General features: G+C 44.0%; 2 protein-coding genes across 16 annotated transcripts; one reads left to right on the plus strand and one right to left on the minus strand.

The window, feature by feature from the left end:
- Positions 1 to 5,733: 5,733 nt before the first annotated feature.
- Positions 5,734 to 20,326, plus strand: AMBP (alpha-1-microglobulin/bikunin precursor). The gene is made up of 10 exons (XM_053565073.1): positions 5,734 to 5,948; positions 7,165 to 7,307; positions 8,833 to 8,909; positions 9,727 to 9,843; positions 10,311 to 10,412; positions 11,080 to 11,126; positions 17,611 to 17,692; positions 18,870 to 19,037; positions 19,356 to 19,529; positions 20,188 to 20,326. Exons 1-10 carry the CDS (start codon positions 5,835 to 5,837, stop codon positions 20,217 to 20,219), a joined length of 1,056 nt encoding a protein of 351 aa, XP_053421048.1. The 5' UTR covers positions 5,734 to 5,834; the 3' UTR covers positions 20,220 to 20,326.
- A 3,344-nt stretch (positions 20,327 to 23,670) lies between these two features.
- On the minus strand, positions 23,671 to 207,890 carry ZNF618 (zinc finger protein 618). Of its 15 annotated transcripts, XM_053564935.1 has the most exons (18): positions 207,666 to 207,829; positions 112,434 to 112,477; positions 92,100 to 92,359; positions 82,500 to 82,595; positions 79,070 to 79,147; positions 78,470 to 78,508; positions 73,556 to 73,645; positions 72,676 to 72,711; positions 72,505 to 72,582; positions 65,765 to 65,824; positions 65,128 to 65,217; positions 52,497 to 52,736; positions 48,769 to 48,852; positions 46,449 to 46,493; positions 45,236 to 45,313; positions 32,089 to 32,190; positions 27,282 to 31,447; positions 23,671 to 26,547 (listed from the first exon to the last, which is right to left on the minus strand). In XM_053564935.1, the coding sequence occupies exons 1-17, from the start codon at positions 207,696 to 207,698 to the stop codon at positions 29,931 to 29,933; spliced, it is 2,970 nt and encodes a 989-aa protein (XP_053420910.1). In that variant the 5' UTR covers positions 207,699 to 207,829; the 3' UTR covers positions 23,671 to 26,547; positions 27,282 to 29,930. The 15 variants fall into 15 exon arrangements, with proteins under 15 accessions (XP_053420910.1, XP_053421035.1, XP_053420919.1 ...); XM_053565060.1 differs by having other exon boundaries at positions 23,671 to 31,447; positions 207,666 to 207,890; XM_053564944.1 differs by having other exon boundaries at positions 23,671 to 31,447; positions 48,769 to 48,849.
- Between the last annotated feature and the right edge of the window lie 77,119 nt (positions 207,891 to 285,009).

A 285,009-nucleotide genomic window follows, 5' to 3' on the forward strand; every position in this document is an offset into this window, starting at 1 on the left:
ATACATGCCCAAAGTTCAAGCTATTTATCATGGCACAAGGTCTGGAAGGTCAGCAAAGTGCCTTGGGTGTAAGGGGAGACAGATCTTGCTTTAATTCACTATTCAACTCCCGATCTCCTGATATCTCAGCCTCAGTTTCCCTGTCTGCAAAACAGGGCTACCAGTATAGTAAGATCCTTAATTGGAGATTCAGTAGAACCTGCTTCTAGAATGCTCAGAATAGAGTTTGGAAATGTGATTATTCAGGTTACAGCAAGTGTACCCAATTCTGGTTCTACCCAGAATTCTCCAGGGAACTACTTTTTTAAAAGGTCTCCAACCGAGCATCAAGCTCCCTAGTGGGATAAGGATGGGAAAGCAGAGGCTGAATGTTTTACACTCACCAGGCAGTTTAAACAGGCTTATGGCAAGGAAGGCTGGGTTCCATCGCTGGTTGTACCATTCCGGCCTTTGCTCCATCTGTACCAAGCAATCAGGGCACACCAGTCTTTCTGGAAGTTCTCTGCTGCCCCCTGCTGGACTCTGAAAGTTCACTCCTCAGTGCACCTGCAGCAGTACCAGGAGCCCTCAGCCAGGACATGTGATGCCAAGTGCCTATGGCAACGGCGGTCCCTCGAGTGTATGCACTTGGGCAGCATTTTCACAATTGTCCCCCAATCAGTTCTTATATCAGACCTGTCCAATGAGTATTACCCCCGTTGGAAGTCTGGGTACACAAGCTGAGGCCAGGGAGGGAAAGGACTGCCCCATGGTGGCCCAGCAAGTCACCAGAACTGGTCAAGTCTCTAGTGGGCTTGGTCTTTGGGACAGGAATGGGGCACAAGTAACAAAGCCTAGAAACAGCTGGTCATGGCGTCCTGAGCACTGCTCACTTCCAGCTTTGCCAGGGTACTCCAGCGAGGCTGAGGGCACTGAGCAAGTAAAGCAGGTGAGGCCGAGGAGGCAGATAAGGCCAAGGAGATGGGTGAGGGAGAGGAGGCTGATGAGGCAGGTGAGGCATGTGAGGGAGAGGAGGCAGAGGGAGCAGGTGAGGCTGAGGAGGCAGGTGAGGCAAAGGGGACAGGTGAGGCAGAGGGGGCAGGTGAGGCCGAGGAGGCAGGTGAGGCCGAGGAGGCAAGTGAGGCTGAGGAGGCAAGTGAGGCCGAGGAGGCAGATGAGGTAGGTGAGGCAGAGGGGGCAGGTGAGGCAGGTGAGGCTGAGGAGGCAGGTGAGGCCGAGGAGGCAGGTGAGGCAGAGGGGGCAGATGAGGTAGGTGAGGCAGAGGGGGCAGGTGAGGCAGGTGAGGCTGAGGAGGCAGGTGAGGCCGAGGAGGCAGGTGAGGCAGAGGGGGCAGGTGAGGCGGAGGAGGCAGGTGAGGCAGAGGGGGCAGATGAGGTAGGTGAGGCAGAGGGGGCAGATGAGGCAGGTGAGGCTGAGGAGGCAGGTGAGGCAGAGGGGGCAGATGAGGTAGGTGAGGCAGAGGGGGCAGGTGAGGCAGGTGAGGCTGAGGAGGCAGGTGAGGCCGAGGAGGCAGGTGAGGCTGAGGAGGCAGGTGAGGCCGAGGAGGCAGGTGAGGCAGAGGGGGCAGATGAGGTAGGTGAGGCAGAGGGGGCAGGTGAGGCAGGTGAGGCTGAGGAGGCAGGTGAGGCCGAGGAGGCAGGTGAGGCAGAGGGGGCAGGTGAGGCGGAGGAGGCAGGTGAGGCAGAGGGGGCAGATGAGGTAGGTGAGGCAGAGGGGGCAGATGAGGCAGGTGAGGCTGAGGAGGCAGGTGAGGCCGAGGAGGCAGATGAGGTAGGTGAGGCAGAGGGGGCAGGTGAGGCAGGTGAGGCTGAGGAGGCAGGTGAGGCCGAGGAGGCAGGTGAGGCTGAGGAGGCAGGTGAGGCCGAGGAGGCAGGTGAGGCAGAGGGGGCAGATGAGGTAGGTGAGGCAGAGGGGGCAGGTGAGGCAGGTGAGGCTGAGGAGGCAGGTGAGGCCGAGGAGGCAGGTGAGGCAGAGGGGGCAGGTGAGGCGGAGGAGGCAGGTGAGGCAGAGGGGGCAGATGAGGTAGGTGAGGCAGAGGGGGCAGGTGAGGCAGGTGAGGCTGAGGAGGCAGGTGAGGCCGAGGAGGCAGGTGAGGCTGAGGAGGCAGGTGAGGCCGAGGAGGCAGGTGAGGCAGAGGGGGCAGATGAGGTAGGTGAGGCAGAGGGGGCAGGTGAGGCAGGTGAGGCTGAGGAGGCAGGTGAGGCCGAGGAGGCAGGTGAGGCAGAGGGGGCAGGTGAGGCGGAGGAGGCAGGTGAGGCAGAGGGGGCAGATGAGGTAGGTGAGGCAGAGGGGGCAGATGAGGCAGGTGAGGCTGAGGAGGCAGGTGAGGCCGAGGAGGCAGATGAGGTAGGTGAGGCAGAGGGGGCAGGTGAGGCAGGTGAGGCTGAGGAGGCAGGTGAGGCCGAGGAGGCAGGTGAGGCTGAGGAGGCAGGTGAGGCCGAGGAGGCAGGTGAGGCAGAGGGGGCAGATGAGGTAGGTGAGGCAGAGGGGGCAGATGAGGCAGGTGAGGCAGAGGGGGCAGATGAGGCAGAGGAAGCAGGTGGGACGGGGGGAAAGGTGAGACAGGTGTCATGAGGCCCCCTGTCAGGGAGTTTGTCACTTGCCTTTCCACCATTGGCAGAGGAAGACAAACCTTGACCATGGCCTCTGGTCTAAGTTCTGGCCCTTGCCCTTCAGGGCCTTGCTGGTCCACTCAGGAGGTCCAGCCTTCCTTTCCTTCCTGGAAAACTTCTAGGGAGGGGCTTTCCCACGTTTCCGGCCTCCTCTGCCTGCTGACCAACCTCTCCTGATCACAGATCAGTGGAAAGCGTGGGTGCTGGGGTCAGGCCTGCCTGGTTCTTGACTTGGTTATGAGTTGGATGATCTTGAACAAGTCCTGTCATCTCCCTGAGCCCCAGTGTATGTATCTGAAAGTTGATTCTTCTGCTCCCTACTGCATCGGGCACCTGAGGCCCTGAGGTCCCCTGCATAGGGGCAGGACACCCTCCCCTTGCAGTGGTTCTGGAACTTGGCCAATTCCTGTGGACTCTTAGGCCCCTGGGCCCCCGAGGAGGGGCAGAGGCCACAGAGCCTTCATCTTTCCACCCCAACAGCAAGACGGGATGAGGGGTCAGCATGCCTCTGACTACTGCTGGCCATGTATCCTTGTGGCCCCAGGTTAATTTTTAAAAAGCAGCCAAGAGTCCAAGTGGCCCTGGCAGCATTTGCTCTCTCTGTTTGCTCTGGTTAATAATCTCAGGAGCACAAACATTCCTGGAGACAGGGGAAGAGACCAACATCCTATTCCCTTTCTGTGGGCCTCCCCCCACCCGCAGAAGAGGCTGTGCCACTGAATGCACGGCCTTGGCCAAGGGACGCTGGGATTGGAGCTCCCTCACTCCTGTGCACCTCGGGTTTCCCAGCTTGGGCTGATGACCCTTATCACGCACACTTGCGGTCAGATGCCCTGTCTTGGTACATTGTAAGTAATCTTAGTAAGATGACTTCATTTCTATTAATAATTTATTATTATTTACTTATTCCTTTAAAAAAATTATTATGCCAGGCCTGGTTTCTCCAAAGACAGACACCCTGAGCAATCACACATATAAGGCAGTTGACAGTTTACAGAGCACCCCCACACATGTCATCTCTTTTGATCTCTTGGCAGACAGAACAGGGCTGGTTATCTTTAGTTTACAGATTAGGAAAGTGACCTTCAGAGAGGGAACACCATCCCCAAGGTCACGCAGAACAAGGAGACATCAAGGTTCTGGCTTCCAGTTCTACACATTCTCTTTTAATTCAGACCCCACCTCCTTGCTACTGCCATTAACCAAATCACAGAAGACTCAGACACTTTGTGAACATAAGGGAAGAATACTGTTCTGTATTCACCTTTAGAAAGCTAAACCAAGACAGTTGCACCATGACTTTGAGCTTCCTGGCAGCCAAAGCAAGAAGAAAATACAACTAGTGGCCAAGCTGTCAGTAATAAAGTAAAGGAAATACACTCACTTGTTATGAATAGAGACACACTGTTCTGAATACCGTGAAAGAAGGACGCACTGGCCGGATCTTACAGAAGGGACCCGATGCATTGGCTGTGCAGGGGAAAGTACTTGGTTCTTGTAGAATTGGGGACCTTGTTCCCAGAACCACCTGCTAAACGAGTCAGTCTCACCCTAGCGGGGAAGCTTCTGGGTGTAGAGTGTTCCACACTAAGTGTGGGAAGTGAGGACAACAGCCTTGACCACTAGTGAAAAGAACGCTCCGGAGATGGCCCTGAGTATCTATCCTTAGCAAGAGTTTGCACGTAGGAAACAAACAGAACTGGGTTTCATTCTCATTTAAAATTTTACATTTAATGCCCACTGCATCCATTTCCCAGGGCTGCCGTAATAAGGTGCCACAAACTAGGTGGCTTAAACAACAGAAATGTATTTTCTTGCAGTACGGGAGCCACGTGTCTGACACCAAATCTTCAGCAGAACCACGTTTCCCTTGGAAGCTCCAGGGAAAATCCTTTCTCACCTCTTTGCAGCTTCTGGGGCATGCTGTTAATCCTTGGAGCTCCTTGACTTGTAGCTTCATCCCTCCAACCTCTCCTCAGTCTCACATGGCATCTTCTCTGGGCATCTCTCTATGTCTGTGTCTCCCTCTCTGTTCTCTCAGGAAGATACTTGTCACTGGATTTAGGACTCCCTGTCGTCAAGGACCACCTCATCTTAACTAATCACATCTGTAAGCAAGGCTGCAGTCTATCGTTCTGGGTGGATGTGAGTTTTGCAGAGGACGGTATTCACCTTCCTACAAATGCATTCCACCCTCACTAAGGCTAGGCATTGTCTTGGTGCTTTGCAGGTGTTAACTTCTTTAATCTTCATGGCAATGCCAGGGACCAGGAACTATTATTATCCCCATTTACAGACGAAGAAACTGAGGCCCTGGGAGGTAAAGTGACCTGCCCAAGCTCCCACAGCAGTGAGTTCCACAGACACTGTCTGGCTCCTGAGTCCGTACTGTCATTCAACAACTCTTCCTGGCAGCCCAAAGCAAGAAGAAAATACAGTAAAGGAATTACACTTTCCCAGCAACTCTACTTCCCAACAGAGGGACCTGGGCAAGTCACTTCAAGGAGACTTAAATCCTCTGTCTGTAAAGGGGACAAACAGTACCTACTTCATGAGACTGTTGTGGGGATTCAGTTCAATCCCATGGCCCCTGTAAAGTGCTGGGTGCCGGAATAGCACACGGCAGATGTTTAGTGAGCGAAAGCTGTTGTTATAATTCTCTATCATTCACAAGGACTAGGGGAAGCTGGAGGGTCAGAGAAGGAACGCCGGGGACAGGATGCCTGGGTTCTAGTGCTGGCTCTGCCATAGAGATCCCTGTGGTCTCTGGTATGTCACTTCCTCTCCTTGGGCCTCAGTTTTCTCATGTGAGAAGTGGGTCCAATCAGGTCCCCCTGCTGGACACAGGGGCGTGAGGTCCAGGTGAAATGAACCAGTGGGAAAGGCCAGATGTTGCTGGTTCTCTCCATCCTCATGTGCCCCAGAGACAGGTGGGAAACCGTGGAGAAGCCTTTGTGGGGGCTGGCACACCTGGGCCCCATTGTGTTTGGCCAGTATCTCTTCTGAAACAGCCACCCTGGCCTTTTGGTCCCACTGGCCCTGGCCAGGTTACAGGGATCGATCAGAGCTGGCCTTGGGGCCCTGATTGGTCCCAGTTGAGCAGGGCAAATACCAAGGTCACCTACAGGCCTCAGTCCACAGTTGCCCTGGAAAGGGAGGTGGTGGCCCCTCTGTTGTCAGACCGAGCCCTGAGAGACCCCCAAGGCAGAGGACCCCAGAGCCATGTGGAGTCCTGGGACCCTGCTCCTGCTGTTGGCCGCCTGCCTGGCTGTGAGTGCCGACCCTGTACTGCCGCCTGATGACATCCAAGTGCAGGAAAACTTTGATATCTCTCGGGTAAGGCTGCCTCACGGGCAGCGGTTGTGGGGTCGGGTATCCAAACAGCTTGCTGGGCAAGTCTGGCTTGTCTCGGGGGTCTCAGTCTTCCTGACTGGAATCTCGGTGGTCAGCCTCCAAAAGGCCCTTCCTGCTTGGACCGTCTGGGAGTCTGGGCTTCTTTGAAGCAACAACTCTATCCTCTGCCATTCTGTAGGACTCTCTCGCCTGATGTTCTATGAGTAAAACAACCTCACATTCTGTGGTCCTTGTGGGCTCCAAGAGGAATCACAGCTTTGATGGGAACCCACCCCAGAGAGGACTTTGTCCTGTTGGTGGTCCCCCAACATCCTCCACAGGCACCTGGCTTTCTGAGAGTCCCCCAGCCCTACAGCGTCTCTCTGTTAACTTGTCCTGGGTCCTCTGCCCAGGCCCAGGCCTGGCTGTGGACAGAGACCTGGGGAGACACAGGGCAGGCATGTGCCCAGGGGCTTTGGGGCTGGGATAAAGGCTTATGGGAAGAAAGAGAGCAGAACAGAGATCAGGGCTGGGGGCATCAGACCTTGGCATAGGGAAAGCCCAAAGCAGGGCTTGGTGCTATGGATGTGGGGTCCCAGGGCTGCCCCCAGCCCCAGCTCTGCCCTGAATCTCAGAGGGTGGCCTGGAGTAGGACCTTACCTCCCGGGGCTCACAGACCCTTCTAGCTGTGGTGTCATGTGCATTTTGTTTACTTTTAGGGATGGGGTGGTCGGGGAGCCACATAGGCCCATCCTGCAGGAACTGGGAGGCTCTTTCAGCTCTCTGGCTCCCATATCAGAAGGAGGCAGTAGGCCTATCCTGAATGGTCCCTCCATGTTCAATACACTTTTGAGATACTTCCAAATGCGGGCTGTGGGCTGCCTTGTGAGGTAGTGAGCTGCCCATCACTGGAGGAGTACAAGACAGGACTCCAGTCTTGGGACCAGTGGCTGGGGATCTTTAGCAGATCCCACATCTCAGGAGAGTAAGGCCTTCTGTGGACCACCTTCCTCCTTAAGCTCACTGTGATGCCTTCATAACTCAGCTCCACCCTTGGGACTCTGACCTCCCTGGAGGAGCTATGCCCTTTAGTTAGCCAGGAGACATTATCCCTTAAAAGGATGTGTCACTGGGGGGGGGGTAGGGGGCACACATCAGCCAAGTCTTCTTTGAGGGCTGAGGCAAACCCAGATCCCCAGACCTCGTGGCTGCCTCCTAGTTCTACGGGAAATGGTACAACGTGGCCATTGGCTCCACCTGCCCATGGCTGAAGAAGATCAAGGACCGGTTGACCACGAGCACATTGGTGCTGGGAGAGGGGATGACGGAGGCCGAGATCAGCATGACCAGCACGCACTGGCGGTGAGTGTGGGCTGGGACAGCCGAGAGGAACGGAGCCCCTCCTCTCACCCCACCCCCCCATCCCACAAGTTCTAGATCTCTGCTTCTAGCTGGGACGTTGCCTTTCAGCCCCAGGCCCCACTACAGTCCTCCACACAGGTGGCCCTTTTAAAGGCCCTGTCTATATCTCAAGAGCAGTGGCCCAACACGGTGCCTGTTTTGCAACCTGCTTCCCTTCCTTGGGCAATCCTTAGCTCAGAATGGGTACTTCTGCCTCCCAGGGACCCAACCTGGGAACTGGACTCCTCTCTAATCTTTTCCCACCCCTAATCTCGAATCTTCAACCCAATCCATTCTTTACCCAGCAACCAGAAAGACCTTCTAAAAACTCAAACCTGCTCAAGACCCTTCTATGGCTCCCTATTTCCTGGGAGTAAGAGTCAAACTTCTTGATATAGGTTCCAGGCCACTCCCTGCCTCCCTGGGCTGATTCTTGTGGATCCTTCAGAACTCAGGTTCCACATCACCACCTCCAGGAAGCCTTCCTGGGTTCCCAGGTTCAGATTACATGCCCTTCCTTGTGCTTTCAGAGCACCTCATGCTCCCCTCCCTGTGGCACTTACGCTATTTGTTTTTTTTTTTTTTTGTAGAGACAGAGTCTCACTTTATGGCCCTTGGTAGAGTGCCATGGCCTCACACAGCTCACAGCAACCTCCAACTCCTGGGCTTAAGCGATTCTCTTGCCTCAGCCTCCCAAGTAGCTGGGACTACAGGCGCCCACAGATCTAGCAGTTCTTCCTCCACAACGCCCAGCTATTTTTTGGTTGCAGTTCAGCCGGGGCCGGGTTTGAACCCGCCACTCTCGGTATATGGGGCCAGCGCCTTGCCAACTGAGCCACAGGCGCCGCCCAAACACTTACACTATTTGTGTCTACTGGCCTGCCTGCCCCAGGCCATCGTGAGCTCTGTGAGGGGATGGGATCTGTCTTGCTCTCCTGTGGGTCCCAGGCATGTAGCACAGAGCTTGGCAAAATAAATGTTAGTTAGATGAATAGTAACTGCTGTAACAATAGTGGCTAATAGGTATATAGTGCTTACTGTTAGCCCTTTTCATTTGGTATTCATTTGATCCTCACAAAAACCATGTGAGGTAGAAATTATCATTATCCATTTTGCAGGTGAGGAAATGGGGGCAAGAGAGACACAGAATGGGAAATGAATCAATGCATTAATTCATCACTAACTCCCTGTGCCTCTGTCTAATGGGCAGATCTGACCTCCCTCGAGGAAGGTGGTTTTAGGGCTGGCATTGCCAAGAGAATGGCATAGATTCGTCCCCTTTTCTCTGTCCCTTTGTTCTCTCATATGAAAAATGGGGGAGAATTCAATGAGATTTGGAAATATCATTAACAAACGTTAATTTCCAAATTAAAAAGCAAACAAAACCAAAAAAACAACCAAGACATTTAGAAAGAGCACCGCAGGAGGTTCTCAGGACCATAGTCTCTACTGGAAGTGACTTGCCCTTTGGTTTGCTTATTTTCAGGAAAGGTGTCTGTGAGGAGATCTCTGGGGCTTATGAGAAAACAAGCACCGATGGGAAGTTTCTCTATCACAAGCACAGTAAGGACGGTGGAAGGAGGCATCCCTGTTGTCGCCTTTGTTCAAAGATACCTTGATGTCCTCAGCTCTCTCTGCTTCTGTAACCTTTCCTCCCATTTAGCTGAGATATCATCTGGTCTTCCCCTAAATAGAAGTTCTTCCTCCTTCCCCTCCTCCTCAACCTCTACCCCCATCTCCTCCCTCCTCCTCCCTCTCTCTCTCTCTTCTATCCCCACCCTCAGCACATGCGCTCAGAACAGGGTGATGGTGCTCACCTCACCAGTCTTCATGTCTCATTAGGCATCTTCAATCAGTTGATAAAAATGGACTAAACATCTACCGTGTACAGTGTGCATGGTACTGAGAGGCATTTGTACAGAACCTATTCGTTAATTCAGCACACGTTTGTTGAATATGCTCTATGTGCCAAATAATTGTTAGGGATGAAAACATGAATGTTAGGCTAGATGGTTGAATGGACAAAATGTGAGTGAATGAACAAAACGGATTGGTAAATATATACGTGGATAAACACAAGTAGATACCTTGGTGGATTGACAAGGGAAAGAAGAGAGGAAGGGAGATGGATTGATGAATGGAGGTGGATAGAATGATGGATTGATGAATGGAGGTGGATAGATTCATTATTGGTTAATAATGAATGTATGGAAGAGATAGATGGGTGGGGAGATAGAGAGACTAAAGATGGATGAATCGATAAATGGTTATACAGAAGGGATGGGTGAAGGAATGATGTGTGGGTGAACAGGGGCTGGGTCTCCAGCTAGAAGAGCCTTTAGACCGCTGATCCGTTTGGTCTGCCTACATGTCTGTGCAGAATGGAACATAACCATGGAATCCTACGTGGTCCACACCAACTATGATGAATATGCCATTTTGCTGACCAAGAAACTCAGCCGCCGCCATGGGCCCACCATGACCGCCAAGCTCTATGGTAACGTCCTATAATTAGGTGAGCCCGTCAGAACCAGAGGTGGGAGAAGACGGCTGATCTATGCTCAGTGGAATGGGCAGGAGCAGGCAGTTTTGCTTTTTCCTTCTTAGGAAACTCCAGTTAGGGCAAAGGTACAAGCATTTGTTCTCCCTGGAGAGGGAGTAGAGCTCAGTTTCCCATTTAAGGTAGAATCTTCTTTTTTTGATCTATAAAATTGCAGACCCAGAGAATTCCAGAGCCTCCATGCCCTTAAAAGACTCAGTGGGAAGAGCCCTGTGTGAGGACACAGGAGGCCCTGGTGGGAGCCCAGGGGGGACCCCCTCTTCCTCCCGGGAGCCTATCTTTCTGGAAGTATTTCAAGATTGAACTGGCTCAACAGTTTTCAAATTTTCCCTAAATGAAAATCTCTGGGAAAAATTGTCTCAGGCACCTGGTCTTCTAGGTTCTTCTCTGCTTCCCTCTTGCAGGGCGGGAGCCGCAGCTGAGGGAAAGCCTCCTGCAGGACTTCAGAGCTTTTGCCCAGGGCGTGGGCATCCCTGATAACTCCATTTTCACCTTGGCTGACAGAGGTACATGGCACCCAGCCCATCTTTATGGCTCCCAGAGATTATCCCGGGCCCTGGGTCTTTACTGTAACCCTCTGAGATAAACAGGAACCCCAGCCTACCTTCACTCTTTATAGATAATCAGGAAGCCGCTGGATTTGCTCCAAGTTTCACAGCTGGCAGGGCCGGGACTAGAACCGATTCACTCTATTGTCGGGTGTCTCAGGGAGGCAATAGAGCATGTGGTCTGGAGTCAGGCTCCTGGGTTCAAACAGCTGTGTGGCTGCTGGCCAGTCAGTCTCTCAGAGCCTCATTTTCCTCATTTGTAAAATGGCGATAACAATGCCTCTGTTATGAGTTACTGTGAGGAGCCAAGGAGACAAAGCCCTGTGCCTAGTAAGTGCTCCATAAATGTTAGCTGTTGCGGTTCTTGTGATGATGCTGAGGAAATAATCATCACCCTGGTGGGGCAGGGTGAGGTGAACAGATGTTAGTTAGGGTGCATCCACCAGTCTGTTGTTTTTCCAGTGAATATCCTTGAGCAAGTCACCATTCATGAGGTGGTGGCTGATGGCTCAGACCTGTCCCTGCACAATGCCTGCCTGTCTCGGTAAAAGAAACAAATCTGGGGCTCGGATTGCCCCAGAGCTTCGTCTTCTTACTCACTTCTCTCTCCTGTCCTTTGACCTAGGTGAATGTGTCCCTGGGGAGCAAGAACCAGAGCCCACCCCACCCACGGTGAGTTCTTCATTGCTACCCAGGGATCCTGCACACTGGGCTTTGGTCAGCCCCACTCGGGTCCTGGCGTGGTGGGGGGGTGGATTATTTGAGAGGGCTGAGTGCAGGCAGTGTCAGGCATGAGTTTTAAAGTCAGACCGACCTGCACTCAATCTTGATTCTGCACCTGGGCTAGCTGCCACCCCATCTGGACCTCACTTTTCTCACTTTTGAAATGGGATAAACACTTAACTTCCAGGGTTGTGCTAGTATTTAGTGACATGTAGAATAACGCTTAGCATAGTGCCTAAAAATGCCTGAAAGAAACAAAACACTTAATAATGAAAGAACAATACTCAATATGTGAAAATAAAGTCAATTGATTTCCTTAAACGACAGCAAACTTGAGAATAAGCAGCTTCTCAAACCATCTCATCTCCCGTGCTGCCTTGTCATCTTCTGGGCTTCCCGCCTTTTGCTGTATTGATTCATTCTTCTTTCTCTGATTCTTTGGAACTCATAGATCCTAATTTGTTCTACTCATGTGTGTATGCATACGTATATATTTATATGAGTCTATATATGTATGTGTATATAAACATATGTAATATTTATTTAGAAACATACTCTCAAAATTGAAAATCCACAAAAAAAGCAAAAAAAAAAAAAAAGACAAAATGTCCTTATTCCTAAGTAGAACTAACACTATTAACATATTATGTAGTTGCTCCTATATTTTTAAAGAAAAATGACCGCTGAGGTGATAAAACTAACAGATGTTTATTGTAAAGAATTTTTTTAAATGCAGGAATGTATAATGATAAATAAAATATTTTTTAAAATATCACCACCCCCAAACTACCAGCATTCATCATTCCAGGAATCTTGACATGTGTAGATAAAAGGACAGATAGAAGAAAAGGATAAATGTACAGAAATATTTAGAGCTATACTGTTATTAAGTGGGATTATATGGTAGATGCTATCTTTTTTTTTTTTTTGTAGAGACAGAGTCTCACTGTACCGCCCTCGGGTAGAGTGCCGTGGCGTCACACGGCTCACAGCAACCTCTAACTCTTGGGCTTACGCAATTCTCTTGCCTCAGCCTCCCGAGCAGCTGGGACTACAGGCGCCCGCCACAACACCCGGCTATTTTTTTGTTGCAGTTTGGCCGGGGCTGGGTTTGAACCCGCCACCCTCGGCATATGGGGCCGGCGCCCTTATCACTGAGCCACAGGCACTGCCCCCTAGATGCTATCTTTAAAAGTACTTAATTATAGTTTTATTCAAATTTTTATTAAAAAGAACTGGACCTGAAATATTCTTGAGTGTCAGGTCTGGGCCATCAGCTACCACCTTCTTGAACCTCAAATATTTTTTTAACACAAGAGATTTATGTCCTAAAGATTCTTCTAAAATAAGTCAAGGCTGTGAAGAGACATTTAAGAGACTGGCATAGTGATCTATCAGTTTAAGGAATATGTTTATTGTCGCCCACGATTTGAAAGATAGACATGAAGGGTCTCAAACTTTGTTCCATCCCCTCTTCCCTTTGTCATTTACATTGTCCTGATTGGTGCAATTCCCGTCTCTTCTGTCAAAATCCGCAGAGTCTTATTGTAGTAGTTCTGTACTTTGCTGGATTTTACATTCACTTTTACTAAATATAGCTTCTCCGTTTCTGAGTTATTTTTATTTCTTAACCACTGCCATTTCTTTGCCAAAGTGGTGTTTCTGTGGAAGGTTCGTGGGTGTTTTAATCCATGAATTCTTCCATATTCGACACTGTAGTTTCAGGTCATGACCTCGGAACTTTGGATATGTTGCTCCATTATTCTCAAGCACCGATTACTGCTCTGAAAAGCCTGATATGTCTTCTCCTTGTAGACAATTTATTTCTTTTGCCCAGATGCCTGGGGAAATGATCATTAAAGACAGCATCTTAACCAGGACAGGTCTTGGTGTTGAAAATTCAGTACAAACATTTCCTGAAATACAACATGCTCTTTCCATATACAGATCACACTTCTGTATCTATCTAAGGGAAATTTCTTACCCTATACCATTGGCTTCACCTCCCATTGCCTTTGTTGGGTTTTACTACCTTAGGAACATTTATTCTCTCATTGCGGTTCATCTTGTCTTCCACGCCTACTGGTTTCTCCCCAGTTGCTTTCGACTCTGTCTTTTTCATCTGCATTCATTGAAATTATCGGTGGCCTTTCTTTAATGATAGTCATTCTATTTTTAGCAGTCATTCTGTTCTGTTCCTTACTATTTCTAACTTATTCCTTCTGAATTTATGTTATGTTGGTTCTCAATTTATCTGTGTAGACCTGGATTCACTCTTTTCATCTTACTCTTCTGTTTTAGCTTTTCGTCATGTAGCAAGACACATGTTTGAGCCTTCTCTTGAAATTAGTATGTTCTACTTAAGTAGTTCTGTAGCTTGGAGCCATGGAGACATTTCCTTCTGTTCTTTGAGTTCTGTTTTCTTCTGGTATCACAGGATAAACAGCTGTGAAGGGGCAGGCAGGAAGGACTGGGCACAGGGAGAAGTGGAGCTGTGATGAAGTCACGATGCCTTAGCCAACCCTGCAGGTACCTCTGAAGCTGGGACGACACTTCAGAGTTGTCCCAAGATGGTCCAAAGGGGTACGGCCTGAATTCCATCATGTTGATCAGTCTGAGGAGGGAGAATGACCTGGGTAAGATAGTGCCCTTTAGCAGAGGTAGTCTCCAAAAGGGGCTGACCTTAGGACAGCAGCACTTCCAGCAGCTGAAGCCCATCGCAGAGGGGAAATATAGGCAGTTTATGCCAGTGCTCACCACAGTTGGGCTCTTACTTTGTTCAGTTTATTTATTTTTTTATTCATTTCCAAGGTGGTTCAGGTAGACAATTGATTTCTGTACCAGTTTTCTTTAGTTTGCCCCTGTACTGTCAGCTTTATCCAGACTGCTAATATGTCGGGGAGGAAGTGTCATTTACCCTCAGCTCTCTTCCACCAAATTTGAGCCTAATTCCAACTCCCTTCCCCCCAAACCTCACCCTACTTTAGTATAAAGTCTGGGTATTTTGTGTTCATCTACCTTTCTGAATTCTAAAGGAATGGTGGAGGGGCATGGCTGAAAAGCTGCTCCCAGGTACACCATGTGGGTCCTAAAGCCCTATGTATTATTTTCTAGGGCTTCCATAACAAAGTTCTGCAAACTAGGAGTTTACATGACATAAATTTATTATCTCATAGTTCTGGAGGCCAGAATTCCAAAATCAAGGTATTGGAAGGGTGGGCTCCTTTTGAGAGCTATAAAAAAGACTCCATTCCATACATCTCCCCTGGCTGCTGGTGGTTTGCTGACAGTGGTATTCCTTGGTTTGTAGAATCATCACCCCAACTGCTACTTTCACTTCACATGGTGTTCTCTATGTGTACACGTCTCTGTGTGAAAATTTCCCCTTTTCATAAGGACACCACTCATATTGCATTAGGGCCCACCCTCATGACCTCATCTTAATTACAACCCTATTTCAAAATAAGGTCACATTCTGAAGTTTTGGGAGTTATGACTCCCGTATATGAGTTGGTGGGGGGCACAATTCAGTTCATAACATCCTTCCTCTGCTTCTCTTTTAAAGGACTACTAAATATCCTATATAAGGCTTGTGTCTGTTTGGGGATATTGTGATGTACATCTGTCCAGAGGCCAAACAGCCTGGAGCATTAGACTGTGTATTCCCAGAACATTCACTTCCATTAGACTTAAACCCTAATCTACTTTGCCTTTTTACTCTTTCTCCCCAGAAGCCATTTTCACTACTCTGTCAGGAAAAGAGGGGGTGCCCCTGAATTTTCTTCTTTCTGGATTTGGAAGTACTAGGAAGAATTATAACTCTGATAACATACCTATCCTGGAGGTTAGAGAGTAATTAACAGTTAAGAGCTATACCCTGCTGAAGCATTCCTTTCATTCCAGAATGTTTTGTTTCTTTTTTTGATTGCCAGTTTTAAAATTTTGAGCTTTAAATTATGCCTTTTTGTTTAAGTGACAGTGATCCGAATTTGGGGGCTGTGTTTTTTAAATTTTTTGCTATGTTAGGTATTGGGGAAGAGATTTTTATTTTGTTTTTGTTTTTTGAGACAGAGTCTTGCTTGCTCGGGCTAGATAGAGTGCCAGGCTCAGCCTAGCTCACAGCTACCTCAAACTCCTAGACTTAGGTGATCTTCCTGCCTCAATCTCCCAAGTATCTGGGACTATAGGTACCCACCACAACACCTAGCTATTGTTTTCTATTGTTGGTAGAGACAGGGTCTTGCTTTTTCTCAGGCTGGTCTCTAACTCCTGAGCTCAAGTAATCCTCCTGCCTCAGCTTCCCAGAGAGCTAGGCACGAGAATTTCTTTGTTGTTGTTCTTGTTTTCTAGAGATAGGGTCTCCTTGGACCACTCAGGCTGGAGTACAGTGGCATGCTAATAGCTCACTGCAGCCTCAAACTCCTGGGTTCAAGCAATCCTCCTGCCTCAGCTTCCTGAGTAGCTGGGACAAACTTAAGGAGAACTTTTGAAGAGAGTTTCTATCTGCTATCTTAATACAGACCTCAAATAAATCCATATTTTTTTTATCAATGTCAAGAATTAAACAATGACTGACTCCTCTTGCAAAGGACAGAAATGTAGCACAACTGTACTTCTGTTTCTTACTATTTTTATTCTTTTATGTTTCTTACATACCCGTTTTTGTGAATAAGATTTGAGATTCTTTGACACACTTTCATCACACTGGTTAACACAGCCTTCCTGGTATTCTCTCAGTTACTGTGCAAGACACTCACATTCCACATTAACGGTCTGTGAAGCTAGTGAATGATGCCCCATGATCATATCAATGTACACAGCCATGATTTAATAAAAAATAAAAATAAAAAAATGCAAAAAAAAAGGTTTGAGATTCTTTACTTTCTCTACATTTTTAAGAAGAATTTTCAAATATCTACATTAAATTTAATAACTATTAGCAATTATTTATTACTTAACTCTATTTTATTGGCTTTATAGCTTCCCATCATTTCTTTGCTATAAGATCTTCAATGTGTAGCATTTAGATTTCTTTCTCAATTGGTGGGAATAGCTCTACAAGTAATTTTTTCATGGGTGGCAAACTTCTGGACCCTTGCATGGCTGAGAGTGTCTTTCTGTAGTTATATCATATGATCAACAGCTTGGACGAGTGAAGGATCCCTGGGTTACAGCCCTTTCCTCTTATAACCCTCGAAATATTGCTCTGAGGCTTTTGTCATTAAGTGCTGTCATTTACTCTGAGGGCCATCAGGCTCTTTATCCTTAGGAACACCTAAGAAAGAGCTATTCATTGACTTTTTTTGTGATTTCCTTTTTCCTTGTTATTGGTGATTCGACTCAGAAAAGTTTTCTTCTTTTATGTCTGTATTGATTTTCTGTCCTTCTAGATCTCTATTATGTGGATTATTTCCCATAGTATCTAAACTGCAGTTTATTATCTCTACTATGGGTTAAATTCAACGTCTTTTCTATGTCTGATAATTTTCTTCTTCCATGTATTCATTTCCATCACTTGTTATGTTGGTGCCTATCATATTGAATTTCATTGATGGTTTTGTTTTCTCCTGTTACTGTTAGCCTGTGTTTTATGGGGATATTTTTTAGTTCCATCCAATTCTTCTGAGCAGCAGCATCATTTAACTTGTCCCATGATTTTTCTCCATTCTCCATCCTCACAAAGGAAAACCTATATGCCATCACCATGAATGGATCTGGCAGAGAGTGAAAGTCTCTAGCAGTTTTCATACTTTTCAGTTGCACCTTAAAAGCAAAAGGTTTAAGGTTACTTTAATTCTACCATTTTAATTTCCAGGTCTCACCTGTGAACAGGATGGCTACCTGGTGGCCAGTAGTCTCCTGATCATCCCTTCTTTAATTGCCCTGGGACCCCTCCTCTGAGCACCCTATACCCACAGACTCTCTTGACAGCTTTGGTAGCCTGCCCGGTGCTGCAGTCTTCATCACCACAGCCAGGAGTTAGGGTTAGTCTTGAGGTTCCTTCTTTCTCTCTGGATGGATTTTTCCTTCGCAAGCAGCTAATAGTAGTCTGGGCAGCCTTTCCTGTAAATCAGTTGCACCCACACTCTGTCATGCAAAAATGCCTCCGCATTTCTGAGAATGCTGTTTTCTCTTGATTTTCAACTTTGGAAGAGATTCTTTTCCACTATTGTATTTCTTTAGGCACGTCAACTGGAAGTTGAATATTGGGTATTATCATATCTCATAGGTCTGATTTTAATTTCAGACCAGAAATCTATCCTGTGATGCCCATTCTAGAATTCAGGTTGATGATTTCGGGAACAGTCCATTAAGCAATCCAGTAGCTGTGCTTCTATCTATACCCAGATTCCCAAAGCAAATGACCTATTTATATATTCCAGGGGTACTGATGAACAGTACCTGAAACAGCTTCTTCTCTTCTTCTCCCCAGAGGGCCCGGCGGGCTGTGTTACCCCAAGAAGATGAAGGATCAGGGACTGAGTCACTAGTATCTGAGATCACCAAGAAAGAAGGTAGTGAGCACCTGCCTTTTCACCTTCTCTGCCATGCTCCAGAGGAGGGGCCCATGGTTGGTGGATGCTGTCATCACTGTGAAGTTTCTTTATCTGTTAGAGACTCAAGGGCTGAGCTAAGGCAAAGCAAGTACCTTACACTGTGCTAGGGCCGTGGTGGGAGAGAGAAGCATAAGGCTTGCTCCTGAGCTTAGGGACTGTCAGCTCCATGATGAGAAGCTAATCTTTGCCCTGCCTGTGTGACCGTGTGGCATCCTGGCCTTGGCTTCTCATCTAGTCTATGGGGTAACAGCCTGTTGGGCTGACCATCAGCACTCTTGTGTTTTTTTCCTGTTTTTAAATTTCAGGTTAATATGAGGGAACATAGATTAGGTTACATTGTTTGCGTCTGTTGTGTTTGTAAGGTGAAGTCTGAATTGCCATTGAGTCCTTCACCCTAGAGGTGTGCCATATACCCCTACATTGTACTTATTAGGTGACATCAGCACTCTTGTAGGAACAAATGGGGAAGGCCATGAGGGTTCTCTATGTACTTGACATTGTCCACAGACAACTCTCTCTCTAACTGCTCAGCAAACACTGAACCGTGCTCTGCCCCAGGCCCTGTGCTAGGCACTAGGGTCACAGGGACAGGCCACCCATGTTGTCTTGGCCCTTCTGGTCTAGTTGGGGAGGAGTCCAAGGAAGAACACAATGGGCCCTGATGAGAGGGTCAGCTAAGGGGCTAGAGGAGCTCAGAGGATGGAGTGGGGACGGGGAGTCCCTGCTGCGGTTAGGCATCCAAGTAGTTTTATGCAGGGAGACATTTCAGGGCTGAGGAACAATGGGCGCAAAGGCATGAGAGTGGGACTCAGTGAAGGAGTCAGGAGGGCAGCAACGGGGTTGGTGATGATATCAACTTATCTTGCAGAATTTGGGGGCAGACAAGACCAACACAGGGGATGGTTGGTCTATGAGTCACTTCCCACCTCACAGAGTGGAATGAGCATTGGTTCTGGAGACCAATAGACATGGTTTTGAATCCTAGTGCACTTGACCTGTCTGAGGGTCAGTTTCTTCATGTAGAAATGAGTTGATCCTTCCTTTTAGTATAGAGGTGAAAATGAAATGAGATGATGTGCCCAGCTGATAATAGTGCACTGCGCATATTGGGAAGTGCTGCTGTTTCCCTCCCCAGACTCCTGCCAGCTGGGCTACTCCGCCGGTCCCTGTATGGGGCTGACCAAAAGGTACTTCTACAATGGCACATCCATGGCCTGTGAGACCTTCCAGTATGGCGGCTGTATGGGCAACGGCAACAACTTTGTCTCAGAGAAGGACTGTCTGCAGACCTGCAGGACTGTGGGTGAGTGCGGGTTCTGCCTCTGTGTATTCTGCACCCTGTGACAATGTCCCCCCTCAACAAACCACCTGCCAACTGAAAAGGGAGTTGAGGGTGTTCCCATGATGGAACTCCAGGGCAAGTTTTCTGAAATCACAGAATTCCACATTAGGATATGGAGGGCCTCAGGCAAGCTACTTTTCTTCTCGTGGACCTTAGTTTCCCCATCTGTCAAAGAAGAGACAAGGATTCTAAACAAGCAGGGTCCCCAGGTCCAGCAGTCCCATATGTACCCCGTCTATGGTCGCAAGGATGACTAGATGGCCTCTTTCTGTCCCACAGCGGCCTGCAATCTCCCCATAGTTCCTGGCCCCTGCCGAGCTTTCAACAAGCTCTGGGCATTTGATGCTGCCCAGGGCAAGTGTGTCCTCTTCGTCTATGGCGGCTGCCATGGCAACGGCAACAAGTTCTACTCAGAGAAGGAGTGCAAGGAGTACTGCGGTGTCCCTGGTGATGGTAGGAGGCCCTGCGGGGTGCCAGGGCAAGGTCTATGTGGGAGAGTCCTGGTAGGCAGTGGGGGTCTGCAGAGCTCAGTTCTAGACTCTGTGTCTGGTGAGCAGCCCATCCATGTTCTGGGCCTCAGTTTCACATCTGTAAAATGGGGCCAAACCTGAGGCCTTAACTCAGTTGAGACTGGGCGCCTGGGGCATGATAGCCAGGCATGGTTAGTGCCATGTGAGGTGGCACAAATTCTGGGGCCATCACATTTAGGCTGGCCACATTGAGCAAGTGCCAAATTGAGCCTCAATTTTTTCCTTGTAAAATGGGACAAAGTACCTGCTGCCTCCTGGCTGCACAGAGCCAGGCCCGGAGTTAATACTCAGCTAATGGCACCTGCTACTAGTAATGACCACACTGAAACCGTGGCAACAGTGACAGCATTCCAGGGGACAGCAGCCAGTCAAGAGTTCTGTACCTCGATTTTCCCACTGGAGAATGGCACCTATGGAAAATAGAAAAGGCAAAAAATCAATCATCCAGTGCAATGCCCTTGGGAGATCAGCCCTTCAGCAAGCTGGTGCTGACCCCAGGCTCCAGCTGCCGTCCCTCTCCAGGGCACCTCCCCGATCCCCCATCCCAAGCGTTCCCTCCCTGAGCCTGTCTGTGTCCACAGGGGACGAGGACCTGCTACGGATCCCCGGCTGATCCCTGGCTCGTCTGTAAGCTGGAGCTGGCCAGTGGCTGTCCCAGGGCCCCATGCAGGCTGGGGCTAAATGACCTAGGTACAAATAAAAACCAAAAGTCTGTGTTCTAAGTGCCCATTGTCATCAAAGTATAAGGTGGTGGGAGGTTGGGGGGGGGGCAAAGCCAAGGTGGGTGTATGGGTACCCCAGCTTTCCACAGCGGTGAGAAAGGTACGGCTAGGATGTAATAGAGCCGTCTTCAGTACATGAAATTGCTATGCAAATTATGAAACATAAATCACAGTTCTATGTACTGCACAATAGTATAAAATGGGATAGTTTTGCTTTGTTTTAATAGTTAGAAAAGAAAGGAAGGTGACATTCTGGGCACTTGTTTCTGAGAGAAGTCTAGCAGGGGGTCATGTGACCCAGGGTCAGAAGAAATCATTTTGCTTGGTCTGCCTGGGGAGCTCAGGGCACACAGCCCAAAGGACCTGAAATAACGCTCCTGTTCTTTGCCACACCGAATGCCCCTCCAGTGTTTTATTTCCACTGTGGCCCAGGCCTCAGAACCAGCTGGCAGGAGATGGAAAGCCTCCGCTGTTTTTCCTTGTCATCCCAAGGTGCCTGTGCCCTGGGGTCCTGACTCTGGCTCTTTGTCCCAGAGGGAGAATGCTCACCAGCATGCCTTCAGGTTACATCTGGAACCAACCAGGTAGGCCCTTGGCCTGACCTGGTTTTACTTCTCTTGGGAATGAGAGTAGGTGAGCTGTCTGTACAGGACAGCTCAAGGGCCAAGCTGACCCAAGGACATAACTCTGAGCCTCCAGTTTGTCTATCTGTACTGAATTTACAAACATCTGATTTATAAATCTCTCTCTTTTCTTCAGAGACAGGGTCTTGCTCTGTTACCTGGGCTAGATTGCAGTGGCCTGATCATAGTTCATAGACGATTAGGCTATGAACTTCAAATTCCTAGGCCTAAGTAATCCCCCTGCCTCAGCCTCTTAAGTAGCTAGGACGAGTGTGTGCTACCACGTCTGGCTAATTTTATAATTATTTTCTGAAGAGACAGGGTCATGCTATATTGTCCAAGCTGGTCTTGAACTCCTGGGCTTAAGAGATCCTCCTATCTCAGCTTCCTGAAGTGCCAGGATTACAGGTGTGAGCTACCACACCTGGCTGATTTACAATATAGACATCTCTTGCTTGCTGACTGCATCCACCCAGAGCCTCGATAAATGCTGCCCAGCTTTGTGTGCTGAGGAGAGCTGACCCTGGCAGCAGACAACCCAGGTAGGACCCACATTCCCTCCAGGTGGTGACTGGCCTCTTAAGAGCCTGTGGCTAGTTCAGTTCAGTGTTTGAGACCTGTCAGGTAGAGGGAGGATTCCCTGCCTCTTGTCCAGGGATGAGCCCAGAGGCAAGGATTTGAACGTAGAAAGCTTTATAGCCCCCTGGGTGAGATACATCAATCCCCTCCCTTCGTCTTCCCCCAAGTCTTGATCTTGGGACTTTCAGGTTTCAGGAGAGAGTAATGTTCTGAGGGACAGTGTTGTGGCCATGGCTGGGACTCTCTGGCGTCAGGAGCAGGAGGCAGTAACCGTTCAGAAGGATGTGACAAAAGCCCTCCAGCAAATGTCTTCCCTGCCCTGCCCTGTCCCCCTCCACACGTGCCTCCCACCAGGGCCAGCTGTCAATGGCAACGTGAAGGGGCCATTCCGAAGAGCGGTATTTTGAGGCAACCGGAACTGAAAGGCAAATGCTTAACCAGAAGGTGCAGGCTACAGGTGCACGGGCTGCTGAGTGGCTGTTTGGCACTTAGGATATTTTTTCAAGCTCTGAATTCACCATTTAAAACTCAGCCTCCACATAAACATCTGAGTTTCTCAACTCTCTTGAAAACAGATGTCTTGGTGGCCCTGAGCCTGCATCCTAAATGCTAACAGCAGGCCAAAGCTTAGTGGAGCTCAAGATTCCCCTAGAAGGGCCTCACTTGGTGTGGCCCAGCTGGCCAACCAGCCTGGTCCCTGAGGCATTTGTCTCTATGACACAGCTCCAACTTGTCACTACAAGCCAGGAAAAAAACCCCATATATATATGCCTATAGATACACGTATACACATATATACATATGCACACATATATGTATGTATGGCCTGACTTTATCCCTTGGGGGTGGGACCTGGAGTCACAGGAATTCACAGGGGTCATCTCAGAAGGCACCAGGAGTCATCCTCAGTACAGTGGATGCCCCTTCCCTGAAGAGTCACTTGATTCTTAAATAGTCTCACCTCAAGTTTTCCTCTTGAAGGTACTGGTCCCACTCAACTCATTTCTGTTACAAAATAAATGTGGCTGGTTAAAGAAGAAACATACCCTTTTTTTCCCCTTTCCTTTTTAAAACATTAAAAAAATAATATCCAGAGGATGGTCCCTCAGCTGTGAGGGCTCCTGGCCCTTATCTGATTGTGAAGTTCAAGGCATGAAGGAAGATTCCTTAGGCCACAGCAAGACTCACGGCTGTTAGCGGAGATGGCACAGAAATCAACCCCCCCTTCCCTGCCCGAAACTTCAACTGCTGGCTCAGGAATGTCCACACAAGTCCACTTAGCATGAACCACCCTTGGCAGGATGGTCTGAGGGCAGGGCTGCTGCTCCTTGGGAGGCTGGCCCCGGTTTACCAGCCTCTTCATGCTGTTATACATGCAACTTGATAGAAGCTTCTCAGGTGATTGGAGCGGATACATCCTCTATTTTTAAGTAGTTACCCATACCTGGTAAAGACGGGGCCTGGGGTGTCTGTCACTCACTTACCTGGATGGCAGGATGGCGGCTTCACTTCCTAACAGGCTGCTTCAGCAGCAGGAGGCCTGCTGGGGGTGACTCTTGCCTTTGGCTCAGTTCCACTGAAGAAAAGCGTTGGTGTCCTTGTGTCTGCACAAGATGTCAGGGTCCAGGCAAGGCCACTGGGGCTGGCCTCCCACCACTCACTGTGGAGTCCCTCATGCCATCAGGAATTTGGCAAAAACCAGACCCTCTTTCCCAGGACAGAGATGATATGTACAATAGCTGTAAATGCCACACAGTTTGGGAGGCCAAAGCTGCTGGGAGGAGGGCAAGAGAGCCTAACGGATGACCACAGGGCACAGGCAACCTGGACATGTGGCTTAGGCCCTGGGCTTGGAGGATGCAGACTAACTCCTTCCCTTCTTCCACATCCCACCCGGGGTCACGGCTTCCCTGGCTATGTCCTGCCCTCATTTGTCCAATGTGCCTAAGCTGGGTCTAGTGCTAAAAACGAGCCAAGAGCTCCCAGGTTAGATGTCCACAGCCCTGGCCCCACACATCCTCCCCCGAGGATGGAGTGAGCTCTAACTCCAGAGGCCCTGTTGCTGGTCCATCTCCAATTATTGCATCCTACAGAGTGGCACGGCCCAGTCCCAAACCAAGAAAAAACACCACACACTGCATCTTCCTAAAGGTCGTTTTATTGTAAAACCATAAATACAACACTGACATGAAATCATTTATGCAACTGATCCTCTCTAACCATTAAAAGGGCGTCTTTTTGCCTTGGCGTCAACCAACTGGGAAATAATGTTGCAAGAATTCAGGGGCTGGGGGAGGTACTGAATCTTGGGCTGGGGCTTTTGGTGATTTAAGGAACCCAATGGAACCTTCCTCTTCTCCCTTGGGAATGTTCCACTTTTGGACAAAAACAGACACAGGTAGAAAACAGTAACATTTAAACAGCTCAGTTTTAAACTTTTATTACTTTGTAAAAAAAAAAAAAATTTTTTTTTTTCTCTATTCCTTTCCTCCATTTGACATCAGTAAAAGTTTTAAACATCATGAAACTGATTTGGCTGTACATGGAGAAACAGTACCAAAACATAAGTCAAACAAAACCCCGAAGGACAAACAGAAAACCCTAAATGAACCCTCAAGTTTGGTCTCGGGGGTTTGCATATCACAAGAACTGTCAACTCAACCCCCATGCAATTGACTCCTTGGAGAGCTGTTGGATCCACACCAACAATACAGGAGACCGCACACAACTTTAACACAGCAAGTGTGACACTAGGTAACTTTTTTTTTTTAAATACAGTACATGGTACACAGGGTCCCCAAGATGGCCCTGCATAAACCCCTCGTGAAGACTTGAGCCAAGCACTGGCTGTTTATAAAAATATTGTGTTGCTACAAAAGTATAAATTAATGCTACCGGTATTAAGAAATATTAAACACATAAAACTTATAAGGATTAAGAAAAATATTCATTAATACCTGTAGAAAACTCTGGCCTAAAAAAGATATTTTTTTGTGTTTGTTTTTTTGTAAATTTTTTTTTGTATTTTTTTAAGATGACTTGAGTTTCTTGCAGTCGAAGAGAGAGAGACACAGTCAGATGTGTCTATGGTATTGCCTAGAACGTCTTAACTACTGAGAAAGGGTGGGTGTGCACGCACGTGGTTACTGAGTGGGGGGGGGAGGGCACCAAGGCTTTCTCAAGATTTACCTGATGTGAACAAATTCACTGACGTGAAAAGGAAAAGGTAGGATCAGAAAACTCAAAATAATTTACGCTTTTTAAAAAATATCTCTGCTTCAGGTTGTTTAAAAAAAATGATTTCCTGATGCCTGGGATCTGAATGGCCCTGGAGGAGGTGCCTGGGGTCTGGGGGTCCCCAACCCCACAGCGTGGCCCTTGCATTCTCCCAACTGGCCGAGGCCCAGCCCCGTGTCAGTCCACGACCTTGCTCACTCATCACTTGGGAAGCCTGGCCGGGCCAGAGGGAGGGTCCTAGGCAGAGACTGGCTGGCACCTGGGTTGTGGGAGGAGTGCCTCCTTCCAGCAGGCCCCAGACTATGTAGTCTGTGCCAGCCTGGACTTTGGGAAGTGCTGCAGGAATGCCAGGTTCCTGAGGTTGCAGACAAGGCTGGGCTGTGCCCCTTTAAGGAATTTTGGTTTGAAGAGTCAAGGTGCCCACTGAGACATACAGGAGGGTGGGACCGGAGCTGCAAACCCAGCCAATCTTTCCCCATACAGGAATCGAATCCTTAAAGCGACACCTGTGGTGGTTGGTGGGGGCATGAACATGTCCAACAGGGACCTGGCGATCTTCACTCGCAGCAGGCACCTCTTCAGAGACCACAGGGATCCTTCAGCAAAGGGCTCCCATGACCACTATCCTCAAACCCAAATGAGAGAGGAAGAAAAACAACAACTACGACAACGAAATCCCCTAGAAAACCCCGAAAGGGGGAAACTAGGAGGGGAACAGAAGAGGGAAAACACTGTATCATTGGTTCGCCATAACTGGCCTAGCAAACATTAGCCACAGTGAAGGGAGGACAGCCTCCTTCCCAGTTCTCCCACTGGCCCAGCTGGCCAGGACAAGAGCTCCTTCCACTGGCTCCAGGGGACAGCTGGGCTTTACTTAAGTTTCTTGGTTCGGTCTAAACCATTCACCTTCCCACGAGCCCTCCTCCAGTTGCATCCCAGAGACACAGACATTGCCGCCATTCCCACAGCAAGGGCAAAGCCATGGACTTGGTCGCCCATCAGGTGCATTTTCTCTTTGAGCACATCCGTCATGATGACAAGATCTGGGCACTGTCCTCTGTTGGGCCATCTCATAGGCCCTCCCTTCTCCCTCCACATCCCATCTTCCCAGAGAGCATGTGCTAGATCCTTGATACGCCTCCCGGTGCCCACTCTTCAAGGCGTCCAGCCCAAGTCCAGGGGAAGCAGGTGGCATTGCTCAAGAACAGGGGACTCCTAAAGACAGAGGTTCAGCTTCACAGTGGAAAACATACCCTACGGAATTCTTCTCTGGTGTTTCTTGAAAGTGCCAGAGATAAAAGGTCAAACCCAGAGGACTCTTTGCCAGTGTACACACCTGGTGTCTTCCTAGAATCCTGGAGACCCACAGCTTCTCACGTGTGTCACTGGACAGCTCTTCAGTCCTTGCCAGGAAACCTCAGTACCCTTTTCCCAGCCAAGGAGCCAATCCCCAAATACCAAGCATGCAACTCCCAAGTGGGATGGTGCTGAAGCTTCCTTGTTTGTGACACAGTAGGTGACCTCTGTCTTCCCCCAGAGAAGCACAGCCAGTTTGGCTCAGGTGGCACTTATTTCGTTTTTTGATTTCTAAATGACACTGGAGGGAGACCTGGCTGGGCCGGCCTAGACATCAGGAGACAAAGAACTGGGACAAGGAAATCCATGTGTGACGGGGATGGTGCCCTTGCTCTTGGTGGACCTCTTGGGCCATTCCAAGTCCAAGGGGCCAGCCATGATGCTGCGGTCCTTGGCTTGGACTTTGTTCTTGAAGCAAGCTGACCTTAGTTAAGGGGGAAACAGACTTGCTAAGTGGGGATGTATTTTCTTCCCCTCCCCTCTTGGGTCTGTGGATATCAAAACGAAGGCCATTTCTGTTCTGGGAATCATGTGGCTTAAGGTGAGCTGACCCTAATCAGCAGGCAACCACCTTGACCTGCTGAAAATATGGTAGAAAGGGCCCAACTTCCTCATCCCTAAGTCCCCAAAGGCCTGTGGTAGATAGACCTGCGGTGGTCTCAGACCTGGGGGGTGGGAGGAGATGACAAAATCCTTCCAAAAGTGAAGGCCAGGTCAGGCACTAGGAGATGAGCTGGAACGACTGGTCTCAATCCTTTGGCTGAACTAGAATTTGGTAAGGTGGATATTGCTGGAGACAAAGGGGGCCAGTGGTTGGACCTGTGAGATCTTTGGGTTTTATCAAGCTGTTGGTTGCGTAGGATTTGCACTTTCAGAACAGCCTGTGTGAGAAAGCAGACTGAGAGGGCACCTTGATACAGCCTTTCCTATTTGTGACACTAGTTTCTGGGGAAAACAGAGGTTGCAAGAAAGAAATGACTACCTGCCATCCCATTATCTACCTGGACTAAGCAGCCCCCGAAGACAGATTTCTGGGTACCTAGTGGCACTCACAGGAAACCTGCAGGGGGTAAGCCCACCCCCGTGTACTGAACTGAGGTGGAAAGGAACATGGGACAGGAGGTGACAACCTATGAACAGGTATTAGATAGGACTTACTCTTTGTTTCTGGAGGGCAGACATCTCATGTTCCAGAGAATGGTGAGTGGTCTCAATGCACATCTGGGGCTTGGCTTCTGATGGCTTTACAAGAAAAGAGAAATGCCCAGTTTTCAATAAAATGGCCCAACAATGGGACACCCCCAGCACAGTTCTGCTCCAAGCAGTGGGAGGATGGGCTTCAAGGCTCTGTTCCCATGAAGTGGGCAGCTCCAATCCTCCTTGTGTGTTTAAGTCTTCAGGTCATGGCACCTTCCCTGGCACAAGTGAGGCTTCTGCTGCAAGTGTCTGCCCATCACCAGCAACCTCGAGGCCACCTGGGATGCCCCCAAAAGTCCAACTGAAGTCTGTTGATGTTTCCATTCTCTCTAGGAAGTGACATCAGGTTCCTGTTCAAACTTCTCCCTGTTTCTGCTCCAGTGTAGATGGAGGCTCATTTGAGAATGGGCCCCAGTAGGAAAAACCTAGAACTTCTGCAGGAGAGGAAATAGATGGCAGGGCGGTTCCTGAGACCACGGCTTACTGGGGGCAAATGGGGGAGATGGTCCAGTTTGAGCCATCTCTGTATGTTCAAGACTCTGGAGGGGAGAGCTGGGTCAGTTCTCATGAGGCATAGTGTGCAGGCTTGGCCCCTGGGGCAGGGTTTGGGGCCACGATCCTAAGTCTTCTTGAGTTTTTCAAACAACTTCATTCCTTCTCCTGCCACAGACCCAGGGAGAGGGCTGCAGTACAGTGCTCTTTGTAGTCGAGGTATCTTGCAGTTGAGTAAGGTTTTATTACTGGGAAGGGGTGGAGTTGACTCAGCCAACCCCCAGGATGGCAGAAGGTGCCTTTGCAAAAATAGCTCCCTACAATGGTAGTCATTCTCAGCCTGTAGCCCTTAGTGTGACCAGCCCTGTCCCACGGCCATGGTCACTGGGCCACATGGGACCACTAGCACTTTATCCACTGGTAGGTGGGATGAGGGTTGGGCATCGACCCTGATGGTACCACCTCTCATGAAGGGAGTGGGGTGCATGCTTCCCTTTTGGCATTGGACCATGCCTGCAGAACCTAAATTGCAATGGCTAGGGAACAGGAGAGAAGAGCCTAATGACACCTTTCACAACATCAAGATGAATGCCTTGCCACCCTTGGAATATCAACTGTTTGGCCCACAAGGGACCACGCTCAACCACTGTCCTGGAAAGAAGTCTGAGGTACATATGGGGACTGCAGAACCCTTTGGGTTCTCGGAAGGGAAGAGAGGCTGTGGCGGGTCTGAGGTGTGGTGGATGTGATTACAGATCAACTCAGGAGTCCCTGCAGAACGGTAAGGGTCGGAGAGGTGGCGAGTAGTGTAATGTACAGAAAGCAGACATTCGCAGTACTAGACACGGTGGACCAGGAGGGTGGCTCTTCACTTATATTCAGGGCTCCTAAGCCAACTGCTTCCCCTATGGCTTCTGCCAAACCCCACAGCATCTGTGGAATCTGTGACTCATCCCCCACCCCGGTCTCTAAACAGTACAGACAAGATCTTGGTCTTGGCTGCCCAAAACGTGAGAACAGAACTTCACAGGGAAGGCTGAGAAAAACCTTAGCGTACTGAGTGTACCACTGAGATGAGCTAGTTTACAGTGTGATTCGAGGACAAAAGGGGCAAAGTAAAAACCAAACTCCAAAAAACATAAGTTATAGACATTCAGTGCCTCCTAGCAGAGTCTAAATCAAATTTGAAGAATTAAAACAAATCCCTCAAACTAGGTAAAAATTGCTATAATGTCAGGAAACAAAATTATTAAGGAGTGGAGACAGTGTCTATACTTTTCTGAAAATGTCTTTTCTTTTTTCCTCTCTTATATTAAAAAGTAAAATGTCAGCTTTATATTCTTAAAAGTCTCCTTTCCTGATCTGGGGAGATAGATGTGTTTCTAAGGCGCTGCCCCGGGACACCCAAGGGGTATCATGAAGGCAGCAGCTCAATGCCCTGAAGGTGAACGAGAAACAAAGTCCAGTGCAGAAACCGTCCATCTGATGCAGCTTGGAGAATCCATGGCAGAGCAGCTGGGGCTGGGGGGGAAGGCCAGGGCAGGGGCAGGGGCAGACAGGGAGACGGGAGATAGGGGTGAAGGGCAGAGTGTCAAGTCACTTCAGATCTCAGCTGCCTGAACATTTCACAACATCAGCTTTCTACCAATCTGCACACCTGAAAACAGTCTTTAAAGCCCCCTCACTGAGAAAAGGAGGTGAAACGTCTCCCTTTCACAGTCGCTCAGCTTTCCTGACACACCCAGTTCAATGCACACGCGACTGCAAACAGGCATGTGCGCGTGCACCAGGGTTGTGTGTGTGCACATGCGTGGGAAGCTTCTCTGGCCACACACATTAGCACAGAGCCCACCCACTCCCATGAACACAGCATGTGCATTCGAATATGCACACACACGTGTGGGTGTGTACACGCATGCGCGTACACACAACACACACACACACACACACAGAGGGAGAAAAAGCACTTAAGTTTCCAGGGGGCATTTATAATGAGGTCCACAGTGTTTAGAACTTAAATTCCTTTTCTTTGTTTGTGACAGTGTTGTGTGTGTGTGTTTTTTTCCTAATGTTCTCTTCACTTTTTTCTCTTTTTGTTCTTGTTTCTCCCCCGAAGTCTTAAAGCATGTTGGATTTGAGAAACATGAGTTTGTTCATATCTTCCGGACTGAGCAGCCGTCTCCTTTTGATTAGAAGTGCTTGTTCACACATATTTACACACCCACTTCTGGCCCCCACAGCTGGAACTGCCAGGAGCCAGAAGGCGAGCTTGGCGAGTTTCGTGTGCTTTTGGGTGACGCACGACCAGTACTGGAAGAGATCAGGGGTGGCCTGGAAGAGGGGTTCCTGCAGGTAATCATACACTTCGTTCTTTCCAAGCCGGTCGTCTTCCTGAGCTGTGGGGTTTTCACCGGTGGTGGAGCGGGGCTTCTTGGCGCTGGGCTCGAAGTCGGCCTCCTCAGTCCAGGACTCCTTCACTTCGTTGATGAGCTCACACACCTTGCCGATGATCTCCTCGTGCTGGTAGGGCGGCACGGGCCGCAGCTTCTGCTGCGGGTCCAAGATCATGGCCACTTTGTGGGCGGGGTGCACTTTGAAGTTCTCCTTGAGTGCCTCCAGGAAGAGGTGGCAGAGCTTGCTGACAGTGCCTGCATCATTGGCCTTGGCCGTGAACAGCTTCTCCAGCCTGACGTAGGTGGGCAGCACGAGCTGCAGGGTGGGCTGGCTCTCGTTGCTCAGCTCGATGACCGCCTGCTTTACCGGCGTCAGGATGGCCGCCAGGTTGCTCAGCAGGTGCTTGTTGAGGCTCTGGATGAGGTTCATCTTCTTAGCCCGGCTGTAGAACTCGCAGATCTGCTCGTAGCGCTCGTGCACCAGCAGCAGCGAGTCTGTCACCGAGTTCCAGCAGGGCGGTGGCGACGTCTCCTCCAGCGACCCAAAGGTCTCCTTGGCGAGGCCCGTGGAGCCCGCCAGGTCCTCACACACGTTGAGCAGCTCGATGACTTCGTGCATGCTGCGGGCCTGCAGCGTCCGCTTGCTCAGCACGCTCTGCACCACCGAGTTCAAGGCACAGGCTGAGCAGCGAAGGCACATGCCAGCCTTGGAGAAGGCGGACGCGCTCACGCGGCAGTCTGTCACATATACGGTCCTGATCTCTGACATCACGAACTCCGACAGCACGTTCTGAACCCAGTGGTGCACCAGGTCGCCACTGTCACGAATGTCCGCGCCCTTCACGCCCAGCACGTAGCTCTTGATGTGGTTCCCCTCCGCCTGGTAGGCTGTGAGGATATAACAGGAGTCGGGGCCCACACTCTGCGAATGGCAGGTGACCCCGATGCCCAGGCAGGCATTGCTGCCCAAGGCACAGGTCACCTTCACCTTCACCTGGTTGTACATGCGCGGCAGGTGCTTCAGTGCCAGGGTGTTGAAGTTGCCCAGGATCTCGGTGACTGAGAAGGCCCCATAGCGGGCGCCACTGTCTACCAGGGTCTGGGCCAACTTCAGGAACTCCTTCCCACTGACCACACTCAGAGCACCCAGGTCAGCACACATGACCCGCAGCAGCCGCTCAGCGATATTCTGCCGCTCCTTCTCAGGGATCATGCTGTTGGGTGTTAAACCACTGGTAGTGGCTGGTAGGGGATATAAAGAGAGATGAGATTAATGCTGGTGTTGGAGGCTGCTTGGTCTGACAACAGTCTAATACTCTAATCACCTGGTAGTAAGAATGAGGACTAGATTTGCTCTTGCATGGAAACTGGTGGTGCTGGCTGCTATTAACACATGCCAACCTCACAGGGATAAAGCTGTATGATTGATTAGTAATGCCTACCATGGGCATGGGGATAGGGTATAGCAGTCTATGTGCAACATACTTGTGGTCATTCATCTCGACACGTTTAAATGCCAACTAGTCTGAACTTACCCCTTTTCAATAACCTCTCACATAGCAATCTTTAGGGAGTAAAGTATGTAGGACCACAGAGTGTCAAGAAGGAGTAACCAACAGAAATGGTGGAGAGGTGGGTTCTAGTTCTGATTCTGGCACTACAGTTGTTCTGTAACAACACAAAAATCACCTCCTCTCCGTGGGCCTCCTTCAGCTCATCTTGTGAGTTGAGAATTCCTGTAAATGAGGTTTCAGGCGTAAAAGTGCTTTGGAAACTGTTCTCCACCATCTTGCATCATCACAGGGGGCAGAGGGGAAACCTGGAGCAGGGGCTGGAAGGGCCACCACAAGCACCTGGGGTCGGCCCTGGCTGAGGGGACCTACTGTTATTGGCGCTGTTCCTCTGGGCTTGTGGTCTCCACTTCTCTTCCACCACAGCGGGTGGTGATCGGGACTGGTTGGAGGCAACGTTGTTTTCATTGTCAGCTGTAGGTACAAAGAGGGCAGTGCATTACCTTGAAAGGTAAGAGGCCTGCTGCTGAACTAGAGTTGGTGGGTGACAGCAAAATGTGGCCTTGGGGATCTAAGCCTAGGTTAAAACCCTGCTTCTTAGTAGTAGTAGACAACTATGTGTGCTTATCAAGCCTCATTTTCATCATTTAGAAAAATGGAGATAATTGTATGCCATTGCACAACTGCTGATAGGACTAACAAAAGATAATGCCAGGAAGAGCTGAGCACAGCACCAGGCAGAGAGTAAACTCTCAGTAAATGGAAGCCTGGCTGGGAACCCCACACCTCTACCCTGCGCAACCACAGAGTTCCAGCTCTGATATGGGAGGAAGGGGACCAGCCATGCGCCAAGGGGCCAAAAGCACCTCACACGCTCTCACTTCTTCAAGACTTTTTTTTTTTTTTGGTCTTTTTAGTTTATTGACTAAAAATTTTGTTAAATGAACAAAACAAAATGAAACCCCTTTACGAGACACTGTGGATAAGTACTAAGTCATCAAACCCCTCACTGTAAGACATGGAACCTGGAGTTCAGATATAGCAAAAGATTTACCCAAGATCACACAGAAAATGGGGGCAGGGCTGGGACATAATCCCAGGACCCCAGTTCCTTGGCGTGCCTGCATATTTCTCCAGTTTTTGTGAATTTGCACACAGGCAGTCGTATCTAGTTATAAGTATTTGGTATATGCTTATTCTCCTCTCTGCATGGCCATTCCTGGACTTTTAGAGGATGATTTCTGAATAGGAATTGTCTAAGTAACATTATTACAAATGGTCACACAAGCTACTAGCATACAGTATCCACAGCCTGCTAAACTACGTTCTGCAAGTCCTAGGTTTCTGGGCTCTACTGTTTCTAATATTGCTGTTTTGCCATGAACCTAGCTGTCCAGCTGTCATACTTTATTATATTAGGAAGATGCATTTTGGTTTTTGTCCCAAGTTCCTGGCACACAGTTTTTAAAACTCTATCATTTCCCAAGTGATAGAACTTTCAGCCTCACCCGCTGGCCTTTGGTAGAGAGGAGGACACTTCAAGTTGAGTTGATCACCAGTGACCAGTGACATAACAAACCGTGTCTATCTATGTAAGACATCTCCATACAAGCCTAAAAGGACGAACATGAGCAGGTTCTGGGAGGGTGGTGTGCCCTTTCCATATGCCATGAGCTATTCCTCTCTTTCTGTATCTTCCAGGCTGTTCCAGAGTTGTATCCTTTTATAATAAATTCATCATCTAGTAAGAAAACTTTTCTCCTGAATTCAGTAAGCCATTTTAGCAAACGATCAAACCTGAAGAGGAGGCTGTGAGAACTAATGTATAGCTGAGTTGGTCAGAAGCCCAGGTGACAACAACCTGGACTTTTGGCTGGCAGCTGACATAGGGGCATTCTTGTGGAATTGAGCCCTTACCCTGTAGAATCTGATGTTACCTCCAAAAAGATAGCATGAGAATTGAGTTACACAGCAGCATACCCAGTGCTATGGTTTGAACATCCCGTCCAAAACACATGGAGAAACTTAATCCTTAATGTGGCAGTACTGAGAGTTGGGGTCTTTAAGAGGCGACTGGGTCATCAGGGAATTTGCCCCTCATGAATGAATTAGTATCATGGGAGAGGAATTGGGTGGCTTTATAAGAGGAGGAAGAGAGACTTGAGCTAGCATGTCACCATGTGATGATGCTCTGTGCCACACTGGGACACCAGAGAGTCCCCACCAGCAAGAAGACTATCATCACATGTGCCCCTTGACCTTGGATTTACAAGAAATAAGTTCTTTTCCTTTATAAATTACCCAGTTTCGAGTGATCTATTAGAAGCAGTGGAAAATGGACTACGATACCCAGTCACTGTCCACAGAGAACTGGGAAACTCACCTACTAGGTTACAGACATGTTCTGTGTCAAGCACACAGAGAAAAATGTGTGCTAATATTTTAACATGGTTTCTCTGTCCTTTTTTGGGGGGGGGGGTAGACGGTTTATTTCCTTAAGACATCATCTTAAAGATAGAATTCACAGCCCAAGGATATGAATGGGTTAAAGACATCTGTTTGGAGTTATCAGAAATCTTTCATGGCTAGGCCATACTTTCCATATCTAGAAAAAAAGAGTTCCTTAACTTCTACATACTCAACAAGAAAAATTAGTTAATAAATTCTAGAATATACACTTGAAAGACTATTTTGAAATCACTGGAAAGCTGGTTATACAGACTGCAATAACATGGGGAAAGTGAATCAATGCAAAGCAAGATCTATCACAGTTTTATATGATTGATTTATTAATTGAGTTAAGAGATGGGGCTCCTGTTACATTGACCAGTCATCTTCCTGCTTCCCTTCAGCTTCTGTATGTATCGTTTCCATAGGTATTTTAGATTTTGACAGATAAATCTAAGTATCCAAAATAGATGGGGAGGAAGGATAATATCACTTTCCTCATTAAGAGACTTACACAGGATTACATTCCTGATGTGAGCTGCTACAAAAGCATGATTCATATTTTCAGACAGGCATTCAGAGTGGGATCCCAGCAAAAGAGAAACAAATAAGGCAAGCTCTACAATTGCCCCAGCTACTGTCTGCCAGCCGTTTCTAAGCTGCAGCACAGAAATGGAGAACTGGCACAGAGCTCAAGGGTCTCACAGATTGGAAGGGACAGGGATCAAAGTTCAGAGAATATACAGAAAAAAGTACCAAAGAGGTAGGTGTTATACAAGGAGAAAGTTTTGGAGGCCTTCCATAGGGCTTCCCCGAATTCTTTGCTGAATCTTAATCTATAGAGTCACAGTGCCAAATTCCACAAGATTTGGGAAAGAATTACTAGAAAGCAGTAAGCTTAAAAATTCCTAGGATTCACACATACGACCTCAAACAATTTGTATTGCCCTCAGTCAGAATGGAAAGACTTCAGTGCATGAAGAATTGGGTAGAGTCTGCTTTATCTGACTGGGGCCAAATTTGCCACACATTAAAGGGTACTCCACACCTGCCCTAATATCCTAAGTGCAACCCTCAAAAACGTAACAGTGATTGTAACTAAACTGTAAGCCAAAACAAAGCTCAACAGTCTTTAAAGAAATTACAACAACACACACCACCCCACAATGTAAAATTCACAATATCAAAAAAAAAAAAATTCACAATATCAAGTAGCAGGAGAATATGACTTTATAAGTCAGTAAAAACACTAATCAACAGAAACAGACCCAGAAATGACAGATATAATGGAATTAGCCACCAAGGACCTTAAAAACAGCTTTGTGAATATGCTTAAAGTTGTGAAGGAAAACACGAACATCATGAGACAAAATGGAAAATCTAAAAACAAATAACAAAAAATTCCACAAAAACCAAAGTAACCAACTAAACATATATAGAAACATATATAAAAAACATACTGTATGGAATAAAAGTAGAATAATGTCATGGAAGAAAAGATCACTAAACTTGGAGACAGGGCCAACTACCTAACATGAAAAATAGACACGGTAAAAGGATAAAAAAGTAAGTGAGCAGAGCACAGACGGTATCAAGCAGTTTAATACTCACACACACACACACACAAATACAGGGTGGCCATATTTAAAAAATTTGGTGCAATTTAAAAAATTGTATGGCCATCCTGTATAAATGGGAGCCACAGAGAAAATATTCGAAGAAATGGCCAAAATTTTCGTAACTAGATGAAAACTATAAATTAGATTCACGCCCCCACTGAAAAATAAACATAAAGAAAACACCACTACACAGCATCACATCATAATAAAACCAATGAAAAGAGAACATCTTAAAAGTAGCCAGAGGGGGAATAATCATGTACAGATGAACAAAATATAAGAACGGCAGCAGATTCTCATCAGAAATTACACAACTCAGAAGATAACAGAATTAAGTACTAAAAGAAAATGGCAACCTAAAATTCTAAATCCAGTGATAAATATAGAGATAGGTTAAAAGTAAAAGGATAATAAAAAGAAAGGTGAAGATGTGTTTGATTCTAGTACAGAAAAGCTAGACCTCAGAGCAAGAAATATTACCAGAGATTATAAGAGAGACAACATGATGATACAGAGGTCAAATTAAGCATCTATACTACTTCAAAAGGTGCATACATATGAAAACAAATCTTTAAAACTCAAAAGCAAAAACTGAGAACTGATGAAAGAGACAAATTCTCTGAGTAATGTGACTGAGACAAGAGAAAAAAAGATCAAATGCAAATGAACAGAGAGTGAATAATTCTTAGAGGAGGGTAAGGAGGAAAAACACCAAAACCATACAAAGTATGACCTCCGACCACAACAGAATTAAATTAGAAGTCAACAAAAAGATTTTAAGAAAAATTACAACTATTTGAATATTAAACAATTTATTTTTGAATAACCCATGGGTATCAGAAAAAAAGTCAAATTAGAAAACATTTTGAATCAAATGAACATAAAAGCATTTCAAGACCTATGGTGGTCCCCGTAGCTCAATGGGTAGGGCATCAACCATATACACTCAAGCTGGAGGGTTCGACCCAGCCCTGCCTAGCGAAAACAACAATGACAACTGTGAAGAAACAAAAATAGCCAGGTGTTGTGGTGGGCGCCTACAGTCCCAGCTACTTGGGAGGCTGAGGCAAGAGACTCACTTAAGCCCAAGAGTCGGAGGTTGCTGTGAGCTGTGACACCACAACACTCTACCAATGGTGACACAGTGAGACTCTGTCTCAAAAAAAAAAAGGCAGGGGTTATTCATAGTATTAGCCCATTATATTAGAAAAGAATGTAAGTTTAAAATCAATGTTGTAAGTTTCCACCATAAGAGTAATTAAGTAAAAGAAAGGAGATAAAATAAAGCAGATAAAGGGAGAAAATAATAAAAAGAAAATGGACAAACACAATAGAAAAATAACTGAAACTAAAAACTGGTTCTTTGTAAAAACCAAGTTGATAAACCTCTAGCCAGAAAGATTAAAACAAGAAAAATAAAAGACATAATCACTGTCAGGAATGAAAAGAGGGGTCATCACTACAGACGCTACAGATAGTAAGGGGCTTAAAAGTGTTAATGAACAGTGTTATGCCAATAAAGTTTACAAATTAGCTACAAAAGATAATTTGAAACACATAAAGAAACAAAGTTAGCTCCAGAAGAAATAAGTAACCTGAAATAGTCCCATAGCCATTAAAGCAATTGAGTTAACACCTGAGTAATTTCTCACACAGAAACCTTTGTCTCTGGGCCCATAAAGTGAATCTGACCAAATACTTAAGGAAGAAATAATACAAATTCTACATAAATTCTTCCAGAAAACAGAGAGGTAAGAACATCTCCTAACTCATTTTTTGAGGTTGGCATTCCCAGATCCCAAACTAGGGAAAAACATTACAAAAAACAAAACAAAATTATAGACCAAAATCCTCCCCCTCATAAACACACATGCGAAAATCCTTTACAAGACATAAGCAAACTAAGTATAGCAATATACAGAATAATACATCATAATAAAAGGAGTTTATCCCAGAAATGCAAGTTGGAGTTAATAACTAAAAATCACCCTTGGCTGGGTACAGTGGCTGGTACATGTAATCCTAGCACTTTGGGATCTGAGGCAGGGGAACTGCTTGAGGCCAGGAGTTCAAGACCAGCTTGGACAACACGGAAAAAAATCTGTCTCTACAAAAAAATTAGCTGGGTGTGAGAGGATCTCTTGAGCCCAGGAATTTAATATTACAGTGAACTATGATCAGGCCACTGCACTCCAGCCTGGGGTACAGAGCAAGACCATGTGGGGAGAAGGCAATGGAGGGAAAGAAAAGCCATCAGTGTAATTCCTGCACTGTGAGAAAAAAGGGGAAAAAACCATTTGAATGTTATTAATACACATTCAAATGTGATCACATTCAAAATCCATTCGTGATCCAAATTCTCAACGAACTAGAAAGAAACCTCAACTTGATATGGGCATCTAAAAAGAAAAAACCCTTAATTTTACTGACTTTACAGACATAAAAAGGATTACAAGGAAATACTATAAATAGTATTCCAACAAATTAGATAACCTGAATAATTCTGAGAAAACTGACTCAAGAAACAGAAAATCTAGACAGACCTTTAGAAAAAGACTGAATTAGGGATTAACAGACTTTCCACTGAAACAGTCAAAAAGGCCCGGCCCAGATGGCCCCACTAGTGAATTCTATTACATGTTTAGAACTTCTTAAAATAGAAGAAGAAACACTCCCCAATTCATTTTATGAGGCGCGTATTATTCTGATCACACACTCAGATGAAGAAATCACCAGAAAAGGAAATTACAGCCTAATAACACTTAAGCCTAGAGACACAACCATCGTCAAACACAACAGACAAATCCAGCAACATGTATTAAGAATTCTATACCAGAATTGGGATTTATGGCCAGATGGGATTTATTCCAGGAATACAGGTTGATCGAACATACAAAAATCAATGTAATACACCACATTAATAGGGTCATGACAAAAATCACAAGATCATCTCAATAGATGAAGGGAAAACATCTGATAAAATCTAATACCCTTTCAGATAAAACCACTCAACAAAACAGGAATTGAAGGGAACTTCTTCAACCTGATAAGGGCATCTACCAAAGCCCACAGCTAACATCACGCTTAACGGTGAAACATTGTCAGTTTTCCTCCTAAGATCAGGGACAGGACATCCATTCTCACTTCTTCTATTCAACAATCATCCATTGCTTAATGATGAGGATACAGTCTCACAAATGTGTTGTTAGGAAATCTCACTGTTATGCAAACATCACAGAGCACATTTATGGTAGAGTCTATTACACATCTATAGACTTATTGCTCCTAGACTATAAACCTATATAGCATGTTACTGTACTAAATACTTCAAGCAACTGTAATACAGTGGTAAGTATTTGTATATCTAAACATCTTTAAACACTGAAAAGATACAGTAAAAATATGGTACTATAATTGTACAGGACCACTATATATGTGTGGTCCACTGCAGACAGAAATGTTGTTCTGCAGTGATGACTTAGAAGTTCTTGCCCAGAGTAATTAGAGTAAAAAAAGAAAAGTACCCAAAATGGAATGGAAGAAATAAAATGATCTCTATTGGCAAATGCCATGATAGTATATATAGAAAATCCTATGAAATACAAACACACACGCACGCACACACACACACTAGAACAAATAAATGAGTTCAGCAAGGTTGCAGAATATAAGATCAATATATAAAAAGTATTGTATTTTTCTACACTAGTGATCAACACTCCAAAAATTAAATTAAGAAAATAATTCCATTTATAAAGGCGTTGAAAGTAATAAAGTACTTGGGATTAAATTTATAAAAAGTACAAGACTTGCACACCAAAAACTAAAAACATTGTTGAATGAACATAAAGAATACCTAAATAAATGGAAAGACATTTCATGTTCATGGACTGGAAGACAATATTGTTAAGATGGCAATACTCCCCAGCTGATCTAGATTCAACATAATTCTTATCAAAATCCCTGGGGTTTTGTGTGTGTGTGTGTGTGTGTGTGCAATAATTAACAAGCTAATGCTAAAATTCATATGGAACTACAAGAGATGCAGAACAGACAAAACGACCTAGAAAAAGAGTGAAGCTGGAAGGCTCACACTTCTTCATTTCAAAACTTCTACGAAGCTACAGTAATCAAGACAGTGTGGGATTGGCACAGGACAGACGCACAGAGCAATGGAATACAACTGAGAATACAGAAATAAACACATTTGTGGTCAACTGATTTTTGACAAGGGCACCAGGACAATTCCATAGTCTTTTTAACAAATAGTTTTGGGACAACTGGATGCTCACATGTAAAAAAAAAAAAATGAATTTGGAATCCTACTTCACAGCATATACAAAATTAACTCAAAATGGAAGACAGGCCTAAATGTAAGAACTAAAAACTAGAAAATCCTTAGAATTCTTACCACTCAATAATAAAAAGACCAAAAATAATTTTTTTTTTAAATAGGAAAAGGATCTGAACAGATATTTCTCCAAAGAGGATATACAAATAGTCAATAAACACGTAAGATGTTCAACATATGTTAGCTGTCACAGAAATGCAAATCAAAAGTACAACCAGGCTGGGTGTAGTGGCTCACACCTGTAATCCCAGCACTTTGGGAAGCTATGGTGGGAGGGTCACTTGAGGCCAAGAGTTCAAGACCAGCCTGGCCAATAAAGTGATCTCCCATCTCTACAAAAACCAAACAAACAAACAATGAAATACCATTTCACATGTACCAGGATGGCTACGATCATAAAAGAGAATAAAAAGTATTGGCACGAATGTAAAAAAACTGAAATCCTCCTACACTATTGGAGGGAATGTAAAAATGGTACAACCACTTTAGAAAATGGTCTAGTGCTGAATTCCACAAATGGGTAAACATAGAGTAATCATTTGATCCAGCATGCCCACACCATATATATATATATATATATATATATATACATATATATATATGAGAGTTCAAAATACATGTCCACACAAGGACTTGCACACGAATATTCACAGCAGCTTTTCTTCATAATAGCCCCAAGCTAGAGACCTAAATGTTTAAGCTGGTGAATAAACAAACTTTGATACATCTATACTGATCAGCAATATAAAGGAATTATATTGACAACACAGAACATGGATGAATCTCAAAAAAGTATGCTAAATGAAAGAACTCATACATACAAAGTATTCCCTTCAGCCATCTGGTGACTAGTGATATTCAGCAACGAGGCATGTAGCACTTTTTCTAGGATAAGCTTGTGAACTTAATTTGCTGACCTTGTAAAGAGACTAAATACCAGCAACTCCTTAAAAAGACAAAACTATAGAAAAAGAAAGCAGATACTGGCTTGCCAGTGGTGGGGGTATGGGAAAGGAAATGACCACAAAGGGACACAAAGGAACTTTCTAGGTTTATGGTAATGCTACATATTTCGATTGTGATGGTGGTTAAATTACTATACACATTTGTCAAAACCCATCAAACTGGTAAATTTTATTTATGTAAATTATAGCTCCATAAATCCAATTCTAAAATAGACTATAAAGAAACCCATTAGGGTTAACAGTGGTTAGCTTTGAATAGTGATTTTTTACTTTCTAACTTCTCTGCGTTTTCCCAGTGCAGAGAATGCATTCTCTTTCATGAACAGAGCTTTCATTCACAAAGGGGAAACATGTTTTACATGGAAAACAAGATCTTTTGTATTGACTTTCTCCACTAGAATTCAGGGATTCGAAAGTCCTGGATTTGAACCCAATTCTGCCACAGCTCTGGGCGTGACACTGATTTCGGCACTTCAACTCTCAGGTCTCAGTCATCCCTCCTCTGGGGCTGAGTAAGTTGTACGAGGATGCCCTTATTCTCTGCCCTTCTGTAGGACTTAGAATTGAGATTATTCAACTTAGTATTGGCTGATTAATACCAATGAGAACAATGTGCACTATTGGCTGATTTAAAACATTTTTGCCCCTCCATATTCCACAGATACCAGTTCTGATGTAAGTAAAAGCTTTGTGAAAGGTTTGATTTATACTTTGAGTTGCAAATAAGGCTTCTGAGTGTGTCTACTCCTATGCACCCTCCAGCTCCCACACACGTCTATGTCAGGAAAGGGTGGGATGCAAAGCCAGAATAAAAGGTTTCCTGGAGAGGGACCTTTGCAAGGAGGAAACAGCAGGTATTTTTGATGGATAGAAAAAGAGGCACCTGCCAGATATGCCACAGCCTTCAACAGTGTATCTGGCATCTCTGGATCCCTCACCAGCCCCACCAAGAGTACTGAATAAACCACCTTCACAGATGAGAAAACTGAGGCCCAGGAAGGGAAGAGACTTGAAATGATTAGAAACCAGGTGTGATTACCTCCAAAATCCTAAAACCACGAGTTGCCACCTTGCTTGCTGCTGGGGCAGTCTCCATGTCCCTCTTAGCTGTGACCCTCCTGACTGTACTTGTATGAGGGGGCTTCTTCCATCTCTGTGAATCTTCCACCAGGGTCTACCCCAGGCTGCACAGGGTGGATGCTGAGAACATGGCTTCTAGAGTTCACTGGGAAGGTCTGAATCCTGGTCCTGCCACTGTGACTGCATAGCCTCAGGCAAGTTACACAGCCATTTTTGTGCTTCAGTTTCCTCATCTATATAGTACAGCTACTATGGGTATATTGCTCCAAGGACTGTTCTGAGAATTTTATGAGGAAATACATGTAAACTCTTAGAATAAGGCCTGGCACCAAGAAAAGCTCAAATAACATTAGATGCTTCTATGAACCATGCAACTTCAGGCCAGTGATTATGTTCTCCGAACCTCAGTTTTATCATCTGTGTAATGGGGATGTTTGTTTAGGAAAATTTGATGAAATAACCCACATAAAGCTCTCAGTACCACGGCCGGCACATAGAACACTTCACTAAATGTTAGTTAGCTCTTGTTGGTATCATTACTGCCAAAGCAAATGCTTCAATATCACCAACAGCAAGACAGGCTTCCCTACAGCGGAGAAAGGAAGTTTATTAGTGGGAATTACCCTGTGCCATTCAGCAGCCTCTTAATGAGATTGGTGTTATTCGAGGCTGATCCCCCTTATCGGCGGTGCTGTGAACTGCATAGCTCATGACGCTTAATTTCTCTCTATGGAGTCAATCCTTTAATCCCGATTCAGCCTGGCTAGGATTCAGTCTGGCTTTGTACTGGATTTGCCGTGGAAGGCATTCTCTGGCAGCGCTGGACCAGAACGAAGCAGACCATGGCGCCCCGCATGGAAAACAAGTCAAGATGCTTGGGAGACGTAGGGCCACCTCTAGTCTCAGCTTTGATTTGCATTTTAATGGCCTTAGTCCTCCAACTGCCTAGAGGGATGGGAAAATACTGGCACCTAGTCTTTTCCCTAATTATTGCTCAGCTTCCAGAAGCTGGGAGCGGGCAGCAGGTGGAAGGCAGGAGGTTTCAGAGGAGAAATGCAGGAGGCCGGGCGATGGGAGTCTCAGGACCAAGAGGTTCAGGCTGTGGTCCCCAAGTAACCTTTCCATAGCTGACACTTGCCTGGGGCTCTTAGCTCCTCGCAGGATCAAGTCCAAATACTTTAAGCTGGCATTCAAGGTCGGGGCAGGCGGGAGATGGCTGATGATAAAGGAAAGGGAAGGCAGGAGACACAGGAAGCTTGGTTGTTCAAGAGGAGGGCACTGGGAAATCTGGGGTTGTTTTAGAGATGGGGACAGAGTTTCCTACTGGAAGTCACACAACCTACGGCATAGCTGTTATAGCAGGACTGGGGCTCAGGTGTCTTCGCTGCTACTCTAGAGCTGTCCTGACTTTCAAGAGTTCAGTAGAAATAAATACAAGGCCCCTCCAAAAAGGTCATCTGAATTAGTGCATAGGATGCAGGAGATACCCAATAAATACACAGTGAATGAATGAATGACAGCGGTTACACTAATAGAACAGCACCTAGCCTAAAAGAGATTCTAGCCCTATAACACTTTGTGCTAGTCAGGCCAGACCTGGAAAGATCTGTAAACCTAACACAGATACAAATAACAATAATAATGACAACAATTGTAATAACAGGAACTACCGATTGCTGAACCACTGTGTGTCAGGCACCTCTCACACATTTTTTCTTTATTTTACTTTATTTTTTGAGATAGGGTCTCATTCTTTTAACTAGGTAGAGCACTACTCTGTTGCCACAGAACACAGCAACCTCGAACTCTTGGGCTCAAGTGATCCTGTTGCTTCAGCCTCCCAGAGTGCTGGGATTACAGGTGTGAGTCACCGTGCCCGGCCCATACATCACTTCTAATGCCACTCTGAGACAGGGACAGGGAGCTTCCCTTTGGAGTGTGTGTGTCTAGCTGTCCCTGGGTAAACTTGTGTCCATGGATTCAGGCTGGTTATATGACTAATTCTTGCCACTGGAATTTAAGCAGCTATGATATGTCACCTGTGCTCTGAAGAGGTCAAACAGTGTGCCTTCCCCACAGCCTTTCTCCCCATCCACCCAAGAGAAAGCACTCGAGGAGGTAGGTGCAGATGGAGCCACAGGAGAGAAGCCTGGATCCCTGAATCACTGTGTGGAAGCCACCGCACCCAGATCACCTGCATTCAGCTGTAATGTGAGTGAGAAGCACATGATGTGTGAGTGTTCATCTACTCAGAAGTGAGGATCACTTGTTTCAGCAAATAGTGTCTCCCTGACTAAAACAGGTATTATACCGGGAAGCAGGTGCTGCTAGGACATACTCATAAAATTGGAGGTACTGGCACAGAGGCTGGGTGGTATGTAGTGAGGGAACTGATGCTACAAGCTGGAAACAGGGAAATCTTTGCCACATGGTGGTGTAACACGTGGCAAAAAGGCTCCCGGGACAGTACACAGCAGCATCTGTAGCTCCAGACCAGTGATTCTCAAAGTGTGGTCCCTGGACTAGTAGCACCATCAGCACTGCCTGAGGACTTGTCATAAATGCAAAACCTAGACCTCACACCCCAGGCATTTGAGGCCTCAGAATCTGTGAAGCCTTCCTGGTGGTTCTGACATGCATTCAAGTTTGATGACAACTGCTTTTGTTGTTATAGTGTTACAGTGAGTGAGGGTTCTAAGCTGGGCCCTGGCCCAGACTGCCCTCCCACCTTGATCTCAAACCACATCCCATTTTCATCTGGATGGACATCATTTTTCCAAGTTAGCTCCTACCTGGCCGGTAGGCCCAGCTCAGGAGACACCACCCCTAGGAAGCCCTCTTCTATCAACTCTGTCCCCCTCTCTGACTGTGCTGTGCCCCAGAGCAAAGAGCATCATGTGTCAAAGACTGCCTGGCTGTAGTTCAGTGAGGGCAGGTTCCATATCCTGTGATCATTTTCTAGGAGACAGTGGGCTTCTCTGGGAGCCTCAGGCCAGGTTCTGGCCAGCTCGTCTACTTATGGAGACTGAGGAAGGGAGATGACAGGGGCCCCTTACCTGCATGGGACTGCATGTGCTCCAGCAGGTTATTGTAGAACTGGAACTGGATCCCGCAGGCGCCGCAGGTGTAGGGCTCTGCAGGGAGAACCATGGCAACATGTGAGGGGCAGACCCAATGCGGACATCTTGTTGGGCTGCGGCAGCTTTGGAAGTAGGAACCCAAACACACATTGGGTCTCTGTGCTTGGGACTCTGGGCCTGGTCTGTCCGCCTCCCCTGCTCCTGGACCCGTGAGGAAGAGACTAGGGGAAGAAGGAGTGATGGAGAGAGGAAGCCATGCAGAGAGAGACCATTTAACTCAATCGAGCAGGTATTTATTGAGTGCTTACTGTGTGCCGGCCACTATTCTGGGCACCTGAGTTGGGGGCACGGGGACAATACACCCAGAGCCCCTCAGGGCAGGGACCGAGTTTCATTTGCATCACAGCCCAGGTCTCTGCTTGTGGAGCCGCTGAAGCGAACAAATGATTAACAGACATGAAGGGAGAGAGAGAGAGAAACAAGAAGGGAGGGAAATGTATAAGGAGGGAGAAAGCTGCAGAAAGGAAGAGGAAATGGGGACCAGATGGGGAAAAGGAGCAGGAGAGGAGAGAGACAGGGAGACAGGGAGGAGAGAAGGCTGATGGGAGCAAAGGTGCACATGGCCCCTGCATCCTGCTCTCTGCTCCAGCACTCACGGCAGTGCCTGGCAGTGGGGAGGGAAGAGAAGAGGAAAAAGCCAGAAGGGTTGAAAGCAGAGTGAGGGGATGATGACAACTGAGATGGGGCTCTGGAGAGGTGGTATGAGGCTGCTGGTGACCATGACTACCCTGTTTCCCCGAAAATAAGACCTACTTACAGGAAAGATAAGACGTCCCCTGAAAATAAGACCTAGCGCATCTTTGGGAGCACACCTTAAAATAAGACACTGTCTTATTTTCAGGGAAACAGGGTAGGAAGGCCTGAGTTCCTACAGTGGTTGCGGGCAGCAGAGGCAGGCCACTGGTGGCCAGGAATCTGCTCCATCCTTGTGCAAACTCCTCTACCCGCAGGACTGGACCCTCTGCCTGCCTCCACCAGCTGTTGGGTCTGCCCGGGAGGGCAGCCAAGGCTTGTCTCACACAGCCCAGGGCAGATGCTCTGGGGGAGGTTCTGAGGGCATGTGGCCAGCTGAGTTCATTCCCTGCCCTGCCTTGCCCTCTCCAGCCCCCCCAATGGGATCATCACTTACTCTGTAGGAGAGGGAAGGGATTGGAAATCAGGGGACTTGAAGTTTCTGCAAAAGAGAAACAGTTTAGCTAAGTCTTTTACAGTTCTGCTGTTCTGTGATGATTGCTATTATTTGTATTTTTAATAACCAGGGAGCTCTGGGGCTCTCAGAAGAGGGGAGCAACTGAGTGGCAGCTCAGTCTGGGCTGGGGCCAGAGAAGGCTGGCCATGGAGGCCATGTGCTTCAAAGAATCAAGGTTTCCCCTGGGTGCTGGAGCCACCAGGCAGGGCACGATCAGACAGGGCCACTCCGCTAGGACACTCCAACTGCACAGAGCAAGGCCACAGAAAATTGGTGACAAACACCCACATGCGGGCGCTCACTGTAGGACAGGGAGCTGGAAGCAGCTTCTAGGTTCTGGCACTGGGATGACAGTGTCTGGTATCAAATCCCAGAGCAGCCACCGAGCAGGGCTATGCTTCTGAGGGCCCCTGCTCGCTAGCATCTCTCCCCAGCTCGCTCGCATTGCCAGAGGTTGGTGGGCCCCAGATGCAGGCAGCAGAGCAGGACAAGGTGGACCAGAGAATCCTGGCCCCACCACTTACAACCTGGGGGACCTGAGACAACATTCAACCGCTCCTGAGCCTCAGTTTCCTCATCTGAAAAGTGGAGATAACAATAACACTGCCCCCCACGGGGCCGTGGTAAGAATGGAGACAGGCAAGACACATAAAGCTCTGAACATGAGCCAGGCACATAGTAAGCGCTCAATAAATGGTGGGTGCCAGCGGCAGTGCTCACACCACTGTTCCCGATTGTCATTATCAGCTCTGATGGCAGGGGAAGCACAGGGGGTGCAGCATGGCTTGGCCAGGAGCACAGGGCACACCTGGAGACCTCGGGTCCTGGCCTGGCACTGCTACTTATTCCTGCGTGGCACTGGGAAAGTCACTCCATTACTTTGGGGCCCATCTCTTGTAGAGATTTATGTGGATTGCAATGTTCACAGGGGTCCTCAAACTACGGCCCGCGGGCCACATGAGGTGGTGTGATTGTATTTGTTCCAGTTTTGCTTTTTTACTTCAAAATAAGATATGTGCAGCGTGCGTAGGAATTTGTTCATAGTTTTTTGTTTTTTTAACTATAGTCTGGCCCTCCAATGGTCTGAGGGACAGTGAACTGGCCCCGTTTAAAAAGTTTGAGGACCCCTGGTTTAAAATCTCACCCCTCTCTGCAAGGCAGTCATTGAATTTCTTGGTTTACTTAGAAATAAACCAAACCAAAAAACTCAATAATAACCATAAACCAACCCCCAAACATTGGAGTGTGTAGTCTGTGCCTGGCACTCACTGGATCCTCACAACCACCATGGGGCTATGGGTGTTCTTCAAGCCACTTTACAGTGGAGGAGAAATTAAGAGATTAAGTCACCAGTTAGTAAGTAGTGGAGCTGGGGTTCAAACTTGGGCCAGAGCCCAGAGGTAGAGCTCCTGGTACTAGGCAGATGCCTTCAGGCTGAAGTCTGTGCTGTTGGATACCTCACAGACACTCTGACAGGTGAACCTGGTCCATCACCTGTCTACACCCAGGTAGTATCTAACACCAGCTGACACCTGCTATTTGGTGAATTCAACTTCAACTATGCATGAAAGTGAGTGGCTGTATTTCCTTAGTGTAACCCCCAATGTCGGAATTCCTCCTCTCCTCTCCTGCCCTGGCTCTCACTATACAGACTGGCTCACTGTGCCTTTCTCTGACAGAGACCTGGCCCTGCCAGGCTGCCCCTGGGTCTGCTGGGGAGAGTGGCCCTCGCTCTTGTTGTAGAGAGGGCCCAGCTGGGGTCTTGCCCAAGGTAGCCATGAGGGGGCGCCAGAGACCACCAGGAACATCAGAGAAACCCACTTGAATTGGTAGGTTGTTGGAAGGGAACCTCTGTTCAATGGCTCCAGGTCCAAAGTGGGGCCAGAATTTGGGTGCTGGGGTGTAGTTAAAGCTCTCTACTGCACCCCTCTTTGTCTCTCCTGGAAAGAAAGTGGCTGAGACATTTACCTTAAAAACAAAGCGATGGCTGGCTGAAGCTCAACCACCTGGGCCCGGCTGAGCTGATGTGGTAGGTGACAGGGAGACAGAAGTGCCACAGTCCCTGGAATGCCCAAGGCCCAGCGGAATGTCCTTGGAGGAAAAGGCCCTCCCTGCTTCTGCCTGGGCCTAGTCTCCCTCTAATTTCCTGACCCTAGCTCCTCCCAACAAAAGCCATCATGCGCTGTAGACCCAGGCCACAGAGCACCTGTGCCATGCCGGGCAGAAGCAGGTGCAGGCAGTGGCCTCCATGCACACTCACCACTGGAGTTCTGGGAGCTGCTGTTCGTCTCCTCAAAGTGGTTTTGTGCTTTTCCTTCTACTCTCCGACTGAAAGCGCTTTCTGCTGGGTAGGGGGCAAGGGAGAGAGAGAACAGCGGTGACTGGCTGGCATGCGGTCTCTGGGAAGGGGCATGTAGGAGGAGGCCTCTGGGGTGGATAGAGTGAGGGTCCTGGGACCCCAAGTCAGACCTCTATAGCTTGCCAGGCCCACCTGCGTGGCCTGATTCCTTGCTGGGACCCTGAGAGACCTTCTAGGCAAAGAGTGGGGTGGGGTAATCTGCCCACGATGAAATCATGCCAGGAAACAGAAGGCAAATGGCCTAGGTCTCCCATCTTTGCCTCCTGGGGAGCCATATTTGTGATAATAAGTTGTCTGAATCTACCACCCACCACTCCTGTCAAGTTCTGCTACCACAGCCCCCACAGAGAAACAGGGACAACAGTCTGGTTCCTGGTGATTCCAGCTCCACCAGCTGTGTGGCCCCTGGGTAGCCAAAGACCAGCTGAGGTCTGGTCAGAGTTCACCCAGGAGAAGGGACTGGTGCCCCTGAGTGATATATGGGATATCTTGGTTACAGGCAGCCACCTTCCCAAGTGGCTCAGCCTCTCCCTGGTGTTCTCTGGAAATCCTGTGATGTAGAGACAGGGTCCCACCAGGTGGGAAACTACCACCATGAATTTAGCCCCACCTGCAGAAGGTGTTGAGCCAGAACATGTGAGCTGGAAGACAACATGTGAGCTGGAAGACAACCCCAGCTTTTCCAAGGTGCTCTTGGCACAACTGGGATGCTGGGTGACCCAGGAGATAGAGGCCTCAGGGAACAAGTTAAATTGGGGTGTGCAGCTGACCCAGTCCCTTTTTTAAGGAAAAACAACTTGTGTAAGGATATCCGGGGCTCTGAGAAGTTCAACTAGAAAGAGACTCATTTAGCTTTATTGAACCTAGCCTTCCACAAACATTATTGGGGCTCCCACAGAACACTCTTAAAAATATCTGATTCCATAATATCCCACAAAATAGGTGATCCTGGGAACGCACTTTGCGAAGTGCTACTCTTATTGGTCCATTCTACTTCAGAAGGGAAGTGCTCAGACAGCCAGGGCCGGGGGTCTAGATGGTCTCAGGGATGATGGAGAAGGAAGCCAGAGGCAGCTCCTCAATGCCCATCCTCCCGCCCATAAACAATGACTTTAATACCTCTGATATAGCCTCTTTCTTGCAGAGGATGTTGCTAACTAACTTTACAAGGATGACTCTCCCTTCAAAATGTGTCAGTAAATGCCAGGGCTGAGAGCTTCAACATGGCATCTATAAATATGCAAAGAAAGCTCACTTCCCTGTCTGGGGGAGGGGAGGATGTCTCTCATTCACTGAGAACCTGCTCTGTGCCAGGCACTGGTTCAGAAACATCACATCCAAGGTCTCCCTGAATCCTCCCAAGAGCCCCATGAGGGCTGTGTTGTCATGCTCATTTCACAGATGAAAAAACAGAGGAAAGAGTGAGACTGGAAAGCTCCTGGGGCTGGATGTGCTCCTTACCCTCTACAAAGGCAGAATAAGACTGTTCTTGGGGCAGACGCTTCCTTTTTAAAGACGCCTAGGGTAGTAGGGAAGTGATTGCCTTCTCCATCTCACTTCTTGCATATGAAGGGAGACTGGTACCATCTATGGAGGATTTTTGTTCCAACCAACACATGGGTAGAACTTAGCACGAATGAGGTTGCAAACTCTTACAATTAGTCTTCCATTGCTCAAGCAAAAGGTGGGCGGCTTTCCCGGCCCCAAGTACCACTGGCTGAAAACCAGTGTGTGGTAGCAGAGATGCAGCCCCTCCCACACAGGCATGCTCATAAACACACGAAGGGCCACTTACTCCTGGAAAACGAGGGCAGTGCCAACTTCTGTCTCCAGCATGCACCATCTTATGCTCTGCAGGTTCCTGCTCCCAAACTGGTACCCTCTGACCTGGGATACATCTGGGAATTCCAGATGTATCCCCTGCCCACAAGTCTGCCATGTGAGGGTGGCCCGAGGCATGCCCTATAGCTGGATGATTACTTGGAGACACAGACCTGCCACATAACACACCAGCCCATGTGGGCACTTCTCTGCATAACCTGCAGACGTAAAAACTGCTGGCCACAAAGCACATGAGTAAAAGCAAGATTTGAAAGGCACGATTTCGTGACTTAGTTGAGCCAATAACCACCATAATGAGACTTACTGACCAGCCTGTTTCTAACTAGTTTCTGACTAGCGTTGCAAAAACACAATAGTTATTGAAGTTTCTCAACATGGTACCTGAAAAACCATTACCTTCAAGGTTGGTTAACTACTATCCTTTTGGGAGATCGAAGCACAATAAACACATCTCCAAAGAACCACACTCTTACCCCAAATTAGCTTCCTGAACTAAAGAGTAAAGGCAAGCACAGATAATCAGCTTGGTCATTAATCACTGAACAAATCAAGTGATTCCTTTACCTGAGTTCTCAACCTGATTACTTATACGGGGTGTCCATAAAGTTCATGTGCTATTTACTAGGTTAAACTATTTTAAATTGCTATACAATTAGTCTTCCAAAGACTAATCCCAAAAAAGGAATTGCTATTTAAAATAGTTTAACCTAGTAAACAGCACATGAACTTTAAACTATTTTATGTCCACCCTGTCTATTTAAGAAATGGCCTTGGCCTCCTGAGGGCAACTGTAAGGCCCACAGTCCCAGAAGCACCACATCTTCCATCCACCCTACAATGCAAGCACCCAGGTGGATAGTTTGAGGCTTGTTCCATCCAAGTATGAAGCTAAGGTTCCTGAGAGCTGCTCCTCAGCTCATAGTGTGTCTGACAAGTTTTCCTTAAGGAAATGACTGCTGGGAAACATCTGACTATCTATTCACCCTTTGGGAGCCAGAGCCCTTTGCTGCATGGACTTGGAGAATATCGGAAGCTGGCCCCCACCAGTTTGCTGTTGCCACACTCTCCCTCAGAGGATTGGTAGGGGAAGGCCAAGAAATCAAGGTTCTAGGTCAACCATCCTGCTTCATGGAAAGCAGATGCTTGTTGAAATGAGATTTTTTTTTTGGATTGAGTTTTCTGAAAGGTGGGAAATGCAAACTCATGCCATTAGGGTCCTGGCAAGTGACATAAATGGATGAACCGGGCTGGATGTTAAGACAGACAACAGTGTAATCACAATGAGAAATGACACCTGCCACATGGCCATTGTGTTGGGGAGGCAATAGGAGTGGGGGGGACTTCAGAAAACTAGAGAGCACATGCCTTATTAAAGGAGGCAGCCAATTGCTACCCTATAGGAAAGCGGGTCCATGACTGCCAGATCTGACTTTCAATGTCAGCTTAAAATCAAATGTTTTACATAAAATCTCCTAATATTGAAATATTGTCAATTAATTCAGATTTTTTTTAACCCTTTGAAGGCCAAATAAAACAGGCCAGTTAGACCATGATTTGGGAAAATACAAACTACTACTCCTTGTACAACCCCCTCTGATTAAGGATGAGAAAACCTGGCCCAGAGAGGTCAGGCAGCCAGAGCCAGAGCTGGGACCCAGATCTATCCCGGAGACTACGGGACCTCTACTCTTGCTCTTGCAAAGGAACAAATACCCCAGACACAGCTGTGGCAGGTGGTGAGAAGGGTGGACGTTGAGGAAGTGTGGGGTAACACAGGCCATTGGTACCTGCAGTTGCCTTGCTCGCTGAAGATCCCGAATTTGGAGTGCGGAACGTCTGGGTTTGGGTGGCTGGAGGGGTGCGGTGTAAGAGTGTGGCACATCGGACCACGGAGGCCGGAGCTTTTTTCCCGGACTGGTTCGTCTGGGTCTTCGCTGCCACGAAGCGTGGAGACGGGGAGACCTCTGGATGTGAACACTCAGAGCCCGTGTCTGGATCTTCCGGTGGCTCCCACCCGGGGGCAGTACCTGAGAGGGTCACGCTCTCAGTCCCCGAGGACCCTCGGAGTGGGTAGAGTGAGTGGCTAATGTGGCCACAGGCCCCTACACTTGGGGGTTGGGACTGTGTCTGCCCAGCCCCTTCTCATGTCACGGAGAAAGGACTCTTGCTTCCACCCAGAGTCTGTGAAAGCCTGGGAGTCTAGAGCCTTCTCCAGCCTCCCTTCGAGGTAAGCCTGACCACCAGTTCACACTCAGGGTTACCTGGAGGCCAATAGGCAGCCCACTGGTAGGTCACTCATCACCCTTGAATAGCCCAGGAACTCAGCCTGTTACCCACGCCTAAATTTATTCCAATCCCAGGCCCAAGTGTACCTTCTAGAATGTTGGCATCTAAGCCTCTGTTCCTTCAATGGGAGGCTGGCTCAGGAATAATGACAGAAAGCAGACAGGCAGGGGTTGATCACTGGGGATGGGGGAGAGAGAGGGACCTGATGCTGCCCCCAAAGTTTTTTTGGGGCCTCTGTAGCACATTGTGGGCCCTGACTGGGAAATGCTGCTTGCCGGGGACTGCTTACTTAACCCACTGTCTGACACTTTCACTGAAATAAGTGCAGCCATCCCCGCTGCCTGGGGAAACTTAGGATCCCATCACTCAGGCCCCTGTCTCCCTCTCCTGAGTATTATGCAAAAGCTGGGGTCACTGAGATCTTAAGTGGTTTCCACTTCTGACTGCCCTGAGCCACTGGCAATGGTGGCAAAGTCCCAAGCCTGGCCACACGCCCACATTAACACTAACTAAAGAAGAGGGGGCAAGAGTCTTCTCAGAGATCATGGGAAGTCTGCAGCTCTGCCCTGGAGGCTGGAACAGGACTAGGACGCAAGGGGGGAGGGCCCCTCTGGGACTAACGTCACAGGACAGGAGGACCCTTAGGCCTCAGTGCCTGGTCACAGAATTGGCCTAGAGCAGCCTGGGCTGCTGCTTCCCTGCCCCTGGAATGGCAAGGTCTCCAGGATCTCCCAGCTCTAGGATAGCATCTATCCTGGGCATCTGAGACTCCACCCATTGCTTTCAGAAGCCAGATGAAAGGGCCCCCCACTGTGACCCACCACTCTGCCCATCCTGGCACAGGACCTTGCCCAAGGCCCCTAGGACACTCTGACACCCTTTGTTTACTCCTCTGAGGCACTCAGGGGAGCTCTGGGGACTCAGCCTGTCCCCTGCCCCTTGGGGAGGGGTCACCCACTCCTCTACCTACAGTGGTGGCCAAAGGCCAGGAGTTGGGGAGTTCTTCAGTCATGGTGCCTTATAAAAGCCCTCCTCAGCCCCAGACCAGCCTCAGAAGGAAATTCCCACAGCCCAAGTCTGCAGAGGACACAGGTGTCCCTGCGCCCTGAACACTCTCTGGCATCTCACCTTTTGAACCAGGCACTGAGAGGTCTGGATGGGAAGGATACTTCCCTCTGTTCCTCCTACTCTCCCTCCTCTTTCTGAGCCAAGGACCTCAGAGGCCCCCGAGTCCAACCAGAAGGGCACTCGTCTGATAGTTCTCAATTTTTTTTTAAGCACAGTCAGTGCAGTGCTGGGTGTCCAGAGTACATCTCTGGCTCCTCCGCTGTCTCCCTGCATCAGGCACAGCCAGAGCTGTAGGGAACAAGCACTGAGAACGGAGTGAGGCAAGCCTGTCTCTGAATCCCAGCTCTGTTACCTTCGGCCTCCGCAAGCTTGGACTCTTCACTTTCCCTCTCTTGGCCTTGATTCCCCACCTTACCTCCATGAAAGCAATGGGATGCCTGTCTCTGCACTGCCTGCTTCACAGGGATTTTGTGAAAACCAAAGAAAGCCAGACAGACACTCCAAATGGTAAACTGCTCTGCACACATAAGCAGCTAATACTGGTACGTTTTAGAGATAAGAAAAGTGAGGCCCAGAGGTGGATTCTGGCTACACAAATAAGTTTGTTTGTGGCCACAGGGAACGTTAGTGCTGGGCTGAGACAGGAGCTGGAGTGTGCCAGCTACTCAAGGACACCTTTGCACAAGGCCATGAGTCCCCGCATCCCACCAGCACCCTGTGGCACTCACCCACACATTCTGCCAGCCTGGCACAAGGAACAGAGCTTCTAAGCAATAGTCTAAGCAAGCTGCTTTCCCCAAGGCCTCCATCTACACCCCTGAAGAATGGTTTTGAGGAACCTGTCAGGATTAGACCTTGTCATGATCTACAATTCCTGCTGTGAGAATGCTGGAATTGCACAGGAGAGTGCCCCCTCTTTCCCCAGGGCAAGGTTTAGGGAGCACATGATGTGAGGGTATCACCTGCTGCTCCAACTCCCCCTGCCTGGGACTTGTTCACCTCACCAGCACCCTCCCAGCCTCTCACTCCTCCTCATCTCACATCCTATAGTACCTATTCTCTCTCAAGCTCATGGCCTTTGCACATGCTATTCCCTCTGCCTGGAACACTCTTCCCTCAAATTTTTGGCTGCTGGTCCTAAGTCTTACACATAAACACCACTTCCTTGGGGAGTTGACCCCAATATCTCTCCACCTGGACATTTATCTCAGTGCCCTCCCACTTCCCTTCCCAGAACTGATCACCGTCAGTAATGAGATCAAAGGTGAGACCTTTGATGAGTGACTCTTTCCCCATTAGCGTGTCTGCTTCGTGAGACAGGAACTCAGCCAGTTTGGCCCAACATGTACTAAGTGCCTGGCACAGGCCCTGAAACACAGTTAATGCCCAGCAGATATTGTGGCATCTACGAGCAATGCATGAATGGCTAGAAAAGTAAAGCTCAGCACTGCTAAAGTAGAGCACATCAAAGATAGAATGTCCAATGAGGGGACATAACCATGCCATGAAGCCATCTGACGTATTATCCTCCCACTGGCCCCAAGGATACAAGGCTGATGGGGCCACCGAGGCCCAGAGAGGTGTCAAGAGGGGGCCAGATGGGCCAGGATGAACTTTCCAGGCTCCCAACTCATTTCACTCAACAGTTTACTCCACCTGTGGACCTCATGTGGAACACTAGCATGCTTGAATTCCTACCTGAGCTCTGACCAAGAAAGAATGAAGGAGTCTCAGACTGGCTGACTTCCTTGTAAGAAACACACATGCAATATCTACAGACACACGAGATAGCTAAAAAATAACAAAGCACTGAGATCTTCTCTTTCTGGAAAGCTGAAAATATAACAAGTGTGAAAAATTCAGAGAATATAAGGATTCAAGAAAAGTAATCATATAACTGAGACATTGGAGAGACCAGGGAGACAGCCACCCAGAAAACCTCTGCAAGGTAGAGGAGGGTGAAAATGCATTCAGGGCAAATGGAACCATATGCTCAGAGACTGGAGGTGGGAATGAATGGGAGGAGTGATGCCAGAGGAATCAACATAGGGAGCCCTTCTCACAGATTTTCTTTGTAGAAAGAGAACTAGAAAACTGACATAACTGGTAGGGGATCAGCCATCCTGCAATATTTGACTGTGAAACTGGAGTGAGGTGATACAGAAAAGTGACTCAAGACATTCTAGCTCTCTGGACCAGGACTGAGAGAGATGGAACCCAAACGAAGCATGCCATCTTGCTGAACCAAGGAGGCAGTGATGAGAGTTCAGGGCTTCTGAGGTGGCTCAAATTTTTAGGGCAGAATAACAATAAAAACGGAGAATTGTGCAACAAAAGGAACTCCAGAACTGTGCAGAGGGGCCCCCCTTGAGGACTTTTGTTACATATTAAACTGCATCTGTGTAGAGTGAATCTCTGCAAAGCCTGTCAGAAAACAGCTAATTGAGGGCTGTGAGCTCACTGAAGATTCAGAGGTCACACAAGACTAGGAGATGTTCTGGAATTTTCACCTGCCAGACAGAAGCGACCTTGATGAATAGTTCAGGCATTTAGTTGAGACCCACAAATGCCAGATCTTAGGATTACTCGCATCCTAGATTAAGAACTATTCTACAGAGAGAGAAAGAAGGAGGGAGGGGTGGGGAAAGGAAGAGCAGAGAGAGAGAAGGAGGGAGGGGGGTGAGGCCTTGGTGTGTGCCATATCTTTTGGGGCAAGACACGATTCCAAGAGGGACTTTACCTAACAAATGCAATCAGTGTAACCTGGCTTATTGTACCCTCAATGAATCCCCAACAATAAAAAAAAAAAAAAAGAACTATTCTAGACCTGCCCTAAAACAGCTTAAAAACCAGCTTTTGAAGTATCAAATGCATTTGCAAGTGAATTGTCTCCCAGAACAAAACTCTTTTGCAAAGGAAAGCAACAAAATCCCAACCAACAACACAGTATATGCAGCATGTAGCACAAAATAAATGATTACTTTTCAGGCGAAATAGGAAAACATGATCAATGATCAAGAGAAAAACCAGTCAACAGAAACATACAGAAATGACAGAGATGATGGAATTAGAAGACAAGGACCTTAAAAAAGCTGTTATAAATATGCTCGAAGATTTAAAGGAGAACATAAACATGATAAAGGGAGAAATGAAAGCAATAAGAAGTAACCAAATGTAATTTACGGAGATGAAAACTGTGATAGGTGAATTTTTCTAATAAGCAGATTAGACACTGCATAAGAAAAGACCAATGAACTTGAAGACAGGGTAATGAAATCTATCCAAACTAAAGCACAAAAGGAAAACAAGGCTGAACAAATGAACAGAGCTTCAGCTCATCTGTGAACATTATCAAATGTCTAGCATACATGTAATTAAAGTCTCAGGAAAAAAATAGAGAAATTAGGAAAGAAAAATAATTGAAAAAATACTGGTCAAAAATTTTCCAAACTTGATAAAAACAAACAAATTATATATATATATATATAAAAGTTACAAACCATGAAGCTCAGTGAATCTCTCAAACAAGTTAATACAAGGAAAACTATACATCATAATAAAATTGTTAAAAGCCAGTAATACAGAGAATTATTTAAAAGCATCTGGGAGGGGAGAAGAATAATGTTATTCTTCTAACATTAAATTTAGAAGAATAACAATCAGAATGATCAAGAACAATATAAGGCAGAAGATAAAAGAATGACATTTTTTAAATGGTGAAAGAAAAATTACTCTGCCTAGAATTTCATGTCCAGAGAAAATATCCCTCAACAGAGAGTATGTAATAAAAACATCTTCATGTGAGAGACTCTATGACCAACAGACATACAGTATCAGAAGTATTAAAGAAAGTTCTTCTGGAATAAAGGAAAATGATGATAGAGAGGAATTCGGATTTATATGAAGGAAAAAAACACAGGAAAACTGTAATTATGTGAGTACATATAAAAGACATATTTCTCATTTCTTAACTGCTTTAACAAATAAATGGCTAAGCTAAAAGAATTTAACTACTGCATTTATAACAAACATAGACACAAATGTATAAGAATAGCCCAAATAGGAAGGTAGTAAATTTAATCTATAAAGCTTTTACATTATACATGATGTGATATAAATTCATGGTAAACTCTAATACATTAAAAATGTATATTATAAATCACAGAGTCTATACTAAAAAAGTATTAAAACTAGAAAGCTAAGAGGAAATTTTAAAAAAATACTTGATTAATACTAAAGAAGGCAAGAAAGTAAGAAGAAATGAATAACAAGAACAAATGGAACATACAGAAAAATATAGTATGGTAAACTTAAATCCAATAATATCAATAAATTATACTAAGTATAAATGGATTAAACACTTCAATTAAAAGGCAGGGAATGCCTGACTGGATAAAGGTGTAAGAAATACCCATAGGTACACATTTCAAATATAAAAATACAGATGGATTAAAAGAAAATAACGAAAAGAGATACACCATGCAAATACTAATCTTAAAAAAGCTATAATGGTTGGGCGGTGCCCATAGCTCAGTGGGTACGGAGCCGGCCCCATATACCAAGGGTGGTGGGTTCAAACCTGGCCCCGGCCAAACTGCAACAAAAAATAGCCAGGCGTTGTGGTGGGCGCCTATAGTTCCAGCTTCTTGGGAGGCTGAGGCAAGAGAATTGCCTAAGCCCAGGAGTTAGGGGTTGCTGTGAGCTGTGACACCACAGCATTCTACCAAGGGCGATAAAGTACATTTCAGGACAACAGGAATTGCCAGAGATAAAATAGTGTGTTGCATAATTTCAAAAGGGGTAAATTCATCAAGACATAATATTCCTAGGTGTGTGTACTTAATAAGAGTTTCAAATTACATAAATCAAAAAACCGACAGACTTAAGAGAGAAAACAGAAAAATCCACAATTATAGCTGAGAATTCTGATGCTTCTCTCTCAGTACTTGATAGGATAAAACATTTTTTTTAAAAAGCACAAAAGGGTATAGAAGTTTGAACAACATTATCAACTAACTTAACCTAATTAACAAACAAAATTTTTTTCAGCAAGTGGATGTGAAACAAACATACAGCAAGAGAGACCACATGGTAGGTCGTGAAACATCTCAATTAATTTCAAAGATTAGAAATCATATAGACTATGTTCCCTGACCACAATGGAATCAGAAATCAAAAACAAAAAAAAGTCTGGATAATTTCCAAATATTTGAAAATAAAATACATTCCTAAATAATCCTTCCTACAAAGAAAACTTTAGGCTTGATGCTTTATTATTGAATTCTATAGAACATTTAAGTAAAGTAATATAAATTCTATACAAATGCTTCAGACACTTGAAGAGGAGGGAATACTATTCATTCTATGAGGCCAGCATTACTCTGATATCCAGTATAAACAAGGACATTTTAAGAAAAGTATACTGTAGGATGGAAGGTAAAATGGCATAACCACTTCAAATGAGGGCGGCGCCTATGACTCAGTGAGTAGGGCACCGGTCCAATATACCGAGGGTGGCAGGTTCGAACCTGGCCCTGGCCAAACTGCGACTAAAAAAATAGCCAGGGGTTGCGGCGGGTGCCTGTAATCCCAGCTACTCGGGAGGCTGAGGCAAGAGAATTGCCTAAGCCCAAGAGCTGGAGGTTGCTATGAGCTGTGACACCACGCACTCTACCGAGGGTGACAAAGTAAGACTCTGTCTCAAAAACAAACAAAAAAACAAAAAAAAAGTCAAACGACCACCTACTGTATGATCTAGCCATTTCACTCCTAGCATAGGGAGAAATGAAAGCATTTGTCCCTATAAAGACTTATATACATGTTGACAGCAACTTTAGTTGCAGTGGTTCCAAACTGGAAACAACCCAAATGTCCATCTATAAGTGAACAGATAGAGGAATTATGGTATTTATATCTAGACAATGGAATATTACTTATCCATTAAAAGTAATGAACTAAAAATACATGTAAACATATTGATGGATCTCAAAACAATTATGCTACAGGAAAGCCAGACCCCAAAAGGTACATCCGGTAAGATTCCCTATGTATACAATTCTAGGAAATGCAAACTAATCCACATTAACAAAAAGCAGACTGGTGTTTGCCTGGGGATGAAGTGGTAAGCAAGGGGCTATACAGGGCATGAGGAAACAGGGGTGGTGGATATGTTCATTAAACTGTGGTGACAGTTTCATAGGTACACGTGTAGGTCAAAACTCATCAAACTGTTCACTTTAAATAATGAGCACTTTACTACATGATAATATACCCCAATAATGATGTTTAGAAAACCTCACCAGATGGTACTAATTATGACCATCAATAACACATCACTCACTGAATGTGAAGCCCTCTGCTAATCCTAGGATTGTGGTTCCCTGCCTATGAGGGAGTAGTTTTAGGAGTGATATTAAAATCCAGATAAAATCCTGGGGAATTTTAGATAGAAGTGAGTAGAAAACATGTTCTTAAAAATAAATCAATTATACAAACTACCCTGGCTCTTGCAGTAATTTAGATGCCTGTGTAAGAACTTGATTGTAGTGATTATTTCACAAGTATATGAAATCATCCGTTTATACAATTTAAATATGACCTATGTAAGGAAAAAAGCAGCTTCAAATAAGGAAGTCATTCTTTGGCGAAGAATAAACATCCCCATGGTGTTAACTTTCTTTAGTTCATTTCACTGTTTGCCTTTCTGATATTCTTAATAAAGTATAGGCATCTTTTAAAAACCATGTAACTTACTACCCTAACAAAATAAAAGAAACCACAGAATCATCTCAGTAGATGCAGAAAAAAACATGTAACACCAATCTATGATATAAAAACTTTCAGAAAACTATGAATAGAAGGTAACTTCCTCAACTAATAAAGGGCATCTTACAAAAATCCATGTTAGCTAACAATAATGAAAAACTGAACTCTATGATCGTGAACAAAGCACAGATAGCCACTCATTTCTTCTATTCAACATTGTACTGGAGGGACCTAACCTGAATAGTGAGGAAGAAAAAAATAATGAAGAGAATACAGATTGGAAAGGAAGAAGTAAAGCTGTCTTTATTAACAGATGCTTTCCCCATGTACAAGGAAAATCCTGAGAAATGCACAAAAAGTCTATTAGAACTAATAAGTGAATTTAGTAAATGGGCAGGATACAAATTCAATATATAAAAATTTTTGTATGTAATAGCAACAATTGAAAAATTAAATCTAAAAGTCACAGTAGCATCAAAAAACATCAAATACATAGAGATAATTTAATGACATGTGCAAGACTTTTCTGAAAAGTACAAGCTATTGTTGAGAGAAATTAAGTGCTAAATACTTGGAGAGAGATACTATGTTCAAGGACTGAAAGATTAAGTATTATTGCAAAGTCTATTCTCCCTGAAGAGGCCTATAGATTCAATGCACAGGCAGTCCCTAGTTACAAATGAGATCAGTTCTATAGGTTTCTTCTTAAATTGAATGTGCCTGTAAGTTGGAACAGGTATGTTTACCTATTACCTGTAATAGCCTCTGCTCAATAGTGCAAATTGTACCTTAGTTGGATGTTTGTAACGCGGGGACTGCCTGTAATCCCTGTTGGAATTTTTTTGGCAGACATTGGAGAAGACTAACATTTATATGGAAAAATAAACTTTTTAGAATAGCCAAATATTCTTCAAAAAAAATAACAAGTTGAAAAGCCAAGAGGAGTTTACTTAAGACTTATTATAAAGCTTCGGTAAATAAGACCATGTGGAATTGGCATAAAGACAGCCAAACAGATCAGTGGAAGAGAAATAAACTTCCATGTACACATTCAAATACTTTCGACAAAGACACCAATGCAATGCAATAGGAAAAGATAATCTTTTCAATAAATGATGTTAGAACAACCAGATATCTATATGGAATAAAATAAATCTCATCTCATATCTCATCACACATCATTTACAAAAGTTAACTCAAAATGGACCAGAGACCTAAATGCAAAAGATAAAACAATAAAACTTTGAAAAGATTGTAACAAAGGATAGCTTCACCATTTTGAGATACACAAGGATATCCTTGAGGTGGACAGAACCTAGGAAGCATTAACTACAGAAAAAAATAATAAAGCAGACTTCAAGAAAATGAAAAACACCTGCTCCTCAGATGCTCTGTATGCAAACATACATCTGACAAAGAACCCAGACCTATTAGAATAGATAAAGAACTCCTACGACTTAATCATAGAAAGATGAACCAGCCCAACCCCCAAAAGGCAAAAGGCTTAAAATAAACAATTCCAAAGTAAAATCTATAAATGGCAGAAAAGCAAAATCAAAGATGTTCAACATCATCATCAGTCATCAGGAAAATACAAATTAACACCACAATGACACACCACTACCCACTCGCTGGAATAGCAGGGATTCAACAGCCCCAAACACTGGCAGGAACACAGAGCAGCTGGCATTCCCAGACATGGCTAGGGGGAGTGTAAGATGCTACAGTCATTGTGGAACATGGTTTGCCAGTTATTAAAAAGTTAAATATATCAGCCCCCATGGCCCAGTAATTCTACTCCACGAAAAGCCTCTATAAGCATTTTTCATAGCAGCTTTTATAACAACCTAAAGCTGGAAACAACCCAAATGAAGAGGTAATGGCTAAACAAGCTGTGGTACTTTCATATAGTGGAATACTGCTCAGCTAAAAAAGAATGCAAAACTAACACACACAATACCATGTGATGAGTCTTAAAAACATTTTACTGAGCAAAAGGAACCAGACGTAAAAGAATAAATATTATATGACTCCATCTGTAAAAACTTGTTCTATACTTGGCCCGTGTCCTTCTAGATATCCTCACCAGACTCAGGGTCTCAAGCCCTGGATGTGGATAACGTCTGACAAAACCCCCCAGTCCAGCCCCTGCCTCCACACAGAACCCAACAGCCCACACATCTCTAGACCCAGAGGCCACAAGAGGGGCTGTCTGTTGGCCAGATCTGGAGAGTTAATCCTCTGTTGGATCTAGTCTCAATCTCTTCTGCTCTGCCTTAAACACAGATGATCCTACAGTCCCCAGACTTCAGTTGGTAATAGAGAGATTCTGTCAACAAACAAATGCAGAAAGACAGAGTCCACACTAGAGAGCAAGAAAAAATGAAGAATAGGGAAAAAGAAGTAGACAGACCTTAAGGAGAGAAATATCAGGCTGCTGTGAAGAATTAGGGTGCCAGTGATAGACCCCTTCCTATTGTATCATCTGGCCTGTGGTGTGGGAGAGCTTCTTGGTTGGTATGGGCCTGGAGCCTGCCTGCCAGGATTCAAAGCCAAGCTCCCCATGTACTAACCCTGTGACCTTCTCAACTTGTTCCAGGAAGAACAGAAGCAGCACAGAAAGTGTTCTCCAGTGGCTGAAACCAAGGCTGCAGGCTGGCCTTGGAACTAACACCTAGCTGAAAGTGCACCCCTGGGTAGCATGTGCTTGGGCATCAGGCAAGGGGACGCTCATTGTTTCACTGGAGGGCACACACTCACAGCCAGTGGAACCTCTGCGTCCTCTCCCCACACAGAACCTGGCTAGGTGGTGGGCACTCAATGAACCACACATCCCAGGCTGGGCCACAGCAGGTGCCTGCCAGAGGATCAGCTCACATCAGAGCTGTCTGGATTCCAGACCCTGGGCTCAAAAGACTTTGAGAGCTCTCACAGATGGGAAACTGGAGCCCAGAGAAGGGGAGTGACAGGCACAAAGTCACACAGCAGTCAGAGGCAAGCCAGGATAAGAATCCTAGCCCAACAAGCAGAAAGGTAAAGAGAGGTAATCAAGTTCTTTTCTCCTCCAGTCTTCACAAGAAAAAGGGAAAGAGTTACATCACATTAAAATCAATGAATTAAACTGCTCTGGAGAATGCCTATTTTGATGGTTTATTACATATATGCTATGTTGTTTTTTAAAAAACTCAACATTCAATGTGAAAATTCTCTCTTAAAAAAAAAAGAAGAATCCTAGCCCAGCGCTCCACCTCACGACTGGAGCCATCACCCATTGGGAGATCTCTTGGTCCCTGTCACAGTGCCCAGCAAGGAAGAAAGGTCTAGATACCTCTCCCTCCCCACCCAAATACCTTGGAGGGAGATGCCTGCCAGTGCTGCTGGTGTCAGGTGTCCAGGAGGGTCATGGGCCTTCCCAGACTTAGGAAGTGGCCTGAATTTCCAGTGACCCTCTCTCTGGACTTAAGCCTTTTCTCCACCCATAGAATGGGGTATAGGATCCCAACAGCTTTGCTATGAGTAACAAAAGCAGTTAACACCCCTAGACAGGTTCCTAATACCTAGCCACACTGCCCTGAGACTCCGCACAAGTCCCACTCCTGCCGAAACTTTGGTTTCTGCATTTATATGAGAGCAGAGGGAGGACTGAGGCCTCGTAGCTCATAGACCCAGGGATCTCAGGATTGAAACCCCTCTGGACATCCAGAAAAGGAACTGGGAAATCAGGCCCACAGATACCAGGAGGACTGAAGGCTGGGATGTCCCCATGGAAGTGCCCTTAGAGCCCTTTCACTTCTCTGAAGAGTGGGAGATGGTGGACGAGGGACAGGCTGGGGCCTGCCCAAGGTCAGAAGCAGGCCTGGGGCCCTGCAGGGATTGACACTCAGGGCTTCTGTCTCCCATCTCAGTGTTCTTTAGTTTCCACCAACAAGGGCAAAGAGGGAGCTATTTTGTCACCTTAACCACTGCCCTGGCCTGGGTTCTTCCCACATTAGTTCAGACTGAAGATGTATCATAGGGCACTAGCTTTGGGGGTAAAGATTCAGGATCCACATGATTTGGAGGTACCCAGAAGAGGTGGGGACAGGCCTCTGAGTCCACTCTGCCTCTCCTGACTTAAGGGGGCAGGGAGATTCCCACCTGCTGCAGTCACTGCAGGTATGTGGCCTGAGGTCAGACTCGGATACCTAGAGGCTGACCCAGAACTGAACTCACACTGTTTTCACCATTCCCTGGCCAAGCTCCAGAACCCTGCCAGTGGCCAGCCACTGTCCCCCAGCCCCAGACAGAGGAGGTACTCACTGATGGGGGCGTGTAAGGCCACATGCTCCTGGTAGGGCGTGTAGTATTTGTACTGCTTCCCACAGAACTCACAGGTGTAATTGCCAGTTTCTGTCCAAGGAGGAGAGGGATATGTAAGAACAGGCACCTGCCCACACCCAGAAATCAGCATGCTCCCACCCACCCCCAACAAACTCCTCCTCATCTGGGCCCACCAAGTAGAATCAAATCTGACTCCAGAGTCAGAAAGCCTCCGTTCAAATCCCAGCTCGGCCATGTGGAGCTGCGTAACCTTGGGCAAGTCTCTTAACCTCTGTGCCTCAGTTTTCCTATCTGTAAAACGGAGGTAATAATAGGACCACCTTCTAGGATTGCTGTGAGGATTAAATTTTTATGGCGAGTGCTTAGAACAGTACCTGGCACATGCTGTTCTCATCCATTACTCCGCCCCCAGCCCCGGTGCTCAAGAAATGCATGGTGACCTGAACTGACCTCCAATGCCAAACAAGCTGACAGGCCCTTTGCAAGCTCTGCCCTCTACCATGGCCACACTTGGGTTCCCTCATCTGCAGGACCTTTCCTGTCCCCAAGAACACCCCCACCCACTGGCAGCAGGGGTCACTTCTTCCTCTCAGGTCCCACCAGGCTTTATCTTTACCTCTCTTTTGGCACTGCCTAACTTCTTTCTTCTTAAAAATGTCTGATGTAATATTGTTCACTGGGGGAAAATTATAAAATACTGATAAATACAAATAGAAAATAAAAAAAAAAAAGAGAAATTTCAAGCATCTGTAATCCCCAGAGAATAGTATTGACCCCTTGGGGAGAGCGTGCACCCTGCCATCTCCCCCTCTGCCCCGGCCCCACCCTTCACTCCATCTCATCTGGGTCTGCTTCTCTGGCTGAAATCACCTGTCTGGCGCTGTGGGCCCTGAATTAGCCAGCCCTGATCAATATTCCCTTTGTAACCTGGTGCATTCAATCGACAATGACTTTGTGGACATCTTGCCTAATCAATAAATATGGATCTCTACTGCATTTATTGGCTGCATGATTCCTACTGGACTTTGCAATTTGCTGAGCCAGTCCCCTACATCAAGGGACATTTTGATTGCTTCAAAAATTTTTCTGTTAAAAAATGCTGCGATCCACATCTCTGTAGAAATTTTTGCACATTCACTCAGTAGTTTTGCACATTATTTCCTCAGGAAAAATTCCAAAAGGTGGAAAAAGGGTATGCATTTTTAAAGCTTTTGGTAAGTGTATCACCATCATCCCAGCCATGTGAAAATGATTGTTTCTGCACAATATAGCCAGGATTAAGTATCATGACCTTAAATTTTGCCTATTTGAGAACTATATTGCATTGATGATTTTATTTTTCATTTCTTTGCTTTCTAAGGAAATCAACAATTTTTCATGTTTAACTATTTTGGGGGGGACTTTTGTGTTTATGAGCAAGGCTTCTGCAGGTATATTTATCCTTTTAAAAATCACTAAACTCTTTGTAGATTAAGGATATCAACATTTTGTTATTTTACAATTAATTTTTTTCTTAATTGGTTTCTCAGTCTGCTTGTGGCTTCTCCCTCCTAATATAGAAGCTTTAGAATTTTTGGTAATTAAGTAATTTTTGTAACTGATTCATGGATACTGGAACAGTTATATAATTTGCTACTTATAAGTTTCACAGTTGTTGGATCAATATTAAGTATAGAGTATAAATGTCTTAACACAATAATTACGTAAATGAGGAGGGGGATATATTAACCAGTATGATGTAAGCATTCCAAAATGTATATGAAATCAGCACATTGTACCCCATAAATGCATTAAAGTATACAAGATCTACCTCTTTAAGATTTAATAAAAAATAAAAATAAATTCTATATAACCTTTTTTGTCCACTTGCGCTTTCAAAGACTAAATGTTGTGATAATTATTTCCATTTCACTATATTTCTAAATTTATTTTGTATGTTTAGCTACAATGTTGTTTGGTGGATAAAGCCCATGCGATCAAAGTCTTCACTAAGAAGTGTTGCCTTTATTAACATGAAACTATTTTCCAACAAAGTGCTTCTTAGAAGTGTGGTTCCTGGATCAGCAACTTCATCTGGGAAGCTGTTATAAATCCAAGTTCTTTACTCAAGACCAAATGAAAGGAAAAAAATGTAAGGGCTGAGTCCTGAGATCTGTGTTTTAACAAGCCCTCTATAAAATTCTGATGCATGGGAAACCTTAAGAACCAGTGCTATAACATTTAATTATGCTGTTTTATTTGTCTGGCATTAATATTAACTTGATAATTATTTTGTCAGGTCCTGTTTTCTATTGTTTGCATGACCTGAAAGACACTTCCCTAAATTTTCTTGTACTTTCATTCATTAAACAGGTACTGTGCTAAGTGCTGGCACAAAATGCCAAATAAAAACTTGTAGTTCCAGGGCAGCACCTGTGGCTCAAAGGAGTAGGGTGTGGGCCCCATATACGGAAGGTGGCGGGTTCAAACCCAGCCCTGGCCAAAAACTGCAAAAAAAAAAAATAAATAAATAAAAATAATAATAATAAATACAATAAATAAATAATAAATAAAATAAATAAAAACTTGTAGTTCCTGCTTTCAAGGAGTTTACAGTCTAAAAAACTGTAAAAAAAGGAGACAGAAAAATCAAATGAATCAAACAAATTTAAAACTGCAACCACAATATGTGTCCTCAGAAGACATATACAATGCTATAAAAACCCATGATAAGGACTTTAGTTAAAGAAGAAAGAGAAGCTCAAAGCAGAGTTCAGATAAAGAATTAACCTTGTTTCTAATGAATCATTAATAACTAGATTATTTTAAATAAACCTGACAATCTCTGTCTTCTAATAAAGGAGATTATGCCATTTGCCTTTATTGCCACAATTGATTCATGAGTCTTTTTCATGCTCCACCCTTTCTGACTTGCTCTCAGTTTCAGTTTTTTGATGTATGAACTCTTTGCTTTTCCATTATTCTGCAATATTCCATTATTTTTCCAATACCCTCCACTGTTTTAGACAGTAGATAAGATATATTTCTCTAACTGTTAATAGGCAACTGGGAAGTGATACCGTTCAGTCTATCACTCCTGAGAAAGGTAGTTTAACCCAGTGCTTCTCAAGCGGTAGCATGTGTGAGAAACAACATTCACTGCTGGGCTCCACCCCAGGGAGCTAATCTGGTAAGTCTGGAGTGGGGTCTAAGAATTTACATTTCCAATAAACTCCTGGGAGATGCTAATCTTGCTGGTCTAGAACCAAGCTATGGTTAGGACTAGTTTAACCTACTTTACTGAATCCTTCATTAATTTCTTCTCTTTTAAGCTCATTTTTAATATTATAAAATAATCTTTGTCTTTTGCACTTTTATAATCATATCTGGGACATTTTAAACTTGTAGTTTATCTGGTTTTAGTATTCACAAGTCCTCTTAGACTACCAATTTCTCATAATTGAGCCTTTAAATGTGCTCTACAACTCAGTTCATCAGAGTTTATCTTCAAATAATTTTGTGAAGGTGGGTAAATAGGAGAAATAGTATGTTTTTGAGTCCTTGCTTATTTCTTTACACACAAATCACAATTTGTCTAGATATAAAATTCTTAGATTACAACCTTTTCCCTTCAAAATGTGTCCATTACCTTCTGAGATTCAGAATTGCAAAGAAGTCTGAGGCAACTCTACCTTGAACTCACGTACAGGTAACATGCTTTTTTATGCCTGGATGCCTGTAGTCCCCATCCCCACCCCCCACCTCGTCTTTGTATTTATAGTTTAAAAAAATCACAGAAATCTATTTAGGCTATGGGTTGCTTTGTACTGACTCCATCTGAAACATGAGGAGCCCATTAAATCTGCACATGTAGATTTTCTTTAGCTGAGCAAATTTTTCTTCTAATAGGTCTTTGGGATACTGTTTCTGCCCAATAGTCTATAATACCAACTATCTGGAACTGGCTCGCTATTCTTCATATTTATCATGCTTTCCTCTCTTTATCTTCTTTTGTTCAAGTGTGTTCTTCACATCACTGATTCCATATCTGTAGACCAATTCTGCTCTCTACTATCCATAAAGTAGATTTTAATTCCGTTTTTGTTTTCTGCTTCCCTGCAATCCTTCCTCATCTCACTCCTCTTTCTTTGACTGTTTATCAACTTCAGCTTCCTTTTTCACAAAGGTCATGCTATGTATGGAGCTGTACCCGCCTCATACTCAGATTCATATGTTGAAACTCTACTCCCCAACATGATGATATCTGGAGACATGGTCTTTGGGAGGTTAGATGAAGTCATGAAAGTGGGATGGGATTAGTGCGCTTGTAAGAGACGCCAGAAATCTTGTGGGCCCTCTTTCTCTCTCACCATCATGTGGCCACCTACAAGCTAGGAAGAGAACTCTCACTTGACCTAACCACAGAGGCACCCTGATCGCGGACTACCTAGCTTCCAGCTCTCTAAGAAATAAATGTTTGTTGTTTACATTACTCAGTCTATGGTATTTTATTATGGTAGCCTAAGCAAACTAAGATAGAGGTCATATTTTCTTATATGCCACTGAGTTTACCAAGCAGAATTTTCTCTTGCACTTTTAGGTAGATCATTTTCAGAGGTTCTTCCTCTGAGTCTCCTAAATTCTTTTTCTCTTATATTTTTGATCTTCTAATTTTTCAAGTTATTTTTTCTTATCCAAGCATAAAACCAAGTAACCTATACGTGTTTCCATAGACAACATGAATGAATTTTCCCTCTGCCCAGGGTTATGGTAGTTAATTCCCAGATCTGAGGCTGAAGAGTGAGCTGATGCACAGGCTCCTTAGATCAATCCCTCCTTTTTGCAGGATACTTCTGCTGTCATGGCTCTGGCTTCCTTCTACTTAAGTACTTAATTTTCTCATTTGCTCAGCTGATGCCACTGTGGACTATGTACCTCCCAGCACACACTGCTGCCTGGGGGTTTCCTCTTCCCCTGACCTACAGAGCTTTACTTGGGGAGATTAGTCCCTTCAAAATGCAGGGAAGCCTCTACTGGCTTCCCTTGTCCTATGCCTAGTTGTTTTTAGGATCTGTGGCCCTGGCCTGCTGACAAGAAGTGGCAGAGGCCCAAGAAGCTGCATTCTTATCTTGCAAGAATGGTAACAAGGGACAGGCTCATGCTGCTCCAGCAATCTCAGCTCCAAATCAGGAGCCCTCTGCCAGCACTTCTATGCCCTATAATCTGTGGTAATTCCTCCCAGGTCCTAGTGCTGGCTGGTTGTCAAGGTTCATCTTGCTCTACATCTTCTTGGGTAATTAACGGGTACTACTTATAATGCTTTCCAAGCACACGTCAAGGACTAAGCTACCCTTTACAAATGTAATCTTATCTAATCCCCATGACAATCCTGAAAGGTGAGTCTTAACTGTCATCACCCCATTTTCGAGTTAAAGAAACTGTGGATTAGACAGATTAAAAACTGGCAGGACGTCCTGCAGCTCTCAAGTACAGAGCTGGGACTCTTATTTGGGCTGGGTCTAAAATGCCTGTCCTTGGCTGTCTCTCAGTAACCTCTTCCCTGACTATACCCTGAACGTGAACCATGTGCTCAGCAAGATGCTGTGCGTGTGCGTCCTCCAACAGCCCTGGAAAACTGACAGATGTGCTGTCCTCAACTTATAGACGAGCTAAGGAATACTCACAAGTGGCAAGTAGCTAGTAAGCTGGTGATGACGCATTCAAACCCAGGCCTAATTCCAAAGCCCGTCATCCATGAGTGATGCTACACTGGGTCCGCTGGTAGATAATGGGGGGGACAGACACTGAAGCAGGAAGTCACTGATTTCTCTGTCCTGTCCTGTATCTGTCTACAAATGTCTGTCTCTCCCACCTAGACTATGAATTCTTTGATTACTGTGAACATGTCTGATTCACATCTGTGTTTCCCCAGCAGACTAACTTCTTGCAGTTTGAATGTTGAGGATTTCGTCATTTTCTTCATCTCTAAGATTATTTTAATGCTCCTGTTTATTGAGTGTTTACTATGCACGTGACAAGCACTGTGCTAACCGCTTTATAGACATTATCTCATCTTCAGTTTCCTGAATGCTTTCAGTAGAGTTGAGAAGAAAGCAAAGACTCGTGCTCTGACCACAGACAAGGGAGGAGGAAGAAAACTCATTTTGGGTGAGGGCGGAGGGCCCACCCAACACCTTCCAAGGGTTGAGACGGAGCTCCAGCCTCTGAGGAACATACCCAACTTAGTGTTTTAGTGCCCCTGGATTCCCTCATTTCCTCCTCTTGTTCTGTGTTTCTGTGTGTATTTCTGCCTTAGCTCCTTGTAATGAAGCAGAGACCTCAGAGTCTCTGTCTCCTTGCTGGGTAATAACTGAGGCACAGGAAAGGCAGACATGAGGAAGCATGTGCATTCCTGCAGGGCTGCAAAGGACAAGTCACCCTCACTTGTGGTCCCACTGCACTTGTCCCAGCTGCCCACAGGGTCCTCCCAGACCATTCTTCTCAGCAGCCACCCTGGTCTTCCTAAAAGGCAAATCTGATCAAGTCCTTCCCCACCTGGTAAACTCTCTGGTTCATCCCCCAAGCCGATGAAGTCTAGATGGTGCCTCCTGGCATTCAAGGCTAAGACCTGAAGCCCTCGCTGGCTCTCAGAAGCAGCACTGCTCTCCCGCCTCCTGCACGTGACACAAGGGTTCATGCCTGACCTTTGTCCCCACTCTGAAAGCTCCCTACACTCTGTGTTATAGCTCTGCTTGATTATGTATACACTGTCCCCATCCTCAGCCCCAGTGGGAATTACCCAAGGGCAGAGCCACCTCTGTCCTGGTCACTGCTGCATCCCCACAACACTCAGTACAAGTCTGCTGGGAACAGGCCAGTCACGTGTGTGGTTCCTGCCCTCAAGGGGTTTTCCGGGGACAAGGACAGAGTGTCTGCATGAGGCTGCCCTAGACAGCTCCGTTCGTGGCTAAACCCCTTCAGAACACTATAGTTGTTTTTTGAGCACCTACTATGTACCAGGCACTGTGCTAACAAGTGGTTTACATCTATGATCTCATTTAATCCCCCAACAAACCCGTGGGGAAATGTCATCCTTGCTCCACAGGTGGGGAGGCTGAGGTCCAGGATGGCTAACAGACCATGAAGGCACCCAGAGCATAGACAGCGAGTCGGGACTCAGTCCCAGACCTGGCTGCCTTTGCCACCCTGTGCTGTCCTGCAGGTCCTCGGAAGCCCTAAGACCAAACAGCCTGACTGACAGGTGGGCACCACTGCTACAGGATAAATGATGCCACACCATCACAAGCAGTGAGACTCAGCCCTGCCACCCCCACCAGCCCCCATCTAGCCCTTGGCCCCAGAGAAAGTCCCACATACTTGGCCCGATTTTCTGGAATGGTTCCGGGGGCTCCTCCTTCACCTCATCAGTGGCTACGACGCCTTGGTCAAAGGGGTCTGCAGAAGAACACATGGCATTTAGCACCTGGGCCCCCCAGGTCTCAGGAGCCCAGCCGGGGATGGGGAAGGTGAACAGCTGCAAAGACTTACCTGCCCGATTCTCAGGGGCCCCTTCCACGCTAAACACTGTGCTCAGGCAGAAGGCGGCAGCCGCAGAAAGAAAAAAGCAAACAGGAGCCCTGTTAGTCCCTCCCCAGAACTGCCTCTGTCCACCACTCTCTGTCTCTATCCAGTGAGTTTGCTTCTGGGGCCCAGAAGGGCTGCCCTGGCCAGCATGAAGCCTCAGGAAACCCAGGGCCAAGTGAGGGCACGTCCTAACCAGGCTATGCCTCAGCTCATCATCCTCGCTGTGGCCAGGCTCCCACCCCTGGGGAGGGCAAACACTGCAGATCACAGGCACGCACTTGAGGGGCCAGGGCAGGAGGAAAAGAGATTGGGAGGAGAGAAAGAGAGGTGAGAAAAAGGGTGAGCCAACCCAACTGGTGGTGGCCTGATTGTCAAGGCTCAAGACAGCTGTGGTTGTGGGGCTAAGAGGGGAAAGCCTTTAGGTCCTTTCCAGGTCCAAGACCCTCTTTCTAGGACTGTTAAGACTCTTAAAACATGTTAACCTCAACTTACTGTTTTCATTTCTACCTCTATAATCTGAGGCTAAAATGCCATCATTCATTTTTTTAAATTGCTTTAATTTCACCAGAACATGTGAATACTCAAGAATCAGATGAAACTGTGAAATGACTCAATATGAAATTCCAATATTCTCCTGATTTTGACCTATAAAAGGGGCAATTTCATGTGGGTTAACCTAAATAGGGGGCTGTGTGGAGGACAAGGGGCACTTCCCTCCCTGGAGGCTCTGGCTGCTGCTGGGCCTTTCTCTGGGTAGGAGGAAGGAGAGAGGGCAGGTAAGGGGCTGAGTCCTAAGGAAGGGCAGGTCTTCACACAGCTCCAGGGAGTGAGGGGCCTGACTCACCATCCACCGCGTGCAGGTCTCGGTGCTCTTGGAAACAGCTGTAGTATTTGTACTTCTTCCCGCAGATGTCACATGTGTACCTGAAGTTGTCTGCAAGGGATAAAAAGATGCATGTTACCAGGGGCTTTGGTCCTGGGGGGTGGGTTCCTCGGGCTAGATCATCTGCCTCAGGAACCAAAGATGGGACTAGCCCAGTCTGGCCCCAACTGGATGACCCCATGGAGAATCAGCTCCTGAGCCCATCTGTGCGCTGGCACTGCCCAGCTCGTGTGGACTATGGCAGGCTATGGCACAGCCTACTTCCTGGAATGCCCAGCTTCCCCATGAGCAGCCAGGGCTCCCCGTATTGCTTCATGGGTCCACAGGGTATAGGCTGGGGTATTCAAGGTCCTCTGGGAAGATCCGGACCACGTGAGGTGACCAGGGATCCTGGGAGTGACTCCCCAGCCAAGCCCCAAGCTTGTCCTATGTGGGCTGAGTTCCTAAAGGCTTGGTTCATAACTGGTCCCACACGCCCTCACAGAACTTCCAAGAGAACAACGATCACTGAACCTACCACACACAAGGCAAGGTGCCAGGCCAGGCTCTTCTCCTGCATTTCCTCAGTTAGTTCTCACAACAGAGGGAGGGAGTAGTCCCTCATTTTACCCATGAGGACACTGAAGGACAGAAGGGACCTGCCTCAAGTCCCACAGCTTCTGAGATGACATCCAGTGATCCTATCTCCAGGGACTCACACCCCACATGACCCTTTCCCAGTGAGCCTGGGCTGGACTTACTTCTAATGAACAGAAGGAGTAAAAGTGACAGAATGTCACTTCTGAGATTAGGTTACAAAAGACCGTGAATTTCGTCTTGAACCCCTTCCTCTCCCTGTCTGACACACTTGGGAACTGCCATGTTGTAAGCTGCCCCATGAGGAATCCGGGTGACTGGGACCTGAGGCCCTGAGTCCAAGGGCTCGGGAAGGAGCGAACCTGCTAACACCCACATGAGTAAGCTTAGAAGAAGCTTCTCTCCAGCTAACCCTTGAGATGAGACTGCAGCCCTGACTGCAAACTGTAAGCGACCCAAAGCCAAAGGACCCAATTCCTGACTCTGGCAACGGAGGAATAATCAATATTTGTTGCTTTAAGTCATTAAGTTTTAGAGATATAAAACTGAAAACTAACATAGAGTCTGAGTTTGGGTGGACTGCCCAGATCCCAGACTGCCAAAGTCTGAGGCTAGAAGCACACAGGACGTCACCTTCTCCAAGCAGGTGACACCTCTAACATTCATTCTGGCATAGACCTGTGTGCACGTTCTGTTCACCGATATGGAGAGGGCCCACTACCCCATCTTCCTGGGGGTGCCCAAGCACAGAGAAGGTCGGAAGCTTGCTCGAGGCTGCACAGAGAAGAAGTGCTAGGATTCAAATATTCACTTATCCCCAAGGTGAGCCGGAGTCAGCTCTTCGGCTCTTCTCTGTCCTGATAAGCTGCCCAGCAGTCCTGGGCTCAGGCATCTCCCTCTTGGCTCCTCTCCTGTCCCCTAGCACCCAAATACAGGCTCTCATGTAATCCTCCAGGATTGTATTTCCAGGCAATTCTGTGGGAAGGTTTCCGGCCCCCTCTAAGCTGAATTCAGGGACACAGATGACATCAGCCATCTCCCTTCCCAGCTCCGCCCTCACCTCTTCCGTTGCACTCACAGTCTCTGAAAATGCCTCAGCAGATGCCAGGGCCCCGGAGACAAACTGGTCTCTGAGCAAGGAGCCCATAGCCTTGTCACCTGCAGACACTGTGAGGATGGCGGGTACCAGAAAAATCTAAAGGGGAGGTGGTAAGGGCTGTAGATGAGCTCAATTCTGGGGCCTCTTCCCAGCTCAGGCCTCTTGCCTTTCTCAAAGCCAGCAATCCAGCCTAGACAACAAGCTTCCTCATCTGGGCCCATCTATATGTAATCCCAGCGTCTCCAGTGCTGACCAGTGCTACTTGCCATCTGTGGCCACCTGTCCTCTTGCTTGTCTCTGTCCACCCAGCCTCCGTGGCCAATTGGCCACTCCCTCCCTTTAGGGCCAGCTCTCTGCCACCAAGAGGCCCCACCACTCTGTTTTGTCAGACTCCACACCATGACAGCTCCTTGACCTGGATGGGAACCTTGTTCCAGGGCCCTCCTCCAGCAGGAGTCAATTAGGACAAGAGTAATATCTCTAAAAAAGAATGGCAAAGTAATTTTTGTCAATGAAACCACACTTTTGCAACCCCATGAGAGCTCAGTGTCTCCAGGAATGCCACTACAAATCCATTTGGGGAGGTGGGCTCTGGAGTCAGGCTGCCCAAGCTCAAATCCAAATCTACCACTCAGAAGTGGGACAGACCTCAGATATACTCCCTAATCTCTAGGCCTTGGTGTTCTCATCTGTAAAATGGGGATAATGATAGATTCTTCAGCTCCCAGAGTTGTAGTAAAGGAGCATAATGCCTAATATCCAATAAATGCTCAGTAATTGTTCACTTTGTTTTACAAAGTGAATCAATAGGATAGTAGCAAAAGAATCACATGGGGGGGCTCATCTTTTATTTTCTTCATTGAAAGATGGGTGAGTGGATACATCTTTATGCTTCTATGTATGACTGTACTGTTGTCCTAATAAGTAACTAAAAAGTCTTTGCACTAGAATGTGTGAGACCTCATTTCTAGGCCCATCTCCATTACTAATGAGCTCTCCCTCTCTCTGGGACTTACTGTCTTCATCTGCAAAATGGGTAGGCAAGACTCAGCCTTCTCAACTGGACCCTTTTGGCTCCAAGACTCCACGGCCAGGTTCTCCAAGCAAGTGCTGCTGGCCTGGATCAGGGTGGGGGTGTAGGACTGAGAATAAAATAGAGCACACTGGCCATGGGGAGAAAACTCTACAGGGAGAAAAGGAAAAGTGATGGAAGAACTAAAAATAGCCCTGGCTACAGAGCCTTCAACAACCAGCGAGCCCGCACACCACGAAAGCCAGATGGAACACAACAGATCATTCAGAGGCAGCCGGAGAGGCCCAGGGCCCAGAATAGCCAAGGAAGGAAAGATAAATTGGGAAGTTCTTTAAATGTGTGGCTGACCACAGGCAGACCATGGGAGCCAGAAAAGAATGGAGCTATTGAGGGACACGGAGTCAAGGGCCAGCTGGGGCAGAGTGGCAGGCCTGGGAGGGGAGGAGTAGGCTCCTGTCTCCTCCCAGCGGTGGGCTGTGGCAGGTGTCTAGCCAGCCTAGGCCTCAGATTCCTCTCCAGAATGGAGTAGTCAGCCCTGCCTGCCTCTCCTTTGGTATAAGAATCCAAACAGAGAGGATGGAAAAGTGTCTCATGAGAATCCCCCTTAGGATCCAGGTCCGTTAAAGCCCTTCCTTCAGCCATAGGCACCTCTTCAAATTGCTTTGATTTCAGCTTTAGGTTTTCTTTGGGGGGGGGGTGTTTATTCTCTTAAAAAAACTTTTTATGATGGCATAATAAACACATAGCACAGGGGTTGGCACATGATGGTTGGTGGGCCAAACCCAGACCACCATGTTTTTGGTAAGGGATTCATTTTCATAATGTTTCTGGCATGCTCCTGCTGTAAGGACAGGGTTGAGGAGCTGTAACGGAGACATCTGGCCTATGAAGTCTAAAATACTTCCCATCTGGCCTAGACAGAAAATATTTGCTGACCCCCCAATATGGAAGAGTATACGAATCATCAAAGGACAGTTCATTCAATTTCCGCAAACTGGAAAAGCTCCTGTAACCAGTACCCAGCTCCAGAAACAGATCGCAGAAACCTCTTCCCCAGGGTCACCACTCTTCTGACTTTGACTAGCTCTAGTTTTCACTGCTGTTGTACGTTCCCTACACAGAACCTTAAAGGATGAAGTTTTATGTTGGGCTTATTTTGCTCACCATCGTGTTTGTGAGAGTTGTCCCTGTGGCTGTGTGGAGCTGTCCGCTGTTCTTTCTTACTACTGTACATAGTCCTTTATGTGAATATACTTATTCATCCGCTCAACTAGCACCAGGCACTTGGATGGCTTCTGGTTTGGAACCGTAAGGAGCAGCGTGCTAAGAACATTCTAATTCACATCTTTTGGCGGATGGACATGGCACACATTTCTGTTGGACACACGCCTGGGGCAGAGTGGCTAGCTTCTGAAGCTGAGTGTTGTATTATGCACCTGGGAGGTCGCTCACCAAGATCCTGGGGTTTAAAGTTGAACAAAGGCCTGTGTGTAGCAAAGCAGAGCGCTGTCCCCAGGCATCAAGGCCCTGTGCGCCACTCAAGGTGAGATTCGGCCCCAAAAGGCCAATCACCAGTACGCAATTAGTGCTCATGGCTGCAGATGTGTGTGAGATGACTCTGAAGCAGGGCTTCCCAAAAGTCAGCTATGAAGCCCCAGAGCCATGCGTCAGGGTCAAATGAACACAGGGAGCTGCACGCACTGGTCTCCCGCTGGGGACATGCAGCCACATCTGCCAATGAAGGGGCCATCCCACACATGCTAGTCCAATGACCTTTCATTCAGTTATTAGGAAAATAGTACAGCCACACACAGAAAAATAAAGACATACTCAGTCTCCCCATCTCTCAACTGGATGTCTATTGCAAAGAACCCCACTCATCCTAGTATAACTCAGGGCTGCCCAAAATTATTTGGCCAAGATCCCTTTCCAGACAGAACTCCTACTAACCTCCCCAGAATGAGGGTGCCACAGAGCACACTTTGGGAAGGGTTGCTCTGAGGTAGCGTGTTCCAGTTTCATAAGGACTCTGTGGCCACAAAGCCTGGACGGCAGCGCATCTCTCAGAGGTCATCAGAGTAGTCCAGGAGAAGGGAACAAGCATCTCCTCGCCCTCCCTTCCCAGCCCTCAGCTCCCACCAGCCCACAAGGAGGCAAAAGTACTCACTGCTTTGGGAGGCTCCCTCCCCTGAGGTGGCTTCGGTGTCTGTAGAGAGAGGGGTAGGGGGAAGGAGGTGAGCTGACAGGGCTGCAGGAGAACAGGTGGGGCAGGCAGAGGCCAGGAGAGCCTAGGAGGGCTCTTCCCACGAAAGCTGCAGGGTGAGAGCCTCACAGTCCTGCCCTGGGCCTCTGATGCATGCCTTTCCTCCCAGTCTGCCAAGCTCAGGGAGAAGCAAGTGCCGTCCCTTCTGTCCCCTCAGCATCCTCATCTTCAGAAAGGGAAGCAGCAGCCAGGTCCCTCGCCCAAGACTGTCAGAGTAACACATGTGACGATTCGCCCACATGCCCCACTGGGGCTGCTGACAGCAGTGCTGATGTACCCAGGAGGACTAAGGCTGTGGGGCAGGCAGCAGCCCTCCCAAGAGGCTGGGCGGTGTATCCTGCCGGCTGCCCTCCCGCACCTCTGCCCTCCCGTATCAGAAGTCTGCCCTTCTCCTGCCTGGTACCCTCCTACTGAAGAAAAAGGGAAGAATCCTTGGAGCTCTCAGGGTCGTCCAACTGGGAAACAGGTATTTCCCTCGGCTTTGCCTCGGGGACACCCACTCACCTCGGTGTGCCCGCATGTGGGTCTGGAAGCAGTTGTAATACTTGTATTTCTTGCCACAAATTCCACACTCATAGGACCCTAGAAAACAGGAGAGGAAGGAGTGGTCAGGTAGCACCCCACGTCTGCAACCACAAGGCCCCAGGACCCCCAGCAATGACTCCAACTACAGCTACTCTGCGTCAGGGAGCAGGGGTGATCCCTGTAAGCAAGGAGTTGACACTGAGGCAGATGGCAGAAGGCCTGGGCTCTACATTTGGGTTTGCTTCCTGCTGTCTGAGTGACCTTGGGTAAGGCACCCCCGATCTCTGGGCCTCAGTTTCCAAATCTGTAGGATGAAGAAGATAACCTTTTTTAGCTAACCCACATACCTTGAAAGCAAAAAAGAGACAGGCGTAAGAGTGCTCTGGAAGGAATAAATCACATCCACGTAAGGAAATCATTTCCTTTTCCGTGCCAGGATGAGCCAGAGATTAAGAGGATAGACTAAATTAGTCACGCTTGGGTCCCTGTCTGCCGCTTACCACCATCAATGACCTTGGTGAGTTCCTTAGACACACTAAGCCTCTGTCTGCTCATCTGCACATGGGGCCAAACATACCTAACCTTCTAGGGGTGGCCCCACATGCCACCTCTAGGATATGCTCGTACTACAGATAGGCTTGCTGGGGGGAGGAACCCCACACATGCTGAGGAGTGGCCTTGTTCCCTCAGACATACAGAGACCAACATGGAAGAAACACCTGAATCCAACCCCTTGCCAGCCCCTTCTCCCAGAGCAGGTGGACTGAACCAGCTGAACTCCCAGCGGGCACTGCAGACTGATCTGAACTCCCAGCAGGTGCTGCAGAATGATCGAAGGTGGAAGGACGGGTGGCGCCTGTAGCTCAAGCAGCTAAGGCTCCAGCCACATACACCAGAGCTGGCAGGTTCAGATCCGCCCCGAGCCTGCCAAACAATGACAACTACAACCCTAAAAAGATAGCTGGGCATCTGTAGTCCCAGCTACTCAGGAGGCTGAGGCAAGAGAATCGCTTAAGCCCAGGATTTTGAGGATGCCGTCAGCTGTGATGTCACAGCACTCTACCCAGGGTGATAGCTTGAGGTTCTGCCTAAAAAAAAAAAAAGGTTGAAGGAGAAGCCCACCCATGCAGAGAGCCCTACTGGAGGGCTCATGAATGCCACCTCAACCAAGGGTCATGCTGTGCCTAACAATGGCCAGGGACAAATGCAGAGGCCCTGGTCCACTCCAGCGTGGTGCTCTAGAGCGGATGGGGTGGGGGCCCAGGACTCCGCCTCTTCCAGCCACCACTGGATAGAGGCCCCCAGCATCCGGGCGTAGGAAGCGCTGGCGAGAATGAGACCTGCAATGGAGTCTCAGCTCTGCCATCGCCTAGGGTGGGGGTGAGGGGCTCAGCTTCCTCCTTGAGAAAATGCAGATGATGCCAGGGGACTGGAGTGAAGACCTGGGTGAGGGTGGAGACCTTAATTTCCACTCTCTCTGGTCTTGGCTGGAAGTAGAGGCCCACGTATCAGGTATGCACCTGCATACTGGATTAAGCCAAAAGAAGGCAGGATGTGGAGTCATTAGGTTAGCTTAGCTCTGCCAACTCTTAGCTGTTTGATCTCAGTCACCTAAGACACCTCCCTTTGCCTGTCCAAGCCTTAGTTTCCCCACCTTAAGACAGGGCTATTCTTCCTGCATCTTAGGATCAACAGGACTGACCCTGAGAGTCAGTGGCACATAAGTAGGGACTGAGGAACAGTAGCTGTTGCCACTGTGGGTCCCTCCAGGGGCTGCTGTCATCCTAACACCAGCATAGGATTTAGCACTCTGTTATTTAGTGGTTGGGACCTGTGTGTTACCCTCGTCACACAGGGAAAAAGGAAAAATATGATCCCATGGAAGGCAAAGATTGGGTTGCATATTTCTCTGCATTCAGCCACCTTGCAACTGGCACCACATGGGGGCCCGATACTCTTGCAGGATCTTGCTATTGTACTCATCTGTTAGCAAGTACTGATGCCTCTGACCCTTCCTCTGCCCCTGCCCGCTCTGTAACAGCTTTTGCTAATTCTCTTTCAACCAACAAGGACTTGACCAAGTATCAGTGACATGCCCAAAACTGAGGCTCCAGCAGTGACCAAGATAAACTCCCTGCCCTCCGTCTAACAGTAAGTAGACAGGCCACCAACACAGGGGCAGTGATGTCAGGACAGCAAATGCAGGGCCTGGTGGCACAGAGGCAGGCTGCCCAGCCATAGGGAGGGGCCAAGTCAGTGGAGAGGATACTGTTCATAATTGACCCAAGTTCCAAGAGACTTTACAGGGCTCTCCACCACTGCACAGAGAGAGCTGAGGGCACAGGCATCCTTGCTCCTCAGTCTCACCACACATGCCCTGGGAGACAGGATGGCTTCTTATCCATCTTCTGAATCCCTGATGCAGAGTGAGGCACCAACCCCAGAACACAGGATCTCCAGACGAGCACTGAGCACTGGCAGGAGGGGACCTGTGTCTGCCCCTCACTGGCCCTAGGATCCCAGACCCCCACCTGCCCCTCACTCATCCTAGGACCCTGGGTCCTACCCTGCCCTTTGCCCTAAAACCCTGGGCTCTAGGTTCCCTATCTACAGATGGGCCTGGATGGGCAGAGAATTAGGAGACAGGGTGTGGGGTGAGTTCACCCAAGTGGCAGCCCACCGGGCAGCAGTGTCAACAAACCTGAGCTCAAATCCCAGCTGCCCACATCCCAGGGAGCCCCTGACAAGTTGTGAGCAACCTACACCCTCAGGCCTTCTCTCTGTGAAACTGTGGCCACCTCAGGACAGGCAGTGTGAGGGAGGATACTATAGGTCCTTAGCACAGTGCCTAGTATACACTCCAAAATGACAGCTGCTATTAACCACTAGCATTTTCCAAAGTCTTTTCTTTGGAACCCAACCCTAAATGCCTCCCAGGACAAAGAGGAGCGCAGCCAAGTGAGTGTGAGGAAGGCCTCACGGTCCACGCCAGGAAGACACAGTACACGGGGCAGGCCATAGCTCAGAGGGGCGGGAAGTGCGGGGAGCACACTACTGTTTAACCCAGAGGGTCTCAAATACATTTGGCCCCAGAACCATTTGCCCTCTTGGCTTCTTTCACAGAGTTGCAGCCCACAGGAAGTGCTGCCAGAATGGTCCGGACATTAGACTTCCAGATTTCCAAATGCTGCATCATCCCTCCATGACCCATGTGCTTCCAGGGTCCCTAGGGAAGGCTCAGATTTGCTCACATGTAGCAGGGCTGGGTTGCTGGGGAGAGTGGCCCCTTTTGGCCCTGAGGCACTAGAGGGGCCTGCATCATCAAGGGTCTGCCGCTGATGGCCACGCCCAGCTGGGCCTCCCCCCCTGCTGGCCCCAGATGAGGCCCTGTCCCTTGGCCATCACGTACCAGATGCATATCTCAATGCTTGGTCAAAAATCCAGGTCCCTGAATACCGGCTTCGCACAGATCCACCGTGGGGGCTGCCTTCAGGAGCTTTTCCATCTGAATTATGTAAAAGATCAAAATGAGCCCTGACAGTTGGAGAATGCCTGAGACATTAGGGAAGGAGCAAAGACAGCCGGGGAGGGGCTCTCCGTGTAGGGCTGGCCAGCCACCTCCTCTTCAGGGCCTCAGTTTCCCCAGCTACACTTCAAGAAGAGTGGACAAGATCACAGTGTCTACATCTTCATTTAAGAGACTGTGCTGGCCAAGGGGCATCTATATGTCCCCCAGGGAGCTGGGGTATGGCAGAAAAAGGAAGCAACAGGCCACAACCCCTGTGAAGTTTCGTGTTTTCTCTGTATTCTGAGTCATCACTTGTTTAGAACATAAAATTTCTCCCCAAAAACCTTCCAGCAAAATTATCCTCCAAGAAGATGTGCCCCGCGCATGCAGTGGCTTTGTATGTCCCTGGCTCAAGGTCATTACATGCCCAGGTAGGTCCAGTGGGGCTCTGGAGGGCCTTCTTGGGGACTCTCGGCTTGACAATTCAGTCCTAACACCTGGCTCCCTGCCCAGAATGCTTCCTCTCCTGCCACCCACCCTCCCTGCCACTCTCTTCCTTCATGAAGCCTGGATGACAGCCTCCATCACCACCTGCTGCCAAGCACCAAGTATGGCGTCTCAGTCCTCTGCAATGCTTCTACATGGACTGGCCTCTGGACCGCTGTCCAGGTGAGGAAGCAGAGGCCAGAGCAGGTGTGAGCAGCAGCTCCCTGGGTTCACACTGCCAACTAGTACGAGCGGAATCTAGACTTGGGGCTTCTCACTTCAGCTCAGTTCACCCTCACAACCCCAGCAGACAGAGGTGATCTTTATCCCCATTTTTCAGATGAAGGAAAGCAAGGAGCAGAGAGGTGACACATCTGACTTGCTCCCATGCCACACAGCATCCCTTTGGAAAACACCAGAAGACACACTGGTTGGGAGCCGTTACCACTGACCAAGCACATCGGGTCTCCTTTCTGTCCTCCATCTTCCCAGAAGTCCTCATATGGCTGGGGTAACTCAACACCCATTTCCAGGATGAGCATAAGGTCCAAACAGCCAGGCTTTCCAGGGCTGGGGAGCTGGGCTCAAAGCGACCTTCAGGTCTCCATAGCCATGCTATTAACATCAGGCCAGGTCACCAGCTGGATACCAGATGAGCTGTGTGTCCCCTTCAGTTGTGGCACTTCCCCTAATGCTGCAGGACAGCAGAGTCCCCCATCACATCTGGTAGCAGCATAGGATTTTCAAGAATCCGCTATTGACAGCCCTGGAACTGGCTGCTAGGGACGGTGGCCAGGGCTGGCAAACACATGGGAGCCTTTTCCTCTCCCCATCCCTGCTATCACCAGTAATGCAACAAGAATCCATGGTCTCCATCTCCTGTGCTAACATTTCCTGTCTAGAACTTTCCATAAGCACTTGCCAGAGACCTTGGCTTAGCCCCCTGCCTAACGCATTAGATAAATCAGGTGAGGCCAGGTCTCAGAAGGGAAAAGTCAGGAGACACCTAGGAAAAGACAGTCCTTGGAGGAGCAGTGCGGGGCAATGACCCTCAACTCATCATTAGCACCCAGCTGGCTCCAGAAAAACTTGGACATCTTTCAGGATACACAAAATCCAACAAGATAAAAACCCAAAGCAGATGCATGAGAGGAGATAAACGCAGGGTGGGCACAGAGAGATGGTTCCTTAGGATGGGTGGCCCTGTGCTTGGCTCAGAGTCTTTCAGGAGCCACTTTTCACAGATCAACGCTAGGAGTGACTCGGACCTCTTAATTCGAAGATGTCACAGGAGCTGTGCCCAGAGCTTGACAAAAGGCAGATGTTGGAAGGGGAATTCCTAGACAGTAGGTTTCCTGAGGCTCTCTGTGGCTTGGCTTTGGACTGAATGTTCTCTGGAGCAGAGTCTTCCCAGGAGAGCACAGTGCCCTGGGGATGTGTGGAGGCTGCCCCCAGGGGTATGTGAGCACAAGAGAATCATCAGCTTCTAAACCTGTCCTTTCCTGAAATCACTGCACCAGAGACCGCGGCAGGCGGGGGGGACTCCACTCGCTGTTCTCCCTTCCTTTTGCACGTTGGCCCTTCTTCCACATTATAAACAGAAGAAATTCTTTTACCTACCCCTACACCTACTATGGAGTCTCTCACCAGAGGATGAAAATCTCAGGGTTCTGACCAAAGAGACAGCCCAACATGCCAGTGTCAGGCTTAGAAAGTGAGTGGATCTAATGACCAAAAACAACTCCTTTTTTGAATCGGGTCATTTCCAATTGTCCACTTTCAACAGAATTGAAGGAGGATCTAATGGAGTTGTCAGTAAAGAGACCATTAAAAACACTGTCTGATGACAGACCCCTGTGTGATTTTTGGCATACAACTTGGAAGAAGTTCAAAGAATGGAGTGACACTGCGAAAACGAAACCCCATCCACTGCCAGCTCCTTACACATGCGAGCAAGCTTTCTAAGCACTTACAGCTACAAAAACCAAAAAACAGGAATTAACACTGAATCCTGTCTCCTTCCAGCAGTAAGAAATATTAATTCACAGATACACGAGCCAATTGAGAAAAAAATAAAACCCTATCCATTTCATTAAGAGGTGAGTTCTCAATAATTTTTTTACTTTCACATTTACCATTTATCCAAATTTGTTTCTGATGAATTGTATGCTAATAACAACTCAATCTGGGGAAAAAAATGCTTTAGAGTGCAGAGCTTTACGATCCCAGGAATTTTTTTTTTTTTTTTTAGAAATTTCAATTTCAATTTATGTATATCTTGCTGTGGCAGATGAGTGTGAAACAGTGATCAATAAAAGACTTTCAAGCATAAAAAAGATATTACATTAGGATAAAATCTTGTGGGGGAAGTAGACTGGAAATATGAGTTCAAGGAGAGAAAGACGTAAAATTTCTGACTCTTAAAGGTGAGTGTGTTCATATATTTTTTAAGAGATGACGGGGGCTATCAAATAGCAGTGGCGTTTGGACCCCTTGGATACATTTAAAAGAGTGGTTCACAGTTTTATTTCCAAAATACTACAGTTTTCTTTCTTTCTTTTAAATACAATATTCTAGAAATGATATCCTTTGCAATTACTTACACTTTGGATGAAAACGTCAGATACCAACCTAACTGAAAAAGAAGGTATATAGTGTTTCAAGATTGTTTTAGGTGGTACTGAACAAAACGTTTTTGAAACCATTGGTATTTTAGATTCCTCTCACTCCAAACAGAGGTAATCCCAGAGCTATCAGCAGCATGAGGCTTCAGCTAATACCAGTGGCATCTGTTTTACATTTTTGTGTCCCTTTTCAAAACAATTTCTTATGTATTACTTCACTCTGCCCCCCACAATTCTGCTAAGATGGGCAGATTTTTTTACCCCCACTCATCATTCAAGAAACAGTGGTTCAGAGAGGTTAAGGGGCTTGTCTAAGGCTCCACAGCAGGGTAGATCCTGGATCTCTTGACTTATAGCCCAGAGCCCCTTCAAACCTGATGCCCTTCCCACTTCAGACCACCAGATGAAGAGTCAGTAGCAAAGACAGGACATGGCTGGGAGGAGGCCAGAACCCTTCCTTTCCAAGTGGCTGCTGCAAAGAGCTGAGTGTTGGTTCTGGCAGGCTCAGGCGTAAAGCCTTGCCAACAACCTATTGAAACAGGAAACGAACTATCAGCTGGCACTAGGAAGCAGGACCTGGCACCTACGCTGATTGGGTTTGTTGCAGGCTGAAACCCATGTGGCCATATCTGAATGGCTGTCACAGTCTTCTGTTGCTCCTTCCAGGGCCACGGTCTAGCCACCACCTTCTGGCTGGAGTCCCTTCTTTCTCCTGCCCCAGCTCCCTGGGCAGCCCCGTGTGTGGGAAAACACCTCTGTCCCTTGGTGTGCCCAGCTCACCCATTCTCCCATCTATCTGAACCCTGACTTCCCCATTCCTGCACCCACCCAGTGATCCTCCCTGACCATATATGCTCACGACAGGGAACTCACTCCCTCACAGGCCTCTTTCCTGTTACCAAACCGTTCCCACAATCAGAAAGGTGAAATCTTCTCCTGGTAACTTCTCTGTACTGGCTGGGGCTACGTGGAATGTATCTGCTCTGTCAGCCTCCCTGCAAAGTGCTACATGTTGTGACTATTTAAACTCTACCATCCTCACTGTCCTTAAGTTTCTCACTGTCCTTAAGTTTCTCCTCCCAGGACACACAGCCCTTAGCTCTTCTATGGGGTTCTTCCCACACTGAGCTAATTCTCTGGAAATAACCTGGTTGGTCCACAACCCCTGTCTGAGGAGGAGCCCACAGCCGCGAAGGGCCTCTCTCTCCCTTCACAGGCTCCTGCACTGCCACTGGGGAAGCTCAGGACCCCCCAGGTCTCTAGACCCTCGTGGCTCTGGCTGGGATCCCTCATCTCTAACAGCCTCTGGATTAAAGACCAATGGTCCTGCTTGAAAGGACATTTGGACCATGATGGGATCCTGGCATCCCTGTCTCTTGGAGCCAGGAAACTGTCCCTGGCTGGATGCCTGGATTGGTGTAAACCCAGCTTGCCTCGTCTTCCTCAAGAAAAGAATAGCATGTAGGTTTTCCACTTTTTCAATTCAAGCCGACTGGCAGTGATTTCTCAGTGCACTGTGTTGAGAAGGAGTCTAAGGTGCATTGCCGAGACAGTGTACGGTGATCAATCAGTGATGCCTGCCATGAACAGGGCACTAAGCAGTAGCAATGGCAGTGCCTCCTGCTTACCAGCCTCACAGAGAAGGAGGTCCTGCAACCTCAAGTGTGGCTCTGCCACTCTCTCCTTGGGGGTGCTGCGCAGAGCTGTTCACGCAGCTTGTCAGGTGGCCAAAGGCATCTGTTAACGCAGTCCTTCCATTTCTGCTTTTATCCAGCAAAGTGATCAACTTTAGTATTACCTGTTCTTCTTGCTAAAAAAAAAAAACTCTGGATCTTGCTCCCAAGCCCCATGCCAATAATCCAGTGACAGTGACATTCTTTCTGAGAGTAAGGGATGCCTTCTCAGACAAGGAGTTCTCCAGGCAGCCAGGGACTAGCAGCAATAGCTGCAGACTTGGCAGCTGGCCTCCCGGGCACTGACACCCCTCCACGCCCGCAGCCTGAGGAACTGCCAACTGCCATCCACGTGCCCGTGACCCAAGCTCCTCCATGGAAAGTGCCTTGTGTAATGTTTGTCACTGGGAACACTGTCTGATGGCTATTAAAGGACCAGTGTGGACTTGAGGAGGCTCCCTCATGGCACAGCACTGGGTAAGCAAACAGGAACACCATTCTGTTCAGCAACAGAGCCCTGTCTCTGAGGCCTGTGCTAGGCTGGGTGAGCAAAGCACTCAGGAGGTCCTTGGCTCTGCTAGCCAGGCACTCCCCTACCAAGTGCCTCAAGAACATGTCAACGCCCCATGCCCGCCACCAGGGTGCAGAGAGCATGCTGTAGCACGAGCTTGCTTAAAGGCACAGCTCTAGTCAGCATCCTACTCCCAAGTGGTCCTGAGAGTGTTTTCTCCACTGGTTCTACTTTCAGAAGTGGGTGAGAAGCTTCCTGACATGGAAGAAAATATCCCCAACTTGCAACTCTTTCAGCTTGCCTCTCTATAAAAGGAGGGCATCAGGAGTGTCAAATCAAGAGCATGTGTAGCTCCACTACCCACTTCTAATCCAGGGCAGACAACAACAATTTATTGATCATACCACCCTCTAGAATTTTTAACACAGAATAGCCAGTAGCAACTGCTTGGACTTGGACCACAAGACAAATTCTACTTGAGTTCAAATGGTTCAATGCTACTGATTTTTTTAATGCCTTTCTCTCCAGGTGATGAGGCCAAGTTGGCCTCCTTTGACAGCCTCGGCAGGAGGGCCTGCCTTCACAATGTGAGATGAGCCAAGCCACCATGACCAGTGGGGAAGTACCTGGCCCTGCTTTGGTAGGACTCTAAACCGGCGGCTCCTCTTATAACTTGCCACTGGGGCTTCTATAGCTTTTTCACAACCTGCTATAAGCAGGTTACTCAAGAGTTCCACAAGATGCTCCATGTCCCTGAAGCCCACTTAGAACACATGTCTTCTTAACACCTTACTCAGTGCTCACTTTCTTCCCTGTGCCATTGTTTCTCTGTATCACACTGGCTGCCTTCTTAGACTGGGAAGAAAAGCAGAAACTGTTAGGGCTCCTTCCCCTTGCAGAGGTACTTTATGCTATTAATACCGGTACTACTGAGGATAATGGCTAACTGGTTACTAGGCACAATGCTGAGCCTTCGCATACATCAGCTCACTGCAGTGTAACCCTGTACACTTGCACTTGTAGGAACGACACAGAGAGGACAAGGAAGCAGCCCAAGTCAGCACAGAGATTAAGTCACATAGAGCCTGATGTACTCCAAGCCCGAGGACCTCTGCTCATCTTCCTCATGTGACACTGGTCCCTTCCACTGTGGCTTTGGATTCCCAGACCCCCGAGGCGGCCAGGACAGCAACCACACTTCACTTAACAGATGAGGACCCTCAGACACAGGTCGGCAAGGACCCTGCTGCTGAGCAGCGACTGAGGTAGACACCAACATCAGGGGCTGGCACGAGGCTGGAGGGCCCTGGGGATCGCACGGCGCAGGCAGCTGGCCCAGGGAAGACTCCCAGTGTCTCTGGAGCCCGGCTGCTCAAAGATTTCCCGCTGAATCCCGACTGCTGGCTTCATCCCAAGATTCACATTCAACTCCCCTTCACTGGGCATCTCCCAGTAAAGGGCATAAACAGCTACGGGTTCTAATGAGTCTTAACACACACATCAAAGAGAGCAGGCGCAGGTCCTCTTCTCCATTAACTAACAAATCCACTAGTGATTAACACCGTCCTTGGCCTCAGGGAGTCAATACTGATGAAGGGAGGTCAGGCGAAGGCCCCTGAAAACACTCGCTCTGTCATTCAGCACTCCGCCGTCACTCCTGCTCTCCCCAAACATTCCGGCTCATTCTGTCACATGGGAGGAGGGCATTTCCTGGCCTCTTTGAGGTTGGGTGGGGCCTTCTGACTTGTCGGGCCAATGACCGTGAGCAGAATTAATGTCTCTCAATCTGGCCCCAGGAGTTCACGGCTACCCTGAGTCCCCCAGAGCTTGCCTTCCCTCTGTCACACAGCTGGCAGCATTCCATGTAAGAACTGCGGGAAGCCCCATGTTCATGGTGGACATATACTGTGAACAAGAAATAAACCTTTGTGGTTTGAGCTATCAGGATGTCTTGTTACTTTTAGGGTCTTTTGTTACTGTAGCATAACTATTCTGATAGTTACAGCACCAGTGTGAACATCACTGTTCCCAGAAGCCAATACTTCGCTAAGTACTGTGAAAAGGGAGGGGAGAGCATGGAGACATCAAGGGGTTTCCAATCTCAGGGCACAGACAGGGCCCCTCTAATCTAAAGAGACAGTTGGGAGTGTCCCCAGTGAGAAGCAGGGTAGAAACAGACGAATCTGATCAGAAAAGACCCAGGAAGGCTTCTGAGAGGAGGTGGCACGGGAGTTGGCCTGGAAGGGTGGCTTGGATTTAGGCATGGTTGGAAATGGGCAAGGGCATCCCAGGAGAGCAACACTAAGAGCAAAGTACAAGAATAGTAGATTGCACGAGAATGAAAGGTCTGGGAAGATCAGAAGCAGGAAAGGCGGCTAGAAGGCTCAGGTTATGGAGGATCTTGGGGGCGGGGGGGGGGGAGGCTGACAACGGCCACAGCAAGCAGAGGAAAGGGAGCCCCCAGCTGACTCTCAGCAGCTGGGATAAGGCAACAGGACTTGAGTCTGAATTCGGCAATGTGCACACAGGGAGGCTCCCTGCCAGGTCCTGCGTGCCACACAGGGAAGCACCAATGTGAACACTCCCACTGTCTCTTTAGATTAGAGGGGCCCTGTCTGTTCCCTGAGATTGGAAGCTCCTAGAGATGGGCCCTCCAGAACCTGTCTGATTGATGTCTCCATGCTCTCCCCTCCCCCTTCATGGTATTTAGCAAAGTATTGGCTTCTGGGAACAGTGATGTTCACATTGGTGCAGAAGACAGAGACACTTGGAAGTTGGGAGGAGGTGAGTTGGAGCCGGCCCAGGAAGGGCAGCAGAGAAGAAGGCACCAGGAACACTACTAAGAACACCCTGGGCCTGGGAAACACTGAAGCAGGCACAGATCAGAACTGGGGCTGGGGCCAGGGCCAGGCAGGGCCCCCTGACCCGCAGATGTGTTCTGTTTGGCAGATTTCAAAAGCTGACTTAGATGCCAACTTTTAAAGTCCAAAGAATTCACATCAAAATTTCATTTCTTGGCCTGTGATTTGTCTGGAGATGTGGTGAGCCTGGGCCTGGAGCCCCCACCTAGCAACCACCAGATCAGCTGCAGAAGAGCAGCTCTCTGCAGCGCGCTCTCTCTCTCTCTCTCTCTCACACACATGCACGCACACGCACACACACACACACAGCCTTCTCCAGCTGGACGTGGTCCCCACCACCTGTCCTGTTGGCTCATCTCTGCTTACGCTAACTCCTATTTGTTGGGCCTTGTGGGCATTGGAGTCTGCGAACCTGGCAGCCATGCAGGGAATGCCTGAAGGGGAACCCCTGAGGGGGAGCCTCTGGCTCATGGTGCTGGAGGCCCAAGGGGGAAAAATTGTTACTGAGTTGCTCGCTCCTCCTGGCCTGGCCCAGCCTAGGGGAAGAGGATGGGGAAGGGGCCATCTGTCACTTATTCCATCCTGACTAGGCATCTGCTCTGAGCAGGACCTGTGCTGGGGAGCCCCCTCCCTCAAGGTGGGAGAATAGTAGACAAGCATTTAGGACACGGAGCAAGAAGGGCTGTGCTAGACCCACCAGGGCTGTGGGAGCCCCAGGGTATAAGGGAATTGCTGGGCCACTGAATATTACAGGCATTTGATTTAAAAAAAGGTCTGGATGAGGCTGGGCACGGTGGCTCTTGTCTGTAATCCTAGAACTCTGGGAGGCCAAGGCAGGTGGATTGTTTGAGCTCAGGAGTTCAAGACCAGCCTGAGCCAGAGTGAGATCCTGTCTCTATTAAAAATAGAACAACTAGCTAGGGATTAAGGCACACGCCTGTATTCCCAGCTACTGGGGTGGCTGAGGCAAGAGGACCACTTTAGCCCAAGCCTGGGCTCCCAAGAGTCTTCCAAGAAGAGGAGGCTGAGACCAACTTCAACCTCCCCCAAGAGTTTGAGGTTGCTGTGAGCTATGATGATGCCAGGGCACATTTCCCAGGGCAACTATGAGACTCTGTTGAAAAAAAAAAAAAGCCTTGATGAGTGGGGTGGGTTTTGCCACATAAAAAATAAAGAGAAGAACCCTCCGGACTAGGCTTGCACAAGCAAAGGCTAAGGAGCTTAGCTTTCTCCCTGAAGGCAGAGAGAAACCACCAAAGGTTCCCTCAGCCAAGGCAGGGACAGAGATCCCAGGCTCCCTGTTCCCACCCTGGCCCCAGCCCAGACAGTCAAGGATGGGCACTCACCAAGGGTCTGCTGGTTGCGGACGCCGCCGATCACCACGCAGATCTCGGCAGGCACGTCGCCCGTGCCATCCTTGCCGACCGCCTTCTTCTCCTCCTTGGCCTCACCCTGCCAGATCACCTCCTGGATGTAGTCGTCAGGAAGCTCTGTCTTCACCTTCACCTCAGTCATCGTCCCCTGCTCGGCACTCAGTGAGGCCTCGGCCGCCACCAGCTCTGGGCCTTCCACCTTGGTGCTCTTCTGGCTGCGCTTCAAGCGCTCCCTGGAGAAAAACAGTCTGCTCAGGGTGGACCCCAGACCCACATGAGAGCCCACCAGCCCAGGACCCCACAGGTATACACCTGTGTAGACAGTGAATGGCAGGGCCCCCAGCCCACTTAGCCTCTCACATGCCCCCATGGCTGCCCCTGAACCTCCTCCAGGGAACTCTGGGGCTCCAGGGAACATAGTATGAAAATCGCTGGGCTAGTACAGCTCCAACTTCACCCACTTTACAGTTGGGGAGGCTGAGGTCTAAAGAGATCCAGATGTGCCCAGCTGCCTCACCTGCCACTTACAGAGAACTACAGGGGCACCTCTGGCTGGTGGAAATCAGGTCTTATCCAACCTCACCGTGCTCACAAACTGGCTGGGGATCCAGACAAAAATGCAGATTCTGGCACAGCTGGTCTGGGATGAGGCATGAGATTCTGTGTTCCCCCAGGTGGGACCAGTGCCACTGGCATTCAAACTGCAAAGTGTCTAGTGCTGCTCCCTTCACTTTGAGGCAGGAGGGCCTGAGACTCTGCCTGCCTCCGAGCTCTTCTGCACACAGGGAAACTACAATGCAGAAAAAGCTCACTTGGCCGAAGGGTCATGGAGCCAACATTTCAGCACAAAGGTGGCTGAACATCAGAAAATATCCTCAAGGTAAGGAGGTCAGTATTGAAGTGAGCAGGGCACGTGTTACTGAGACTTCCTCGTGACAGGGACGCCAGACCCAGGGTAGAGCTGTGACTTGCTCAGACCATACACACAAAACTGGGTCCCTACCACCCACTCCTGTACCATTTACTCTCCATTCAACCTGACTCTCATGCTACCATCCTAAGGGACCCGCGTCTTTCTGGCAAGGGGCAGTATCCCCATGACTGCTGTTTCTGAGGTGGAAGAGCTGAGACACATGCATACAGGGAAACAGAGTCACATTTCAGGTCCAGTGATGCTGCACTGGCCACATCCAGCCATCTCCCCTCCTCTGGAGAAGAATGTAGACTGTGAATTTCAAGGCCCAGATTCAAGGCACACTGGGGCGAGGGACTCTCAGGTGAGGCACACTCAAGTAAGGCATGCTCAGGCAAGGTACGCAAGGATAAGGCACACTGGGACGAGTCACGCTGGGGCGAGGCACACTGGGGTGAGGCACACTGGGGCGAGGCACACTGGGGCGAGGTATGCTCCGGTGAGGCACACTGGGGTGAGGTATGCTCTGGTAAGGCACACTGGGGGGAGGCACACTGGGGTGAGGTATGCTCTGGTAAGGCACACTGGGGGGAGGCACACTGGGGTGAGGTATGCTCTGGTAAGGCACACTGGGGGGAGGCACACTGGGGTGAGGTATGCTCTGGTAAGGCACACTGGGGGGAGGCACATTGGGGCGAGGCACACTGGGGCGAGGTATGTTCTGGTGAGGCACACTGGGGTGAGGCACACTGGGGCAAGGCACACTGGGGCGAGGCACACTGGGGTGAGGCACACTGGGGTGAGACACACTGGGGCAAGGCACACTGGGGCAAGGTATGCTCTGGTGAGGCACACTGGGGTGAGGCACACTGGGGTGAGGCACACTGGGGCAAAGCACACTGGGGTGAGGCACACTAGGGCGAGGTATGCTCTGGTGAGGCACACTGGAGTGAGGCACGCTCTGGTAAGGCACACTGGGGGAAGGCACACTGGGGTGAGGTATGCTCTGGTAAGGCACACTGGGGGGAGGCACACTGGGGTGAGGTATGCTCTGGTAAGGCACACTGGGGTGAGGCACGCTCTGGTAAGGCACACTGGGGTGAGGCACACTGGGGTGAGGCACGCTCTGGTAAGGCACACTGGGGTGAGGCACACTGGGGCGAGGTATGCTCCGGTGAGGCACACTGGGGTGAGGCACACTGGGGTGAGGCAAACTGGGGCAAGGCACACTGGGGCGAGGTATGTTCTGGTGAGGCACACTGGGGTGAGGCACACTGGGGTGAGGTATGCTCTGGTAAGGCACACTGGGGTGAGGCACACTGGGGTGAGGTATGCTCTGGTAAGGCACACTGGGGTGAGGCACACTGGGGTGAGGCACGCTCTGGTAAGGCACACTGGGGTGAGGCACACTGGGGCGAGGTATGATCCGGTGAGGCACACTGGGGTGAGGCACACTGGGGTGAGGCAAACTGGGGCAAGGCACACTGGGGCGAGGTATGTTCTGGTGAGGCACACTGGGGTGAGGCACACTGGGGTGAGGTATGCTCTGGTAAGGCACACTGGGGTGAGGCACACTGGGGTGAGGTATGCTCTGGTAAGGCACACTGGGGTGAGGCACACTGGGGTGAGGCACATTGGGGCGAGGCACACTGGGGCGAGGTATGTTCTGGTGAGGCACACTGGGGTGAGGCACACTGGGGCAAGGCACACTGGGGCGAGGCACACTGGGGTGAGGCACACTGGGGCGAGGCACACTGGGGTGAGACACACTGGGGCAAGGCACACTGGGGCAAGGCATGCTCTGGTGAGGCACACTGGGGCAAGGCACACTGGGGCAAGGTATGCTCTGGTGAGGCACACTGGGGCAAGGCACACTGGGGCAAGGTATGCTCTGGTGAGGCACACTGGAGTGAGGCACACTGAGGCGAGTCACGCTGGGGCGAGGCACACTGGGGCGAGGTATGCTCCGGTGAGGCACACTGGAGTGAGGCACATTGGGGCGAGGCACACTAGGGCGAGGTATGCTCTGGTGAGGCACAGTGGGGTGAGGCACACTGGGGTGAGGCACACTGAGGCGAGTCACGCTGGGGCGAGGGACACTGGGGTGAGGCACACTAGGGCGAGGTATGCTCCGGTGAGGCACACTGGGGCGAGTCACGCTGGGGCGAGGCACACTAGGGCAAGGTATGCTCCGGTGAGGCACACTGGGGCAAGGCACACTGAGGAAAGGCACGCTGGGGCGAGGCACACTGGGGCAAGTCACGCTGGGGTGAGGCATGCTCCAGTGAGACACGCTGGGGCGAAGCACACTGAGGCGAGGCACGCTGGGGCGAGGTATGCTCTGGTGAGGCACACTGGGGCGAGGCACACTGGGGCGAGGCACGCTGGGGCGTGGCACACCAGCACCAACTGGGGCTTGGTGGAGGGGCTGAGCCAGGAGGCAGAGAGCTGCTCTCAGTCCCTGGATCTATGCGGGCTGCTCTGTGGCCTTGAGCAGCAGCATCATATGCATGTGTGCTGTCCCTCCCAGCTTCGGCTCTCTCCCAGGGTGAAGAGAAGTTGGGAAATTGAGCTTAGAAGAAGGGAAGACCTCAGCTACCAAAAGGAGAGAGACAGGCCTGGAGAAGCCCTGTGCACTGAACTGTGTCCCGGAAAAATCCCTGTTGAAGCCCTAACCCCTACTGTGACTGTACTGGAGACGGGGTCTTCAGGAAATAACTGAGGTTAAATGAGGTCTGACATGCAAGAAGCCTCACAATGGGATCAGTGGCTTTGTAAGAAGAGGGAGACTGCTCTGTTCTCCATGTGAGGAAACAGTGAGAGAGTGGCCGTATGCAGCCAGGAAGTGGCCCTTGCTAGATCCCACTGTGTTGGCATCCTGATCATCAACCTCCAGACTCCAGAACTGTGAGAAGACACATTTCTGATGTTTAATAGAGCCACACAGCCTGTGGCATTCTGTTACAGTAGCCCAAATGGAGCAGGGGTGAAAAAGCATGTTGGGGAAAACCAGGCAGAGGCAGGCGCAGTGGCTGTCACGTCCACCACATCTTCCCGTGTGCCTTGAGCCTCAGTTTCCCCATCTGAAAAATGAAGCTAACCAGGATGTCGTGCACATTTTAAATCAGCTAACACACAAAGCACTCAGCACAGTGGGTGGCCTGTACGTGCTCTCAAGACATGATTACTGTCACCACTATTAATTAACAACATACTCGGAGCATCTTTGGCACCTCGTAGCCCCAGTGATGCTGCCTGCTCATATGTCTGCCATGTCAGGGTCACCAGACACTGCCTGAGCTTTTGTCCTCTGCAGTGGGAAACAGAAAACTAACTGCCTGATTCAATTACCTCAGAATTCATTTCCTTATATGTTTTAAGAAAAGCTCAAATAGAGTCTCCTGTGTGCCAGGCACTGTTCTGAGAAGAGGCAACTCTTCTCACATCCTCAGTAACAGCCTAGGAGTTAAGTCGTGGTTTCATCTCCACTTTACAGTCCAGAAAACTGAGGCACTGAGAGGTGAAATAACATGCCCAAAGCCATGTGGGTGGTAAAAGGTGGACCCAGGCATCAGTGAATAGGCTGTGAAGCGGGAGGGACAGGGGGCTGAATCCCAGTTCTACCTCTACGACCTTTGCCCAGAGCTGCTCATGGGGCAGAGGTGGTGCTGCTGACAGAAGCTGGTAGCAAACCATGTTTTTCTTTTTTTTTTTTTTTGTAGAGACAGAGTCTCATTGTACCACCCTTGGTAGAGTGCCGTGGCGTCACATGGCTCACAGCAACCTCCAGCTTTTGGGCTTACGTGATTCTCTTGCCTCAGCCTCCCGAGCAGCTGGGACTACAGGTGCCCACCACAACGCCTGGCTATTTTTTGTTGCTGTTTGGCTGGGGCTGGGTTTGAACCCGCCACCCTCGGCATATGGGGCCGGCGCCCTACTCACTGAGCCACAGGCGCTGCCCAGCAAACCATGTTTTTCAACGTCCCAGCTGGACAGTTAAGGAAGCTTCTGACATTCCTGTTCCCTAACACAGACCCCATAGGTGCCAGTGGTCAGTCAGTCTTGGCTACCTTGAGATAGGTTTGCTGGACACAGAGATGGGAGGGGAGGGGAGGGGACAAGACAGGCTCTCCATCCAGAACCCCCTCACCCAAGCTTTCCTCACAGATGATGTTCTCAAGCTCATCCTGACACTTGAAGGTTCCTTACTGTCCCACCTGAACAGACTCAGTGACCCTTCCCACTCTCAAGGCCCTTACCAGCACCACAGGCTCTTGGCAAAGCTGGGTGGAACTGTCACCTGCCCACTTGCATACCTTGTGACCTTGGGCAAGAGACTGTCCTCTCTAAGCCTCATTTTCCTCATCTGTTAAAGAAGGACCATGACTCTGGCCAATTGTGGAGCAGGCGATGATGCCTTGCAAGGAGCCCAGCAGGGCTGGCACAGAGGGGATGTCCACAGATGGCAGCTGCCATTGTGATTGCAACACGGGTTCACAATGATATGCCTGCCTCTGGGAAGCCTTCCCAGCTTGCTTGAGTCTTCTTCCAAAAGGTGATTCTGATAGCTGTCCACCTGCTGCATTCTAATGGACTTATCTCAGCTCACCTGTCACCTTTCTGCCCTCCCCATCTAGCTTCTAGCTCACTGCTTTGCTTTATTTCTTTTGTAGCCCTGACTGCTATCTGAAAATACCCTACCCATTAATTGACTCTCCAAATTGTACATGCCCTAAGATCAGGAGGGGCCCTCAGGAGTCTCCCACACTGCCATATTTCCAGCATCCAGTAGGCCCACAGTGAGTACTCCATAAATACTGTATTTGCTGAACAACCAAAAGAATACCTCCCTGCTAGGACATATGATCCACGCAACAGCAGAGATGGGTTTGCAGAATGGACAATCATCCTTACAACAGCCCCAGGCATAAATGCATCCCAGGAGAATCCCTCTCCAAAGGCACAGAGCATAAAGCAAAGCCAGACCTCAAACCTGTGTACCCTGACACCATCCTTTGTCCTTTCCTTTAAATCAGCTAACACACAAACTATTGCCCTCAGATTCACCTGCAGTACTTCGGACACATAGGGTTCAGGGATGGACACGGGGAAAACAGCCCCTCCTTAGTTCTTAGACCCACTTTATCTACCCCAAACAAACCAGAGGCCACACTGGCAAATGGCAGCTGCAGCTGACTGACCAGACTCTTGACTTAGGCCACAGAAGATGGGGGCTACATCAGCCATCCTCTCTCACCCACAGGCATGACAGCACATAATCATCCACATCCTTAAATGTGACTCCGGCAACTTCTTTCTCTTCTCCCAACTTCCATGCTTTAGATTTACAAGCCCAAATGTTGCTTTTCTCAGATGTTCTGCATTTAATTAGGTGTCCTAATAACAATGGAATTGCAGAAGTACTTATATCACTTTGAATTAGTGGTGCAGCTCCTTCTAACTTCTTTAAAAAATTTTTTTCATATATCATTTTTTAAAATAGAGCTCATTATTTTAATTATATCCATTTAAATGTACAGTGGAGCCCTTGGATATTCTCAGCACGAATCATTAGGTATATTAGTGAAAAAGCACTTGGAATCTATCTACATGCTGACACTCCATAATCTATTCTATTTGTGTCGCTGTAAAATAGATTTATATATAGATAACTACAAAATAGTTGCTCAAGATATGCTATGAATTTTATATTTAACCCCAGTCACACTTCAACATAAAATCCAAAGTCGGGCATTAAAAGGATATTTTTCAGTAAGTACATGCTATCTGTGGTCACTGGTTACTGCGCCAGTCTGTTGGGAGAGAAGCCAGGCCAAGTGGGTCCTTGCCTAAGACATTTTCCAAGAGTCCTGGCCTTTCTCTAAGGAATGGAAAGTATATTCCTTGAGGTCAAGAGTTCCATAACAATGGCTCTAAGAATCATCCATGAGGCCAGAAGGGGAGGGTGGTTTTAAAAGGGCTCTGAACGCATAATAGGCAGCTATTTTCAATTGAGGCAGGAAAGAAAATAGTGGGTATAGAGAGAAAAAGCAATTGAGTGTGCAAGTGATGAGCAGATGGGGGAAAATATTAACAATTGATGAATCTGGGATATACATAGGTGTCTCTTGTCCAATTCTAATTCTTGGACCATGTAGATAAGTTTAAAATTAATTTCAAAATAAAAAAAATTTCAATAAAAGGGCTCTGAGACCCCTTTTACCTCCAGCTTCAATATACACAGCTTTGCTTCTTGCTTTAGAGAGATTTGGGCTTCTTTCTCCCTGTAGTGGGGGGAACAGTGTCCCCCTAAAAGATATGCCCACATCCTAATCCCCAGAAATTGTCAGTGTTGATCTTATTTGGAAAAGGGCCTTTAAAGATATAACCGGTTTAAGGATCTTGAGATTGAGCTTATCCTTGAATTATCCAGGTGGCCCCAAATGCAATAACAGGTATCCTTACAAGACAAAAGGAAATTTGGGACAGACAGAAGAGACATTACAGAAAAGAGGAGGAGGGTGGCGCCTGTGGCTCAGTAGGTAGGGTGCTGGCCCCATATACCGAGGGTGGCGGGTTTGAACCCACTCCGGCCAAACTGCAACAACAACAACAAAAATAGCTGGGCGTTGTGGTGGGCACCTATAGTCCCAGCTACTCAGATGGCTGAGGCAAGAGAATCATCTAAGCCCAGGATTTGGAGGTTGCTGTGAGTTGTGACACAACGGCACTCTACTGAGGGAGATGAAGTGAGACTCTGTCTCTACAAAAAAAAAAAAAACAAGGAAAAAGGAGGAGGTAACGTGCCCATGGAGGTAGATACTGGAATGATGTGACCATAAGTCAAGGAACGCCAACAGCCACCAAAGCAAACATCACATTTTCTCAGTTCAACCCTGCTAACTTTTAGATTTTAGATTTCTGGTCCCAAGAACTATGAGTCAATAAGCATATGTTGTTTTAAGCAACCCAGTTTGGGGAATTTGTCTCAGTAGCCACAGGAAACCAATGCACTAAGATTAAATTTGAAGAAATGCTCCCAAGCCATGAAGTCTGTGACTGCTGGTGCTGCCCTGGGTTGGCCCTCACCTTGTTCTTGCTCTTCCCTGCTATTGTGTCTGGCCAGTCCAATGCACCTACAGAATCTGCCTGGGAAGGTTTCACAAACAAATCTTGTCTTTTGGGTCTTACCCTGACAGTTCTTCAAGTGCCAAGTCCTGCCTCATCATACCAGCATTCAAAAGAGTCCAGTAGCCAGATGGGGAAACCAGAAGGGGGGTCTGTCTGTTTTGTTTCCCTAGCACAATAGGGAGGAAGGTTACCTCCTGGCACATGGAAGTAACTCAATACACAGAGGTGAAGAAAGGGCATGCCCCAGGCCATACAACTTTCAGTGATAAGCTGATCCTGAAAAAAACAATTCTTCTGGCTCCTGTCCTGGTGCCATTGCCATTAAACCTCACGGCCTAAGACAACACAATCCAGTAACTTACCAGTGGATCTGAGACCCAAAGATATGCCATTGCTGGACATATTAGAGGAAGACCCCAGTGTGCTGGGTGCCCAGGAGTCAGACAACTTTATTTCTGGGCACAATTTCTATATTAATGCACAAAAACGCAGATGCTTAAAGTTCTACCCATGCACATTAGATCTGACAATTCCTTTGCACCTTGGACTTCAGTGCTGTTTCTGCTGTTGATTACCTGCACTGCCGTCCCTGAAACTTGATTTTTTTAATCTCACTGTCAGTGAGCTGGAATCTGAGACTAAGACCCTAGCAGAGGTCAGACCTTAACCCAGTAAGGTGTGTGTGTCTCCTTGGACAGACTGGGAGCAGGGCATCCACCTAAGCTCTAAAACTCAGCCTAAGGACAATTGTACTTCCTCCAAAGGGTGCCATTTACTCTGGTACCTCCCCCATCCAAAACAATGTTGAAGGTGAGGAACAAACTTCTAATCACAGTGTGTAAATAATGACTTGGTTGACTTCCTTAAGAATAAACTGTCATTAAAAGACTCCATTGGGAATGAGGGTTAACTGGTCTCAAGCTGAGCTGAAATATACTCTCCATAAATGCATGGGATATTAAATGAATTAATGCACAGCCAGGTATGACTTCAGGGGCCATGTCCTCCCTGCTGCTGAGGCTGACCACTGACTGAGGCCTCCACCCCATGCCCACCCACTGACTGAGTGCAAATGATTCCTCTCTATTTGCAGATGTCAGCAGGCCCTCTCCTTGGCTAGACTTCACAGGCACAGTGAACATCTGCTTCTGCTACTCCACCAGAGTGGCTCTTTCCAGGACCTCTCGTGACTGCCATACTATTAAATGCAGTGGTCTCTTCGCAGTAACTCATCTAACGTGTCTTCCATCAACAACTTTTGATAAAGTCCTGTCTCTCTCCTGAATCTAGTTCATTCCTCAATTCACTCTGAACTTGCCTGGTGGGCCTCCCACCTTCTGGTCACTCCTCTGTGTCTTATGAGAAACCACTTCATTTCTCCAGACCTTACACGCTGGTGTGCTCCAAGGATCAGCTCTAGAACCTCTTGTATTTTCTTTTCTTTTTTTTTTTTGTAGAGACAGTCTCACTTTACCACCCTCGGTAGAGTGCCATGATGCCACAGGACTCACAGCAACCTCCAGCTCTTGGGCTTCCGCGATTCTCCTGCCTCAGCCTCCCGAGCAGTAGGGACCACAGGCGCCCACCACAACGTCCGGCTATTTTTTGGTTGCAGTTCAGCTGGGGCTGGGTTTGAACCCGCCACCCTCGGTATATGAGGCCGGTGCCCTACTCACTGAGCCACAGGCGCCACCCAGAACCTCTTGTATTTTCATCGACACTCACCCTCAGAGTGACCTAATGAAGACTTGCACTAAAATATTAACTATATGATGAATCCCAAATTATATCCCTGAATTATATCCAGACCTGCATAAACAACAGCCTACCTGACACCTTCACCTAGATACCTAGGAGACACCCTGTAGCTAACAGCTTCAAAACTGGGCTGCTGCTATGTCCCTTCCCAAGACAAGAAAACAAATCTGTGCCTCCTAACCCAGTGCTCTTCCTGCTAAAGCCTGTAACTAAGACTAGGCAATCAGGTAGCTGCAATCTTCTCCATTTCAGCTAATGACAAGCAATCCCATCCCCCCACCCCTGGCTCCTCCCGCCCAGACTCTGGAATTATCTGACTCTTCCCTCTCTCACACTCCCCACCAATGAATCTACCAGCAAACTAAGTCCATACCTGACCATCCTTACCATCCCACGGCCATCACTCTGCCTCAAGCCACCATCCCCTTTCTCCTGTCTTGTGATCATCTCACAACCAATCTCCCTTGCCCTACCCTAGCCCACTGCCCCGAAATCTATATTCAATGCAGCAGCCAGAGTAATCCTGTTAAAATAAGCCAGGTCATGTCATTCTTCAGCTCAAAACCATTTGATTCCTCAGTATTTACCCATCTGTTATCTCTTTGCCCACTTTATCATCTGCTTCCCTAGCTAGAATGTGAGTTACAAGAGGACAGGTCCTTGTCTCGTCGGTTTGCTGCATCCAGAGCAAAGGTCGGCATGTGGCAGATGCTCAGTAACCGGCCATTCACCAAGTGACCCGAAAAATGAGCCCAAGAAAGGTCGATACCAGCACAACCTTGGAGGCACCTGCCAAGTCCAACCCGGACAAGCCTTTTCTGTGATCAATCCATCACCAAAACTATGGTTGGTTTCACTGCTTCAGTTAACATTTGGAACTGGATAATGTCTCACTCATGTGGTCCTCAGTACACCACAGGTGAGATGCTTGACAGAAGCCACTGTTCTGAACAATGGAAACTTCTTTCTTGAGTGTCAAAGTCCTATCTTTATTCTTTCTGATGAAAATTTTCTCAATGTAACACCCTCTTCCCACTTTCTGAAATGCCAAGAACGGCTTGGTGATACTCTGACATCCTCTCTTGAGGATACAGGTTCACCATGATAGATGTCAATGAGCACAGACTCCGGCCCTACGGGTATGGGGCAGCCGCTCCCTCTAACGAATGGTCCAGAAGCCTGTATTCCCACGCCAGGGATATTGGAAACACTCCTCTCTGCTTCTCATGGGCTCCTGCTCTAAACTCTGAATCTGCCCTCTAATTAATTCCATGTGGTCCTGGGAGACCTCCAGAGGCTAGGGCTCTACCCACAGCTTTCTGTGTCCCTGTGTCTGGCCACCTGACAGGTGTCAGCTAATGTCTGCTGTTTGATACAAACAGAAACTGACCAGATGCCAAGGGCAGTTATGACATATCAAGTGCTTACGACACGCCAGGGGCAGCACTTCACACCCTACACAGACACCATCTCGTTCTTTTGCACGATGCCTTACATGATAGGTTTTTTTATTTTATTTTATTTTTTTCAGATAAGAAAACTGAGGATCGGAGAAACAGAGCGACTTTTTCACTGTCTCACAGCTTCCTAATGACAGAAGCAGCGTCTGCTCAAATCTAAAGTCTGGGCTTTTAACCATTTCGGTAATAATCTTTTGTTTTCTTTTCCCAAAAGAAGAGAAAATAATTAAGACACCGTTGAATGAGTGAACAAATAAATGCCAGAAGCTCCAAGAAATGAGAAATGTACTCCCTTGTTTTCTTCTGCCTCCTGAGTATCCAGACAGAACTGGGCACAACCTAGATGCTAAAGTAACACAGAAATGAAATTTAAAGAGGAATGAAGGGTTCTGTCTTGTCCACAGAGAAAAGTGCTTGGGCTTCATTTGCTGTTAGAACTTGCGATTCTCCCTCACGCGCTCTCAAATGCTACTGGGCTTACATCCGTCCTTCAGACATAAGGTTCCCTGTATTTAGCAACAAAGACAGAAACTATAATGGGGGAAAAGTTCACAGCTTCCCCACTTCTAGCCTGGGAGAGCCGAGAGAGAGCGAGCAAGAAGCAATGTCACCAAGCCAGAAACCCTGCAGCAGGCCGTGTCTGCACTTCAGCATTCCGCCCAAGTTTCCAATCCCTACACCATCACCCACTCCTCACTAACTCTCAGAATTATCTACACTCCCATTTCTGTCATGTATCACTGATATATTTTAATAAACAGTCAAGCAGAGAAGATCAATTAATAGATTAAAACTATTAACCTATTAAACAACTCTGAACAGTCTAGAAATTCAAAATAACCTACAACGCATAAATATACCATTAGTTTGGAATAATTCGTAGGCACTTCATTGTCTTCAATGTAGGGTGTCAGTCAGCCACAGAGCCGGGTAACATTGTATTTCGGAAAGACAGCATTGCGATTTCAAAGTTAAGAAAAGTTCCCTAAACCTAGGACAGGGAAAAGCAAGAGTCTTGAGCAACGCTAGCAAGTCAAAACCTCCAAAATGTAGCAAGGTGGGGCTCTCTCGTTGAGGCTGGGAACTTCTTTTGTGGGTGCAGTGGCATGGGGAAGGTTGGACCAGGTCATGTAAAAGAACTTTCAACAGCATTTTACACAGACTCTAGTCTGCCTTCGTTTTCCAATGGGCCTGGCAATGGTGCAATTCTGAGAGGTTAGCAAAGTGTACAGCTCTCTGAAGACACCTTGCCATTTCTCTGCCATGAGGACACTGCAGACCCGAGAACTTTCACCCAGACAGAATCCCTCAAGAGGCAGATGGGGAGTAGAGGCCAGTGAGGCAGCCATGCCCCCTGGCCTGCAGAGACCCTCTCTCCAGGGCACACATGAGAAGTGAGGCCATCTGTCAGTCCTCACACTGGACATGTGAACAGAGGACAAACATGCTCCCGTCCACCATCATTTCTTGCCAAGGCTGTGACTGAGCAGCTATCCCTTGGAAATGTGGGTGGAGCACTAAGTGCAGATACAGGGCTTGCTCTGGGGGTTGTGGCGCTGTGGCATTACTCCTTGTGTCTGTCTCGGCTCTCCCAGGCTAGAAGTGGTGAAGCTGTGAATATTTCCCCCATATAGTTTCTGCCCTGGTTGCCAAATACAAGAAACTTTATGTCCAACTCCTCTGGCCATTTTCTCCTAGAAATGAAAGGATCAAGAAGCTCCCCAGTGGAAATACAACCTTTCCACCTTCCTGCCCCCACATCACCAGCTGATGCCCTGTGTGTCCAGCTGCTCACAAAGCTTTGCCGTCCCTCCACAGTGCTGTTCTGGTCTTGGCATTACAACTGACCTCCACCCTTCTACACTTGACCCTACAGTCCCTAGGACTGGCAGTGACATTCAGCCAGGTCTGTCTGCAACAGCCTAGGGTGAAAACTTGGCTCTGATTTACTCATTGCCTGGAGCCATGCTGCCCTTGGACCGGGGGGGGGGGGGGGGGGACGACGACACACACACACACACACACGACTCTCCTAATGACATGGCCCCAGCCCTCCAGAGATGTTTAGGGATGACTAAGTAGGGCTTCTAACCTTCCGTACCTCCCTTTCCTTGTGTGGAAAGCGGGGATATAAGCATTCACACCGAAGAGTGGTTTAGAAGATGAAAGGATAGACGTATGTTTAGGCACCCAGCACAGTCCAGATGTACAGCAAAGATTCCATAGATGTGAGTTCTATTCTCTCGTCCCTTGTGAACGCTCACAAGACAAAATGCGAAAAGTCTAGTAGCACCATGAAAAAGATGAGCTCTCAGGCCATCGGTGGAGGACTCATACACAAAAGTGGAGGAGGAATGTTCAGCACCAGTGAAAACAAAAGGAGTGGTGGGCAAAGCCACCCTCCCTGCAGCTGTGAGGAGGAGGAGAGATGGGAGACACCCACTGCAGGCAAGTCCTCTACAGGACGGGCAGGCAGGACCGAGCTGCATGTGGGTCTGGGTGTCCCACATTCTTAACCATCACTCTCTGCATGGAGTCTGGAGGAGACTCAGGCCAAGTGTGAAAATTTTCTCTTTCACTAGCAGAAGCAGATGGATGGTGAGGTCATGACAATTTATTGAGTTACCTTCCCAGGTCAAGGCCTTCCTTGTTAAAAGCCTTAAGAAGCAGCCAGGTCAGGTCTTCCCAGGCACTGTGCTCAAGACTGTTTCTTTAGGACAAGGCAAGCTTCTGAAAGCTCTAAACTAACAGCCACAAGTTCATGAAAAGAACTTTTTTTTTTTTTTTTTGCAGTATTTGGCCGGGGCTGGGTTTGAACCCACCACCTCCGGCATATGGGTCTGGCGCCCTACTCCTTTGAGCCAAGAGCACAGTGGGAGGCATGCTGAGTGCAGGAGCAGAGGTTCCATGCAGGCTCCAATCAATTCCCTTAGTTGGGCCACCCCAACTTTAGGGCTCCATGGCAAAAGTCACTTACAGATATTGGTGTGAGTTGTGGATCACATTCCTTTGGCTTTCTCTAGGGGACAAACCTAAGACTAAGCAGGAATTTTCAAGAACTGCCCTATGTACAGAGTCTAGGTTTAAGCAGACAGTGAACTCTGCCAACCAAAAAAGTAACTGGCCCCTTTGGAATGTGCACATGCGCCCTCAGAGCCAAACTTTGCTCAAATTTTGGTAGTGAGAATATTTCTGGAAATCAGATCTGAGTTCCAGTAACAGAAACATAAACCTGGAGTCAAAATGAAGATGCCTCCTGGACATTCTCAAATACGTCACTCTGCTAATACCACACTGTTTACTGACCAGCACTGGGTTGATCACAGTTGAGCGGACCTTCTCTGAAATGCTCGGGATCAGAAGCGTTTCACATTTGGGAATCTTTGCACTATACATACCAGTTCAGCATCCCGAATCTGAAAATCCAAAATCTGAAATGAGCATTTTCCTTTGAGTGTCATGCTGATGCTCAGCTGATGCTCAGGAAGTTTCAGATTTTGGAGCATTTTAGATTTCGGATTTTCGGATTAGGAATACTCAAACTGCATTCCTGTGAAATTTTGTACAATTTAAATCAATTTGTTTAGGGCTACTTTTATTTTATTGCTGAAAACCAAATTATACAAGAAGATACTATTTAAAGAATTATTATGGAGCTGCACACATGTTTATCAGATAAAATGGTGCACCAGTGAAAACCCTTAAAGGATAAGACTCCGCTAGGTCCAAAGCCATTTTACTATATGGGTGACCTTGGACAAGTCAATTCCTCGATGGCTCAATTCCCCCTGAAAAAGAGAAATACCAATCACCGCCTCAAATGGCTACCAGGGGGATCAAGTAAGACACAACACACAGGAGATGGGTCGTGGTAAACCCTTAACAAATACAAGCTTATCCCACCCTCTCCCTCCCTCTAACTCCCTTCCCTGGTTTCCAAGCTCTTGGAGAAATCAATCATCCACTATTACCTTCCCTTAGGAACTGGGACCCAGCATGAGTGATTAAAAAGTAAATGTTTACTTAACACCTACTGTGAGCCAGGCGTTGTGCTAAGGGTATATATATGACTACAGTCAATCCTCACTGACAACACCAGGAAGTAGGTACTAATATAACCCCCAGTTTACAAATAAGGAAACTGAGACGCAGGTAAGTCAGGGAAGTAGCCCAAGGTCATATAAGTAGGCAGCAGATAGAGCCAGAATCTGAATGCAGCCGGTCTAAGTTCCTCAACTCTGTGCTAGGCTGCTGGGCCCTCGACAGAGCTGAAGAAGGGGCAAGACCGGACAGGGAAGGCAAGGGAGAATGTGGAGAGGGGGAGCTCCAGCTGTACAGCTGCTCCACTCTGGGCCCATCTCAGGACTGAGCAGGAGGCTGTGCAGTATGAGGTGCAGGCTACACACAATCGTCTGCACAACCGGAGTCCTTAAGCTTGAAAAAAGCAACCCTTCAGAAACTCACCTCTAAGCCTACTTTCTATGGACCTATCTGTCCAGAACTCTGTTAACATTTAACCCCCTGCTGTTCATTCTCCTCCTGGCAGCCAGAATAATCCTTTTAAAAGCAAATCATATCATATCACTTCTCCACTCAAACTCCCCAATGGCTCCTAATCTCATGCAGAGAGACTAGAGACCTGACAATGGTCTCCAAAGGCCCACGGGGCCAGCTAGCTTCCTGACTGCAGCTCCACGTCCTGGGCCTTTACATCTGCTGCTGTCTCTGCCTGGAACGTGTCTCCCTCAAAGCTCAGCTCTACTCTCCATCTCCTTCAGGTCTTTGGTGTTGGGAGCGAGTTGCCTTCCCGACAATATCTTTCCTGACCACTCAAATCACCCCCTCCAGTTCTCCCATCCCCCTCTCCGCTTTTCCCTGCATAGCATTGGTTACCATCTAGCAGGCATATATTTTATGTTTTTATATGAGTACTCCATTCCAACTGCAACATCAGGTGTAAAAGGGCAGGGATTTCTGTTTTGTTCACTGTCGTTATCTCCAGCACCTGTGACAGGCCCCAGCACTTAATAGGCACTCAATAAAAATTTGCAGAATGAATGAAACTGAGTTTTATCATCGCTCCCTCCCACCTAACCTTCCTGTCTACAAGAGCCTGGTCACTTGTTAGATAAAGGGTACAAACACAGGAATGAGTCCTTTAACCTATTTTATCTCCAGTTTCCTTGTCTCTAAACGAGAAGTTTGGACTAGGTTAGCCAGAGTCCTTCCAGCTCAGAAAACCTTCAGCTGATAAAAACAGACATAATTCTTCATCATAGGAAGGCTGTAACTGCATTTACTTCATCATATTACAAAACTGCAGATCCTTCAGAATGCACAGTGAAGGCCCTACAACCCCCATGCCCCTCAAAGTGAGGTTTGGCTGCAGTTATGCTGTGTGATTTGTAACCTGCACACCAGGTCAAAATTAACCTTAAGTGCTGGGATCACTGCTCTTGTAAAATCGAACCAGGTTGGGTTACAGGGAAGTAAACCAAACCACATTCGGTTGTTTCTTAAAATCAGAAACACCGCCTCTCCTTGTCCCCCTCAATTTAACACTAATTCCTTAGCAGCCCATGCTGTTGACTTTGGGGTTTAGCCAGAAGCCCTCTGGAGAAATAACAAAATTACGTGTTCCAGGCCAAGAGGAAGGCTCTGGGATAAAAGCAGACCCTAGTACAATACCAGAGTGTCCCAGGGCATAGCTGGGACTGGAGGCCCATGTTGGGGTCAGCAATCCTTCAAGGTCATTCCTGGTCAGGGCTACGTAGCCTCATTCTAACTTGAAGAACATCAGGACCTTCATTTCTCCATCCAAAACAGGACTAATGAGCTCTTACCCTCTACAAAGACTCAACCCTTCCAAACCCCACCTGGCCAGGGTCAAATTCACCAGGTGTATTGGTAAAGCCACTGCTTATTTTGTCCTGATGTTTAATATGTAATTCATTTCTGAGGCTAAACACCAAGTTACTATACAACAATATGTTCCTCCTTCAAAGGATGAGTTTTAAACACAGAATCAACATAAACCTGCTTGTGAGCTGGACTGGAGTCCTGCCTTCGTGACAGGCTCTGAGCTTACAGCATGATTCCTGGCCCCAGACACCTATAACATGTATCAGTTGACCTGTTTCCACCAAGAAGGAGGGCACAGTGGATGAGTCCACACGTCACAGAAGTCAGACCTAGGTAGGGAACCTGGCTCTACTGCTTACTTCCAACTAGGCAGCCTCAAGCTCATAAACCTCTCTGTGCCTCAGCTCCTCTTCTGTAAAGTGGGAATAATAAGAGTGCCTCCCATGTGGGGTCATTACAAAGATTACCTATAATTGAGGCCAGGTAAGGTGCCTCACACCTATAATCCTAGCACTCTGGGAGGCTGAAGCAGGTGGATTGCCTGAGCTCAGGAGTTCAAGACAAGCCTTGAGCAAGGGATCCTGTCTCTAAAAAAAAAAACAGCCAGGTGTTGTGGCAGTCACATGTAGTCCCAGCTACTTGGGAGGCTGAGGCAAGAGGATTGCTTGAGCCCAAGAGTTTGAGGTTACTGTTAGCTATGACGTCACAGCACTCTACCAAGGGCAACAAAGTGAGACTCTGGTCTCCAAAAAAAAAAAAAATACATACAATTGATAAATGTTAATCATTCAGCGCAGAGCCTGGTAAGGAAGTGCTGGCTAAAGGGTGGTCATTATTATTATAAAGTTAGTCTTTACGCCTAAAGTCACACATGACCCTGAAATTTGAGCTGGCCCTTCCTGGTGCATATTCTGGTACTAACACAGGGACTCAGTCACTCGGTATGCGAGCCGGAGAGCCTAGACCACTCAGGGAGACAAACCGATGGCACACATGCCACCCTCACCCTTCCCTGACCAGGAAGGCATCTCTGAACAATCTCAGCACTCTTCTCCTAGGGCTGATAATACTCAATGCAGAGCTCCAGGCAGCCACTACCACCAAGGGGAAACCTACCTGTTATCCTCTGGCTACATCCCCAGGCAGAGTTGCAGTGAGGGAGAGATCCCCATGTTAGAGAGTGAAGGTAAAGACCACATCTCCACAAGGGTGACAAGGGGTGGATAGAACTTTGTCTCTTTGTTCACTGCTGTCGATCCAGCTCATTGAGCAGTCCCTGCCATGCAGGAGACCCTCAAAACGTCTGTTGGATGAACAAATTAGCGGTATGTAATTTGATTACATACAAATTATCAATTGTATGTATTTTTTTATGCTTGTTTGTTTTTTGGAGACAGAGTCTCACTTTGTTGCCCTTGGTAAAGTGCTGTGGTGCCATAGCTCATAGCAACCTCAAACTCTTGGGCTCAAGCAATCATCTTGCCTCAGCTATCCAAGTAGCTGGGACTATAGGTGCCTGCTAGGTGCCTGCTAATCCATCTGAGCCCACAGCACACAGTACTGGGCTCACCACAGCAGGTGCTTGATAAACATGGGAGGAAGGTGGGAGAGGCTGGCTAGACCCTCACTGGGGCACAGCATCTCTGAGCGAAGAAGGAAGTGGCTTGGGCAGGTTCAAGGCCTGACGCAGCCATTCCCTCACCATGTTGACTCTGTATAGCTATTCCTCCCCAAGCCCTCAGTCTCCCTACTGTACAATGAGATGGCGAATCAGACAAACCCCAAGGCTCCTTCAAATCCTGATGTTCTGATCCAAGAAATGCTTTCGGATACCACCAGTCTAAGGATCATCACAGCCCCATAGGCCACGACCTCACACACAGCTCTTACAAGGAATTCCACTGCCAGTGGCCCAGAAGAAAAACAAAAGATGCTGGGCAGCTGCTGGCCATGTGGGTCGCTGCCAATACCCATAGGCCAAGCCCTCCATCTCACCTCTTCCCCCCTCCCCCAGCCCTTACATCACTCCCACCCCTTCCCTCTGTCAGTGAATCTGTCTCATCCACATTTGCAGAGGTCCTGCTAGGGACCAGGCCCACAGTAGTGAACATGACAGACAAAGTCCCCGCCCCATGGAGCTGGCACTCTAAGGGACACAGAAAAAAAAGGCACAGAAATAAATGGAATAGTTGAAGGCTATGAACAGGCTAGAAAGGCCACAGGCCACAGATTGGGGTGATAGGTACCTTGAATTAGGAGGTCAGGGAGTTTTTCTGAGAGGATGACTGAATTGAGTCCCCCAAAATGAAAAGGCTAGTAGTGGGAAGATCAGAGGAAGAAGATTCCAGAAACAGGGAACAGCGGCTGCAAAGACTCTCAGGCAGGAGCTACTTTAGAGGGGGAGCTGGCAAATGACAGCCATTATGTACATATTTATGTATTATCTAGTGCTACTTCAGCATTATGCTGGCTGAGAAAATGCCACAGAGGCCACATGGCTTGCAAAGCATAAAATATTTGCCAGGCCACTCGGGGTCTCAGCGACCTCCGGTCTGCTGTCATGGCCTCTATTCCACCTGCCTCCAATCCACCTGGCACACAGCTGGGAGGCTGACCTTCCTGACCTTCCTATCTCCTTCTTTTTTGGTAACAACTTCCCAGCTTTCCTGTAGAGGACCTCCCCTTTCCAATCTCATGCACAGCTCCAAAGGTGAGGACAGGTCCCCTGGTCTGGCTAATCAGGGTACCCCTTTCTCCTGCTTTGGAGTGACTGGTTCAGGGAGATGAGCACACAACCCAGGCCAAGGGACCAATGACTTCCAGACAAGGATGAGACTGGCTCCCCCTGGAGTTCACCATGTAGCAGCCCAGCTAAAATTCAAGCCCAGGTCTTTCTGTCTGATCTCCTGCTTCCCCTTCAAGCTCTGCCCAACTTCAGTGGCCAATGGCCAGTTCAGGAAATGAATCATCCTTGGATTTTGGTCCCAGACACCCAGAGAAAGCACATGAAAAATACTGCCCTTGACTTCACAGCCGCCAGAGAAGTGTGGATACTTCTGAGCAAAGACAGCTGGCCTGGACCATCCATCCTTTCAGGTGGAAGGTGAGCACCAGAGAGTGGTGGCTGTTAGTCGTGAAGACCTGGGACAGGGACAGGACGTGAGCTGGTGGGGGGAGGTGTACCTGTTTGAGGTGCTTTTCCTTCCAGCTGTACTGGCTCCGTCAGCCTGCAAAAGAAACCCAAAACACCTGCATCAACCAAGGCTGAAGACACAAATTCCAGCTGCTGCCATCCCGCCAAGCTCCCGCTGAACACCAACCTTCAGAGAGCTGAGCTGGCCACAGCCCCCACCCCATGCCTCCAGGTTGGAAAAACCTGCCTCCAGTGGTCAGAGGGAGTCAAGACACCTTCCCCCAACCCCATTTGCTTGTTCCTTTAAATCCGAATGAGCACCCACTGCCAACACAAACCCCACAACCACAGAGCCCCAGGGACTCAGTGAAAAGTAAGTAACCAGCTAAATCTGAGATTGAATTGCACCATTTTTATTTTCAGCTGGGATTTCCAATAAAACAGTAGCTGCAGATTTATTCCTACCAACCGGAGGGGGAAAATCCTATTATGTTAAAATATTCTGCCCCCAACCCTATAAGCAGGGGAAGGGAAGAGAGTGCTGGGTCTTAATCTCTTTTATTTGGGCGTGGGGGAGGGCGAGGGAAGGCTGACCAAATGAAATTTTCAGAAATCATAAAATTCTGGTTCAGATGAAGAGACCGAGGTCCTGAGTGCAGAGGGAGCAGCCTGAGATCTCATGAAAACAGACATCTGGGGTCCTGACTCCTAGGCCACTGTTGGGGGCAGGGGCTTTGACACAGAGGCCAAAGGAAGCAGAGATCACAGGAACAACACCCGGATCCTTCACCACCACCAGCAGATGTGTTCCCTGGCTTTGTCCAAATGTTTACAATGAGGATCATAGGATGATGAAGGTCTGACACGCAGGCGCACATTTGTTTCCAAATACAGTTTTTACAGTTGCAGAGAGATAATACAGTACACATGTCCTATGTTTTGAAACAACCCTGGCAGGGTCTGTGATCAAGCACATCAATAGTTCTGTAGTGAAGCACGTGCCCAGGTAATCCCAATTGGGATCAATGAAAACAAGGATGACTGTAACTGGCCTCTTGTCCCTTCAGGTCAGGTTCTGCTGCCTCCTCAGTTACAAAACACCTTTTTGTTTTCACAGTTTTCAAATTTCAGGACTTCAGATGAAGGAATAAGGATCTAAAATAAAAACAGCAGCTACCTTCTGATGAGTGCTTACAAGAAGTTGCAAACTGGCAAAATCAGATGGCAGACCTCGATTTGAACAGATTGGCAACATAGAATATAAGGACCACGTCACAAAAAGGCCGGATTTCCAGCCTCTCTTAAAAAACTGGATAACAGGGCAGTGCCGTGGCTCAATGGAGTAGGGCGCGGGCCCCATATGCTGGAGGTGGCGGGTTCAAACCCAGCCCCAGCCAAAAACTGCCAAAAACAAACAAACAAAAAAAACACCCCCCCCCAAAACTGGATAACCTAGCCACACCCAGTCCTGCCTGGTGACAGGCAAGCTAGAGCTGATACACCTGGTTCTCTGGTCGTCCCCCCTCTCCCCCACCTTACCCCCAGCACCTGTTTGGCCCCTGTGGACACCTGCACTCCCTCACCCAAAGAACATCCCATGTTCTAGTTAGGAACATTAACACTTTGTCTCATTTAATCCTTACCATAGATCCCCCTGCTCACCCACACAAAACCCCTATTTTACAGGTAAGAACACTGAAGGTCAAAGAATTTTACGTTATTGATGGAAACTCCCACAGCTGCAAGCCCAGGTCTGGGTCACTCCAAAGCCCATCTTCCTCAGCTCTGGCCTATCTTACCTCCTGTTCACATTCAGGAGAGCCAATCAGGAAACAGGGCGACACTGTTTGTATGCCTGAGGCCTCAGTTTCACCATCTACAAGCCTCCACTTCCCACCTCAGGGAAATGGAAAGGTTACAGATAAACAGGGAGGGAGAAATTAATGGAATGCCAAAGTATTATTTCAATAGGAGAAACAAGAAAAGTGGAAAACTGTTTGCATATCATTTCGCTGGGAGAAAAGAACAGATCAATTAAACCTCTTTCCAACATCCTGCATTCCTCAAAACTGTCTGCAAAGCAAATGGGCAGAAGTTGTTCTAATGTTCGTATCATAAGCAGAAGTGGGGGTTGGAGATTGGGCTGCCCCAGAGCAATTTTTAAATAATTGTAAAATCCCAAATGATCTCTCCACCTTCTAGACTTAATTCTGGGTGTACATTTTTAGCATTTCATACACACTTTTAAAGTTGTCTTTTTTGTCCTTTTCCTTCACAATTTCACACAGAGCTGACCAGCTCAAGTGTGGTGAGCACGTGACAGAGCACAGAATAAGATTCCCTGTTTGGGGCGGCACCTGTGGCTCAAAGGAGTAGGGCGCCAACCCCCATTATGCTGGAGGTGGCGGGTTCAAACCCAGACCCGGCCAAAAAATAAATAAAATAAATAAAAATAAAAATAAAAAAGGAGGGCGGTGTCTGTGGCTCAAAGGGGTAGGGTGCTGGTCCCATGTGCTGGAGGTGGCGGGTTCAAACCCAGACCTGGCCAAAAACTGCAAAAGAAAAAAAAAAAGTCTTTTATTAAAAAAAAAAAAAAAAAGAAAAAGATTCCCTGTTTTCAGCACACCTAATTATCTCCACCTTCGTTTTCTCTTTTATTGAGTGAGTGATACCTTAGCTTTGTATTGCTGGTAGCTGTACTCTTTTCTGTTTTCCACTCATTTTTATAAAACAAAGACAAAATGCTAAAAATATTCAAAGAGTTGTAGACACAAATCCTTTAGCAGAAACTACAGCAGCGGTGGGGGTATTGGGTGACTGGAGGGAGTTGTTCTACCCGGGCAGGTGTGGGATATCCTTGGCAGATGACGGTCTCCTCTCATTGGGATACTGATGGATCATGGCCCAGTGGGAGACATCCAAGACACACATGTCAGTATCACAGCATAGGCAAGCATGACATCTCACGACAGGGCCAACCCAGGGCCTGCCCCTTCCTTTCCATCCCAAAGATCTGAGAGCACCACTTCCCAGGGCAGAGATCCATGTTGCCACGTTATCTTGGCTTGTGACCTCACAAATATATTAATATCAGAGCCATCCCCACTGTGCAGATTGAGCCGAGCCTCTGTTGTTGCCACTTTCTGAGGCCAAAATGGTCTAAAATCAGCCATTTCACTGTGATTTGACCTAAACCACAAATTCACCTTTACCTGGTATAAGCTGGGCTGATTCTCAACTTGAACTGAAGTTTACAAGCATGGGGTTTAGAGCCAGAGAGTCTAAGTCCTGGATTTGCCATTTTCTAGCTGTGTGATCTTTAGCAAGTCATCTACTCCTAAGGCCTCAGTTTCCTCGTCTCCAAGATGGCAACACTCAAATCCAAGGACCTACCTCACTGGACTGCCGTGAGACAGCAGATAATAAGGTAGCTTAAAGAAGGTAACATATGGAAAAGTACTTAGTGTAGGCTGTAACAGTTATAATGATCATTAACAACCTCAGATACAGTGATAGAGGCTACCATTTCCCGGGTCTAGGAAACCGAGCAACAGAGAAACAGAATGGCATGTACAAGATCACACAGCAGCAGAACAAGTCACAGGGCCAGCCTAGACTAGACCTTGGGTCTTCTGCCTCAGAGCCTGGCAAGAACCCCATGCTACAAGCTGGCATCTCACCAACGTCCAGCAGACCAGGACTCTAACAGGACCGTTGGAGTACTAAGTACTAAGCTCATGCCATGGAGTAATCACTTACACAATGGAACCCCTACTGCAGCTGCTGCTGGACCAGTGGACTGTGTGCTCCTAAAGGAGGTAGCTTCTTACTCTCACTGTCAGGCCCTACTGTGTGCCTCAGATAAGCTTTCCTTTCTCTGGACCTGAGGTTCTCCGTCAGTGAAAATGAACTGAGGCATGGTATGTGTGTGGTGGGTAGGGCTAGGCTGTGTCAGACTGCCTGCCTCCTCCTTTCATCTCTGTACCTTTGTGTTGAGTAGACCCAAACTTAACCAAACCCCTCTATGACCCATGAAATGAGGAGGGCCTGTGGGAAACCATCCTTCTCACTCTTACACAGCGGTGGGGAAGGTATCCAAGCCCTCCAGCCCCCCACAAGGATACCTGCCTCCCCTTCCAGCCCCACCCATGCCTCATCCACCAGCGTCCCCTCAGGACCTGGTTGAGGCTATTTTTGGTTTCATTTGACTCTCCTCTACCTGCCCAAATGAATGTGAAGTTGTTCCTTTCCATTCTCTTATTAAGGGTTTTCTTGGAAAGAAAATATTATTCCAAACCCAGAAATTTTATTTCTAAATTTGTGCAAATGTAAGTTGTAAGACATTAGCTGCATTTCACATTTTGTGCAAATGGCAGAAACAGGCAATTCGTGTGCTCCGGGATGGGGGCTGGCCAACGATTTCGATAAAATAAACCCTTTTTTAATTTAAATGCTAATGCACTGAATTAAAATTTAATAACTGAGGAAATTGAAAAGCCGAGCAGGAATATTGGAAATAAATCCAAGCAGAAACAGCTGAAATTAAAAATTCTAGAGAGTGGGAGGATAGCAGCTAAGCTGTCTTATATGATTATATTTTTTTTTTTTTCAGAATGAAGCAAAAAAAAAAAAAAAATCCTATCTCTCGCTGGCTCTAGGGCAGTAAATCCACAGTGCTGTGATTTATTGCTCAATTTTCCTGAGGGAAAAAGGCTTTCTTTCATGCTGAAATATTTCATAAATTTCAAGCCAGCATAAATTCTTAATTTAAAAGTTATGGAGGTCACATTTAGTGCACTGGTACGGTTCCAAAATCTTAAAGGAATAGCAGCGACCAAAAAAGAAAAAGGAAAAAAAAAAAAAGGCAAAAGGGAGGGGTGGAATTTGTTTTTTTTTCCCTTTTTTTCATTTTGGTTTTAATTCATAAGTTGAAATTTCATTATTAAAGATTCCTCCTGGATGGGTAGAAAACCCAAGTGCATGGGGGAACCGGTGTGTGTTTGGAAGCCTGCTGCAAAAGATGAAGAGATAAAGATTTAATTCAATTATAAAAAGGCTTTTTTTTTTTCTTAAGCCACTTGAGGAATTTCTGGTAAAAATTTCCTCCCTTCATTGCCCGGGAAGGGGTGAGGATGGGGGAGGGTGGCCAATGTAATTGCTTCTCTTAGATCTCCAATCTTTTGTGCACACTGATATATTCATTTGTTATACAGCTGTTCAGCGGCGGAAAGAATGCTGGGGCGCCCATAATTCTAAGCAAATCAATCAAAAATTAATGATTTGTCATGCTTGCACAATGGAGGAAAAACAGCTCCTTGGGTCCTGGCTGCCTGATCTCGAAGAATGAAATGCCTTTCTTCGATAAGAGAGCTGAGCCGAGCCAGAGGCTCCAGGAGGCTGAGGTATCACCGCAAATGTGGGGACCTAAAGGTTCCCCCAGCTCTGTGAGGATGGAGGGGGCCACCACCTTGGAGGGGGCATTTCCAAGATGGCGCCACAGCCAGTCAAGCCCAGGATAGACTGGGAGCAGCACATTTCCGAACTGGTATGATTAGGATCTTGCCTTTTCCCTCCCCCACTGCAACTCAAAAATCTCTACCTCTCTGGAGAATTGAATGGCTGCCCCCTCCCCCCACTAGATTTAATTTGTCTTGTTCATTGTTCTCCCAACACTGGCTAACACAGAGCCATCAGCGCCTTCCACCAACTCCATGGGATGGGAACCACAGTTCCTGGAGTGGCTGTCATCCTCCAGGCTGTGTACCATCCTTCCTGGGCAAAGGCCACACCCCCATCTGACCACGTCTCCAACACCCAGCTTGGGGCTGGCACAGGGCAAAATACTTAGCAAATATGGTTCAATCTGTCAATTATGATTATTTCTCAGGAAACACTGATAATGAGGTTCCTTAGATGAATGATGAATGGCTTTGGTAATTACCCATAGACAAGATATATCAATTGGTCTTTTTCTTTTTTAGACAATCTCACTTCGTTGCTCTCTGTAGAATGCCAAGGGGTCATAGCTTACAGCAACCTCCAACTCCTGGGCTCAAACCATCCTCTTGCCTCAGCCTCCTGAGTAGCTGAGACTACAGGCACCTGCCACAACACCCGGCTCTTTTTTGTTTTAGAGACGGGGTCTTGCTCTTACTCTTGGCTCAGGCTGCTCTGAACTCCTAAGCTCAAGCAGTCCACCCACCTCAGCCTCCCAGAGTGCTAGGTTTACAGGCGTGAACCACTGCACTTACCTATCAATTGGTCTTACATCAATCAATCATTCCTTTATTCACTCAGCAGATAATTTCTTGAAAACCTTTGTGTGTCAAGCACTGTGCTGGCCTCTGGGCAAACAGCCTCAAATCCACTAGGAGCTATTCTCAATCCCCAGGGATCAGTACTCTCCAGGCCCCTGTGCACCCTTACGGAAGGGAAGCATGATCTTGAACCCGAAAAGAAAAAGGAAGTTCTCTGCATGCTCAAATGCCTTTTGACGTCTTATCGGTTTACTAATTCTTACTAATTCATTTGACTATTATATTTACAAGCACCAAATGCATATTACACGATAATAGGTGTGTATTTAATATACACATATGTTAAATCAAACATAAAAATTGTTTTAAATGAACAACTAATACAACTAACCTGGCAGGAAGATGTGGGACCTCAGCAGTGGGTGCAACCACGTGCATTCAACATCAAGGCCCATGGGAGGCACTGTCCCCTAACATGTACAAAGGTCAGTGGTCTGAAACAACTCAAGCCTCATTTACATCTCTCTTTCCTTCAATAGCCAGTGGATCCCCCAAATTTAGCATCCTCTTGTCCCTGCAAAGCATAGGATTCAAATAAGAAGTCATTTACTCTGGGAACACAAATTTATTGAGCTCCTTCTATGAATTGGGCCAGACATCATTCTAGGCAGTTGGGATATACACTCAAGGAGGGGGGTGGGGGGGAGAGACAGTAACATCAGGTGTGATAAAAAAGTAAAACATGTAGCATGCTTGGAAGAAGCCAGTTCTATGGGGGGTTATGACAGAGAAGGACAAGGGTGATCAGGCACACTGGGGACAAGGGAGGAGCTGCAGGCTACAATTGTAAATAGGGTGGTCAGGATAGGCACCAATGGGAGAGCACAAGGAAGGGAGAGATTGGCCATGTGGTGTCAGGGGAATAGTGAGTGGCCAGGGGCCAGGACCTCCGGGCAGGAGCAAACAGCAAGCATGCTAGGATATTTGGGGTGGGGAAAGTAAGGACCAGAGGAGAAGAAGTCATGGAAGGTCAGATGGTTCAGGGCCCGGAGGGCCACTGGAAAGCTATGGATTTTCCTCTGGGGAGCCTTTCCTCTGTTAGGTTTTGGCAAAGTGACATAATGCGACTTCCATTTTAGAAAGACCTTTCCACTGGCTGTGCTGAAAACAGACCAGCAGGCTGAGGTGGAAGTGGGAGACCCGTGAGGCTACTGTAGCAGTCCAGGCAATGACGAAGGGCTGGGCTCTGAATACACTGGAAGGTAGAACAGACTGGACTTGCAGATGGACTCAAACGTGGGGTAGGACAGAGTGAATGAAGATGCCCAAACTCTGGGTCTTAGTACCAAAAAAACACAATCACGTCTCTCTAGTATATAAGAATATTAACCATCCACGCAGGACTTTATAGATGAATAAGTAGTGAATGGGATCCTCCTAAGAAGCCCGCAGAGGAGACACTACAGTCTAAGGAACTCCCTGTGACCAACAACCAACACCCAGAGGGGCCAAGTGATTGCCCAGAGGTCACACAGCTGGCCAATGGCTTGGCCAGGGCTCACACCTCTTCTCACCCCAAGTCCATGGCCATTTCCTCTATATACTTGGTCCTTCATCTGGAAGACCAAAGAATCAAACCTTGCTCCAAACAATGTGGATGGAACTGTTTTCCTTACTGCAGGATGCCACCTTGGGCACAAGCAGTTCTAGCATTCACTTAAAAGGTGTTCCTAAAAAGTGTTCCAAGTTGTAAAGAGGATTCTGTTCCCAGGAACCTAAATAGATGATAAATTCTCTAATTAAACCTTGCCTCTTATATCATATGCAGTGATACACTTCTAACAGGTGGTATTTAGCTTTTACTTTTGTGTTTTCTTCCCCAACTGAATGCAATTACTCAAAGCCACTGACTGCCCTGGATTCCAGGCTTGAGGGGTGGGTGGAAGCTACCAAAGAAGAACCCTGGGCTAAAAGAACTGGGACTCACATGGGTGTGTGCTATTTCTCTGTACAGATTAATAAAGTTTCTATTAGATGCGTGATTCTGCACAAGGCCTTAGGGAGGACTGATACTTGGGTGAATCAGACATGGTTCCTTACTCATTCACCCCAACACTAATATGTTATCACTAAGGGCCTACTACGTGCTGGGCCCCAGGAAGGGTGCTGGGGATCCAATCGCCACAAGAACGGTGTATAGGACAAGCGGTGATTATTTAGTGACATCAAAGCTATCCATTTATAATTGCGAACTGACATGGGTGCTTGAAGGAAAAGGTCCAGGTTCCATGAGCATCTTTGAAAAAAGGATCCAACAGGATGCAAGGCCAGGAAGAGCTTCCCTGGGGAAAGGCTGCTTGAACAGGGAGCACAGAGCTCACCATCAATGGGAGGAATATAAAACCAGATGCAGAGCGGTGCCTGTGGCTCAAAGGAGAAGGGCACTGGCCCCATATACCGGAGGTGGCGGGTTCAAACCTGGCCCTGGCCAAAAACTGCAAAAAAAAAAAACCCAGATGCAAGTGAAGCTAACACAAGCTGGGTGCCAGGGAAGCGCAGGGCAGCCTTTCTCCTTGCTGCCTGCCCACTGGGAGGCCTAGCTCACTGAGCCTGGCTGGGTTCCAGCCTCCTCTGACAGCTTTGCCTCTGGAGGAGAGGACCAGCCCACCCAACATGCACTGGCTCACATGGGGAGCTCATTACTAGACCCCCCAAGCCAGAGCTCACGCCTCCATCTGGACTTGGCAGCTTCCAGCTCTGTGAGGAAAGGAATAGTGGTTATCTCCCCACCTCCTTTTCTTTTGCTGGGGAGTGGCCACAATATTCCACAGAACAGAAATGGGAAGACCACCCCCAAACCAGGACCAGGCAGCCTCTCCGAGAGAAACCCGGAGGCCCGTGTCTAAGTACAAGGAAAAGCTAGGGAAATGACCAAGTTCTCCATCCCCTCGGTCACAAAGCCCTCCACCCTCCCCAGGAGGCCTTACTCTCTGAGGTTAAGTGCCAAGAAATAAATTAGGCTTCCTTGGAATGAAACCAGCTCAGGCCTTGTCTGCTTCCTGTGAAGTGTCAAGGTACAGGTGGTCTTCTCCTCTTTCTGGTGGGCAGCCATTAGACCTTAACACTGTCATCGTCATCATCACTGTCTCTGTCACCACCGTCAACAGTTAGGAATAAGGGTGCACCTGTAAGTTAGGCTAAGGGAGGCTTCCGGCAGCCTTGGAAGGTGCGTGCATCCTGAAATCAGCTGCTGGTGCAGTATGCAGGCCGGCAGCAGTACCAGCCCCAGGCCACTGTCCTCTTCCTGGGAAGAGAAAACGGTAGTTTGAGAAAGGCGGCAGAGGAGAGAAAGCTCTAAGACAGAGAACTACTGGTTACAGCAAGGATCAGCCAAGATCAGTATGGCGCCCACACAGTGAGCGGCATGCTGGCTCAGGGAATGGCACCAAAGCCCATGCCTGTCTTAGACTGTGTGCAGAGACCCTGAAGGGACAGAAGTAAAACAAAAATTCACCTGCAAACTCAGAGCATGGTTCCCAAACTTTAAAGAAGTGGGGACCCTGGCCTCATAGAAGTAGGGAGCAGCTTCCCCTGCATGGCCACAGGGGCTCACCAGCCAGAGTACAGCCTGTTCCCATCCTAGGACACCAGGGCCACCATGGTTGGAGCACACATGAATCCAAAAGGTATTAGTACAGGTTCTGGTTGTTTCACGTGTATACGTTCAACTTCCCCAGCTGAGCTGGGTCAGAAACAGTTCTAAATGTTGCTTCAAAAAGATGAGGTTTTTCCTGGATCGGGCCCTGTTTGGTGTTTTTAAAAAAACATTTAATATTGAAGTAATCTTACATGTGCAAAAGAGCTTCTCAGAGATGGTAAGGAACTCCTACATGCCCTGCATTTAACCCTCAGGGTTTTCCAGCATAGTCCAAATTCTATCTTCCAAAGGGCTATTGGTGGGGGTGATGACAGCGGTACTGAGGCCAGTTAAGTGGCTGGTGCCAAGAGTCCAGGGAGGGTCAGCTGAGGTCTGAGCTAAGGCAGGGTCCGCCTAAGGACCAGTAGACAAAAAGCCCTCAGGCTCCATGACTACACCAACCAGCACCAGAAACAGGAGAGGCTGTCACTGGGACTTAGCACAGCCGTGCCACTTGCTAATGGGACCCTGGACAAGCCATGCCCTCTTAGTGCCTTCATTCCTTCCCCCTTGTAAAATGGGGATGATCCTATTGTAAGGAGCAAAAGCTAGCCATGCTTGGAACAGGACCTTCACAGCTACACAGTGCCAATTAGTATTATGAATTCAGCAAACAGGGCCTCAAACAAGGATAATACTAGCAATCCAGGAGTGGCCTGCATCTATTGAGCTCCTTCTGTATGCCAGACTTGGTACAGGGCGTGACATGCACCATCTCATTTAACATCCTCAATGATCTAAGAGGTGGTGTCCAAGGGAGGACTCAGAGGCATGCTAAGTGCAGGGACCAGCTGGGACAGGCTCAGCCAAGACTCCAACCCAACTGTTCCAAGTCCAAGTCCACACGTTCAAACCTTGTGCCATCCTGCCTGCAAGACCAGCACGGTGCCCTGGAGAGTGACTCTCCCTGCTCTCAGCGGGGACGCGCTCCTTCGGGCGAATAAATGCTGCTCTGCTTGTTTTCTTTTTCAAAAAGAAATGCATCTCAGTTCTTTACAGTCACACAGTTAATCTCTCAATTTATAAAAGAGCAAGTCATGTAACTGGATTCCACGAAAATTCTCTCTCCAGGTTTATGATTTTACAGAAAACTCCAGGGAAAACCGCCTAGAGCGAGTTAAAACCAGATCAGCCATAAACCATGTCCTGGTACAGCCTCACCAAGCCAAAACTCAGATTACTCATTAAATATGTGATAAATATTCACTTCAGATCAGCAGGAGGTGGCGGGGTGATTGTTTTCAAGAAAAAGAAAACTTTTTAGCTTCATGGGGGGGGAAACTGTGTTATAAATACAAAGAGTCACAAACTCCAAATTGGGTGAACTCAAAATTGAGGGTTTTAAGTCACCCTCTTAGATATTTTTAAGTAAGGCATCAGGGGAAGAGACTATCTTCAAATCTCCAGGCACCTTTGATCTAGCCAAGGTCACACCAGCCTGCCCAGAGGGCCTCACCAGGAAGAAGCAAGAGCTTCATGCTCCTGGAGACCACGTCAGCCCCAGACCTTCTTCTGTTTTGCTAGGAATGGCAGTTTCTGGCCCTCAGTTTGCCTGTCTGGCCAATGGGCCTGCCGCACTGATGGACTCTCCCAAACCTTCTAACTCTGACATCTGGGGCTGGGCAGATTCAAATTCTGCCTGGGCCACTAAGTAGCTCCGTGACCTTGCATAAGGCACATCACATCGTTGAGGCTCAGTTTCCTACGATGTAAAATAGAGATATGCCCCTCCACCTTCACACAGCTGCCGGGTGGATGAAATGTTATGAAACGTGAAACACTCTCAGACAGTGTTAACAATAATACACGAGCCACAGATCTGAATTCAGATGTCGTTATGATTACACCAATGGTGGTAAATAAAATTAATACATTAAAAAAGAAAAGCCGAACATATTCTGATCGCTCTAGCATAATTTAGTTGGCATAGCAGTTACCCACATAGAATCTGCCAGCAAATGGGCTGAGTTTAACTCTTCACTCTACCACTTACAAGCTGTGTGACAAAGGGTATGTGATTTAACCTCTGAGACTCAGTTTCCTCATCTCTCAAGTGGGGATAATAACAGTACTCACCTCAAGGTTACTAAGGTCCGAATCAATTAATATACACAAAGCTTCCAGAACAATGCTTAGCACATAGTAAGTGCTATGTAAATATTACCTATACAAATAGTTATCTTTCATTAACTTTTTTTTTTTTTTGAGACAGTCTCACTATGTTGCCCTTGGTAGAGTACTGTAGTGTCACAGCTCACAGCAACCTCAAACTCTTGGGCTTAAGCAACTCTCTTGCCTCAGCCTCCCAAGTAGCTGGGACTACAGGCGCCTGCCAGAACGCCTGGCTATTTTTTGTTGCAAGCTGTCCTTGTTGTTTAGCTGGCCCAGGCTGGATTAGAACCCACCAGCCTTGGTACACGTGGCTAGCGCTGTAACCACCGTGCTCCAAGCACCGAGCCAACTTCTTTTTTTTTGAGACAAAGTCTTACTCTGTCACCCTGGGTAGAGTGCCATGGCGTCATCATAGCACACAGCAGCCTCAAACACTTGCGCTGAAGCGATCCTCTTGCCTTAGCCTCCTGAGTAGTGGGAACTACAGGCACTTGCCATTACACCCAGCTAGTTTTATTTATTTTTCAGTAGAGACCAAGTCTTGCTTTTGCTCAGGCTGGTCTTAAACTCCTGAACTCAAGTAATCCAACTGCCTCAGCCTCCCAGAGTGCTAGGATTAAAGGCATGAGCCACCATGCCCAGCCTAATAGTTATCTTTTATTAAAATGATTTATCAGTAATAAACTTTGGCTATATAATTATCATTCATTAAAATTAGAACAAGTCCCTTTTTGCTCTGAGCCTCAGTTTCCCCAGCTGTAAATTAGACAATTTTGGCCAGATGGACTCTTAGGACTCTCCTCTTTCTGAAACTTGCTGATTCTGTTGTCTCTGTCTTTGCTCATGCTTTCTTATGGACTAAATTAGTCTACTGTAATCACCTCCAGAAAATGTTCCCTGATCACCAGAGCAGGACCACCATCCTAGAAGAGCACCAAGGATATACCTGAGCACACCTAAAAACATCACCACTTTGCTCTCAGCCAACCTTGCTCTCAGTCAAACTGGAGGTTCCATAAGGGTGATTTTAGTTTTTTTTTGTTTGTTTGTTTTGTTTTGTTTTGAGCTTCTCTGGGGTTCCACAGTACCCAGAGCCAGGGTTTAATAAAGGTCAATTGGTTTAAATCATAAAGGAATTACAGCACCAATACTTAAAAAACCATGGTGGTGAATGGGATCTAGGGAATCATCTAGTCCAAGAATGGCCTATTCTAAGAAATTAATAATGGCTGCCTGGGACAATGTGTTAAGAAAGATTCTGGGGCTACATCAAAGCTGAGATAGAAAGAGTGCTGTGATTGATTACTGATGTCTGCAGTGTGTGTGGTAAAGCTAGGCATGGTAGCACACATGCTCCCTCTAATCTAGTCCCCAATACTTTTCTTTTACATACCGAGAAAATGAAGTTCCTAACCCCTAAAGGACCCTACTTCCAGTCACCACATTCTCCTTTTCAAAAAACATTCCTGCATAAAGGAGGAGGTTGTGACCTTTTAAATTTTGGAGTAAAAAAGAGATATCAAAGGAAAGAGAAGACCAGAGACAAAAGATATATATACACAGAAAAAAAAGCATGAAACACAGGGCTTACTTTTGTTGTGAAATAGAAATAATTACAGAAGGGCAAAGTAGACGTTCTAACAAAGTTTTTTTTTTTTTTTTTTTTTTTAAGAAAGAAAAGTCTGGAACACACACTCAAAGTAGAAATCTTACAAATTCCTATTGCAAAATAACTCTTGGTCAGCCAACCACAGTCTCTATAAATATATCACAAGATCAACAGCCCAAGCAAATACAGGGAGGGGGAGAACAACTGCATGAATTTTTTCAAAATCAAAATAGTTCCTCTCAGATAGGAAGGAGTCATTTTCCTACAAAATGAGAGGCCCAGGAAGAAAAGAACGATTATAATTTAACCTATCCCAATGGGTGCCTGCTGAGAAATCAAGACAGCCAGATTATTTTGAAATTATTCTACAATTTTGTTTTATTTGCAGGGGGTTAAAAAAAATCTGGTTCATTAGGGCATCCATGAGCTTACAGCTGTCTCCACAAGATTATTCAGGGTGGTAACAGCCAAACACTCTAAGGGGTCTGACGTGGGAATGTCCTTCAGGGTCTGGGCCAGAAAAAACAGAACTCACTCTAGGTCTTTTAAGTAGAGACAATTTAATACGGGGATTTGAGAATACAGGTGATGAAATCTGAAAAGCCAAACATGAGACAGACAGGCGACCAGGATCAGCCGATGAGGAAGCTTCTGCTACCACCTATAGGCCTGGAAAGATAAAAGGGTAGACACAGTGTGATAAGATGTTGGGGCTGTCTAGCAAGAGGTAGAATTATGGCAAGAGCTGCCCATTGGGCGTGGACCACAGAGAGAGGGGCTGGAGCTACACAGAACACACCATCAGAGGCAGAGGATGACAGAGGGGAAACCCCAGGCTGCTCCTTCCTTCTCTGGTTCCAGTCTTCCTGCTGAGCACGCTGCTGACTGAACTCTGAAGGCTGCAGAGCAAGGGCACCTAGGACATGCGGTTCCTTGCAGTGCAGTGCGGAGCACAGCAGGGGAAAGGAAGAGATGGCACTGAGGTCACACTAACAGATCAGCTCAGACAGAAACTCCCCGAGGGCAGAGGTGCTGGATGACACTGTCCTGTACAGCTAACCAAGGAGTGCACCTGAGCCCAGCTTCTCTGTCTGGACTCTTAACTTCCTCCTGGGCAAGGCCTGTCTTGTCTTGAATGCCATGGTCCTTTGCATTACCCTGTGGAATGGCAGCTCAGTGTTTAAAGGACTCTTGATAATGGAATCTGGCCATCTAGCCAGTCCCCGACACGTAGGTTGCTTGGGTGGCCCCCAGGCATATTGTACTTCCAGTGTATTAACGACAAAACATCCATCACCCCAAAAAGAATTAAGCACACAGTGGACACTTGAGAAGCACCCCTTCCCTAGACCTGAATTAAGCACACAGTGGACACTTGAGAAGCACCCCTTCCCTAGACCTGCAGAGATCAAGAGCAGAGGGAGACCAACTGGGCTGGGGAAAACCCACTCCTGGGGCTCCAGAACTTTCCATCATCAAGTCCACTCCAGATGTGCATTGAAATTTTCTGTTGTTTTTTTATGAACAGTATCAACCACATGAACTCTTTGTCCTGGTTGTTGCTAATGGCTTTAACTACATTCTGCAAAGAAAGGACTCTTCCCTTTCCTTCAAGATTCCAGCCCCAGGCCACAGGGGTGATCTCCCTCCTCTATTTCCTTAAAGCACTTATTGCCCGGGCCATTCAAACAATATTTATCAAGCAGCTAGTATACTCAAGTTATCTTTTTATGACCTGTCTTCCCAGCTGGACCATCCATCTTTCCTGGATAGGGGCTGTGCCTGCGGAGTCCCAGAGCCTATCAAGTAGCCCAACATACAGTTGGTGTCTACACGGCATCGTTAAAGGGGAAGATGACTCAGGATCCCAGAAACCTGACTCCCTGGAGGGGGGTGACAGAATAACATATCACATCTATCAATGCCTCTGAAAACAGGATTTTTACACCTATGACTTCATTTAATTCTTCTTTAATTTTTCACATGCTTCATGGTTTCCATTTCAGAGAGGAGGACACAGAGGTCAAATGACTTTGCCCAAAAGTCACATAGTTATCAGCAGGACTGAGATTCACACCTATGTCTTCTTCCAGGACAAAATACCAAGCTTGGTCCAAGAGCCAACGTCTTGCTTCACTTTCGTGAAGTGAACTGATTTCCTAAAATCATTAAATGAGGCTAAGTGCCGCATAACCTATGCCCATCATTACCATCCTTATTATTTTTCCATTACCACTGGACCTGCTTCAAAAAGTCAACCCACGACAACACAAACTTCACAGCCAAAGCAGAATACAAAAAAAAAGTACATTCAATTTAAACTGGGAAATTATAGAAAACTATATGGCTTAATGACATCTGAAAACCTTGTATGATTCTCAGCAATCTACCCCAAACACTGACACCTCCCATTACACCAGGCAAGCACTACCACTTTCTTTTTTTTTTTGCAATTTTTGACCGGGGCTGGGTTTGAACCTGCCACCTCCGGCATATGGGGCTGGCGTCCTACCCCTTTGAGCCACAGGCACCGCCCACCACTACTTTCTTCAAAGATAGGCTTGAACCACCTGTCCTGCCTGACTTCATTGTTGAATGCCTTTGGTGAATCAAAGACAGTACTTCCCCATCTGTGTACACGGCCTTTTGAGCCAAAAGGCCTGTTGTACAGAGGGAAAATACAGGCTTGGAAGTGGAAGTAACACACACATTATGTGCCTGAATGCAATTCGTATACACATTATGTGCCTGAACACCCTTTCACGGTGTTAGCCTTATCCCTCCTTTGTTGGATCCAGTGAGGGGCTCTGCAATCTTGGGCCCCAAATAGGTACTATAGGCCAGGCATGCAAGAATTAATATTCCAAACACCAACTCACGGTTTGGCCCAAAGTCTTTAGACAAACAAAACAAGTCAACACCTACCAACCTCAGCTAAAACAGAGGATGGGGAGGCAGCACTGTGGTCACACCGCCATGTCAACCCCAGCCCTCCATAGGGGTTCTTATGTAACAGTCTCAAAAGCAGCTGAGCATCCTCGGCTTTCATAGCCACTGCAGTCTTTCTCCAACCTAAACTTGGCGCTGCCGTTGTGGCCTCACCCACTCCCACGTCCTTTGGCCTAGTAATTCCACTTTGGGAACAAATTTTATGAATATTGTACAAAAGACATTTCACGCACAAAAGGTGTCCACTGCATTATTTAAATACAAATCTGGGAACAAGCAATGTGCACAACAGTGTAAACAAACACCTACTTACAAAGCCATTAGAGTAGATGCCCACGAATGGTGGAGAGCACCATAAAAATATGTCCTAGAAGTGACAAGAACAAAATCAACACTACATATACAAGTTTATGTAAAGTTCCTATAAACAGACCACTACGCGCACATATATACAGTACCCCCCAAAGCACTGGCCCTCAATGGCTCACGAATAGATGATTTTTTTTCCTCTTTTCTACTTAGCTTTCCATTATTACTACTTCCAAGGACAAACTCATTATACTCTGAAACAGTCACGCTGTACATCCCACAAAGGCAGGTATCTAGATAAGGTGATTTTCTGGGTTCCACCCTACTCCAGACCGAAGATCTGTGACTTTGCAAAGACCTGCAGCTACCATCTGCCCTGAGGACGGGTCTAGCTTACCCACTCATCCAGTGGGAAGTTCAACACTCAGGGCATTCAAGCTCCACCTGGAGCTGAACAAGCTGACCTCGGACTACCTTTAAGCGCAGAGATGTGCTCTTTCTAAGGGGCTCCTGGGGAAAGTAATCTTTAAGCCTATTGCCCTTTTTAATACAGTAGACCCTGGGAGTGGAGCTTTTATACTGTATGTAGTTGCAACCACAATAGATATATGTCTGCTATTATGTATTAAGATACTATTATGTGCCAGCAACTCTAAAAGGCTCATTAAATGTGTCTGATCTCATCCAACATCCTCATTAACTAGGGATTATTCATCTACTTTACAACTGGGGAAACTGATGTCCTGAGACATGACTTGCTGTTTTAGGGAACTGAATTCAACTGAGAAGGTTTGTCGGCAAGCAGTCCAACTGCATGGCGCACTCTGGAATGTGAATGTGGGTCAGACGTCTTTAGTAAACCACTTCATTTTATCCTCACCACTTAACTGTATGATGATGAATATTACTGTTACTTTCTCGGGATTTCTCAGAGTCCCTAAAACTATTGATTTTACAGATAAAAGACTGGGGCTCAGAGTTTGTGAGGCCACTTATTGAAAACCACATGGCTAGTAAGCAAGAGGGCCAGTATTTGAACCCAAGCTTGTATGGCCCCCAAAGCCCCTGCCCTCAACCATCATGCCATCCCGCCCCAAAGGAAATGAAATAAGAGCACTGCAAGGACTAATGTTCTCATTTCAAGGAGGGAAACTGCATCTCAATATAAGGAAATACATTCAGTCACGGTCAGAGCTTGTCCCAAAGTGTGAGCTTCCTGGGAGAAAGAGGCTATTGTCCGAGGGTAGACAGCCACCTGGTGAAAAAAACAACTAAAACACCCCAGTAGTTTTGAGCAAAAAGATAGATCAATTATCTGGCGGGCAGGAAAGGGGTGGGGAAGAGGCACTGTTCCCGGCCAGGATATTCTAGCTCTAGATCCTTCTGGAAGACGCCAGCCCTTGCTCAACACCTCTTCCAACCAGCCCTCAGGATCCAGCTTTTGCCCTCCATATTTAAAGGCCACCATCTTTTAGTGAAATACTGTGGACCAAATATTTCATTTCCTTTATTCCCTTCTTCCTGACTTCACAAGTGTAGTAAAAAGTTAATGAATCTATAAATTGCTCACTGGCTTAAAAAAAGAAAAAAACAGTTAATGGAAATTTTAATGAAACGCCCTGTCCACATAACTGATGGCAAATCCAGGGCTGGAATAGCTACCTGGCACTGTGAAGGCCCCAACTGGGTGCCACAAAAGCCAGCTTCTGAAAGAAAATGGGCCTCCAAGCGCATTCGATGTCTGAAAGATGACCAAGTCTCCACCCCAGGCTGCACAGTGGCAACCTGAGTTAATCTGCCCAAAGTGAAACACGTCAGCACATTCAATCGTCAAACTGGGAACGTTGTTTCTGAGGAAAGGAAGATGGCATAGAACCAGAGTTGTTCTCCTGACACCTGAGGCCAAAGTTTGGGACATGACTCCAAGACAGAGAAAGTCATGAAAACTGAAAAGTCACCACGTACCCAGGAGACCTATCAACAGGTAAAACTGCCTGAATTCTCCTCCTCTGAAAATGCATTGATGGGAGACAAGTATATAGTCTTTGGAAGAAGTACCCTAAGGCATCCTTTTCAGAAATACTGCTTTGATGCTTACTCTATCACAGACACTGAGCAAGGAACTTTACAGACCTTATTGCTGATATCCACCCCTCACATCGTGGAAAGTAAATATGAGTATCTTCGCTTTAACTTGGTGAGACAAAGGAGGCTCAGAGAAGTTAAGCAACCACCCCCAAATCACACAGCTCATCCAACCCCATCATGGCAGGTAGTTACTCATGAAAAACTGCCTAGGATTTTTAAGACTCCTAAGAAGAATTCTAGCTTCCACAGCCGGCATTATGGCGGATGACTGTAGTCCCAGCTACTGGGGGGGCTGAGGCAAGAGGATCACTTGAGCTCAAGAGTTTGAGGCTACTGTGAGCTATGGTGCCATGGCACTGTACCCAGGACAACAGAGTGATACTCTGTTTCAAAAAAAAAAAAAAATTTTCTCGCTTCCAACAACCTCCACCTTACTTCACTGACTTCCTTCTCCAGCCCAGGTGAAAACCACATTCCTTCACCTCTCCACTTCCACCAACATGGCCCCTGCCCCGCTCTAGCCTCATCTCCCACCACAGCCATTGTCACTCTGATGTTCCGGGCTCCTGCCCCTGCCCCATGCTCACTTCTCCCCATCTTTCATGTCTTCCACCAGAAAGCCTCTTGGGCATGCCCATCCTGCCCTATTCCACCTCCCATCTTGCCCTGCCACCTAAGGCAGGGCCATGTTCCCTCTAACGTACATGCTTCCCAGGGGTCCTGCTACTCAACAACTTGCCTGCCTCTCCTTCCCTGGGCCGAGGGAAGCCTGGCGGCAAGGACCATGGTTTGTGCACTAGGCACAGGCCTAGCCCAAGAACAGACTAGGAAAACACTGAGAATGGGGAGGTAGGAGGGGATGCCAACCTACACCATTCTTGTCACACGACCCTGGGCTTAAACCCTGCTTTGATGCTTACTCTAGCCAGCTCTACTCCAGCCCTGCCCAGGCTCCCCCGAGACCCACCACCACCAGGGAGAAGCACAGGGATCATCCACCCTGGCACTGGGGATAATGAACGGCTAACAAGAGCAAGAAGAAATGCCGTCTTCTCCAACTCCTGCAATTTTTCTATATGGTGAAAGTAGTTGAGACGGTCAGAGCCTGCAGAGCCAGGAAGCTGTGGAAGGGCAGGGATGGGGCGCCCACCAACACCCGTTCAGGGGAGGAGAGACGGGAGTAAGGTTGTCCTCCGGGTGTTCTGGGCCAAGGCCGGCAACCAGGGCTTGTAAAGAAACACGTGGGCAGGAGAAATACCTGGAAATTACAACTGCTGCTCTCAGTTTCCAGAGATTTTGAAGCCTCTTTCTCTTTGTTTTTCCCCTAAACCAGTTACAATTAGCATTGAGGGATATAATTACGTTGTTAGTCTAATTGCCTGTTTGAAGCGGGATCTACGGGGGTTTAATGGAAGATTTGAGGGGGGCAGATAAAATAAAAAGTCAGGATAATCACAGAAGAGACGTGTGCTGTGACTTTCTTCCCAGGTAGACGAGGCCTGAACAGCGCTGGGGGCCAGGGAATTGCCTCTCATGCCAACTCCCTCACCCGGCTGGGTGGGGAACGGCGCTACCAGGTGGTGCGACATCGCTAGAAATTGATTTTGGAGATGCTGACCTAATTAATCAGGAAATGATCCTAGAAAGGCCCTCACATTTGGAGCCTTTGCACTATTATTGGCAGTGACACACTTAACACATCAGCGGGCAGTTATTTTCCCAGGCGGAGCCGGCATGGTGAAGGCTGACAGAGCTGAGCTGTGTGGGACCAGGGATCTGCCCTTCCTGAGTGGTGAGTGAACAGATGGTCCCTAAGGACAGAAATCAAAGGGAGGCAGCTCTGAGCTCAGGAAGAAGAGGAACATCGTCCTCCAAGGAAGGAGTCTGGTAAGTAGTGAGCTCCTTGACAACAGAGGCATTCAAGTTGGGCCACCCTGTGATGAAGACATAGAGGAACCAGCCATGAGGAAGAATCAACGCCCCTGAAGAACTATACAAATGACTCCTGATTCCAGACCACGGAGAGGAAAGGGTCTGGAGGGATGGTGGGGACAGAAAGGTTCTCATCACAACAGAGACCATCCCTGCCACTGGCCTCTTGAGTTCCCAGAACTTCCCCCAGGAAGATCCGGCCTTGCGTGGAGGACTGCAATAGAAATGCCCCTACTCTGGTTTTCCGAACACAGGCAGCAATTTGTAATAACCAGCAGCTACCTCCGGGTAGAAGTGAAGCTCCAATGCAGAAGTCAAAGGCAAGGCCACCTCGGGGGCAAGTATGGCCTCACCCTCTCCACCAGCCTACCTCACCCAATCATAACATGTGGCCTGGCGCCTGGGAAGCCTGTACTCCAGCTTTACTTCTGACACTTAAATGCTGAGAAAATCGGCAGAGATTACTTGCAGTCCTTCAGTTCCCCTTCTCACCAAGACCACAGAGACTTCCCAGTTCCAAAATGCAGGAAAGAAGAAAGCTTCCCTACCAAGCTGGTTAAGTACCAAGTTAACACCATCCACAGTTCTGATGCTGAGCACCCTCATCTATAGGCAGGCACGGCCATGTGATTACAGGCACCACCTTCCGCAACCATCAGGACAGCATCAGGGCCCCCCGTCTGCTCCCCCAACACAGGTGGCTGGCACATGGTGGGCACTCAAGGATATGTAGATGGACAGATGGCACAGAACAGGTACTTAACTGGCAACTACCAGGTGGGTTTGGTGAAATAACAAGTGACCTTTTAATCGATTATTTTTTGACTGACAAGAGTTCAGCTTGAGAGGGACTCCCAGATCTTTTTAGAACCTTCTATTAATCATTCTCACAGCCACACGTCTCCTCTTGATCCTACAACTGCAAAGACGTGATTCCCGAGGCTTCGGAAATTCTCCTTAAGACCTTGATACATTCCACAGAAAGTTTGAGGATTTGGACTTCCAGGCAAAGACAGAGATGGTGGGAGAAGATGGCTCTGCTCTTTCCCCTCCCACCTTCTGACTGGCTTGTGCCTATAAACAGAAATGTCACATCCCAGATCCCAGGGCTGCCTGGGAGAAATCCAGGCTGTGGGGCTGTCTGTGTTTTTCCCATCTGGGCTGGAAAATGGTGATGGGAGTGTGCTTGGGGCCCTCAGCACAAAAGAAGCAAAAATTCCATGGCTCCATTTATGAGGTCTCACTGCATGTATGACCCAGAGCAGAAAGACTCATTGAAATCCAATAAAGAGGAGGGGCGGGGGAAGCCGCTCTGTTCCTGGAGAGGCCAGCAGCATCTCCTTCCTCGCAATCTGCCCGGCTCCACTACCGACCAGGAGAAAAACAAGCTGCCATTCTGACCCTCTTTGTCGAGAACAACAAGATGGCGACCAAAGGGGGATCCTGGAGGTCCCCTTTCCCTCCCGTTTCCCCAGGCCTTCAACTGAAAGGACTTCAAAGTCTCAGGCAGCTGTGGTTTCTTTGGCGGGGTGAGGGGAGGGGAAGACAGTAAAAATTTTATTTATAATAAAATGTAACAATAGAGCTGCAGCACTTGTTTTTCCAGTTGAGACCATTCTTGGCTGCTTTCACATTCTGAAAGGCTGAGAACTTGAACCTGCTTGGAAGCCTCCACTGCAGGGGCAGTCCAGCCTCAGGGAGACGTGGGCAGCCTGGTCCCAAGGGGCCTCCAGAGGGCCTAACTCTGAGCTTCATATAACACAGGCCAGAACTCTCAATTCAGTTCAGTGTAGCAGTCGTTGAACAATCAGAGGTGGCATCCAGCTATGGAAATGGAAGGTTCTAAAAGGGTCTGTGTGTCAAGCCCTGTGCTGGACCATGAGGGCTGTCCCATGTGCTGGGTGTACTCTAGTTATTTATACCATCACCACGTGTTCTGCTGTGTACTAAGGGCTTTATACACATTACCCCCTTTAATCCTTACACTAATACCATAGAAGGTATTCTGCGTCTCCACGGTCCAGATGAGGAACCTGAGGATTACTGAGATTAAGTATCTTACTCAAGTGGCAGTGCCCAGGCTCAAATTCAGCTGTCTGATTCCAAAATCCCCTGGACAATCCCAACCAATCAGTGGAGAAGGGTTCACTAAAAAACTGGTTTTTTGTTTTGTTTTGTTTTTCAAGAGAGCCAAAAAGGCAGTGTGTCCTGGCTTCATTTGGCAAACCTCCCCAGAACCCCTCCTCTGAAGTGGGGGCTGTATGTATGCGATTTCAGTGAATGGTGGTGCTGGACAGCAATGGGCCACCACTGAGAAGAGGAGAAGGGAGACACCATCTACAAAATCCACAACACAGAATAAGGCAGCCACTAGCTCTTCCTCTTAGAACCACTGAAAACAGAAGGGGCCGCAGGGAAAGAAGCAGGTGAGCCCAACGCTGGAAACAAGCAGACACCTGTTCTGCAGGGAAAGGACGCCCAGGAAGGGCCTCTGGAATACTGACCTCCGAGCTCCCTTGCAGCTCCACAAGTACAGATTGAGTTCAAGAGTATGCCCAGCTGGCCCACTGCCACTTAGAGCACATCAATACACACTGCCCCATCCAACTGGTCCTCACCACACCCCTCTGAAGGGTATTTTCACATCCCCTTTCAGAGATGAGGAAACTAAAGCATGCAGATACTCACTCCTTGGCTGAGATGCTGATTAACATCCCAGCTTGCCCCCCATCTCGCGTTAGTAATTACACACTGGGTCAGGCCTGACATCTCCCTTTAGGTATGGTGTCTGCCATCAGGGGAAGGAAGGTGGGATGTCTTGAAGGAGAGAAGGGCTGTCTATTTCTGTGAACTCACAGGAAGTCCCAGGACTCCTCATTTCCTTGCAAAACAGTTTCTAGACTTGTCACCAATAAATTGCCTGACCCCTTTCTTTTCTGAAGGCTTCCCCCACTTCACTAATTGCGCTTACTACCTTTGTCTCCATAAATTTAATTAACTTGCTATGTGACGTTGGGTTAGACAAGCCACCATCCCTCTCCAAACTCAGTTTCCCTCTCTGTATAATGAGAGTGGGCTCTAGTCTTTCATGACCTGGGATGAGCTCCAATATCCCAGGTCTCTGTAGCCAGACTGAGCCCGTGACCTTGGTGTTCCTGTGTCCTAGCTGCTTCAGCCGGGAGCTCTGCAGAATGCCAAGACTATCCTACTGTGAACAGCTCCTGGCCTGACAGTGGTGCTGGCTCTCAAGCAAGGCCTGGTGTTATCCTAGATGAAAAGGCAGGACAGCCTAACTTGGTGAGGTCCTCTTTGTCCCTGATGGATCCCCAAAGCTCAAATTCGCCTCTAGCATTTCAGCAGAGCCGCCAGTCCCTGGGAGTAGGAGAGACTCCAGATCAGGGGCTGGATCAAGAGCATAAGCGTGAGGTTGAAATTGTAATAATAATAACTGACATTTATATCACGCCTTTCTTCCCCAAATCCCAAATTAATTAACTTTTTACGAGACATTTTTAAACTAGTGCCATTTAATAAAATTCTATTAAGAGAAGTCTTTTTCCCCCCCAGCCCTATATTTTTATTAACAGCCACCAAAAATATAATTTACAGGCAACTGAAAACCAGTCAAGAGAGGGACAGGGAGAGGCTGACTCTGCCAATGACAAAGTAAGTGAACCAGCGCTGGCCATCGGGGCTAATGCAATGGCCTCACTGTTAGGAGTCTGGGTCCTCTGGGGAATCCCATGGGACTGGGTTACACTACAGGACTGAATCTCAGCCCTGCATCATTCATTGCATGTTTATTGATCATCTATTTCCTGCAGCCACTATAAGAGCTACTGTGGATAAAAATAAGTAAATGACCCGGTCATGGCCCACGCATTCTTGGAGCACATGCTCTAATGGGGTAAAGAAACAATGACAATCTCACCGGTGACTAGATAATTATCATTGTGGTAGGTACTGAGGAGCAGACCCCTCTCTTTCACCCACCACAACATAAAATAGGAAAACATAACCTAGTCTGGAGCTAGAAATAGGGAAGCAAGGAAAGGCCTCTCTGAAAAACTGACATTTAACCTGAAAAATGGTTTGCCATAAACCAAGCAAAGGAAAGAGGAGGAAAGACAGAGGGAACACAATCTAGGTAATGGAACAGCATGTGTGACTACCCAGAGACTAGAGGCGCTGGGCACATTTGAGAAAGGAAGAGAAGGCCAGCCTGGCAGGACAGAGAGGGAAGATGCGACGTAGGGCTGGGAAGTGCACAGAACAGGAGAGAGAATGGAGAGCTGGCAAGGCTCAAGCAGAAGGCAGCACGATCAAGCACGTCCTTTTCATTACCTGGTTCACAGGTGGCCTGCACGCTGCTTCCCATCTGCATGCTTTTTGCTATGCACCTCTGATGGCCACATTGTCTATTATAGTTGCCACCAACCACTTGGGGCTATTAGCATTTGAAATTTTGGCTAATAGTCAAATTGAGATGGGCTGCCATGAGGAAAATGCACACCGATTGCAAAGACTTCATACAAAATTAAAACATGTAATATCTTCATAAGGATTTTTAGTATGATCACATGTTGAATCGATAACTTTTTTTTAGAGATAATGGGTTCAATAAAATATGTTATTAAAATTAATTTTACCTGTGTCTTTTTTCCTTTTTAATGTGGCTACTAGAAAACCTAAAAGGTACGCATGTGGCTTATATGACATTTCTATTAGACAGCTCCGCGTCCAATAGCTAAGTATTTAAGAACAAAAAATTGTAAATAAAAGATTATTCCTTTAAATTATTTTACTCCAGGGGGAAGGAGAGCATTCACTGGCCAGTAAGGCAGAAAAGTCTACACAGATGGCTAGTTTAGGACCATGGCAGAAAAGTCTACACAGATGGCTAGTTTAGGACCAAGGGTGCACTGATTTGGCCCTCTCCCTGATTCCCAGCTAAGCAGAAGAGGAAGGCAGAAAGGGGAGAGATTCTATGTGGGATGAGAGTGGAGGAAGCCAGGCACAGAGAGGGAAGGGAAGGTTAAAGGTTCTAAGAGACGATCCAGCTTCAAGTATCATCCATCACACTCCCCATCAGATTTAATAAGGGGTGGGGGCATTAAAAGGCATTAAAAACATAAACCTCTTTTAATTGTTACTTTCTACACCATAGTAAAGTAGGGTCAAGGAAGATCAAGAGTTCTCCAGTTACCTGCAGGACATTTCAAAACTGAAGGCCAACCCCTTCACCCTCCTTCTAAGACTGGCAAAGGGGAGGCTGGACAGGGCACGGTCAAGGACAACCAGGGGCAGGGACTAAGCGCCTCTCACTGTCACTGCTCTCCACCCCCTAAACAGGTTTCACAAGCTAGTGGCCTGCAATAGAATTTGAGGGATTTTCACATTACCTAATTTTGTTTTCAATTTGTTATCATGATTCAAAATTTCAGAAGTTTTACATAGAACTCAGGATTTAGAGCTTCTCTCCTAAAGAAAAAAAGAAAATCGGAAGATCTGGCCACACTGGACCTGTGTTCTGCTGTGGCAACAATCAGCTGTGGCCAAGTGGCAACAGGTCACCTGAGAGGCGATCCAGGGACTCCCCAGCCCTACTGCGCGTAGGCTTATGCCCTACCCAGGTGCACCCTGGCTGTTCCAAGGATGTGGTGCTGCCAAGCCTCCCCACACCCAGCCTCCCTGCCCAAAACACTCTTCCCTCTCAGGTCTATGGAGTAGATCCTCCTCACCCAACTCTTATCTCTCAGTCACAGGTTTCACAATCCTCCCAGCAATCCTGGGTTGGGAAAAGAATTCCCAGGGGAGCAGAGTTTGCACTTACCACACATTTTTATAACGATTCATTCCCATGCCTACTCTGAGCCATTGGAAGGCAAGGATGACACCCAGCTTGTCTCATCACTACCAAAGAGATGCTCAAACTGTTAGCTTTGTCAACCAGGCCCAAAGGAGAGAATATATGTTAGAAGTCACAGCCTACCCCCATCTTCCCCTGCTGAATTTCTTCTCTTCTTGGGATGTTTCCAGATGCAACTGGGACAGTTATCAACTTGATGAAACCAACCCCTCTAAATAAATAACATTTTTACCAATTACTTAAGAGGCTAAAAAAATTCATCAGGACTTGAATATTACATAGACTTTGGGGGTGACTATGAACCCATGTAACCACCTAAATGAAATGACTCTTTCTGTTGAGCAAACAAGAATTTCTTAATTGCCCTTTTTGAAGTTGCCAGAGCCCTGTCTTGTTGCTGCTAAAATGGAGTTTCACAATGGTTCTAAACCAGTTCTTCTCGTTTTCCTGAAAGGACTGTCATTCAATCACAAATTAAAATCTTTTATTAAACCGCAAATGCGAAGGAGACCTGCCCAGTGAAGTGATGCAATCACTTCTCCATGGAGGAAAAATGAAGCATTCACTCACCTTCTGTTTCATAAGCCTTTCCTGAGCACCTACTGCGTGCAGGGCCTGGGGACACACCAGTGAGTAGCTACAGGTACAGAGAACACCAGAAGTCATGCCAGAAACACAGCAAACATGAAGCCATCTAAATTCACATTTATTATATCAAAACAGGTTTCCATAGTCAAGTCTGCAACTTGTTCTCTAAGGCAAAGTAAAAGGCTTTTCAATCCCTGAATCTTACCTTCCCAAAATCACACTAACCAGAAAGACCAAATACAATGGGAAAAAAGGAGGAGGGCATGGAGAGGAAGGGATCATTAAGACTGAGGAGTGAGAAATTATCTCCTATCAAGCCACTCCTCTATGTGAAATTTAACACAATGCCTGCCACACTAGAGAAGAAATTTTTTCCTTAGGGCCATGGTGTTTCATTGGACATCTGTGAGTTATATATGTTTCACAAGGCTCTAGGCTCAAAACTAGAATGTGTTAAATACAACTCACAATGGCAGTTAAAAACAAAAACAAATAAGGAGAAGCATTACCTAAAAACCTATCAAGTTCCATCATTTGCATTGGGGAGACTGAGGCTCAGAGAAAGTCTTATCTTGTCCATCCGTCAAAGTCCAGCTCCAAAGCCCACTCTTTCCTCCATCTCTGATACCCACAAAGAATTACAGAAAGAGCAGTTCCCATTATTGACTATTTCCTCCCTGCCAGACAGTGTCCTAAATGTTTTGTTAGCTGTGTCCTATTTCATCTGCCCACAGCACTAGGTGGCAGGAGCTATTCTCACCTGCCTTTTCCAAAAGAGGAAAGTGAGTCTGAAAAGGGCTGACCAGCTGCCCTGCTGCACTTGACATCCCAGGCCACCTAGCTTGCCAGGACCTCACTGTCTCTGTATCCCGCAGGCCTAAAATTGACCCAAGATTCACTCAACTCTCCACAGCAGGGATCAGAACGGAAAAAAGGGCTGGAATTTTCAGAGCAAAAGATCTGTACTTTTTGCACTGAAGGGAAAGAATGAAACAAGACACCTGGATGTGTCCTGATATAATAAAACTCCCCAACTTCAAGAACAGAGAAGAAATCCTAAATGCTTCCACAGAAGAAAAAAGAGCTATAGAGAAGCAAGACGCAGTCTAGCATGAGACCTCTCACCTGCAAGATCAAAAGCCAGTAGATGAGAGTGTGGCAGCTGTAAGATCCCAAGAAAAGGACTCTGAACCTAGAACTCCATTATAAACCAACCCGCCATCAAGTGTGAGAAAAAATAATGTGACCTGTTCACATATACAAAGACTCAGGTCACCTCGACACCTTTTCTGAAAAACACTACGGAAAGCGAATCCAAGAAGGACGACATCAGACAGAATTCAAAAGTGAAGAAAGTAACGCAAGAAAACAAAATTAAGTCTGAACGGTAATTGGAAATACAGTTGTAAAACTCAAGGCAGCTTTACACAATTCCTAAAAACATAATGTAGAACAAATGTTTAAAAAGTTGGAAATAAAAATTCTACCCCGTATTAACCAGGAACAGATTACAGGAAGAGGATAAGGAAAGTGGAAGTGCGTACAGAGGCGAAATGTTTGTGTTGGGGGGATTCCGTGAGGGGAATGGGAGATGTGTTCTTGCCCAAGTTTAAATAAAATGAATGTAAGCCTAAGTAAAAAAATGAGAAATAGGATTATGACTTCTAAATCAATAAATACAAGGGGTGGGGAAGAGGACGAACTACAGGGAGAGGAAGGAAAAGAGAAAAATAAAGAAAAGCAATAATAAAGACAACTTTTGAACCAGAAGATCACAGAAAACCCAAATAACATAACAGAAAGAAGCTGAAGTATAAGCTTCATAATAAAGATGGATGACTTATAAATTTCCCCGTTAAAGAAGAGGAGTTCCCATATTGAAGGACTTAGGTAGGCCAGGGGCAAAAACAAAAAAAGAGTAAGACAGGAAGGCCAGGTGTGGTGATCACACCTGGCACTCTAAGAGGCAGTTGGATTGCTTGAGCTCAGGAGTTCAAGACTAGTCTCAGGAAGAGTTAGACCCTGTCTCTTAAAAAGTAGCCTGGCATTGTGTGGGCACCTGTAGTTTCAGCTACTCCGGAGACTGAGGCAAGAGAATCACTTGAGCCCAAGAGTCTGAGGTTGCTGTGAGCTATGACGCCACAGCACTCTACCGAGGATCACAAAGTGAGACAATGTCTCAAGAAAATAAAAAAAAGAGAGTAAGAAAGGTTAAAATATTAATATTAATAGAAGGGATTACAGTGGTGTAAGATGCCACCAATATGTGCAAAGTGGCAAACATACATAAGAACTCTCTGCATTATAAATGTAACTGTGAGTCTTAAATGTCTTTAAAACATTAAAAAAAAAAAGATAAACAAAATTACCCTAAGCATACATCAATTTTTTTTTTTTTTTTGCAGTTTTTTTGGCCAGGGCCGAGTTTGAACCTGCCACCTCCCGTATATGGGGCTGGCTCCCTACTCCTTTGAGCCACAGGCACATATGTCAATTTAAAAAGCAGAAACGTTAACAAACTCCAATGCAAAAAAAAAGAAAAAAAAAAAAGAATTATAAAGGACAAAAAGATTTTTAAGTTTGATATAAAATTCAGCCACCAAAGGATATATAGTAATGAACTTTAACGCATCCATAAAATACACAGCAAAAATTGTTGAGAATACAAAAATGGAGAAGAAAAAAAAAGTTGTAATAGGAGATTGCAGCATATTTCCCAGAAATAGATGGTGAGGATTTAAGAAAAATAAGACAAATGCAATCAGTGTAACCTAATTCTTTGTACCCTCAATGAATCCCAAACAATAAAAAAAGGCAATAAAAAACTTGAAAAACACAACTAGTTTGATGTATTTTTGTATGTGCTTATAAAACAATACACATCTTTTCTAAAATTCATGAGACAATTACAAACTGATCATGTGATAAGCCACAAAGAAAACCTCAATAATTTTTTAAAATTAGGAATTACACAGGCCATATTCTGACCATGAAGCAATAAAACTAAAAATTAAACAAAAAGAGAGCCACAAAAAGTTTAACCACTTGGAAATGTAACCTAAAGCTTATTTAGAGGAATTCTTTTTAAGAAATTAAAACAAAGTGTAGACTATTTAAAAATGAACAATGAGAGCACTATATAGCAAAACCCATGGGATATTGCTAAAGCAATCACTCAAAAAAGAAATGAACTAAGAAAAGAAAACAAAAGAAACGTAGAAAATGAATGGAAAGCACAAGTTAAAGAAATAGAAACAAAATACTTGATTAAAAAAAAGTAAAGGCATGGTCTTTTCAATTACCAGCAAAATAGTTAATCCCACCTCCCCCATATGTCTAGCCAAGAAAATAAAAAATAAATTTAAAATATTAAGAAATGAAAAAGTGGCTATAACTACAAGATCAGAGGAAAGGAAGGAGGGAGAAATAAGGAGGAAGGAAGGAAAAAAGAAGAAAGGAAGGCAGGAAAAAAGACACAGGCAGGCTGGCTTTATATTAATATATTTCAAATTGTATGTGAAATAGATCATTTTCTACATAATAAAAATTACCCAAAATTGACTCAAGAAGAAATAGAAAACTTAAATGGGCCAATAACCAGAAGAAGAAATTTAAATTATTAAAATATGGGGAATGTCCAAATAATTTTACTGGTTAATTCTGCCAAATCCTCAATAAACAGATTATCATCTATGTTTTCTACATTGTAGGGGGTAGGGTGAGGAAAGGAATTTATGCTACGAAGCCAACATAAATATCATATAAAAACTAGGCAAGAGTAATTTAAGAGAGAAAATTACAGATAAATCTTACATAAGTACAGATCCAAATTCCTAAATAAATATTAGCAAATAACATGGCAAATATTAGCAAATTACAAAAGTAATACAACCGAAGAAAACATCATCCTAAATCTTCTGGCATAGTTTGAGATAAAATAAAAAATCGATCAATATAATTCAGTAGGAATTTTTTAAACTTCCATAAATAGGGTCCCTTTCGAAATCATCCCTTAAATACTTAACAGCATAATACCAGAATTATTCCAATTAAAGTCAGAAATAACCAAGAGTGCCCAATATCACTACTATATTATTTAAATTTATGCTAGAGATCAAGCCAACTTGAAGACAAAAATCAGAAGAATAAATATTGGAAAGGAAGGAACAAACCTGGCACTATTTACAGATACAAGTAGCTACATAAAAAAATCCAAGAGAACCAAATGAAAGCTATTAGAACAAAGGAGAATTTGGCTAAGTAGCCAGATGCAGGATGAATATTTCCAAGTGAGTGGAATCAACTGGAAAATATGGTAGAAGAATTCCATTCCTGCGAGTAACACAAGCTACAAAACACCAAAAAATAAACCTATTAAGAGATAATGCATTAACTCATAAGATGACTAAAAAAAGTCCTAAAAAACATCCAAGACTTGAATGATGAAGAGGCAGGTGTTCTTGGATGGGAAGACTTAGTATCATACGTGTGTCAGTTGTCTCAAAGTTGATCTATAAATTCAGTGTGATTCCAGCCAAAATCCCAACAGGATTTTTGCGGAGACTTTGTGGAGCTGATACCAAGTGCATGTAAAAGAATGATGTTTTAGAGTCTTTAGTATAGATGCTATACAGTTTTTAAAAGAGTAACAGGCTGGGTGGCATCTGTGGCTCAAAGGGGTAGGGCGCCAGCCCCATATGGCAGAGGTGGTGGGTTCAAACCCAGCCCTGGCCAAAAACTACAAAAAAAAAAAAAAAAAAAATGGTGCACAATTAGGTAATGCTGACAGATTTTTTTAAAAGTCCAATAGCAGATCCAAGTATATAAAATAATTGAGAAAACTGTGCCTATATCCTTTCAAATCAGTGGGAAAGGAATAGATTATTCAGTAAGTAATGCTATCCCCATAACGGCACACTAAGAAGGCCACATCACTTCTCCATATTCACTCAAAAAGTGCTTAAGCGAAATCTAATTTTAAGGTAACATCAGAGGTTTCCTTAAGGGATACACAAAATAACCGCCTGTAGTCCTAAAAATGTCAAGGTCTTGAAAAACGAAGACAGAGGAACTAGATTAAGAGACTAAAGAGATAGGAAAACAATTTAACTTACGATCTCAGGTTTTCTTTTCTTATAACAAGATGAGAATAGGCCAGACATGGTGGCTCACACCTATAATCCTGGCACTCTGGGAAGCCGAGGCAGGTGGACTGCTTGAGCTCAGAAGTTTGAGACCAGCCTGAGCAAGAGTGAGACCCTGTCTCTACTAAAACTAGAAAAACTAGCCTAGCGTTGTGGCGGGCACCTGTAATCCCAGTTCCTTGGGAGACTGTGAGGCTGTGGCAAGAAGATCTCTTAAGCCAGCAGTTCTCAACCTGTGGGTCGCAACCCACAGAAACTGTATGAAAGGGCCGCAGCATTAGGAAGGTTGAGAACCACTGGTTAAGTCCAAGAGTTCGAAGTTGCTGTGAGCTATGATGATGCCAGGACATCCTACCCAGGATGACAGAGTGAGACTCTGTCTCCAAAAAAAAAAGAGAACCTCAGAATACATGGTGAAATATAAAAGAGAACATCAGAATACATGGTGGAAATATGATAAGGTCTACAGATACACTAAGACTATACTATCAGTGTCAATTTCCTGATTTTGATTGTCAGACTATGGTTATATAAAAGAATGTCCTTGCTTTTAGGAAATACACCTGAAGTACTAAGGAGTAAAGGGGGTATCATGCCTATAATTTTATCTCAGATGGCTTAGAAAAAAATTTTTACATAGTGGGGTTAGGGAGAGGGGAAGAAAGAGAATAATAAAAGCAAATGTGGGAAGAGTTTAATATTTGGGAATGCAGGTGAAGAGAATTCTTTGTACTATTCCTGCAACTTGTCTCTAAGCTTGAAATTATGTCTAAATAAATTTTAAAAAAAGAAAATGTAACTTGCAAGATCCCTTGGCTGGTTATGGTTTCATCCACAGATAGCATCATTACAAAACCTATCTAGGGATCATAAACACCAAATTCTAGATGGTTGCTCCCTTTGGAGAGTGAAAGGAATAAGACTGCCCTGGGCAGTGTTCCTTCTCTGGGGAAGGAGGATCCCACTCTCTCTGTAAAGGTTTATAAATAAAATCGGACAAGGTAAAAACAAAGTTCACAAAAATAGATGAGTGAGACACCTGGAAAAAATACGCAAAACTAAATTTCAGGTGGATTAAATGGCTAAACAAGAAAAAAAGTTATAAAAACTAAATAAACATAGTTAGAAAATAATATTGGGATGAAGAGATACTTCAAAGCATCATCAGAAAACAAAGTAAAATAAAGACAAAAATAATAGTAATAATACCAGATTCTGATATTATTGCCAAGTTCTATTCTCAGTACTTCACACATGTTATCTCAACTGATCCTTAACAACCCAATGATGCTGATGATTCTTATTCCCAGTACACAGATGAGGTTCAGAGAAACTCTGTTTACAGACACACGATACCTTCCAGAATCCAAATTCTGCACCAATTCACATTCTATGCTGCTCATGGCAGAAGGCCCCCACTCACTTCTATGCAATGCCCACACAACAAACTAAAGAAAAATAATCTGGGAGTAGCCAGAGTGACTATCGGGAGAGTGACTTTCTTGTTCCCATTTATGAGCTGATGTAACTGAGGCTCAGATTTGGGGAGTGAGCTGCCCAAGGTAACATGGCTGGTCAGGCTGAGCCATGATTACAGCCAAGTTCGTCTGCCTCCAGAGCCTGCTTCCTGACCACCGAACTGCATTAATGCCTTTACCTGTGCCTGCAGAGAGACAAAGAACCCCAGCCTGTGATCTCCCACCACCTGCCCTCTCCCCTGCAGTAAGCACAAATCAAACTGAAGATGCTCAGAGGAACAGGCCTGATCTGCTGCTACTGCAGCCACTGTGCCTCCCAGCAGAGTGCCCCAGAGTCACAGCAAGTAGGCACGAATGTGATCCACTCAACAAATATTTGTTGAGCATCTAATGCACCAGGTCCTAGGGGCATGGCAGGGAGCAAGAGAGGCTTTGCCTATCCTCAAAGAACGGGCAGCCCAAAAACTTGGGTGTTCAGTCACCACAGCTAATGACAGAACCAGTTAAGACTGACTGGGGTTGAGGGGAAAAGAGTGAGGTCGGGGCTTCTCAGAGGCCTACAGAGAACTGCTTATTCAAAGGTCACCCAGCGAGGAAGTGGCAGACTCAAATTCAAGGCATCCAATCCCAGTCCTGGGCAACATTCCTTCTCTAGGATATGGTGACACAATATCCTACTCTGTCTGGGCAGAGTGCTGGTGTTTCCGAATAGCTCTCACCCCAACGTTATTGGGGAAGGTGGCCAGACGGCATCAGGTGAACCTTGTCTTAGATCTGCCCCTGGGATGGCAGCTTCCACTTTACCTCCTAAAATGACACCCTTAACCATGGTGAGGTGCTCCCCATAGGGACCCTGCTGCAGTTGGCTGTGATGTAATTTGGGAAAAAATTTCCACCTGCTTCTGTAGGGCTGTTAGCCAGAGAGGGCACCAGGAGCCAAACCACTGAGTGGCCATGGCGAGCCTCTCCACCCTGGGGCCTGGGCCATAAAGGAGCTTCCTCCCGGGCAAGGGGACCCTGGCCTGCAGCCCCACACGAGCCAGAGGGGCTCCATCAGGACACTTGCAATATCTATCCCTGAGCAGCCAAGGGCCTTGTAATCTTGCATAAAATCAGGCCCTCAGTCTGACACCCAGGTCTGCATGTGGGGAAAGCCAGGCTTGTGTGGGATCCCAAGCGTGGCCCAACCGTCTTGAGCCTCAGTTCCTGCGTATCCTGCCATGGCTCCTTCATGGAGCTGCTGTAGCAAATGAGCTTATAAAGCAGAAAAGGCCATACAAATAGGATACTCTGGCAGCCCCCAACCTCTCCATGCTTGGGCCACAGTCAGGTACATCCTCACACCCAAGGTCTTCCCTGACTTCCCACGTTTGCCCCAAGCCACACACAGCTCAGGAACTAATTTAATCCAGCTTGTACCATTATCAGTCCCTTCACGATAGGCCTGAAGGAGGAGGCTGCTTTCTCACTCCAACAATCCCATTTTGGGGAACACATCTGCAAATTTCTGGAAACTCTGGAAACAAATCCTCCTCGAGTAAGGACAGTTCTGCTTCTGTGAAAAGCGCTCCAGGTATGTGGGTGCTTTCCATAACTACGCAGGGGGCTTCGGCACATTCCATGCATTTTGTCCACTTAATCCTTGTAACCATTGGAAGAGGTTGGAAAGCCAGGCTTGTGTGGGTGCCATTGTTACTTCCACTGCTCAGCTGATCAAGAACCACCTCCCCAATGTCAATCAGTGGGTAGTGGACCCGTCCTGGGTCTGGGGCCGTCCTGGACCTCAGGCATGCTCATCAGCAAACTTGCCATCTCCATACCGCAGACCCTCTAACCTCCTTCCACATGGCAGCAGTGCTGAAGTCCTATGCCTGACTCACCCTCCACCAGGCAACGCCACCCCCTGGCCCTCCTGGTAGCATCATCTAGACACCATGTGCCCAGGAGGTTAACCCCTTGGCACCCTGACTTACTTCAATTTTACCAATATGAACGACTCACATAATGCTGTGGTCAATCAGTTCTCTAATCGCCTTTCTCCTGGTGGCTTCCCTTCCCTCTATCCCCTCTCAAGTGACACCCTAGACTTGGTCCTTGACAATGACACCACCCTAGACCTGGTCCTTGACAATGACACCACCACGCCAAACATCCTATCCCCAGACTCCCAGACCCTTCCACCAATCCTGGGCCCCCTGCTATCCCTGCCCAGCCCAAAGCAGGCCCATCCCCACTGCAGCCACCCCATAGCCACCCTAACCCTAACCTTTCAAATCTCTGCTCTCCATCCTTTAACTCCCTGGCAAAACCCCAAGCCAGCTCCTTGCCAACCTCACACAACCACACAGACTGTCTCACTTGAGATGTGTGACCACAATCCTCCAGTGAGCCCTTAGCACAACCTAACAACTTCCCTCCTCAATTCGCACAAGCACTGGAGACTTTCTCCCTTCCCTTCCCCTCAAACCTCAAACAACCTGCTTGCCGCCCACAGCTACTTTCCCCGGGGGCATCAAAACAATCAGAAGGAAGCTACTCATCTTCCACCACAGAGTCTAATAGTCTGCCTCCATGTGGACTGAGCCCCTCTTTCCATTTGTCACCCCAGCTGAACTGTACTCCCACTAGCCAAGGTCACTGAGCCAGCAAAGAGTCTCATGTCCTCTCCTGCAATGTTGGTTTTCCCTTCTCTGCCAGGTGCTTCCCACCACAAAGAGTCAGGCTGTGGTATCAGCACCAGGGCCAGTGCCCCACCTAACTCTGTTCCCCTTTAGAGAAGGACCCTTCAAACTCATCTGTGCCCCCGGCTCCACCCCCTCAGCTCCTGTTCTGTTGATTCCACTCTTCTCGATTTAGCCAGGACCTCCCCAGGACTCCACTGAAATTACCCTCTCCAAGGTCACCAGTGCCCTGTGTCACCCAGCCCAGCAGACATTCCTTGGCTCTCATCTTAGCTGCCATGGTTGGTCTCTCCTTCCTTCCTGAAACTCTCTTCTTTGAGGACTCGTCCTTCCTGGCTGTCCTCTCACCTCACTGGCTGCTCCTTCTCCCCTTGGTGGGCTCCTTCTCCTCTCCCCAAGCCATGGTCCCCATCTAGCCACAGAGCCTTTCTACTGTTCCTCCAATGAAAGAACCAGACCAGCGCATCTTAAGAGTTAAGTTTCACTTTCCCTGCCATTTCACTCAGTACAAGCCCAGGCAATTCCCCGAAATCATGAGACAACCGCCCACCAATCAGGGACCCCCCCCCACCTAACCAATCCAGAAGCACCCCCTTTGTTTCAAGCTGTGCACGTCCACCCGCTGCGCGGGACCATAAGTACTCCCTGCTCCAGAGCTCAGGGCTCCTGGCTCAGATTGGTTGCAGCGGAGTCCCCAGGAGCCCAAGTTCAAGCTTTCAATAAAAGGCCCTTTTGCTTTTGCATCGGACTTGGGTCCCTGGTGGTCTTTGTCGAGGATTTCGAGATCTGGGCACAACACCAACACACAGAGCTCATTCCAACCTCAGGGCCTTACTGTTCCCTTACCTGGAATGCCTTTCCCCGTCAATCCAAGGTCTGCTGCTTCATTTTGTTCCAGCTTCTGTTTATCAGAGTGCTCTCAAACCTGATCCTCTCTATATCCCAAGTCCATTTCATTTTTCTTCACAGCCCTTAACATCTGAATTCTATTACTCAACTAGTTGTTTAACCTCTGTGAGGACAGGGGTCATGTCTTACTCACTGCTATATTCTCAAGGCCCACAACAGTCCCTGGCCCATAGTAGGTAATCTCTAAATGTGTAGTGAATAAATGAATGAATCAATCACTACACTAAATAGCCTGCCATCAGCCCTGTCCAACAGAAATATAACGTGAGCTACGTATGGCATTTTAAACCTTCCAGTAGCCACACTTAAAAGAGTAAAATGAAGGCTGGGAGCAGTGGCTCACGACTGTAATCCTAGCACTCCAGGAGGCCGAGGCAGGTGGATTGACTGAGCTCAGGAGTTCAAGACCAGCCTGAGCAAGAGCGAGATCTCGTCTCTAAAAGTAGCCAAGCATTGTAGTGGGCGCCTGTAGTCCCAGCTACTCAGGAGGCTGAAGCAAGAGAATCAGTTGAGCCCAAGAGTTTGAAGTTGCTGTGAGCTATAACACGAAGGCATTCCACCAAGGGCTCCGAAGTGAAACTGTCTCAAAAAAAAAGAAGTAAAAATTAACAGTACAATTAATTTAAGTAATATATTTTTACTTAAACCAATGTATTAAAATGTTACTTGAACATAATATCAATATTGAAAGAACTTAATGAGATTTTTTATACTCCAGATATTCCAATGCTCTTTTCCATTAAGTCCTGGGAATCTGGTATGTATTATCCATGTATAGCACATCTCAATTTGGACTAGCCACATTTCAAGGGCTTGACAGCCACATGTGGCTGGTGGCTATTATAGCAGCACAGATTTAGAACATAAACCTCATCTGGTCACTCTGCACCTGAACCTTTCTAGAAACACATGGCACTTTCTCCTGGTAAGAAAGCCTAGACAACTTCATCTTGTCCCATACCCATGGCCATAGACAGCCCAAACACATTTTCCCCACACCCTGACACCGCACAGCTCTAAAGATGACATCCCAACTCCTCAGTTAGGCATAAACACTGTCCTTCTGTGGAGCTTCTCAATATGCCCCTGGTACTAAACACACTTTCAAATGAGTGCCATCTTTGTGCCATCCACTCCCTGACCTCTCAGCTTTGACACATGCTGCCCCTTTTGCCTTAGACTCCTATATTATCCATCTAAAAAAACTACTCAATTGTCAACTCCAATCAATTCCCCATGCTCCCAAACTGCCATCTCCCTGACCTGTGGTGCTCCTGGAGGGCACAGACCATCTCCTCTGCCCTGAGCACACAGCAGGTGCTCTGTAATTCAACAAATCTGTTGAATTGTTGACTGAAGGTGGATCCCTCCCCATCAGACCCTAATTCACCTCCAACTTCTGGTCAGTTCATGTCTCAGTACTTTCTTCACCTCACCATTCACAAAAACAAAACAACAACAACAAAAAAAACTAAGTCACAGAGTATCTACCTCTCTATACAACCTTCCCTGTCTTCTGAGTCCAACCATTTTCCTTGAATGCAATCCTAAGAAAGTAAAACTCCTTATAAATTCCATTAATTCCCCCAGGATTCTAATAGAGGAGGGGAGAGGAATAATTACCACACAATGTAAGGTAAAACAATTTGCACTGATTAAATGACCTTTACTACCTTTCCCTACTCCAAACAAGACTAAAACCCTGGCAAGAGAAATAGCTGTATGTGAAAATTGATCCTCTCCATCATCAAAGTCCTGAGCCCAGAAAAGCAGCAGTTCAATACCAACCCCAGAGGCACTGACAGCCACCAAGGTTGCCCCCAGCAGCACCAGTACAGGCACAAGAGAAAGATCAGATGGGAGTGAGGAAGGCAAAGAATCAGAACCTGCTTTGCTTGTGGGCACATTCTTGTCAAACTGTGATGCACAGAACACAGGTATGTTACTACACTCACCGCTTCACTCTGCAAATAATAATGGGTTTCCCTTCTCTACCAGGTGCTTCCCACCACAGGGCACCAGCCTGAAAGGACAAAAATTACATCTCTGAGTTTGTATTCCTAAAATGGCAATAATTTCTTGTCCATTCAAGACCAGCCTTGTTTTTGAACAAGTTTTAAAAAATAAAACAACAGGAGTCCTCCATCTACATAGTTTACCATCATGAAAACAACGTATATCAAATTTTTAAAAACTTTTAAAGGAATTCAAGTAGTAGGATTGGGATTATGATTTAAACTAACCACAGTTTTAAATGCAAAATCTAATATGATACATTTATGAGCAAACAAAAGATGTGCAAAGCTTTCCTACCCCTAAATAACTCACATAACATTGCACCTAAGAAAATGAGTGCCAGATAATTCTGACATATAGTATTTTAGTTTCCACCCCCGAGATTTGGGGGGCATTCTAGGAAGAAGGCAATTTCCTCAAGTTTTGGCTTCAGAACCTACAGACAATATTTAACATTAGGTCTCCTCTGCAAGCAAGGATGAATGAATGAAGGCCACTGGTTTATCACACCCGTGGACCACCCTACTCCTACCACAACACATGAAAGCCCCAAAGATGAGGCCTGTTCTCAGAGGAAATGCCTTTTAAAAAGCACACTCACCCGTGGGAAGAAAAGCCAAGATAAACACGCTCTGAGTTACTGGTTATACATACAATGTCATGTGACTGATATTTCCCCTGTTCTATTAGGAAGCCCTTTTATTATTTAAAAGCAACAACAAAGACAGAGATGGGATCTGGAAGTACTTCCACAAAACACAAACTCATTTACAAAATCATTTCCTTACTTCTAGTGAAGCATTAACTAAAGACTGTGTTATTGTTATAATAACACAGAATGCTAGAAGTGCTTTGGCCTCTCACTCACTACAGAGTTGGGAAAACTGAGCCCAGAGAACATGGCTTGGACCTGAATGCCAGACTCACAGCCAGCATGGTCCACCCATCATTTGTCCCTCATAAAAGGCAGAAGTACTAACCAAACCACAGACTGGTGATCCGTCCGGCCAGGTCAGGCTGGGCAAAGAGGGAAGATGGAAGGCAGCAGGTACATTACATGCCCAGGCCCTGGCTGTGGCCAGCTAATTTAAGGGCACCAAGTTCTCCAGCACAGTCATGAAATAAGAGAACATCAAAACCCACGGGGCGGGGGGGGTGCTTCAATCTCAGTTCTGACATGTAAAGAGTTTGGAAATCATCCTGCCCATTCTTACAAAAAGAAAAAAGCTAGAAAAACTGAAAATCAATATGCCCCTGGTACCAAACACACTTTCAAATCTTTGTGCCACCCATACTCTGACCTCTGAGCTTTGACACAGGCTACCCCTTTTGCCTCAGAGGCTCCTGTTTTGTCCACCTAAAAAACTACTCAATCATCAACTCCGGTTAATCCTCCAAGCTCCCAAACTGCCATCTAAGTTTTCTTAGATACACCAGAGAACTGAGGTCACAGAGCAAACCACCCTACAAACTGGAAAGGATGAACAAATGCAGAGAAATAACCGCTTACCAGGAGCTGCAGTGGCTGGCGCTAGTAGTGTGCACTGGCTTGACACTGCTGGCCAGTGTCAGGGCAGCCACTGCACTTTCATGGCTTTTGATTCTGGGAGCCCCAACAGGTTCTAATAATAAGAGATTACAGAATACCCGTTTAGCTTCAGTGAGATAAATGTAGGGTTAAGAGAAGGAAATAAAATCCACCAGGAAAACGTAATCATTTTTAAAAACTCAGAGAGCAGTTCTGTTCTCCAGAGCAATGGCCTGCCCTCAAGTGACACAACTTCACCACAGACTTTTCTGAGGAGTCAATGGACAACTCCACCCTCTCTGGCCTTCCTGTCTCAGTCAAGGAGACAAGAAAAGGATAAGAAGGGCTTCTGAAGGCCACAGTCCAGACCAACCAACCAAACAAACAACAAAAAAAGAATTTAGATTTAATCTTAAAAAGTAGAGAAGGCCACAGTCCAGACCAACCAACCAAACAAACAACAAAAAAAGAATTTAGATTTAATCTTAAAAAGTAGAGACCACGTCCTCTCCCTAATATCTAACCACTGTGTCAGAAACACTGTAGTATACATGTAACAACAGCACATTGTAAGTAAAAGAGCTGCAAGACACAGATTCCATTTAAGGAGTGTGTAGCCAAACCCAAAGACTAAAAAGGAAGGTAGAAAAAACAAACAAATAAAAAAAGTTAACAAAAAACCAAAAAATGTTGATTGAAGTTTTTAGCATCTATACCTATTATAACCATTAAACACAGCCCAGTTCCTAACCACATAAACCTAAAAATTCACACTAAAATCCTCATGACCTCAGTTCCCATTACTAGATACATGATGTCTGGCTTTCAACAAAAAATTACATGGCACCGTGAAAGGCAAGGAAGAAACAGAAGAGAGACAGCAGGCATCAGAACCTGCTCAGATATGACACAGATGTTGGAGCTGCCAGGTAGGTAATTTTAAATAACTATAATTAATATGCTATGGCTCTAATGTAAAAATTAGACAACATGCAAGAACAAATGGTTAAAATTAGCAAAGAGATGGAGATGGGAACTCTTAAGAAAAGAATGAAAAGAAAACACAAGAAATCAAATACACGCCAAATAGAAACAGAATGCCTTTGCTCCTTGGTAGACTGAACATAGCTGTGGGGGGAAAAAAATCACTGAGTTAGAAGATAGTTCAATAGAAACTACCCAAACTGAAGTACAGATTTTAAAAAATGAAGTGATATGAACTTCCGCTTTCTACTCCAACACGTAAAGAACTTGGAAGTTGTCACTCATGCCTCACCACAAAAAAAAAGCTGAACTGAAACTCAACAACTTTTTAAAAATTCACTAGAGAACTAGGTCACCAGAGCAAACTACTGCCCCTCAATGTGGACAGAGAGGCATATAAAGACAACCACAGCTTACCATGAGCTGCAGCTACCACTGGGGCCAGTAACCAGTAGGTATGGAAGGATAATTATTAGAGACTAAGGATGGGGCAGGTGCATCCAGCCTGAGGCCTGTGGGTGGCACGTAGATTATGTGAGGACTTTTTTGCTTATCTGTGGTGTTGGATATCACAAAAATTAGGCACGGACATTTCTTTCTTTTTTGGCTCATCAGCTTTTCTTAGTGTTTGTGTCTTTAAAGTGTGGCCCAAGACAATGCTTTTTCCAATGTGGTACAAAGAAGCCAAAAGGTTTAACATCCCTGATCACAAGTAAGTTTCTGAGAGAGAAAAACTCCTGAGGGCTCAATGCTTAATGAGCTTCACTAGCTTCTCAGAGTTAATAATGAAAGAAAAATGTCCTCATGGTCTGTCCCAGTATAATACACAGAATGACCAGGAGAAAAATAGATAAAAATGTTTCATCTTTTTAAAATCTTTCCCCCTCTTTTTGGAAACTGAGAGCTCAGTCCCTGGTTCAGGAGGGGCAGAGGGATGTCTTTTGCTCTCTGTGCTGTAGGAAATGGTTCCACTGAACTGTCAAGATGGAGATGGAGGCCCCCAGCTTCACTGGCAGAGACCTGAGGGCCTCCCAGGTGGGCAGAAGTCATAGCGTTGTCCTTAGCAGAGATGGGAGAATTAGAATCATTAACTGTAGTTGAACGACAATAGGTCATCACCTTAATTAAAAGCTCTGTGTTTCTGCTTAGGTTGGGGTGGGGGAGGTGGAATTTGGTATTTTGAAAAGAATAGTTGCCATTTTTTCTCCTTTGCCAGCAAAGTAATAAATGTCCTTTTCCTTCTTCTCAAACTACTGTTCTCTTCTTCCGAGGAGGTCTCAAGAATAAGTGCCAAGCTTTTGGTAACACCAGCGGGCAAAGTAACAACTTCCAAAGACACTCAGAACATTCTGTTGTATTCAACAAAGTCCTAGCCTCAAGAGAAACTACCAGGGTGTAGGTGGGTTTTACCAAGACCCAACTGACCTGGGGGAAGGGAAATATCCCCATTCCAGTCTCACCTAAGGGATTAATGAAAAACCTGAGAAGAACTTATACAGGTTACAGCCCAGGGACACAGGCCCAATGAAATACTAAGAGCTAATGAGAGGATTATAGAAAAGTTCCCCCTCCTCTTATACCTTACTACCGCATCCACATGGCTCCTGTACAATAACAGGGGATCACAGGTGAAAAACTACAAGGTTCAAACGTTATTTAAGAAATCTCCAAGGAAACCCAGAGACAAAAGCGGAGATAAGCTAAAGTAGCGGTTCTCAACCTTCCTAATGCTGCAATGTTATCTTCATTGTTACAAAGGGGTCACAACCCACAGGTGAGAACCGCTGAGCTAGAGGAAATATTTGCCTTCAACGTAACAGGTATATCAAACTATAAAAACAGTTTTAGCGTTTATAGTTTGGAAGTTGTCACTCTGTGCCTCACAACAAGAGGCAGAAAAACAAAAAACCTCACTCTAAAGGCCTATTTACCTCAGTTCTTTTTACCTGCTACAACATCATGAGTGGCTTTAATTCACACTAAAATGTGGATTACCTCAGTACCTATAACTAGATACATCATGTCCAGCTTTCAACAAAAAAGTACAAGGCACACTAGAAGGCAAAAAATAGTCTCAAGAGTCATACACCAGGCATCAGAACCAAACTCAGATATGCCAGAGATTTGGGAATTTAAAATAATTATTATTAATACACAAAGGGATCTAATGGAAAAGGCGTACTATGCAAAAACAGCCCCTAACATAAGCAGAGAGAAGGGAGCTAAAATCAAAGGAAATGATGAAAATAAAAACTTCCCAAACTGAAAAAACAAAGAGAAAAAAAGAATGTGAAAATACGTAACTGAGCTGTATTCAAGAACTGTGGGATAATTCAAAGGTGTTACATACATGCAATGGTAATACTAGGAAGAAAAGAAAAAGTAGAAGAAACAGATAAAATAAGTGAAGTAACAATGGCTGAAAATTTTCCAAAATTAATGACAAACACCAAACCACAAATCCAGGAAGCTCAGAGAGCACCAATCAGGATAAAATCCAAAAAAAATCTATACCTCGGCATATCATATTCAAACTGCAAAAAATCAAGGACAAAAATAAAATCTTGAAATGAAGTCAAAGAGGAGGGGAAAAAAATCTCTTGAGAAAAACAAGAATCACACTGGATTTCTCTCCAGAAACCACACAAACAAAAAGATATTCAAGTGAAATTATTTAAAGTGCTAAAAGAGGACGGATGTGGTGTCTCACACCTGTAATCCTAGCACTCTGGGAAGCCAAGACAGGTAGATGGCTTGAGCTCAGGATTTTCAGACCAGCCCGAGCAAGAGAAAGAATAGCCAGGAGTAGTGGTAGGTGCCTGTAGGCCCAGCTACTCCGGAGGCTGAGACAAGACAATCACTTGAGCCCAAGAGTTTGAGGTTGCTCTGAACTATGACACCAGGGCACTCTACCAAGGGTGATGAAGTGAAACTCTGTCTCAAAAAAAACAAAACAAAAAAAAGTGCTAAAAGAAAAAACCCACAAATCTAGAAATCTGATCCCATGAAATTACCCTTCAAAAGTGGAGAAATAAAGAAAAACAAAATTTAAGAGAACTTATTGCCAAAAGACCTGCCCTAGCAAGAAATATTAAAAGTTCTTCAGAGAGAAAGAGAACAATATAGGTCAGAAACTCAGATATATATAAAGAGAGGAACACTGTTAGAGAAGGAATAAATAAAAGCAAAATAAAATTGCTTATTTTTCTAATTCTTAACTGACCTAACAGATAACAGTTTGTTCAAAATAGTGACATTAGCAATAAACTGGATCATTATAGCTTATAGGTAAGGAAAAAGAGTGAAAGCAATGTAATGAGGGATGGAGGGAGTAATTGGGACTACTCTGTTGTAACATATCTGGTACTAACCAGTGAAGAGGTATAGTGTTATCTGAAAATGTACTTAGATTAACTTTAAATGTATATTGCATGCTCTCCAACATTCATTAAAAATTGTTTCAAGAATTGATATGCAAAGAGGTAAGAAAATGGAATCATATAAAATGCTCAATTAAAACCAGGGGAGGCATAAAAACAGTGGAAGACAAAAGAATAAACAAAGAACAAGGGTAAGAAAGAGAAAACAAATACAAGTATGGTAGCTACTAATACAACTATATCAATGATCACTTTACTGTGAATGGTCAAAATACCAATTAAAAGACAGAGACTATCAGAGTGCATTAAAAAATAAGACCTAGAGCTATCTTCAAAAAACTCCCTTTAAATATAAAAATATAGATATATATGGATTAAAAGTAAAGTTATCAAAAGAGATATGCCATACTAACACAAATTAAAAGAAACTTAGAATGGCTGTATTAATTTCAGACATAGAAGATGTCAGAGCAAGGAAAATTATCAAGGATTAAAAAATGTGATAAAGTGGTCAATTCTCCAAGACATAACTATCTTTAATGTGTATGTACCTAGCACAGTATCAAAGAACGTGGGACAAAAACAGAAATTCAAGGAGAAACAAAACCACCACCAGGCGGCGCCTATGGCTCAGTGAGTAGGGCGCCAGCCCCATATGCCAAGGGTGGTGGGTTCAAACCCAGCCCCGGCCAAACTGCAACAAAAAAATAGCTGGGCGTTGTGGCGGGCGCCTGTAGTCCCAGCTGCTCAGGAGGCTGAGGCAAGAGAATCGCGTAAGCCCAAGAGTTAGAGGTTGCTGTGAGCCGTGTGACGCCATGGCACTCTACCCGAGGGCGGTACAGTGAGACTCTGTCTCTACTAAAAAAAAAAAAAAAAAAAACACCACCAATATCCTCTATCAATAATTGACAAACCCAGCAAGCACAAAATCAGTAAGTATGTAAACTAAAACAGCACCATTAATCAACTGCATCTAATTGACATTTAATAAAGTATTTCATCCAAAAACAACAAAATACACATTCTTCTCAGGTACCCATAGAACATTCACCAAGACACACTACAGTTTAGGCCATAATGGACTTAAACTAGACATTAACAGAAAGATTGCTAGAAAATTCCAAAATATTTGGAGACTAAAGAACACAATTCTAAATAATGCATGAGTCAAAGGAGAAAGCTCAAGACAAACTAAAAACTATTATGAACTAAATGAAAATTAAAATACAGTTATAGAGATTAGAGTGAATTATATAGCACTGAATGCAGATATTAGAAAAGAAGAAAAATTTAAAATCAATCTTAAGTATCTACCTTAGAAAACTAGAGAAAAGAACAGAGATAGAAAACTAAAGCAAGCAGAAGAAATCACAAAAATCAGAGTAATCAATAAAATTGGAAACAAGAAATGAATAGAGAAAATGAAACTAAAGGCTAAAAGTCTTTTTTTTTTTTTTTTTTTGCAGTTTTTGGCTGGGGCTGGGTTTGAACCCGCCACCTCCGGCATATGGGGCTGGCACCCTAGCCCTCTGAGCCACAGGCACCGCCCCAAGGCTAAAAGTCTTTTTTATGAAGACCAACAAAATTGATAAACCTCTAGATGGGCTAACCAAGGCAAAAAAAGACAACCAAAATTACTAACATCAGAAATGGAAGGGGGGTCATCACCACTCATTCCACGGATATTAAAAGGATAATAAAGGAATATTACATACAGCACTTTGACCACAAATTTAGTAACTTAGACAAAACAGACCAATTCCTTGAAAGACACAATCTACCAAGACTCACAAAAGGAGACAACTATTGTCTATATATGCCCGTATCTATTAAGGAAATTGACTCTGTCGTTAATAACCTTTCAAAAACAAAAGCCTTAGACCCAGTGGTGAAATCTACCAAAGACCCCAGGATAAAATGATACCAATTCTCTACGATCTCTTCCAGGATTCAAGGAACTTCCTAATTCATTCTATTAGATCAACATTACTCAAATACAAGTTGAATATCCCTAATTCACAAATCTGAAATGCTCCAAAATCCGTAACTCTCAGAGTGCTGACATGATATTCAAAGGAAATATTTGTTGAAAAATTTCAGATTTGGTATCTTTGGTCCCCAATCAGTAAGTAAAGTGAAAATATTCCAAAATTTGAAAACACCCAAAATACTTCTGATCCTAAGCATTTCAAAAAAAGGATATTTAACCTGTACCCAAACCAGACTAAGACATCCAAGTCTAAGAAAGAAAAAATACAGAACACTGTCACTTTTAAACATAGATGCATAAATCATCAACAAAATATTAGCAAACTGAATCCAAAAATGTATCCAAATGGGATTTATTCCAGGTTTGCAAGGTTGGTTCAACACTCAAAAATGAATAGTTAAATCCATCACATCAACAAGCAAAAGAAGAAAAATCATATGATCTTATCAAAAGATGTGCATTTGATAAAATATGACATTTATAATAAAAACTCTTAGCAAACTAGAAAAAAGAGGATACATGTAACTTCCTCAACATAATAAAGAATATCTACAAAAATTACAGCTAGCATCATATTTAATGGTGAGAAACTAAATGTTCCTCCTAAGATCCGGAACAAAGTAAAAATGTCCTCTCTCACCACTCCTATTCAGCATCAGACTGGAAGTCCTAGCTAAAGCAATAAGACAACAAAAGGAAATAAAAGGCATACATATTGGGAAGGAAGAAATAAAACTTTATTTACATGATTTTCTGTATAGAAAATACTAAAGAATCAATTTTAAAAAACCGGAACTAATAAGCAATTATAGGAAGTTTGCAGGATACAAGGTTAATATACGAAAGTCCATTGTTTTCATGTATACCCGCAGTGAAGAATTGGAATCTAAAATTGAAAACACAACACCACTTACATCAGCATAAAACAAACTTAGGTATAAATATCCAGCAAAACATGTACAGGATATACAAAGAAAACGATAAAACTCTGATGAAATAAATAAAAAATCTAAGTAAGTGAAGAGACATTCCATGTTCATGGTGTTTTATCTACAGATTCAACACAATCCCAATCCAACGCCCAGCAAGTTATTTTGTGAATATCAACAGACTGATTCTAAAGTATATATGGAAAGATAAAAGACCCAGAACAGCCAACATAACACTGAAGAACAACAAAAAAGCTGAAGGACTGAAACTACCCAACTTCAAGACTTACTAGACATCTACAGTAAGCAAGACAGGGTAGTATTTGCAAAAGAATAAACAAGTGAAACAGAACAGAAAACCCAGAAATAGACCCATACAAATAAAGCCAAATGATCTTTGACAAAGTATCACAGGCAACTGGATAAACGAAGAATAGTCTAACAAATGATTCTAAAACAACTGGATATCCTCCTCACAAACACAAACTAGCAAAAATCCCCCTCAGTCCTGCCTTTGTTTGCCACTGTACATAACTTACAATACCAATCCCAAACTCATTGTTTGGACATTATGTGTTGGTCCTCCAGGTAGCTGCCAACTTGTCTTCACTCTGCTTCATCCAGTCCCCTACTTCATGTCCAACCACTTCCACATAAGATCAGAAGTCTCAGAGCCCAAGGTAACTTTCACTAGCAGTCTCAGGCCTTTCCTTAATGCCATTTCTGCTCCCAAATCTTCTCTTTCTTTTATCTACATAAATTATTTCCTAGAAGAACTGTATCTATTTTTTGGTCCCTGATTTATCCCTAGGATTGTGCACAGACTAGACACTCAATAAATTCTTCTTAAATGAATAAGCTTTTAAGTTGTATATATGTCATATGCATATTGAGTACATACATTAAAATATCAATACATGAAATATTAAGACCCAGAGTGATTATCTCTGGGTGGGAAGTTTAAGGGTGATTTTGATTTTTTTATTCCTTTTTGCTCATCTAGACTTCCAACTCTGAACAAGTATTGCTTGGGATAATAAAAATAATAATAGAAGCAAAAAAAAACACAACATAAGAAAGGCCAGGTTTATATAAAGGGAGCATCAGGAGTGATGATTCACTTTATAGAAGGCATCTTTTGCTTTATGAAAAGAAAAGCTTTGTCATAAAAATCTTCTATATTAATACAAAGAGTAGTAAGGGGGGGGAGGGAGGATTTGATTTGCAGCACCTTTCAGGATGGTGTGATGTTCAGAAGGTCCCATTTCTCCCGAGGAGAACAGAAGCTGCTCCTGCTTCCTTCCTTCTAGAGTCTACATAGACCATGTGCTGTTTCCTTCTCTTCTATCAAGGGACATCACAACACATTCTCAGCTGGTCAGGACCAGAGTCGGTGACCCCTGACTCTGCAGCCTCTCAGGTTTCTCCTTCAGATATGAGTGTTTTGTGACTATGAGAAACTAGACAGGATCTTCTGCTGGGCAATAACCAAGAAGGCTTCGACCAACTGACTTAAAGAGAGAAGACCCTCAGTCTAACAGGTGGAAGCCAGAGCACCTCTAGACCTTTGGCCTCATAAAGAGCTTTCTACCCCACAAAACTAGATGATATCATAAGAGCAGTCCTCCACCCCGACAACTGCCAGCCTGGGCCAACCAATGCTGCCCTGGGCCTGTACCTACGTGTTCTGCACTCATTCTCTGTGAAGTTTAGATCTAAATCTAGGTGTGTAATACTGACCCAATTTTATAGATGAGGAAACAGACCACAGAGTAATTTGCCTATGGTCACCCAGCTATTAAGTGGAAGAAACGAGACTCATAATTCCAACTTTGGTCTGAAGGATGTCTTCATAATAAATGAATATATACACTCAGGTAACTTTTTTTTTTTTTTTTTTCTCATGTTTTTTTTTTTTTTTATATATTTTTTTGTAGAGACAGAGTTTCACTTTATTGCCCTCGGTAGAGTGCCGTGGCGTCACACAGCTCACAGCAACCTCCAACTCCTGGGCTTAGGCGATTCTCCTGCCTCAGCCTCCCGAGTAGCTGGGACCACAGGCGCCCGCCACAACGCCCGGCTACACTCAGGTAACTTTTTAAAAATAGCAAAGGTATTTAGCATCTGATCTGTGCCAGGTTTTAAGACACAGATGCTGAGCCAGGGCTCCCAATGGGACTGCCACTGTCCCTGCCCTGTGGTGTGTGCATGCTAGCAAGGGAAACACACCATACAACTGACTGCCACTGGTGAAAGGGCTACCCTGGTAGCATCTTCAACATCGGCTACGTCAGACACAAATGTAAGGTTAAATAACACTACAGCTAGCCATGTGGCAAACTGCAGAAATCACCACTGTACTTGGTACTTCACATCCGTTCTGTCATTTACTTCTCACAATACCTTACAAGGTAAACTCACGCATCCCTCTTTACAGGTAGGTAAATGGAGATTCTGAAAATAAGTTAAAAATCAAGATCTGCTTCTCTCTTACAGAACCTTCTCCCCAGCACTTTCGCAAATTACATGGGCTGCACCCTGCAGGCACCTCCCCACCTCAGGAAAAGCTGAGGGGCTCCACACTAACAACTTCTATTGAGGCAAAAGTCTCAAAGAACCATGCATTGCCATGGCAACTGGTTGAGAGAGGCTTGCCAGGAATATGGGGGTACAAAGGAGAACAAACTTGGGGTACCTCCTCAAACAGCAATTCCCCATTCTGGAATGGGGAATTCAGGAGCTATAAGGCCCCCAGGCCTGACCCAGGGTCCTACCTGTTTCCCCCAACTCCAACCCAGTGGCCCTGGCTGTGGGCCCTCAGCATCCTCACTCACAGGCTAGTGATAAGAAGGGGACATCAGGATGACATAACGGCTTTGTGCCAGGTCTGCCAGACTATGATACTTTACAACTGTCATGATTTCCAGGCTCCTTGGTACTATGGAAGCCCATCACTTCCCTTATTCTGGCCTCAGTTTCTCTATCTGCAAACTGAGGACAACCACCCTTGCCTGGTCTGCTTCCCAGGCACACTGTGCAGAATCAACAAGAACATAGATGTCTGCTGTGCAAACCTGAACTGCTTAATCAAGGCAGTCCAAATGCGGTTACCTCCTCACGCAGAAGGCTGGCCTTTTCGTCAGAGGATACCAGCGACAGCCAACCTAGGAGCCAGGCCAGGACTCTGTTCACTAGGAAAAGGCTACCACTCGCCAAGTTCGTTCCTGGCATAGAAGTCTGCCAGCATGGATGGCGGGTGTGCCAGCCAGTTTTCCTCTTCAGGGACGCACACATAACACAATTCAACTCATAAATAAAAATCTGATTATCACAGGCTCTTTCAAAGCCAATGTGACAGAGTTTTAATCTTTCAAAAAGAAAAACTCATAAAATATTCAAGCAAGGCCTGAGCATCTCAGGAGACTAACAGGGACTCTTGACAGCCACCAAGTACAGACACCCCAATGGGGGACCCCCAGGATCCCTGCCATTGGCCACCAGCACATCTCACCCTGCCACGGCTGCTGTCCCGCCAAGTCATTAGCAGCACGCAGGTCCAGGCTCTGCCAGCCCTGTCTAACCATCCTGCCAGCCTGTTCACCTTGGCTGCTCTACATACTCTTGGCTCTTTCTGCTCTACAAGATCAGGGATGCGCTGCGCTCCTTTCCAGCCTGGGTAGCGCTGAAAATAAGCCAAAAGAGACAAAATCATGAGGAAAGAGGGAAAAGCCTCCCCTCCAAACCATTAATTCAGGCTAACTAGGAGAAGCCAGGAAGGGCATGAATTACGGCCTCTGGAAGGTGGCCAAGGAATCTTCCTTTCTAGGATTCATTCACTCATTCATTCATTCAAAAAATTATTTACTGTGACCCTAGCACATGTTAGATACCATGGGGACCAGGAATATAACAGGGATACAGACAAAAATCTTCGCCCTGTACGATGAGTAGGGTTGATTCCAGGGCTGGAGTGCAAGATGAGCCTGGAACATCTTCAAAACCCAGAAAGCAAGAAGCGGCCAAAGAATGATGAGGGCTTGTGCAAAGGACCGTGGAGCCTGTGTGAAGAGGCTACTACTTACCCCATCTGGAATGATGTCAGAAACAGAAAAAAATGATAGTAATGAATTACAGCCTGTGAAATAAACACCCAGGAGTCTAAACGGATGTGAATAAGCAAATAAATACATGGGGGGGAGAATGGAGAACTCTTCCTACAGTAGAATTCTGATTAATAAATGTAGAAGGAATGATGGAAATAGGAAATCACTATTTGGCAAACATCACAGCCCTCACTGTGGCAGGCAAGAATCAACGATAGATGCTAAAATTAGCAGGCAAAAAGTATATAATGAGTAACAAGGTATCTGCGTTGTCTCAAAATAATCCCCCCACAAAACACACATTAATACAAAGGGTAAGCCAGTAACTGTAGAGAGGAGAAGCCTGGCAGACACCAGCTGAACCAAGCGTTCAAAGCTAACATCCCCAGCCACAGTCATATCCTGTACTGATGTGATACCATCAACAGAGAACGGCATCACTTTGGGGGGAACCCCTGCGGAAATGCGTGACTTCAGTCATACTACAACCGCCACACAAACCCAGGAGTGGTATTCTAAGAAACAACCGGTGGGGCTCTTTAAAGGGGCCAAGGGCATGGTATTCAAAAGAAGACCAAGTCCCAGACTGCTGGAGGCTAAGGAGACGTTGACAACTAAATCCAAGGTGGGTTCCTGGGTTAACTCCTGGGCCACAAAAGAGGCCATTAGTAGGATCATGGGTGATGTTTAAATAAAGTCTGTAGATTAGTTAACAGTACTGCTGTAATTTCTTCTATGAATATTAACTTCATAGTATAATTTGAGCATTATACTATGGGCATATAAGGTAGTAACATTTAAGGAAGCTGGGCGAAGGTGTATGGAAACTCTTAGTATTATTTTTGCAAATTTTATTAAGTCTGAAATTCTTTCAAAATAAAAAGTTTTGAAAAATTAAGTTCTGCCTTCACAAAGCTTACACTCTTGGGAAGGAGAGGGAGGATGGTAGAGAGGAAGTATAAACAATTTCTTTCTTTCTTTTTTTTTTTTTTTTTTTTTTGTTGCAGTTTGGCCAGGGCTGGGTTTGAACCCGCCACCCTCGGCATATGGGGCCGGCGCCCTACTCACTGAGCCACAGGCGCCGCCCCAACAATTTCTTTAAATGGTAAACATATACTGTTAGGTGATATTAATACTGTGGAGGAAACTGAAGTCCAATAACTTGGCTTGAGAGAGAGCATAATTTAAAATAGTATTTAAGAGAAAGCTTGCTAGATAGACCCAGGTGAGGGACTAAGCCAAGAGAACAGCTGGCAAAGAGCATTCTGGGCATATGAACAGCAGGTGCAAAGGCCCTGAGGTTGTAACGCTTGGTGTGTCAGAAGAAACAAGGCCAGATTGAACCAGACAACCTGTCAGCTCCATTCCTGCCTCGATGATAGCTGACCACTCCATTCCACACTCTCCACATCCCCATTCCTCCTGAACGAGCTACCAGATCAGCCATCCACAGGCATGGCAGAGTAGCATCTTAAACAACAGAGTCCTAAAGGCTGTACATAAAGGTTAAACTTCCCTAGAGCAATCCCTTAAGGCGGCACTAAGACAGGGACTGTCTCCCCAATCTTCTAGAAGCCCAAGAGCCAGTCTGCCTCTAGAATTGGAACAGAGCAATGGTTTTCTAGTTGAGCACCAGATGAAGATGTGGGCTTGCATTAAGGGACCATGTTGCATGAAAGATACACATCTCACAACACAAGCAGCATAGTCAGCCAGGCAAGATGCTCAGATTCTGAATGGGACCAAAAGCACAGCAGTTCTCACCAACTAGTTATGCCCACCCAGGGCATCCGCCAACTGCATGATTCCTACTCTCCACAGTTAAGTGCCAATCTGGTGAGAAATCATGAGACTTGTTCAATCATGCCTCTCCTCTAAGATCATCAACACTCACCCCTTCCCATGGGTCAGTACTCAAGCTAGCCTGGTGCACTTTACAACTACAGCCCAAACAGTGGACACTTCTTAACTGCAAGAGAAATTGACTAGGGATTAAACTGAGTTTGGTTTTAGGCTTTTCTTCTATAAATTTGCTGCTGGCAACTGCCACCTCCTATCTGCACCAGGCTCATCATTAGTACCATAAAAAAAAAAAAAAAAAAAAAAAACCCCAGCAGATGAACATTAACAGAAAGATACAAAATGGACCAATCCAGCCTACGTCATCGGCTTGTTTCGTTTTCTGGGCCTGAGCTCATGGCTGTGATTTTTTATTGCAGCCATATAGCACAGTCATATTTTCTGCTAGTAAAATTGTCCCTGGGTCACACAATGGAATCAAATTGATCAATATATCACAGAGCCGCTGGAAAAAAAAAAAAAAAAGAAAGAAAGAAAAAAGCTTTCTGGTGTTCCTCCATTCCTCCAACATCATGATAAACACACACACAAACTCACATCTAAGAAAGGTGACATATGGAGGTAATATTATCTCTTCACATGGTTGCTATAAAGATAAATGTGATAAATGCTAATATCTTCATTTATTCACTGAACAAATATTTAATAAGCAAATACTATGCCTGGCCCTTGCCAGAAACAAGGACACAGTGATGAATAAAACAGATATGAGCCCAGGGCAATGGCATCTGCCCATAATCCCAGCTACTTGGGAGACTGAGTCAGGAGGATTGTTGAGCCTAGGAGTTCAAAACCAGCCTGGGCAACAGAGCAGAACTCTGTCTATAAAAATAGAAATAAATGACAAATACAAATACAAATAAAACAGTTACAGACTATGTGTTCATGGGGCTTATTCATTTCCTTGGTTAGCAAAATTCTCCTAGGTTTTCAGGGTCTTCCACAAGGACATCTAGCATCTTTCTGTCCACCTGACTGTCCATCTACCCATATACCTCTCCCTATCCCTCTCTCCTTTCTTCCTTCTCTCATACTCCCCCTAAACACCCTGTATGTCCCACCGATCTCTAAATACTCGGTTCAAGGAGACCACCTGCTATTTTCAGCATCCCTCCAAAGGTATTATTAAGCATTTTATGAGGAGGACCCTCCCCACCCACCCCCAATTGAAGCAGCATTCTGAAATATCATTTGCACACAAAGCCTTGGCTAATTATAATCTTTCTACGTCTTCCTTTGAACCTGGGATGGCCTCATCTCTTCCCTCTGCCTGTCTCAACAGTAACCACCACCAAGGGCACAAACCTCCTACCACCAGTGTCCCTGGTTCTCCTCATTCCCCCTACCAGTTTCTTCACCCATTCCCCCTTCCCAAGGCTCAAAGGAGCCTGAGTTCTTGAGGCTCAACGGGTCCTTCTCCTCTCTGACAATAGCAGATCTCAAAGGCCAGGGCCACTGCCATGGTTTCAGAATCTTCTGCCCAGATCCAGCATAGGGTAGAAGCTCTGGGTGACCCCTGGCTGGTAGCTAAAAAGCACCCTCCAATGCACTCAACGATGACCACTGTGGCAGGCAGTAAGCTCTGTGGAAGTGGGGAGGTTGGATTTCTCAACACCCACCCAAACCCCAGTGCCTGGCACTTAGCCGGATGCATAGTAGGTGCTCATTAAATAATGTCTGGCTGTTACTGAAACTGCTTCTCTTTGAAAGTTTTGCTAAGTGAGGTAGAAGATTTTCTCTAAGGTTAAATGGAGGAGAAATAACCAGTTTTATGCTATCTGTGCTCTTAAAGTATTGGAGAGAACTATTCTTTGAAAGGCAGGCAAATTTCAATAGCTCAGGGCTGTGTGGGTAAGTCTCATGAGTGAACCAGGCCGGGGGCCAGCGCTGGGAAGATGAGAGTCTGCTCCTGCTTACTCCTGATGACCACTGCATCCAGGTTGTCAAAACATATGAGACATTAAAATTTTTATTTTTTTTTCATTTTTATTTATTTATTTATTGCAGTTTTTGGCTGGGGCTGGGTTTGAACCCGCCACCTCTGGTATATGGGGCCAGCACCTTACTCCTTTGAGCCACAGGTGCCACCCGTCATTAAAATTTTTAAAGATGAACAACTAAATCAACTATTGTGGCCAGACAGTGTTTTTATCTCTGGTTTAACACCCATTTAAACACTCCTCCCTTGCCCCCACCCCCCCCCGTCCTGTTTATGCCAGTTTTGAACAGAAAAGGTATTTTTATAATTAGCATAATGTTTATATTCCAGCAAGACTGTTCAAAAGGTTTAAAAACAGATCGACTTCTTATACACCTTAAAGCTCTTCCCCTGAAGATCTTGTTTACACTAGCATTTTCCTTAGTAAATCTTCGGAAAAGGTCAATTGCAGTTTACAAAAATCTTAAACTGGCAGTTCCAAATGATTTTGTAGTATTTAGGCAACTTTCAAATCCCACCGATGGGTTCTTCTGCCTCAGTGCTTAATGGGGAGGCAGGTTTCCTCACAACAACCAATTCTAGGGCTAAGTGCACACGCGGACACCCCCAAGTAGTGTACATTCCAGGTCTTAAAGGCCTGCCTATGCAAGGGAAACAAGAGGCTCCTGGATTCTAGAAGGCCTCTGGGATCCTAGAACCACCAGGACTCTGGTTTAAGAAAATCCAGCTTATTTTGATATGAGGACAATTAATGACAATTAAGGTTATGGGAGGGGGAGGAAAAGCAGAAAGAGGGATAGAGGGAGGGGGGTGGGGCCTTGGTGTGTGTCACACTTTATGGGGGCAAGACATGATTGCAAGAGGGACTTTACCTAACAATTGCAATCAGTGTAATCTGGCTTATTGTACCCTCAATGAATCCCCAACAATAAAAAAAAAAAAGAAAGAAAGAAAATCCAGCTTAGGGAATCTTAGCAAGACACCACCTTGCTAAGGGCTGGTCTATCCAATTTACAAAAAGGCTATTCTCATCACAGAAAGAACCAGAGAAGCAACGCCTTTAAAAACAACTCTCCTGGATGGTGCCTGTGGCTCAAAGGAGTAGGGCGCGGGGCCCCATATGCCAGAGGTGGCAGGTTCAAACCCAGCCCCAGCCAAAAACTGCAAAAAAAAAAAAAAAAACCCTCTCCTAGGTAATATTTAAATGTTTATTTCTTTAACTTTCCCAGCAGAATGTTAAACAAAAGGTATGCTTACAAGGGGAAAGAATGGCTGGGGGAGAATGGGTAAGCAAAATTAACCTCCTTTCTTTACTGCAGGACTTTTCAGAGCCTTTAAAGATCAATGGGCACTGTGAATCTCTAAGACAAGAGTGTGCTCCATTCACAGGGGTATCTTGCTCTAAACTCACTTCTGCCTTCCTCTGTCCTTCTCCCTGTGGACCATCCATGGAACATACTGCCTTAGCCACCTTTCAGAGGTAAGAGGAACAAGCTTATATTTCTATGACTAGGAAAGAAAGGGACTTGCCTAAAATTCATAGCTAATTAAATCTGTCCTGGAAGCCAGGACAATGGTCACTCTACAGCACTCCACCTTCTCTCAAAACCAATGCTGCCTAGCCAACTGATTTGACCTAGCAAGACTGGACCAGACACCAGACACTGACCCCAGTGGCCAACAACCAGGAAGGGATACCTGTGAAATTCCCAACTTTGCTCTTCGCGTAAGCTGATGAAAAATAATGACGCAACACCCGAGCCCAGAGTTGCAGAATCATGGTTCTAAGAGGCCCAACTGAGCAGCCAGCTATTGCTTACATCCCTCAGGGATGATGATTTTACCCCCTCTTTCAGGTTCCTCACTTCTAGATAGTGCCTAGAGACAAAGAACATCTCTGATGGTTTCTTCCCCATGACTGCAATGTTATGTACCCATTGCAGAGTTTGACAGGAGCATACAGCTTTATTTTAAGCACATCCGCAAAAGAAAGTAGTCAACTTCAAGGGGCAGCAGTCCTAAGTTTAAATCTCAACTCCACCATTTACTGTGACCTGTGAGCCTCAGTATCCTCACCTGTAAAAGTAGGGGGTTCCGCTGTCCACACTCCTGTTTTCAGAATCTGTGCCTCCCCCATGGGTCTCCTGCTCTTATAGCCACCCCTGGAGATCGCCAGCTGAAGCTGCTGTGAAGGAAGGGCAGAGACCAAGCAGCACATCTGTAGCTACCACAACAGCTGCCTCTGATCTCGGAGGTCTCTTAAGAGCCCCAAGTTCTCAGGTATAGGACAGCCCAGACCAGAAGGGATCAGAAAACTCTAGTAACTGTTACTGAAGGAATGTTCCACGCTGGTCCATCACTTAACTGTACAAATAGGGAAACCAAGGCCGGGGAGGGGGAGGTGGCTGGGTAAGATCTGTGTCAGCACACAGAGCAGGTCAGCAGCAGCACCAGACAGGGAGTCCCACACCCGTCTGTTGCTCCTTTAGTGCACCCCATTACAGGGGACGAAGACGAGGGGAAGAATCCAGGAAGGTGATGTGTGTCCCTAACCCTCATCACGTTCTGCTGATTTTTTAATAGACTTTAACAATTTACTGACACCAGCGGAGCTTATAAAGTAGTTTAATTGAATTAATTAGGCAGTCCCGACTTACTCCTGAGTTCCCCCTTTGGCTCCAGGGAGGCTGTGCCTGCTGCCTGTTTAACCCCTTGCATTCCAGAAAGACTGTCACTTGCTCTCATTGAAGATGATTCACCAATTCTCCGACAGTTTCGTTCCTAAACTAGCTCTTACCCTGGCCCCATTATATCCCGGTGCTAAGCACATGGTGTACCTGGCATGTGCCAGGCCTGAGCTGCCAAAATCTTGCCCTAATAAAATTTAGATGGAGGAGCTCCCTTGGTGTGGATGAATGTTGCCTTCTCCTGGAGGTTCCCCAGGTGACAAGGGCCAGCAGGTGTGGGGTCAGTGCCCCCCCATGGGAGCTGCTCTCTGGTCTGGGCCTAAGCAATGGCCACTCCACCCTACCACTGCCATCTCCTTAACCTCAACTTCCCTTGAAGGAGAAATTGGTTCCTGCTGCTGTAAGTGTGGGCCCTGGAGCAGCAGCAACAGCACCACCAATGAGCAAGTGAGCAAGTCAGCAAGTCAGGAATGCCAACTCTCAGGCCCCGCCTACACCCCTGAAGCAGGATCTCTGCGCTGGAGCCTGGTAATCTGCATTTTAACAAGCTGAAGTTAGAGAAGTGGTCTGGGTGATCACTGAGATTCCTTCTAGATTAAAAAGTCTAAGGAACAATCCAAAAGATAAAACCAATTTACACATCATTTACAATAGGTGAAAATTGGAAATAGCAAAATCTCTCCAAAACAGAGTCTTGCTGGGCACACCAGGGTATAGCCACCTCATGGAACACCTAAAGTCAAAACCCTCAGGATTTACAATAACACTGAGAAACATGGACCTTATAATACTGCACTTTTTTTTTTTTTTTTTGAGACAAGAGTCTCAAGCTGTCGCCCTGGGTAGAGTGCCGTGGCATCGCAGCTCATGGCAACCTCAAACTCTTGGGCTTAAGCAATTCTCTTGCCTCAGCCTCCCAAGTAGCAGGGACTACAGGCGCCCGCCACACCACCCGGCTATTTTTTGGTTTACTTGTCACTGTTGTTTGGCGGGCCCAGGCTGGATTCAAACCTGCCAGCTCTGGAGTATATGGCTGGCACACTGGCTGATTGAGCTACAAGCGCCAAGCACTTTTTTTTTTTAATTAGGAGACAATTTGTACCCATCATACCTATTAGTAAAAAAAATAAAATAACTTGGTAAAAGCAAACAGTCAAGGGTGCTAGTATCTGAGTAGGGATCTCTAGGAGATTTTCTTTCTTCCTCATACTTTATGTTTTTCAGCTTTACTATAAATAGCACTTGCTGTTTTTTATAATGAAGAAAAACAAACTTGGTCTTTCTGTATTTTTTTTTTAAATCAGAAACAATGTCCTGCTTAGAAAGCAGAAGGTTCTGCACTAACGTGGAGCTCCCTCAGACGAGGGCCAGACTATGCTGTGAGCTTCGGTCAGCTGGGACAGCAGGCCTGGCCCTGCGCACACGTGTGAACCAAGGACAGGAGGGAGGCCGGAGAAAAGCACCTTCAGTTGACCAATCTTGGAATGTGACTTTGCCCTTGGTAGATAATCGGATGAATTATTTAAGCAAAACTGCAATGGTGAGAGGGAGAACACCAGACCCAAGAAAAAGGAAAATGCATCCCCGGGCCTCTGAAGACACGGCAACTTTGTGCACCAGACCACACCTGGCAGGCGCACACACGCTCTGTTAGGCCAATAATAAGTCGTTGTTTCCAGGAACATCTAAGCTCCGGAAGCAGGTCCTCCCCAGCTGGCTCACGGCAGGAATCAATAATTGCAGAGGGCAGAGCAGGAACCAGGTGAACAAACACAGGACCTGGGGTTAGAACCTGACTGTGCAGGAGGCTCCCCCACTTACAGGCTCAATGGAGAATCGTCCTGCACCCCACTCTCTTTCTGTGCTCTGGGAAGCTGTCACAGCCAAGAGGCCTGGCAGCATGAACAAAGCACGGAGGTGGGAACTCATGGGTGTACCTAGGAGAGCCACTTGGACAGCAGGGACGGGGCATAAGGAGAAGAGAGGGGACTGGTGAGGTCATACAAATAGGCTAGGCCAGGAGTACTAGGGGGCAGGGTATAGCATGGCAGCATCCCTCATCCAAGCACAGGGGCTGGACAAGTGAGGGACAGGAGGAAAATGGAAGGGGAATTTCCACTCTGCTAAGCCACCAGCCATCCCTAAACAAGCCCAGGACTGGAGGCAGTGATACCTTCAAGTGTACCAGCAAGTCGCCATGGAGCATGCCACCATCCTCACTCCCCTCTCCCCCACCTGAGTGAGTACGTATGTGCCACCCTGAGGGCACTGGGGAGCCGCCCACTGGACCCTAGGATGACCACATTTTCCTAAACAGATCTAAGGAAAAATCTGTCAGCAGCTTCATGGGGGACAGAGTGGAACAATCACTCGGAGACACCTGATTAACCCCTACCTCATCCCTGAATTTCTTCTACACCTGTTGTCAAAGTCCCAGTAACAATGTTCCTACAAGAACCAGAAGGACAGGGACACATTAAGGCCTATGGCCTCTGACCTGCAGGCAAGAGCCAGCAAGCTCTCTATGTCACAGAACATCAGGGCTGCAGGCACCACCCACCCCAGAAACGCCCTAGTCTTCTGGCATCACACAACTGCGGCAGGTGACAGGATTAGCACCTCCAACTCCGGCCTTCTGCAAATGAGGCACCTCAAGCTCAGAGGGAGAGTGGCAGATTTTGTTTAAAGGTCACACAGCAGCAGGGAAGCAAAGCATGAGGCACCATGAACAATGGAGCCTCAAACCCGAGACTCCTGACTCATATCCCAGCTCAGCAGTGGCTTGAACACTAAAGGAATCACTGGCTCACAGGTATAAAGGGTGACTGACACAGGGTGACTGACACCCTTAAGTCCCATAAACTGGACCATAAAGGAAGACTAAAACGGAGTCATAAGCTCTTTGTCCCTAGAGGAGGTTCAAGGTGAGGCTGGAAAGATGCTTAAGACACTGAAGGACAATACTAAGTTTTTTTGTTTTTTTTGGGGGGGGGCTGGACTTGGGAAGGATAAGAGTGCATCTGACATTCCATCCTTGGTGTGCCATCTTAGGGCTCCTCATAAAGCAGAAGCAGCACCTGATACGCGACAAGAGCCTGTACCATGGTCTTCAAACTGGGTTCCAGTCCTCCAGCCATCCTGGGGGCAGCTAGGAGGTGGCCAAGCAGACAAGGACCTGTCTCCCTCCATACCGACCTCCCTCAGCAGTCAGGACACAAGGCCTTTTAGGCTCACACAAAAATGCTTTCCTTCCTTTTAAAATCAGAATAAAGAAATGAACTTTCAGGTCAAAGAGAACATTTAACATAGAATATTAATATATTCATCTTCATACCAATGCAGTCTTAAAATATAATTTTTAATATTTTTATGGAGGAAGTAGCCCACAAAGGCAAAAGTGCCTAAGGCTCACAAAAGTCATAATGTGGCCCTCTGTCCTCAATTTAAAAAAAAAATTTTTTTTTGCTTTTATCTACATATTTAACATTCTGAGTTCCTGTGTAAGGCTTCATTTACAAAAAGGTTCTTTGGCCTAAAAAGGCTTTTGAAATCTCGTAGTGAGTAAAAATAATGTTTTTTTCCTACAAAAGTGTGAGGGTCTTAACTTATGAGCAAGTGAAATGTACTGTCACATCAGTCTCTGAGCTTTTTTTTTTTTTTAAGAGACAGAGTCTCAACTTTGTCGCCCTTGGTAGAGTGCCATGGCGTCACAGCTCACAGCCATCTCCAGCTCTTGCCTCAGCGATCTCAATTCTCTTGCCTCAGCCTCCCGAGTAGCTGGGACCACAGGTGCCCACTACAACACCCGGCTATTTTTTTGTTGTTGGTGCAGTTTGGCCTGGGCCAGGTTTGAACCACCCGCCACCCTCAGTATATTGGGCCGCACCCTACTCACTGAGCTATAGACGCCACCCTCAGTCTCTGAGCTTTACCAAAACCAAAGGCTCAAGACACAAGAATTCTCATGACTATCTGTGTCTCCCAAACCTGGCAGCCAGTCCTGGCTTTGGGTATCAGTATACTTTAGAAATGTGGGCACATTGTCCATCGTCCTTTCTTTTCATGTTATTTCTAATTCACGTCTTCAGACACAGAAAGCACCAGACAGAAACAATCACGCTGACCTCTTCAGAAGGGGATCCCACTGCAGACTCCAGCTTTGACACTGCCATGCCCCCCCATGTGATTCTAAGGGAACAGCTCTAATACAAAAGAGGAGAATCCTCAAAACTGGATAAACCAATTAAGCAGTCAAAATTGGGAAGGAGAATCCTTTGCAGAAAACCCCAGCTCAGCTGAGGACAGTCAACTGCACCTCTTAACCTTCAGCATGTGGAAGCATCATCCGGATTGTGTTAAACTCTCAGACTCCCAACAGCACCTCCCAGAGTCAGAAACACCATGTCTGAGGATGGGGGACAAGCTGCCCAGGAAACTCTCAGGCAGAAGGTCCCAGACAACTCTGGGTAGAGTCTGATAAAAGAGAGGGGTGTCCCCAGCCTGCTTTCCCAGTGCTGATTTCTAGGTAAAGGCTCAGCAAGACAGAACAATGGCAAAAAGCCTCACGACCTGGGCCAAGTCCCTGCCCAAGTTGCTGAGAGGGAACAGCAGACGGCCAGAGCCTGGGAGGAGCATGGGCTGCCAATGCCAAACCAAGGCCAGATGAGAGAGCAGAGAGGGAACACTATGAACATTGTAGCTACAAGGGCTAGAGTGGCTGAATTCGCTTTGAGAGGCCAAAGGGGGTGTAGTGGGCACTGTTTTCTTACTATCTGCTCGGTATCCCCTTTTCCAACACAAAACTATCTCGTCCTTTCTGGTGTCAATGGGCTGTCCCCAGTCCCCAGCTTCCAGAGGAGACTCAAAGGACAGAGTCCTGTCCAATCAGAACAACACACCACTCTGACACTGTGATTGGCTTAGGGAGGAGCCTATCACCCCAGCTGGGCCAATGAGAGCCTTCCTTGGGACTTCTGCTGAAGCCCTTGGGCAATAGATGCTCTCTTTCCTCTTGGACTATCCCATTGGGGTGAAATAAGGATGGTGCTGTTATAATCATTTCTGCCACCATTCAGGAAGGGCCTGCCTAAAGAAGTCAACACAAGGAAACAAGAGCTAAGAGATGGAAAGCATCACATTTCTGAAGACATCATCTCAATACCTGGGCCAGCCATGACCAAAACTAGCTAACTCCCAGACTTTTCAGTAGGTTGGCCAACACATGTTCCTTTGGCTTCAGCAAATTTGAGATGAATTTCTGTCACTTGCAACCTATGGGGTCCTCACTAAAATTGATGATCTGTTGTATGAAATGGCAGATTTGCTTTAAAGACAGAAGAATCCTCACTTTACTGGGAATTAGCTATGTGACTTTGGGCAACCCATACCACCTCTCTGTTTCCATTTCATCTCAAGCTCCCTAGGTTGTGATGAAGAAATTAAATTGTAACACAATGACTATATGAAGCACTTGAGACACTATCTGGCATTTGCAGGTGCTCATTAGGTGTCAGGAAAGAAAAGAGGAGTCTAAAGAAAGACTCCTCCCCAGCCACCCCAACTTGCTAAGGAAATAATAGTCCTACAATGACTATCTAGCTTGGAAGAGCAAAATAGCCATCAGAAACCCCAAGTAAAAGGAAGAAGAGCTTTGAGAAGCCCTTGCTTAGGAACCATAATCTCTATCATGTTCCCAGCACTTTACAGAGCTCAAAGCAGTTTCGTGTCTATCATCTGTCCCTACAACCTCTGCTACTAGAATGAGATTCTCAAAAGTACAAAATGGCACAGCCTTTACACGAGCCAATTTGGTAATATCCTACACATGTACAGAATCTGTGACCCCAGAATACCCTTTCCAATATGCTAACTTCTAAAAATACTCTCATAAGTGCAAAATAATATTGATACAAGAACCAGTGGCTTACACCTATAAATCCAGCACTTTGGGAGGCTGAAACAGGAGGATTACTGAGGCCAGGAGTTCAAAACCAACCTGGGCAACAGATTGAGACCCCCATCTCTATAAAAAATAAGAAAATCAGCCAAACATGGAGGCTGAGGCAAGAGGATCGCTTGAGCCCAGGAGTTTGAGGCTACAGTGAGCTAAGATGATGCCACTGCACTCCAGCCTGGGTGACAGAGCAAGACCCTGTTTCTAAAAATAAGTAAATAAATATAATTACTTAATTTTTTAAAAGCAGTACTGGTGGCCTCTAGTCATGCTGGAGTAAGAGGGACCAGATTTACCACCCACCTTAAACAACTAAGAAACTGGCCACAAGATATGAAACAATTTTTAGACTGGGCAGCAGGCAACCCAGAGCAGTAAGCTCTGAGAGAGAAAAGCAAACAAGTTGGGTCCTAGTTGGATCGGACTTAGTCAATTCTCCCAGTTGACTCTCTGGAGAATGTCAAAGCAGCAATGCAGGCAGAGGGAACTAAAGCAGGCTGCAGGGGTCCCACTGAATTGAGGAGACAGAGTTAAGAATTTGGGGAGAGCAAGGAAGGTACAATGTTCAGGGTAGAGAATCAGAGAAGAGAGAGCTGCACAAAGAACAGGTTCTGAGTCTTCGGCTGCTCCACCTGAGTACTGATTAGCACAGGTTCAAAGGGAAACTACCCGAGGCTGGAGAAAGAATCAATAGAATCATTCTCAGAGCTCACACAGGGCAAAGATAGTTCACATTCCCAGTAGCCAAAGTAAAGAAATTCATACTATATGGGGTTATCACATTGATTATTTAGAATATTATAGCCTCAACAGTGGGGAAAAATTAGCCCTAGACCACAGGCCAGCATGCCTTTTCTGTAAAGGGTCACAAAATAAATATCTTTGTGGGTCATTGCGGCATGAAAGCAGCCATGGACGGATAACACACACAAACATAGTTATGTTCCAATAAAACTTTATTTGCAAGAACAGGTGACAGGATAGAACTGTCCCATGCCCTGAGGTTTGCCAACCTGCTCTATTCCAAAGGCTGCTCTGGTTCTATCTAACAAGGCTTAAGAGCAAACTGTTTCCAAGTAATCTAGTTACTGTGATAGAATAATGGCCCTACAAAAAAGTCTATGTCCTACTCCCTGTAACTATGAATGTGTTAGGATACATGCAAATGAAATTAAGTTTGCTAATCAGATGACTTTGGGATGGGGAGATTATCCTGGTTTGTCCCAGTGGGTCTGATGCAAAGGCCTTTCTGAGTGGAACAGAGAGAAGAGAAAGAACTAGAGACTGGGCAACCTAAGGAGGGCTCTGCCCAATATTGCTGGCTTTGAAGATGAAAGAATAAAGCCAAACGAGTGTGGGCAGCCTCCAGTAGCAGGAAAAGAGAACAGACTCTCCCCTAGAACTTCCAGAAGCCCTGCTGATGACACCTTGATTTTAGCCCAGCAGGGCTCATTTCAGATTTCTGATCTCCAGAATTATAAGATAATAAATTTATGTTGTTTTATGCAACTAAGTCTCTGATCATTTGTTAAAGCAGCCACAGGAAACTAATACAAGAGAACGAAGCACAAAAAGGTAAAAAAAAAAAAAAAAAAGAGCAAGCAAAACATCCAGCACCAAACAATATAAAATGTCTATCAATCAAATATTAGTAGGTATGAAACAAGTAAAACATTCAATTAATAGGAAGAGACTTAAAAATGACATAAATAGTAGACTTCAAGATCATTAAAATAGCATCATAAATATACTGTTCAAGAAGGTAGAGAAAAACACAAGCACGTGTTAGAGACACAGAGGATAGAAAAAAGACACAAATCAAATTCCTAAAGATGAAAAATAGAATGCCTGGGATAAAAAAAAAAAAACAGTACTAAATACTATTAAGAACAGATTTGGATACTAAAAAAGAAAAGACTGCTGAACTTGAAGACACAGCAATAGAACCGATTAACAACAAAACACAGAAAAAAGAAAAAAATAAACAGGGCTTCAGTGAGCTGTGCAACAGATTCAAAAGGCCTAATATACATTCAACTGGCATCCCTGAAAAAAGAAAAAAAAGTGCAGGATATGAATGGGGCAGAAGAGAAATGACATCTGACAAAATAATGGCCAAAAGTTTTCCAACTTGATGTGAACCCAGAAACTTGAGGTATCCCAGGTAAAAGAAACTTAAAAAACTACTCTCAGGCCCAGTGCGGTGGCTTATGTCTATAATCCTAGCACTCTGGGATGCCAAGACAGGTGGATTGCTTGAGCTCAGGAATTAGAGACCAGCCTGAGCAGGAGCGAGACCCCATCTCTAAACATAGCCAGGCATTGTGGTGGGTACCTGTAGTCCCAGATACTTGGGAGACTGAGGCAAGAGGATCATTTGAGCCCAAGAGTCTGAGGTTGCTGTGAGCTATGATGCCATATCTCTCTACAAACAGCGACAGAGAAAGACTATGTCCCAAAAAAACAAAACAAAAAGAAAACTAGCACATGATAATCAAATTGCTTAAAATAAAGGATAAAGAGAAAAGCTTGAAAGTAATCAGAAATTTTTCCTGTGGCTCAAGGAGTAGGGCCCCGGCCCCATATACTGGGGGTGGCGGGTTCAAGCCCAGCCCCAGCCAAAACTGCAAAAAAAAAAAAAAAAGACATTACACACAGAAGAACAAAGAAGTACCGACAACTTAAAGTACTGATAGGAAAAAAACTTGTCAACCTAGAATTCTATAGCGGCAAAAACATCTTTCAAAAACAACAGCAAAATAAAGAAGTACAAAAGCAAAAGTAATACATCATCAACAGCCCTCAACTATAAAAAGTTCTGGTTCTCTGGTTTTAATAGCCAGAATACTAGAAACACCCAAAATCTCACCCACCAGAAGGGGACTGGTTTCATGAACAGTGATAGATTCTTGCAATGGAATACTGAGCACTGATTAAAAAAGCAAACAAACAAAAAAAGGGATACAGATCTATCTGGACTATTGTGGCATGACCTCACATCATCCAATGAAGTGAGAAAACCTAAGCTATAAAACGGTATGAACAGCTCACATTTGGGCTTCCTGCCACCCAGACTTACCTACTGAAATGCAGCTTAGGAGAATGAGGAACAATGTCAAGGGGCCCTTTCCACTTTTATTCTTTACTTACTTCTGTGTCATCTGTACTGTTTTCAAAGAACATTTATTCATTCATGCATTTCAAGTTAAAAGTTAAAAAAAACAAAAGGGGTCCTTAGCTGAGATTCAAGGAAAGCCCTCTGGGCAGTCGATTAATTATTTACTAGCCAAGCGAAGTTATGATTTACTCAATCGGGGGCATGAAAACATCCATTCCTTTTGCTTCCTTCAAATATTCTTTACTTCGTTCTATCCTCAATTCCACCCTAGTACACATCATGAAAAAGGTCTCATAGAGGTCCATGTACAAAGATTACTGCAGTTTTGGGGGTTGCAGTTAGAGGTAAGACAAGAAAGAAGTACACAAGCCTGTAATTCTAGTACTCTGGAAGGAGGGAGGATTGCATGAGCTCAGGAGTTCCAGATCAGCCTGAGCAAAAGCGAGACCCCCATCTTTACTAAAAATACAGAAATTAGCTGGGCATCACGGTGAGCACCAATAGTCCCAGCTACTTGGGAGACTGAGGCAAGAAAATTGCTTAAGCCCAGGAGTTCAAGGATGCACTCTGTAGCCTGGGCAACAGAGTGAGACCCTGTCTCGATTAAAAAAAAAAAAAAAAAAAAAAAGAAGTACACAAGCAAAAGGAATTCAGCAGCAGCAGACCTATACCACAAGCAGCGCTGGTTCTCTGGTTAGTAACAGAAAACTGGGAACACCAAAATACCCATCAGGAGGAGACTGGTTACATAAACTGGGAACAGTTCCTTACAATGGAATGCCGAATGTTGACAAAAATGCTCAGAAATAGGTAAAATTGTAGTGGCTTCACCCAGTAGCTAGAAGTAATGTGGACGGATCTCAAAAACTTTACAGCTGAGGGACAACAGTTAGAAACAGAAGGAGATCTAAACATTTTATCACTTATCTGACTATTTAAAGCATGCACACAAAACAATATCACATATTTCTAAGAACTCATAAAAACAAAAAGACGCACATTAAATATATTATTAGCACGGATGGCTTGGAGACAGGGGAGGAGTGAAGCAGATGGAGAAAACAGGGGAAAAAACTAAAAAAGGCCAGACACCGGTAGCTCATGACTGTAATTCTAATCCCCACCACACCCAAAATGGAAGCATCACTTGAGGCTAGAAGTTCAAGATCAGCTTGAAGAAGAGCAAGACCACATCTCCACAAAAAAGCATAAAACTTAGCCAGGCATCATGGCACGTACCTGTAGTCCCAGCTACTCGGGAAGCTGAGGCAGGAGGACCACATGAGCTCAGGAGTTCGAGGTTGCAGTGAGCTGTGATGACACCACTGCACGCTAGCTCAGGTGACTAGTGAGACTCTGTCTCAAGGGGAAACAAAAAACTAACAAAGCAAAAAAGGGCCATCCATGAGCCAAAGCAGGCCACATACCCTAAACTGAGCATGATTAACCTACTGCATGTGAGTTTAAAAAAGGAAAGGAAAAACCCCAGGTTAACCTTTGAATTCTTACTGTGTCAGGTGTTTACATGTATTAACTCACTCCTCATAACTAACTCTCTTATGGAGTTTCTGACATACCTACACCCTTCTCACTCCAATTTACAAAGAAGAAACAGATAAAGATAAGTTCAGCAACTTGCCCAGGGTCACCCAGGGAGGAAAGAGCAGAAGCGACCCTTGAATCCAGGCTGGCTGGCTCCACAGCCTGAATTCTTTGCCCCTTCCTAGGGTTCCTATCAGGCTTCTTATCCTACTTTGAGGAAATAGAAGGCTTGCCTTTTCTTCTCAGAATCACAGAAAGTTAGAATGAGAGCCTGTTTAAACCATATTGGACCCCTTTTATGCAGATGCAAAAACAGACCCAAAAAGGCCAGGAATGCCTCTCCCGATGTTCCTCCCACTGCGGCACACTTAGTCCCACCGCTTCAAGACCAGTTAGAAACGCAGAGAAGAAACAAAACAAAACAGAAACACTCTAGAGAATAGGCCCTTGGAATAAAAGACATGGAGGATTAGAGACCTAGAGAGAGGCAGGAGAGAGGACAAAACTTGCTTCCAGTTTGGGAGCCAGCCACAGGACACTTAGGAAGCCTTAAGCCTGAGTTCAGCCACTACGAGGTGGCATTTATGAGCTATAAGACCCCATGATAACCCTGTACCTTGGCTGAAGCCTGCCACTCAGTCAGAATGGGGACTCCAGCCAGGGAACAAGGGCTTTTGCTGGGCCCTGGTTTGTCATATTCCGGAAAAGCCCATGAGGCCCTGGCACGGGTGCTGATGTATCAGCTAATGTCTCATTCAAGTTGTCAGCGTTTTGTTAGAGCCAATTCAGTGGGTAATTAAGAAAAAAGTTGAGACCAGATGGGGAAGCAGATGCTCGCTCAGCCTCAAGAACAGTTCCCTGCGAGTGTCTGGCAGAGCACCGGGCCGGCCGAATCTGGGAGAGGCAGGCTATATACAACAAGAGCTGCCTAGACAGGAGTGGAGAAAAGGAGACGCCCACTTTAAAGGTGGAGAAACTGAGGCCCAGAGAAGCAAAAGAACTGGAGGGCTGCTGGAAGCACATCAGAGAATGGGAATGAACGGAAGACCCAGAGCTTGAGGAAAGGGAGTGATCCTGCCCTGAGGAGAACTGGAGACAAAGCTTGGGCCCCCTAAGCTAAGAAAGGATCTCTAGGAGAAGGGAGAGAGGATGGTGCTAGGAGGCAGCAGCCTGGGTTCCAGCCTCGGCTCTGCCGCTCCTCAGAGAATTCACCGTCCTCTGTGCCTCCATTTACTCATCCATAAAATGGAGGAAAGAATCCCTGTACCACCCATCCCAGTATTCACGAGGTTAACTAGGGGTTAATCACGTTTTAAAATGGCAGTTTGTCAGAAAATTAAACATAGGGTTACCATATAAGCCAAGAATTCCAATTCCAGGTATGTACCTAAAAGAATTGAAAGTAGAGTCTGGAAGAGCTCTGCATACCCCCATGTGCATAACGGTACTATTCTAACAGCCAAAAGCAAAGCAACTGAAATGTCCCTCTACAGAGGAGAGGATAAACAAACAGTGCTATACAATAGAATATTACTCAGCCTTTAAAAGGGAAGAAAATTTTGCCAAAAGCACTAATGAACTTACATTTAAAAATGATTAAGATGGTAAGTTTTATAATATGTATGTTTTACTACAATAAAAAACTGGAAATAAAAGGGGGGGTCCTAAGATCTAGAAGAGAAGTTATGTGCTTAAGCCACCTACTGAGGAATTTCTGCTAGAAGTCAGGGAAGTAGGGACAAATCAAAGGGTGTCACACAAAGGGTGCCAGGAGGGACCATGTGACAGCCACCCTCCTTGAGATCCAGAGACAGGGTTGGTTAGATGAAAATCAAAAGTGGCAGGGCTGGGGGGGGACAAGACCTACAGAGATCCTGTCTGCAGCCACTAGGTAATTTCCAGTGAAGGCTTTCAACCCTCCCACCCTCCTAAGAAAAGGGCGTAAGCCGTCCTGTGCTTCCTGGTGACGGTGTAGGCTCACCAAGCCAAATGCAGGGACCTCACGTTGAGATAACCACAGTCCCAGCCTACTTCATCTATCCTGGGCTGCTGGATCACAGATCTGACATCTTAGCCCTGCTCTCTCCACTCAAGACCTGAGCATTTTAGAATACATACCAGACCAAACACGACTTTTCTTATTCTGAATAAATAAATGAAATGAATAGAGGGAGACAAAATGGGGTGACAAAAACAGGAGCTAAGCTCCTGTTCAAGATTCGGTGAAGGAACACATAAAGCACAGTTTTACTCTAGGAAATGGAAATAAATTTTAGACACACTCTTCCTTTGTGCGCCCAAAAAAAATTAAAGACAACAAGAACAGAGGGAAATAAAAAGGGAAGCTCAAGGAATAAGAAGGACGTGAGGAACAACCATGTCCTGCAGAAGTGAAACTAGTATCAGAAGCAGTAGATAGCAGAACTGTCAATGCAGAAAATGAAGAAAGTGATGCAAAGGATTGGCCTGAGAAGCCCTTATAAAACTCAAAGGAGAAAATTTAAAGAAACTAAAATAATCAAAAGAAAAGATAATTATGGAAAGCAAACAATAGGGATATATGGACATGCATGGATAACTGCCATTCAAAAAACAGATGAGACCAGATAAATATAAGGAACAAAATTTCCTATTATTAAGAGTGATATCTGTAGACTGAAAGTACCTACCATGTGCATAGCAAACTAATTAAGACACCAAAATAGAAGCATAACCTGAACTAACCTTTGAATTTTAAGGGTGCAAAAAGAATAAGATAGGCATTCAAAAAGGTTGAGTGGGGAGGAGTGGAGAGTCAAGCACAAAAGTAAAATATCACAAGGCCTCTGAATTATCTTCTACAATATTAACAATAAGACTAGAACATTGGCTCAGCTCCTGTGGCTCAAGCAGCTAAGGCACCAGCCACATACACCTGAGCTGGCGGGTTCGAATCCAGCCTGACGGCTGCAACCAAAAAATAGCCAGGCGCTGTGGCAGGCGCCTGTAGTACCAGCTCCTTGGGAGGCGGAGGCAGGAGAATCAGTTGAGCCCAGAAGTTGGAGGTTGCTGTGAGCTGTGATGCCATAGCACTCTACCTGGGGGGACAGCTTGAGGGTCTGTCTCAAAAAAACAACAACAACAACAAAAAAAAAAGACTAGAGAACATTTAGAGAACACTGAGTTATAAAATGCATACATAACCCAAAATGCTATATTCATCCAAGCTGCCATTCATATGAGAAGGAATCAAAAGTACCTTTTAGTTATACAAATACTTGGGGAAAAAAACTATAATTAGGTAGAACAAAACACATTAGTCAGAACAAATAGAAACAGGGGTAAGTTCCATATTAAAAAACCACAGAATCTCACACTCTCAAGTTTTTAAAAATAAAAAACAACATGCTATCCAAAAGAAAATATACAGTAGCTATTTAAGTGCATAAAAGAGCAAAAGTAAAGTAAATATGTAAAACCATACCAGGTAAATTCCAGCAAAGAAAGCAGGAAGTGCCTTATAAAGACCTCTAAAATTAAAGGTAAAAGCAGGAAATGTACTATAAAAATTAGAAAAACCAGAATGGAAAGTAGAAAGCATAAAATAGGTCAAGGAGGGCATATTTTCACACATTAAGATACAATCCATAATAAAATGTAGCAGGCAAGTCTATTTTTGTTAAATAGCCCAGCAATAAAATATATAAAGCAAAAGGTAAAATCAAATGAAATATTATATTATTGAAAGACATTAACAAACTCAATTTCTTAAAATAATAAATACAAAAACTTAATAATACTACATACAACCAGGGCTCTATGGTGAATTGGAGATATGAAATTGAGGTATAAATGTATCCAGCAAACAAACCCTAAAAACCAAAATTACATTTTTTGCAAGCAAATTAAAATTTCCACAAGTTAATATTTAAAAAGAACACCAAAATTTAAATAAATTCCAAAAAGCAAACCTATTATCGACAACATTGTCTCACAATAAACTAAAAATGAGTAAAAATAAACACATAAAAAAGGTATCACATAGAACATTAAAACTAAAATTATAGAATATTTAAGGGAGAAAATAATAACCATACTTCGCACCTAGGCTTATATATGTTGCCAAAGACATACTCAGAGGAAAATTCATTGCACTTTTATTACTGAACATAAAGAAATAAGTCTTCAAGAATCTTTAAAAAATTCTAAAGAAAGCATAAAGGTGGATTTACTTAATATAAAAGTATAATAATTCGGAAATATTTTAAGTAGTCAGAATTGACAAATAACTAAAAATTTAAGAGAAATAATAAAACAATTAAAAACAACAAAACAGCCTAATATATTAACCATTCAACCAAGAAATAAAAAAACTACAAAAAGAATAGATTAGGAAATGTAACCATATCTGTATTTTTAAAAATTCTTAAATTTTAAAAATTTTGTTCTGTGCAAATACAATTCAAATTATTGATGAAATAAATTTCTAAGAAAATAGAAATAGTTAAAAAGTCTCAACAAGACCAAAAACCGAAAGTTATTAAAGATAGGATTACAGTAGAAAATAATTATCTCCAAAAACCTAACAAGGGAGTTTTAACGTCAAGTTATTTAATAACTTTAAAAAAATAGATAATTCCCATGCGATATAAATCACTCCAGGCAGGGACTACAAATAAACATCTGGCATGCACACTTAAACCCTGTATTTCCTACACTCTTATAAAACACTCAATTGTTCACACATGACAAGGCCTCAGAATCCTCCTCAACATAGCAATCTCAGCAGCCATTACCAATAAGTACATAATTTGAAATCAATTTCCCTGCATGTTCTAGATCACTGGAAATTTTGGAAAGCTTCCAGTTTACAACCCCACCATACGAGCATAATTTCCACTAAAAAAAAGAAAAAAAACTAAAAATAAAACCGTAGGGCAATCTCACTAATGAATACAGACATAAAAAACCACAAATTAGAGACAAGATCTATTGAAAGAATAAAATGCTATGAACAAAATGAGTTCCTTCCAAGATAGTTTAGTATTAGGAAATCTATTAATATAATTGACCACATCAACAGATCAAAGGAAGAAAACCATATGGCCATGTGAGTACACAATGAAAAAGCACTTGTTAAAAATTCATCATTCTTTTCTTTTTTTTAATTCATCATTCTTTTTCTCTTATTACTGAATAGCTTTATAGTGGGGGAGAAAAATGATTCACACTCCATTGCAATAGAAACACTCAACTGCAGAAAATTGAAAATCCCTCCTATACCACATCATTAACCCCCATCTTGATGAAAATCAAAAAAATAAAAATCCCTTAGTGACTCAGAAGAATGGTTAGTGACCAAAAAATGTCTTTCTGAAAACAAAATCAAATATACTTAATTACAAAATGCTAGAATCCTTCCCAATAAAATTAGAAATAAGATAATACATGAACACTTATTATCTCTGCTATTAATCAAACTGTTCTAGACAGTCTAGTCGATGCATAACATAAGAGAAAAAAAGACAAAACTATATAAGAAGGAAAATGAATACTTTTGCATATGATATTACCACCTACCTAAAAACCATAGGAAATCATTGGAACTGAGAAGATAACACACATACAGTACATTATTCACTAATAAAACAACCACATAAAACCCAATAGTTTTTCTTTTCTTTTTTTTTTTCTTTTTTTGCAGTTTTTGTCCAGGGCTGGGTGTCAACCCGCCACCTCTGGCACATGAGGTTGTGCTCTACTCCTTTGAGCCACAGGCGCCGCCCAGAGCCCAATAGTTTTTCAAAAAACCCACATTAATCTGGCAAAATATACAATGAGGGATATGATCCCATTCACAATTACAATAAAAAGTATCAACTATCTAGGAATACACTTAAAAATAAAAGTCCAAAACTTGCATGAAGAACTGTAAAACTTTACTATGAGTCATGTAAGGGAGCATGAATGAATAAAGAAACAGATTATGTTATTAGGCAGAAGCACATAATGTTGTCCCTTCCCACCCACGTCAATCTATGAATTGAATATCATTATAATTACGAATATACAGCCAAGCTCAAATGCCATTTCCTCCAAGAAGTTGCCCTAGATTCTCTTTGCTAGTAGTCATCTTTCCCTACACCATCCTCAGCAACCAGTCTAAGAGCACTGAACTTTCCGTCGCACATTACAGATAGCTGTGAACAAAATTCATGTTGATTCAGCACTTTGGCACATATAAGGGTTTTTGCCCATAGTTGGTACAAATATGTAATGGTCGATCAGGTGGATAGATAATTCAGAAAGTGTTTAAGATCTTGAAAGACAGGATAAGCATCCAGAAACTATCGGCACAAATGTAGAAAACTACCTATTAGAGAATTTTGGCTAATAAAATATGAGATTAAAATAATTTATTAAAAATTTATTTTGTGTAAAAAAGATCCAAGTATAGATACAAAATTAATAAAGATCATCGCAGAGGTGTGGAATTACGGGTCTTTTCTTTTGGGCGTATGTACTCTGTTTTCCTCACTGATCATGAACTCTTTTCATGATAATAAAGTAAAAGAAAAATTTTTTAAAGAATTTACTATATTCTTTTCCAAATTAACAAAGACTCCCAAAGCCTAGTACTAATAAAAACCAGAAAAGGGTGAAGCTACATGGAAATATGTTATAATAACCCCCTGACCCAGCAATCTCTCTTTAAGAAAATACTAAAAAGAGATGGCTTAAAAATATTCAAAATATTGTATATATGGAAGATGTTCATTAGTGTAATTTTATAAAAATGAAAAATCAGAACCAATTTAAATGTCCCATACAGAGTATTAGTTAAGTAAACTATTCTCATTCTGAGAATATTATACAGTCTTAAAAAATGACTATTAGGGAAATGCAGCAGCTAAACAGGAAAGATGAAAAGGAATAGGCATGAGCAAAACTAAAACATTGTGATTTTAATAAAAATACGCTTATAAAATAACCAGAAGGAAATGCACCAAAATTTTAATGATAAATATAAGAGAGCGGAAATTTATTTGGAGTTATTTCCTTATTTTCTGTTTTCTCTGTAATATGTTAGATTAACTGTCTAAAAATTAACTTATTAAAACCAGTATTAGCCTTCACCTAACTAAAGCCAGGGAAGCATTTCAGATAAGCCACAACTATTTACATCTCACCCAGTTCAATAAACACATACCAGCACCACTTTGTGCCAGGCACTATATGGTCCTTAGGAAAAGAAACCCGCATATCCATAGGATATAAAGTGTTGTAAAAGGAACTCCATAGGCTTTAGGGTTGGACAGACCCAGGCTCCAATTTCTGCCCTTAGTTAAGCTAACCTCACTGAACCTCGGTTTCCTTATCTATAATAGCACTGATGCCAGTCTAGGTAACAAGGTGAGTGTGGCCAGGGCAGGAGGCCACCAGAGAGCTGCCCCAACTTGGTGCACACTGCAGGCAGTAATGATTTGCTATTTCACGAACCTACTCTCAAGACATGATTCTCATGTTAACACTGATTTTAAACTGATAAAATTAAAACAGCGTGATACCTATACATCAAGACAACAGAGAGTCCAGAGATAGAGCTAAGAACATAGAAATGTAAGATAAAGATGGCATTTCAAATCAGTAAGGAAAAGATGAATCATTCAATTACTGGTGCTATAGACAAGGAGCACATGATTTGGGGAAAAAACTGAGTCTGATCCCTACATTCCTCCTTATATATTCCAGATGGATACATCATTTAAATATAAGAAAACAAAACTTATATAAAGTAATATATAAGAAATAAGGATTAACAATTTTATAAATTCCTTTTTTTACTTCTTTTCAGGGATTCTGCATTACAAATAATTCTACATGAGCACTTACATATATATCAGATGGCATAAAAGCACTCAGTATCTCCATGTTCCTTGAAGACAAATTGCCGATTTGTTTGATTATATAAATGTTTAGCTTTTTTACTACCCTACCCATATTTAAACATACAATCCAATGGTGTTAAGTACAAAGATGACCCTCCATATCCACGGGTTCTGCATCCACAGATTGGACCAACCGTGGATCAAAAATATTTTTAAAAAACAACACAGAATGAATGGTTGAATCTGTACAGAACATGTATAGACTTTTTTCCTTGTCATTATTCCCTAAACAATACAGTATAACAATTATTTACGTAACATTTAAACTGTATTAGGTACCACAAGTAATCTAGAGATGACTTAAAGCATATAGGAGGATGTGTGTAGGTCATACGCAGACTATACCATTTTAGGAAAGGGACTTGAGCATCCGTGGATTCGGTTATCTATAGGAGGTGCTGGAACTAATCCCATAGGATTCCAAGGGACAACTGTATTCACAACATTGCACAACAGATCTCCAAGACTTCTTCATTTTATAAAAATGAAACTCTATATCCAATAAACAACTTCCCATTCCCTTGTTCCCCAGTCCCTGGTAATCCCCATTTTACTATGTTTCTGAGTCTGACTCGTATGAGTGGAATCATACAGTATGTGTTTTTTTGTGACCAGCTTATTTCACTTAGTACAAATGTCCTCAAAGTTCATCCACGTTATAGACTATGACAGGATTTCCTCTTTTTTTAAGGCTGAATTGTGTTCCACTGTATGTATGTAACACATTTTGCTTATCCATTCATCTGTAAATAAAAAATTTCAGTTGATTCCACCTTTAGGTATTGTGAATAATGCTGCAATAAATATGGGTGTGTAAATACCTTTTGGAGATCTTGCTTTGAATTATTTCAGATACATACCCAGAACTGGTATTGCTGGATCACACAGTAATTCTACATTTACTATTTTGAGAAATCACCATACTGTTTGCAACAGCAGCTGTACCAGGAGCACACAATCATTCTAATTTCTCTGCATCCTCATCAACACTTTTTTTTTAATAGTGGCCATATTAGTGGGTTGTGAGGTGATATTTCACTGTGGTTTTGTATTTCACTTCTCTAATGATAGGTGATGTAGATTACCTCTTCATTATGCTTACTGGCCATTTGTGTATTTCCTTAGAGAAATGTCTATTCAAGTCCATTGCCCATTTTATAAGAGTTATTTGGGGTTTTGTTGATTTGTAGGAGTTCTTTACACATTCTGAACATTAACCCCTCACCAGATACACTGCGGATGCCAAAAAAAAGCACACATTTTAACAGATGTTACCTATGTATTTACTTATCAAAACTGAATTGAGTTACAGTGGCAATGTGTAGTTTGACGTTTATTCAAAAGATGGCATAGGGCGGCGCCTGTGGCTCCGTGAGTGGGGCGCCAGCCCCATATGCCAAGGGTGGCGGGTTCAAACCCAGCTCTGGCCAAACTGCAACAAAAAAATATAGCCAGGCGCTGTGGGGGGCGCCTGTAGTCCCAGATACTCAGGAGGCTGAGGCAAGAGAATCGCCTAAGCCCAGGAGTTGGAGTTGCTGTGAGCTGTGTGATGCCATGGCACCCTACCCAGGGCGATAAAGTGAGACTCTGTCTCTGTAAAAAAAAAAAAAAGATGGCATTAACTGAATGGATGCCAGCGTCATCATGCTACAAGCAGAACAGTCAAAGAAACTGCCAGGACAATGAATAGGCAAAGAGGTGTGGTTGAGTTTCCCCCACATTCTCTTGACTTAATAGCCCTTGACTTCTACCTATGGGGGACTTTAAAGAATGTGGGGTACCACAGAAAACCATCTACACTGGCGGTCCTGCAGGAAGAAATTGAAAAGGCACGAGCAGCCACACAACTGGATGCTTTGGTTAATGCTATTTAAGCAGTAGTTCACCATAACTGGAAGTATCCAAACACCGATGGTAACCACTTTGAGCATCTCTTGTAACTGCAGAAGTCAAACATGACTTGATTCATCTTTTGTTATTGGTATATATTGAGTATCAAAATTTTAGTAGGTTTTTCCTTTCTTACAATGTGCATACATTTCGGGGGCATCTTCTGAGTACAATTTGCAAATATTTTCTGCCATTCTGTAGATTGTTCTCACACCACCAATTCTTAGTGTGGGGAAGTCTTTTTAAGTATGACACACAAAAAGGAATACAAAACACAAAAATACAAATACTTCTAATAAGGTAAACATTTAACCACTATCTCCTCTTCGTAACATTAACTAGATTAAAAAAAAAAAAAAAGTCTAGAAAAAAGAATTGGAACCTTCAATGCCAAGTCAAAATTTCTAAAATCCAAGTGATTTTTTTTTTCAATGTAAAAGAAAGGATAAACACTCCAAGAGAAGAATGAGCAAAAAGAATGAACAGGCTATTCACAAAAGAAGAAATGTAAGTAGTTAATAAAAATATACAAATGTATACGTGACCTCATTAATTTGCCATCAGGCCATCAAAGATTAAAAATACTGGCAATATAATACTAGACGTGTAAAATGGCCAGTCTCCACTGGGCAAGTTCTGTCCACGTGAAGAATGTAAACCATTGTGGCCCGGCAATCAGCTTTCCAGAGAATGATGTAAAGAAGAACTGCCACAAAAGTGAGGAAAAGTATGTCAAAAGGTATTTCTCACAAGGTAGATTGTAACAATGAACAATCAGAAATAACCCAAATCCGACTGCACACTGAATCTGGGGAGGTACACAGAGTGGAAATACAATGTGGCCAGTACGATAATCAATAAAGATCCGTATTCACTGATGACAAAAAATATCTGTGAGTTTTAAAAGAAAAAAGCTAGCAGGCTACAGCACAGCATGATGGATAGAATACAAGGTATAACAAGTAAGTTCACAAATTCATCCTAGAGAAAGTGCTACATGCCTCATTGTTGAGTATCACTATGGTCACCTTTGAAAGTACTCCCCTTGGGAAGCTATGCCAGCACCTGATCCACCCTTCAAAGCAATTTTGGAACTTTCTGGAAGGCCATCAGAGTTGTCATTGTACAACATGCAACAATGATGCCCCTCAGTAAGACACTGCCACCCGTCAACACAAACACCGCTGTGAGACACTGATATACTAAGGTTATAAAACCTTACTGAGTTGTTTGTACAGTGCTGCCAAGGTAAGTGAATGGTGGCAAGTAAGTGAACTTGTCAGCCCCTGGTACAAGAACAGGTCTGATGGTCTTTCTAGAAAAAGAGTTCCAAAATTGCTTTGCAAGGTGGACGAGGTGCTGGTGTCAGTGGACAGCTTCCCCAGGGGAGCGCTTCAAAGGTGACCACAGTGACATTCAGCAATGAGGTATGAGTTCTCAAACTTAATTGTCAGACATTGTATAATTGCACTGTATAAACTGTAATCACATATACTTAAATATGTAGAAATTACTTCAATAATGTTCACCAAAATGTGAACAGCATTTCAGGTGATTTTTTAAAAGAATAATCTTCATATTTTTCTGTACTGCTTGAATGTTTTTGTAACAAATGTGTTATTTTTATAGTCAGGAAAAAACATAAGCCTGTTTTCACTTGGGGGAAAAAAACAGAAGTGGGGAACTAACTCTTGGTGAGACATTTCACACTCAGAAACCAGAATAGAGCCTGTGTCCTCTGAAAGCAGCCTGGACAGGGTGGTCAGAAAGTCTTGAATTCATTGGTCCTGAAACTAGTTAGGTGAATGACCTTGGACAAGTTATTAGGCTTCTTTGTGCCTTGGTTTCCTCCCTTTAAAACAGAGATGATGATAATTCTATGTCATGGAGTTGATTGGAGGATGCAGAGACTAACACTGTGTAATTCTCTATAAACATCACTCATTCTTTCTTTGAGCTCATTATCGAAAGCACCTAGCTACAGCTGGCACATAGTAGATGCTCAAAACATATAGGGTGATGAACCAAATAGATGAGATGAACAGGGAGTCATAGAAAAGGACCAATGTTTGAAGGGTGAAAAGACAGAATGGGTGGGTAGGTGGGTGGTAGGGAGATGGATGGGTCCGTGAATAGCTAAGTAGACAGATGGATGGGTGGACAGATAGTATGGCAGCCTGTTTTCCCAAAGATGGCCACATCAATATATAGCCCATCCTACGGACTCAATGTGATGTTGGCACCCCTCCACACAGAGGTGGAGTTGACATCCCTCCCTCTGAAGTGGGGTACACTTTTGTAACTTCTTCAATCAACAGAATGTGGCGAAGTTATGCTGCATGACTTCAAAGGCTTAGTCATAAAAAGAGAGGCTGCACTGCTTGGCTCTGTGTCTTGGCACCTGTGCCATGGAGCCTCAAGAGGCCATGTAAGAAGTCTGGCCACGCACGAAGCCTCCATGCTGGAGAAACCACACATGGGGTGGGGGGAGACAGAGAAGAAGGGGAGAACTTGACCCAGACGCATGTATACACACACAAACACACACCTCACAACCCTCAGCTATATGAGTCTTCAAAATAGGAGAGTGGAAAACCCTTTAAGATGACCCCACCATATGACCACAACCACAGAAAAACCCTGAATCAGAACCAACCAACTAAGCCACTGCCAAACTCCCAACCCCTAGAAAACATGAGACAGTTAATGATTATTGTTGTTGTAAGCCACTAAGTTTGGGGGTGATTTGTTACATAGCAAGAGACACCAAACACAACGGCAAGGTGAGCATTTCCGGGTGGAAGCACTGACTTCTGCACGTGGAGCCCTGCAACTAGTCCCATCTCGTACGGGTATCAGATCTCACCCCGTATCTCTTTCTCTCTTGTCTGTCCCAATGGCCTCCTGCTTACCTGGCTGGGCTGAGCCTCTTTTATCTCAGCTGTTTATATTTCCAACAGTTCGTCCTCCCAGCCCTGTTTCTCTAACTGTCCTCCTGCCCCTGACCAAACTAACAGCACATGCTTTCTGAGGCCACCTCATCCAAGTCCCTACTGTACAGTAAGGAAAATGAGGCTCAAAGAGGGTGAGGAGCATACCCAAGACTGGGGACCACAGTTGCTGTCCTGAATCCCAGGTCTACTTCTCCTTCAACAGCCTGTGGGCTCCAAACATCCCCGGGTGAGTCCTGACTCCACCTCTCACTGCATGCTACTGTCCCATCGGGCAGCGGGCAACGCCGCAGGCCCTGGTGGGACATGCCAGAGCTCTTGGCTCCAAGCGTACCTTACATCTGTCTGGGCATAAATTTGCATTCTGAATCTGGGAGGCCCCGATTCCAAGTATGTCAAATGTAATTAATTACAGCAAACCTTCTGTAACTGTTTTCAAACGTGGTATTAAAGGCTTTATGCGCATGGAACACACAACCCACTGTTCCGCTGAGGCACGCGGGGAGCTGAGGAATGAAAGCCAGGAAGCCCCAGACCAGAGCCCCATGGAGAGAATGGGAAGAGGAGCTTCCCTAGACACCACGGTTCAGAACAACCCACCATAGCCCAGACAAGAGCAGGGGCAGCACCGTTTGAAGGCCCTGTGTTCAAGTCCCAATCCAGTCACCTACTGCACAATGAGATGATAAGCTTCTACACCTCAAAGGCAGAATCCTGAATTTGGATCTAACTGCTACTTACAAGCAGGGCAACCTTGGGAAATTCCTTTCACTTCTGAATCTCATCCCCCCTCTCATTAAAAAAAAGAAGAAAGGAAGGATCTACTTTTCAGGGTGACTATATTAAATGAGATAACAGATATCAAACACTTAGTCCAATGCCTGGCATATAATAACCACTTAACAAACGTGCAATGATTATACTTCAAGGCAGAAAAATTCCATTTTTCAGAAATAAAATGAGATAAGTAAGAATGCTAAACTTTAGCCTTTGGAACAAAAGTTCCTGATTTAAAAAAAAAAAAAATATATATATATATATATATATGAGGCTGAATTGCTAACATGTGGCTCAAAATTCATTCAAAACACTAAGAGCAGGAGGCAATTTTTCCAGTCCAGGCTGGAAACTTAGAGACTGCTTCCTTGGGCCAGTCATCCACTGGCAGGTCTCCGAACCAGGTTTGAAGTCAGAGAAGCTAGATGACCTCCCACCCAGGCAACTCTGCCCCCACAGCAGCATGCCCTCTGGATCTTCCAGAAGCCTTGTTTCCCAATTATTACCAGCAGCACACACAACTTAGCAAAAGAATCATTTCCAGCTCCTCCAGGTCCTCAAATCCACAGCTCCAACATGATCTGGGTCTCCATGCCCAAATTATCCCAGAACTGCACCCTGGTTCAAAAAGACCCCAGTTCAAACCCAAACACTTAAACAGGCTTTGCAATGTTTTAGCAGGCAATCGTTTAGATTTCTTTTTTTTTTTTTTTTCTCATCTTGTTGGACCCACTTGCTTCCAAAGTGTTTCAAATAATGTTTAGGAGGATGGATAAGGAAAGTTAGAAATAGTTTCATTTTTTCCCCCCTGAATTACTATTCCATCTCTATCTCCTCTCTCTCAAAAATCCCAATTACCTCCCCTGTTTTAACCACCTAGTTAAGCTAATGCTGATCCCACTACATCATCATTCTATGCCAGGTTCTGAGTCCTGCAGTCTGTCCAGGTACCTGGTGTCACCACTACATGCCTCTGAGCAAGCCACTCCCGGTCTCATGGGGTACCACTTCCTCAACTGTAAAGAAAGCAGTTTGGCTGATATCAGCACCATGCAAGAGAAATATAATACGAGCATCAGAGGTAATTTCAAATGTCCTAGTAGCCACATTATATTTTCTTTAAAAAGTAAAAAAAGAAACCAGTGAAATGAATTTTAATAATGTATCTTATTTAACCCAACATATAAAATATCATTTCAACTTGTAATCAATATTTAAAAAATGATTACTGCTATCTTTTACAGGCTTTTTTTTTTCTTACAAAGAAATCCACAAAGTCCCATGTGGATTGACTCGCCATGTTTCAACTGCTCAAAAACCACATGTGGCTAGTGGATAGCAATATGCATGGGCTGGAGCAGGCTTATTAGATGCTCTCTAGGAAACTTTATAGCCCTAGACCCCTCTGATAAAATGAAGACCAGCCTCACAACAAATTCCACCTAAAGCTAGTAGCACCCTAGAGACTCTTCCTTTCCCTGAAGCCTCATTTCAGGGTAGTTTCAGTTTTATTTCACATCAGTTTCACTTTCTGTTTCTTCCAGTATACATTGTAAGAAACACCCATATAAATACACTTAAATTTTTATAGTTATTTTTCCCAGTTGATGAAATTAAAAAAAAAAATCCCCACTATCCAAAAATGGCTTTATCTATTCTCTTTGAGTACCCCCAAGTGCTCTGACTTACATACTGTTAGCTCACAAAACTCTTGAGCCCAAAATAAAAGAAAACACAGATTCTCTGCAAAATTTCACCCAGCAAAAATTCCCACCCTTATTCCCCCAATTTTCCACAAAAATGTTGGGACAGCAACTGGGAATTTGTACGGCGCAGGCTCAAACTGAGAGGTAGAATGGCCAGCTCTTCAGGCCTGCTGTCTTGGACAGTAACACATCCAGTTAACAGCCAAAACAGCTTTTGACTTTGAACATTACCAGGAAACTGAGAGCCAGGGGACTTGCCCAGAGATACTCGGGTCTCCTCCACTTTGCAGGTGCCATTTCCACCCTTGGGGAGATATTAGGTTTTGTTCCCTCCTGAGCCCCCACCCAGGACCAGGGCTAGCCCCTGCGAATCAAAGATCCAACTCCCAACACAGGGCTCGCTTCACTAGAAAGCAGTTTTTTCCCTGTCTTTTCTCCAGCTGACTGGGGAGCCCAGCCTCACCTGATTCCATTTATTCTCTTTAGCTTACATATAAAGCCTCATTCTGCTTTGTCAGCCAAAATATTTATATCATTTTTCTGTCGACTCAATACCATCCTCACCTCGGCCTCCCTCCTTTCCTTTTTAAGAAAGGAGTTGTTGCCAACATGTTTCCCCAGTTCCTTGCTGTGTATGAAGTACTTTCTGCTGTATTAACCCTGTGACACTTGCAGGAAGCCCAGTAAGGTTTACAAATGGACTGCCCTCCCGCTTAACAGATGAACAAACTATGTCAGGGGTCCCAGACTCCAGGGCCTTCCAGGGCTAGGCAGGCCACCTGCACAACTGAGGCGGCACCGACCCTGCCAAAGGCAGCCCAAGCACGATGGCTTACACCTGTAACCCCAGCACTTTGAAAGGCCAAGGTAGGAGGATCACCTGAGGACAGGAGTTTGAGACCAGCCTAGGCAACAGAGCAAAACCCCATCTCTACAAAAAAATTCTCTAAAACTTCAGTGGACATGGTGGCATGTGTCTGCAGTCCCAGCTACTAGGGAAGTGAGATGGTCTCTAAAAATTTAAAAAAAAAAAAAAAGCCCCACAAATTCTAAATGTTTTAAACCCACAGCTGGCAAAAAGATAAAATACAACAAGAGACCTGTTTACCTTGTGGGCACCTCATCGGTCTGTGGTTCTCACTTTACACAATTTACCCAACATGGCTCCAATAATCAATGATGAGTACTAGTTGTAAAAATTAACATGTATAAAATAAATTAACAGCTGTAAGGCTTCAGAGTTTAAAAAGCATTTTCAAACGTGTTATCTCACATCACTCCTATGAAAGGTTATTACCAGTCCATTTCCCAGATGTCAAAATGAAGACACAGTAGACTAATGCAGTCATCTGTGGTCCGGAAAGCATGTAAACAGCAGTCCTGGCCCACACCCAGAGCATCATCCAGGATCCCCAGGGTTTGCCTGCCATGTCATCTATACCGTAGAAGCCACCCAGGGACACAGCCCGCCCTAGTCTCCCAGCCACAGGCATCTCCCTTTTGAAACCTGATCACCCAGGGACCAGGCAGAGAAGCAGGTCATCCAGTCCTACTGTAATGACAACCCCAAGGGTATCTAATTATAACAAGAAAAGGAGGAGTCAGGACTCTCTCGCTATTTCTCAAGACCAAATTAATTTTGATTCCTTTTGACACAGGGTATGTGCATGTAGCAGGAAAAGCATTCACTGAGGAATTAAGAAATCTGAGGCTTTTATTTTATTTCCACCTCTGCTTATTCACTGAGGTCTTGGGGTAAGTCACTCTACTTTCCTTCTATGCCTCAATTTCTCTTTCTCTCCTCCCCCTTCCCGTGTGTGTGTGTGTGTGTGTGTGTGTGTGTGTGTGTGTGTGTGTGTGTGTGTGTGTGTGTGTGTGTAAGAGAGAGAGAGAGACACAGACTGACTGGATCAAGAAGGAAAAACTGGCTTCATGTCCCATGCCATATCCTACTGATGGGTAGCACCATCCTAACAAGGACTCAGACAGAGGCCACTGGAAAAGACTGCCATGATTGATTAGTGATGTCTGCCACAGGCTTCAAATGGGTTATGGCATCATGCATGTTACTTATTTTCCATCCCTGGACTGGATGATATACAAATAACATGGTACAAGTGATGTCTACTTTTACAAAGCCTTTTCTCACATACCCAATGCAGCATTATCATCATCATCATCACCATCACCACCACCACCACCACTAGTATTAACATCCCTACTTTACAGATAAGGAAGTAAGGTAAAGGGAAATGAAGCTCTTTGGCACAGATCATCAAATGATTAAGTGATGGAGCAGAGTGGGGAGCCAAGCCTTGTCTCCAACGAACTGTACAAAAGGGGCCACCCATTTCCAGGGCTTCACCTCCCTCCCTCTTGCTACTCGCCCTTTTTTGGAGATGGCCACAGCAAAAATTATGAAACCCACCTAAAGACATGGCAGGAGCCAAGTTGGAGTTCCAGAGGTTTCCTGCCAAGGTGAAGTCCTGCCCTCACGGTACAAGTGGAAAAGCCAAGCACAGAGAAAAGCATGGGAAAAAAGCAGAGTTTGGAACACCCTAGAGTCACAGTCTACCCCACCAGGAGTATGACACCCTATTTCCTCAATTCCAAGATGCCTTAGACTGATAGATGCACCATTAATTTTATAACAGCTCTTTTAGAACAGATTTTTGAGAAGAAAAAATAAGAGGGAGAAACAATCCACTTAATTCACTAAAAGAACACATTTATTGTAAGCCACATGCTCGTTCCAGAAATGTGAAAATGTGGGAATGTGAACATTGAGGATATATGGCCTACCTGGGGATTCTGTGCTCACTTATTGAACTGGGCCATAAAGTGTCAGAAATTATAGCATTTTATCAAAATTGCAGGAAAATATTAAGAAAAAACAGATTATTTTCTCCCTTACATTTTCCTAGAATCTTTGGCATCTGTAAAACCAGAATTCTACCAAAGAGGAGGTCTGGTTGAGCATCAAATCATACATGTAACTACTTCAAGTTGAAGGGGCCTATGTGCCTGGGCGTTCTGCAAACAGCCCCCTAATGTCCACTTCCTGGACATGTGGCTGAGAAGAGGTGCACTAGGCCCCTGCACCTCCCCAGAAATGCTGACCCCACACACCACACCAGCCATCATCTGGATGGCTGATACCCCCCCCCTTTCTAAAGAAACATTTTATGTGAAAGGAGTAGGGAAGAAAGGGGTAAAAAAGTCATCAGAGAATTTGTTTTAAAAATCCCCCAAGACATGTAAAGTCTAAGCAGCATTTTCCCCATCTAAGGATTCCCCTTGGACTTATCATTCAAGGAAGCCATTGGCTGGGAAGCCAGTAGAAGAAAATGTGCTGATGGTACTCCAATAAAGCACTGGTTTTGACCAAATGGCCAAACCTAAATTGGTCATCCCCTTGCCACTAGACTCAAATCCAACTGATCTGAGTTATTTCCAAAAATCGAATTAAGTCATCAAATATTTGTGAAGCTGCTGCTCTGTGCCAGACCCTAAAATGAATAATAACCCATGATCTCTGCCCTCAAGGAACTCACAAGTTGGCTAGAGAAATGCAAACAACCAACTCATACCTGCAGGTCCACAACGTTTGGGACGTACCATGAGCACAGGGAGGGAAGAACTCTACCAGAGAGGTGGCTGGTGGCATATTTTATGGGAGGCTCCACAGAAGAGGAAGCGCAGCTGGTCTGGGGGGTCTCTTTCTCAGGGAGCAGAGATGAATGGGGGGGAAGGCACCACAGGCAGGAGGCCCAGCAGGAGCAGACGCTCAGAGGTTCACTTGGAGGTACATAGTTCACCACAATTAAGATGCATCCCTTTTAAAAACTGCCACAAGCTCAGAAACAAATCCAGAAACATTCAGAGGAGCTAGAGCATCCCTGGAATGCAAGCGTGGAGAACACTTTGACAAGTAAGTCTCATCCCAGTCTGTTTGAAAACAACAACCAAGGAAGTGTATATTTTTTGCTTTTGCCTAACACTGCCCACTAAAGATAAGCCACAAGGTTTCCAGAATTCTCACAAATGCCATCAGTGGGGCTCCATCTCCACAAATGGAGACCCACTGGCCACTGAGTCCAGAGTCAACTCACACATCCTGACCATCCCCGAAGGCCCGAAGGCTGGCTGGGGGTCTCCACATGTGCCGCTTCATTTAATCCTAAAGCAAGGTCAGGATCATTAGTCATCTTTTTTCAGATGCAGAAGCTGTGGTTCCAAAACCAGGAACGACTTTCACAAACTCACACAAAGTTAACCATGCCATGAGGTTGGATTTCAAACTCTGGTCTTGTGGACCATAAATCCAGCTCTCCATTTTGCCAATTAGGTAGAAGGCACATCTGACTTAAGGCCAGTCCTGGGGGAATTTCCTGGTGATTCTACATTTCAGGTCAGACATGGGAGTTCACATCAGGCCCTCACTTCCCCCTCATCTCTTTCCTTCCCTCAGCCCTGACCCTAGGTCCTGGCCACCTGCTGTCTTTTTCCACCAACATCCTTCTTTCAGGCAACACTTCATGATTCCCATCTTTCGACTTCAACAGCACACAGTCTGTGACACATCGTCCCAGAGTTTCTAGCCATCACTTGTCATTTTTATGTTTAGGGCCCTGGCCTAACCCTTGCAAAGGACCACTTAGGGACAAATAAAAGGAAAGTGGGAATCACTTTAGCCAGAAGGGAGCTATATGGATGGAATTCATCACCACTATAGATAGAAATCCCTCGGGGCGTGTGGCGCTCAGGTAGAAAGTCACACCAACAGAAACAAGAGGTTTGAAAGATGTCACTAAGCGGCGGCGCCCGTGGCTCACTGAGTAGGGTGCCGCCCCATATGCCGAGGGTGGCGGGTTCAAACCCAGCCCCGGCCAAACTGCAACAAAAAAATAGCCGGGCGTTGTGGCGGGCGCCTGTAGTCCCAGCTGCTCGGGAGGCTGAGGCAAGAGAATCGCGTAAGCCCAAGAGTTAGAGGTTGCTGTGAGCCGTGTGACGCCACGGCACTCTACCAAGGGCGGTACAGTGAGACTCTGTCTCTACAAAAAAAAAAAAGATGTCACTAAGCTTCTGAGGCCAACCAGTAATGACAACTACGTGGAACATTGGTCTGGCCCTGCTATGTCCAATATGGTAGCTACCAGCCACACGAGGCTACTGAACACATGAAATGTGGGTAGTTAGAATTGAGATGCATTGCAGGAATGAAATACATGTCGATATCAGAGACTTAATGCCCCCCCTCAAAGAATGTAAAATGTCACATTAGTGGGGGGATGGCATGTTAAACTGACAGCATTATGGACACACTGAGTTAAACTCTATTATTAAAACCAATGTCCTCTGCTTTTTACTTTTTTTAATATACTACCAGAAAATTAAAGATTATACTGTGGCTCCTCTTTAGGGCTGGACTTGTATTTCTATCGAACAGTGCTCGTCGGACACATTTAAAAGATGAGGAGACTAAGACAGTAATTCTGGTGTTTTTAAGAAGTGCACACACACGAAAATACAGAGTCTGACTAAAACTTAAATATAGTACAAACATGGACTTTCTGACTACAGAAAAATTTCTCTGGCAGTGTGAAGCGAAAGTAGAGAATAAAAGTAACCGTGACAGCTATTTCTCGCACTGAGATAGGGACTCCACCTTACTTTAAATTTCCTCTTCAGCAAGAGGACCTAGCAGGGATGCTGCCTTTGAACTTCTATCTGCACCTCCACCTGCCCTTCCGGTCTCATCCAAGGCCAACAAACTGAGGTACTGGAGTACGTGCCTGACCACATATGCAGCTGAGACTTGACATGGGCTCACCCAGGACCCAAAACATGTGGCACAGGATACCTATGTCACAAGATTCACCTAAAAGTTAACCGAAGGGAGAAAACAAAGTATAAGCAATAAAGTATAGTATACGTGCAGCACATCATGGTGGCTCAACCATTCCTATACCTTTTATAATCTTTGATCATGATCCACAGAAGAAAATAAATTTCGTATCATACATACTTCAGTTTCATGAGATGAAACAAAAGTTTCATGAGATGATACTTACCTGTAGTCAGTGCTATACCTCTGCTATTTTTGTTCCCTATATTCTATTCTTTTTTTTAGTGCTGATTATGATCAACTAAATTGACTTCACAACCCCACTAATGGACTATGATTTGATGTCAAGCCCAGAAATGGTAATTAAAAGGTATACTCCCCACTCTAAATTACACTATTTCATGACCGCACCCCTCTCTCCAGAATATAGAAGTTGGATGTGGACTCAGAATCCCTCTCAATACAGTGATCCAGGCAGCTACAAACAATCCCTTGGTGTTAGAATCAAAGGTGACACCTCTTTATTTAAAGCACTCCTTTTACAAACATAAAACTTGAAGCTCTGAGGGAAAAAGTGATTTGCCCAAGGTCATACAGCAAGATCTTAGGAGCTCAGGCTCCTGAATACCCACAACACCACTTCCCTGTACATCACAAAACAGGAGCCACAAATGACACAAAACATTACAACATGGGAAAAATTCAAAATTTCATCAAAACCACAAAAAGTCAACTTAATATACACCCAGTGAAACACAGCAAGGAAGTTCTCATCACCCTCCCAGGAGAAGATGTAAGGATTCTGAGGTCAGAGGAAGCAGCATGCCAAGCAAGAGCTGAGTCAAAAGTGTAAAAAATTGTGCGTGACACTAACGTAGGTTTAAAGCTCAGTTTCTCAAATGAAATAAGCCATTGGCTGTTTATTTTCTAGGACAAGGGAGAGGTCAGCCTTACACTGACCAGCCATCTTTGTTGCTTTCCTTCTGCAAAAGCAAGAGCCCTTGTTCAAGTTCACGTCTGTGCAGAGCTGAAAGTATAAGCAAACCCTTTTCTCTAGCTTAGTCCAAAGTCAAGCTATAAAGCAGGCCCTTGAAATTTCAACCCTTATTAGAAAAAAAAAAAAAAAACTCCTTAGGCAGAAAAGCAAAACATTAAGTAATAAGAGTCTCCACTGTGAAACTGAGTATAAATGATCTTTCACCAAAATAACTCAGCCCATCATCAAATTACCACCCCTCAAGTCCAATTTGCCAGATATGTTGCCTAGTATTATAAGAGAATGTGGTGAACAGACACGGACTAATAAAAATTAGTTCATATATCCATTTCTGGTCACACGTCCACCTAAAACAAGAGGTGAGAGAGACAAGGCCCAGGTCAGATCTCAATCCAGAAAAGACACCAATAGAAACAAAAGAAAACAGGTCCCGCCCCCAACAGAACCATCATGCACCTCTACTTCCTTTACAACAAACATGCACAGAATAACTAATTTGTTATACAAAAAGAAAAAAACAGGTTTATAAAAACAGAAATAATATTCAATCTCCAGCCATGGGTTCCCTTTAAACCATAAATAACAGAACAAAATTTCAGCAGAATGGAATGAAGGAATCTGAGTTGTGTGTCAGGAGATTCAGGCCACACAAAGGGACATGCTGCAATATTTTTATTCCTTGCACCAGAAATAACCTGTTATCTACAACCCTGACTTTTTCTCAGATTCTCCTACCCCCGCTCACCCCACCCACCCATCCCCAGCCCAGCCCAAGTCAGCACTGCTAAACTCAGGCCTTCTCCCTCATGAGGCCTCCAGAGCCCCTTGGAAATTATAAATTCCTTGACCGTCCTAGGCATTGGCCTAAATAATTCAACAGAAAAAAGATTTTTAATTATGCTACTTTAAAATAAAAAAGACTCATTCCAAATATGTCAGAATGTGGCCAGTCAGCCCTGAAGGATTTTGTTACTAAAAAAATAAAATCTCCCAAATGCAATGGCGATGATGGGAAATGTCAAACCTCTGCCACTGTCAAATATATTTTACAAAATTAGTATCCCCTTAAAAATCCAAATTTCCACAAAACGGGTTTGGGAATCCAGTCCCAAATCCAGGGGCCACCAGTTCCTCCAAGATCAGCTGGTGGCTGGCAACATACAGTTTTGTGTTCTTGCCCTTGGTGACCCACCATCAGCTCCCCATACCCAAGGTCCCACCAAGATCCCACCATGCAAATACTAGCAATATATTTCTTTTGGACAAAAAAAATCAGAACTTTTTTTTTTTTTTGGCTCAAAATCCCAAGTTCAGTTAGATACTAATTTTTCACAAATAACCCTTCACTTTCAAGTAGGTATCTTTATTTTCCATCTGTCAAATTTCAATTCAGTCACTATTTGTTTTCTTAAAAATTTTTTTTCTTTTTTTGTTTTCACCTTCATTTGATTCATTTTAAGGCCAGAAACTCCACATGAAATAATGTTTGCACATATGCTTTCATATTCCAGAGGCAAGCACCTTTGGGTTTGGCTTTTGTTTTGTATTTTGATTTTTTTTTTTTCCCTTTAAAAAAAAAGAAATTTGCTACTAGAATCAGCTGAGTTGGTATTTTACCCAATTTCTTCAGCAAAGTAAGTGCTCAAAGATGAATAAAGAATCAGAATTCTCATTTCCTCTGTTCTTCTCTCTTTTATCTTCCTTTCTTGTTAAGTCAGTAAAATTTGTGCTTTTTTTTTTTTTTTTGGTCACAACCCCACCCCCCAAAATGATCAAGACTAATGGATTTTCCCCCCTTTGAAAGTAATCAAATTGTTTAAAAATACCAAGTGTTAAAAAACTACCATCGCCACATCACAATCAAAGAGGCCTGAAACCCATCTGGATTTTTAAAAAAATAATAAATTTTTCAAATTGCAAGAGTGAACACGACAGAGAAGGGAAGATTTTCTTCCTTACCAAGGATTCCTTAATCCTTGCCTTCATCAATTGATTCAGTTGCATGTCATAAAAAATGAGCTTCTGTGAATCCACTGTTAGTTTTTTCATAATAATGTTAATTATGCATATCTTATTTTAATGGCGGTCTCTCCTACAAATCTGTGGGCTACTCAATTTGTATAATATATGAATTTACATTTTTCCCACTGAATACTGCTCAGAAAAGGTTCCTGACATTTTCTGGATAAAACAACAACAAAAAAGGAATGCCTAGAGCTTTCAGGAAACAAAATCAGAAAACAGTCTTAATTATTCCATCAAAACAAAACAACAACAAAAAAAACCTACACACAAAATCTAACAAATACAGAAAAAAATAAAGATAGGATTTCATTCTAACTTTCCCAGTTTCTGTCTTCTTTAAAATCTTGTGATTTAAATGCAGTAAAATGTAAATGCAAAATTTAAAAAAAAAAACTACAATTTTTGGGTGTGTCCAAAGGCAACATTTTAAGGTCTATTTTCTCTTTTAAATCCTTCCTTCTTGGAAATAGAAAAACTTCAAATATTGCCAAATAGTGAAATTTGTCTTTTTTTGCTCGCTGAGCTAAACAAGATCCAAATTACAATGAAGTACAATTTCTAATTGCTTCATAAAGCCAATTCTCCCAGTTTTCCCTAAACTCAACAATTTCCCTCCTTTCCTCGTTACAATTAGTTTTTTTCTCAAACTAAAATGAGTTGGATAGCCAAACTGACTTCGCTTTTAGGAGGTTTTTTGCTTTCTTCCCTTCAAGAACTGAATTCATTCAAATTCCAGCTTAATTTTCATTTACATATTATCTGGATTTGGCTTTAGAAATAAAAATTGTCTCCATGCTCCTGGAAAGTTCAAAGTGAAAATTTTCACCCGAAAAAAGAAAAAAAAAGAATCCCTTACCCCTCCACTGCCATGTAGTGCAAACTTTTGAAAAAATAAGAAATAAAAAATATTTCTTTTCAATTTTAATTTCTTTTTTTATTTACAAAATAGTATCCTCTAGGTGGCGTCGTTTTAATGGGAAAAAACTACCGTTTGAAGAAAAATTAGAAAAAAAAATTGAGAAAGGGAAATATGGCCTAAAAAAAAAAAAGATTGTTGCAAAAATGGGGAGCCGGGAGGGAAATACCCCCCTGAGGGGTTCATCTGGGACCCTGAGCGCAGAGAAGGTCAGGGGGAAATTGCAAATTTCGGGGGGAGGGGGGAGAACTGGAAGGGGTTGCATTTTTGCAAAATGTGAATTGTCCAAACTGAAATGGCTGCTCTGTTCTCTCGCCGCTTTGTTTTCTAGGCTCCGGTCCGAGCCCGGGGCTGGAGGGGGCGCTGGGTGGGGGCCCCCCAAGACCTCTTCGCCACCCCCACCCTTTTCACACCCCGCAGCGCCCGGGGGGGTGTTCTCCGGACCCCGACCCTCCTGTTTGCGCCCACAAAAAGCCCGCAAACGTGCCCAGGCACTTTGCATTTTGCAAATCTTGCAATGAAGTGGCGCAGCGCCCCGAGCCCCAGCCCCCCGGGGTCCCCGCGCGGTGCATGCCCCCGGCCCCCCGCCGTACCTGCGGAGCCGCCGCGCCGCCCGGCTGGTTCATGGGTCCGTGCGGGAGGAGGCGGCCCCGGCGCGTCCTGCTCCTCCCGGGCCGGGCTGCTGGTGCGCGCACAATGCCGCCGCCGCCGCCGCCGCCGCCGCTCCCTCCTCCGCCCGCCCCGCTCAGGCCGGGGGGGCGGGGGCGCAGGGGGCGCGCGGGGGGGGGGGCGCCGGCTCTCGCCCCCACCCCCGGCCCGCACCGGCCGCGCCGCCGCCGCCGCCGCCGCCGAGCAGCCCCTCGCGGGGCCGCCGCCGCCCCCCGCCGCCCTGCCCTCCCCCGGGCCGGCCTCGCCGCGCGGCCCGCAAGCTCCGGGCCTCGGCCTCGGCCTCCGCGCCGCCGGCCTCCGCGCCGCACACAAAGCCGGCCGGCCCCGGGGCGCGCCCGCCCGCCGGTCCGCCAGCCCCCGGGCCGCGGCGCGCCCGCCCCCCAAACTTTCCCGCGCCCGCCCCCCGGCTCCCGCCTGCCCTCCCCGCCCTTCAGCCCCTCGGAAATGTCAATTTCACGTTGGAAGAAAAGTTTGGGGAGCCGACTCGCGGCGGAGCACAAACGGTTAATGGGAACTCCTTACCCCCCTGACCCCCCCCAAAAAAAATCACAATGATTTTTTAAAATAAAAGTTTTGAAGAGCTGGCCTTATGAAAGACTCAGTGGGCTTATGGGAATATTCCTACTGCCCCTGCCGCCCCTCCCGGAGAACCTAATGTAATAAAAGTTTGAAGAATGGGCCTCCTGTCATACAAGAGGGGTTAGGGGACTCTCCCTAACCGCGCCCCCCCATCCCCCCGCCCCGCAGGCTGATTTTAAAAATAAATATTTGAGGAGCTACTTTTATGTGAAATGCTGATGAAACAACTATTCTCTACCTACCCCTTAAAAGTTTATTAAAAAATCAGATATAATTTTTAAAATAAAAGTTTGAAAAACTAGCCCCACAGTAAGACAAGAGGGGATTAAAGGTTAAGTAAGGGAGGTAGCCTCACATACCCCTCAGTCAGGATGATTTAGAAAAGAAAAATTGGGGAGACTGTTTTTATGTGATAGAAGCTAAACCAGCTTCCTTGTGATTTGACAAGATTTAAAGGGGATTTTTTTAACGTCCTCATCTCCCCAAAACCAGATTTTTCTTAAAAGTGTGGAGGACCTACCCTATATAGTGACAGGAGGAATTACTTGTCATCTTGTAGGCTCCAACCTGCATTTCCCACACCTAAGTGATTTTTAGAATAAAAATTTTAAGGATTGCTCATGTATGAGATGTGAGGTAAACAGAAATCACTCTTTCCCCCTTCCCAAGAGGAGAATAAAAGGATACCTTTTTAAAAACAAAAGCATTGGAAATTAAAGGTAAACAGGTTTCTTTTGTCTGCGCCCACCTTCAAAACTTTTTTTTCTTTTTCATTCTTTCTTTTTTTTTTTTTTTGGTAATGTTTAAAGAACTGAAGTAATATCAGACTGGAAGGCTTACAGAAATTCTTTTCCCTGCAACCTTTATAAAAGTTGTTTTTTTTTTTTTATTTCAGGTTAATGAGAAGGTACAAACAAAAAAGTTATTGTTTTTTTTTAAATATCGGGAAATTAAGTCACTGTGTAGAAGACCCTCTCCCGGAGGAATTAAACTGTGAGAATTCGGCCCTACATGGGAGACATGGAATTGGGAAACAACTCTTGCCTTCTCTAACAAAGAGGAATCTTCCAACCACTTCCCAAAAGTTGGGGATTCATTGAAAATTAAAAGTGGCCATTTCTTGCCCCAGTAAGTATGTCCCTGGTTAACGTTTGGCAGCCTCTGCTAAGGCTGGTGTACAGCATATAGCAGGCGTCCTCAAACTGCGGCCCGCGGGCCACATGAAGCCGTGTGATTGTATTTGTTCCCTTTTTGTTTTTTACTTCAAAATAAGATATGTGCCGTATGAATAGGAATTTGTTCATAGTTTTTTGTTAAACCATAGTCTGGTCCTCCAACAGTCTGAGGGACAGTGAATTGGCCCCTGTGGCTCAGTCGGTGGGGCGCCGGCCCCATATACCGAGGGTGGCGGGTTCAAACCTGGCCCCGGCCGAACAGCAACCAAGAAATAGCCAGGCGTTGTGGTGGGCACCTGTGGTCCCGGCTGCTTGGGAGGCTGAGGCAAGAGAATGGCTTAGGCCCAGGAGTTGGAGGTTGCTGTGGGCTGTGTGAGACTACGGCACTCTACCGAGGGCCATAAAGTGAGACTCTGTCTCTACAAAAAAAAAAAAAAGTTTGAGGACGCCTGGCATATACCAAGGAGAGCAGGGCAGTCTGCAGAGTGTGGCAGAGTGTGGCAGAGTTGGGCTCCCGGGCCCAGGGCTCCCTGCCTCCACCAGGTGGCTAGGACTTGTTGCCTGGCAAGATGCCCCAGGTCTGAAGGCTCTCTGGCTCCATCCCTATAAGAAGGTTGCTGGTAACTGCCTCAAGACCAGGCCCCCTCCTCTGTTAAGTGGAGGTAAGCTTGATCTTAGGCTCTAGAGTAGAAAAAAAACTGGACCCACAATAATATGGGGTCTCAGTCACCACAGCTCAGAGCTGGATGCTACTAAGGAAAAAATCCTACCATGGGAGTCGGGAAAACTTAATGCAATAAATCTTCATCAAGCACTTACTATGTGCCAAGTACATTGGATCTAGTAGGGCAGACACACCATAAAGAAGAGAATTGCTTGCAGTAACCATACTCACACTCCAGTGATTCTTGGAATCACTAGGAAGGCCTGTTCAGATTGCTTGGCCCCACTCTGGGGGTTCCAATTCATTTGTTCCAGGTTAGGTACTAAGAGTTTGCATTTCTAACTAGTTCCCAGGTGCTGCTGATGCTGCTGGTCTAAGGTCCACCTTTTAAAACTATTGTAATCCAGTGCCAAGAGTGGGGAGCACAGGTGCAGGAGAAAATGGAAGAGCCCAACCCAGTGAGGGGAAGGGCATCAGCAAAGATTCCAAAGGAATAACATTCTTAGAAGCATTCTTCCCTCCAGGTTTTAATTAGATGGTAAAATCTATACAGGGCAGGGATTCTTAGATGGCGTCCTTGAACAAGTTTGTGAACTCATGAACTACTCTAAGAAAAGTTAGGTCTATATGTGTTTCACTAGTGCTGCATCGGTGACCCAACCTGAAATCATCCACAGCCTATCTCTGGGCACCTCTGCCCTATAAAATTTCACGGGTCGTTCTGAAAGGGGCCAGAGTCCCAGCCATGCCTCTGGCTGATATGTGTGCTTTCTCTATTTTAGGCACTTTTGTGTTACCTCCTTTAGTCCTCAGAGCACCCTTTGAGGTAGAGAAAATTGTCAGCACCACTTTAAAGGTAAGGAAACAGAGGCAAAGAGAAGGTGAGCTGTCCACTTGAGATGACACAGCAGACCAGGACCAGAGCCAGGGCTGAACCCCGCAGTTGAGGCCACGGGCTTCTCTTTCTGGAGTCACTGCAAGCTCTTTCTGTTTCTCCACCACACATGGGCCACAGGAACCGGGCCTTTGTCAGCACACCCCAACATGCATTCAGCACCATCTTGGAGAGTCATCTCCTCGACAGGGGTCTCAGCCCTGGATAGTGTATCCCTTCTCCACTCTGTCCCAGCTGAGGGGACCATGGCTGAGCTCAAAGTCTTTCTGACAGGGCGGCGCCTGTGGCTCAGTGAGTAGGGCGCCAGCCCCATATGCCGAGGGTGGCGGGTTAGGGCCAAACTGCAACCAAAAAATAGCCGGGCGTTGTGGCGGGCGCCTGTAGTCCCGGCTACTCGGGAGGCTGAGGCAAGAGAATCACATAAGCCCAAGAGTTAAGAGGTTGCTGTGAGCCGTGTGACGCCACGGCACTCTACCTGAGGGCGGTACAGTGAGACTCTGTCTCTACCAAAAAAAAAAAAAAAAAAAAAGTCTTTCTGACAAAATCCACTTCATAAAGTAACCCACACATTTCCCAAACCACAGCAGGAACCATGCAATCCCCCAGAGTTGTGGCTTATCCCTGTTCAGGGGGTAAACTGAAGGTAGACTCATGATGGGGAACTTGTGGAGTATCCCAAGGATCTGAAGAAGAAAGTGGCTAGGTACTGCTTGAGGTGGCTCTGGTCTCAGCAGGGGCACTGTGGCCTCATCTGAATCTCTCACTTGTGAGAGCAGTGACACTGAGAGATTAGCATGGCGAGGTCACATGAAAGACGCTGTGCAAACAGCAGAAGAGCTCTGGGAAGGGCTGGGGGAAAGGGATGCAAGCAGAGGAGCCAGCATATTCTGCGAGAACCCCGGACGCCAGACCAGATCTGCTCCATGATGGAACAGACTCCACTGTGTACCACTGGCAAATGACCACCAGTCTCTGGCAATATGTGGGGAGAGGAGGGGTTGAGGATGCTGAGCCTTTGTCTAGGGAGTGAAGGGCAAACATCAAGCTTGTGTCACAGGCATGTGAGGTTGGGAGACAAGAGTTGCCCTAGAAGAGGACTCAAGGTCCCAAACAAAACCTGGGTGCTTGGGTAAAATCTGATGGGTAGGTCTTGATGGGGAAGATACCTTTCCAGTGAAACAGTAGGCTCTAAGGAGGGTGGGACAGAGTGAAGGCAGGGACTTTGAAAAAATGGTGAATTCTTCTTTAAGCTGGGTTTCTTTTTCTTATGCCTGAAAAATGAGGGAAGTGCTCTCTTGTAACAGCCCAGCCAGGTAGACTTGGCCACCCACATCTCTCCACAAAAGGTCAGAAGCATGTTCTCATTTGATCTACAACTTCACTGCAGTGGGCAGAAGAGGTGCAATAATTTATTTCCTTAGGAGGGATCTTTGCAAGTCATGGGGATGTCTTCAGAGAAGCAGGTGCCTGAGCCCTCAGCCCTCCCATAGGGAGGTGAGTCCTGGAAGAAAAGCAAGAGAGAATGAAGACTCAGGACAGCAGACCAGCAGCAGAAAGAGAGCACTCAAGTTGATGGCCCAGACCAGGGATCAAGATCGAGGCAGTATCTTAGTAGCCCATCCAGGATTCAACTGCCAATGCCTATTACGTGTCCACAATGTATAGTAAGTTTCATAAACTACTCTATGGAGCCTGCCATCTCAAGAAGCCTGGAGAAAGCACAGCATCCTGATGAAGGGCTTTTGAGGTCTCTGTAGTTAGAGCTATACAGGAATCTCCCCACTGCACTTGCCAGATTGTAAGATTAGCCACTGTAAAGGCCTTGTTTTTCTCATCTGCAAAATGAGCAAAATAAGATGCCTAACACGTAGGGTAATTTAAAGGCTTAATTTGTGTTCTGCAGTCAACACATAGAAGTGCTATTATTACTATTCCAACTCATTTCCATTTCAACGTATATACAGAAATTCAGGGCCCAGGGTAGAGTGGCAAGGGAGTCACCTCATTTGAGCAGGGTTATTTGTCCAAGAAGACAGCAAAATCAGCTTTGAAAATAGCTTCCCCAAGTCTAGCAGCTATGCCGCTCACTATGGCAGTAATCTTGATTTTAGTTTGTTGGATCTAAGAATGGAGATGAGCCCAGGCCGTGGAAAGGAAGGAAGAGAAATGAAGATGGCATGAGTTGGCTCGTCTGGTTTTCTCCTTTGCCATCTGGAGGCCCCTGAACTGAGCTGTCATCCATCCTCTCTGCTGTGAGATACACTTGTGAATGGGGTTAGCTGACAGTGTGGGATGGTACAGGTCTCAGGCTCTGGACTCAGACCCAACTGGGCTCAAATCCCAGCTCAGTCCCTTTCCAACCGTGTGAGCCTGAGCATCTCATAGCACTATCTCTGAGCCTCAGTTTCCTTAACAGTTAAAGGGGGATTACAATATACACATGTTTTATGCGAGGGTTAGAAAAAACGATGAATGCCAGCACGCAGAAGAGATTGTAGATGTTAGTGATGATGATACGAATCATGGCATTGATCTCAGTGGCTTCATCTGCAAAACTATCCAGTGGGTGGGGCATGTCTGAAATGAACAGCTCAGCCATGGAGCTATTCAATTACGCCCCTCGGCAATGGCCACTAACAGATGAGGAGAATGAGGCACAGAAAAGTGAAATAGAATGTTTCTTTCTCCAGGAATTGGACAAACTGCCAGCATGTGACTCCTGATGGGATGCGCAGAGAAGAGCTGACAGCGTTTACATAGCATTCTTGCCAGGAATGCATAACCCAGATCTAATCAGGAGGAAACATCAGACAAACCCAGATCGGGGGACATTCTACAAAAAAAACTGGCCTGTATTCTTCAAAAAGTCAATGTTATGAAAGACAAAGAAAGACTGAAGAATTATTTCAAATTAAAGGGAACTAAAATGATAAATATGACAACAACATACAAAAAAAAAGTCCTGGTTCACTTCTCTTTTCTTTCTTTTTTGGACCCTGGATCAGAGTATGTGTGTGTGTGGCCGGGGGGAGGATGCTATAAAGGACATGTTGAGAACAACTGGTGAAATTTGAATATGATTGTATATTAGAGAAGAGTATTTATTTGTGTTAAATTTCTGAATTAATAATTGTTCTGTGGTTGTGTAAAATGATGTTCTTGCCCTTAAAAACTACACAATTTGGGCGTAAAGGCACATGATATCAGCAACTCTCAAACGGTTCAGGAAAAAAATGTGTACACATATGTAGATGCCTATATATACAGGTATCATATTACTATATATAAGATAAAGCAATTATTATATATGTGACTGCTAATTAACAAATTAGCAAATTTGAGCAAAGGGTATGAGAATCCTACTCTATTTGTACTATTCTTGTAAGTCTTTTATAATTTTGAAATTATTTGAAAATAAGAAGAAAACTAAAATGTCTGAAATGTTTGAAAAAGCTAGAAGCTTACACTGAAATTATTTTCATCATAAGGAACTCTTTTTATCATTTGTTTGACCAAAAAAAAAAAAAATGGATTCATTGATCAGTGGCTTGTCTGCATCAAAATTCACTGATTATTTTTTTCTAACAACATGGGTGTTCTTTTTTAGCTGTTATTCCTACCAGGTCTAATTTTCCCAACAAATTTATTGTCTAAATTTTTCATGCAGATTTAGGGTCTTCCATAAAGTTTTATTTTTTAATATTTACTTAGTTATTTAGTTAGTTAGTTTTGAGACAGTGTCTCATTCTGTCATCCTGTGTAAAGTGCTATGGCATCGGAGCTCACAGCAATCTCAGACTCTTGGGTTCAAGTGAACTTCTTGCCTCAGCCTCCCTAGTAGCCGGGACTACAGGCATGCACCACCTTGCCCAGCTGGTTTTTCTATTTTTAGCAGAGATGAGGGTCTCACTTTTGCTCAGGCTGGTCTCAAATTCCTGAGCTCAAGCAATCCACCCACTTCGGCCTCTCAGAGTGTTAGAGTTACAGGTGTGACTCTGTAACAATGCCTGGCTCTTCCATCCATTTTTAGTCAGAAAGAATATTTATTGTGTGCAGTGTTAGTCTGTCAGGATTATTTTCTGTTGCTTATTTCTAATAAGTAAAAGTTTTTTTGGTGTTTGCAATGTTTAGTGTTACCAATAAGCTTCAAATAGGTTTCCCCCCCTAAAATTACGATAGTTTTGTTATGTGTAGTTTAAAGGGATTCTCCAACCCTAGCTGTGCATCCAAATCGTCTGAAAAGTTCAAGTTTTCCATTCTCTACTCACTCCCAAGATTCTGATCCTGGTAGGGCCTGGATATTTGTATTTTTAATAAGCCCCCATCTCTCAAGTTCTGGTCATCAGCCCATCATTGGTGTGGTTATCACCTTGCTTTATATTATTGGTTATCTTGAATTCTTTGGTCCTTGCTATCCTCACTAGTTTTTTGGTTTTTTTTTGTAGAGACAGTCTCACTTTACCGCCTTCAGTAGAGTGCCATGATGACACAGGACTCACAGCAACCTCTAGCTCTTGGGCTTCCACAATTCTCCTGCCTCAGCCTCCCAAGCAACTGGGATTACAGGTGCCTGCCACAACGCCCGGCTACTATTGATTCTATACTTTAAAAAATTTTTGAATTAATATGAAGGTACCTATTAATTAATTAATATGAGGGTACCTATAAAGGATATTGTTTGCATTTGTAAGATAAATTCAGAGATGTGGTTGAGTCCTTCACCCAGGAGCTATGCCATATACTCTTACATTGTACAGGTTAAGTGAGAACTTACTGAACCTCCTCCCCTCCTGTCCCCTCTTCTTGGATTTAATTGTGTTTTCTTCTCATGGGGGCCTGTAGTTGCTCAACTACTAGTTTCAACTTAGTATTGGGTACATAGGGTGGTTGTTTTTCTATTCTTGAGATACTTTACCAAAGAGAATGTTTTCCAAATCTGTCCAGATAAATACAAAAGATGCAAAGTCTCCATCTTTTTATGGCTGAATAGTATTCCATGGTATACATATACCGCAGTTTATTAATCCATTTATGGATAGATGGACTCTTAGGCTGCTTCCACATCTTCATGATTGTGAATTGAACTACTATAAATATTTTACTGCAAATACTAACCTGATAACATGGTTCTTTTTCTTCTGGGTAGATACTTAGTAATGGGATTACAAGATTAAATGGAAGGTCTACTTGTAGCTCTTTGAGGATTCTCCATACTTCTTTCTGAAAAGGCTATATTAGTTTGCAATCCCACCAACAGTGCGTAAGTGTTTCCCTATCTCCACACCCAGACCAGCAGATGCAGATTTGGGACCTCACTATTTTAACATTCCATTGGCCCAACTTACCTGTGAGGTCCTTGAAGAAAAGGACCAGGCTAATGTTTTCTCTATAGCCAGCACAGCTGACACGTATGTTAGATGAGGTAGTGAAAATATATAAGCTGATTGTTGGCTCAACCAAAACCTTGAATACCAGCATCGAGATAAGGAACTTCTTTTAAAGTTATGAAAAAATAGGCTAGGTGCAGTGGCTAACACCTGTAATCTCAGCATTTAGGGAGGCCAAAGAGGGAGGATTGTTTGAGGCCAAGAGTTCAAGACCAGCCTGGGCAACACTGCAAAACTCTGTCTCTACAAAAAGAATGTTTTTACCCCGTCACCCTGGATAGATTGCTGTGGTGTCATAGCTCATAGCAACCTCAAACTCTTGGGCTCAAGTGATCCTCTTGCTTCAGCCTCCTGAGTTATTGGGACTACAGGAGCCCATCACAATACTCAGCTAATTTTCTATTTTTAGTAGAGACGGGATGTCACTCTTTGTCTCAAACTCCTGAGCTCAACCTATCCACCTGCCTCAGCCTCCCAAAAGTGCTAGGATTATAAGCATGAGCCACCATGCTCAGACACAAAAAAATTTTTAAAAAAGTATTACGTGGATGTGGTGGTGTGCACCTGTAGTCCCAGCTACTGAGGAGGCTGAAGCAGGAAGATTGCTCAGCCTCAAAGATTGCTTGATCCCAGGAGTTCAAGGCTACAGTAAGCTATGATCACAACATTGTACTTCAGCTGGGGTGACAAAAAAAACTCTGTCTCCAAAAAAAAAAAAAATTGTGGAAAAATATACATAACATAAAATTAACCACTTTAAACATTTTTAAGTATATAATTCAATGATATTAAGTACATTCACATGCGACCATCACCACTGTTCTCCAGAATTTTTCATCATTCCCCCAAACTGAAACTTTATACCTGTTAAACACTAATTTTCCACTACCACCTACTGGCCCCTAGTAACCACTGTATCACTACTTTCTATCTCTATGAATTTGAGTGACTATTCTAGGCACCTCATATAAGAGGAATCACATAACATTTGTCCTTTTGTGTCTGGCTTATTTCACTAGTGTAACATCTTCAAGATTCATCCATGTGGGCTCTGCACCTGTGGCTCAAGCGGCTAAGGCGCCCCCCAGCCATATACACCTGAGCTGGCGGGTTTGAATCCAGCCCGGGCCCGCCAAACAACAATGATGGCTGCAACCAAAAAATAGCTGGACGTTGTGGCGGGCGCCTGTAGTCCCAGCTGCTTTGGAGGCAGAGGCAGGAGAATCGTTTGAGTCCAGGAGTTGGAGGTTGCTGTGAGCTGTGATGCTATGGCACTCTACCCAGGGCGATGGCTTGAGGGAGGCTCTGTCTCAAAAAAAAAGATTCATCCATGTTGTGGTGTATATCAGAATTTCATTCCTGTTAAAGGATAATATCCTATTGTATGGATATACCACTTGTTGTTAATCCATTCACGCTCTGATGGACAACTTGGGTTGTTTCCATCTTTTACCTATAGCGAACAATGTTGCTGTGAACATCCATGTACAGATATTTGTTCAATTCTCTGTTTTCAATTCTGTTGAGTACATACTCAGTGGAATTTTGGATCATATCTTAATTCTATTTCTGGGCCAGGCATGGTGGCTCGTGCCTGTAATACCAGCACGGTGGGAGGCTGAGGTAGGTGGATCTCCTAAGCTCAGGAGTTCAAGACCAGCCTGAGCAAGATCAAGACTCTATCTCTACTAAAAATAGAAAAACTAGCTAAGCCTTGTGGTGGGCACCCATAGTCCCAGCTATTTGGGAGGCTGAGGCAAGAGGATCACTGGAGCCCAAGATGTTAAGGTTATTGTGAACTATGATGCCATAGCACTCTACCCAGGGTGACAGAGTGAGATTCTGTCTCAAAAAAAAAAGACAAAAATTATATTTCGAAGTTTTTGAGGAATCACCATAAAGTTTTCTATAGTGGCTGAAGAAGGAATGTTTTTAAAAGCTTTTCTAATAAAGGTAGAATGATGATTGATCCTTTCTGAATTTCATCCTAACTCCACTGAGAAACAAAATCCATACATCTATCTTTAGCAACCTTAAAGAATCATGGGAAGTTACCCTTCCCCTTTTGTTCTGTGGAACATCGATTGCCTTGAAGGCCCTCAGCACACCTCCTTGATTCCATCCCTCTTCATCACGTGACTTTGCAGTTCTCACAAAAAGTGATGGCATCTATTTTCCATTCCAAGACACTGAGTTTGGCTACATGACTGGCTTTGGCCAGTGGGATGTTGGCAAATTTCACATAAGCAGAGGATTTAAAAGTGCTTTCACAACTAAATTTGCACTTGCTCTTGCACTTATGCCTTCACCACGAGAATATAGTCAGCCCTCCATATCTGTGGGTTTCACATCCTTGGATTCAACCAAAGTTGGGCCCATGATGGGTCTATCTATCCTGAATATCTACAGACATTTTTCCTTGTCATTATCCCCTGAGCAATACAGTATAACAACTCTTTACATAGCATTTACATTGCATTAAGTGATTTAAAATTTATAAAAGGATGTGTATAGGTTATGGGTAAATACTACACCATTTTGCGTACAGAGCCTGAGCCTCTGCAGATTTTGTTATCCACAAGGGTCCTAGAATCAGTTCCCCATAGATACCCTGGGACAACTGTATACCCAAGCCAGTTTGCTGGAAGAATAGGAGAAAAAGGTGAAACAGAGCTCAGTTACCCAGCTGACCACCGGATGTGTGAGACCCCAGCCAACAGCCAGAGGGTGAGAGAGCTCAAAGGGAACCAGAAGACCATCTGGATTTAATTTAATTTGTTACACAGCATTATTGTGGCAATAGATAATTGATACATCAGCCCTCCTCTTCTGCCAAACTGCCACAGTTTCTGCATCTGTCAAAGAGTGATGAGATAACCAATTTCACTGACTTCATTGAGCTATTTTGAGAAATAAGTGCCAGAACTGGCCAGGATTAGCATCTGACAGTCATGATCTAAGGGTGGATTTCTCTCTTCCCTCTCAAAGGTTACCCTGCTTTAGTTTATTGGGAAAGAGGGCTGTAGAGGGCATCTGCTCGCCATTCTTCCTCATTCTGGTGACAGCATCTCAATTTTTCTTGGAGAGCAAGACTTCCCCCATGCTTACTCTGTGTGTTCTGGGTAGAGAACTCTAGGGGGAGTTGCGCTGGGGGCCACTAGCAAATGACCTAGGGTATTCTATCCTGTTGGCCCTAAATTGATTCAAGATGCACAAGTCATAGGCCAAGCCAATGAAACTCACATTTTAGAGTCTGACTGGAAAGTTTTCTTCTCCAGTAAGATTACCAAGAGGATACAGTTTGCGTTTAGAGGAGCCAAAGGGTACCATGCAAGAAAAGCTTGCCTGAATTTAGTCAACATAGAAGAAAGAGAGCTCAGAGATTAGAAAGAGCAGAATTCTTACGACATGGTTAGAACCCCTGGATCCAGCCAGGCCTGAAGCTCTACTTCCCTTGAACTTTTTGTATATGAGTCAATACAAGCTAATTTTTAAATTTGCTTTCTTTTGCTGTATTAAAACAATTTGGAGAAAATTCTGTCCTTATAACTAAAAAAGTGATTTTTCTTGCATTCCTTCTGGATCACCTTCCTGACTGCAAGTTCTTTATTATAGTAAGTTCCTGCACAGTGCCCTTAGCCTCACTGTTTTGACAAACCACTGTGCTTATCACTGCTGGTTCTGGCACTCCCAGGCAAAGTCCTCCTGATAGGGCAATATTATTTCCATGCAAGATCCAGAAATAAGGGGAACACGGGAAGGTCTGGGTTGATCAAACATCCTACTTTGCTCTGGACAGTTCTAGTTTATGCCTGTTATCCCAGTGTAATTATTAGTAACATTCCCTTTCACTATCAGAGTGTTATCGTTGCTCGGATAATAAGTTAGTTATATGGCCCCCTCCTTAGGGTCATACTTCCTTTTATTGTGTCAGCTCTTATTTTCCACACCCCCCTTCATAAAGCTAGGTGATAGTTTCAGACTTTACCACCAAGTTGGGGTGATTAGAGCATCTCACAGTATAGGAGGAGGTGGGGCAGAGAACAGACGGGGCAGATGGCTGCAATGGTATTTCCTGCCCCACATGCTCTTACAATGTGACCTTGCCTCTCTTCCTCACGAGCTGCCATCTAGGGTGACGCCTGTGGCTCAGTGAGTAGGGCGCCAGCCCCATATGCCGAGGGTGGCGGGTTCAAACCTAGCCCCTGCCAAACTGCAACCAAAAAATAGCCGGGCGTTGTGCTGGGCGCCTGTAGTCCCAGCTGCTCGGGAGGCTGAGGCAAGAGAATCACGTAAGCCCAAGAGCTGGAGGTTGCTGTGAGCCATGTGACGTCATGGCACTCTACTGAGGGCAGTACAGTGAGACTCTATCTCTACCAAAAAAAAAAAAAAAAAAGAGCTGCCATCCAATTCTCCTCCCCTTAAATTTGAGTGATATTGTGGCTGCTTCAACCAACAGACCACTTTCGAAGTGATGTGGAGTGGCTTCTTGGACAAAGGCATGAAAGACAACATAGCTTCCACTTTATTCACTAGAAGCTCATACTTGGAGCTCTGAGCCATCCCGTAAGAAGTCCAACTTCCCTGAGGCTGCCATGGTGCAAGGAAGCTAAACTGTGTTAGTGGCCATGTGTAGTCACTCTGGCAAGCAGTCTGTGGCAGACAGACTCTGAAATGGCCCCCAATTCTCCTCGCCTCCTGGTTTTCATCCCCTTGAATAATCCCCTCCTCTTGAGTGAGGGTGAGATAGTTGCTTTCTTCTAATCAGTGGAATATTGCAAAGATGATAAGAGATCGCTTCTGCGATTGTGTTGCATGCAATTATAACTTCAGTCTGTATAGTGTACTCTGCCTGGCCACTTTGATGTGCATGGCAGTTCACATGACAAAGAACTTAGCACAGTCTCTGGCCAACAGCCAACAAGGAACTTAACCCTCAGCCCAACAACCCAAAAGGAACTGAATCCTGCCAACACCTTTGTAAGTGAGCTTAGAAGCAGATCCTTCCCCAGTTGAGCTATCAGAGAAACACTAGCCCTTGATTGCAACCTCATGATTCCTGACCCACACACACTGTGAGATACTAAATGTGTGTTGTTCTAAACCATTAACTTTGTGATAATTTGTTATTTATAAGATAATTCATCCACAGTCTTGAGTGAAGAGCTTACAGATGATTCCATCGCAGCTTTTGAGTCTCCCATGCTGGTCCCAGCCATTGCAGAATAGAAACAAGCCGTGCCCTCCATGCCCCATCTAAGTTCCAGACAACAGGATTCATTCACATAATAAAATGGTGGTTGTTTAAGGCCACTGCATTTTTGGGTAGTTTTTAACACAGCCATAAAAAATAGAAGAAAAAGTCCCATTGTTTTCTTTTTGAGACACAATCTTAATCTGTTGCCCAGGCTAAAGTGCCATGGCATCAGCCTAGCTCAAACTCCTGGGTTCAAGAGATACTCCTGTCAGCTTCCCATGTAGATGGGACTATAGGTGTGTGCTACAACGCTAGTTAATTTTTCTATGTATTTTTTAGTAGACACAGGGTCTCGCTCTTGCACTGTTCTCAAACTCATGAGCTCAAATAATCCTCCCATCTCTGCCTCCTAGAGTGCTAGGATTACAGGTGTGAGCCACCATGCCTGGCCAGAGAGTCCCACTTTTAAACTGTACTTAAATTAGGATCTTTCTATGATCCATGATAGATGTGAATGCCCAGACTGTCATATCACTGTGGGATCTTCAGATCTGTCACCCTTCTCAAGACTGTCACCTGCTGGAAGTTTCCACTGACCTTCTGTTGATTCCTGTGCCAAGAGTGTGGTCTTGACCACCAGCAGTAAATTTCTCAGCAACATAGAATCCTGTTAGAGTTTTGGTGTTATTGCTCATATGAACCTAATTAAATTCTAAAAAGAACCACTCTACTTTCCATTGCTTAGGTGGATGGGGATGGTTTTGTTCTTCCAGTTTTACCGGATTCAAATCTCTTTAACTTCTATGTGTTCCTGAAAGTCTCTGGTTAAGGACCTAAGTCTATTGTGGAGAAGGTGAGAAAGGATCGAGGGAGGAAAGGGGTGGTCAGAGCACTCAGCAAGAGTATTAAGGGGTTAAGCTCTTGCCCGAGCCTTACGATATTTAATTTTTCTCCTTGGATAGCAGAGATTCTTCTTTAGGAGGATAGAACACCCTGCACATATATGCACACACACACACACACGCACAAGCACACACCTTCCTTACTTATAGCAGGACCATAAGATTTGATCTGCATCTATTACTTAAAAAAATAATTCAGTAAAGTCACGGCTCTGAAGAGTCTTCAGAGAAAGAAGTATTCTCATCTGAGTTTTTCAAGTAGTTGAAGATTACCTCTCCATCCATCAAAATTTTTACTTCAAAAGTTTGGAATGAAAGTCTTTCTGAAATGTAGTGTACCTCTCCCTGCCTATTAAACCAGAGACAGCGTCATTCCTCTTGCCCTTCCTGATATTTCACATGGAGCACTTCCCCCACACCTAGTCAGATGAATTAACCAAGCCCAGGAAATTTGCACGATTGGCGTGAATTTTCAAAAGGAAAACATTTCTTTCCAGATTTTTGAGAGCCCTTGAGTATTCAGTTCTTCAGAAGTCAGTGCTTGTATGAAATGAGAAACAGCCCTTCCACGATGCAAATGTATCCTTCCCACCAAAAGACAAATGCAATCCAGACCTACCAGCCTATGGGCAGAAATGAGGTCACACTTCATTTATTTATTTAACAAATACTTATCTAGGGCTTGCACTGAGTTATTCTAAGTGCATTAAGATCAATTGATTTTTTTTTTTTTTTTTTTTTTAGCAGTTTCTGGCCTGGGCTGGGTTTGAACCCACCACCTCCAGCATATGGGGCTGGCGCCCTACTCCTTGAGACACAGGCTCCGCCCATAACAAAGATGCCAGGAAAATACAATGGGGAAAGGACAATCTCTTCAATAAATGATGTTGGGTTCAGATATTCATGCACATGAATATGAAATTATACTCCTATCTTACCCCACATACAAAAATCAACTTGGAATGGAGAAAACACTTAAACATAGACCTGAAACTGTAAAACTGTAGAAGAAAACATAGGGAAAAAACTTCATGACATTGCCTTGGGCAATAATATTTTTGGATATGAACCTTAAAAGCACAGGCAACTAAAGCAAAATTGACAAACTGGATTGCATCAAACTGAAAAAGCTCCTGGACAGCAAAGAAAACAATCATCAGGGTGAAGAGGTAACCTATGTAATTGGAGAAAATATTTATAAACCATACATCTGTTAAGGGATTAATGCCCAAAATGTCTAAAGAACTAAAACTCAATAGCAAGGAAACAATTAACCTGATTAAAAATGGGCAAAGAGACTGAGCACAGTGGTTCATACCTGTAATCCCAGCACTCTGGGAGGCCGAGGCAGGTGGATTGCTTGAGCTCAGGAGCTGGAGACCAGCCTGAGCAAGAGCTAGACCCCATCTCTAAAAATAGCCTGATGTTGTGGCGGGTACCTGTAGTCCCAGCTACTTGGGAGGCTGAGTCAAGAGAATCACTTGAGCCCAAGAATTTGAGGTTGCTGTGAGCTGATACCACAGCACTCTACCCCAGGGTGACTGAGACTCTGTCTCAAATAGATAGGCAGAGGATCTGAATAGACATTTTTCCAAATAAGACATACAAATGGGGAACAGATAAATGAAAAAATGCTCAACATTATTAATCATAAGAGAAATGCAAATTAACACCAAAATGAGATATCATTTAACACCTGTTAGAATGGCTATTATCAAAACGATAAGTTGTGGCGAAAAGGGAACCCTGATACACTGTTGGTGGGAATGTAAATTAGTACAGCCATTATAGAAAACAGTATGGAGGTTCCTGAAAATATTAAAAATAGAGCCACCATATGAATAGAGCAATCCATTGTGGGGTATACATCCAAAAGAAATGAAATCAGTATGTCAAGGAGATCCTGTACTACTGTGTTCACTGCAGCACTATTCACAACCAAGATACAGAACCAAACTAACCGTCCATCAACAAAAAAATGGATAAAGAAAATGTGGTAAGAAAATCACTAAGAGGGTAGATTTTAAGTAAGCATGCAGCATATATATTAGTTCTATTTAATCCACCATATATATGTATTTTAAAATAGCATGTTATATACCATAAATAGAAATATGGTATTTGTCAATCTTAAAAATAAATTTAAAAATTTTTGAAATAACAATTCTCCTAACAACTTTATGAGGTATTGTTTCTTCACATTTTACAAGTGAGGAAACTGAGGCACAAAGAGCTAAAATAACTTGCCCAAGGACACAGAGCTCGTAAACGGATCTGGGTTTTGGACCCAGAAGTCTGAGTCAAGAGCCTTTACCTGGATTTCCTTTGCTATGCTGAATCTCACTGATGTGGTAGAAGTTTTGAGTCTCCTTAGTAAGGTTCCCTCCTTCCTCTAATTATCACTATTTCCAGAGTCTGTGGGAGGTGTTGCATGTGGGCTTAATGTTCTCTTGAATTCTGCTCCTTAAGGGCAGGTCTGCCACTGCACCACTTCTAGCCGCTATCTATTAATATTACCACAGTAATGCCATTTAACAAAAATACTCCAAAGTTCAGTGGCTTCAAAGAATAAGCGTGAATCTAGCTCATGAGTCTGCAGGTCAGTGGAAAGGTTATTCTGGCCGGGAGCAGTGGCTCACGCCTATGATCCCAGCACTTGGGAGGCCGAGGCAGGTGGATTGCCTGAGCTCACAGGTTCAAGACCAGCCTGAGCCAGAGCAAGATCCCATCCCTAAAAATGGCCAGGCATTGTGGCAGGTGCCTGTTGTCCCAGCTACTTGGGAGACTGAGGCAAGAGAATTGCTGGAGCCCAAGAGTTTGAGGTTGCTGTGAGCTGTGATGCCACAGCACTCTACTGAGGGTGAGAAAGTGAGACTCTGTCTCAAAAAAAAAGAAAGAAAGGTTATTTGGTTATTTTGGTCTTGGTAGGGCTTGCTTACATGCCTGGGGTTGGCTGACTTTTAGCTGATCTGGGTTGGCTGAGAAGAGTGGGGTCACTTGGATCTGTCATCCTCCAGCCGCTGTCCCCAGGCACTTAGCGACGGAAGAAGAACAAAGCATTCAAGCTTAATTGTGCAAGCACGTTTCAAGCCTCTGTTTAGATCCCATTTGCTACCATCCCATTGGCCAAAACAAGTCACATAGCTGGACTGGCAGTCAGACTGTGAGGATCACTGCACAGTTACATGGTACAAGGCACGGATACAGCAAAGGATAATGAATTGGGACCATTAACGCATTCAATCTACTACACTTATTTCAAAATAAAGAATCATTAAGACAAAGCCACCCAAGTTTCCATAAGTTAAAATTGTGCCCTGAGAGATGGCAAAGAAGGAAACCAAACAAGAGGCTGTGTGTGCAAGTTCTTTATAAAAGGAAAATAGCAGCATTTCTCTGTATCGGCAGGAAATGAAACTGAGAATTCAGAACTTCGCCTGCCAGCCGAGCCAGGGAGGCGCACATTCTGGTGGCAGAGTGGCAGTCAGCAGGGTAGTCATTGTACAGGGCTGGTGTCTGAGCAATAATGTTAGCACAAAAGTCACATCAGAGCAGGCCGCCAGCAAAACTGACTCAGTTAGCAGCTCCTTAGCATATCAATGTCTCATTTTGTTTCTCCAGTGGAAAGCTCAACTATGGGGTTGCCTGATTCAAAACTGGCCCCTAGGCAACCTCAGTATTTCCAGGAGAGTACAAGTGAATGTCTACTTTATTCCCATTCCTGGAAAGCAGAAACTGTCATTTTCTGGGCTCACATGCCCTGCACATAGCCTGATTATAATTCTTTCTCTGAGAAGTGGAAAAGCCCCTTTAAGACAGCCAAACTGGTCCCCAAGCCTACAGATCTCTGGCCCTTTTCTTCTATCACAAGGGTCACTGAAAATTTCACCACCACCCCCCACCCCCTTTGAGGTGGTAAAGGCCAAGACCTGGAGAGAAATATTGACAGATGCTTTTTTTTCTTTGAAAAGTCGGGGGAAAAGCCACAGTAGACAGTAAAATTTACCAAAAACAAAAACACAAAACACAAAAAGATGAGCCAAAGGACCTGGGGCACTCTGCTTGCCATCACGGGAACATTACGTATTACCTTAAATATTACCTTAGATATTACCTAGGTGGTTCTCAACCTTCCTAATGCCACGACGTATTTTCATTGTTATAAAGGGGTCATGACCCACAGGTTGAGAACCACAGCCTTAAAAGCTGGACTTGATGGAGGAAACCAGGATTCCTTCGCAGAATGTTTCAGAGTTGGGAAGAACATTTAGAATGCTTTGAATCCTTTTTAAGCATCTGCCATATGCTGGGTGCTTTGTACACAGTATCTCAATGAATTCTCATAAAGTAGAGCTGTACACATTCCCACTTTACAGATGAGGAAACTGAGGTGCAAGGCTTCATGGAAGGAAGTGGCCCATGTCACACTGACTGTGGAACTGGGTCTATTCCATGTGGCTCTGCAGAGCTTCCCATTAAGAGGTGCCCTTCAGACACCACCAAGCCCAGTGGCCTTCAAATTAGGGGCCACATCCACTGGAAATACAATTGCCAAGAGGTAGTCAACACAGAGAGTTTTAAGATAATCCATTTCAACAGTCTCTGCTTCCATGTGTACAATTTCCTAAAACTGACCTGCCTGAAAACTATCCCATGTGAAGGCACGAAGCTGGATTTCCTTTCTCACCTTCCTTTTCTCAGCCACGCTTCTCCCATTTGACACAATAAAGATGTCTCCCTTATCCATCCCAAATCTTACTGTGAGGAGTCCTCTGGAGAGGAAAACACCTCAGTTGGGAGCAGGGGGACAGGGCACCGAAGAGAAGGCTGATTCCAAATTTTGGGAGCACAGTTTCCCTTAAGCAGGACATCATGGCCCCTCCCCATCCATCTTGGTAAGAGGATGAATTCCTGTTAATTTTATTTTTTCTGTGTAATAATTAAAATTTTGATCAGTTTTATCCTAAAATGAATTGTGTTGATGTCTCAATTCAGAAAGCCGCTTAACCCTTAGGGCCTCAGGATCCTGGGAAATATAAAAATTTAAAGATTTCCATCTATAAACATATTTTTGATTTAGATACAATGCCAAGATGATCCATATGAGACTTAAGAGCAGAAAAATATATTACATTCCTATAAAATTCTGTAGGGGAAGTGGAATGGAAAAAGTGATTTAAAGGAGAAAGAGAGGAGCATTGTAAAATTTCTAACTGTTAAAGGAGAGTTTGTTCATCTATTTTTTAGATGGATGGTGATGGGTATAAAATCACTATGATATTTAAATTCCATTGGATATATTTAAAAGAGTGATATAATAGTTTTATTTTTAAATGTTAATATTTATATTATGCAAGACATTACATCCCTTATGACTATTTAAAACCATGATGAAAAATTTATAAAATATATGATTATGTGGTTTTCCAGAATTCTTTTGGAGATACACGAGCAAAAAGCTGGGTGAAAGCCTCTGGTTTTGCACAACTGCTCTTTTTACAGATGAGGCATTTGAAAGTCAGAGAGTAGAAAGAATTTACCCAAGGTCACATGGCAAAGTAGTACCTGAGCTAGGAACAAAGTGAAAATTTCAGGACTCCCTAATTGAGCCTCTTTTCTTTACTGCAGCTGGTCTTCTGTATCAGTCAGAGTCCCAAAAGGTCCCAGCATTCAAACACAGGACAAGAGGAATGCAAGTTCATCAAGTGTTTATTTCCAGGCCCAAGAGCAAGGTTAAAAGGAAGCAACCGAGGCTAGTCAAGCCATTTCCACCACTAGGCCTGAGGAACAAAGGGAAAGAGCCCTAACCTGGCCCCTGGGAGATGGTAGCTACAGAAGAAGACCACCAACAGGAGCTCTGTCCTAGGTAGAGGCTACAGCCAAACCACAGCTAGCAAGGGAGGGCTGGGGGAGAAAATACCCCGACATCTCTCTTCTCCTGCCCTGTGTTCCTGGTGGTACCTTCCATTGGTCAAATCAGCCATATGCCAAAGTCCTTAGAGGTCAACCTCTTTGGGCACAAGCCTAAGATAGAGATGGGTAAAGAGTCTGAGAGGCAACCAAAAAATTGTCCACCACATTTTCCATTTTGAATTTGATAATTGTATTTAAACAAAAAGAGTAGGCTTCCAAGACAGGCTTCCAGGGTAGCCTTAGCAAAACCAAGAGATCTATTCCACAGGAACCAAAAAGCCTACATTTATGAGGCAGGAGGAATTTCAAAGCAGTTGAGAAGGATTTTTGTTTTTCATTTTGTAACTATGATGCACAGATATCCAATTATTTTCATACTATGATTTTTTTTTGTCATTTCCTTTCATTGGAAACTGATCTTTATTTTTCTAAAAATTGCCTGATGAAATCCCCACTCATGCAGGCTATAATAGGTGGCTGCAAACTACAACTAAAACCCGGGAGTGGAGGGAATATCCCTGAGAAAAAGCAATGCAGATGGATGTTTTAAACAGAAGTATATTATTCAACATAATAATATAAATTATTAATAGCCATCTATTAAAGACAGATTAATCCTGCTAAAATTAGATCGAAAGAATATATGCAATTAGCATAATCCAAAATGCTTTAGCATTTAAATCACCTTTCTAGGCAACCTGTATTCATGTTACAGAAAGAGCAGCACCCTCTCGGGCAGCCGTTCTCAACCTTGGTTCATGACCCACAGGAACTGTATTAAAGGGCTGTGGCATTAGGAAGGTTGAGAACCACTGCTGTAGGGGAAGGGGGATCCAACAACCTATTGCCCTTTCACCTGTGGTTTTCCCTCACATCCCAGTAAGGCAAGATGGAGGCGGGATAGAAGAATGGGAAGGGGTACTCTTATCTGCAATCCTCTCCCGAAAGAAAGCAGGTGAATGATGCACAAACACCCTCAGCTGGGAAACAGAAGACCCAGGGTTCTAATTCTGGCATCGATTCATTGTGCATCCTTGCTTAACATCCTCTCTGAACCCAGGTTTTCTTGTTTGTGAATATTTGTCTCCAGTGTCTCTTATACTCCAATTGCCTCAGCTCAATGACTAGAACAATAAAAACTGAAAATTTTATGGAATTATCCTGGGTATTAAATAAAGTAATATCTATGCAAAAAAAAAATTTGTAATTTCAACTGCTGAACCAACTTAAGGGAGCCCACATGGTCTAGAACAGGGATCCTCAAACTTTTTAAACAGGGAGCCAGTTCACTGTCCCTCAGACCATTGGAGGGCCGGACTATAGTTTAAAAAAAAACTATGAACAAATTTCTATGCACACTGCACGTATCTTATTTTGAAGTAAAAAAACAAAATGGGAACAAATACAATCACACCGCCGCATGTGGCCCGTGGGCTGTAGTTTGAGGAACCCTGGTCTAGAAGAAAGAACCACATGTTCGGAATCAGTTCACCTGGATTTATAATTGTAGCCTGAAATTTCATACTTCTAGCTATGGTCAAATAAGGAGATCAGCAAATATTCTGCTGAAAGAGCAACTATAAAGGCCGACGAAACTGAAAACACAACCCTTCCAGTACCCTGAAAATCAACTAAAGGTATGCAACAATCTGAGAAGCATTTATGTTTGAAAAAGCTAGTGGAGTTTTGGTAAGAAGGGTGGAAGAGTGGTGTCCTTGCCTGGGCTCCTAATCCCTATCTTTCTCCCATCTTAGTTGGTACAGAGATTCTGCCAGGGGAAAGGCTGTAACAACAGGCAGCTACATTGCTGGAATCAAAAAGAACTTGTTCAATCTGGAGCAGTAGGCACCCACACCCAGCAGCATTGGTGGATTTTCTTGGTAGCAGATGAGCAGGTAGGGCTGCTAGCTCTGCTACTTTGAGATTAAGGCTGTGGTTGGGGCAAGCATATTCCTCTCTGAGGCTGCAAGTATGAGGACTAACAATTACGTTCACAAGCTCATCCTAGAAAAAGTGCTATGTACCTCATTGTTGATTATCATTATGGTCCCCTTCAAAGTACTCCCCCTGGGAAGCTATGCACCAACACCAGTGCCTAGTCCTTCCTTCAAAGCAATTTTGGAACACTTTTTCTGGAATGGCCATCAGAGCTGTCATCATATTACCCTTGATGTCCTAAATGTCACCAAAATTTCTCCCTTTCAATATTTCCTTTATCTTTGGGTAAAGAAACTGTCATTGGGGGCCATATGAGGTGAGTAGTGAGGGTGTTCTAATACAGTTATTTGTTTCCTGGCTTCATAGACAGTGCCGTGTTAGTGGCTGCATTGTTGTGACGCAAGAGCCATGAGGAGTTGGCCAAGATTTTCAGTTAAGATTTTCCTGTTTCTCTATTGATATTTACTTGGTCTGCTGTGCTTCTCACAGTCAGCTGACAATTTTGATGCACAATTCAATAAATTATTACAATGTTTTCATCAGTTCTGCTCATTACTGGCTGCCATGACTTCTCTTCATCAGCGATGCTTTCTCTCCACTTAGAAAAACATTTAATCCATTTGTACACTGCCATTTTCATAGCATTATTCCCATAAACTTAGACTAACATGTCTCTGCTTTCACTTCCACTCTTGCAAAGTTTAACAAGAAATTTAGTGTTCGTTCATTGCTCTAATTCACACTCCAACATTCTTGCAACAGCACACAAAATCAGGTAACAATAATGAACACCACTCAGCAAGATGCTACCACACATCAACATGAACACAACCATGAGACATTGCCCAAGCCTTTGAAACTTTACCAAGTTGTTAGAACAGTGCTGCCAACATAAACATACAATGGTAAGTTTGCAAACTTAATTGTCAGACCTGGTATGAGCAGCAGAGACCAGAGAGGGCACAAGTTACATTAACAATCCTCGCTGACACAGAGGCTGACACATGTATGTGTTAGAGCCCCAAAGGGAACCAGCAGGAAGGAAAATGCTGGCGTAGACTTAGAAACGGCCTAAACTTGAATATGTTCGTTTACCCACACGCTGATTTCAGCACAGTATGGAAGGCTTCCTTGCTTTAGGTGCTTCAGCACACCCTGTCCAATCATTAGCTGACTACTAGGCTAAAAATCTGGGCAGAGATATCAGAAGCCACATACCACTGGAGGGACAGATTTAGCTCAAGTAGGTTACTAAACAAAAACAAACAAAATTTTTAAAAACCTTCAGAGACAAAATACAGAATTTAGAGTTGCTATCATATATTTTCTAGAATGTTCAGTTTTCAACAACACCACTAACAAAAATGAGACATGCAAAAAAAAAAAAAAATTGTGATTCACAGCAAAGAAAAGGAGGAAACAATAGAAACTTCCTCTGCGTGATTTCACTTATTTGTTTTAGCTAACAAAGACTTCAGAGAAGCTATTTAAATGTGCTCAAAGAGCTAAAAAAAAAAAAAATATATATATATATATATAGAAAGTATAGAAAAACTTCATCAACAAATCATCTGAATAAAAAGATAGGAATTATTAAAAAGAACCAAATGGAAATTCTAAAAGTTGAAGTATAATAACTGAAATAACAAGTTCACCTAGAGGGCTTTAATAGAAGATCAAGATGCCAAAAGAAAGAATCAGTCAATTTGAATAAAAATTGACCAAAAATGAATAACTACTTCGAGACCCAGGGGACAACATCAAGCATATCAACATACATATAAAGGTAGACCCAGAATGAGAGGAGAAGGAAAAAGGAAAAGAGGGTTATTTGAAGAAATAATGACAGAAAATTCTAAATTTGAGGAAAAAGACTTTTAGATCTGAATAATAAATTCAGATATCCCATCTGCAAATCAAACTCCAATAGAAACACACAAAAAGATCCACACCTGGACGCATCATAGACAAACTGTTGAACGTCAAAGACAAAGAGAAAATCTTAAAAGCATCAAGAGAAAATGATTCAGCACATATAGGAAAGTATAATACCTTTAATTCCTGATTTTTCATCTAAAATAATGGAGACTAGAAGGACATATTGAAAATACTGGGGAAAAAAGACCCTGTCAAGAAATAATTCTATATTAAGCAAAGTAATCTTTTAAAACAGAAAGCTAAATGAAAACATTCCCAGATAAACAAACAAACAAATACACTGAGAAAATTCACGGCAAAAAGACTTGCCTTACAATATATTATGCAAAGTCTACATGAAATTTTAAGGGGATAAGGAGTGTACTAATGAGGCCTTGTAATGTATCAATAACATAAACTTTAACCTTCAAAAGCTAGAAAACTAAGAATGAATAAAAACCAGATAGAAAAAAGGAAATAAAAAATTAGTGTAAGAATGAATAGAATAGAAAACCAATAAAGATGCAAAGGTTGGTTCTTTGAAAAGATCAACAAAATTGAAAAACCTTAGCTAGACTGACCAAGAAGAAAAGAAAAAAGGCAGAAAAACCCAGATCAAGAATGAAAAAGGAGCCATTGTTGGAGACTTTACCCAAATGAAAAGGATGATAAAGGAATATTATGAAAACTTTGTGTCAACACATTAAGCAACTTAGATGAAATGGACAAATTTCTAGAAAGACACAAATTGTCAAAACTGACTCAAGAAGAAAGCAAAAATCAGAATAGACCTATAACAAGTAATGAACTAAAATTCCTCCTACAAAGAAAAGCTCAGATCCAGATGACTTCACTGGTAAATTTTATTATATATGTAAAGAAGTAATGCCAACTTTTCCTAAACTTTACAAAATATGGAAGAGGAGAAAATACTTCCCACTTTATTCTATAACACCAATATTACCCTGAAAACAAATCCAGACAAAGATATTAAGAGAAAAGGAAACTAAAGACTCCTACATCTTGTGAAAGCAGATACAAAAAACCTCGACAAAATACTAACAAATCCAGGGGCATATTAAAAGGATTATAGACCATGACCAATTGAGCTTTATCTCAGGAATGCAAACTTGGTTTAAGATATAAAAATTAATTAATATAACACACTAAGTTAATAGGATAAAAGGGAAAAAACTCCCCATAATCATATCAATAGACTCAGAAAAAGTGCTGGACAAAATCCAAAAACTAGAATTGTTGATAAAACCCCAACAAACTTGGAAGAGAGAGACATCTACAAAATAGCCATAGTTATCATCATACTTAGTGGTGAAAGAATGAACACTTTACTGTTAATATCAGGAACAAGGGAAGGATATCTGATTTCATCATATCTATTTAACATTGTACAGGACGTTTTCTCCAGGGCAGCAAGGCGAAAAACAAAACAACAAAACAAAAGAAAGTCACGCAAATTGGAAAATTGCCTTTATTCATAGATGATACGAGCTTTTATATACAAAATCCCTCAAGGAATCCAAGAAAAAAAACCTACTAAATGAAGGAACAAATTGAGGAAGTTTATAGGATACACGATTGATATAGAGGAATGAATTATATTTCTGTATACTAACAACATATAAGCCAAGTAAATGATCCCATTCACAGTAAAATACTTACATTTAACAAATGAAGTGCTAGATATATATACTAACAACTTGAAAACATTGCTGAGAGAAATTAAAGAAGTAAATAATTAAGAGTCATCTGTGTTCACAGATTGGAAAACTCAGTATCGTCGCTAGGATAATCCATTCTCTTTCTGGAACTTGCTTAAACCCTTTGAACCTTTTTCCTCATCTGCAAAGTACACACAATAATTCCTTCCTCACAAAGTGGTTTAACGGAAATAATATGTTTTATGATTAGTCTGTTCTCTGGCACAGAGTAAGGAGTGGGTAAGTGAGAGGCAAAAAGCAGGTATATCCAGATGTTACTTCTGATCGTGGCAGGACCTATTTTAGAGAGTGTCTTTGTTTCTGTTTCAATTTTTTACTTTCGTTTCTTTTCTTTGTTTTTGAGACAGAGTCTCATTCTGTTACCCTGGGTAGAGTTCTGTGGTGTGATAGCTCACAGCAACCTCAAATTCTTGGGTTCAAGTGATCCTCTTCCCTCAGCCTCCTGAGTAGCTGGGACTACAGGCACCTGCCACAATGCCCGGCTACTTTTAATAGGGATGGGGTTCTGCTCGCTCTTGCTCAGGCTGGTCTGGTCCTCCTGAGCTCAAGCAATCTACCCGCCTCAGCCTCCCAGAGTTGTAGGGTCACAAACGTGAGCCACTGTACCTGGTCTTTCTGTACCAATTTTGATTACAACTTTCACTTTTGCTAAATTTTATCAGCCTATATCAATTTACCACTCCGCAGAGTTCATGTTAATTTGCACAACCATGCTAAAATTACACCAGTTCACTAAGAAATTCATGTCTGACAGAAAGAAATTATTCCAGATCACCCTTTGGTTGACATCCATGGAAACTGAGTTCCACGACACTGAATTCTTTTGCAGGGAGGTTTGTTTTCAACATCGTCTATTTAGCACCAACTATGTGCTGAGATTGGTACTATAGCAGTGAAAAAAAGAAAATTTTCCACAATGGACCTCACATTCTAGGGAGGGAGACAAATGATAAACAGATAAATAGATATAAAAACAAACATCGTGACTTTTTTTTTTTTTATTGTTGGGGATTCATTGAGGGTACAATAAGCCAGGTTACACTGATTGCAATTGTTAGGTAAAGTCCCTCTTGCAATCATGTCTTGCCCCCATAAAGTGTGACACACACCAAGGCCCCACCCACCTCCCTCCTTCCCTCTTTCTGTTCCCCCCCCATAACCATAATTGTAATTAATTGTCCTCATATCAAAATTGAGTACATAGGATTCATGCTTCTCCATTCTTGTGATGCTTTACTAAGAATAATGTCTTCCACGTCCATCCAGGTTAATACGAAGGATGTAAAGTCTCCATTTTTTTTAATGGCTGAATAGTATTCCATGGTATACATATACCACAGCTTGTTAATCCATTCCTGGGTTGGTGGGCATTTAGGCTGTTTCCACATTTTGGCGACTGTAAATTGAGCTGCAATAAATAGTCTAGTACAAGTGTCCTTATGATAAAACGATTTTTTTCCCTGTGGGTAGATGCCCAGTAATGGGATTGCAGGATCAAATGGGAGGTCTAGCTTGAGTGCTTTGAGGTTTCTCCATACTTCCTTCCAGAAAGGTTGTACTAGTTTGCAGTCCCACCAGCAGTGTAAAGGTGTTCCCTTCTCTCCACATCCACGACAGCATCTGCAGTTTTGAGATTTTGTGATGTGGGCCATTCTCACTGGGGTTAGATGATATCTCAGGGTTGTTTTGATTTGCATTTCTCTAATATACAGAGATGATGAACATTTTTTCATGTGTTTGTTAGCCATTCGTCTGTCGTCTTTAGAGAAAATTCTATTCATGTCTCTTGCCCATTGATATATGGGATTGTTGGGTTTTTTCATGTGGATTAATTTGAGTTCTCTATAGATCCTAGTTATCAAGCTTTTGTCTGATTGAAAATATGCAAATATCCTTTCCCATTGTGTAGGTTGTCTCTTTGCTTTGGTTATTGTCTCCTTAGCTGTACAGAAGCTTTTCAGTTTAATGAAGTCCCATTTGTTTATTTTTGTTGTTGTTGCAATTGCCATGGCAGTCTTCTTCATGAAGTCTTTGCCCAGGCCAATATCTTCCAGTGTTTTTCCTATGCTTTCTTGGAGGATTTTTATTGTTTCATGCCTTAAGTTTAAGTCCTTTATCCATTTTGAATCAATTTTTGTGAGTGGGGAAAGGTGTGGGTCCAGTTTCAGTCTTTTACATGTAGACATCCAGTTCTCCCAACACCATTTATTGAATAGGGAGTCTTTCCCCCAAGGTATGTTCTTGTTTGGTTTATCGAAGATTAGGTGGTTGTAAGATGTTAGCTTCATTTCTTGGTTTTCAATTCGATTCCAAGTGTCTATGTCTCTGTTTTTGTGACAGTACCATGTTGTCTTGACCACTATGGCTTTGTAGTACAGACTAAAATCTGGTATGCTGATGCCCCCAGCTTTATTTTTATTACTAAGAACTGCCTTAGCTATACAGGGTTTTTTTCCGGTTCCATACAAAACGCAGAATCATTTTCTCCAAATCTTGAAAGTACGATGTTGGTATTTTGATAGGAATGGCATTGAATAGGTAGATTGCTTTGGGAAGTATACACATTTTAACAATGTTGATTCTTCCTGTCCATGAGCATGGTATGTTCTTCCATTTGTTAATATCCTCTGCTATTTCCTTTCTGAGGATTTCATAGTTCTCTTTATAGAGGTCCTTCACCTCCTTTGTTAGGTATATTCCTAGGTATTTCATTTTCTTTGAAACTATGGTGAAGGGAGTTGTGTCCTTAATAAGCTTCTCATCCTGACTGTTATTGGTGTATACAAAGGCTACTGACTTGTGGACATTGATTTTATATCCTGAAACATTACTGTATTTTTTGATGACTTCTAGGAGTCTTGTGATTGAGTCTTTGGGGTTCTCTAAGTATAAGATCATGTCGTCAGCAAAGGGGGAGAGTTTGACCTCCTCTGCTCCCATTTGGATTCCCTTTATTTCCTTGTCTTGCCTAATTGTATTGGCTAGAATTTCCAGCACTACGTTGAATAGTAAAGGTGACAGAGGACAACCTTGTCTGGTTCCAGTTCTAAGAGGAAAAGCTTTCAGTTTTACTCCATTCAGTAAAATATTGGCTGTGGGTTTATCATAGATAGCTTCAATCAGTTTTAGAAATGTGCCACCTATGCCTATAATCTTCAGTGTTCTAATTAGAAAAGGATGCTGGATTTTATCAAATGCTTTTTCTGCATCTATTGAGAGGATCATGTGATCTTTATTTTTGCCTCTGCTAATATGGTGGATAACGTTTATAGACTTGCGTATGTTAAACCAGCCTTGCATCCCTGGGATGAAGCCTACTTGATCATGATGAATGACTTTTTTGATGATAAGCTGTAATCTATTGGCTAGGATTTTGTTGAGAATTTTTGCGTCTATGTTCATGAGTGAGATTGGTCTGAAATTCTCCTTTTTGTTTGGGTCTTTTCCTGGTTTTGGTATCAGGGTGATGTTTGCTTCATAGAATGTGTTGGGGAAGATTCCTTCTTCCTCAATTTTTTGGAATAATTTCTGCAGTACAGGAATAAGCTCTTCCTTGAAGGTTTGATAGAATTCTGGAGTGAAGCCATCTGGACCAGTGCATTTTTTGGTTGGAAGATTTTTTATTGTTTCTTTGATCTCAGTGCTTGAAATTGGTCTGTTCAGGAGGTCTAGTTCTTCCTGGCTGAGTCTAGGGAGAGGGTGTGATTCCAAATATTGATCCATTTCTTTCACATTGTCAAATTTCTGGGCATAGAGTTTCTGGTAGTATTCAGAGATGATCTCTTGTATCTCTGTGGGATCAGTTGTTATTTCCCCTTTATCATTTCTGATTGAGGTTACTAGAGATTTTACTTTTCTATTCCTCATTAGTCTGGCCAATGGTTTATCTATTTTATTTATTTTTTCAAAAAACCAACTCCTTGTTTCATTAATTTTCTGAATGATTCTTTTGTTTTCAATTTCATTGATCTCTGATTTGATTTTGGATATTTCTTTTCTTCTACCGAGTTTAGGCTTAGATTGTTCTTCTTTTTCCAATTCCATAAGATCTCTTGTGAGATTGTTGATGTGCTCTCTTTCTGTTTTTCGAATGTAGGCATCTAAAGCGATGAATTTTCCTCTCAAAACTGCTTTTGCAGTATCCCACAGGTTTTGGTAGCTTGTGTCTTCATTGTTGTTATGTTCAAAGAAGTTAATGATTTCCTGTTTTATTTCTTCCTGCACCCATCTGTTATTCAACAGAAGATTGTTTAATTTCCATGCCTTTGGGTGGGGTCGAGCATTTTTGTTAGAGTTGAGTTCCACCTTTAGTGCCTTATGGTCTGAGAAGATACAAGGTAAAATTTCTATTCTTTTGATTCTGTTGATATTTGTTTTGTGTCCCAGGATATGATCAATTTTGGAGAATGTTCCATGGGGTGATGAGAAGAATGTATATTCTTTATCTTTGGGATGGAGTGTTCTATATGCGTCTATCAAGCACAGTTGTTCTAGGGTCTCATTTAAATCTCTTATATCCTTGTTTAATTTCTGTTCAGAGGATCTGTCCAGCTCTGTAAGTGGAGTGTTAAGGTCCCCTGTTATTATGGTATTATCAGATATCATATTGCTCAGACTGAGTAAGGTCTGTTTCAAGAATCTGGGAGCATTTAAATTGGGTGCATAAATATTTAGAATTGAAATGTCTTCTTGTTGTAGTTTTCCCTTGACCAATATAAAGTGACCATAGTTGTCTTTTTTGACTTTAGTTGCTTTAAATCCACATGTATCTGAAAATAAGATTGCAACTCCTCTTTTCTTCTGAATTCCATTTGCCTGAAAAATTGTCTTCCAACCCTTGACTCGGAGCTTTAATTTGTCTTTTGAAGCCAGGTGTGTTTCTTGCAGACAGCAAATGGATGGCTTGTGTTTTTTAATCCAGTCAGCCAATCTATGTCTCTTCAGTGGGGAATTCAAGCCATTAACATTTATTGAGATAATTGATAAGTGTGGTAGTATTCTATTTGTCTTATTTTGTGAGAGTCCATTGCTTAGTTTTATCTTTTGCATCAGTGTGGAGGTTAGGTTCTGTCCTTTAATTTCTGAGTTCTTACTTTGCTGCTCATCCATTGTGGTGGTCAGTGTGCAGAACGGGTTGAAGTATTTCCTGTAGAGCTGGTCTTGTTGTGGCAAATTTCCTCAGTGTTTGTATATCTGAAATGATTTGATTTCTCCGTCAATTTTTAAGCTTAGCTTAGCAGGGTACAGAATTCTGGGCTGGAAATTGTTCTGTTTAAGTAGATTAAAGGTAGATGACCATTGTCTTCTTGCTTAGAAAGTTTCATTAGAGAAGTCTGCGGTCACTCTGATGGATTTGCCCCTGTAGGTCAACTGGCAGCTTGCAGAATCTTTTCTTTTGTCTTGACTTTGGACAGGTTCATCACAATGTGTCTTGGAGAAGCTCGGTTAGAGTTGAGGCGACCTGGGGTCCGATAGCCCTCTGAAAGCAGTGTGTCAGAATCTTTGGTGATATTTGGGAAATTTTCTTTTATAATATTCTCTAGTATGGCTTCCATTCCTCTGGGGCATTCTTCTTCCCCTTCTGGAATTCCTATAACTCGTATGTTGGAACGCTTCATAAAGTCCCATAATTCTGACAGTGAATGTTCTGCTTTCTCTCTCTTCTTTTCTGCCTCTTTAACTATCTGAGTTATCTCAAGAACTTTGTCTTCTACCTCTGAAATTCTTTCTTCTGCATGGTCTAACCTGTTGCTGATACTTTCCATTGCATCTTTAAGTTCCCTGATTGAGTGTTTCATTTCCTTCTGCTCTGCTATATCCTTTTTATATTCTTCATATCGTTCATCTCTTATTTGATTCTGTTTTTGAATTTCCTTTTGGTTATTTCCCACTTTATTAGCAGTTTCCTTCATTGTTTCCATCATTTCTTTCATTGTTTTCAACATGTGTATTTTAAATTCCCTTTCTGTCATTCCTAACATTTCTTTATAGGTGGAATCCTCTGAAGTAGCTACCTCATGGTCCCTTGGCGGGGTTGTTCTGAACTGGTTCTTCATGTTGCCTGGAGTTTTCTGCTGATTCTTCCTCATGAGTGATTTCCTTTATCTGTTTCCTTGCTCTAATTTTCCTTTCACTTCCTCTTGCTCTTTAAGTTCTCGTGCCTGTGGACTAAGGGTTACAGGACCAGAAGGGTGAGAAGGTTGAAGAGCAAAAAAGGGATGAAAGAAAGGAGGACCGAGTGATAAGAAAAAAAAAGAAAAATAGAGAAAGGAGAGGGGGTGGGTAAAAGGAATATTGACAGAAAGAAGAGAGGCACAGAAAGAGGGAGACGGAGCAATATAGGTGTACAGTAGGGTACTTTGATACATCCTTAAAAAAAACCACCTTCTGGGGGTGCCCAGTTGGGTGGTTCCCTTGAGGTCAGCAGCTCTTTGCTAACCTGATCATACACAGTACCCCACCTCCACCAAGTAGAGAGGAAAGACAAAAATGCTATAAATCAAACCAAAACAAGCAAACAGAAAACTTTACGGGATAAAATTGGGTGGAAAACCAAATAATAACAGTAGAAACACTAACAAAAATGAAGTTCTAATTATTGAAATAGGCAGCAATGGGAAATTATAATTAAACTAGAAAAATTGAGAAAGAAAAAGGATCTGTATGGAAAAGGTTGAACTTAAAAAACAAAACAACAATCAACAACATCAAAATAAACAAAGAAAACAACCAAACCAAAAAAAAAAAAAAAAAAAAAACACAACCAAAAACAAAGCAGTATGTATATGTTATTGAATATTGTCTGGGCAACACATGGTCTTCTGGGGTATGAGATGTTAATCACAGTTCTGATTCGACTGGAGGCTGCTAGTTTCTCAAACCCCAGCAGGTAGACACCCTAAATCTCTCTTCAGCCCACTTAAAAGGCACTTTGAACTTGTTCACTTGCTGAGCAGAAGCTTTCCCAGGGAAGTGCTTGTCATTGGAATCACTGCTGAAGTGGCTATCCACTTACCCTGTGTGCCAAAACTGGTCTCCCTCTGCCCCCGAGGGTTAGGGCTGCAAGGCGGCTCAGACCCCCCCCTTAGGCTACTTGGTCGCTGGGTTACCAGCTCCCACCCAATTCTAGCTCTGCGACCCTGAGGGCGGAGCTTGCCGGGGCAGATGGCTCACAATGGCTGCCTGTGACCCAGAGCCAAACACTATTAGCTCCGCCTGGCTCAGCGGCTCAGACTGGGGCCCTAGACAAAGGCCAAAGTTCTCTGCACTCCCGCTCAGGCTCTCCCCAAGGCAGTTCAGCTGAGTGCCAAGTCCAAAGACACCAAAACAGTTCACAGGTAAGGTCTTTCTGGTTTGCAGTCTTGCTGCTACTGAACTTACAGTTGCGGGCTGGTTTAGACGGATTGAACACATGCAAGCACTTGCCGGTTTTCCACTGTTTTAGTCCTCCTCTTTAGACTTCCTCTACAGAAGTCTCTCACTGACTCCCTGTATCCTCTTAGGGGTGATGATAGGCAGATCCCACCAGCCAGAGATGCCTGGAGTCCTATCTCCCCAGACTCACGGTGCCCAGATGCAAGGAAGCTGTTACTCGGCTGCCATCTTGCTCCACCTCCTCACATCATGACATGTTTTAAGTGCTATGAAGAAACAGAAATCAAGGTGAAATCCAATGAGATATTGGGTGTTTTTTAGCTAGTGGGGATCAGGGAGGTCTTCTTTGAGGACATGACACTTCATCAGACCTCAGAGAGAAGTGAGGGAGCCAACCACGCTATAGTAGTTATTTTTTTACTTCAAAACAGTTATATTCTGCGATCAAATAAATTTGGAAAATGTGAGATGACAAGTCCCTTTCTGAACATTTTTCATGTATTTTATTATGCCAGCTTCCAGGAAGCATTTTCAGGAGGGAAATATGGTTCACACTACTTCCCAAACTTTTCTGACAAAGGTACCCTCTATTCCAGAATGTCCATACTTTCATAGGACAGGAAAACACTGGATTGACAACCTCGGAGAGTGGGAAACATGCTGATCCTCACCAGCTGGTGGTGTGGTTTTGCTGGGAGCAGGCCCTGGTGTTTCAACACCCCAGCGCTGTGCTCTGTGTTCATAAACCACACCAGGGGAATGGCAGACTTCCAGCCAGAGGCTTCTTTCTTCTAAATGGAGCTCTACTCTGCCAGCTCTTCTCGGTGAGCCTGTTCAGGGTGGACCAGTGTGCAGTGGCTAAGATGAAATTAGCAAGTGTAAAACATGCATCACAAACAACAGCATGTCTTCCCCATCCACTGATGGTATGCAGACAGTCGTGCCAGGGAAACCCGAGTCAAGAGAAGAGAGTCCCCACTCTTATGAGATTCCCCCGAATCTCTTCTTCTTAGAACTTAAATTTCTTTTTAAAAGGCTCAACCCTTCCTCAGAGGGAACATGTGGCTTGTGGAGGTTGTTGGCCTGGGAGGCAGAAGATGTGGGTCTTCATAGCCATGACAATATGCTCACTGGGTGACCTTGAGCAAGTTGCATCTCCTCCGGGCCTTGGTGTCACCATGACAGTTAAAGGGAATGGCGGGCAGTGGTGGAGTTCAGGCAAAGTCCTTTAGTCTTACCAAAGGTATCTAATCAATATCATAATCACAAATAAAATAACAGTAACACCTAAATCTCCACTTATGGAGCCTGGATTCATAAACTTTACATACATTATTTCATATAATAACAAAAATATTCCATTAAATATGCACTCATTAGCCCCAAGTTTACAGGCCAAGAAATAGACTCAGAGAGGTAAAGTTTGATGCCCAAGGTTGCACAGCTTCTAAGTGTCTGAGCTGTCATATCCCAATCCTGCACTCTTGGAATGCTCTGTCCAAACACTTACCTTGTGTCTCTTGCTGAGGACACCAGGAGGAAGGAAGTCAGTTCCTTCTCCACCCATGCCAAAACCCTGTGCTCAGACTTCTCACTGGTCATGGACAAGGTCTTTGTTAGCTCTTGGTGGTTGCCATCTAGGCAGACAAGTGTTGGGCACAGATGTTCCTTCATGAACACTTTGAATGAATGAATGGTATTGGGGAACAGCAGGCAAAATAAAATTTCATTTCAAATTTCTAAGGATTAGTAACAGGTTTACTGCATCTAGCCAAATGCTAGGGCCTCAGATAAAGACTGAATGGGTTTCTGGGCTAGTAGAGCAAAAGTCTGATGGAAAATACAGGCCCGGAAGCAGATGATAATGTGTGTGTGTGGGGGGAGTGACATGTCACTTGGCTATATTCCAATAAAAGGGGCTTGTTGAGGATGGCAGATTTGACTTGTGAGCTGAGTGTGATCACATTTGCCCTTCTTGGTGACACTGTCTCATGTAAAGGAGGATGGTGGGCCGTCAACACAGAAATGGAGAATGTCAGAATCAGAGTGGTGAGTGGGCAGTGTGGGGCCACACTCTCAGGGACTGGCGTCTGATCCTCTGACAGCGAGGACCAGGAACCACAGGTCCAGGAGAAGGGACAACTCAACACACACAACGCTCCCTCGCTTATCTGGGAATCTTCCCCTCCAGCCCGAGAAGAGTGCATGTGGGTGAGCTCCAGCCCCCCAGACACTGAGGCAGCTTGACAGTTTTCTCTCTTTGTGCACGTTTAGCATTTATGTCAGCCCCCAACCTCAGTCTGTGACAGCCTGAGCCAGTCCTGAGCCCAGTCCCTCTCTTCCCCACCACAGGGAGCTGACAGAGCACGTGCGTCTCAAGTACTAAGGACCGAATGTGATGGGCGGCAGCCTAACAACATTAATGTGTATATGTAATATTTATATACATATACTCATATTATATATATAAAATCACAAATGTAATCCATGTCTAATGTTGAAAAAGATACAGATTAGCAAAAATAGCAAAATGCAAAATCATCTTTAAGCCTACCTGACAGAATATTGTCTACACTTACATATAAAAAATACATGAATATAATACAGATGTGTAAATAATATGCTTTTTAAAAACAATGAAATCAGGTTCTGTATGCTCTCTGAAATGGTGCACTTTTACTAATCAAATTGTATCAAACCCATCTCCAAGTCAAGAAATATATTCAGTGATAGCATAATATTTCATCATATGAATAGATCATGCCTTTGCTAATGTGATAACACGAACATATCAAACCCTTCTTATGTGGTATACAGAAGATACCAGACTCATATTATTGACCACTGATGTTGTTTATGATTTTTATTAATAGAGACAATATTGGGTGGCACCTGTGGCTCAGTAAATAGGGCACCGGCCCCATATACCAAAGGGTGGAGGGTTCAAACCCGGCCCCAGCCAAACTGCAACAACAACAACAACAACAACAAAAATAGCCAGGCGTTGTGGCGGGACCCTGTAGTCCCAGCTACTCGGGAGGCTGAGGCAAGAGAATCGCCTAAGCCCAAAAGCTAGAGGTTGCTGTGAGCTGTAACGCCACAACATTCTACTGCAGGTGATAAAGTGGAGATTCTGTCTTTTTAAAAAAAAGAAAAAAGAGAGAGACAATATTGGTAAGAGCATTTTAAACATTTTTTACTATGAACCTCTCCAATCAAATGCGGAATTGATGCATCAAAGATTATGAACATTTTCTTTCTCTGCACACTAGCTAGGACACTAGTAAAAAACTCTTGTCAAGACCAACACTGTAGGTGAAAATTGATATCTTACTTTTATGTTTATTCTTTGATTACAACTGAGTTCACATCTTCTGCTTACTTCCTGGCTGTGTTTATTCATAAGTATGCTGTTGTAATGCTCAGCTTTTTCTTATTAATTAGTTTTTTCTTTATTTATTATTTGCATATAATTATTTTGTGTCCAAATCTATCACTTTTATGCTTAGAAGAATCTTTTCAATTTCAAGATTGTATGACTATTCCTTTATATTTTTACCTCACTGCTCAAAACATCTTGCTGATGGGGTCAGACGTGGTGGCTCACGCCTGTAATCCCAGCACTCTGGGAGGCTATGGCAGGTTTAACACCAGCTTGAGCAAGAGTGAGACCTCGTCACTAAAAACAGCCGGGCATTGTGGCAGGCACCTGTAGTCCCAGCTACTTGGGAGCCTGAAGCTAGATAATTGCTTAAGCCCAAGAGTTTAAGGTTGCTGTGAGCTGTTGACACCACGACACTCTACGGAGGGTGACAAAGTGAGACTCTGTCTCAAAAAAAAAAAAAAATACCTACAACTCTCTGCAGAGTTGGTATATGTGTCACTATGAAAATTTTGAGACAGATTGTGTTAATGGTGCATTATTACACCTCCAAGAGACACAGTCAACAGCATCCTTTCTGCCTCCCCTGTGCAAGTTTCAAATTGCTCAACTTATTGGTGTTGCTGGGAGGGCTTTGTTTTAATCTGTGCTAATTTTACATTTCTTGAGTTTTGTGTATCTCAGAACTACTGTATTGACCCACATATCACAACAGAATGAATGCAGATCTGAGAATACAGATGACTTCTATTAAGCCACTCATTATAGAGATCTGAAAAAGTACAATGACATTTTTCTCACTGTATATATATGTATAAATATGTATACAGAGTAGCCATAAAGTTCATGTGCAATTTCAAATAGTGTGCAATTTAAAATTGCGCATGAACTTTATGGCCACCCCATATAATTGCTTTCATAAAAATGTTATTTAAGTCAACATTCAGTACATTTATTATCATCATTTTTAACTGCATAAATGCAAACATTTTTAAATTCTATTTTAATTTTTAATATAGTAAGTAGTGAGAGATATAAGCCATATAAACAAAATTTCTTTAGGTGTCCTAAATAATTTTTAACACCTTTAAAGGGTTCTAAGGCCAAAAAGTTTGAGAAATACTTCTTTGGAAGAACCTACAATTTATGTCCAAATGACATGATCGCTCCTGCTTCTAAATATGGTAGTTTAGTTTTTTACTTTGGTGTTATCATTAATGTGCTGTAATTCTTTGTTTAAATAGTGATTGTGTAGCATTTGGGGGTTTATAAATTCAAGACTTTATGATAAACTATTAAAAATGAAACACAGATTGAAGATACGGCGGAGTTTGGATACATTTCTTAATGTTCTTAAGTATTATAAACATGAATCTTCTGACTGTGGGAGAACAAAGAGGAAATGCTATTAATAATGAATCATGCTAGGAATAGCTTTAGATATTATGCAAAACCAGAACCGGGCACATCTTTTGATATTGTATAGGAAATGGTGCAAAATAAACCAAATAGTTTGTATAAGTGAAATGAAAAACAACTTGGCTATTTCAGTGAAAATAATACAAGTGACTGTGTACCACTAGTGTGTAATGTGACTCAGATGATCAAAGACTGCTCAAAACTTTTATAATTAAAAGTTGAAAGTGTTACACGTCCACATTTCACTGAAATGGCAGTTATGTTCTATTAAAACTCATGGTTCAAATAAAGAAAAATTTCTCTCATCAATGAAAAAAATTATAAAAACATTATACATCAGTTTATATAAAACTCAAAACTTCTAAAAAAAAAAAATATACCAGAATGTCAATAAAACAAATGAAAAATATCTAGAAAATACCATCTATGAGTTTAAAAGTAATTAAGCATTTTCCAACATAAAATATTTAATAGAACTTCAAAAAGAGAGCACTATTAATACGGGATTATCATGACCGTCTAAATTATGGACTTGCTTGTTGGAAAAATATTTATTTACTAATATGAGAAAACAACTTTTTGGAAAATATATAAATCAAGGCAGTAAAATTTCAAACATTATTAAAGACACTTCAACTGCTTCATATAAAATCGTTTTAATAATTTACTTAAAATGTGAAATTCAAGACTTTGAAGATAATTTAATGGTTTTTGTTGATCTCATGAAACAGGAAGAAATAGCATCTGAGATAATTCATCAAACTCTATTGTTGACACATGAGAAAAATGGTTTCTATGAGAGGTATTTCCATGAAAACCTTATTAGATTTTGTATAAGCAATGCCTGTTAAAAGCTGGAGAGAGAGTTTACAGTTTTAGCCAAAATTTTAGGAAAATTTTTGGGTGTTTTAATTGGGCACGTTTTAGTCACTGAATCCAATTATCCCTGGATGATGCAATAAAAATGCATAAAGCAAGTACATAATTATGAATGTTTTCTCAATGAACTTTTAATGTATCATCATGAATTGTATAGCTTCAAGAAAAATGTAATAATATATGTGAACATTTGGGAACAGAAACAATGAAAATTAGAATACTTGGGCCATGATGGGCAGGCTATAATGCTATTATTACAAAAGCAGTCTAAAAATTATATCAAGTATATTAGTTTAACAAAAATAGTGTAATGAGAGCCAACATTTAGAAAAATGTACTTTATGTAAATTTACCCATTAAAAATTTACTTTATGTTAATTTAGAAAATAAAATATCAATAGCATCTTTAGCATTATAGAAAATCTTACTAATTATATCAGGCAGATTAATGCAGTAAAAATTAAAAATGTTTGAACATATGAAACTAAAGGAAAATGGAAATTTTATATAAAGAAATATACCCTTTAAATAAGATAAGGTATTAATTCAAAGAGAAAATATATTTGATAAATTACCAGAAATGTATTTGTTGTTTAATGACAAAAGCAAAAGAATAAAAAAATTTTGTTTTCTTTTAATTTTCCTTACTAAATTGTGTACTTTAATTTATAATTGCAGTTGCTTTGGCCTTTATTTGGCACTCCAAATGGATCAAAAGTAAATTATGACTGATACGTGATTTTTGGTTTTGTTTGTTTGTTTTTGAGACGTCTCGCTCTGTTGCCCCAGGTAGAGTGTAGGGGGTCATCATAGCTCAGTGAAACTTCAAACTCCTGGGTTCAGGGGATCCTCCTGCCTCAGGCTTCCCAAGTAGCTGGGACTACAGACATGCACCACCACACCTGGCTATTTTTTGGTAAGATACAGGGGTCTCACTCTTGCTTAGGCTGGCCTTGAACTCCTGAGTTCAAGCCATACTCCTGTGTTGGCCTCCCAGAGGGCTAGGATTATCGGTGTGAGCCACTGTACCAAACCTGAGAGATGATTTCTGTAATTAAAACATTATAGTGAATGGTTTTGTGCCTTATTTGATAATAGAAATTTTGAAGACCTGAAAACTTGAATATTTTATTTTATTTTATTTTGTTTTATTTTATTTTTGAGACAGAGCCTCAAGCTGTCACCCTGGGTAGAGTGCCGTGGCATCACAACTCACAGCAACCTCCAACTCCTGGGTTCAAGTGATTCTCCTGCTTCACCTCCCAAGGAGCTGGGATTCCAGGTGCCCACCACAACGCCTGGCTATTTTTTGGTTGCAGCCATCATTGTTGTTTGGCGGGCCCGCCAGCTCAGGTGTATGTGGCTGGTGCCTTAGCCACTTGAGCCACAGGCACTGAGCCAATATTTTAAAGTCTAGACAAATTTTAGAGTAATTCCTGTAAGTCCACCAGAAGTTAAGAAATGAGTCAGCGTTATGAACAACATTGTTGACCTTAAGAGACACGTGTTTACCACGTCATTCACTGACTACCAATTAAGACATTGTTAGAAGAATTCGGTGTGGTTTGTGTATCAGGTCATACCTCAGAGAGAATCCTTCAATTCGTGATGGCTGTATTAAAAAAAAAATTGCGCCAGAAATTCTTAAAAATCAACAAATGGTCTGGAAATTAGTAAAATAATTAGATGAGCAATTTTAACTATAACCTCTAGTAATGAACAAGCAATTTTATGATGGATAGCAATATAGGGCTTTGTTTCCTTAGGAACTAAGTTGTAATATTTTCAATGTATGTATTAATTGATATTACTAAATTCCTTGTCAAATATTTTGAATATCACCCATGCTTTTATTATAGTTTATCACCTAATTGCATCACTTATATGATGAAATTAAATAACATTGATAGTTGGCAACCTTGTTTCCTTCTTCCTGATTTTAATTGTAATGTTTTTAGTGCTTTGCCATTAAACGTGATACTGACATTTGGTTTGATGTAATTTAAAAAATCAAATTCCATAAAAATTATCTCTGGTTTACCAAGAGTTTTAAATGGTTTTCCATCTTTGACATACTAATATGATTAGTTATAATTGTGGATTTTTAATATTGGATTGACCTTCTATTCTTATAATATGCCGTATTTGGTGGCAGTGTATTATTTTTTTTAATGTACAACTGGATTCAATTATCCTTCAATTTGTTTAAACAAAGTTTAAAAAATCATATTCATAATCCAAAGCACAGTAAGTATTAGTTTTCTTCTCTGCATATATCTATAAATGTCAGCAGATTTGAATTTAAAATAGCCACCAATGAAACAATATGGACTTGATGCTTTTTTTGGTACAGTTCTTTGGCAACAATCTCAAATTCAGCTATGGTTTTTAGTCTATGCAGATTTTCTACTTCTTTTATCTTCCACTTTATTTATTTTTGTTTGCTAATGCATGTGCCTTTATTTTTTCCCAGTTTCTATTTCTTTTAGTCCATTTTAAGGAGATAGATTCCTATAAAAATAATCTAGTTCATTAGAATTTCCAATATTTTGAGCATAGTGTTTTTGTAATTGCTGTGTGATATGTGCTTACAAATAATGTTTTTCTCTAGATCTTTGGTTAAAACTGCTTTATTACTCAGAATAGTGTAATTTTTTTATTGGGAGATAATTCACAAACCATAAAATTCACCACTTTAAAGTATACAATTCACTGGTTCTTTTTTTTCTGTTTTGTTTGTTTTTAATTGAGACTGGGTCTCACTCTGTCACCCAGACTAGAGTGCAGTGATGCTAATGCCGCTCACTAGAACTCTCAGCCTCAATCAATCCTCCCACCTCAGCGTCCTGAGTAGCTGGGACTACGGACATGTGCCGCCACACTTGGCTAATTTTAAAAATTTGTTTGGTTGAGTCTCACTATGATGCCCAGTCTGGTCTCAAACTCCTGGACTTAAGCAGTCCTCCCACCTCAGCCTCCCAAAGTGCTGGGATTACAGATGTGAGCAACTGTACCCAGCCTGGATTTTGATATATTCACCAGTTTTATAATCATCACCACTATCTAATTCCAGAACATTTTCATCACTTCTAAAGGAAAGCTGGTGTCCATTAAGTCCCCATTCTTTCCTCCCCGCAGCCCATGGTAAACATTAAGCTACTTTCTGTCTCTCTCCATTTGCTTATTCTGAACATTTCATATCATATAATATGTGGCCTTGTGTGTCTGGCTTCTTTCACTTGGCATAATATTTTCAAGATTCAGGGTGGTGCCTGTGGCTCAAGGAGTAGGGCACCAGCCCCATGTACCGGAGGTGGTAGGTTCAAACCCAGCCCCAGCCAAAAACTGCAAAATATATGTATATTTTTATCAAGATTCACTCATGTTGCAGAACGTATCAATATTTCCCTCCTTTTTATGATTAAATAATATTTCATCGTATAGATATATCTCTTTTTTTAAATCTATTTACCCTTGACAGATATTTTGGTTGTTGTTACTTTGTGGCTATTACGATTAACACTGAATATTTAGGTATAAGTTCTCTTGTGTGAACATGTTTTCAATTCTTTTGTATATCTAAAGGTGGTATTGGTTGGCCATATTGTAACTCTATGTCTAATCTTTTCAGGAACTGCCAAACTGTTTTCTAACATGACTGCAGCATTATACATTCCTTCCAACAACGTATGAAAGTTTCAATTCCTCAGCGTCATTGCTAATACTCTTCATGGTCTATCTTTTTAAACATGGCCATCCTACAGTAGACAACAAGTGGTATCTCATTGTGCTTTTTATTTGCATTTCCCTAAAGACTAATAACATTAAGACTCTTTTCACATGAGTATTCACAATTTGTATGTCTCCTTTTTGGAGAATGACTAGTCTTATCCTTCGCCTATTGGGTTATTTTAAATTGAGTTATTCGTCTTTTTATTGTTGAGCTATAAGAATTGTTTATATGGCTCAGCGCCCATAGTACAGTGCTTACAGCGCCGGCCACATACACCCGGCCCAGGCCAGCTAAACAACACTGACAACTACAACAAAAAATAGCCGGGCATTGTGGCAGGCACTTGTAGTCCCAGCTGCTTGGGAGGCTGAGGCAAGAGAATCCTTCGAGCCCAAGAGTTTGAGGTTGCTGTGAGCTGTGACAACATAGCATTCTACCGAGGGTGATATAATGAGACTCTGTCTCAAAAAAAGAAAAGAATTCTTTATATGTTCTAGAAACAAGTCACATATCAGAAATATGATTATTATATAAACATATGATTTGCAAATATTCTCTCCCATTCTGTGAGTTACCTTTTCAATTTCTTGAGTGTCCTATGAAACACAAAAATTTAAAATTTTGGTAAAGTCCAACTTATCTATTTTTTCTTTGATTGCTTCAATATTAGATATATATCGAAGAAGTTATTGCTTAGTTGAAAATCACAAAGATTTACACTAATGTTTTCTTCTAAGAGTTTTATAGGTTGTTTCACCTTTCTATTTTATCTTTGATCTGTTTTGAGTTAATTTTTGTCTATGGTGTTTAGTAGGATTCAACCTCATTCTTTTGCATATAGATAACTAGTTATTCCTGCACTATTTGTTTAAAAGAGTATCATTTCCCCATCACAGCTTCTTGTCACTGTTGTTGGAAATTAATTGACCATAGATGTATAATAGGTTTATTTCTGGATTCTCAATTCTATATCATTGATGTATGTCTGTACTGTAACTTTTTAATCTCAATCTGGGAGGCATGAGTCCTCTAGCTTTTTCTTTGGCAAGTTTGTTTTGTGTAGTTTTAGTACTTTGCATTTCTATGCAAATTTTAGGACTGGTTTATCAATTTTTACAAAAATAAAAATCAGCTGGAATTTTAAGATAATACCAGAGCATTTTTCAAAGCCCCTGAGAATGTCTCATTCCCGGGCTTCCCCCATTGAGCCTTTTGGTTTTGTCTATTGTTCCAACTGTGATCCACTTCAGGAAACCAGGAAGGTAAACAATTTAATTGCCAGTTATTGTTTTTGACAAACACCTTTCAGCATTTTGCATTGGGCAAGCACTGAATTAGGTCAAATAAATAAAGTCTTGTACATGGGGGTCTTCCAGAGATTTGCCAGACAGGTAAAACCATGAAATTCCACCATGTATGATGCTTTGAAGGAGCTGCAGACCTGCTCTGCTCTGGTAGCTACCTAACTGCTGGTTTTCACCCCAAATGCTGGTTTTCAGGGCTATTGCAGTGCTAAAGGATGAGAGATGCAATTAAAACACCACAAAGTTTGGTGTTCTTACCAAGATTCAGCCATTTTTGTTGAATAAATACTCTCCACATTGCTATAAGCCTTTGGTTCATTTCCAGAGGTGCGAAAAAGCTGATTCTGACAATTTTTTCTCATTGCTTTGTGGAAGAGAGAATTTTTGAAGTCTCTGCTTCACCATTTTTACTGACATTGCTCAAAAAATATTACTTTGCCTTTTCTCTCTCTCTCTTTTAAATTGCTTAGTTTTGCTAGAACTTTGTCTTATTAATATTTTTAAAGACTCATATCTAGAATTTATTAATTCTTATTTTCATTTTCTGTAATTCATTAATTTTAATCTTATTGATTCCTTTCTTTTTCTTTAGTTAAATCCATTTGATTTTCCCTTTTTACTTCTTGAAATGAATCTTCGGTTCATTTATTTTGTCTCTTCTTTGTTTTATAATAAACAACATTAAAATTATGAATTATCCTCTGAGTATTACCTTGGAATCTCATATGTCTTGATACACAGTGCTATCATAATTACTTTCTAGCCTATAGTTGTAGTAATGATTTTGTTTTTGACTTAAGCTTATTTATGAGGGCATTTTTAATTTTCCAAGTGATTTTTATTTATTATTTTGCAGCCCATTCCTTATTTCATTGCACTTCGGAATGTGAATGTGTCAATGAAATCCTCCTTTTTTAGGATTCATATTTTTCTTTGTAACTTATGAGATCATTAATTTTAAAAATGCTCTATGAACATTTGAGAATAATATATTCATAGAATATCTTTTTTATTTCTTGTCATCTATCATAATTATTCAGTTCCTGTATTTCCTTATTTGATCTATCAAAAACTGAGAAATGTTTAGGTTAACTTTATTGATATAAACAAAATTAATTTATGAGTACATTGCACCCATTAAAATGTACCTATTTAAATGTATATTTCAATTAGTGTGACCCATGTTGCAATCAAGATAGAGAACATTTCCATCATAGCAAAAAGTTCCCTGTGGCCCTTCCAAGGCAACTTCATCCAATACTAGTTCCAAGCAGCAACTCTTCTGCCTTCTGTCACCACAGATTATATTAGGATTTCACATAAATGAAATCATATAGACTATACTCTTTTGTGTCTGGCTTGTTTGGCATTTTGAGATTCCTCTATCTAATGACTCTAGTGTCACTAGGTCATCCCTCTTTGTGGCTGAGTTATACTTCATTGTGTAGATATATCACAATTTGTTTATCTACTCTACAGTTGACGAGCATTTGAATTTTTCCTGTTCAAGCCATTCTGATGAAAGCTCCCATGAATATTTGTACATAGTCTTTGTGTGACATATAGTCTTTTCCTCTGGGCTGTACTATAAATACATGTCTGAGTCCATTTTCTGCTGCTATAAGAGAATACCTGAGATTGGATAATTTATAAACAGTAGAAGTTTCTTTGGCATACTTTCTGAAGGCTGGGAAGTCCAAGAACATGACGCCACATGTGACGAGGGCTTTTGTGCTGCATCATACCATGGTAGAAAGCAGAAGGGCAAGCAAGAGGGAGACTGTGAGACAGAGAAAGTAAAATTCACTTTTGCAACAATGCACTCTTGTGATGCCCACAACAACATTAAGCTCTTCATGAGGGCCTAGCCCTCATCACCTACTCTCCTTTTAACAGTCCCACCCCTTGTTCTCAAAATGGCATTTAAATTTCAACATGAGTTTTGAAGGGGACATTCAAACCTTACCATTCTTCCCCTGTGCCCCCCAAATTCATGCCTTTCTCACATGCAAAATACATTCATTCCAGTCCAATAGCCCCACAAGTCTGAAACTATTTCATCTTTCTCAAAAGTCCAAAGTCTGGAGTCTCATCTGAATCAAATATGGGTGAGAGTCAAGACATGATCCATCTTGAGGCAAATTCCTCTCTAGCTGTGAACCTATGAAATCAATAAGTTGCATACTTTGATGGGACAGGTATAGGATTGGCATTCTCATTTCAAAAGGACAAATAGACACGAAGAAAGAGGTAACTGGTCTCCAGTAAGTCCAAAACCCAACAAGGAAAAAGCATTTAGTCTTAAAACCGGTGGAAAAAAAAAAGGCTCAGCACCCTTAGCTCAGTGGTTAGGGTACCAGCCACATACATCTGGCTGGCAGGTTCAAACCTGGCCCAGACCTGCTAAACAACAATGACAACAACAACAACAACAACAAAATAGCCAGGCCCTGTGGCAGGCACCTGTAGTCCCAGCTACTTGGGAGGCTGAGGCAAGAGAATCACTTGAGCCCAGGAGTTAGAATTTGCTGTGAACTGTGATGCCATGGCACTCTACTGAGGGTGGCATAGTCAGACTCTGTCTCAAAAAAAAGGTGAATAATCTCCTTTGACTCAATGTCCCACATCTGCGGTATGCTGGGGCAGGGATTGGACAGCTCCCCCAACGGCTCTGCTGGGCTTAGCCCATACTTCAGCTCTTTTGGGTTGGAGTCTTGAGCCTGCAGCTCCCTCAAGCTAGCATTGCATGACAATAGCCCTACAGTTCTGGGGTCTTGAAAGTGGCCCAATTCCCAAGATTCCATTAGGCATTAACCTACTGGGAAGTCTCTGTGGTGACTATGACTCCCCATTTTGGTCAGCATTGCTCTTTGTGGTGGCTCTACCCCTGTAGCAAGTCTCTGCCTGAGAGCCCAGTCTGTCTGTGACATCCTCTGGAATCTAGTGAAGGAAGCCACTCCCCTGCAGCTCTTGCATTCTGCATGCTTATAGAATTAGCACCATGTGGGCATGGCTAAAATTTATGGATGGTACTTTCTGGAGCAACAGGTCAAGCTATACCTGGGCCCACTTGAGCTGTGGCTGGGGCAGATAAGGAGCACTGTACCAGAATGTGGGTAGCAGAGATCAGAGGCAGCTCTGGGCAGTGAGCTCATGGAGGGCATCCATGGCCTGTCCCCTGAAACTCTCATAAAGCTGTGGGCCTGTGATGAGAGGGGCAACTTCAAAGTTTTCTGAAGTGTCTTCTGGGTCATTCTCCCATTATTCTGATTGTCTTTTTTATCTATACTCTCTTTTCAGCAAACAGTTGCTTGCCCACACTCTTGGTTTGCTCTCTCAAACATACTTTTTCATTTTTTTTTACATGGCCAGGTTAAAATTTTTGAAAATCTTTCTATTCTGCTTCTCTTTTAATTATGAATTCCATCTTTAAGTAATTTTTTACCCTCTCACATCTTATTGTATGTGGTTCAAAGTAGCCACACAGCAACTTCAGTATTTTGCTTAGCAATTTCTGCTGCCAGATATCCTAGCTTGTCATTCTAAAATTCTGCTTTCCATAAAGTCCTCAAGCATGGACACAATACAGCCAGGTTCTTTAAAACTGTGTAACAAGGATGGCCTTTGCTTCAGTTTCCAATACGTTATTTCTCACTTCTGTCTTAGACCTCATCAGAATGGCCTTTACTGTCCAGATTTCTACCAACATTCTGACCACAACCACTTAAGTAATCCCTAAATCCCTATAGCTCTTGTCTTCTGAGCCCCCACAAGAATTTACTTTAATGCCTCATTCATGGCAATCTAGGTGTTTTCTACCCTGCCCCTCCAAATTCTTCCTGCCTCACCCCTTAATCTTGCTCCAAAGCCACTTCCACATTTTCAGATATTTGGTACAACAACATCTCCATTTCTCAGAACCAATTTTCTGTCTTAGTTCATTTTCTGCTGCTATAACAAAATAACTTAAACTGGTTAATTTATAAACAATAGAATGGCCTACAGTTCTATTGTATGGCCTACAGTTCTAGAGTCTGGGAAGTCCAAAAGCATGACACCAGCATATGGCAAGGGCCTTCATGCTACCTCATCCCATGTGGAAACCGGAAGGGTAAGTAAGATTGAGAATGTAAAACTTAGAGAAGGTAAAATTCACTATTTTTTTTTTGTTTGTTTATTTGTTTGTTTGAGACAGGGTCTTACTCTGCTGCCTAGGCTACCATATAGTGGCATGACTATAGCTCACTATAACCTCAAGTTCCTCTGGTCTCAGCCTCCTAAGTAGCTAGATGCATGTCCTATGATCAGCTAATTAAAAAATTTTTCAAAGAGATGGGGTCTTGCTTCATTGTTCAGGCTAGTCTCAAACTCAAGAGATCCTCCTACTTCAACTTCATGAGTATCAGGGACTACAGGCAAGTGCCACTGTGCCCAAATCTTTCTTTCTTTTCTAATATGTATATGCATTTAATAAATTTCCCTCTCAGCATTTCTCTAGCTATGTCCCACAAAAGTTTATATGTTGTATTTACTTCAATGTGTTTTTAACTTTCTTTGATGCTTCCTGTCTGACTCATGGATTATTTATTTATTTACTTACTTTTTATTTAGAAGTTTTTCAGTGTTGTTTTATTTCCAAGTGTTTGGAGATTTTTTTATTGTCTTTCATTTTTGCTTTCTAGGTTTATTTCATGTGGGTGAACAACACTGTATTATTCCAATCCTTTTAAATCTGTCAATGTTTCTTTTATGGCCCCAAATGTGGTATATCTTGATATATGCTCTGTGGACATTTAAAAGAATGCCCTTATTCTTGCTGAGTGGAGTATTCTAAAAATGTTGATTAGATCCTGTTGATTGGTGGTGGTGTTGAGTTCTATGCTCTTGCTGATTTTCTGTCTAGTTATTCTATCGATTGTTGAAGGAGGTGTGTTGAAGACTCCAACTATAATTCTGGATTTTCCTCTAAGTTCTACTAGTTTTTGCTTCACATTTTGCAATTTTGTCTTTAATGTATATATACTTTAAAAATTATTAAATCGTCTTTAGAATTAATTTTTTAAATTTTTTATTTTTGAGACAGAGCCTCAAGCTGTTGCCCTGGGTAGAGTGCTGTGGCATCACAGCTCACCGTAACCTCCAACTCCTGGACTTAAGCAATTCTCCTGCCTCAGCCTCCCAAGTAGCTGGGAATACTTGTGCCTGCCACAGTGCCCGGCTATTTTTGGTTGCAGCCCTCATTGTTGTTTGGTGGGCCCGGGCTGGATTCCAACCCACCAGCTCAGTTGTATGTGGCTGGCGCCTTAGCCAATTGAACCACAAGCGATTTTTTTAAACATTATGTAATATCTCCCACTATCTCTGATAATTTTTATTTCTCTAAGGTCTAATTTATCCAATATCATTATGGCCATTTCTGGTCTCTTTTGTTTAATGTTTGCATGATATATCTTTTTACAATCTTTTACTTTCAACCTATCTGTATCATTATATTTGAGATGGGTTTCTTGTAGTTGGGTCATGTCTTTTAACCCACTCTGCCAATATCTGTCTGTTAATTGATATATTTAGACCATCTATACTTAATGCAATTATTAATATATTAGAGATTAAGTCTCCCATTTTATTGTTTATTTTCTGTTGTCCCCACTGTTTTTATTTCACTGTTTTCTATTTGCTACCTTTGGTGAGTTATTTGAACATTTTGTAGAATTCCATTTTGATTTATCCATAGTGTTATTTGTAGTGTTCCATAGTGTATACCTCTGTATAGATTTTAGTGGTTGTTGTATTACCTAGATATCTATAGTTATTACATAGACATAATGTATGACATTATACTAATGTTCTCATTTCACCAGTTCAAAACCTTACCTACCTTTATTGGCCCTTTACCCTTTCCTGTTTATCATGTCATTATCTTATATATTGTTTCTACACAAGTTTCGAAGCACATGAGTCAGTGCTATAATTTTACCACAAACACCAAACAAAATTAGAATATTCAACAGAAAGAAAGTCTATAGCATTTGCTCATATTTTTACCTATTGTGTCCTTTCTGATGTTCCAAGATTCTTTCTTTTATTATTTTCTTTCTTTTTGGAGATCATCCTTCAGGCATCCTTTGAAACAGGTTTGCTTGCAATGAATTCTCTTAGTTTTTCTTTCTTTCTTTCCTCTTTTTCTTTTTCTTTTCTTTCTTTCTTTTTTTTTTTTTTTTTTGAGACAGAAACCCATTGTGTCTCAGGTTGAAGTGCATTAGTGCAGTCACAGCTCACTACAATCTCAGACTCTTGGGTTCAAGTGATCCTTTTGGCTCAGCTTCCCAGATAGCTGGGATTATAGGCTTGTACCACCATGTCTGGCTAATTTTTGATTTTTTTTTGTAGTGACAGGATTTTACAATGTTGCTTAGACTGGTCTAAAACTCCCTGCCTGAAGGAATCTTCCTGCATCCTGGGCCTTTCAAAGTGCTAAGATTATAGGCATGAGCCACTGTGCCTGGTCTAGTTTTTTTTCATTTGAGTATGTCTTGGTTTACCCTTTATTTCTGAAGGATACTGGATTCTGAGTTGACATTTCTCTTTAATACCTTGAAAAAAGTTGCATCACTTCCTCTAGCTTCCAATTCCAATTGTTTTTTCCTTAGTAAGGTATCTTTTCTCTTCATAGATTTCAAGATTTTTGTTTGTTTGGGTTTGGTTTGGTTTTCAGAAGTTCGACTATGATATCCCCTGGCCATTGGATTTATCCTTTGGATTTATCCTGTTAGGGGGTTAGTAAAGCTTTTTGAATCTGAAAGTTAATATCTTTTGCCATACTTGGAAGTTTTTCAGCCATTTTTAAAGTTACTTTTTTGGCTCTGCCCTCTTTTCCTTCTTCTGGGACTCTGATGACATGAACAGTAGATCTTTTGTTAAAGTTTCATTTAGCAAATGTTGGGTCTCTGAGATGTTGCTTATTTTCTTTTTCTTGTCTATTTTCTCTCTTTCTTCAGATTGGATAAGTTCTATTTTTGCACGCTCCAGCTCACTGATTCTTTTCCCAGTCCTCTTCATTCTGCTCTTAAGCCCGTGTATTAAGTCTCTTATTTTGGTTATTTTATTTTCATTTCTTACATTTCCACTTCATTCTTTTTTATATCTTCTATTTCTTTTCTGAGACTTTCTTATTTCTTTGCTGGGAATCCATAGAGTTTCATTTATTTTAAGCACATTTATAATTGCTATTGAAGCATTTTTATGATGGTTGCTTTGAAATACTTATCAGATAATTCTAGCATCTCTGCCATCTCAGTGTAGGCCTAGACTTATCAAAATGTTTCATTCTGCTAGAGACCTTCCTGGGTTTTGGTATAATGAATGATTAAAAAAAAAATTAAAACCTGGAAATTTGGGGTGCTATATTTTGAGACTCTGGATGCTACTTAGATTTTACCTGGCCTGCTCTGACACTGAACGTTGCCAGGTGGTGGCAGTAATCTAAGGTTCTGACTCAGCATCTGTTGCCACCACACAATGTGGGATGGTCCTCATTATTGTTGGACCATCTGGGCATTCTGGCTGTCCAGTAGGCCCCCACTGATACCTTCCTGTCTGGGAGGGTTAGGAGTCCCTTATTACTGCTCCCTAGAAAGCCTCCTTTAACAGTACATTCAGGGACATCCTTGGTGCTGCTAAGAGGCATGAAAGTCCTTGCTTTGCAGTCAACTTCCTCTGAAACCATCCTAGCATGATAGGGCACCTCATTACTGCTGGGGGTTGTCTATGAAAGTATTTTGCCTGTGCTTTTGAAAGTTCTTTGTGTTAGACTGAATTTTATGTCCATGGTCTTTTTCTTTCAGTACTTTAAAGATGTTGCTGCAGTATCTTCTAGCTTCAATTGTTTCTAAAGAATTTTTATGTCATCCTTATGTTTGTTTCTCGGTATGTAATATGTCTCTTTTCTAGAAGTTTTAGAGAATTTTTGTTTATCATTGTTTTTAAGCAATTTGATTGTGATGCACCTTAGTGTAGTTCTCTCTCTCTCTCTCTTTCTCACTGTTTCTTGTACTTGGAATTTGTGGCCTTTAGGGATCTGTGAGTTTATAAATTTTTACTTAATTTGGAAAAGTTTATGCTATTCATTTTCAAATATATTTTCTGTTCCCTGATACTTTTATGAACTCAAATTATACCTATATTGGTTTGCTTGAAGTTTTTCCACACCTCATTGATGCTACATTGATTTTTTTCAATCTTTTTTCTCTTTGTGTTTCATTTTGGATAGCTTCTACTCTTTTTTCAACTTCACTTTCTAATCTTTTCTTCTGCAGTATCAATCTACTGTTAATCCCAGCCATTGTATGTTTTAGCTTGCATGCTGTAATTACCATCTGTAGAAGGTTGATTTGGGTCATTTTTATATCTACCATGACTTCACTTAACTTGCTCAACTTTTTTATACTTTCTTGAACCTATGTAATACTGTTGAGTAGTGTTTTAATGCTCTTGTATACTGAGCAGTATCATTTCTGGGTCAGTTTCAAATGATTGATTTTTCTCACTATTGGTTGTATTTTTCTGCACTCTATAAGGCTGGTAAGTTTTTTTAGATGAAAAGTTGCCTGAAAAGAGTTACTTCATATATACCATCCAGTTTTCTAGATGTTTATCACAGGAAGAATAGTCTTATGCTAGTTACTCAATCACGGGCATAAGTGAAAGCATGGATAAAGCAGCATTTGAAAAGCCTCTCATCCTTTGTTTTCCATATTGTGATGCCATGTTATTTAGTGCTTAAGTTTTGACCATTATAAATGAGAATTTTATTTTATCAAAATATTTTGGGTGATTTGTGGGATTACACCTGTGGTGCATCTTACAAGGGTACATGTGAAACTTAGTAAATGTAGAATATAAATGTCTTAACACAATAACTAAGAAAATGCCACAAAGGCTATATTAACCAGTGTGATGAAAATGTGTCAAACGGATGGGGGTGGAGCAAGATGGCGGCCAAGTAACAGCTTCCTTGCACCTGGGCATGGTGAGTCTGGGGAGATAAGACTCCAGGCATCTCTGGCTGGTGGGTTCTGCCTATAATCATCCCTTTGAGGATACAGGGAGTCAGCAAGAGACTTCTGGACCCCAAGAGGAGGACAAAAACAGTGGAAAACTGGCAAGTGGTTGCGTGTGTGCGATTGGTCTAATCCTGCCGGCAACTGTAAGTACAAGCAGCAGTGAGACTGCAAACCGGAAAGGCCTTACCTGTGAACTGTTTTGGTGGTTTTGGATTTGGCACTCAGTTGAACCGCCTTGGAGAGAGACTGAGCAGGAGTGCGGAGAACTTTGGGCATTGTCTAGGGCCCCAGACTGAGCCGCTGAGCTCGACGGAGCTAATAGTATTCAGCTGTGGGCTGCAGGGAGCCATTGTGAGAGAACTGCCCTGGCAAGCTCCGCCCTCAGGGTCGCAGAGCAAGGATCGGGCAGGAGCTAGTAACATAGTGACTGAGCAGCCTAAAGGCAGGGACTGAGCTGCCTTATAGCCTTAACCCTCAGGGGCAGAGTGAGATGGGTTTTGGCACACTGGAGCCTTGGGCTGTTTTTCTGGGTAGAGTGCCGTGGCATCACAGCTCATAGCAACCTCAAACTCCTAGGCTTGGTGCCGCCTGGACCTCCATAAGAGCTGTGCCGCAAGCCCCCCCACTCGACCCGCGCCCGCCAGGCCTCCGCATGCCCTGACCAGGAACTGCGGGAGCTGTGCAACCCTGTGTCCTCCCTCCTGTACCCTCCCTGACTCCACACTGACCCACTTTTCTGGCCAGGGACTCTGGTAGCCGCATGCCCTCTGGAGCCCTCCCTGCTTCTGTGCAGAGCCCTTCTCCTGGCCAGAGACTGCTGGAGCCTTGGGCTCTCTGTGCCAAAGTCACTGGGCACCAGGCACTCCCATAAGCGTGCGCATCACCTCCTGCCCTCTTGCTGGATACGGGTGTGTCACACTCCGGAGCTGCTTCCACAAACAGAACTCCCTGGCTGGGGCAGCCCCAGCTGAACTACACAGGGTCACTCCATACAAAGATCCAGCAACACTAGAGTGATCCCGCCGGGGTCTAATCTTGGAGAGACACCTCCCCAACTCTGAGGACGGCCAGAGGCAATGGTGAAAAACAATCATGAGGCAAAATCAACAGAAAAACTCTGGCAATACGAATAATCAGAGTAAATCAACTCCCCCAAGGATCAATGGGGCAGACACAGCACAAGATCCCATGCACAAACAAATAGCTGAGATGTCAGAAATCGAATTCAGAATCTGGATAGCAAATAAGATCGAATTAGAATTCCAAGCACTAACCCAAAAGATATCTCAAGAATTCAATGAATTCAAAGACCAAATGACCAAAGATTTTGACACATTGAGGCAAGAAGTTGCAGCCCTCAAAGATCTGAGAAACGCAGTAGAATCCCTCAGCAACAGAATGGAGCAAGCAGAAGAAAGGATTTCTGACATTGAAGACAATGCTCCCAAACTCTCAAAGAGAAATGGAGGGCAAAAACAGATCACTGTCTCAGAGAGCTCTGAGATAATTCAAAGAAAACCAATATTCGTCTTATAGGGATCCCCAAAAGCAACGAAGTGGCTTCATAAGGCACAGAGTCTCTTCTCCATGAGATTATGAAGGAGGACTTTCCAGACATGCCAAGAGATTCTGAAATTCAGATACCAGACAGTTTCAGAACTCCAGCATGACTCAACCCAAATAAGACATCTCCCAGACACATCATAATCAATTTAACTAAAGTTAATATCAAGGAGAAAATTCTGAAAGCAGCCAGATGAAAGAAAACCATCACCTACAAGGGCAAGAATATTAGAATAACTGCAGATCTCTCTGCCGAAACCTTTCTAGATAGAAAAGGATGTACATTGACTTTTAATCTCCTAAAACAAAATAACTTTTGACCCAGGATCCTGTACCCAGCTATACTGAGTTTCATTTATGACAGAGAAATTAAATACTTCAATGACATTCACATGTTCAAGAAATTTGCCATAACTAAACCAGCTCTCCAGGAAATTCTCAGACCTATCCTCCATAAAGACCAGTATAATCCTCCACCACAAAAGTAAACCCACCCAGAAAATTCTGATCAAATTCCAATTTCCACAGTCGCAAAAGGATTAAAAATGTCCACTGGACTCTTAAAACGCTTATCAATATTCTCAATTAATGTGAATGGTTTAAATTGTCCTCTGAAGAGGCACAGGTTGGCTGAATGTATACGAAAACTCAAGCCAGATATCTGCTGCATACAAGAATCAAATCTAACATTAAAAGACAAATCTAGACTCAAGGTGAAGGGATGGTCATCTATACTCCAGGCAAATGGAAAGCAGAAAAAAGCAGGCGTTGCGATCCTATTTACAGATGCAATAGGCTTAAACCAACCAAAATAAAGAAGGAAAAGGACTCACAGGTGTATCCTTCGGGTCTCCTTGAGAAGACCTCTGTTCCCTTAGATCGTACTTTTTCCAGAATTTGAAAACTATTTGGGGCGGAGCAAGATGGCAGCCGAGTAACAGCTTCCTTGCATCTGGGCACCGTGAGTCTCGGGAGATAGGACTCCAGGCATCTCTGGCTGGTGGGATCTGCCTATCATCACCCCTGAGAGGATACAGGGAGTCAGCGAGAGACTTCTGGACCCCAAGAGGAGGACTAAAACAGTGGAAAACCGGCAAGTGGTCACATGTGTTCAATCCGTCTAAACCCGCCCGCAACTGTAAGTTCAGGAGCAGCGAGACTGCAAACCAGAAAGGCCTTACCTGTGAACTGTTTTGGTGTCTTTGGACTTGGCACTCAGCTGAACTGCCTTGGGGAGAGCCTGAGCGGGAGTGCGGAGAACTTTGGCCTTTGTCTAGGGCCCCAGTCTGAGCCGCTGAGCCAGGCAGAGCTAATAGTGTTTGGCTCTGGGTCACAGGCAGCCATTGTGAGCCATCTGCCCCGGCAAGCTCCGCCCTCAGGGTCACAGAGTTAGAATTGGGTGGGAGCTGGTAACCCAGCGACCAAGTAGCCTAAGGGTGGGGTCTGAGCTGCCTTGCAGCCCTAACACTCGGGGGCAGAAGGAGACCAGTTTTGGCACACAGGGTAAGTGGATAGCCACTTCAGCAGTGATTCCAACGACAAGCACTTCCCTGGGAAATCTTCTGCTCAGCAAGTGAACAAGTTGAAAGTGCCTTTTAAGTGGGCTGAAGAGAGATTTAGGGTGTCTACCTGCTGGGGTTTGAGAAACTAGCAGCCTCCAGTCGTATCAGAACTGTGATTAACATCTCATACCCCAGAAGACCACGTGTTGCCCAGACAATATTCAATGACATATACATACTGCTTTGTTTTTGGTTGTGTTTTTTTTTTGGTTTGGTTGTTTTGGTTTATTTTGATGATGTTGATTGTTGTTTTGTTTTTTAAGTTCAACCTCTTCCATACAGATCCTTTTTCTTTCTCAATTTTTCTAGTTTAATTACAATTTCCCATTGCTGCCTATTTCAATGATTAGAACTTCATTTTTGTTAGTGTTTCTACCGCTATTATTTGGTTTTCCACACAATTTTATCCAGTAAAGTTTTCTGTTTGCTTGTTTTGGTTTGATTTATAGCATTTTTGTCTTTCCTCTCTACTTGGTGGAGGTGGGGTACTGTGTCTGATCAGGTTAGCAAAGAGCTGCCGACCTCAAGGGAATGACCCAACTGGGCACCCCCAGAAGGTGGTTTTTTTTTTAAGGTTGTATCAAAGTACCCTACTGTACACCTATATTGCTCCGTCTCCCTCTTTCTGTGCCTCTCTTCTTTTTGTCAATATTCCTTTTACCCACCCACCTCCTTTCTCTACTTTTCTTTTTTTTTCTTATCACTCAGTCTTCCTTTCTTTCATCCCTTTTTTGCTCTTGAACCTTCTCACCCTTCTGGTCCTGTAACCCTTAGTCCACAGGCAGGAGAACTTAAAGAACAAGAGGAAGTGAAAGGAAAATTAGGGCAAGGAAACAGATAAAAGAAATCACTCATGAGGAAGAATCAGCAGAAAACTCCAGGCAACATGAAGAACCAGTCCAGAACAACCCTGCCAAGGGACCATGAGGTAGCTACTGCAGACGATTCCACCTATAAAGAGATGTTAGGAATGACAGAAAGGGAATTTAGAATACGCATGTTGAAAACAGTGAAAGAAATGATGGAAACAATGAAGGAAACTGCTAATAAAATGGAAAATAACAAAAAGGAAATCCAAAAACAGAATCAAATAAGAGATGAATGGGGCGGCGCCTGTGGCTCAGTGAGTAGGGTGCCAGCCCCATATGCCGAGGGTGGCAGGTTCAGACCCAGCCCCGGCCAAACTGCAACCAAAAAATAGCCGGGCGTTGTGGCGGGTGCCTGTAGTCCCAGCTGCTCGGGAGGCTGAGGCAGGAGAATTGTGTAAGCCCAAGAGTTAAGAGGTTGCTGTGAGCCGTGTGACGCCACGGCACTCTACCCGAGGGCGGTACAGTGAGACTCTGTCTCTACAAAAAAAAAAAAAAGAGATGAATGATATGAAGAATACAAAACGGATATAGCAGAGCTGAAGGAACTGAAACAGTCAATTAGGAAACTTACACACGCAATGGAAAGTATCAGCAACAGGTTAGACCATGCAGAAGAAAGAATTTCAGAGGCAGAAGACAAAGTTTTTGAGATAACTCAGAAAGTAAAAGAGGCAGAAAAGAAGAGAGAGAAAGCAGAACGTTCACTGTCAGAATTATGGGACTTTATGAAGCATTCCAACATACGAGTTATGGGAATTCCAGAAGGGGAAGAAGAATGCCCCAGAGGAATGGAAGCCATACTAGAGAATATTATAAAAGAAAATTTCCCAAATATCACCAAAGATTCTGACACACTGCTTTCAGAGGGATATCGGACCCCAGGTCACCTCAACTCTAACCGAGCTTCTCCAAGACACATTGTGATGAACCTGTCCAAAGTCAAGACAAAAGAAAAGATTCTGCAAGCTGCCAGGAGTAAGCGCCAGTTGACCTACAGGGGCAAATCCATCAGAGTGACCACAGACTTCTCTAATGAAACTTTCCAAGCAAGAAGACAATGGTCATCTACCTTTAATCTACTTAAACAGAACAATTTCCAGCCCAAAATTCTGTACCCTGCTAAGCTAAGCTTAAAAATTGACGGAGAAATCAAATCATTTACGGATATACAAACATTGAGGAAATTCGCCACGACAAGACCAGCTCTACAGGAAATACTTCAACCTGTTCTGCACACTGACCACCACAATGGATCAGCAGCAAAGTAAGAACTCAGAAATTAAAGGACTGAACCTAACCTCCACACTGATGCAAAAGATAAAACTAAGCAATGGACTCTCACAAAATAAGACGAATAGAATACTACCACACTTATCAATTATCTCAATAAATGTTAATGGCTTGAATTCCCCACTGAAGAGACATAGATTGGTTGACTGGATTAAAAAACACAAGCCATCCATTTGCTGTCTGCAAGAAACACACCTGGCTTCAAAAGACAAATTAAAGCTCCGAGTCAAGGGTTGGAAGACAATTTTTCAGGCAAACGGAATTCAGAAGAAAAGAGGAGTTGCAATCTTATTTTCACATACATGTGGATTTAAAGCAACTAAAGTCAAAAAAGACAAAGATGGTCACTTTATATTGGTCAAGGGAAAACTACAACAAGAAGACATTTCAATTCTAAATATTTATGCACCCAATATAAATGCTCCCAGATTCTTGAAACAGACCTTACTCAGTCTGAGCAATATGATATCTGATAATACCATAATAACAGGGGACCTTAACACTCCTCTTACAGAGCTGGACAGATCCTCTAAACAGAAATTAAATAAGGATATAAGAGATTTAAATGAGACGCTAGAACAACTGTGCTTGATAGACGCACATAGAACACTCCATCCCAAAGATAAAGAATATACATTCTTCTCATCACCCCATGGAACATTCTCCAATATTGATCATATCCTGGGACACAAAACAAATATCAACAGAATCAAAAGAATAGAAATTTTACCTTGTATCTTCTCAGACCATAAGGCACTAAAGGTGGAACTCAACTCTAACAAAAATGCTCGACCCCACCCAAAGGCATGGAAATTAAACAATCTTCTGTTGAATAACAGATGGGTGCAGGAAGAAATAAAACAGGAAATCATTAACTTCCTTGAGCATAACAACAATGAAGACACAAGCTACCAAAACCTGTGGGATACTGCAAAAGCAGTTTTGAGAGGAAAATTCATCGCTTTAGATGCCTACATTCAAAAAACAGAAAGAGAGCACATCAACAATCTCACAAGAGATCTTATGGAATTGGAAAAAGAAGAACAATCTAAGCCTAAACTCAGTAGAAGAAAAGAAATATCCAAAATCAAAATGAAATTGAAAACAAAAGAATCATTCAGAAAATTAATGAAACAAGGAGTTGGTTTTTTGAAAAAATTAATAAAATAGATAAACCATTGGCCAGACTAACGAGGAATAGAAAAGTAAAATCTCTAGTAACCTCAATCAGAAATGATAAAGGGGAAATAACAACTGATCCCACAGAGATACAAGAGATCATCTCTGAATACTACCAGAAACTCTATGCCCAGAAATTTGACAATGTGAAGGAAATGGATCAATATTTGGAATCACACCCTCTCCCTAGACTCAGCCAGGAAGAAATAGAGCTCCTGAACAGCCCAATTTCAAGCACTGAGATCAAAGAAACAATAAAAAAGCTTCCAACCAAAAAATGCCCTGGTCCAGATGGCTTCACTCCAGAATTCTGTCAAACCTTCAAGGAAGAGATTATTCCTGTACTGCAGAAATTATTCCAAAAAAATTGAGGAAGAAGGAATCTTCCCCAACACATTCTATGAAGCAAACATCAACCTGATACCAAAACCAGGAAAAGACCCAAACAAAAAGGAGAATTTCAGACCACTCTCACTCATGAACATAGACGCAAAAATTCTCAACAAAATCCTAGCCCATGAATTACAGCTTATCATGAAAAAAGTCATTCATCATGATCAAGTAGGTTTCATCCCAGGGATACAAGGCTGGTTTAACATACACAAGTCTATAAACGTTATCCACCATATTAACAGAGGCAAAAATAAAAATCACATGATCCTCTCAATAGATGCAGAAAAAGCATTTGATAAAATCCAGCATCCTTTTCTAATTAGAACACTGAAGAGTATAGGCATAGGTGGCACATTTCTAAAACTGATTGAAGCTATCTATGACAAACCCACAGCCAATATTTTACTGAATGGAGTAAAACTCAAAGCTTTTCCTCTTGGAACTGGAACCAGACAAGGTTGTCCTCTGTCACCTTTACTAATTCAACGTAGTGCTGGAAGTTCTAGCCAATACAATTAGGCAAGACAAGGAAATAAAAGGAATCCAAATGGGAGCAGAGGAGGTCAAACTCTCCCCCTTTGCTGACGACATGATCTTATACTTAGAGAACCCCAAAGACTCAACCACAAGACTCCTAGAGTCATGAAAAAATACAGTGATGTTTCAGGATATAAAATCAATGTCCACAAGTCAGTAGCCTTTGTGTACACCAATAACAGTCAAGATGAGAAGCTAATTAAGGACACAACTCCCTTCACCATAGTTTCAAAGAAAATGAAATACCTAGGAATATACCTAACAAAGGAGGTGAAGGACCTCTATAAAGAAAACTATGAAATCCTCAGAAAGGAAATAGCAGAGGATATTAACAAATGGAAGAACATACCATGCTCATGGACGGGAAGAATCAACATTGTTAAAATGACTATACTTCCCAAAGCAATTTACCTATTCAATGCCATTCCTATCAAATTACCAACATCGTACTTTCAAGATTTGGAAAAAATAATTCTGCGTTTTGTATGGAACCGGAAAAAAACCCGTATAGCTAAGGCAGTTCTCTGTAACAAAAATAAAGCTGGGGACATCAGCATACCAGATTTTACTCTGTACTATGAAGCCATAGTGCTCAAGACAGCATGGTACTGGCTGTCAAAACAGAGACATAGACACTTGGAATCGAATTGAAAACCAAGAAATGAAACTAACATCTTACAACCACCTAATCTTCGATAAACCAAACAAGAACATACCTTGGGGGAAAGACTCCCTATTCAATAAATGGTGTTGGGAGAACTGGATGTCTACATGTAAAAGACTGAAACTGTACCCAAACCTTTCCCCACTCACAAAAATTGATTCAAGATGGATAAAGGACTTAAATTTAAGGCATGAAACAATAAAAATCCTCCAAGAAAGCATAGGGAAAACACTGGAAGATATTGGCCTAGGGAAAGACTTCATGAAGAAGACTGCCATGGCAATTGCAACAACAACAAAAATAAACAAATGGGACTTCATTAAACTGAAAAGCTTCTGTACAGCTAAGGAGACAATAACCAAAGCAAAGAGACAACCTACACAATGGGAAAGGATATTTGCATATTTTCAATCAGACAAAAGCTTGATAACTAGGATCTATAGAGAACTCAAATTAATCCACATGAAAAAAGCCAACAATCCCATATATCAATGGGCAAGAGACATAAATAGAACTTTCTCTAAAGACGACACACGAATGGCTAACAAACACATGAAAAAATGTTCATCATCTCTATATATTAGAGAAATGCAAATGAAAACAACCCTGAGATATCATCTAACCCCAGTGAGAATGGCCCACATCACAAAATCTCAAAACTACAGATGCTGGTGTGGATGTGGAGAGAAGGGAACACTTTTACACTGCTGGTGGGACTGCAAACTAGTGCAACCTTTCTGGAAAGAAGTATGGAGAAACCTGAAAGCACTCAAGCTAGACCTCCCATTTGATCCTGCAATCCCATTACTGGGCATCTACCCAGAAGGAAAAAAATCCTTTTATCATAAGGACACTTGTACTAGACTGTTTATTGCAGCTCAATTTACAATCGCCAAAATGTGGAAACAGCCTAAATGCCCACCAACCCAGGAATGGATTAACAAGCTGTGGTATATGTATACCATGGAATACTATTCAGCCATTAAAAAAAATGGAGACTTTACATCCTTGGTATTAACCTGGATGGACGTGGAAGACATTATTCTTAGTAAAGCATCACAAGAATGGAGAAGCATGAGTCCATGTACTCAATTTTGATATGAGGACAATTAATGACAATTATGTTTATGGGGGGGAAACAGAAAGAGGGAAGGAGGGAGGGGGGCGGTGCCTTGGTGTGTGTCACACTTTATGGGGGCAAGACATGATTGCAAGAGGTACTTTACCTAACAATTGCAATCAGTGTAACCTGGCTTATTGTACCCTCAATGAATCCCCAACAATTAAAAAAAAAAGAAAAAGAAGGAAAAGGATGGACACTTCATATTTGTTAAAGGTAATACTCAATATGATGAGATTTCAATTATTAATATTTATGCACCCAACCAGAACGCACCACAATTTATAAGAGAATCTCTAACAGACATGACCAACTTGATTTCCTCCAGTTCCATAGTAGTTAGAGATTTTAATACCCCTTTAGCAGTGCTGGATAGATCCTCCAAAAAGAAGCTAAGAACAGAAATTTTAGATTTAAACTTAACCATTCAACATATGGACTTAACAGACATCTACAGAACATTTCATCCCAACAAAACTGATTACACATTCTTCTCATCAGCCCACGGAAAATACTCCAAAATTGACCATATCCTAGGCCACAAATCTAACCTCAGAAAATTTAAAAAAATAGAAATTATTCCTTGCATCTTCTCATACCATCATGGATTAAAAATTGAACAGAATGACAACAGGAACCTGCATACCCATACAAAAACATGGAAGCTAAACAACGCTATGCTGAAGGATAGATGGATTATAGACAAGATTAAGAGGGAAATCACCAAATTTTTGGAACAAAACAGCAATCAAGACACGAATTATCAGAATCTCTGGGATACTGCAAAGGCAGTCCTAAGAGGGAAATTTATAGCACTGAAAGCCTTCCTCAAGAAAACGGAAAGAGAGGTAGTTAATAACTTAATGGGACATCTCAAGCAACTAGAGAAGGAAGAACACTCCAACCCCAAACCCAGCAGAAGAAAAGAAATAACCAAAATCAGAGCAGAATTAAACAAAATTGAAAACAAAAGAATTATACAATAGATCAATAAATCCAAAAGTTGGTTTTTTGAAAAGATCAATAAAAGAGATAAACCTTTGGCCAACCTAACCAGGAAAAAAAGAGTAAAATCTCTAATCTCATCAATCAGAAATGGTAAAGATGAAATAACAACAGACCCCTCAGAAATTCAAAAAAATCCTTAACAAATACTACAAGAAACTCTACTCTCAGAAATATGAAAATCTGAAAGAAATCAACCAATACCTGGAAGTATGCCACTTACCAAGACTTAGCCAGAATGAAGTGGAAATGTTGAACAGGCCTATATCAAGTTCTGAAATAGCATCAACTATACAAAATCTCCCTAAAAAGAAAAGCTCAGGACCAGATGGCTTTACGTCAGAATTCTACCAAACCTTTAAAGAAGAACTAGTACCTATATTACTAAACCTCTTCCAAAATGTAGAAAAAGAAGGATTATTACCCAGCACATTCTATGAAGCAAACACCACCTTGATCCCCAAACCAGGGAAAGACCCCAAAAGAAAAGAAAATTATAGACCAATATCACTAATGAATATTGATACTAAAATACTCAATAAGATCCTAACAAACAGAATCCAAAAACACATCAAAAAAATTATACACCATGACCAAGTGGGATTTATCCCAGGCTCTCAAGTCTGGTTCAATATACATAAGTCTGTAAATGTAATTCAGCACATAAACAAACTAAAAAATAAGGACCATACGATTCTTTCAATTGATGCAGAAAAAGCTTTTGATAATATCCAGCATCCCTTCAAGATCAGAACACTTAAGAAAATTGGTATAGAAGGGACATTTTTTAAACTAATAAAGGCCATCTACAGCAAACCCACAGCCAATATTGTATTGAATGGAGTTAAATTGAAATCATTTCCACTTAGATCAGGAACCAGGCAAGTTTGCCCATTGTCTCCATTGCTCTTTAACATTGTAATGGAAGTTTTAGCCATTGCAATTAGGGAAGAAAAGGTGATCAAGGGCATCCACATAGGGTCAGAAGAGATCAAACTTTCACTCTTCACAGATGATATGATCGTATATCTGGAAAACACTAGGGATTCTACTACAAAACTTTTAGAAGTGATCAAGGAATACAGCAATGTCTCAGGCTACAAAATCAACATCCATAAATCTGTAGCCTTTATATATACCAACAATAACCAAGCCGAAAAAACAGTCAAGGACTCTATTCCTTTCACAGTAGTGCCAAAGAAGATGAAATATTTGGGAGTATAACTAACAAAGGATGTGAAAGATCTCTACAAAGAGAACTATGAACCTTAAAGAAAAGAAATAGCTGAAGATGTTAACAAATAGAAAAACATACCATGGTCATGGCTGGGAAGAATCAACATTGTTAAAATGTCTATACTACCCAAAGCAATATACAATTTTAATGCAATTCCTATTAAAGCTCCATTGTCATACTTTAAAGATGTTGAAAAAATAATACTTCGTTTTATATGGAATCAGAAAAAACCTTGAATAGCTAAAACATTACTCAGCAATAAAATCAAAGCAGGAGGAATCATGCTACCAGACCTGAGACTGTACTATAAATCGATAGTGATCAAAACAGCATGGTACTGGCACAAAAACAGAGAAGTAGATGTCTGGAACAGAATAGAGAACCAAGAGATGATTCCAGCTACTTACCGTTATTTGATCTTTGACAAGCCAATTAAAACATTTACTGGGGAAAAGACTCCCTATGTAACAAATGGTGCTGGGTAAACTGTCTGGCAACCTGTAGAAGATTGAAACTGGACCCACACCTTTTACCAGTAGCTAAGATAGACTCTCACTAGATAAAAGATTTAAACTTAAGACATGAAACTACAAAAATACTTGAAGAAAGTACAAGGAAAACTCTTGAAGGAATGGGCCTGGGTGAATATTTTATGAGCAGGACTCTCCAGGCAATTGAAGCAGTATCAAAAATACAATATTGGGACCTGATCAAACTAAAAAGCTTCTGCACAGCCAAGAACATAGTAAGTAAAGCAAGCAGACACCCCTCAGAATGGAGAACATATTTGCAGGTTATACCTCTGATAAAGGTCTAATAACCAGAATCCACAGAGAACTCAAACTTATTAGCAAGAAAAGAACATGTGATCCCATCTCAGGGTGGGTAAGGGACTTGAAGAGAAACTTCTCTAAAGAAGACAGACACATGATCTACAAACACATGAAAAAAAGCTCATCATCCTTAATCATCAGAGAAATGCAAATCAAAACTACTTTGAGATATCACCTAACCCAAGTAAGAGTAGCCCACATAACAAAATCCCAAAACCAGAGACGTTGTTGTGGATGTGGAGAAAAGGGCACACTTCTACACTGTTGGTGGGAATGCACACTAATACATTCCTTGTGGAAGGATGTTTTGGAGAATAGTTACACCTAAAAATAGACCTGCCATTCAATCCTATAATTCCTTTACTAGGTTTATACCCAGAAGACCAAAATTCACAACATAACAAAGACATCTGTATCAGAATGTTCATTGCAGCCCAGTTCATAATTGCTAAGTCATGGAAGAAGCCCAAGTGCCCATCGAATGGACTAGCAAATTGTGGTACATGTATACCATGGAATATTATGCAGCCTTAAAGAAAGATGGAGACTTTACCTCTTTCATATTTACATGGATGGAGCTGGAACATATTCTCCTTAGCAAAGTATCTCAGGAATGGAAGAAAAAGTATCCAAGGTACTAGTATCGGCCCTACTATGAAGCTAATTTATAGCTTTCACATGAAGGCTACAACCTAACTATAGCACAAAACTATGGGGAAAGGGCCAAGGAAGGGGAAGGGAGGGGAGAGGTTAGAGTGGAGGGAGGGAGGGTAATGGGTGGGGCCACACCTATAGTGCATCTTAGAATGGGTACAGGCGAAACTTACTAAAGGCAGAATACAAATGTCTACATACAATAACTAAGAAAATGCCATGAAGGCTACGTTGAACAGTTTGATGAGAATATTTCAGAGTGTATATGAAATTAGCACATTGTACCCCTTGACTGCGCTAATGTACACAGCTGTGATTTAGCAATATAAATAAATAATAAATAAAAATCACGTGTAAACAAAAAAAAAAGAAAGAAAATGTGTCAAACGTTCTATAAAACCAGTGTATGGTGCCCCATGATCGCATTAATGTACACAGCTGTGATTTAATAATAAAAAATAAAAATAAATAAAAGAAGTATTTTAGCCCAATTTTCCCATTAAAACTTTTGTCTTAAATTCAATTTTTTATATTAATATTTTCCCTGTATTGCTTTTGCAAACTAATGGTCACCTTATATATTTTTGCTTATTCTGTTAAACATTATCATTTGAAGTGGAGTTTGCTTTTAGACTTAGTATACATATGATAGTCTTTGTCTTTTTGTGGAAAAGTTTGATCTGCTTATATTTATTGTGATGACTAATATCTTTCTTCTTAATTTTGTCTTTATTTTATGTTGTCTATTCTTTTCTTTCCTCAATTTTTGGTTATATTGTTTATTTTCCACTTTCTTTTTTCTACTCTTTCAGAAGTTACATGTACTATTATTTTATTTTGGTTGACTCCATTTTAAATATTAAAACCCTATTAATCTTTGACTCTTTCCCTATATGTTTGACATATAAAAATTTCATCAGGATGTAGCTACATATGGTTACTTTAATGAATTTTTACCTGCTCTTTGTGAGTGTTTCCCCCTTAAACTGTTATTGCCACTTTTAGATTTACTATGATGTTTTCGCTAATCTTCTTTCTGAATTCTGGGAGATTTTCTTCTTTTGAATATACAACTTAAATTATTTATTTACTTTTCTTCCATGTTTAATATTCTCTTCATTGCCCCTACTGCATTTTACAATTCTGTAGTTATGCTTTTAAATCTTAAAGTAAAATTATCTTGGATCACATGATTATCTTTTTCAAAATGCAATGTGTTCTCTACCCTTGTGGAAAATATAAACTTGATATTAAATTTTTTCCTTCTATTTCTTGGAGTGAGTCTGTTTCATGAGAAAACATTTGTTCTGATTATATATCTAATTTGATTCCTTCTTTTGTACTAGTGAAAGTAGTATTGTCTCAAGGTTGTTCTTATTCTATTTGTCTTTTGGAGCAGAGGTTGGATTTACAGATGAAATCTGTTAGAAAAGGAGCAAGCTCAGATCTATTAAATTTAAATATAGAGAAAAAGAGAAAATTTACATTTATGAATGTTTCATTTGCTATTCGTGGCATTCAATTTATCATGTGTTGGCCAGGCATGGTGGCTTACACCTGTAATTCTAGCATTCTTGGGAGGCTGGGGCAGATGGATTGTCTGGGCTCATGAGTTTGAGAACAGCCTGAGCAAGAGAGAGACCCCCATCTCTAAAAATAGGGAGACATTGTGGTGGGTGCCTGTAGTCCCCGCTACTTGGGAAGCTGAGGGAAAAGGATCACTTGAGCCCAATAGTTTGAGGTTGCTGTGAGCTACAATGCCATGGCACTCTACCCAGCGTGACAAGAGTGAGACTCTGTCTCAAAACAAATAAACAAACCAATTTATCATGTATTATAGGTTATAACTATTGGTAAGACAGTCATTTGTCAGGGAAGCTCAGTTCTTTGCAGAACATATCTTTTGACCCCCTCTGTGTGTGAGCATAGGCAGACAGAATTCACCAAATAACTCTTCGGTTTGAGATTAGCTCACTTCTCACTGCTATTTTTCTTGCCCTCCATCTCAGTGCCTGATCGTAGGCATCTGGATGAGACCTAAATTTCAGATGCTGGTGGGAATTTAAAAATGTCTCTATCAAATGTCTCTATAGAGCAGGAACATTTGGGGTTCAATCAAGCATATTTTGCTTTTGTTATTTCAGTTAGCTGGGGACACTACTCTTCTCTAACCAGCCTGACTACCCATCTCATCTTAGTACACCATCTCTTAGTGCATTTCAGGGAACAAGGAGGAAATGATACAGCCAGTGCTCTGAGTGTGGCCTGTAGAAATTCCTATGATTTGCTTCTCTTGACTACCCTGTGGACCCCCACAACCACAACCTTCTTGGAGCTTTGAGATTTTCCAGCTTGATTCTTTTTACTCCTTAGTTGAGTCTTCTTTCCATCCATTACTTCATCAATCTTTCTAATATGTATTGAGCAGTACCAAATACTGTTTTGGATGCTAGAGATTCAGTGGAAGAAGACAGATGTGGAGTTTGCATTTTAGAGTAGGGCTGCATTACATGGTGTGAGGCTTTCGTCTCCCTCAGTTTGAGTTCGCTGATATATCACTTCAAAATATCCCTTTTTTCCAGCACTGATATAGATATTTTGAATCCTTTGTGTGTGTGATGGAATTGGTAGCAGGCTAAAATCATGATGATGAACTCCTCTAAAAAGAAGAAAAAAAACAGAAAAAAAATAAAGAAAGGAAGGAAAGACGAATGAGAGTGAAGAGAGGGAAGGAAACTCCATGTTAATTACCGAAGTTCCTAGGACCCCACTTGTCTCAAATAGCTCATGTGCACTATTTGATTAAGTCAGGAGTCCTAGATTTGCGTTACGACCCTGTAAACTCCCTTCCTGTCTCAGATTCTATTATACAATAGCACAATGTCCTCTCCATGCTTAGCATGAAATAGAACTTTTTATGTGCAATGTTAGGGAAAACTTAACAAAAAATAATTATTGACTACCATTTTTATGATATTAACTACACAATTTTGTTTTACTTTTTTATTCAGCATATCATAATCATTTTGTTTTCATAATTTTCACCTTAATGGCAGCCATACCATTGCATTATGTTGATTCCCCAAATTATTTAGGTGTCCCCTTGCCCTCTCTTTCAAGGTTTTAAGGGTTCTGCTTTCACACTAACACTATTCACAAACGGTGTGATGAAGGCCTTTACGGAGCTTTGTTCCTCAAATTTATTTCATGACATGAATTCTCAGAAAAGGAATGATTAGGGTAAAAAAATTGACATTTTAGGCTCTTTTTAGGTATTTTAAGTTACTTTTCCAAAGGGATCAGCAATGTGGCAATTTTTCTGAAACCTCATCAGCATTGGTTTCCTTTTTAAAATCAGTTTCATAGCAATTTGATAATTTAGTAGACAAAAATTGGAACAGATTTCATACCTATTGATTGTTTGCCCTCATATTCACTGTTTCTATTTCCTTTTCATTGAACTGTTGGGTCACACTTTTATTTATTTATTCGGCCTTGGGGTGTTCTTAAGTATTTTAATGTAAGCTGTTCTTTCCAGATGAGAAATTCTTAACCTTGGGTCTCAGGAGGGGCATAAGGTATTCACCAGTTCTATAAAAGAGTTAAGTGCCGTTTACACATCTGTGCCTGTATGCCTGTCTGTGCCAGTGAGAATTTTGTGTGTGTAGTCACATATGAGTGTGTGTTCTTGCCTGTCATGTTTATGGATGTGTGTCTTTATGTAAATGTAAAGGAGGTTATTTATTTATTTGTGGAAGGTGCTAACTTTCTTTACCTTCTCAAATAGGTCAAGTTTCTTTTCTTTTCTTTTATTATTTTATTTTGAGACTGACTCTCACTTTGTTGCCCTGGGTAGAGCGCCGGGGTGTCATAGCTCACAGTAACCTCAAACTCTTGGGTTCAAGCCATCCTCTTGCTTCAGCCTCTTGAGAAGCTGGGAATTTAGGCACTTACAACATCCAGCTAACCAGGTCAAGTTTAAGAAAAAAAAAAAGTTAAGAGCCCATTCAGTATCAATCTTTTCCCTGGTGTATTATTTTTCTTTTTCTCTTACATTTGTGTGTGCATACATTTAGCATTTTAATATAGCTTACTCTGTCAATTTTTCCTTTTTGTAATTTCTTCTATTTCCTCTCTCCTGGCCTATTATAATATTATTAATTCTCAGATGGGTTAAATATACCATTTCATTTCCACTGGGTTTTCTACAAGTTTTTTTCTTTTTTTTTTCAGTTGGCTCTCTTCCAAATCTGGAATTTATTTTTAGATGTAGACCTAAGTTAATTTCTCTGCCTATCTACTGTTCAACTTCTCCAACTCTTTTATTACATGGTGTTTCCTTACCCTACTATATTATGACACTTTTTAATATATGTCACTAAGTCTGGTTTGGGACTTGTGGTTTTTAAAAAATTATAGTTCTAATTTTGCTCTAGTATCAAACCATTTTATATATTGTACTTTAATGACTTATTAAATGTTATCTGGTGTCAGTGCTCTTTCCTTGAAAAATTTTTTTACTGTTATGCCTATTCTTTTCCAAATTGTTTTTAAATGCGTTTTGTCAAAATCTGTAACAAATCCTTTTAAATTAAATCATAAAATTGTAATACTTAGACTTTCCATGGAGGAACATGGTATGTTTCCCATCATTCAAATTTTTGAATGTGCTTTCCAGGAAAATTTTGAGTATTTTTGTATGCTATGTTTATGTTTTATTTTTTCATTATTTATATTTGATTATAAATTAGATCTGATTTTTAATTTGTTTCCTGTCTTTTTGCTGCATTTATTTAGAAAAGTTATTAATTTTTAAAATATTTATCACGTATCCATGATATGCAGAGAGTTGTTGAACCTTTCTATTATTGCTACCCTGTTTCCCCAAAAATAAGACATCTGCTGAAAATAAGACCTACTTACAGGAAAGATAAGACGTCCCCTGAAAATAAGACCTAGCGCATCTTTGGGAGCACAACTTAAAATAAGACAATATTTTCAGGGAAACAGGGTAATATTTGTTTAGATGGGAGCATCACATTTTTAAAGGATATAATCATATCATCTGCAAAAGAAGCTTTCTTTCTACCTTTCTAATAATTACTCCTATGGTTATTTTTCATGTCTTATTACATCAGCTAGAATTATCAATATAATATTAAATAATAATGGTGATACAGAGCTTTCTTGCTTTTTTGCCCTTTCTAATGGGAAACTCTCTAATGTTTTTCCATTAAAAAGGATGCTGGATTGGTTTTAAATAGATTCTTATTATGTTAAGAAGTGTCATTCCAGTCCTATTTTTAAAAAATGTTTTGACATCTATTGAAATGCATTTTTTGGCATCCACTAGGATGATCATATGGTTCATATTATTTAATCTATTGATCTGATGTGTTATATTAATAGATACCCTTGTGCTGAACTTCCCTTGCATTGCCAGAGAAACCCTTTGTGGTTGTGGTGTTTTAGTGTCTAAATGTGCTGCTGAACACTGTTTTCTGGGACTGTATTTTTAAATCATATTGGATCCTATTTCCTTAAAAAAAATACTGTGTCAGATCTTAAAATCTGGACTGTATTTGCCTTGCCAAATGAATTAGTCAATTTTTTTTAACCATTCTTTTCCTATGTTAAAGAATAATTTATGTAACATGGAAATGCACTGCTGTGTAAAATCTGGATGGACTTCTCCAGAGACCCCATGGTGGGTAGAAATGTTCTTTTCAGGGATGGGGAATATTGTTTAATAAATCCATCACTCTTCTACATTTTCCATTGCTGATTGAATCTACATTTCTTTGTTGTATCAATTGCATTTTAAAGATACTTTTGTAGGCTATCATCTGCAATTGATGCTTTCAGACAAATTTGCTATAGAATTGTGTATAACATCCCCCACCCTGATATTTTTTAATCTTTTGATTTGTTGTTATAATCACTTCCTCATTCCCGATTTCATTTGGGCTTTTCTTTTCTTGATTATATTTGCCAGAGGTTGGGTTTTTTTATTAGCCCTTTCAAAGAAGCAGCTCTTGGTTTTATTTATTGATTCCACTGTTTTCGTGTTTCCTAATTTGTTTATTTTTGCTGTTATCTTTTATTCCTGCCCAGTATCTTCTTTAGGGCTTGTGCATGGGGTGTGGGGAAACTGTTTTCCAAGATCTAAGGTGGTAAGCTTAATGTATTGGGGTTGGTTTTGTTTTTCATTTTTTAATTTAAAAAGTGTCTAAAACAGAATTTACTTCTATGTACTAGCTGAGCTGTTTCTTGTGGTCTTAAAATGGCATGTTTTAGACCCATCTCCCCTTGGCCACGGGCAATGTGGTGTGGACTTGTAATGGGGTGCGGTGTCAGCTAAGCCATCCGGGAGTATCCGTGACCCAGACGTGCTCATGTGCAGGAATTGTTTTATGCTACGCAATCCTTCCTATCCCCAACCCTTCCTTGCCTGGTGTCCCTTCCACCACCTTGGGTTTCACAGGTGGCTGAGTTTTTGTGTGTGCTCAAGTGCTTATAAAAGGAAAAATATCTTCTCAAAAGACACTGTGGCTGTATTATGGGCCACTTCATTATTAATAAAAACAGTTTCAAACAACTCCAGGGGCTCTTAAGATTTCAGTTAGAATTCAGGAGCTCTGCAAACTTGGATGCAAGAAAAAAATTACATCTTTATTTTCATTGATCTTTTAACTGAAATTTAGCATTTTTTTCCATTTTGAATGTAGGTCACAGACCACAATCACATTAGCAGTAAGATGGTGTGTCTCCAGTAAAAACCACAGATGCTTTCTTATCACAATTCAGTTTTTGCAGATATTTTGATACAGCATTTAGGTTTATCACTATTTCAAAATTATGTTAGTTATTAGATCTATTGCTAGAGCATGTTATTTCTTTCTTTCTTTCTTTCTTTTTGAGACAGAGCCTCAAGCTGTCGCCCTGGATAGAGTGCTGTGGCATCACAGCTCACAGCAACCTCAACTTCTGGGCTCAAGCCATTCTCCTGCCTCAGCCTCCCAAGTAGCTGGTCCTACAGGCGCCCACCACAACGCCCAGCTATTTTTCGATTGCAGCCATCATTGTTGTTTGGCGGGCCCGGGCTGGCTTCGAACCCGCTGGCTCAGGTGTATGTGGCTGGTGCCTTAGCCACTTGAGCCACAGGTACTGAGCCTATTTCATTATTAAAGAAATGTATCTATTACTAATTCACATATTTGTTCTTTTCATGTGCTGATGACTGTGTATCAATAAAACTGACATTCTTTGTAATCCTGAAAAATATTCTCATCAAAATACATATGCACTTAAATATACCTGCATCGTTCCCATTTCAAAATATTATTCTGGAGGGAGGGGGATGGGTGTGTTTCCACTTAATGGACACAATGTATGGGTATATGGCACATCCTGGGTGCGGGACACAACTACAACAGGGACTTTATCTGACAAACACAAACATTGTTGTGTTTGTACCCTCATATTAATCTGAAATTAAAAAAATATTATTCTGAGAAAGGGCCAGAAGTCCAGCCTGCTAAAGAGTCATAAAAGTGGCACAAAAAGGTCAGGAACTCTGCCCTAATGTGTGGTTGTAACCAGGCTTTCGTGCACCTCTGTGGGGTTTCAGAAAGATTCAAAGACTTTTGATAACTTTGTGAAGAAATCTATGACCCAAAAGAAGAGTGAGGAGGAGGGAGAGTTCTTTCTGAATCTTGCTTTTGAAATACGATTTTTATTTTCATTCTTTCTTCCAACATGGAGTGTTTGCTATGTTCCGGGCACAACCAGGGCCCCTTCCCTCGCAGAGCTAACGGGACAGCAGGGCATCGCTCTGGCAGTCCCAGTTCCCACGCTTGCCCTCAACTTTTCCAATTACGTCAGATTTCTAAGAAACAAAAGTGGCCTCTTCTCCGTTTTATAGGCACCATTTTAAGAGGTGTCTTTTCACGTCTGCATCTTCTGTGCCTAAGGCAGGGGGTGATGCTGCCTAGACAGTAAGGAAATGGACACGCACACACCTGAACACACACATGCACACCAGGCCAGGAACCTTCTGGAAGATCAGCTTCCTGGCCCTGCAGTCTCACAGGACACTGGCATTTGTACGGACCTTTACAAAGCTCAGTAAAGATCATGGCCTTTGATCCTACTTGATCACCCCTTTGAGGAGTTAGTCCCCATTCTACTACAGGAAACTGAGGCTCTGAGAGGCTAGGACAACTATCTTTAGGCCATGCGCCACTTTATGGAAGAGCTGGGAGTTCAGTCAGCTCCTCTGACTGCCAGCTAATTGCTTCGCCTACTCCACTGCCATGCTTCCTGTACATGTTAATTTCCTCTAATCACACATGTAACACCAGGATTGTGGGGATTTTTCTTCATTTTCAATATTACTCTATTCTTATTTTAAATGGGACGCCTAAATATGCTTGAGGCTTTTCTAGGTAATGGAGATAGCATCCACCAATCTTCTGCTTTAACCTGAGGTGTCTTCTCTGAGCTCCAGGGATAAGCAGACAATCTGGAAAATTCTCTCTTTGATCTATGTCTGTGCATAGTCTCAACCCTTCTAGGACCACTGAAACTTTTCTTTAATTAGAAAAAGACAGACTTGTTGCTTTTCATGCACTTGTTAAAACATTTTTAATTGAACACCTACTATGTGCTGGGCATTTCACCTGTATTAACATGTTTGTTGTAGAAAGATTAGAAAATACAAATAAAAAAAAAAAAAAAGAAAATACAAATAAAACTACCAGATGTCTACCAGCAGTAGAATGAGTAGCTAGATGATTTGTAGTAGACAAGACATCATATTGACTCAGAGATAGGGACACACCCATAAAACCTATCCAGTATATTCCGTTTGCATACATTTCAAAAACAGGCAAAACAAAATTGTTTTTTAGGGATACCTACTTAGGGTAGTAAAACTATACAAAATAAAGAGATAATGGGCAAAAAGCAGCTTCCTGTCAGGGAGATGGGCCTCTAAGGGGGTGGCAACGAAGTCGGTTACTTAAATATCCATTTTCTATTCATTCTTTAAACTCTGCATTTATTTTTTTAATTAATTAATTAATTTGAGACAGTCTCAAGCTGTCACCCTCAGTGGTGTCACAGCTCACAGCAACCTCAAGCTCTTGGGCTTAAGCGATTCTCTTGCCTCAGCCTCCCGAGTAGCTGGGACTACAGGCGCCCACCACTACGCCCGGCTATTTTTTCATTGTAGTTGTCATTGTTGTTTGGCAGGCCTGGGCTGGATTCAAACCTGCCAGCTCCAGTCTATGTGGCTGGCACTCTAGCCGCTTGAGCAACAGGCACCGAGCCTCTGCATTTATATTTCATTCACTCTTCTGTGTGATTTTATTTCACTTAAAAAAGGTTTTAAAATTCAGGTAAAAACAAGGAGAAAAATTAATTCTACCCCTAATTATGAACACTTTGTGTATCTTCTGCCCACCACTTTTTTTTCTGTGCATATGTTGTTTTTCCTAACCAAAGTGAAACCTCACTTTAATAAAATGTTCATTTTTTCCGTTTTGTTGCCTTATCAAAGATCATCGCTCTCCCTCTTGCCCAGGGGCACTCCTACTGGCCTTGTACATGAATGGAGAAGCTTGGACAGAGAAGCTGCCTTTAACTCAACAAAGGGGCAGAGGATGAACTTCCAAGCACTTATTTTGCTGTCAAACAATTACCTTTGAAATTCTGACAAGAACATGAGCCTCCCCCTGCAATTTACAAAGCAATACCAACCTTGATGCATGGCCCCATTTTACAGATGGAGGAACTAAGGAACAAAGAGGGAGGGTGACTTGCCCGAGGCAGTTAAGCAAGCAGCTCAGCAGCAGAAGCGGCACCTATTCGTCTGTCTTGCTGACTCTCCCTTACTCATCCCTGTCCACCCTACCATTCTAATCCAAAAGGCTGTTCTAAATAAAATGACCATGTTCCCACCCCAAATCTTGCTCCTTGCAGGGAGTTGGGTGGCTTTCCCAAGGCCCGAGTCATGCAGCCAACACTCAAGGGAGGGAGCGGAGATGGCTCCGGGCTCCCAGCACGACTTATTGTATCATCACTCATGCCTTGTCAAATCTTATTGCCCCAACATCCCCTAAATGACAAAGTTGGATTCATTAAGTGTAAATTCAATCAAACTTGAAAGAGAGAGAGAAACTAAAATTGACTTGGAATAAGAGAAATGGAAGTGCTGGGAAATGGTTGTTGCTTTTCTGAAGAGAAGGGGCCCGTGGGCCCTCTCTGTGGTCAAGGCAGTGATGAGTCGGTGAAGTCAACTACCTCCCAGGGTCAGACTGAGCCTGGCAAAAGGCTTCCATTTGGCATATGCTGGCTTTGAGGCCTCCCTAAGCCTCAGTTTTCTCATCTGCAGATGGGATAATATCTACCCAGCATAACTGCACTGAGGGTAACATGGAATCATGTACATTATCAGCTCATTAAGTCACGGAAGGTATGTGTTTACTAGGCCTTTTCCATTGCTGAATCAGCAAATTGCTGACAATAGAAATATGTCCAGATTGGGACTCCTGGGAAACCTAGGGGTTGGCTAGTAGATGTGTAGATATGAAGAGAGGGAAGGAGAGGAGACACAGGGTCTCAGGAGACAGCGGTAGGGTCTTCCTTAGATGGGAGTCTCAGACCTGTTAGACTATGATACACAAAATGAATTGCCTTCCATATTAGGATTGTGCATATGCATAGAAGCGAAACATTAAAAAAAAAAGTGTACCTATAGTATAGAAGATATATGCTAGTATTTTTATTCTTTTCCAAATAATTAAATATACCCACTAACTTGATTTCACAACCTATAAATGAGGGCCTCAGTTAAGGTCACAGAGAAAGCTAGAAAAGTAAAGCCTTCCTGGTCTCTAGT

Source organism: Nycticebus coucang, chromosome 2, assembly GCF_027406575.1.
Source record: "Nycticebus coucang isolate mNycCou1 chromosome 2, mNycCou1.pri, whole genome shotgun sequence".
Lineage (NCBI taxonomy): Eukaryota > Metazoa > Chordata > Mammalia > Primates > Lorisidae > Nycticebus > Nycticebus coucang.

What these genes read in the sequence shown, in the direction of transcription:
- AMBP (XM_053565073.1), top strand. Translation starts at nt 5,835, where the DNA reads ATGTGGAGTCCTGGGACCCTGCTCCTGCTGTTGGCCGCCTGCCTGGCT. An exon ending in ATGACCAGCACGCACTGGCG is followed by an intron (nt 7,308 to 8,832) that starts GTGAGTGTGGGC and finishes GCTTATTTTCAG; the next exon opens with GAAAGGTGTCTGTGAGGAGA. An exon ending in TGAGATCACCAAGAAAGAAG is followed by an intron (nt 17,693 to 18,869) that starts GTAGTGAGCACC and finishes TTCCCTCCCCAG; the next exon opens with ACTCCTGCCAGCTGGGCTAC.
- ZNF618 (XM_053565060.1), bottom strand. Translation starts at nt 207,698, where the DNA reads ATGAACCAGCCGGGCGGCGCGGCGGCTCCGCAG. An exon ending in AGGAAAAGCACCTCAAACAG is followed by an intron (nt 92,360 to 112,433) that starts GTACACCTCCCC and finishes GTTTTTCTCCAG; the next exon opens with GGAGCGCTTGAAGCGCAGCC. An exon ending in TAGGCAGTGCCAAAAGAGAG is followed by an intron (nt 65,218 to 65,764) that starts GTAAAGATAAAG and finishes CTCCTTGGACAG; the next exon opens with AAACTGGCAATTACACCTGT.